The sequence below is a fragment of the Chlorocebus sabaeus genome, chromosome 23, assembly GCF_047675955.1.
Source record: "Chlorocebus sabaeus isolate Y175 chromosome 23, mChlSab1.0.hap1, whole genome shotgun sequence".
Classification (NCBI taxonomy): Eukaryota; Metazoa; Chordata; class Mammalia; order Primates; family Cercopithecidae; genus Chlorocebus; species Chlorocebus sabaeus.
This window is the reverse complement of record NC_132926.1, coordinates 49,409,928-49,698,285: the sequence shown is the minus strand read 5'-3', so window position 1 is coordinate 49,698,285 and position 288,358 is coordinate 49,409,928. Positions and strand designations below refer to the sequence as shown.

Below are 288,358 nucleotides of genomic sequence, written 5' to 3'. Positions count from 1 at the left end.
TTTTAGCCTGGCTTATCTGGCCAATCTGCCTGCAAGAAGGCAGCAAGGCAGCTCCTAGCTACAGTTTCAGCAGCTACACCTCACAGCCCTTACACCATTAAATGGTCCCCATTTGTTGTGCTCTTGTTGAGCATGTGACTAAATCTCCTGTTTCCTAAAAATGGCTTAAGATATATTTTGCTGGTAGATATAAAATCAGAAAAAATGCACAAACCAGTTAGATTGATAGAGGTTGTTTATGTGCCTCATAGCCAAGAGAGATGTGCACCAAGGAGGAAATCATCAAATCTGACAATATGGAAAGCCTTTGAAACTGTTCTTTTCCTAAGCACGGTATTCAGCTGTGTCCTCTTGAACCGGTATCTATCAGGTCAACAGCTTTAGCCCATTCTGCACGATATTGGTGGTAGGTTTGTCATAAATAGCTCTTATTATTTTGAGATACATTCCATCAACACCTAATTCGTTGACAGTTTTTAGCATGAAGGGCTTTTGAATTTTGTTGAAGGCCTTTTCTGCATCTATTGAGATAATCGTGCGGTTTTTGTCTTTGGTTCTGTTTACATGATGGATTACGTTCATTGATTTGCTATGTTGAAACAGCTTTGCATCCCAGGGATGAAGCCGACTTGATCGTGGTGGATGAGGTTTTTGATGTGCTGCTGGATCCAGTTTGCCAGTATTTTATTGAGGATTTTCGCATCGATGTTCATCAGGGATATTGGTCTAAAATTCTCTTTCTTTGCTGTGTCTCTGCCAGGCTTTGGTATCAGGATGATGCTGGCCTCATAAAATGAGTTAGGGAGGATTCCCTCTTTTCTATTGATTGGAATAGTTTCAGAAGGAATGGTAGCAGCTCCTCTTTGTACCTCTGGTAGAATTTGGCTGTGAATCTCTCTTGTCCTGGCCTTTTTTTGGTTGGTAGGCTATTAATTATTGCCGCAATTTCAGAGCCTGTTATTGGTGTATTCAGAGATTCAACTTCTTCCTGGTTTAGTCTTGGGAGGGTGTATGTGTACAGGAATTTATCCATTTCTTCCAGAGTTTCTAGTTTATTTGCATAGAGGTGTTTATAGTATTCTCTGATGGTAGTTTGCATTTCTGTGGGATTGGTGGTGATACCCCTTTATCATTTTTTATACTATCTATTTGATTCTTCTCTCTTTTCTTCTTTATTAGTCTTGCTAACGGTCTATCAATTTTGTTGATCTTTTCAAAAAACGAGCTCCTGGATTCATTGATTTTTTTTTGGAAGGGATTTTATGTCTCTATCTCTTTCAGTTTTGCTCTGATCTTAGTTATTTCTTGCCTTCTGCTAGCTTTTGAATTTGTTTACTCTTGCTTCTCTAGTTCTTTTAACTGTGATGTTAAGGTGTCGATTTTAGATCTTTCCTGCTTTCTCTTGTGGGCATTTAGTGCTATAAACTTCCCTCTACACACTGCTTTAAATGTGTTCCAGAGATTCTGGTACATTGTGTTTTTGTTCTCATTGTTTTCAAAGAACGTCTTTATTTCTGCCTGCATTTCATTATTTACCCAGTAGTCCTTCAGGATCAGGTTGTTCAGTTTCCATGTAGTTGTATGGTTTTGAGTGAGTTTCTTAATCCTGAGTTCTAATTTGATTACACCGTGATCTGAGAGACAGTTTGTTGTGATTTCTATTCTTTTACATTTGCTTAGGAGTGCTTTACTTCCAACGATGTGGTCAATTTTGGAATAAGTGTGATGTGGTGCTTGAGAAGAATGTGTATTCTGTTGATTTGGAGTGGAGAGTTCTATAGATATCTATTAGGTCTGCTTGGTGCAGATCTGAGTTCAAGTCCTGGATATCCTTGTTAACCTTCTGTCTCGTTGATCTGTCTAATATTGACAGTGGGGTGTTAAAATCTCCCATTATTATTGTGTGGGAGTCTAACTCTCTTTGTAGGTCTCTAAGGACTTGCTTTATGAATCTGGGTGCTCCTATATTGGTTGCATATATATTTAGGATAGTTAGTTCTTCTTGTTGAATTGATCCCTTTACCATTATGTAATGGCCTTCTTTGTCCCTTTTGATCTTTGTTGGTTTAAAGTCTGTTTTATCAGAGACTAGGATTGCAACCCCTGCTTTTATTTGCTTTCCATTTGCTTGGTAGATATTCCTCCATCCCTTTATTTTGAGCTTATGTGTGTCTCTTCACATGAGATGGGTCTCCTGAATACAGCACACCGATTGGTCTTGACTCTTTATCCAATTTGCCAGTCTGTGTCTTTTAATTGGGGCATTTAGCCCATTTACATTTAAGGTTAATATTGTTATGTGTGAATTTGATCCTGTCATTATGATGTTAGATGGTTATTTTGCCTGTTAGTTGATGCAGTTTCTTCATAGCATCGAAGGTCTTTAAAATTTGGCATATTTTTGCAGTGACTGGTACCAATTGTTCCCCTCCATGTTTAGTGCTTCTAAATTAAACATGTAAGGCAGGGCTGTTGGTGACAAAATCTTTCAGCGTTTGCTTGTCTGTAAAGGATTTTATTTCTTCTTCACTTACGAAGCTTAGTTTGGCTTGATATGAAATTCTGGGTTGAAAATTCTTTCCTTTAAGAATGTTGAATATTGACTCCCACTCTCTTCTGGCTTGTAGGGTTTCTGCTGAGAGATCCACTGTTAGTCTGATGGGCTTCCCTATGTGGGTAACCCAGCCTTTCTCTCTGGCTGCCCTTAACATTTTTTCCTTCATTTCAACCTTGGTGAATCTGACAATTATGTGTCTTGGGGTTGCTCTTCTAGAGGAGTATCTTTGTGGTGTTCTCTGTATTTCCTGAATTTGAATGTTGGCCTGCTTTGCTAGGTTGGGGAAGGTCTCCTGGATAACAGCCTGAAGAGTGTTTTCCAACTTGGTTCCATTCTCCCCATCACTTTCAGGTACACCAATCAAATGTGGATTTGGTCTTTTTACATAGTCCCATATTTCTTGGAGGATTTGTTCATTTCCTTTTACTCTTTTTTCTCTAATCTTCTCGATTTATTTCATTAATTTGAGCTTCAATCCCTGATACCCTTTCTTCCACTTGATCAAATTGGCTATTGAAGCTTGTGCATGCATCACAAAGTTCTTGTGCCATGGTTTTCAGCTCCATCAAGTCATTTAAGGTCTTCTCTGCACTGTTTATTCTAGTTAGCCATTTGTCTTATCTTTTTTCAAGGTTTTTAGCTTCCTTGAGATGGGTTAGAACATCCTTCTTTAGCTCAGAGAAGTTTGTTATTACCAACCTTCTGAAGCCTACTTCTGTTAGCTCATCAAAGTCATTCTCCACCCAGGTTTGTTCCATTGCTGGCGAGGAGTTGCAATCCTTTGGAGGAGAAGAGGTGCTATGGTTTTTAGAATTTTCAGTTTTTCTGCTCTGGTTTCTCCCCATCTTTGTGGTTTTATCTACCTTTGGTCTTTGATGTTGGTGACCTACAGACGGGGTTTTGGTGTGGCTGTCCTTTTTGTTAATGTTGATGCTATTCCTTTCTGTTCATCAGTTTTCCTTCTAACAGTGAGGTCCCTCAGCTGCAGGTCTGTTGGAGTTTGCTGGAGGTCTTCTCCAGATACTGTTTGCCTGGGTATCACCAGCAGAGGTTGCAGAACAGCAAATATTGCAGAACAGCCAATATTGCTGCCTGATCCTTCCTCTAGAAGCTTTGGCCCAGAGGGGCACCTGCCTGTATGAGGTGTCAGTCACCCCCTACTGGGAGGTGTCTCCCAGTTAGGATACACAGGGGTCAGGGACCCACTTGAGGAGGCAGTCTGCCTGTTCTCCAAGCTCAAACACCATACTGGGAGAACCACTGCTCTCTTCAGAGCTGTCAGACAGGGATGTTTAAGTCTGCAGAAGTTTCTGCTGCCTTTTGTTCAGCTATGCCCTGCCCTCAGAGGTGGAGACTACAGAGGCAGCCAGCCTCGCTGAGCTGCGATGGGCTCCACCCAGTTCGAGTTTCCACAGTCACTTTGTTTACCTACTCAAACCTTAGCAATGGCACATGCCCCTCCCCATGCCAGGTTGCTGCCTCACAGGTCAATCTCAGACTGTTGCACTAGCAGTGAGCAAGGCTCACTAGCACTGAGCCAGGCACGGCATATAATCTCCTGGTGTGCTGTTTGCTAAGACCTTTGGAAAAGTGCAATATTTGGGCGAGAGTGTCCTGTTTTTCCAGGTACCATCTGTCACGGCTTCCCTTGGCTAGGAAAGGGAAATTCCCTGACTCCTTTTACTTCCCAGGTGAGGCAGTGCCCTGCTCTGCTTTGGCTCACCCTCCATGAGCTGCACCCACTGTCCAACCAATCCTAATGAGATGAACCAGGTACCTCAGTTGGAAATGCAGAAATCACCCGTCTTCTGCACCAATCACACTGGGAGCTGCAGACCAGAGCTGTTCCTATTCAGCCATCTTAGAATGGAATCCTCAATGAGATATTTTAAGAAGTCAAAAAATAATTGTAATGAGCATCTGAAAGAACAAATATGTAATATGTTTAAGAAATTTTTGAAAAAGATCAGTGATAAGGGGAAATGTTCTCTCACATATATAGAAACACACAATGATTACTCTGGGTATCCTGGAAAACACACACACACACACACACATACAGGAAATATAAATCTATCAACAAAATAGAAGAGGTATGGCAGAAACAGACCCAAGTGTTGAAAAAATTGTAACATATGATACAGGTGAATTCTAAATTATCAAGAAAATGATACATTGTTGAAGACTGGTGCTGGGACAATTGACAAGTTAAAAAACTGGTAAAAATGGAAAAACTGGGGGAATAAATAGTATCTCACCATAAATCACACACCAAATTAATTCCTGACCAACTAAAGAGCCAAATGTAATAAATGTAAATAAAAGAGCCAAGAATAAATAAATCAAAAGCTAGAAGAAAATATAAGTGATACTTAATTTTAAGATGAATAGGAAATTGAAGATAAGATATATTTTACTATAAACTTTTAAAGAATTCTGTACAACAGAAAATCTTAAAATTAACACAAGTTGGAAAAATATTAACAAAAACATATTGGACAAAATTACCATCCTTTGTACATAGTCATCAATTTTTTTTAATGCTCAGTAATACTGCAGTTAAAGCAAATAGGGCTAAGTACATAGCCTTTGGAGACAAGTGTTCCAGGACCTGACACTGGGTGTGTCCCTTCTCTATCAACTGTGTGACCTCGAGCAAGTTATAATCTTCCCTAAAACTCAGCTTCTTCATCTGTAAAGAGGGATGATAACAGTCCCCTTTGGGTGGGTATTACATGAGACAATGCATACTGTGTTTGGCTCCATACCTGGCAAAGATGTCCACATTTTCAGTATCTCTCATCTTACTCATGTCCTCACACCCCTTCTTGGCCAGCTTAAATTCCATGCTTAATCATCATCATCAAATTCCTTGCCCCTTTCTTATCTGCCTTGCTTTTGGGGGAAACTATAAAGCTGGTTAAATCTAACCTCCCTCCTACTTCTTTCTAGCACCTGCATAGCCAAATGTAGATGGAAAATATATTCCATCTGACTGGTTTCACTTTAAACTGACCATCAGTGACTTCAAGAGGATCCTAACTGCCCTGGTTCATTCCCTATCCTGGAGGACCTTCTTTCTCTTCAGAACTCCATCACCTCCTCCCCCATGCTCACCCTCAGCTGTGCCTTGGCTTCCTATTTCACCTAGAAAATAGAAGCAATGGAGGGAACCTCTACAAGCACCATAATACACCAGCCTAACTCCATCTGTACCCACACACTCTGTCTTTTCTCCTGTTTCTCCTGAATGGTCTCTCATCCCCACTGAAGTGCAGTGGCTCACTGCAACCTCTGCCTCGGTTCAAACGATTCTCATGCCTCAGCCTCCCAAGTAGCTAGGATTACAGGCATGCACCACCATACCCAGCTAATTTTTGCATTTTTGGTAGAGACAGGTTTTTGCCGTGTTGGCCATGCTTGTATTGAACTCCTGGGCTCAAGTGGGTGGCCTGCCTCGACCTCCCAAAGTGCTGGGATTATAGGTGTGAGCCACCACGCCCGGCCCCAGCCTTATATACTCCTTACCCGCCCTGCCCCCTACTCCTTTACCAACTCAAAGATGTTGCTCTAGCAATTCTCCTGATTCCTCCATCATAAATCTTTTCCCTCTCTACTGGATCTTTCCCATTCAGTATGCAAACAGGCTGTAAAAGCTCTCTCTCGATCCAGTTTCTGCTGTCAGCTCCTGCCCCATATCTCCCTGTCCCTTAGCAGCAAAACTCCTTAGAAGATTGCTATATCTACTTGCTACTTTCAACTTTGTTCTTCCAATTTTCACTTGGCCCCACTACAATTAAGCTTTAGCCCTCACCTTTCACCAGAACACCTCTATCAAGGTCCCCAGTGACCTGCATGTTTCTGAATTCAATAGTTGATTCATAGTCCTCCTCTTACCTGACCTCTCAAGGCATGTGACAAACTCATTTCTCTTTCATCCTTGAACTGCTTTCTACAACATGACACTTGTGCCGGGCATGGTGGCACACACCTGTAGTCCCAGCTACTTGGGAGGCTGAGGCAAGAAAAACACTTAAACCCAGAAGGCAGAGGTTATAGTGAGCCGAGATTGTGTCACTGCACTCCAGCCTAAGTGACAGAGTGAGACTCTGTATCAAAAAAACCAACAAAAATGACACTTGCTTGGTTTTCCTCTTACCTCGTTGGCTGCTCTTTAACCATCTAGTGTGCTGGTTTTTCTTCATCTCCGCTACTGCCTAAAATTGGAGCGCCCAGAACTTAGTCTTCGGTTCTCTTCCTTTTTAAAAAAATTCAGTCTCATGGTTTAAATATCATCTCTGCATTGATGAACACCAATACATAGACAGAAGTGAACTCCAGGCTCACATAATAACTGTCCGCTCGATATCCTCACTTGGATACATAATAGGTGTCTCAAACATAACATGTCAAATTTAACATGTGCTCCTAATTTCATCCCAAATCTGCTCTTCCTGAAGTCCTCCCCAACTCAGAAAATGGGAACTTTATTTTCCTGGCTGCTCTTCCTCTCGTACTCCACATCCAATCTGTCAATAAAGTCTTTTGCCATAATTTCAACATATGTAGAATCCAGTTTCTTGCCTGTATTCTGTTAGCCCCTAGCCAATCCTTCCTCATTAAGGCTCTTCAATCTACTCTCAGCATAGTAGTCAGGGCTATCTCAATTATATCATGTTACTTTTCTGCTCAAAACCTTCCAATCACTTCCCATCTCAGTCAGATTTTTTAAAGCCCAAGTCCTTACAATGGTCCATAAGTAGAATGATTACACGTCAGAGTTTGTCCAGGACAGCCCTGGCTTCTCTCCACTGAATTAGTGGGGTTTTTTTGTTTGTTTTGTTTTGTTTTGAGACAGAATCTCGCTCTGTTGCCAGGCTGGAGTGCAGTGGCACGATCTCGGCTCACTGCAACCTCCGACTCCCTGGTTCAAGTGATTCTCCTGCCTCAGCCTCCTGAGTAGCTGGGATTACAGGCGTGCCACCACGCCCAGCTAAATTTTTTTTTGTTTTAGTAGAGACGGGGTTTCGCCATGTTGGCCAGGATGGTCTCAATCTCCTAACCTCGTGATCTGCCCGCCTCGGCCTCCCAAAGTACTGGGATTACAAGCGTGAGCCACCGCGCCCAGCCCTAGTGTTAATTATTAATAACCCTCACCTCCACCTTTCATTCTAGAAGTCTCCCAGTTTGGATGACAAATTATATATGGCAATAACCTATAGGTCACATTTGACAGTTTACTTTAAAAGTAAACAGCTTCCAAATTAACCCATCTTGGGAAGGTCTTGTGATTCATGGTGATACCTTGTCCTGAGTAAGGAATCTTATGAGTTCCTCAAATTGTTGATGTACTGATCAATGCACCACCTACTGACACTGAAAAGGACAATGATTTATTTCTGAGTCATAAGGTTTTACTGATTGTCTTGCATGTAGACATTTTAGTCTTCATGTTGCAATCTGTAGCCAATTATTGTAACCTTTGTATTGTACCCTCCAATGAAAAAGGAAAACTCCTGTAGGAAGAGTCCCCCTCCTTTCTTCTAACTTTCCTATTAAAGCTTTCCAACTTGTAACAGACTCCAGAACACTCTCAACTTTGTTGGTATGTTTTCCTGGGCTTATCCTCACATTTGGCTTACAATAAACTTTTATCAAATCATTTCTGCCTCAACAGCCTTAATTTCACTTGACAGCGGTCACCCAGTTTATAAGGCCCTACTCTAATCTTCATGCCCTTCTTTAGCTCGCTGACTTCATCTCTTGTTACTCTCTCCATTGCTTTCTTCATTAAGGCTACCAAGGCTTTGCTATTCTTTGAACATACTAGACATGCTTCTCTATTAGATACGTGTTCCCTCTTCCTAGGAATGCTCTTCCCAGCTATCTACATAGCTTGCTCTCTTACTTCCTTCGTGTCTTGGCCTAAATGCCACCTTCTTAATAAACCCTTATCTGACCACACTATTTAAAATTGTATCCTGTTCTCTCTCTGAACTAACTTTATGCATCCCTGCTTCATTTTTCTCCATGGGACTTACCACTCTCTGATATCCTGACTAATTTACTTCTTTGTTGCATTTATTGTCCTTCTTCCTCCACTAGACTGTTAAGTTCCATGAGGAGCACTTCTGTATTCCCAGAAGTTAGAATAGTGCTTGGCTGGTCAAATGGTTGTAACCAGAATGCTGATGGTGATATGGAAAGTGAAGGCGTGGTTGATGAGGTCTCAGACGGAAATGAGGAACCTAGAAATGGAGCAAAGGTCACCCTCATTGTGCCCCAGCAAAGAACTTGGCTGCACTTTGTTCATGCTGTAGGGACCTATGAAAGTTTGAACCTCAGAGTGACAACCTAGGGTATCTGGCAGAGGAAATTTCTAAGCAGCAAAGTGTTCAAGAAGTAACATGGCTGCATCTAACAGCCTAACTCAAATGTGAGAGCAAAAAAATGACTTAAAGTTAGAAGTTATATTTAAAGGGGAAGCAGAGTGTAAAAGTTTAGATAATTTGCAGCCTGGCCATGTGACAGAGAAAGAAGTATTTTCAGTAGAGGAATTCTAGCAGGCTGTGGAGCAACCACTTGCTAGAGAAATTTGAGTAACTAAAAGAGAGCCAGGTACTAATAGCTAAGACAATGGGAAAAAGGCCTTGAAGGCATTTCAGAGATCTAAGGGGCAGCCCTTGCCATCACAGGCACAGGCCCAGAGACCTAGGAGGGAAGAATCGTTTTGTGGGCCAGGCCTAGGGCCCCATGGCTCTGCACAGCCTCCTTGGGACAGTGCTCCCCGCATCCAGACTGTTCCAGCTCCAGCTGTGGCTCAAGCGGCCCCAAGCACAGCCCAGGCTGCTGCTCCAAAGGACACAAGCCATATGCTTTGGCAGCTTCCATGTGGTGTTAAGCCTGCAGGCATGCAGACTGTAAGAGTGAAGGAGGCTTGGCAGCCTCTACCTAGATTTCAGAGGATGTATGAGAAAGCCAGGGTACCCAGCAGGCAGAAGCCTGCTGCAGGGGTGGAACCCTCACAGAGAACCTCTACTAGGGCAGTTTGGAGGGGAAATGTGGGGTTGGAGGCCCCATTCAGTCTCCACTGGGGAACTGCCTGGTGGAGCTGTGAGAAAGGGGTTACCACCCTCCAGACCTAAGAATGATAGATCCACTGACATCTTGCACCCTGTGCCTGGAAAAGCCACAGGCGCTCAACTCCAGCCCGTAAGAGCAGCTGTAGAGGCCGTACTATGCAAACCACAGGGGCGCAGTTTCCCAAGGCCTTGGAAGCCCACTCCTTGCACCAGTGAGCCCTGGATGTGGGACATGGAGTCAAAGGAGATTACTTTGGAGCTTTATAATTTAATAATTGCCCTGCTGGGTTTTGAATTTGTATGGAGCTTGTAGCCCCTTTCTTTTGGCCAATTTCTCTTTTGGAATGGGCATGTTTCCCCAATGCCTATACATCCATTGTAACTTGGAAGTAAATAGCTTGTTTTTGATTTTATAGGCTCATAGGTGGAAGAGACTTGCCTTGTCTCAGATGAGACTTTGAATTTTGGGCTTTTCAGTTAACACTGGAATGAGTTAAGACTTTGGTGAACTCTTGGGAAGGCATGATTGTATTTTGCAACTTGAGAAGGACATGAGATTTGGGAGGGCCAGGGGCAAAATGATATAGTCTGGATATTTATCCCTGTCCAAATCGCATGTGGAAATTTAATCTCCAGTGTTGGAGGTGGGACCTGGTGGGAGGTGTTTTGGTCATGGGGGCAGATCCCTCATGCCTTGTAGCTATCCCCATCATAATAAGTGAGTTCTTGAGAAATCTGGTTGTTTAAGGGTGTGGCACCTCCCCCCACCCTTGCTCCTGTCTTTACCAGGTGACACACCTGCTCCGCCTTCACCTTCCAGCGTGAGTAAAATCTCCCTGAGGCCTCCCTAGAAGCTGAGCAGATGCCTCGCGCCACACTTCCTATACAGTCTGTGAAATCGTGAGTCAACTAAACCTCTTTTCTTAATAAATTACCCAGTCTCAGGTATTTCTTTATAGTAACGCAAGAATGGCCTAACACACACTGGTTCTACAAAAATAAAAATAAAAAAAATTAATTAATTTTTAAAAATTAGCAGGGTGTGGTAGTATGTGCCTGTAATCCTAAGTTCTTGGGAGGCTGAGATGGGAGGATCCCTTGAACCCAGGAGTTTAGGGTTGCAGAGTCATGATCGTGCCACTGCACACCAGCCTGGGGCACAGAGTGAGATGCTGTATTTAAAAATATAACATAATAAAATAATAAAATAAAACCAGTATGAGTATTAACCAAAGAATGAGTGAATAAATGAATGAATAAACTGAGTTTTAAAAGCGTGAAAAATAGCCAGGTGTGATGGCTTATGCCTGTAACAAGAGCACTTTGGGAGGCCAAGGCAGGAGGATCACCTGAAGCCAGGAGTTTGAGATCAGCCTACCAGCCTGGGCAACAGAGCAAGACTTCATCTCTTTAAAAAAAAATAAACATATATATGTATGTAACAGCGGGGGGGCCAGGATGGTAGTGGGGAGGCATGAGAAAAAGACCAGAAGAAAGTAGGCTCAGCTGGGCGCAGTGGCTCATGCCTACAATCCCAACAATTCAGGAGGCTGAGGTGGGTGGATCACCCAAAGTTAGGAGTTGGAGACCAACCTGGCCAATATGGTGAAACACCCATCTCTACTAAAAATACAAAAAAATTAGCTGGGCCTGGTGGCACCTGTCTGTAGTCATAGCTACTCGGGAGGTTAAGGCAGGAAAATCGCTTGAACCTGGGAGGTGGAGATTGCAGTGAGCCAATATCACACCACTGCACTACAGCCTGGGCAAAAAGAGCAAAACTATCTCAAAAAAAAAAAAAAAAAAAAAAAAAAAAAAAAAAAAAAAGGCCGGGTGCATTGGCTCATGCCTGTAATCCCAACACTTTGGAAGGCTGAGGAGGGCAGATCACATGAGGTCAGGAGTTTGAGACCAGCCTGGCCAACATGGCAAAACCTCATCTCTACTACAAATACAAAAATTAGCAGGGCATGGTGGTGGATGCCTGTAATCCCAGCTACTCGGGAGGCTGACACAGGAGAATTGCTTGAACCCAGGAGGCAGAGGTTCCAGTGAGCCAAGATCGTGCCATTGCACTCCAGCCTGGGCGACACAGCAAGACTCCATCTCAAAAAAAGAAAAGAAAGAAAGTAGGCTAAGGTATTAACAGTAGGTATGTTTGGATAGTCAGATTATAGATGACTTCTGTTTTATTTTTTCCAGATTTCCATACTTTACGAACGCTTCACATATTACTTTTATAATCATAAAGAAGTTAAAAAATAAAACTTAATGAGTGTCGACTAAGTGCCAGGTCTTCAGAAGCATAGATGAAGAGCATGAAGAATGCAAATTCATGCATCAGGCTGGGCATGGTGGCTCACGCCAGTAATCCCAGCCCTTTGAGAGGCCAAGGCACGTGGATCACTTGAGGTCAGGAGCTCAAGATCAGCCTGGCCAACAAGGTGAAACCCCATCTCTACTAAAAAGATACACAATTTAGCCAGGCACGGTAGTGGGTGCCTGTAATCCCAGCTACTTGAGAGGCCGAGGCAGGAGAACCACTTGAACCAGGGAGGCAGAGGTTGCATTGAGCCAAGATCACACCACTGCACTCTAGCCTGGGTGACAGAGTGAGACTCTGTCTCAAAAAAAAAAAAAAAAAAAAAAAAAAAAAGTATTGCATCAGTGGGCTTAGTCTAGCCTGGTTATAAACTCCTGCTTGTGGCCTCAGCAACTTGCCTAGTGCTCCCCTGGGCCTAAGCCCTGTGGAGGCTGAAACTCAGGTCAAAGTCATGTTCTCCAATCTAGAGCTGGGTGTTTCTCTCACTTCCTTTGAGCAGCAATCACCTTTACCCTGATTTAGACCAAGCCAAGCTTGCTATGCTGAGGTAACTTAGCTTATCACCAAGGTTATATTTAACAGACTGCTGAAAGGATTATAAAAAATTATGAGGATTTGAACTATCACCCAATGCCTCTGTCTGTTGGCACAGACAAGTCTAAAGCTTGATTTTGTGAATCTTGAGATGATCTTCCTCCAGCACTGCAAATTTAATCCTTCTCATCTAAAACTCCCATTCTAAAGCCCTGCTGTGCTCCTGTCCCTGCAGAGCCCTCCAGCTCACCCTCCTGCAGTTGTCTTCCCTGCAACTGAGTCCACTGCAACACATATTCCATTGTAGACAAGCAACTCTACTCTTTCAAGTACATCCCTGGCTGTTCTCTCCATCTCCTTTCCTTGACAGAGATCTGGCATCCTTCTGAGCACTCCACTTGTCTCATGGCTCTGTCTCTCAAGTGAAGGCTACTCATTTTGCACTATCCATGATTTTGAAAGCCAAGAGCTGAGCAGGCTCTCAGCATTCTTCTTGCTTCCCACTGCCATTTCTAAATCATAACTCCTTCACCTTCACATACGTAAAAGACCTGCTCAGGTTTGTGCTGTGTCCTCCTGGTTGCTGTTACCAACATCTGCCTGGTTGGTGATCCACATTCTGTGAGCTCTCTGACACCCAGCCCAAGGTGCTGGTGACTTTTGTGCTCAGGAAGATGAGCAGTGCTATACCTTAGCCTTGCAGTACTTGACCTTCACCTATACTTCACACTCTTGCTGCTGAGGACACACCCTGGGCCACTCATCAGTCGCAACAGCTCCATCTCATTCCAGGACCTTTTGTTTTTCTCCCAACCCTTCAGCTCTCATCTGATATCATTTCCTTTCCCTTCCAGTTTATACCTTGTGATCCCTCCAGCCCATTCACACTCTTGCCACTACCCCAGTCCTTTTGTTTACTAGTCTTGCAAAGTCTAAGCTCACAATAAGTCAAACCATTTTACTCTTGACTCTCAATCCAGGATGCTGACTTAAGATACAAGAGAGAAGGGGGACTGTTGATGGGTGCGAGGAAATGTGGGTTGAGAGAGTAACAAGTGGGCTGAGGGTCCAATTGTGATTGGAAATGTAAATGTATCAAGACACCAACTCACATGGTTGTGTGATTTCCTCCACTGACCCAGGGTAGGAGTACAGTGACCAAATGGTAGGATTTGGGGCCTTGCAGTAGAGGTGAATGGAACGACAAGACAATGAAGGAACTGAGATAGACTGAAGCAAAGGACCATAGTAGTATCTAAATTGAAGAGGAAAGGGAGTAAAAGCATAACTTCTGTTTGGCCTAGTATGTATATTGTATCCATCTACTTTCTTTTTCTTTATTTGGGGTGTATGGGAACCTGGCACAGTGTTAATAAGACCCAGAGTGTTCAGAAGAGAATGCAAGCCAGGCTAACGAAGGTGGCAGGTATAGCACCATCTCTCCCACACACAAATGTGACTGCAGTGACATGGAGATCTAAAATGATCTAATGCAGCCAGTTGATAAGGGCTCAGGGCTAGATTTCATCTTTCAGGGTAATGAGTTGTAGCATCAGTAATTGAGAGTGCAGGCTTGAAGGCAGGGGGCTACTTTCCAAGAACCCCAGGGGATTCCTGAAACCTCAGATAGTACTGAACACTATATATACTAGGTTTTTTCCTATACATACATACCTAAGATAAAATTTAAGTTATATTATGCAGAGTAAGAGATTAATAATAATAGCTAATAAAATAGAATGATTGTAACAATGTGCTGTAATAAAAGTCATGCAAATGTGCATCTCTCTCTCTCTCAGAATATTTTACTGTACCGTACTCACCCATTTGGTTTACCCAGTTGGCCGTAGGTAACTGAAACTGCAGAAAACAAAACTGTGGATAAAGGGGTATTAGGGTTTTCCAAAGAAACCCAACTAATAGGATTACAGATATATGTATATATCAATAGCAGGAGATTTACTATGTGAACTGGCTTATGTGATTACAGAGGCTAAGAAGTCCCATGACATGCTATCTGCAAACTGGAGAACCAGGAAAGGTGATGGTGTAATTCAGTCCAAGTCTGAAGGACTGAGGGGAAAAGGGTAAGGTGTAAGTCCCAGAATTGGAAGATTCAAGAACGAGGAGCTCTGATTTCCTGAAGGCAGGAGAAAATAGATGTCCCAGCTCAAGAAGAGAGAGAACGAGAGAATTTGCCCTTCCTATGCCTTAAAAAAAATTATTTTTAAAGAGAAAGGTCTTGCTATGTTGCCCTGGCTGGCCTCAAACTCCTAGGCTCGAGTATCTTCCTGCCACAGCCTTCCAAGTAGCTAGAACTATAGGCACATCCTCTGCCTTTTTGTTCTATGTAAGCAGGAGCCTTCAGTGGATTGGATAATGCCTGACCACATTGGTGAGGGCGGACCTTATTTGCTCCATCTAGTGATTTGAATGCTTGTGAACCTCTCTGGACACATCCTCACAGACACAACCACAAATAATGTTTTACTAGCTATCTCATAAAATTAACCATCATGCAGACAGACCAGGGCTCTAATATGGACCTACCACATGCTAACTATAGCAACTGGGTAAATTACTTTACTTCTCTTTTGTTTCTTTGTCTGTAAAGTGAAGACAAGAATATCAGTCACGTAGAGCTATTGTGAGGATGAAATGAGGTCATGCGCTATTTTTAGTATTATTCTTGCAATAATACAATAGCAGAGCAAATTGATACTTGCCCAGGACCTCCTAATTTCCACCTTAACCTGGCACCTAGCTTAGAAGAACACATTAACATAGTTAATAACTTATATTATCCAAATTTAACTCAGCCAAGACCTCCTGATCTCCTTCGATGGAATTTTACTCTAAGATGACTGTATTCCCTAGGGAAACCTATGTGTTCCTATGTGACTTCTCTCCTGGGTGATTCTGTCCAGACCCATGGCCTTAAATACCATCTATATGTGGATGATTCCTTAATTTATATCTCATTCTGATCTCTTTTATGACCTTCAGACTCATATATCCAGCTGTGTATTTGACATTTGACTTGGATGTCTAATAGATATCCCAAAATTGCATTCAAAATAAAACTCTTGCACACGCAACAAAAGAAACAATATAAAAATTGGACTACATCAAAAGTGTAAAACTTCTGTGTATAAAAGGATATAATCAATAGTGAAAAGGCATGGAATGGGAGAAAATATTTGCAAATCATATATCTGATAAGTGGTTCAGATCCCAAATATATAAAGAACTCCTGCAATTCAACAACAACAAAAAACCTGATTTCAAAATGGGCAAAAGACTTGAGTAGACATTTCTCCAAAGTAAAGACATAAATTGCCAATAAGCACACGAAAAGATGCTCAACATAATTAATCATTAGGGAAATGCAAATCAAATCACAATGAAATACCCATTAGGATAGTTTCTCTAAAAAAAACAAAAACAAACAAAACAACAACAACAAAACCACAGAAAATAACAAGTATTGGTGAGGACGTGGAGAAACTGGAACTCTTGTGCACTGTTGGTGGGAATGTGAAACGGTACAGCTACCGGGGAAAACAGTATGGCAATTCCTTAAAAAAATTAAACATACAATTACCACATTATCCAGTAATTCCACTTCTGGGTATATACCCAAAGAATTAAAAGCAAGTACTCAAATATATACTTGTACATATACATTCACAGCAGCATTAGTCACAATAGTCTAAAGATGGAAGCAACCCAAGTGTCCATCAATGGATGAATGGGTAAACAAAATACAGTATACACATATAATGGCATATTATTCAGTCTTCAAAAGGAAGGAAATTCTGACATATGCTACAACATGGATGAACCTTGAAGACATTATGCTAAGTGACATAAAAGCAAGTCACAAAAGGACAAATACTATGTGATTCCACTCTATGAGAGTAGTCAAATTCATAGAGACTTCTGTATTATAGAATGGTTTTCAGGGGCTAGGGTAAGGAGGGGAGTGGGGAGTTATTGTTTAGTAGGTACAGTGTTTCAATTTTGCAAGATGAAAAGAGCTCTCTACAGACGGAGGATGGTGATGGTTGCACAATGTGAATGTACTTAATGCACTTAAGAGTGGTTAAAATGGTAAATTTAATGTTATGTGTATTTCACCACAGTTTTTAAAAAGCAAAAAATAAATATAAAAAGCTCTTAATTTCCCAAACCCCCACCCCACCAAATCTCCCCATTTCAAAAACAAACATGAAAAGCTACAAAATTGCTCAGGCTAAAAATTCAGGAATCATTCTTAATTTCCTTCCTTCATGCCCATATCCAATAGCAAATCATGTCACCTTTTTCTTCCAAAAATATTCTGAATTTATCCATTTATCTCTTCCATAGTTACCACTCTACTTCAGGCCATCATAAGCTCTTGCCTATAATGCTGCAATGCTTTCTAATCAGTCAACCTGCTTTCATTCTTGTCCTCTACAGTCCCTTCTCTATATAGCAGCCAGAATGTTCCTTTTATGCTAGAAATAAGACCTGATGCTTTTCTCTGCTTGAAAATACTCTGATAGGCCAGGCACGGTGGCCCATGCCTATAATCCCAGCACTTTGGGAGGCCAAAGTGGGCAGAGTTCAAGACCAGCCTGGGCAACATGGCAAAATCCCATCTCTACAAAAAATATAAAAATTAGCCAGGTGTGGTGCGTGTAGTCCCAGCTACTGGGGAGGCTGAGGTGTGAGGATCACTTGAGCCCAGGAGGCAGAGGTTGCAGAGAGTCGAGATCATGCCATTGCACTCCAGCCTGGGTGACAGTGAGACCCTGTCTCAAAAAAAAAAAAAAAAAAAAAAAGAAAAAGAAAAAGAAAAAGAAAAAAAGAAAATAGTCTGGTAATAATGCACCTAGAATAAAATCCAAACTCCTTGCCACTATCTACAAGGCACTAGACAATCTGGCTTCCATAAAAACTGGCCTCCTGCCAATGTCGCTGACTTATGTTCCAACACTACTTATTTTGATCACTATGTTCTAGTCACGCTGGTCTTCCCTCTGTTACTTAGTCACCCTGAGCACATCTCTTACCTCACAGTCTTTGTACTTGCTGCTCTTCTGCTTAGTACACCTGCTTCCCAGATCTTCACATGACAGATTCCTTCTTACCCTTTGCCTCTCAGCTCAGACAGCACCTTCTCAGAAACATATTCACTTACCATTCACCTAAAGCAGCTACCCAATGACTGTCATTCTATACCATTACTCTCTTTTCTTTCTCCTTGGCACTTACCACTACTTGACATTTGTATTTATTTGTACAAGTTTATTGTCAGCCTCTCCATCCTCCAAGTAAAATGTGAGCGCCATGAGAACAGATAGCTTGTTTCTTTCCTCAGTTCCCAGAACTCAGAACAGTGTTTGGCACACATCAGTCTATTCATATGTTTGCCAAATGAACGAAGAAGTGAAAACCACTAGTGACCCAATTGTCCTGCCATGTCATATATATACACAAAACTCTTTTGGGAAAACTCATATTTCTATGTTGGCCCTCACTAACGTCTTTCCATCTATTCTAGAATGCAATAACCAGTATTTAAAATGTAAGCAGCATATTTCACATTTCATTTTTGCAGGTATCTCTGAAGGGAATGAATTTACATTTCTACTATTGCAAATAGGATAGTCAAGTTTGTTGCAATGCACAACTTTTTCTGCGAAATTCAAAAACTGTCCTGTACCTCTTGAAGCCAAATGGTGAGGTTTCACATTGGAAATTACACTCATCTAAAGAAACAGTCTGGACATTTAAGTCCTTAAACAGTTGTTCAAAGTATTTTATTACATACTTTTTCTAGTCTTCAGAATGTTTCAAGGTCCATTGTCTTCATGGCTAGTTACCTATCTGTCCAGGCCAAACAAACTGGAGTTAAAATGCAGAATCACATAACAGCAGAAATGTGATTTCTCATTCTACTGTGCAACCCAACAGAATTGTGCCAAGTCTTGCTAGGCTGCCACTGCTCTACTGTGCCCAAATGCCAATATGCATTGGGGTGATGACATCCCACTTGGGATGTTGTCTGATGATAGACAGACTTCTCTGTTTCTCCACTCTTGGGTCATAATTCAATGGTCTGAGGCCGAGGCAAATAATGTCTTACAGGGATTTTGACAAGAAAAAAAAATAGCTATTTCAGACTTTGTTCAAGTTCCCCTTGTATGTCAGACCCCATTGATTTCAGTAGGGATGGCACCATGTTCAAGAGGCTGAAGAGACCTAGAATCAGAAACTGAGACATAAGGTTCATTGAGAGGACTTACAGTACAGGGAAGTCCAGCGGCAGTGGGCTGGACAGGAGAACCAAAACTCCTTGTAAAAAGCATGCAGTTGGCCAGGCACGTTGGCTCATACCTGTAATCCCAGCACTTTGGGAGGCTGAGGTGTGTGGATCACCTGAGGTCAGGAGTTTGAGACCAGACTGACCAACATGGTGAAACACTGTCTCTACTAAATACAAAAAAATTAGCCGGGCCTGGTGGTGGGCACCTGTAATCCCAGCCACTTGGGAGGCTAAGGCAGGAGAATCACTTGAACCCGGGAGGCAGAGGTTACAGTGAGCCGAGATTGTACCATTGCACTCCAGCCTGGGCAACAACAGCAAAAACTCTGTCTCAAAAAAACAAAAACAAACAAAGAGACATGCAGTTTATATAACACTTTTACTTAACACCTTTCCCCTAGCAACCTCTACCAGGCAACCTTCATTTTACCTAAAACAAAGGGCTTTGATCGCCTAGTAGGGCCTGCATTCTACAGGATGGGCTGGGGGTGGGAGCAGTTCGGAAGTTTGTCATAGATAAGAAATGAAATCTCTGGGTTGGCCACTCCCAGATTCCTTATCTCGGAGCTCTGAACACACATTCTTCTTAGACCATAGGGTCATTCTTCAGGTATGCATAAGTTATTGCTGCCAAGTGCATCCGTCAGGTGCATCTGCCATATGATCCTTACTAGAAGCATCCAAACACGGATTTGCGGGATCTACAGCAGACACCAGACAGACCCTCTGAATCTTTTTCTACTCTGATGCTGAAGCTATAATATTGGACTAAGCTTGTGCCTTCTACTTTTTTTTTTTTTTTTTTTTTTTTTTTTTTTTTGAGATAGAGTCTTACTCTGTTGCCCAGGTTGGAGTGCAGTGCAGATCTTGGCTCACTGTAACCTCCACCTCCCAGGCTCAGGTGATCCTCTCACCTCAGCCTCCCAAGTAGCTGTGATTACAGGAGTGTGCCACCACACCTGGCTAATTTTTGTATTTTTAGTAGAGACAGGGTTTCACCATATTGCCTAGGCTGGTCTCAAACTCCTAACCTCAGGTGATCCGCCCTCCTCAGCCTGCTAAAATGCTGGGATTACAAGTATGAGCCACTGCACCCAGCCTACTCTTTTCTTGAAGGAGGAGTTTGTTCTTTGGAGGCTTTCCCTTCCTCAGGCAAGTAATTGCTGACTATTCCAGCCTACATAACGTCCAGATATATCCAAATCTGTGGAGAACATATAGTTCTTAAGGTATTTATTTGGAGTCAATAATCAAAGTCAAACTAATAATTATAGCTAATATTTAGTTTGTAGTTAATATATGCTAGGAGCTTGAGCTAAGCACTACCATCCCAGGACACTGAGGCTTAAAACACTTTTAAAATTTGTTCAAGCTCACAAGCTTGAAATTGAAGAAGAAAGCAATTGAATATTGGTCTTTCTACTACCATACATCCAGAGCTATGCACTTAACCAATACAATATACTGTCTCTTATTGCGCAAGTAATTACAAGGTTCATCTGTAAAATTCTATTCTGTAGAATAGAGGGGAAAACAAATTAAGGAATTACGGATGTTTATTCTTCTGAGCTTTAATTTAACATATTGTTCGATTAAAATAATTTATATATTAGTTATCTATTGCCACATAATACAATACCTCAAAATTTAACATTTTAAAACAACAAATATTCATTATTTCTCAGAGTTTCTGAGGATCAGGAATCTAGGAGTCACTTAACTGAGTGGTTCTGGTCCAGAAGACTCTCATGAAGTTGCAGTTAACCTGCCAGTAGTCATCTCAACAACCAACTGATGCTGAAGGAGCTACTTCCAAGTTCACTCAAGATTGTTGGTGGGCCTCAGTTTCTCATTAAATGCTGGCTGGAGACTTCATTCCTTGACATCACATGCACCCCTCAAAGGGCTGCTTATAACATGACAGCTTGCTTGTCTCTGAGCAAGAGAAAGAGAAAAAGAACATCCATGATGGACATCTTTTATAATGTAATTACCCAAGTGATATAAGTATCATCACTAATGCTATATGCTTTTGGTCACATAGACCAATCCTGGTACAGGAATCATTCATTGGGTGCCATCTTGGAGGCAAGCTACCACATCTGCTAAGGTATGAATGCATTTAATCTAAAGTTCTAGCCCTGAACTGTAGGGTTTTCTACCATATAAACCAGTTTTGCATTTTTTAACATGTAAAATAGGAAGATCCTAATTCAGAATCTTGCAGGATAAAGGGCCTTGGGTAACTGATTCAGATTCTAAGCTCTCTTTCTCTTTTAAAAGACGAAATTTAAGGCTGGGCATGGTGGCTCATACCTATAATCCCAGTACCTTGGGAGGCCAAGGCATGGGGATCACTTGAGGTCAGGAGTTTGAGACCAGCTTGGCCAAAATGGCGAAACCCCATGTCTACCAACAATACAAAAAAAATTAGCTGGGTGTAGCGGGGTGTGGCTGTAGTCCTAGCCACTTGGAAGGCTGAGGTGGGACGATTGCTTGAGCCTGGGAGGTGGAGGTTGCAGTGAGCCAAGATTGTCCCATTGCACTCCAGCCTGGGTGACAGAAGGAGACCCTGTCTCAAAAAAAAAAAAAAAAAAAAAAATTTAAATAGTAATCGCATTCAGATAGGAATCACAGTGCACCTGGAACTGGATGGCGCCATCTTAGGTTGCTCTCTGCTTTGCGCATGTGGACAAGCCGTCCATGACAAACGGTTTATTTTCTTCCTAAGGATGTGCAGCTTCTTTTGTAGTCTACTGCATTGTTTTCAATCCCTTTCAGGAATGTTATCTGATGCCCAACTGATATTTCTCAAATGTTAAAATAAGACTTCTTCACCATGTTTGGTCTGGACACAGGTCAACATTCTTCTCATAGAAGCTTTCGTTTCTTTTGAAGTATTAAAACAATATTTTAGCACACAAAAAAGGAGTTTATTTTCAAGAAGCTTTGCTTTCTTTTTCAGTTAGTTCTAGATAAGAACTATAACTTCACATAAGATGTTAGAAGGATTTAAGTACATTGCTGAAGGTATAACCATCCATCTTCAGGAAGCAAGAATAGTGAATAGTAAGTATAAAGAAACAAATAAGTCCTGTGATAACATCTTTATCATAATTTTTAAAGTCTATTATGCTTTATGCAAATGTTTAGATTTCCTTGTTAATCTGTGGGCAAGGTTAGGTTCCTTTTCTGTAGCTTTATTTTCAACTTACAATATAGTGACTATTAAATATTCTTTACCCAACACATTATATTGTAAAAATATACACTTAGTTCTGTTTCTATCACTAAGCCACTACTATTTTAAAAAGGAATATCTTGCATTGTTAAGTTTAGCAGCCCAAATTCTTGAAGGCCTTAGGAATGGTGCTATCCAATAAGATAACCAATAGCAACACGTGGCTACTGAGCACTTAAAAAATGAGTCTGGCCAGGCATAGTGGCGCACGTCTGTAATCCAGCATTTTGGGAGGCTGAGGTGGGAAGATTGCTTGAACCCAGGAGTCTGAGACCAGCCTGGGCAACACAGGGATGACTTGTCTCTGAGAAATACAAACAAATAAAAAATTAGCTGGGCATGGTGGCATGTGCCTGTAGTCCTAGCTACTCAGCAGGCTGAGGCAGGAGGCCCACTTAAGCTTACGAGTTCAGGGCTGTGGTGAGCTATGATTGTGCCATTGCACTCTAGCCTGGGTGACAGAGTGGGACCATGTCTCCAATAAATAAATGAATAAATAAATATTAAAAAGCAAAAAGTGTGGCTAGTCCAAATTGAAATGTGCTGTAAAATACACACTGGATTCCTTTTTTTTTTTCCAAATCCCGAGAACCTGTGAAATACACTGAATTCTTAAGATTTAGTATGAGGAGGGAAAAAAAGATCAATGATTTACATACAACAATGTAAAATATCAACAATTTCTATATTGATTATATGATGAAATGATCATGTTCTGGATATACTTGATTAAATATACTATTAAGTTAATTTCATCTTTTATTTTTACTTTTTAAATATGAGCATTGCCAGATAAAATACAGGACAACCAGTTACATTTTTATTTTATATATTCCTGCATGGGACATATTTAAAAATTATTCATTCTATATCTGAAATTCAAATTTAACTAGGAGTCCTATATTTTTATTTGCTAAATCTGGCAATTTTATTAATATGGCTACCAGAAAAGTTAACATAACAAATGTAGCTCCTTATCCTATTGAACATTGCTGCTTTAGAATCACCTCACTGCTTTTTTTTTCTTCCCCCAGTTAGCTTCCGAATAAACTCTGCAAGGAAATAACTAATCTGTGGGGAATATTTAATCCTAGGCTAGGATCGTTAATCGTGAAGTAAAATTTTTACATCTGCATGAACAAAATGGCTTGTTACAGAAGAAAATGTGGAAAGGGCATCGGGACTAGAATGAAAAGTCATAGCTCCCAGACTCTCTACTAGGGTAGTTAACAGTCCCAGGTTCAAAATAATCCCCTTCCCTCTTATAAGGATAGGTGCTGTCAAGAGCAACTATCTGTGAGACCCTAGCCCAGTTACTTCCTCCTCACCCCCGCCCCCAAGTAGGCCTCGCAAAAAGTTGGGAGCGGCGCGTTTTCAACACTGGAGCTTCGCGGTCGCTCTCCCACTCGCTCCCAGTCCCCCGATGGAGGAGCGAGTTCGGACTCGGACCCCAAGGCCGCTAGTCCCGCTGCCTTCCTAAGCCGAGCCCAGGCTACCTCGGTAGTCCCCAGCAGGCTAGGCTGGCGGAGGCCTGGCCGCCGCCAGGCCCCCAGGACAGGCCCCGCCCGTGCCTCAGGTGCACTCGGCTGCCGGCCCGCCCCGCGCCCTCGCGGCCCTCCCCAGCTCCGCCCTAGCGGCCCGCCCCAGCTCCGCCCTCGCCGGCCCCGCTCTGCCTGCCGGCGGGGCGCGCCTTGTGGCCCAGGCCCGGAACCCTCCCCGGCCGCGCGCCCTATGTAAGGCCGGCCGCGGCGGGACCAAAGCGACCAAGGCGGCAGTGTCAGCTCGCGAGCCTACCCTCGGCGGACGGTCTTGGGTAGCTCGCTGCCAGGCTCGCCCGGTAGGTTGCGGGTGCCCCGCGCGCACGCGCAAAGCCCTCCGCGTCCCGCGATCCCAGGCCGCGCTCTGTGGGCCTCTGAGGGCGGCATGCGGGACTACGACGAGGTGACCGCCTTCCTGGGCGAGTGGGGGCCTTTCCAGCGCCTCATCTTCTTCCTGCTCAGCGCCAGCATCATCCCTAATGGCTTCACCGGCCTGTCCTCCGTGTTCCTGATAGCGACCCCGGAGCACCGCTGCCGGGTGCCGGACGCCGCGAACCTAAGCAGCGCCTGGCGCAACCACAGTGTCCCACTGCGGCTGCGGGACGGCCGCGAGGTGCCCCACAGCTGCCGCCGCTACCGGCTCGCCACCATCGCCAACTTCTCGGCGCTCGGGCTGGAGCCGGGGCGCGATGTGGACCTGGGGCAACTGGAGCTGGAGAGCTGCCTGGATGGCTGGGAGTTCAGCCGGGACGTCTATCTGTCCACCATTGTGACTGAGGTGGGTGCCGGCCTCTGCTGGGGCTGAGACTGGGGCGCGGAGGAGACTGTCGCGGTCCTTGAACCCGAGCTCCTGTCTCCCAGATGCGCGCTGGACGCTGTCACTCCCCCTCCCCCAACAGTCAACACCCTAGCGATGGAGACCCTCCAGCCAGGTGGCTTGGGAACACTTCACAAGGTGACCTCCAGCCAGAGTGTGCTCCTCCCTGCGAGAGGTTGTCAGTGTGGTCTCCCATCCTGATGGCCACTTTGCGAGGGTACCAGGAAGGTCCTGGCGGTCCTTGGGCGATACTCTATGGCCCTGAGTGTCCAAGACTTCCTCTAGTTGGGGTTGCGGGTGGTGAGTAGCAGAGCCAGGGCTTGGGCCAGGGGCTGTCCCGTTTTTCCTCTAGTCTCTTGGCTTCTTTTTAGAAGAGAGGAAATACTTATCTTTCCTGAACTTTTCAAGTTAAATAAAGCATGTGTGTACAACTGCCTCTTCCCTTTTTCCCCTAGTTACTCCTTCCCCTACCGTCTACAACCCAGAATGACAATCTGGTCATGCCCTGTAAGTAATCCTTTGACTTTTCCCGTGGTCAGTTGTCAGTCTTTTTTTTTTTTTTTTTTTTTTTTTTTTGAGACAGAGTCTCCCTCTGTCGTCAGGCTGGAGTGCAGTCGTGCGTTCTCGGCTTACTGCAACCTTCGCCTCCCGGGTTCAAGTGATTCTCCTGCCTTAGCCTCCGAGTAACTGTGAGCCACGACGCCCAGCTAATTTTTGTGTTTTTAGTAGAGACGGGGTTTCACCATGTTGGCCAGAATGGTCTCGATCTCTTGACTTCGTGATCCACCTGCTTCTGCCTCCCAAAGTGCTGGGATTACAGGTGTGAGCCACCGCACCAGGCTGTCAGTTGTCAGTCTTTAAGATCCATTCATCTGAAGATCTGTTCAGGGTGACTTGTTGACCTGGAATGTTTTCTAAGGTATTATAAGGTAAGGCTGTTGGCCAGATTTAGTTAAAGCATACAACTTTAGGTCATAGGGTGTGGGGGAACCTTTCTCATTTCTCAGCTCCTTGAATTTTCCCTCTGGGTGGTTTTTTCTGTCCCCTCTGAACCTGTTGGAGCAGTTGTTGGAGCTGGATGTAGGAACATGGTGTTAATGATGGATATGTTTTGTGTCTTTTTCAGACACTGGCACTCTAGCTCCCTGAAGTTTCAGCAGCATTGAGTAACTAGCCAGTGAATAGCCCTCATTGATAGATAGGCTCACTAAAATGTGCTAATGACGAATTCGCAGGTTAGAGAAGGCTTCCCGGAGGAGGAGGCCTCTCAGTGAGCCTAGGGTGTTCAGCTCAGCATAATAGTGAGCTGAAGGCCCCAGTGCAACGGCAAGAAACCACCCAGCAGGAAGGCAGAGTTCACAGAGAGGGGAGAGTTCACAGAGAGGGAGAGTGCCACAGGCCCTGGCATGGCTTCAAGCCCTGCTGGATGTTGGTGCTGAGCCTCCCTCCTGGAGCCTCGGAAGGGCTTACAGGGGCTCTGGAGGTCCCAACTGTATTGCTTCTTGGCATCATCACTCTTCAAGGGAGTCTGAGAGCTACCCCTAGAGACTCAAGTGTGTGTGCACGTGTGTGTTTTTTCTATGTTTGGAAATTTGATGTCCCCAGCACCTGGACCTGCTTTCTCCACATGTATGTAGTGGGAGTGTGACCTGAGCCCCACTGGGATTTCTTAGCTAGTGACATAGCTGCAGTGTCCAGAGGCATCGTGACTTGACGAAAGAGGCACTCCCTGGAGGTAGCCAACTATGCTTTCTGGCCTATGAATCCACAGGGAATTGGAACCTTCAGTTGCCACAAATCCTGGGTCCTCGCCTCACAGGTGGGTCTGTTACCTTCCTGGAAGCCAGTGAGTACTATGAAAGCAGAGGCTGTCCCTGAGGTTGCAGGCAGAGGCCACAGAGGGGAACATGACACAGGAATCCCTACAAATTCTACTTGGGGCTGCCTAAAGAAGAGGGAGGTGGTGAAGTGAGAAGAAGCTCATGGCATCTCTTGGGGTTTTACATTGACCCCTGAGGGACCCCAGCTTACTCTAGTCATTTGTTCCTGCTTTGCTGCCCCCATCCCACATTGGGCTGAGTGGTGGTGGCATTGATGAACTCCCAAAGGCCAGCCATGCCAGGGGGTCTGACTTTATCTTGCTGCCAGTGTCAGCCTTTTGTTTTTTAATATTTAGACTATTTATTTAGCTGTCTTAGCAGTTTCAAAGCAGTTGTGTGCCCTTTCACCTACTTATATGTTGTCAGTCTTTGTAGGGAGGCCAGATTAATGCTTAGATCTTTGTTTTGGGCTACTGGAATGCTTGACTTGAAGTTCAGAGCTACTTATTCCCAGGTGAACAGCTACTGCTGGAAGTTGCTGCATCAACATTCTAATGGCTTTTTCTATGGCCTGTTGTCTTTCAACCCAAACCTGCCCTGCTGACCACTGCATCTAGTCCCGTGCCTGCTAAATGTCTCTAAGCCTGCCCTCTGCCCCAAATCATACATTTGTAAGTACACTGGTATTGCATTACTAGTCATATTTTTTCCACTGAAGACTGCAACCTTGGGTGTCTTGTTTGGATTTTTTTTCTTTGTTCAAGTTAAAGTACATACATGTAGTACCAAACTTTGTGGTGGATTTAGATCTTTGCATCTTCCTCAATTTCTGACACAATTCTGGATGCAGAGGGAGGTTCTCAGGAAAATTTTTATTGAATGGGTTAATGAATAATTTAAGAAATCATCTCTAAAATTTCAGAACTAAAGAAAAATAGTTCAGTTCTTAGAAGGGAAACTTGAGGGTGGCTGAAAAAGATTGACTGGAATTTTTTAAAGGAAAGGTGACCCCCCCTGCCCACTGACTGGGGCTTTGACGCCACATGGATGTGGAATGAGGTGTTGGAATTGGCAGAGGGAATCTGCCAGTAATTAACAAATAAATAAATATTGGCAGGGTGTGGTGGCTCATGCCTGTAATCCCAGCACTTTGGGAAGCCAAAGCAGCAGATCACTTGAGATCAAGAGTTCAAGACCAGCCTGGCCAACATGGTGAAACTCCATCTATACTAAAAATACCAAAATTAGCTGGGTGTGGTGGCACGCACCTGTAATCACAGCTACTTGGGAGGCTGAAGCAGGAGAATCGCTTGAACCCGAGAGACGGATGATGCAGTGAACCAAGATCGAGCCACTGCACTCTAGCCTGGGCGACAGAGCGAGACTCCATCTCAAAAGAATAATAATAATATTAATAAATAAAGATGATTTTATAAGGTGAAAGAGTTTTATGCCCCCATGTTTCAGGAATCGTTTGGTGGTCCAGGTGGTTCTAGGCTGGCCTCTCCTGTGGCCCCTTAGTCATCCCTGGAGTACTGGGGAATTAGCCAACCCATCATGCAGTGCTTCTTGGCCATGGACTGCCACATCTGCTGGGAACCTGGGTGGTTTCTGAGATTGCCTGGGCTGCCTGTTCTTTGGTTTCACCATAGCTCTGTCCAGCCTGTGGACAGACAGGTTCCTTGAGAAACTTCTGGCCGGGTGTGGTGGCTCATGCCTGTAAACCCAGCACTTTGGGAGGCTGAGGCAGGTGGATCACAAGGTCAGGAGTTAGAGACCAGCCTGGCCAACATGGTGAAACCCCGTCTCTACTAAAAATACAAAAATTAGCCCCACATGGTGGCAGGTGCCTGTAATCCAAGCTACTTGGAAGGGAGACTGAGGCAGGAGAATTGCTTGAACCTGGGAAGCGGAGGTTGCAGTGAGCCAAGATCGCGCCATTGCATACCAGCCTGGGCGACAAGAGCAAGACCCCATCTCAAAAAAGAAAAGAAAAGAAAGGAAACTTCCAAGCTGCTCTGCATCGCCTTGCTCTTCACCTGTCTGCTTCTGAGAAGCCCTCGACCCAGTCCTGGGTGGGACTCCCACTCCCTCCCTATTGTCCTGGACTAGTTTTTCTATCAGCCTTATGTCGTGTAGAGATAAATAGTCTTAGAAGATGGGAGAGCCCTCACTGTTATTCCCAAAGCTGCCTGGAGGAAAAGCCAGAGCAACCTGAAAACTGGGGCTAGGGCTGGCTCTGGGCAGCAGAGACCCGAGAGACCTGGAGCTTGAGCCTCACTGCTACACCTTTGCTGATTTCTCTCACTCAGGGGACACACAGACCCTCATCCAGGCTTTTGCAGCTATACAGCAAGGCAGAGAAGCCACCTGTGGGGTCCCGTGGCCCACTATGCATACATATAGTAGACACTTCTGGCCATGATTGGTCAGATTGAGCCACTCTCTAGCTAGCTGAGACCTGTCATCCTGGGTCAAAGTTCTGACAGTTGACACAAAGCAGGGGGTCAGGGAGCCAGAAAAAAAAAAAAAGTGCCAGGCGTGGTGGCTCTTGCCTTTAATCCCAGCACTTTGGGAGGCCAAGATGGGCGGATAACCTGAGGTCAGAGTTCAAGACCAGCCTGGTCAACATGGCAAAACCCCATCTCTACTAAAAATACAAAGCTTAGCCAGGCTGGTGGTGCATGCCTGTAGTCCCAGCCACTCAGGAGGCTGAGGCATGAGAATCACTTGAACCCGGGAGGTGGAGGTTGCAGTAAACCGAGATTGTGCCACTGCACTCCAGCCTGGGCAACAGGGCAAGACTCTGTTTCAAAATAAAAAAAAGGTATTCTGGGGATTGAAGTTCAGAAGTTCAGGGTTCATCTCGACTTTGGGCAGCCAAGCAAGAACTAAAGTATACCAAGACGTTGAAGGTTGATACCTTTTTATTTATCCATTCATTCACTCACCTATGTACCAAAGAGCTCCTGAGCCTCTCCTCTATAAAGGGGGCACTGCCAGGAGTCGTAGAGGATGTGATAGCAAAGATAGCAAATACCTTTTCTCTTTGCTCTGACAACAGTGGGGCAAGGATTATTTGCATCATTAATTGCAGCAGGAGGCAGGACAAAATGTGTGTAGGAATATAGGAATACATGGCAGTCAGTAACGCGGTGCCTAGCCGCATGTCTGACTGTTGATACGGTCAGGCTAGGTACATCCCCTCAGGGAAGAACTTCTGCCTTACGGGCACACACCCTATCTTTTTTTTCCCTTCCTGCCAATTCACAGGTAAGAACATTCAGTCCCAGGGAACTATGTCATCTCTCTACTTCTCATAACTGAAAAGCAGTGCCAATTATGTATGAGGTACAGGAGACACAATTCTCCCTCTTTTTAAAAACATTTAACAGCTTTATTAAGGTATAAATGACATAAAAACTGCATGTAGCTAAAGCATGCAATTTGACCTACATGTATCTCTACACCCTTGAAACCATCACCACTAGAAAGGTGCATTTCTCCTCAGGAAGGGGGGCAAGTCTAGGCCCTTTGCCAGAGTTGCTCCCAGATTGTTTTCAGGTTGGGCCTGCTTTCGTAGCTCAGCCAGCTGAAGGGTGACAGCGTTAGGCTCATGACCCAAATCTTAAACCCACACATTCCATTTTAACATTGTTACCTGTGATCATCAGCCAGTACAGCCCATCCCATGTACCAGGTGGAGGCATCAATAAGCTGGTCTATAGCGGCTTTAATCACAGCTGGGGAACCAGGAGCTAAGGAATGCTAGACTCCTTTGTAAACACTTTAAGCAGGGGGTACTTAGCCTGGACTCTATGTGCTTCTTACCCACCTCTTCTAAGGGGGATTCAGGCCAAGTCCTGGAACCCACTGCAGTCCATCTGGTGGTTGACAGGTATGTGGACGGATTGGCAGGCTGGGACCCAATCTGTGTTTGCCCTTGTGTTCAGTTTTGAGACCTAGTGCCTTTCCTGATCCTGCTTACAGACCTGCTTACAGATCCTGCTTACAGATCCTGCTTACTGGTCTGTAGCCAGTAGGAAAGAAGTGTTAATGCATATTTGCTTTTGGAGGGCCCAAAGCCAGGTCCAGAGAGTTGTCAAGGGCTGTCATTGGGTGGATGGCAGAGTTAACCAAGGAGTTACACACCTGCCTAGGCTAAGGACAGGCTGGACCAAGTGGAGAGGGTGGGGCTAACGGAGCCTAAGAGATGCTCTGGGGCCTATCTCAAAATGAACACTACAGTCACCTGTCCCCTGCAGAGATTGACCTGGTTTTAGGTCGCACCCAACCTTGCCAGCCCAGGAGTCCTTAGAAGCCTGATACTGGGAGACCTGTCCTGGGGTCTGCAACTCCAGAACTCACTACAGAAGCCCATGTGGATTGCTAGTCTAGCTCAGCCATATGGGTCCCCAACCCTCACCTCATGATAGTCCTGTTGAGAAACCACTGCTGACCCTTTGTTTGTGTTTTCATCTTTTCTACTATAAAAGACATGCTAGCTGGGAAATAGAGCCCATCATACTCAAGAGTGGCAGGAGCCAGGACCTGGCCCCTGAAGCTTGGCCTCACACACAGAGGCTGGCACCCTCTCATCAATTCCCTCAACTTTGTCTCTCCCTCCACTCCCAGTCCTAGATTTAGCAGCCATGTGTGAGTGGGGGCCACTGCAGGGATACTCACCCACCTACCAGAGAGATGGCCTGTGGGTGCTGGCCTATGGAGGTTGGAGGCTGTGGCAGCCTGGGCACTCAGGCTGTAGTGCTCCCATGTTCTTGACTCCTGCTAGTCTGGGCTGCCTCCTGATTAAGGGTTGGATGCTCCAATTCTTCCCTGGGTTGGGGATTGCCACCCTACTCCCAGCCCATCCAGGTCCATGCTTATTCCAAAGCGGAGAGCCAGCAGCGTGCCTGCTGCGAGGGTTCTCTGTGTCCAGCCTGAGTCTTGCCTGCCAACCCCTCTGAGAGGTGTCCAGAGGCATGGAGAAGCAGGCTTGTTTTTCCCTGTCACTGGCCCGGAAGAGATGCTTTGTTCTAGGGAGCCGCATGTCCCCTTGCCTGCATTGTTGGTGAGGAGCCAGCAGGCTCCGTGGAGGGCAGGCCAGCAGCCTGGCGCCAGGGAGGCAAGGGTCTGAGTTCTTAGGAGGGTGGCTGCTCATGTGAGAAGTCTGCAAAGGTTACTACTGAGCACCATCTCTCTGTCCGAAAAACATTTTTCTTTTTTCTGTGAACCACCAAGTATCCTGTTTGGGCTTTCTTCCTGGTTAGGCAGGCGCAGCCTGATCCAAGTGTCTGACTGCTTCCCCATGTCTTCAGACCTCTTTTTCTGTTCATGGTAACTGTAGATGGAACCACGCATTGGATGCTGGAAACTCAAGAGGTGCAGCCTGTTCCTTACCTCAATTGCTGTTTTACAAATGGGGAAATCAAGGCACAGCATGGGGTGATGCTTATCTGAAGTTGGAAGAGTTAATAGTAGAGTGGGAGTTAAAACCCAGTTTCTTACCTCCAAGCTCAGAGCTTTCAGCTGTAATTGAGCCTCGTATAGTTGGTGTGCAGTATCAGGGATTCCAGCTCTAAAGGTCACAAGAAGGACCCGGGGGTCGTTGGCCCAGGGTGGGAACCTGAGCAGAACAGGTCCAGATGGCACACTCTGTGCCCTGGCCTTAGTTTCTTGCTGGATACTGTAGCCTGTAGAACCCCAGAGCCCTGCTTCCAGAACCACTCCAATGACGTTCATGCCAATGGCCTGAACCCCACTGAGCGAGGGTGCCCTGCCTCTTCCACAGCCCTGGGCTCTGCTCAGATTTTTAGGAGCAAGCGTAAGAGGCCTTGCCTTCTTCAGGGTCAGCATGTTGATAGAACAGTTACTCTCTGCCTGTCTGTCCTCAAAATGTAAACAAGACAGTGGGGCCCACAATGCTATGAAAAACAGGATGGGGAGGAAGCCTGCTCTCTGCCTTCCTGCCCAGGTGAGCCATCACCTGACTAAATGAGTTCACACTCAGAGCGTGCAGGGATGCAGGATGTTCTGACTTCGTTTTCCAGGATGCCTTTGCTTTAAAAACCTTTCAAAAAGAAGGGAATGATACACCCCTTTGTTCATCTTGCAGTGGAACCTGGTGTGTGAGGACGACTGGAAGGCCCCACTCACGATCTCCTTGTTCTTCGTGGGTGTGCTGTTGGGCTCCTTCGTTTCAGGGCAGCTGTCAGACAGGTAAGGTGTCTGTCTCCTACAGCAGCAGGGGACCTCAGCACTGAGCGAGAAGTGTGTGCCTGGCCCTTGATTTCAGTTGGTAGTATTCCTTCAGCCCAGGGCCCTGTATTTTAAAGAAGAGGAAGCTATGTTTATGGTATAGACTCCGTGCCTAGTAAAAACAGCGAACAAATCTGACTCCATAATTCTTGCTAAATAAAGAAATCTGAGCTATGTAAGCTGAGTGTATCTGATCCGGTTGACTAGGTAATATGCGATGATTCACTTCTGCAGTAACCTGGCTTGCTTCCCCTGGGTCACCGTGACTCTGTCATGCCCCTGAGCATGGGAGAAGTTGACTTCATGCACACATGCACATGTGCTGGATTGTAGATCTGTAGTGGTGCCACGGTGTCTACCTCTGTTGTCCTAAGAAGACCAGCATTCTGTCTGCAGAGTGAGAGGAGCTCTCACCAGCCACTAGTGGTATGACAAGCAGAACTCTTATGTCCACAAGGCTGATGCCCCTTAGCTAAGTGGCCTGTGATTTTGGCATTTACTTTATGACAGGAGGGAGAATACTGTTTTGATCCATTTCTCATAACCAGGTTATTTGTGTAATTCTAAAGCTTTTAACTCAAGGAAACATTAATGACTTAGAGAATCTCAAACCCCTCGAAATTGTATGCACAATGTTAGAGACTACATGTGAGCATTTTTTTGGAGAGAGGTCCGTAGCTTGCATGAAGTTCTCACAGGGGTCCGTTATGTTGTGTCTTCTTTCCCTGGAGCTTCAGGGTCTGTCACAGAAGACTGTGAAGAGAGTAGCAGCCTTCAGCAAATCCTTGGCCACATGGCACATGTGAGAACACCCCACAGATTGGTGGGTTACCCAGTGGAAAGGAGTCCCAGCATCTTCCCTGGTTTTTAATTCCTGGCCTCAAGCAATCCTCCCTCCATAACCTCCCAAAGTGCTAGGATTACAGGTGTGAGACACCATGCCTGGCCAGATATTTTGTTGTTGTTGTTGTTGTTGTTGTTGTTGTTGTTGTTGTTGGAAACAGAGTTTCACTCTTGTTGCCCAGGCTGGAGTGCAATGGTACGATCTCGGCTCACCGCAACCTCTGCCTCCTGAGTTCAAGAGATTCTCCTGCCTCAGCCTCCCGAGTTGCTGGGATTACAGGCATGTGCTACCACGCCCAGCTAATTTTGTATTTTTAATAGAGACGGGGTTTCTCTGTTTTGGTCAGGCTAGTCTCGAACTCCCGAACTCAGGTGATCCGCCCGCTTTAGCCTCCCAAAGTGCTGGGATTACAGGCGTGAGCCACTGTACCTGCTCAGCCAGATATTTTTTTAAAAAACAGGCTAACCTGTTTATTATTCCTAGTTTACAGATGGAGAAAGTGAAACAGAGGGATTAAATAACTTGCCCAAGATATCACAGCTGGTAAGTGGCAGAGTTAGGATTTGGACCCAGATAGTCTTGCTCCTTTATTTTGTATGGACTACTGTTCTAGGTCCATCCTGTCCTAGAACTTGCTTTCTAGCAAAGTGGAATGTATTAAACAACCAAGTGAGGAAGTCGTTGTTGTCCCTGGTCATGGTAAGTGATAAAGAGAAGTAAGTGCAGGGTGCCACAGGAGTGTCTAACAGAGGAGGTCAGGGGCGGCATCCCTGAGAAGGTGAAGCATGAGCCGAGAGTTGAAAGATGAGTCGAAAGTAGCCAGCTGAGGGGTAGAGAAGAGAAAGAACATCCAGGCAGGGAGAACAGCACGTACTAAAGCAGGGGCTCAGGAAGAGGCATGGCAGCAGGACAAAGTCCGTACGGTAGAGGTGCAGAGAGTGGTGTTAAGATGAAGGGGAGAGGCATGCAGAGCCCTGAGCAGACGAGCAACCAGGGCTTAATGGATCACAGTTAGGACTTTGGGCTTCAGCCACAGAGCAGGAGTGGGCTACTGAGATTTTTTAAAACAATAGTGTGACAATCAGATTTGTACTTTTTTTAAAAAAAAAAAAGATGCTTTGACAACCTTGTGGAGAAAGAATTGAAGGGAAGCAAAAGGTGTTGCAGAGAGACCAGTTAAAAGGTTGTCACAGTAGTTCATGCCAGAGATGATGGTAGCATGGGCTACTATGACGGTGGTAGAAATGGAGGGAAGTGGTAAGAGGTAAAATCAACAGGACTTGCCGATGGGCTGGATGTCGTAATTGAGGGAAGAAAGCTTTCTGGCCTGGGTAACTGGATGAAGAAGGTACACTTCTCTAAGACAGAGAATGCTGGAAAAGAACCACATTCATAGATGTTGAGTTCAATTTGTGTGCACTAAATTTGGGGTGACTATGAGGCCCCTAAGTGGAGAAGTAGAGTGTGCAGCTGGCTGTGTGGATATGATACTGCATGAGAGGTTTTGGCTGCAGAAACACATGTAGGAATTGTCAGCGTATAGAACCCTCAGCAGAGCCCCAGATGGGGATGAGGTTGCCTGGGGAGAGGGAAGCGGGGAGGGTAGAGGGGAACTGGGGGAGGATTGTGCTGTGCTTAGAGGCCTCCCGAGTGGACATGGGAGATTCCTTCTCACAGAGCTAAGTGACAGCTGAGGCTCAGAGGAATGCCCTTGATGTGAAAAAGAGAATGCCCAAGTTCAGAGTAGAAATGCAGTGTATTTTTCTGGGTCAACTGTGTCATGGCTCAGCTTAAGAACCTGCTCACCATGTGACACAATGATTACCTGAGGAAAGCATTTAAGTTCCAAAAGGTCTATTCCCAGGGAAACTGGAAACAAAATTCGTGAGTATGTTTAGGACCACTTTAGTCTACAGAAGGGCTAATATAGTGTTTTTCAAACCTTTCTAAATATTCTGGCAACAGAACTTTCATTAAAGTAGGATCATTTAAGTCTAGTAAATGAAATACACCCTAAATGGCTAAAAGTATGACTGTTCTGCCTGCAGCCCCTGCCTTCAACTCCCAATGCCCTGCCTCAAGCCTGTCTGTGCCCCCTTGGAAGGCCCAGTGCCCTGTGGGACGGACAGCTTCTGAGTGCGTTATTTCTGAGTAAACCAGTTCCAAAACCTAAGCTAAATAGATTACCTGAAAGCAATCAATTCATGCCCTAACTCGTCTAGGACGTCAAAAAACTATACTTTTTTATAGTATAAAGGTTTCACCATCTTTCTGGCATATGAATACATCTGAAATTCAAGAGCAATTAAAATACTCCTGGGTTGTCAAAGCCCTTTATGTGACACTACTGAGTCATCTTTATGCGTGTGACTTGTAAGAGATGCGCAACCCTGGGAAGAAGTAGACTGCTGTGTCCTGTTTCCAGGTATGTGTGTGTTTGCCATTTTGTTGACAGACTTTAAAAGCAAACATTTCTGATCCCAACCCTGAACTGCCAAGGACTGGTGCTATGTAAAAGGTTCTCTGGATCTGTCTCTTCCCTACCATCCCAGGGAGCTCTTAGGAAGGGAAAGGGCATAGAGATTATACCAGCCTGCCTTGTGGTTAGGAACCACCCCTTGGTTGGCATATAGAACACTCTTATTAAAAAAACAATGCAGGGGACAGTGGAGTCTACTTCCAGGCGAGGGTTTCTCGACCCTATTAACATTTTGAGCCAAATAATTCTGTTGTAGGGCATTTTCCTGGGCATTTTAGAATATTTAACAACATACCTGGCCTCTACTCATTAGATGCCAGTAGTACCCCAAACTGATGGGGAAAAAAAACAACAGAAAAAAACTCTTTTTTTTTTGGTTAGTTTTTATTTCATAATCATAAACTTAACTCTGCAATCCAGCTAGGCATGGGAGAGAACAAGGAAAACATGGAACCCAAAGGGAACTGCAGCGAGAGCACAAAGATTCTAGGATACTGCAAGCAAATGGGGTGGAGGGGTGCTCTCCTGAGCTACAGAAGGAATGGTCTGGTGGTTAAGATAAAACACAAGTCAAACTTATTCGAGTTGTCCACAGTCCGCAATGGTGATCTTCTTGCTGGTCTTGCCATTCCTGGACCCAAAGCGCTCCATGGCCTCCACAATATTCATGCCTTCTTTCACTTTGCCAAAGACCACATGCTTGCCATCCAACCACTCAGTCTTGGCAGTGCAGATGAAAAACGGAACCATTTGTGTTGGGTCCAGCATTTGCCATGGACAAGATGCCAGGACCTGTATGCTTTAGGATGAAGTTTTCATCTTCAAATTTCTCCCCATAGATGGACTTGCCACCAGTGCCATTATGGCGTGTGAAGTCACCACCCTGACACATAAACCTTGGAATAATTCTGTGAAAGCAGGAACCCTTATAACCAAATCCTTTCTCTCCAGTGCTCAGAGCACGAAAATTTTCTGCTGTCTTTGGAAGTTTGTCTGCAAACAGCTCGAAGGAGACACAGCCCAAGGGCTCGCCGTCGACCGCAATGTCGAAGAACACGGTAGGGTTGACCATGGCTAGTAGTACAGGACTTTCCTCGGTGGCAGCGTCTGCAAAGCCAAAAAAACTCTTACATTGAGGAAAAACACCAAACTCTTCCACATAGTTGTAAGACCTTGTACAATTTGCCTCCTAGCCACCACTGTAGTCTTGAATTGCACGCCTGATGCCAACCACACTGGCTCCTCATGTGCACCATGCCCCCTCCAGCCACGGGGGTGTGTGGTCTTCTCAGAGTCTGAAGCATTCCCCACACACCCCAACCCACCCCCTGTGGCTTTCTTTAACCATGCCAGCTAATTCAGCATCCCTAGTTCCTTGTGACTTTCCTTTATAACATCTACCAGAAATTGGGGGAAAAAAACTGTTACTATAGGATTAATGTTGGTCTTCCCCACTATACTGTGAATATCATTGAGAGCTCGGTCCCTACACCTTAAATCCCCCACTGTCAACTACTTTTTCCCATCTCAGTGCCCCATGATCAAGGAGACCCTCCCTGAATGTCCAGTTCTCCGACCCTTACCCCCAGTCCAGGGTAGCTTACTTCCTTGTGCCTCTCATGAACCTGCATTCCAGTCCTTCAGTGCGCTTGACTCGGTGTATAATTGTATATTCAGAAGGGTGGTGTTAGATTAAAATGTGGTTAATGTATGTTTCACCAGTTATACTATGACACTCCTTAAGGGCAGAAATAGCATCTTTTTTATTTATTGATATCCAAAGTGCCCTCTATAATGGATGCTCAATAAACATTGAATGAAAGTGGGTGTCAGCCAGTACTGGCCAGACTCAAACTGAATCCAGTGCTTCCCACTAGCTTGACTTTTTCCTTCTTTGTTGCACTCTCTTTAAAACAAACCAAAATAAACCCAACTTTAAAAACTTTTAAAAATGAGCACGGATACAGAAAACCACACAGAAAAAATATGCAGCTTAATGAATTTTTTCAGAGAAATAACCTTATGACCACTTCCAAGTCAAGCAGTAGAACTTTGCTGTCCACTAAGAAGCCCTGTCCATGTGCCCCATCCCAATTACAGCATCCTCTCTCTCTCCCCGTTAAGTGACCGCTAGCCTGACTCCTGTAATAATCACTTCCTTGTGAGTTTTTTTTAGTTTTATTATCGAAATATGCATCTTGACACAAGTTTGGTGTTGCCCGCTTAACATATTTGATGTCTTTTAGTCTACTTAATCCATGGATTCTCCTTCTATCCCCTTCTATGCCTTACTGATTATCTATGAAGAAACTGAGCTGTTCCACCTATAGAATTTCGCAGTCTGGATTTTGTTGATTGTACACTCAGGATGCAGTTCAGCACATTCCTCTATGCTCTGCATTTCCTCAAAATTGCCAGTTGGATCCAGAGACTTGAGATTCAGGTTCTAATTCAGGTTCAGTCCTTTTGGCAAGACCATAGGAAGCATGCAATGCCCGACTGTCTCTTCATGACGTTAACAATCATTAGTATATAATGCATATATCTATTAATCCGTTGGGGGCTATACATGGTATTAGTCTAATTTTATTACCTTTTCATTTAAAAGTTAGAATACTTTTATACATGATATTACCTCTTATCTATTATTGGTTGCTGTTCACATAGTTTACAAAGTAAAATCAGGACAAATGCTTCTTTCTCCTTATTTGCCAGTTTTCATTTATAATGAATTGTTTCTCTGTCATTCTCCAAAGTTGGCAGATTCTTTTTTTAAAAAAAAATATCATTATGAATGTATGGATTAAATAATTGATGTGTTTCAGTCTCTTGCAATCATTATCATAATTGTAGTATTGCTTTTTAGGCAACCCTGGTGCCCAGGCTATACATTTGTCCTGGGGAGTGGGGAGGAAGAGAAACAGCATGAGCACCATGGGACCGAGACCGTCCCTGGCAGCCGGTATCCTGGCAACACTGTTCACACCTGCTCCCTGGATGGATCTTGGGAAAGCCCCACTTGGTGGAGCCCATTCCTGCTGCCCTTTTCCAGCTGGTTCTCTGTCACTCTCCTTTTCTTCCCAGGTTTGGCCGGAAGAATGTGCTGTTCATGACCATGGGCATGCAGACAGGCTTCAGCTTCCTGCAGATCTTCTCAAAAAACTTTGAGATGTTTGTCGTGCTGTTTGTCCTTGTAGGCATGGGCCAGATCTCCAACTATGTGGCAGCATTTGTCCTGGGTATGGCCATCAGGTTGGAGTTGAGTACTTGATCCTGTATTTCACCATCATCCCATCACTCACCTTTCTGGAGACAGCTGTGATGTCCCACAAGGGGGACAGGGTTTTTAACAAAACCAGCCAGAGCTTCCTGGTGAACCGTACTTACAGGCAGGGAAACTGAGCCAGACATGTGACCAGCCTGGGGTCCCCAGTAGCACAATGGCCTGACTTCTGATTTCCAGTTCTTTTCTGGCCTCTGGGCTGTGGCTCCATGGTCTTAGTACTTGATGGCCAATTTACTAGGACTCACAAGAGATCCTCCATTTACAAAAAGGGCCTGCCCCTGCACAGGGCTGAGCCAGCCCGGGAAAGAGGGCGGCATGGTTGGAGGAGGAGGGGCCGTGACTGGCAAGCTCGCCAAGGTAGAGAACCCCTTGTCTGCAGAGCACTATGGCTGGTGATATCTATGGACAAGAATAAATTGATAGGAATGGGCTTTCGTCACCTTCAGGGTTTTAATTCAGAGTGCACACTGCAGGGCTTTGTCTCAAATGTGCCAGCCTGTTGTCACTGAGAAGCTGCAGGCCAGCCTGTGTTTGGAGGAACCTGACTCTAGCTGATAAGGCCTTTGAGTTCCTTGGGTTGTATTGTTGAAAGGATTGTTTTTTCTTTTCATATTTAATATTCTCTTTCCTTGAGGCTTAAGCCAGCATATGCTGACTTAGTAATGACTTCACTTTTAATAAATTCTTCCTCATGTGAGGATTAAAGGGGGCCTACCATGGCATCTTTATCATGTGGCTTCAGAACATGGTGAAATTTTCAAGAGAGAACTGTTGCTAGGGGGCCTGAGAGGCCACAGGGATGCAGCCCCAGGAGATGGTCAGATAGGAGGGGTTCAGAACGCCATCCGCTCCCTAGCGCCAGGAACTTAGAGACAGTTCTGGCTGTTTTCTTATCTGCGTATTCACACAGATACCATAAAAAAATTAATAAAGAAGTAATCCAAATTAAACTGCTAACTCGACCTCCCTTGTTTTAAACAGGGACAGAAATTCTTGGCAAGTCAGTTCGTATAATATTCTCTACGTTAGGAGTATGCATATTTTATGCATTTGGCTACATGGTGCTGCCACTGTTTGCTTACTTCATCCGAGACTGGCGAATACTGCTGGTGGCACTGACGATGCCGGGGGTGCTGTGCGTGGCACTCTGGTGGTGAGTGTGACCCTGTGCCCCGTGTGCCCACTGGCAGGATGATTTCTGTCTGGCCTTCACTAGAGGGCAGCAACAAGCCATGAATCCCTATTTTGTCTCCTAGAGACAGGAAGCATAGATGATTTATAAATTATTTCAGAATGTTTTCTCCACACTCAAAGAGCCAAAACAAAACAGAATCCCATGACGGCAACAGACTTGCTCTCAGCCCTGTGCTGGGTTGCCCGAAGTGCAGGGAGAAGTAGCAGTAGCTATGAGAAGATGGGGTCCAGCATGACCTGGAGGAAGTTTCCAAGCCTCAGGGCAGGACAGTGTAGGCCCTAGTTCTGGCTGTGTGCTGCTGAAGCCTCATGCCACAGGCACTGGCACCAAAAGCAAGAGTCCTCAGGGTAGCCACGTGGAGGAAGCCAGGCTCCTTCTGCACCACCAAGGTAGAGGAGTTGAACAGGCAGAGAAGAGGCCATTCCCGACCAAGAGGGGAACACAGCAGAGGAGCTAAGGTGGGAATCACCCCTTGCAGGTGGAGAAGGTGAAATCACCAGCCCACGTGGAGCAGAGAGGATTTCAGGGCATAGTGGGAGAGTAAGCCACACATCATGGGGCCCAGTCATGACCAAGGGTGGGGGGCGGCTACCTGGTCCCAGAAAGATGGAAAATAATATCCATAGAGCACCTTGATAAGCATGCTAATTGTTTTTTCTTTTTTCTTTTCTTTTCTTTCCTTTTTTTCGAGACAAAGTCTTTGTCTGTCGCCCAGGCTGGAGTGCAGTGGCGTGATTTCCACTTACTGCAACCTCCGCCTCCCCAGTTCAAGCGATTCTCATGTCTCAGCCTCCCGAGTAGCTGGGACTACAGGTGCCTGCCACCACACCTGGATCATTTTTTTGTATTTTTTTGTAGAGACAGGCTTCACCATGTTGGCCAGGCTGGTCTCAAACTCCTAGCCTCAAATGATCCACCCGCCTCTAAAAGTGCTTGGATTATAGGAGTGAACCACTGCACCTGACCAAACATGCTATTTTAGGTAGAGTATCTGACAAGTCTGTTGGATAAATCAGGGGTAGGGTGAGGAGAGAAGAGAAGCTAAGAGGCTAGGGCAGAAGTTTCTGTTGGTATCAGGGACAGGGAGGAGAGTGTAGCAGGGCCTGGGCTGGCCTAGACATGCACAGAAGCCTGGCTTCCAGAGCCCATCTTGCACCCATCTCCTCAGCCCAGCAGGTGGCACCAGTGCTCTTCAGAAATGGAGGTGGCCAGCCAGCATTGGGATGCTGTCAGAGGGTGCAAGGCTCTCACATTTTTGTGCAGTGTGGTGTACACAAAACTCATCCACCCCAGGTTGTTGCTGTGTGTGGATCAGCTCTTTGCTTCTGGCTTGTGAACACCAAACATTCCACAAGCTCTGGTTCTGCAACCCCATTCCCTCCTATGGCTGTGCTCTGCCTGGTCTGTGGGTCTACTGTTGGCAGGGAGGCCTCACTGAGATCACACTTTGTACTGCCAGGTTCATCCCTGAGTCCCCTCGATGGCTCATCTCTCAGGGACGATTTGAAGAGGCAGAGGTGATCATCCGCAAGGCTGCCAAAGCCAATGGAATTGTTGTGCCTTCCACCATCTTTGACCCAAGTGAGGTAAGCACCACGTGGGTGCAGATGAGAGGGACAGACTGACTGTGATTTGAGGGCAGCAGCACCCAGCCCTGAAGTCCTCTCTGCTCACAGCAACCCAGCCCTCTCTCTGCCCAAGCCCCAGCTGCCCGCCCCCCAAACCCCTCCATCCCCCCACCCCCAAGTGGGCCCTGTTAACAGTCAGAAGTTGAGGAATAGGTTACAGCTGCCTCACTCTTTTCACCACGGGTTTTAGATTTTCATTCTTTACTTCCTTCCTTTCTAGGCAATCATATATTTTAACCATTACTTCTAATAATAAACACTCTTTTTGAGTAATAGGCCTTTCATAAAGTCAGCATTTGGGGAAATCATTGTTTCTTATACCTAAGGTAGCTTGTCATCTTACAAAGATAACCCCGAATGTAAAATGTAAAGCACAGATAGATTTGGAGTTAGAAGTATTTCATCTCTTGAGTATTAGCAATTATTTATTAAAAATAATTTTTTAAAAAAGTGTTTAGTCTCTTTCTGCCCTCCAATGGTTAATTATTGCATATCATCTTGGAGTCAGGTCCTTTTTGATGTCCACCTCTTCCCCCTACCCCACCCTCCCTGCAACCCTGTTCTCACACACCATGAGTCATTTCTTAGCTCTGCCTCGTTCCTGGTTCTTGCTTTTCCTTCCCGTTCCCTCTACTACCATCTCTGTAGCAGGCAGTTTTCCTCGGTCTCTTGACTATGAGGAGAGGTTAGAAGCTGTAAATGCTGCCTGGTGTGGTTCTGGAATGTGTCTGTGGTCTGACTGGAAGATGAGGGGTTGGCTGTGGGAACAGCCACAAGCAGCCATGCTGAAGTGTGAGAGGCAGGCATGGTTGGTCTTGGGAAAGAGGGAACAGTTATTGTAGACAGCGGAAGCCAATGGCCACTGCCAGCCCTGCAGACTTCCCAGTGAGTGGTGGCCCAGCAGCCACTGTCAGCATGCACCAGAAAGGGGTCCTGTGCGCAAAGGTCAGGGCGGAGTGTGGCAGAGGGCTTTTAAGTTAGGTGGCTTTGGGGGTTTTTAAGTGAGGGGTCAATCTGGGTGAATGCATAAGCCCCACTGGCATCTTTGAGGAAATGAGGCTATTTCAGGGGATCCTTTCAGTCCAAAGTTGACCTTTGGTTGAACTTCTAACTGGAAAAACAAGCTCCAAACCTGGGTTTGCTTAAGAAAGCAACATCAGTGTGTTTAGACGTGTGGTTTATTAATGGCCTTGGCTGTGCTGAATTTCGTAGGAAGTCACTCTGGGTGAAGCTCAGGTCAATTTTCCTGTTTTTCTATTTGAATTATTTTTCCCTGGAAGCAGACCAGTAACTACATGGTATAAGGACTTGAAACATTAACTTTTTAAAAATATCAGACCAATAAACCACACAGCCAGGTTCTCTCTCTGACCCAGAGGGCAGGGAGCCAGGCTTGGGGAGGAATACTTAGAGGCCTCCTTGGAATGTGGCCACTGACAGGAAGATGTGGGGGTGCAGTGAGGAAGCGGTCAGCCTGGGCCTCTGTATTCCTGTACCCTTAAGGGACTGGTCACCTACTTTTCCTCATTTTCATTCACTCTGATTTGTTACTGACAAGGCCTAGGGAAGTTTTCACAGCCTTAAACACAGTCAGTATCCTTACTGTTCTTAGAAACATAACACTCCCCGACTCTGAGATACAGACAGCTAAGACGCCAGGGATTCAAGTATGTTATTGTGTGCTCTGAGTCGCTGACCACCTCATCTTCCCATACCCTTATCATGTTGTTCCTGCAGTTACAAGACCTAAGTTCCAAGAAGCAGCAGTCCCACAACATTCTGGATCTGCTTCGAACCTGGAATATCCGGATGGTCACCATCATGTCTATAATGCTGTGGTATGTAAAAGAGACCTGCCTGAGGCTTCCAAAGCTTCTTGAAGTGGCTATTGGGTCTGTTGTTTACAGACACGCTTCAGACCAAAATTGAAGGCCTGTGTCATCAGAGAGTTAAAAGGATATGTCTTATGTTAGATTGAAGAAATGGGCATGTCACAATTCTTAATGGGATGGAACCTCAGAGAAGGAGAATGAAAACAATTGTGGAGGCTGTTTTGGGAAATATGGACTCTTTTGTGGGGAATCTCTCCAGATCTTAAATGAATCCTTGCCCAATTTGGGTCATTTAGTTTCTGTCTCCTACCCAGTCACAGACAGTGGCTGAGGAGGTCAGGTAGGGCTTTTAAGAAGGATCTGAGTGAAGACACCATGTCCTGTAGGCTGCAGAGGCTGCCAGTTACTTTCTGGAAATGTGGAAGTGGGATGTGCTCCTCCTGGGATGTCCGTAAATGGTCCTGGAGTCAGGGCTATAGCCTAGATGTCCTCACCAGGTTCCCACTCGAGGCATTTCACAAAGTGTGTCAGAAAGGGATTTGTGAATTACCAGGGAGAGGAAACATGTCCAAGTGCACCTGGCTAGCTTTTGCTCAGCGGCCGAACCCTGGGATTCTAGGTGACTTCTGGAACCTGGTTGGTGAGCGTTGAGAAGATGGGCGAGGAGGGAGGACTTCATCTCAGAGTCCTTATTACTAGTCTCATCCAGCTTTGAGGCAGTCAGCCACTGTGCCTGCTGAGGGGGTGCTATGAGTCATCCGCTTCCAAGGAAATGGCCCAGGATCCCTCCAGGCATTTCACCATTCCCTGAGTTGGCCTCAAGACAGGAGCAGCATGTAGCCTGCACCACAGACATGCCAACCTGTGATGAGTCACCTACTTTTGTGTTCACCCAGGCTGTCCTCCCTGCTCTGGATTTCCTGGGGACTCATGCCCATACTCTTTTTATTGTACCAGCTGTGTGTTCCACCTGCAGATGAGTCAAAGCAGTCTAATCCATAAAGTGTGGGTCATAAACAGAGAGAATGCCTACTGGGGATGCCCAGGTCAGGGGCACTGTGGGGCATACACATGAGAGGCAGTGTGGCCCCTCCGTTGGGAGCCACCTCTCTGCTCCACAAGTACCATGGGGCTGGTGTTAGCTGCCTCTGACCAGCCTCTTCCTGACTGGTCACCACAGGTAGTGTGTGGGGGTCTCTCTCCAAGTGTCTGACCTAATGTTGTTCCTTTTGTTATCTTATCCCCACAATCCTATCACATCTCACTTGATGTCTGCCTTCTGACTCATTCTCTAGCTCCTTCTGCAGTTGCTGGATTTGAGGAGGTTCAGCTTAGGATTTTTAAAGCTGAAAGGCAGGTTGGAATTTTTCTTTTCAATGAAGTAAATCTATCTGAATGATACAAGCTTTTTTGCTGGGACACTGTCTATATGGAAGGCTCTGAGAGTGCACTGGTGCAGGGTTTACACTGTACCACTTGGGCTGGGGAAAATTATCTTTTGATCTATGAAGACACAGGGTTACAGTTACTGCTGCCTTACTAGTCTCTGCTTAAAGATGGTTTGGAATTTACTGAAATAATTGCATTGTAAAAGTTGTACAGGTTGGGAGAGATGTAGATACTGCTTTTCCAGCTTTCTTCTGCACTCTGTTTCAGGATGACCATATCAGTGGGCTATTTCGGGCTTTCCCTTGATACTCCTAACTTGCATGGGGACATCTATGTGAACTGCTTCCTTTCAGCGGTGGTTGAAGTCCCAGCATACGTGTTGGCCTGGCTGCTGCTGCAATATTTGCCCCGGCGCTATTCCATGGCCACTGCCCTCTTCCTGGGTGGCAGTGTCCTTCTCTTCGTGCAACTGGTACCCCCAGGTAGGGACCATGTGCATCTATGGTTTGGGGTCTTCTCTGAGTGTCTTATTTCTACCAGGCTGTCTCAATTAATAAAGAGAATAAAATCAAGCCCATCACAGCTCCCTTGCATTTGTACATTCTTGGCCTAAAAATCAATAGAAAGTGTCTTCTGAGACTGGAACACTTATGGCCTGGGCTTTGAGGGAGTGGGAAAAAGCAGCCATTGGGGCTGTTGGTTAATTTTACTCTTTACCCAAGTTAACGTGTTCATACTGTTTTCCACTCCAGAAGAAGGGGGAAGAAAGAGCTATCCCATTACTTTTTTTCCTGGCCCCGTCTTCTTTATTTATTCAACAAATAGCTCTGGCATGCCTACCACGGGCTGGGCACTGTGCTTGGTGATAACGATACACAAGAAAGCAAGCCAGGCCGAACCCCAGGCCCTCGTGGAACATACATCCTAGTTGAGAAGACAACAAACAATTAAATAAAATGCTCAATACAGTTCAGACTGTGTTACCTTCTAGGAATACAAATGAAGAACAATGCCGAGTTCGTTTACGTAGTCACAGATAGTGTCCCTGAACAGGGGGCAGTTCATCTGAAATGTATATAAAGTGACAGAAAGCCCTGAAAAAGTCTAGGAGAACATTTTAGGAAGAAGAAATGGCAAAGGCAGTGACCCTGAGCAGGGGATGAGCCTGGCATGTTTGAGGAAGAGGGAGAAGGGGAGGGGCTAGACCACTGAGAGGGCCTCACAGGCCCTTAGCAGGAGTTTATTTCTGAAACTATCTTGGTATCCCACAGATGGGTGGGAGGTAGCCCTTTACAATAATTTATGGAGTCTTCAGTGTACCTGTAGATTTGGGAGCCTCTGATGGTCACTTTTGGGCCCATCAGGCTGGGAACACTGCACAGGAACAGCTCCCCATGGGATGTGGCAGGAGGAGCCCAGAACCAACATAGAGGCTCACAGCTGAGCTCAGAGTGACCTTTAGGTCACATATAGCTCTCCCATCAGCACAGCATGGAGAGATTAGAAGATCAACTTGAGATTCTGATGGCCTATGGGTTTTTTGAGGTCTGAATGGGAGGAAAGCATGAAATGAGTTAGAACTGAATTCTCCATTCATCTAAACATCATGAGTTAATTCCATAGTGCCTGCAGTGTGAGGTCCTGGGGTGACAGCTAATCCCTGACAGATAAGTCTTTAATGACTTCTGGACTGGGAAGCAGGATGATTGGACTATTGAGGAGCTTACTCTGGTGGTCTCCAGGCTGAGGAAAGCGCATGTCCTTGTAGCTGCAGTCCCCAGCCTCCTTTCAGCAATCAACTTGGAGGGAAGTCTTGGCTATAGCCCCTTCCCCCACAATAGAAAGTGATAGAAACTGACTCCCCAAAAAATTCAGGGAGAAAGTATGTTTGTTTTGCTCTCAATAGCTGTGTGCCATGGGTTAGTATCTACTCCTACCCTCTATCCTTTGCTCCTCCAGACTTGTATTATTTGGCTACAGTCCTGGTGATGGTGGGCAAGTTTGGAGTCACGGCTGCCTTTTCCATGGTCTACGTGTACACAGCTGAGCTGTATCCCACGGTGGTGAGAAACATGGGTGTGGGAGTCAGCTCCACAGCGTCCCGCCTGGGCAGCATCCTGTCTCCCTACTTTGTTTACCTTGGTAAGTCCCATGGGCCGAGGGCACACTAGAGCAGCAGGATGGAAGTACTAACCGACTTGAATGTGAGCTGGAGGTCGCATGTTAACAGGAAAACAAGCTCATACAGCACATGGACTCCATCCAGGACTGGATCTTTGGCCGGGGAGGGTTCTTGTCCCAGTGCACTGGCCCTCACTTTCAAATGAATAACAACCTATACACTACCTAGAAATTGATGAAAAAATTAGAGGGTTTGTTTCTGTTTTAGCCATCCCAGGCCTTCCATCAGAGACTACAGTTCCTTTATCCTAAGAACCTACAGAGTGGTTTAGGGAGCCAGTGTACTTAGCTGGAGAAATTTCTTGGAATCAGAGTTTAAAAGGAACATGAGGGAAAAGATGTCCATACAAGAGGTCTGATGAACTGAAAATTATAACCTGGAGCACTATAGAGTGATTTTATCTTGTGTGAAGATCCACCCCATGCCATTTTATGTAGCAGGTCTCCAGTTTTCTCTTCTCAGAATTATGTCTTCATAGCACCTGTAGTTTCCCTGCACATCCCTAGCCAGTACCTCTTTAGGGAAGGTGACACCCACCTGAGAGTACCCAGAGTGCTTTGTGAACATGGTATGTAGATCTCAAAGCAAGCAAAGCAGCCTACCTAACCTGAAGGCAGATCACATGGGCTGGGATACATCTGCAGAGGTGGAAGAGTTATTTCTGTCCCTGGACAAGTATCTCGGGTTCCTTGGAAACCCAACCTTGGGAAATAAGAATAATTAGCATGGCCCAGAAATAGAAATAATCAGCATGGCCCAGTCTTCTCCTGCAACCATCCATTTTTACTCATCCCCTGCATGGTGGAACACTGCTGGGCTCTGGGCATGCCTGTGCCAGCTCTGAGTTCTGAAACCTGTCTAGGTGCCAGATTCTAATGTGACTGCTCAGACTGTGGGAGATGTGAGACCAAGAAGGAAGGTGATCCCCTTCCAGAGTCCTGGGAGCATAAAGGGGTAGAGAGAGACCAAGTCTAACTGCAGCCCTGGGCCTGAGGCTCTGTCTGCTTTGCCATAGGTGCCTACGACCGCTTCCTGCCCTACATTCTCATGGGAAGTCTGACCATCCTGACAGCTATCCTCACCTTGTTTCTCCCAGAGAGCTTCGGTACCCCACTCCCAGACACCATTGACCAGATGCTAAGAGTCAAAGGGTAAGAAGACCTCCTCCCTCAGTGTTGATGCACTGGGTCTGGGTCTGGCCAGGTCTCAGGCGCCCCTCACAATAGAGCCACTCACAAACTCCCTCTCACAGACACCATGGACTAGTTTAGCCATTAAAGGGTTGTAAATGGCAAGGTGCTTACTTATAGCCCATCCTGTCTGGTCTCTTCCTGTGTAGACATGTCACTATGTACATCTCTATGGCAGTAGCCGTGCTGGATAGTCAGAGGCTAGAAGAAACCTTTCAGAATATGCTGCAGGATTCTCTTCCCAGGGAAGATATCCTCAGTTCTTGTTTGTTTGGAGACTAGGAGGCATCTTTTTAAAATGTGTTACTGACATATTTTTGCTTGTTTTTATAGAATGAAACACAGAAAAACTCCAAGTCCCACAAGGATGTTAAAAGATGGTCAAGAAAGGCCCACAATCCTTAAAAGCACAGCCTTCTAACATAGCTTCCAGTAAGGGAGAAACTGAAAAGGAAAGACCGTCTTGCCAGAAATGGCCAGCTTGTGCAGACTCCAAGTCCTTCAGTGACAAAGGCCTTTGCTGTTTATCCTCTTGATCTGTGTCTGACTTGCTCATGGATGGGCACCCACACTCAGAGGCTACATATGGTCCTAGAGCACCACCTTCCTCTAGGGACACTGTGGCTACCTATAGACAACTTCATCTAAGTCCTATTACAATGACGGACTCAGCACCTCCGAAGAAGTTAATTTTTCACTAGAACCAGTGAGATCTGGAGGAATGTGAGAAGCATACGCTAAATTTACATTTTAATTTTAGACTACTTGAAAAGGCCCCTAATAAGGCTAGAGGTCTAAGTCCCCTGCCCCTTTTCCCACTCCCCTCTAATGGTGAACTTTAGAGGAAAAGGAAGTAATTGCACAAGGAGTTTGATTCTTACCTTTTCTCAGTTACAGAGGACATTAACTGGATCATTGCTTCCCCAGGGCAGGAGAGCGCAGGGCTAGGGAAAGTGAAAGGTAATGAAGATGGAGCAGAATGAGCAGATGCAGATCACTGGCGAGTGCATTGATGTGTGAGCTCTTAGACCACTCAGCATGATGACTGAGTAGACTTGTTTACATCTGATCAAAGCACTGGGCTTGTTCAGGCTCATAATAAATGCACCATTGAATCTACTATTCTTGTTTTCCACTGCTATGGAAACCTCCTTGCTACTATAGCGTTTTATGTATGGTTTAAAGGAAGTTTATCAGGTGAGAGAGATGAGCAACCTTGTCTTTTCTCTCAAAGCTGTAACATGGGTTTTATTGTTTATTTGTTTGTTGTTGTATTCTTTTCTCCTTAAGTTATTTGCCCTTCAGAATACACTTGGGAAAGGCTGGTTCCTTAGTCTGCTGGTTTGTGTCTTTTTTTTTTTTTAAACACAGAATCACTCTGGCAATTGTCTGCAGCTGCCACTGGTGCACGGCCTTACCAGCCCTAGCCTCTAGCACTTCTCTAAGTGCCAAAAACAGTGTCATTGTGTGTGTTCCTTTTTTGATACTTAATCATGGGAGGATATTACAAAGAAGAAATTTAAATTGTGTTCACGGTCTTTCAGAGTAGCTCACTTTAGTCCTGTAACTTTATTGGGAGATATTTTGTGTTCAGTGTAATTGTCTTCTCTTTGCCGATTATGTTACCATGGTACTCCTAAAGCATATGCTTCACCTGGTTAAAAAAGAACAAACATGTTTTTGTGAAAGCTACTGAAGTGCCTTAGGAAATGAGAAAGTTTTAATAAGTAAAATGATTTTTTAAATAACAGCAACTGCCTAGAATCTTTATTTCTAGAATTTAGTGAGCCTGTGCCACACTGTCACCTGCCTTTTCTCTGTATCAGCTTGGGTTAATTCTAGCAATGGTTGGGATTAAGATTAAGATTTGATTCTTGTGAACTAGAATTCTTCACTTTATTAATTGACTATGGGCTGAGCCAGCCTTCTTGCACAAATGTTGTAGTTTGGGTTCCGTTGAAAGTAGAGCCTGAGACAAGTCCTTCTGTGCAGTTAAGCAGTTTATGCTTTGGGGACAGGATTCCAGGGAGCAGGAATAAAGGACAAAAGGAGGAGAACAGAGAAGGAGGGAGGCTGAATAGAAGGATGCATTTTCAGGTTGACTAGCACCAAGGGCAGGGATGTTCCATCCAGTAAGGACTGCAGAAGAAGCTTATGAAATGCATCTCAATACCATCTGTACCATGAGTAAAAGGGGGAAGCATTTCTTTGTTGGCACCCATTTGTCAAAGGCAGCCCACACATGTCAGCTCCCCACGTTTCCAGGCTGCACATGCACGAGTCCCAAATAAGTTCTGTCCTATGGGTAGAAAGCAAGAGAGAATACATTGCAGGGCCGAAGTAGGGGTTGCCAGAGCCCATGAGAACTGGTCACTGCAACAGTGACTGGAGTAAGTGGTGGACTGAGAGGATTGGGGGTTGAGTGTGGTGCAAGAGAGGTGTCTAAATCTATATACAATTTGCACAGGGCACTTCGGGCTAGAAGGTGTGGATGGACCTGGGTAAAAAGCTCCAGTGTTGGATAGAAACTCAAGGGCATGTTGCATAACAAAACAAGGAGCATCAAACTTGGGGGGGGAAGGCAGGCAGCACGTCTTCTGGAACACTGTTGGCTTCTCCACTCTCCTCAAACATGGTTCTGTGTTGGGTTACTGATTAACTGTCTTCCCAGGGGCTCTAGAATCTGAATTGCAGTTCTGTCTACCCATTATCGTGTAGCACAAGTGAATAGTTTCTGCATTTTCTCTCTTATTCTCAATGCCACTGATTCCAGTCATTTGTGGCCTTCTGAGGGGAAAAACCATAATTACCTGAATGCTTAGAGGTATTCATGTGGTGGGGCAATAGCCCAAGTCACTTCCAGGGTTGAGCCAAGCATGTAGAAATCCAAGTGCTCTGTCTAAGCCTGTTGGATTCATGTGTGGTTTGTTTCCTTTAGAGCCATGACTTTGGGAAGACTGACTGTGTTATCAGACCAAGGATCTCCTCCCCTCCAGGAGAGAGGTATATACAAACTGTAGCCACAGGGGCAGAGTTGGTGAGTGATGAGGTGTTCAGTTAATGTGTATAACAACCAGAAACCAGCATACTCACAGAAATATGAAGGACAAAGAAAACGAGGTGGAGAAACAACCCAGATTTTCTTAAAAACCAGTTTCCTGCCACAGATCAAAGTAAAGGCAAAGGTTTACCGTATCATCTTTTCCTATTCTTGGAAACTAGTTCTTATCTCTGTCAGGGTTCCCTGAACATTCTCATGGATTCCAGAAGGCTGTTGTTTGTCAAAGAGAATTATTCTGCTTAATACCTGGTCTAAGTGATGGGTGCTTGGAACTCAGCTCTGCACCAAGCGGACCTAATAGACATCTACAGAACTCTCCACCCCAAATCAACACAATATACATTCTGCTCAGCACCACATCACACTTATTCTAAAATTGAACACATAACTGGAAGTAAAGCACTCCTCAGCAAATGTAAAAGAACAGAAATTATAACAAACTGTCTCTCAGATCACAGTGCAACCAAATTAGAACTCAGGATTAAGAAACTCACTCAAAACTGCACAACTACATGGAAACTGAACAACCTGCTCCTGAATGTCTACTGGGTACATAAAGAAATGAAGGCAGAAATAAAAATGTTCTTTGAAACCAATGAGAACAAAGACACAATGTACCAGAATCTCTGGGACACATTTAAAGCAGTGTGTAGAAGGAAATTTATAGCACTAAATGCCCACAAGAGAAAGCAGGAAAGATCTAAAATCGACACCCTAACATCACAATTAAAAGAACTAGAGAAGCAAGACAAACACATTCAAAAGCTAGCAGAAAGCAAGAAATAACTAAGATCAGAGCAAAACTGAAGGAGATAGAGACAGAAAAACCCTTCAAAAAATCAATGAATCCAGGAGCTGGTTTTTTGAAAAGATCAACAAAATTGATAGACCGCCAGCAAGACTAATAAATAATAGAAGAGAGAAGAATCAAATAGACACAATAAAAAATGATAAAGGGGATATCACCACCAATCCCACAGAAATACAAACTACCATCAGAGAATACTTTAAACACCTCTATGCAAATAAACTAGAAAATTTAGAAGAAATGGATAAATTCCTGGACACATACACCTTCCCTAGACTAAACCAGGAAGAAGTTGAATCTCTGAATAGACCAATAACAGGCTCTGAAATTGAGGCAATAATTAATAGCTTACCAACCAAAAAAAGCCCAGAACCAGTAGATTCACAGCCAAATTCTACCAGAGGTACAAAGAGGAGCTGGTACCATTTGTTCTGAAACTATTCCAATCAATAGAAAAAGAAGGAATCCTCCCTAACTCATTTTATGAGGCCAGCATCATCCTGATACCAAAGCCTGGTAGAGACACAACAAAAAAGGAGAATTTTACACCAATATTCCTGATGAACAGCGATGCGAAAATCTTCAGTAAAATACTGGCAAACCAAATCCAGCAGCACATCAAAAAGCTCATCCACCACGATCAAGTCAACTTCATCCCTAGGATGCAAGGCTGGTTCAACATACACAAATCGATAAACGTAATCCATCACATAAACAGAACCAACGACAAAAAACACATGATTATCTCAGTAGATGCAGAAAAGGCCTTCGACAAAATTCAAAAGCCCTTCATGCTAAAAACTGTCAATAAACTAGGTATTGATGGAATGTATCTCAAAATAATAAGAGCTATTTATGACAGACCCACAGCCAATATCATATTGAATGGGCAAAACCTGGAAACATTCCCTTTGAAAACTGGCACAAGACAAGGATGCCCTCTCTCACCACTCCTATTCAACATAATGTTGGAAGTTCTGGCCAGGGCAATCAGGCAAGGGAAAGAAATCAAGGGTATTCAATTAGGAAAAGAGGAAGTCAAGTTGTCCCTGTCTGCAGATGACATGATTGTATATTTAGAAAACCCCATCATCTCAGCCTAAAATCTCCTTAAGTTAATAAACAACTTCAGCAAAGTCTCAGGATAGGAAATCAATGCAGAAAAATCACAAGCATTCCTATACACCAATAACAGACAAACAGAGAGCCAAATCATGATTGAACTCCCATTCACAATTGGTACAAAGAGAATAAAATACTAGGAATCCAACTTACAAGGGATGTGAAGGACCTCTTCCAGGAGAACTACAAACCACTGCTCAATGAAATAAAAGAGGACACAAACAAATGGAAGAACATTCCATGCTCATGGATAGGAAGACTCAATATCATGAAAATGACCATACTGCCCAAGGTAATGTGTAGATTCAGTGCCATCCCCATCACGCTACCAATGACTTTCTTCACAGAATTGGGAAAAAAACTACTTTAAAGTTCATATGGAACCAGAAAAGAGCCCACATAGCCAAGACAATCCTGAGCAAAAAGAACAAAGCTGGAGGCATCACGCTGCCTGACCTCAAGCTATACCACAAGACTACGGTAACCAAAACAGCATGACACGGGTACCAAAACAGATATATAGATCAATGGAACAGAACAGAGGCCTCAGAAATAACACCACACATCTACAACCATCTGATCTTTGACAAACCTGACAAAAACAAGAAATGGGGAAAGGAATCCCTATTTAATAAACGGTGCTGGGAAAACTGGCTAGCCATATGTAGAAATCTGAATCTGGATCCCTTCCTTACGCCTTATACAAAAATTAATTCAAGACGGATTGAAGACTTAAATGTTAGACCTAAAACCATAAAAACCCTAGAAGAAAACCTAGGCATTCAGGACATAGGCATAGGCATAGGCATGGGCAAGGACTTCATGAATAAAACACCAAAAGCAATGGCAACAAAAGCCAAAATTGACAAATGGGATCTAATTAAACTACCGAGCTTCCACATGGCAAAAGAAACTACCATCAGAGTGAACAGGCAACCTACAGAACGGGAGAAAATTTTTGCAATCTACCCATTTGAAAAAGGGCTAATATCCAGAATCTACAAAGAACTTAAACAAATTTACAAGAAAAAAACAAAAAGGGGCAAAGTACATGAACAGACACTTCTAAAAAGAAGACATTTATGCAGCCAATAGACACATGAAAAAATGCTCATCATCACTGGTCATCAGAAAAATGCAAATCAAAACCACGATGAGATACCATCTCATGCCAGTTAGAAGGGCGATTATTAAAAAGTCAGGAAACAACAGATGCTGCAGAGGATGTGGAGAAATAGGAACGCTTTTACACTGTTGGTGGGACTGCAAATTAGTTCAACCATTGTGGAAGACAGTGTGGCGATTCCTCAAGGATCTAAAACCAGAAATACCATTTGACCCAGTGATCCTATTACTGGGTATATACCCAAAGGATTATAAATCATGCTACTATAAAGACACATGCACACATATGTTTATTGTGGCACTATTCACAATAGCAAAGACTTGGAACCAACCCAGTTGCTCATCAATGATAGACTGGATTAAGAAAATGTGGCACATATACACCATGGAATACGATGCAGCCATAAAAAAGGATGAGTTCATGTCCTTTGCGGGAACATGGATGAAGCTGGAAACCATCATTCTCAGCAAACTATCACAAGGACAGAAAACCAAACACCACATGGTCTCACTCATAGGTGGAAATTGAACAATGAGAACACATGGACACAGGGTGGGGAACATTACACACTGGGGCCTGTCGGCGGGTGGCGGCTGAGGGAGGGATAGCATTAGGAGAAATACCTAATGTAAATGACGAGTTGATGGGTGCAGCAAACCAACATGGCACATATATACCTATGTAACAAACCTGCACATTGTATGCATGTACCCTAGAACTTAAAAGTATTTTTTTAAAAAAATGCTAAAGGGCCAGGCGCAGTGGCTCATGCCTATAATCCCAGCACTTTGGGAGGCCAAGGCAAGCAGATCACCTGAGGTTAGGAGTTCGAGACCAGGTTGCTCAACATGGTGAAACTCTGCCTCTACTAAAAATACAAAAATTAGCCAGGCTGGTGGCACATGTCTGTAATCCCAGCTACTTGGGAGTCTGAGGCATGAGAATTGCTTGAACTAGGGAGGCAGAAGTTGCAGTGAGCTGAGATTGAGCCACTGCACTCCAGCCTGGACAACAGAGCAAGGAGACTCCATCTCAAAAAAAAAAAAAAAAGCTAAAGGGAATCTTTCAGGCTAAAATGAAAGGACACTAGCCAGTAACTTGAATACTTGAATCTGCATGAAGGAATAATGAACATGGGGAGAGGTAGCTACCTAAGTAAATATAAAGGGCAGTATTAATTTTTTTCCTAACCTTTCTTTTTTTAAAAGACAACTGCATAAAGCAATAATTAAAATTTAGGTTGATGAGCATACAATGTATAAAGATGTAATTTGTGGAAATATAAAGGGGGTAGAGTTGAATAAGAACAAAGTGTTTGTGTAATATTGAAATTAATCTAAACTAGGTTGTTACAAATTAATATATGAATTGTAATCTCCAGGGCAATTATTAAGAAAACAAATAAATGTATACTTTAAAAGATACAGATTTAGAATTATCCTAGAAAATATGGATTTAACACAAAAGAAAGCAGTAATGAAGGAATTGAGGAGGAAAAAAGATAAAAGGCATAGAAAACAAATAGCAAAATGGCAGGAGTAAGTCCTTTTCAGTAATTATATTAAATGTAACTCTTCAATTAAAAGGCAGAGATTTGCCAAATAGATTTTAAAATCATGATACAACTATTATGATGTCTACAACAGTTTCAATTTAGATTCAAAGACACAAATAGGTTGAAAATTAAAAGGTGCGAAAGATCTTCCATACAAATAACCAAAAGAGAGTTTGAATGGCTATATTAATATCAGACAAATAGACTTTAACATGAAACTTAGACAAAGAAGGTCATTATATTATGATAAAAGGGTTTAACCTTCACATACTTTTAATGCATTTCAACTCCTGATATGACACACTTTTAGCTTTCTATTTCTCCTTGAAACTCCTGTCTCCATCCATACGTTGTCCTCCTTCATCTCTGACTATCCCAATTCTATTCATGTTCAAGGTTTACCCCATGACATCCTCTTTCTTGGAGGCACTATGGCTTTGGCTAAGTGCGCAGACCCAGAGCAGATAAGCATATGGTCCAAAAGTAGATGTCTTCACTTACTAGCTCTATAACTTTGGGGAAGTCACTTAACTTTTCTGAGACTCTTTCCTTAACTGTAAAATTCCTTACCTATATCAGGTTTCTATAAAGATTAAATTAGATCTTGCATGTAACTTATAATGTAATTATTGACCTACAAATAATTAGTCCTTATCATATTATGCTTGGTTCCATGAGGGAAATTGTAACTACCTTTGGGGGAAAAGACAGGCTTATCCCTAAGGTGCTTAAGTAGTACACTCACTGCACATTTGGTAGTTTAAAAAAAAAAAAAAATTAACAAATACTTTCACTCATTCATCCTTGAATGAGAGAGAGAGCCCTCAGGAAAACATCATTCATGAAGCCCACACCTACTTCTTTCTCTTTTTAGACCAAGCAGACTAATAGTATCTGGGCTTCCTGACAGCTTGGGAACAAAGCATGTAAACTCGCCTACTGTCAGCCTCCACACCAACGTGAGATGGATATGGGCTGCCTGGGGTGTGCAGTTGGTGAAGGAAATGCTATACTTGACTATGAGAGAGCGCCATGTTCAAATATTCATGTAGTACTCATGATTTGCGTTCAAGCTTCCTTCCATGGGAAGAACCAGCGGTAGACCTGAAGAGCTCTGCCTTCAGACAGATGATTCACTCAGAACAGGTTGCTGGTGACTGAACCTCAGTGACAGGGTCATCCTTTGTCACCCAGCTCTCCAAGGGCACCTTGCTCACAGAGGCTAAGCTCAGAGTGAAAGTGCCTTTTGGAGTGCTAGCTTCTTTCTACCAACAATGATAGATTGCCATCCATGCTGCCAAATAGATAAGTTCTTTCCTTAAGGAGCACTTATAAAAGATGACTTCCAGGCCGGGTGCAGTCACTTACGCCTGTAATCCCAGCACTTTGGGAGGCCGAGGTGGGTGGATCACCTGAGGTCTGGAGTTCACAACCAGCCTGGCCAACATGATGAAACCCCGTCTCTACTAAAAAATATACAAAAATAAGCTGGGTGTGGTGGTGCACACCTGTAATCCCAGCTACTTGGGAGGCTGAGGCAGGAGAATCACTTGAACCTGGGAGGCAGAGATTGCAGTGACCTGAGACCGCACCATCACACTCCAGCCTGGGGAACAAGAGCGAAACTCCATCTCAAACAAACAAACAAAAAAAAGACTTCCTTTTGCCAGAAAACTAAGGCCTCCCCAAAGCAAAATTATTTCCCTTTGGCTGTTCAGGAACAATTGCTCATCCCCTTTCAATTTTTTGACTTTTAACTCCTCCTCAAGGAAGTTAAAGGATGTTTTTTGCTATTGGTAGGTTGTGCTTTTCTAGAGGGAAATAGTTCTAATATTGAGATCTAAACTGAGAACTGCTGATTATCCATGGAACAAGCATTTTATAAACAAGACCAGACCCTAGCTCCCACAGAGGACATGGTTGATAGCTTAGTACCAAAGCACAAGCATTATCTTCTGAGTGGGAAAGCAGATATGGAGCTTCCTTGCCCACCTGACACCTGAGCCAACATGTGCAGAATTGGAGCCTTCCAAAACTTGGGCCTTTTCCAAGGTTCTCCAAGCCAAGGAAGGGCATCACTGTGTCAGCTTGGGTCCTCCTAGAGCAGACACCAACGTGGAATTAAACCTGGAAGAGTTTATTGGGGAAAATGCGTATGAAGAATAAAGAGGAGCAGAAGCAAGAGTAAGCAGAAAGAGCCTTACACCATAATGCAGGTCTGACCCCTGTGAAAGAGGAGAGGGAAGGTGGGAGGAGTAGATAGGAAGAGCCTCAGACTACAGAGCCACTCTGAGAAAGTGCTGGCCAGGCTGACAGGAAGCCCCAGAGTACAGGTGGCCTATTAGAGGAGTTTCGCCTCTGGCATTCTCTCTTACAGAGTCAAATGCATCCTGTAGCATTTAGGATGGCATTCTATATTTGACCAATTATTTGATTGTTTTATTACCTCACTCAAGAGTGTTTCCCGAGGGCAGAGACCACATTTATTTTTGTTCGTCACTGAATCCCCAGCATTAGCAGGGTAGCTGCATTTTGAGGTTGCCACAGAATATTTGTTGAATGAAGTATCTAAAAGGGTTATTTTTTTCATTTTTATCTGAATCACACATCAGGTATTTTTTTTTCCTAACCAGTGACTCCTAAGTTATATGCTGCTTGCACCATGCTTTCATTCCATTTATATCATTCTTCAGCTGTGTTGTGTGATTGTCAGCTGTGCCCCGCCCCCCAACCCTCCATTGCCCGCTTCTGTAGTAAAGTCTTTTGGGACTGGCCTTGGACTTGGACTTTTGCTTCTTTTGTGTCTTCATTGACTATCAGTGCAGGCCTGGATAAAGTGCTTGTTGCAGAACTTGCTACTGCACAAACTTTTGTTCCAGGGTTAGATCAGGAAGGGTAGTAAGGAAAACAGAGCTGTCTCCAAAAGGTGGGATAGAACGCTATCCTTTAGAAGTTAAATTATAAATCAAGCCAATCAGAGCAAAGACACAAAATGTCTCCATAAAGAAAAATAAGGGCTGCAAGACCTTACTGGGTAACATTACTCAGTAATGCCTTGCTCTATCTAAAAATGTATCCATCTGAGGAGGGGCGGCCTGGGTACCCTGATAAAGACAGCCTCATCGAAACAAACAGATGGTGTCCACCAGGCCCCATCTAGGGAGAACAGCAGGCCAGGCCAGCAGGGATGAGTGAACAGTCCTCCCTACAGGTTTTGACCTGTGTTGTGGAAAACGACATCCCACATTGCCCAAGCCTGATATCGTTAACCATTTAAGTCAGACAATTCACTCTTCTGATTCTGATTTTAGGCTCACTAAGCCACCTACTGACTACTGGGCTCCAAACTGCATGGCTACAAGAAGAGAATATACTCTTCAGGTGGCCTCAAGTCCTGTGTTCCTGACAGTCTTGCTTCTAACAGGAATGGCTAAGCTGCAGATTTTGGGGTCAGATGGCCTTGATTCAAACCCTGCCACTAACATACATAGTAACTATGTGACCTTGGGATTTCCTTCATCTTTTGTTCTCCCAAGTGAAAAATAAATAGGTTATAATATACCACATGGTAGTAGGGAGAATTAAATGAGGTAATGCATGTAATGCATTTAGCATAGCACTTCTCTAGCAAATAGTGAATGAAATCAATAAATTGGTATTCTGACTTCATGCAACAGTGCTAATCAACTATGGAACACTGGAAGTCAGATGAGATTTTTGGTCCCACAAAGTCAAGGACAAAACCTTGGGAAGTCGCCAAGATGAAAGACTTCAGGCCGGCCTTCACCTCCTGATGCTCTCTGTTCACATGTGTGATGTCTATAAAAGGTAACCAGGATTTGGCTTATCTTCTTATATCTCTTCCATCTTTTCCTGATCTTCATCTTCCCAAACATAGTTTTTATGCAGAAGTAGATTTAACTCTACTTTGCTATCTTGGAGTCAAGAATTGTCCTATACGGAGGAAGAGGCTCCAAGATTTGCCTTTTTTGTTTCGTTTTTCTTTTTTCCTTCATACTACAGACTAAAAGTATCATCTTCTGGACAGAGAAACAGGCTGTTGTTTTTCTAAGGTCATCATTTGGCCTGCCCCACTTTCCCACCTGCTCTTGAGGGAACTATTGCAAGGACACATACAAGCCCCTACATCAGTCACAGACCAGGGCCTCCATCTTGCAGGGAATGTGCCCAAATTACAAACAGGTAAACTAAAGTGACTCTGGGCAGATTTAATAGTTTATTTTGGTTTCTTGTTCCAGTTATAACAGACTGCTCTATGTTTGCTCTATGGCAAAAACTTTTATGTTTGCTCTGCAACAAACGTACACACAGGGCAAATTGTGTTTGGAGTATGGTGTCTTGCCAATGTTTTCTAAAAGCAAGTGAATAGAAATGCTTTCAAAAGTATTTTCAGACCTCAGTGGCCAGCGCTGAACACTGCTGTAGGAATGTCCATCAAATGTTGTGGCCGTGCTCTGCTCTAACAAAAACCTGGTTCCGTGGCATAATTGTAGGGGCTGTCAGGCTAAGTTTGAGACACCTTCCAAAAAAAATTTCAGGGCTTCCTCAGTCTTTAAACTCCAGAAAATATTGTCCAAACTTTCACAACTAACCTGTTATCATGGAGATAGCTCCAAGTTGACGCACTGGCCACTGGAGAATGTCTATCAAGCATCCAGGTAAATAATGACTTGGTTGCTGCCCTCAAGGAACCTACCTAGAGGCTGACAGAAAATTTTAAGTATTTTTTCCTTCTATTGTTCATTCCTAAAATTCTGGCGGTAGGTATGATTATTATTCCCATCCCACAGGGGAAGTAACTAAGTCTAACTACTTGAATATTTTGTCCCAAATCACTAACAATAAGAGATGGCCAGACACTGAACCCTGGAATCTCTAAATGTTTAGATATTGATGGGCACCGCTTAGACCAGGGAGTCCAAACCATAGGCTTGCTGTTCCAGTTTCTCTTATCGGATGGAGGGACCCCCATTTCACCGAGATCATTGACTTTTGGGTTCTCCGCTGACCCCAGATAAGATGCCTGGTACCTCGTGGTCAAGTCCCCTCCAACGGGGACTCCTCTGAGGCTTGGTCCCAGCTGCTCAGGCTGGCACCCGCCTCCTCAGGCCAGAGCCCAAAGCGCCGCCAGCGGTCAATTCCTGGGCCGGCTACCAGCCACAGGCCCAAGTAAACGCTGAATGAAGGGCAGATGGAGGAACCTGTCCCGGTCCGGCGAGAGCGCCGCGAGCGCCTTTCCGCTTACCGCGGGCCTGCCCAGCCTCCCGTCCAGCCCGGGCCCGGGTCCCGCCGAGGCAGGTGTGCGCGGCGGACTCGCTCTCGGGCACTCGGCGGGACCGAGCTCCACCCCGAACGCCACCGGGCAGGCCACGCGCAGACCCAAGCCCGGGGCCCCCGCCTCTGACTGCCGGCCCGCGCTCGGCCCCGGTCCCGCCTCCCGGAGGTTTTCGCTTTCGCTTTCCTGCCGATGTCGTTGAGGAAAATGAAAGTGGTTGTGTCCAGGACTGGCGCAGCTGCCGTTCCCGGCGAGGGGCGCAGAATGCGGCGGCGGCCAGCCTGGAGCGCGGGCCCTGGGGCGCCCGCGCAGGGCGAGGTAAGCGCAGCCCCTTCGCCTCCGCCTCGCGGGCTCCTCCTTGCGGACCCGGCGGGCCCGACGCCAGGCGGTTGACCTGGGCAGGGTCTGGGGTTCTGCCGTGGGGGCGGGGAGGGCCTGAGACGCGGCACCCCTAGGTTTCGTGGCTTTGAGCCTCCAGGGCGGGCTGGAAGACCTGGGAGGCCTCAGACAAGCGTGCCAAGGGGCTAGCAGCCCGGGGTCGAGCTGGGACCGTGGCAAGTCGGGCCACCTGACCACATCTTTCCTTTTTGTAGAGCACCGACCTCCCTGGGTGTTGGTAAAAATCAAAAGTGGGAGGGTGTACGTAAAATATCGAGCAGAATGCCTAACCTGAGCTCATAATCTACTCCCTCTGACCTGTCAGACTCATTTTTCCCACTGGGCCCTACCCCATCCCTCGTGTAGTTTGCGTAAGTTTCCTAGATCTGATGCACCTGGGGGCGCTTGGGGTGCCTTCCGAGTGTTCCCTAACCGAGCAAGCTGGCAGCTCATCTCCCTTGATCACAGGCATGGAGAGCAACTAGGCCACGATGGGGCCCCATTGCCCCGGCCCTGTCCATGTGAAGTCAGGGCCTCACTCTGCTGGGGCCCCCATCCCAGGGCTAGCATAGATGGTCAGGGATAGGTGCACTCACAGAAGGAGTCCTTCCCAGACCGGGAAATTTCCAGTCCACTGCATCTGCCAGCAGAAACATGAAAGATGCGTGCCACCTTGTCTTTGTCCTTCGTCAAGTATAGACAACTCATTATTGGTATGCAAGAAGGGGTTCCCCCGGCCAGCGCTGTGGAAACAGCCCCTGCCCTTAAGGCGTTCCCCATCCCCTGACGAGAGAAAATATGTATTCAAGTTGCCCATAAGGCAGGTTGTGCAGAACAAGGACAGATGAGTGAAAGAGCTAAGAGCTGAGAGTAAAGTGACTAAATCATCAGGCACTTAACTTACATTTAAGTAACGTCAGCTTTTGCAGGCCAATACCAAGAATCCCCTTTAAGTCAATTTTTGTCTCAATAATAATGAATTCAACCTAATCACACAGATCTGATCATAAGACCCATTACTGAAACAAAACTTGAATGATCTTAACTTTGATAAAACCATCTGAATTTGACAAAGATGGTCTAAGGTCCTAAGTTTTAAAACATGGGGTCCCCCGCTGCTCTACCCCAGGACGGTGTTGAGTACTGATTGCTGTTGCTGGGCACGGTGGCTCACGCCTGTAATCCCAGCACTTCAGGAGGCCAAGGCGGGCAGATTACTTGAGATTGGGAGTTTGAGACCAGCCTGACCAACACGGAGAAACCCCATCTTTACTAAAAACACAAAATTAGCCGGGCGTCATGGCACATGCCTGTAATCCCAGCTACTCGGGAGGCTGAGGCAGGAGAATCACTTGAACCTGGGAGGTGGAGGTTGCAGTGAGCCAAGATCGCGTCACTGCACTCCAGCCTGGGCAACAAGAGCTAAACTCCATCTAAAAAAAAAAGCAAATCAAATAAAGAAAATGCTGCTGTTTTCGTGAGCCAGAAAATTAGATGCACTTCCGTTCACATTCCTTTGGCAAGAACTAGTCTCATGGCTCTCACCTAATTGTGAGGTGGCTGGGAAATGTAGCCTGGTGGTGTTCCCAGGAGGAAGAGAACAGAGAGACTGGTGAGTACTCGTAACCTCTTCCACAATCGACTAATGTAGTGAATTACTTTATCATGATGTATTTGTAATATACTTTTGCATTTGATTAGGTAATATTTAGGAGTTTAACATCCATGTTTTTAAGCGAAACTATCCTGTATTTTTATTTGTACAGTCCATATTTAACATTTCAAAATTAAGTAACCTTAAGTTGGGCAATGTTTTCTCTTTTTTTCTATCTTCTAAAGCAACTCCATTAAGATAGAGATTTTCTGCTCCTTGGAAGTTAGTAGAAGGCACTTGTAAAATGTTCTGGGTCTGAAACTCTATGGGGAAGAGGTTTCAAAATTATTTGAGTCTCTTAAGTACTTATACACATTTTTTGTGCCAAATTTGGTAATTTTTATTTTCTAGAAATGTATTCATTTCATCTGTATTTTCAAATGTGTTATCATGTATTTATATTATTCTTTATACGTTTTAAAACGTCTGTTTTATTTGTCATTTCTTCCTTTTTCTGTAATCTCATTATTTAAAAATCTTGTGTCAGTTATTCTTGATCAGTCTCACTAGAGATTTGTCTACTTTCAAGTAAATACTTCGAGTTTTGTTAACCACCCTTTTTTTGGTCCTCTATGTCCTGCCCTTACGTTTATTATTCCGTTTTATTACGTTTATTATTACATTTATTTTTTCATGTTCCTTTGGTCATATGCTTTTGTAATAGATTCAAACAGTGTAGACATTTGTAAAGTGAGACAGGAAAGTCCATTTCAGCCTCTATAGGCAACCACAGATATCATATTGGGGTGTGTTTTTCTGGACCCTTTCCTATGCTTATACAAATATTTTCCTACAACTTTCTAAACTGAAACTCATAGGTAAACCGCTCTCTATAGGCAACCACAGATATCATATTGGTGTGTTTTTCTGGACCCTTTCCTATGCTTATACAAATATTTTCCTACAACTTTCTAAACTGAAACTCATAGGTAAACTGCTCTCTATAGGCAACCACAGATATCATATTGGTGTGTTTTTCTGGACCCTTTCCTATGCTTATACAAATATACAAATATTTTTCTACAACTTTCTAAACTGAAACTCATGGGCCTCTTTCTATGGTGTATACACACACATATGCATACATACACACACATACACATCCATTAAAGTGGAATATGTACCATAATTTATCCATTTTCCATTCATGGGCATTTAGGGTGAAAGTCTTGCTCTTTTAATAATGGAATTTAATTCATTCTTACTTATTTTGATCACTGATAAATATGGTCTTATTTTTGCTATCTTGTTTTGCCATGTATTTATCATGCATTTTTTTTCCTTGTGACTCTATGGATTCATCAAAGTGTATTTGTCCTCTGTGTCTTCTTTCCTTCTTTTTATTCAGTGAGTTGGAAGTTCTATATCTTACAATAGGCCATCATTTAGTTCTTAAGCTTAGATAAACTTGTATTTTTGTCTCTCGCAAAAATCAGAACCAATAACCTCCTTCCAAATATAATAAATTTTTTTTTTTTTTGAGACAGAATCTCGCTCTGTCACCCAGGCTCGAGTGCAGTGGTACAATCTCTGCTCACTGCAACCTCCACCTCATAGGTTCAAGCACTTCACCTGTCTCAGCCTCCTGAGTAGCTGGGACTACAGGTGTGCGCCACCATGCCCAGAAAATTTTTGTATTTTTAGTAGAAACGAGGTTTCACCATGTTGGCCAGGATGGTCTCGATCTCTTGACCTCGTGATCTGCCTGCCTCGGCCTCCCAAAGTGCTGAGATTACATAAGGATGTTTTTTCACATCTCTTTTTCCTCACCTTTTCCCCCACAGGCACATATACACGTAGGTATCTGCCCAGGAATAACCTGAACAATTCCAATTGTTATTAATTCTTCTTGCTTCAAAATACACTTTCCTTTTTCTATGTTAGAAATATTAACAATTGCATTAGTCTACAATCTAACCTATTTGTGCAATTGCATATTATACCAGGATAGGAAAGTTTAAACATGTATTTCTTTTAGACTTTTCATTGACTTGCTGAAAATTTGTAGTGAATTGTATCTTGAGTAATGCTTCTCTGGGTCTCTTATTTCCCAAAAGTATACTTTGGAATCCATGCAATTCTGATCCTTGTTTGACCTTTGCTGGCACAAAGGCATTCTGAAATATTTGCAAATGCTAAAGTCACTTCCTCATGTTTTACAGAGTTTACTTTAGCTTGGTGAAACCAAATGCAATATCAGTTTGTTGTAAGCTTACCACTAACTAAAGATTCATAAAATAGCCCTGCCCTAGGGTCAGGGACTAGCTAGAGGAGCATGAAAATAGTCTTTGAAGATTCAGCTGCTGGATATTTTACACCAAAAAGCTGAAACGTTTTAACTATTTCAATATTTTGTTTATAGTACTTAATATTTGTGAACATGAAGGAAAATGGGCACTCTTACAGTAAAACTGTGGTTAAACTAACTTGGATGGTGTTTGGGCTCTGGTTATCAGAAGCTCCTTAAAGTGTCCCTACCTTTTATCCCAGTTCTACTTCCAAGAATATGGCCTAAGGCATGTTTTCGTAGGAGGTTATTTCAGGTGGCGCAGGGTAATTCTAGTTGGGACACATTTGCCACATTGTCTAACACTGACTCACAGTGAGAAAGTTACTCCCATGCTCAGTTCCTTTTCAGTCTTCTGATCAAGGGAAGGAGAAAAACTTTAGCTTGGTGCTAGCATGCCTTCAACACCTCTCTCACTAAGCCTCTCTAATCTCCCATTTTATATAAAAGAATGAGCAAAGGGAGAGCAGTATTTTGACTCTATTTTAACCACAGTATTTTTTTATTCCAATAAAACATATTATGATTGCCTTCATTTATGGCATATGATGTTGGTTTTCCACTTAAATAGGTTTGCTTTTTTTTTTTTTTTTTTTTTTGATACTGAGTCTTGCCCTGTTGTCCAGGCTACAGTGCAGTGGCACAATCTTGGCTCACTGCAACTTCTGCTTCATAGGTTCAAGCGATCTCATGCCTCAGCCTCCTGAGTAGCTGGGACTACAGGCACGCACCACCACGCCTGGCTGATTTTTTGTATTTTTAGTAGAGACGGGGTTTCACCATGTTGCCCAGGCTGGTCTCAAACTCCTGAGCTCAGGCAATCCGCCTGCCTTGGTCTCCCAAAGTACTAGAATTACAGGTGTGAGCCACCATACCCAGTCAGGTTTGCTTTTAAAATACATTTGTTTAAGGACAGAAATGAGTTGATTTAAAGAGAAATGTTAAGTACATTACAGATGGTAATTAATTATAGCAAAATAGTAATGGCAATGCATGGATGTAGGAAATAGGACCCTAAGGAAATAATCAGAGCTATAGACACAGATTTATATCTAGGGATATTCCCGTAGATGAGGAAGTTCCTACCAATGGCTTATGTTACCATAAAGTTAGAAACTACTCAGTTGTTCAGCAATTAGGGATTGGTTAAGTGATTTTTTCGTACTTTCATATGATGGAATACTACCATTATGAAAAACTATATTTAATACATGGAGGATTATATACTGTTACATAAAACTGGTTATAAAAGTATATACAGTATTGTAATTTTGTTAAAAATGAAGTGAGTGTGAGTGTGTGTGTGTGTGTGTGTGTGTGCTTGTGCCAAAATCAATGGGGAAAAAAGACTAGAAGAAAATATTTCCAAATGTGTTATCTATGGATCATTGGACTACAGGAGTTGTTTATGTTTTCCTATAATAGACATATGTCACTTTTGTCACCAGAAAAAACAATATATCTATTTTTAAATTAACATGCTCCTAGGCCGACAGGACTACCTGGTATTTTGTCATCTGCAGGCATTCCTGGGTCCTTTCCTGCTCTAACAATTCAGTGAGGTCTCTGTGGCCTGCTGCAACATCATGGGGAAATAGTACCATTAAGACGTCATTGTCATCTCTCAGTACAATCCAAGGTACTTGGTTTTGGAGTGTGCATATTTATATTTTTGGAGTAGAATGGGAGAATGTTTCTAAAATTCTCTCAAATAATTTTTATTGCTTTTTCTTCTTGACAGCTCCATTAAACAGGACCAAATTAGGATCCCATTTTTTAAGTAGGTCTGGATTATTAAGCAAGAATAGAGAGATGCTGAGTCTCCTAGTTTCTTGTTTAGTCTTTCTTTAATTTCTACATTTTCTACTGACCATGAAGTTTTTAGATGTTGGATTTAATTATGGTTCTGTATCACCTAGGTTAGAGATGTGTATATTTAAATCTGGACCCCTCTCTTCCAGAATTACAAAATCTCTGTTCACGGAAAAAAAAAAAAAAAAAAAAAAAAAAAATTTTGCTGCAAGACTTAATGCTTAGCAGAAATAATTGCTACCTTTTGCCTAGTAAAAATTCCCCAAGTATTCTTTCTCAGGGCTTGTTCCTGGAGACACATGAACTTTTTTGTGGGAATGGGGTTGGCAGGTTAAGCAAGTTAATGGTGTGTCTGTCTGGGAGTGCTCTGCAGCCCTGGTGTGAGCTTCCTCCTTCTGTAAAAGTGCTGGGCTCTAGCCAGGGTGAGCCAGCCAGGGCCTGAGCCTGAAAGAGACCTGCTGTAGCATTCCAGTACCATCTGCCAGATTGCAGCGAGACCTTTGACTGGCCGGCTCTTCCTCTGCTTGGGTCCTTCAACTCCACTCCTCTCCATCCCCACGGCCACCACTGTGGTGCAAGCTCTCACACCTCTTGACTGAACCACAGCAGTGACCTCTAGCTAGTCCCTGCCTCCCCTTGCCCTTACGTCCAATCTGGTTTTTCACAGGAGCTAGTATGTCCTATTCTCCTACTGCTGCTGTAACAAATTACCACAAAGTCAGTACCTTAAAACAACACAAATTTACTATTTTAGAAGCCCTGAAATTAAGGCTTTGGCAGGGCTGCGTTCCTTCTGGAGGCTCTAAAGGAGAATCGTTTTGTTACTTTTTCCAGCTTCTAGAGGCCACTGCATTCCCTGGCCCAGGGCCCCTTCCTCCTCTTCGAAGCCAAGTCTTTCTCGTGCCACATCACTCTGAGGCTCCTCAGATCTCCCCCTGCCTCCCTCTTATAAGGACACTGGTGATTACGTTGGGCCCACCTGGATACTCTCCAATTCTCAGGATCCTGAATCACATCTGCAATGTCCCTTTTGCCATGTAGGGGAACATACGCACAGCCTCCAGGGATTCACACATAGACATCTTTGGCAGGGCCATTACTAAGCCTACATAGATAATCTTTTAAAAGTACACATCTAAATGCATTACTCCTCTACCTAAGACCCTTGTGTGGTGCTCCAGTTCTCCAGGGTTAAGGCTCGAACTCCTCTTGTGGCTTGGAGTGTCATGCAAGGGTTGCCTACACTGCTTCTCCAGCCTCACCCTGCCTCCTGTCCCTGCTGACTGCCCACGATCCAGCCTGTGCACAGGGTGTGCTTTTGACAGGGACACTGCTTGATATGGTTTAGATGCATGTCTCCTCCCAATCTCTTGTTGAAATGTGATCGCCAGCATTGGAGGTGGGGCCTGGTGGGAGGTGTTTGGGTCATGAGGCTGGATCCCTCGTGAATGGTTTGGTACCATCCCGGAAGTAATGAGTGAGTTCTTAACTCTGTTCAGGTGAGAGCTGGTTGTTTAAAGGAGCCTTGGCATCTCCTCCCCTTTCTTGCTCTTTCTTGTGCCATGTGACACGCCAGCTCTCCCTTTACCTTTCACCATGATTGTAAGCATCCTGAGGCCTGACCAGAAGCCAAGCAGATGCTGGTGCCATGCTTGTACAGTCTACAGAACTGTGAGCCAAACCTCTTTTCTTTTTTCTTTTTTTTTTTGAGATGGAGTCTTGCTCTGACACCTAGGCTGGAGTGCAGTGGCATTTTCTTGGCTCACTGCAACCTCTGCCTCCCCAGTTCAAGCAATTCTCCTGCCTCAGCCTCCCAACTAGCTGGGATTACAGGCATGCACCACCACACCCAGCTAATGTTTGTGTTTTTAGTAGAGACAGGGTTTCATCATGTTGGCCAGGTTGGTCCCGAACTCCTGACCTCAGATGATCCACCCGTCTCAGCCTCCCAAAGTGCTGGGATTACAGGTGTGAGCCACTGCACCCAGCCTTAAACCTCTTTTCTTTATAAATTATCCAGCCTCAGATATTCCTTTATAGCAATGCAAAATGGACTAACACATTGCTCCTCCCCACACTCCATCTCAGGCCTCCCCCTAGAGGAGGTCAGGCCTCCTGGAGGTGCTCTCACAAGGACTACATGCAATTCTGCTACCACACCTATCACAGATTAACATCTGTGCATTTATTTAGGTGATTATTTGACTAATAATAAATGTTCCTCTTATGTAAGTACTCCATACAGGCAGAGACCATGTCTATTTCTTACCCATAATTGCATCCTTGGCACAGTGCCTGACATGCAGCTGTGGGCAATAAATGACATGGTTAGTAAGTCCTTGGAAATAAATGAATAAATGAATGGATATTAACAGCATTGTCATCGTGCTGTATCTCTTTTTCCCTGCTTTTTCTTCTGCTTGGCATTTGTCTCCTTTTCTATTGTTGCCTCCCTCCACTACAACAGAAGCTTCGTGAGAGCAGGGACTTTGTCTTGTGTGTTCGCTCCTCTCTTCCCAGGTCCTAGAGCAGTGTCTGGTCCATAACACTCAATGGATATTTTGGGAATGAATGTCTGCAAGATGCTGAGAATCTCTCACAGAGTTTTCATATGTGACCCCTCTTTGAAATTGAGTATTACCAAGTTATTCATTTTAATGATTCAACCTAATTCAGTAATCAGGCAAATTGGCAGAGACCTAAAATATTTACCCATCGTTGTGAGGATGAAATAAGTAAACAAGTGTGAGTTATTTAGAGCAGTGTCTGGTAACCACAGCCCTGTGTAAGAGTTTGCTGCTGTTGTTAAGAAATGCTTGACTTCTTATATCTTAGTTTTTGCTGACTCTGTTGCCTGTGTTGGGATCCCAAGCAGAAACTGTTTGTGGCCCAGCAGGTGTTGGCACTCGGTGAGTGCTCCTAGCTCTTGTGCCACCGTGGGGACCCAGGTCTTCCAGCTGCCTGAGGATATAGGAGGGGCTTCAGGTGCATGATTGGGGCCGTTGCTTATGTTTTTCCCTTGTTTGGCCTGCAGGTGGCAGCACACCCTGGCCCCCCAGGCAGTCCTGAGGATGGCCGGCAGAGAAACAAGAAAATGGACTCCCTGGCTGCTGGAGAGTTGAATGCCAGCCACCAGCCATGGGTGAGTGGAGAGTCTGACCGGAATTTTTCTCTTATTTGTTCTGCATTATTTGTGTTTTGGTATATGAATTGCTGTAATTCACATGTGTTCGATTTTGAGGCCATTTGTTGATTTTTGCGGTTTATTTACAAAAACAACAAACAATAGCAGTGAAACCAGAATTATTCCTGGAATGTATCAGAGAGTATGAGGGACAAGGGCGCATCCTCTGCATTGTAAGTGTGACTTCCCTTCCCCTCTGCATCTTAGGCCTGTCCCCTTTGCCATCCAAGGAGGAAATATCCACCCAGAATAGTTCAACAAGTATGTGGCAAGCTGGGAGGGTGAGGTGTTCTTTGCGGGGACCCTGCAGTCCTTCTTCCAGTCACTCCCAGGGTGGACTATTCTGCACTGCCATGCCTGGCCCCTCAGAACCCATGGTGTCCATCTGCCTGCCCAGGCCTTGCAGCCCCTTGGTGTACTTCTCCTGCTGACCCTCCCCTCTTCTTACCCCTATTAATTTCACAGCTCTATCTTGTTTATCCCAAGATCCTATTTGTGCTGCATTCTGAGCACTTGAATGAGGATTGTTTATTTTCTATTTTGATCACATTTGTTGGCTTTGTGCTTAGAAGAAAATAATTTCAGTTTCATAAATGGGAATAAGCCCTTATGTCAAGGACCACTACATCACTTCTTGGCATTCCAGTGAGGGGTCTAGTGAAGAGCTTCCCTGAATTTCAGTACCTTTCAAGGCCTCTCTTGAAAGAATGTGGAATTAATTTGGGTGGAGGCTTGTGCAAGGACTTTTTTTCTGAGTATATTTGGCCAGTGGGCCAGTGGGGAAGCAGAGGCATGGACCAGAGAGAGGAACAAGGAAGAAGGAGAAGCTGGGGCTGCAGGATGCCATCTGCTGTTTGTATGGCTTCCCATGGCCCACCGTAGTGGCCACAGGGCACTGCTAGGAATCCTTCATGTGGCTGTTGCTTGCTGTTGGGTGACATGATTCAGAACTGTGTAGCTCCATGTCCAGTTCCACTCCGCATCTCACTCACAAAGCTCTAGTGTTGGGCTGTTGGGTTTTGGTGAAAGCAGGTGCTATGAAGAATGTATTGAAGGACAAATCAGTCCCTAAGGGACTTCGATAGACGCAGTCCTAAAAACATTTCCGGGCTGGTTTCTTTTTTTTAAACACCAGTTAACCGTTTTCAGTTTAACTGTGTTTTCCTTCCTGAAACTTTAAGTGAGACTAATTGGTATGAATTTTTTTTTTTTTTTTTTTTTTTTTTTTTTGGTATACATTGTTTTTAGGGAGTTTCTCTACTTGTCAAGTCTGGGTTGGAGACAGAGATGAAATGGTTTTTGTTTTTTTTTTCCCCACACAGACCAAGCATGCAGAAATGGGAATGATTTAAGTTTGTCTTTAATTTAATTTCTATATATTTATTTTCCTTTCCTTGGGAAATAGAGGAAATATTTGGGGGCATTTTCACCAAATTGTAACTTGTAACTTCACATGAGCCTGTCAGCAGGAATTTCTGTGCACGTTTTAATGCCTGGTTGGGGGAGACATGAAAAGACAACAGACAGTTGCCCTCAAGGATCCTTTGTTCTGGCTGGGGAGTCACAACTTTGTTCCTCCCTTTAAGTAACACCAAATACTAGAGCCCCAGGGGCGGGTCTCATCATGAATGCCCAGTAGTCAGTGCCTAGAAAAACCTAAGTCCGGGGAGACTATGAGACCTGCCCCTGGGGCTCTAGTAAATTCAGATGAGAGAAAAGAAGGTGGGTGGTGTTTCCAGGCACACAGGTGTAAGAAGGACCAGGGAGTACCTAGGTCCAACTTGAACATCATTTGGAGGAGTGCAGAGAGATTGTATTGGACAGGTTGGTTAATCAGATTTCAGTGGTGGTAGGAGTTTGACTATCAAGCCAAGGAGTTTGAATTTGATATCATCAAGAATAGAGCAAGACTCCGTCTCAAAAAAAAAAAAAAAAAAAGAATAGGAAGCGTCCGGGCCCAGTGGCTCACGCCTGTAATCCCAGCACCTTGGGAGGCCAAGGTGGGTGGATCACGAGGTCAGGAGATCGAGACCATCCTGGCTAACATGGTGAAACCTCTTCTCTACTAAAAATACAAAAACTTAGCTGGCCGTGGTGGCGCGTGCCTATAGTCCCAGCTACTCAAGAGGCTGAGGCAGGAGAATGGCATGAACCCGGGAGGTGGAGCTTGCAGTGAGCCGAGATCACGAGACTGCACTCCAGCCTGGGTGACAGAGGAGACTCCATCTCAAAAAAAAAAAAAAAAAAAAAGAACAGGAAACACAGTTGGCCCTCCATACCAGCAGGTTCTGTGTGTGGACCTGTGGATACGGAGGGCTGACTATGCTACACCATTTTTTGTTTGTTTGTTTTTTGTTTTTGAGATGAAGTCTCACTCTGTCACCCAGGCTGGAGTGCAGTGATATGATCTTGGCTCATTGCAACTTCCGCCTCCCAGGTTCATGCAATTCTTATGCCTCAGCCTCCTGAGTAGCTGGGACTACAAGTGCGTGCAAGCAAGCCCGGCTATTTTTTGTATTTTTAGAGGAGACGGGATTTTACCATATTGGCGAGGCTGGTCTCAAACTCCTGACCTCATGTGATCCACCCACCTCGGTCTCCCAAAGTGCTGGGATTACTGGCACGAGCCATTGTACCCAGCCCTACACCATTTTTTATAAAGAATTTGAGCATCATAGCTTTTGGTATCTGAGGGGCTGTTCTGGAACCAATCCCTTGAAGATGCTGAGGGATAACTGTAATAGGCTTCTGAATGGGAGACAACTGACTGTTTGAAATAGGAACTTTTATTTCCATTTTACATCTGCTTTTCAAATACTATCTTTTCAAATAATTCTCCAAGGTCACACAGTTGGTGGGCGGGGGTTGGATCTGCCAGACTGCAGAGTCCATGTACACGCTCACCTCTGCACTGGCTTGCATTATCTCCAGACACAGGTTGGCCTGCATGTGACCAAGGCTCCACCCAGCCCTGACCTTGGATGACTCTGAGTCTATACATAGCTGCATTTGCGTGTCAGCCTTGCTCCCTGGGCTGAACTGTTTATAGGGTGAAAGGGGACTTTGGGTAAGTCACTTCCCTGTCTTCATGAGACTCTAGGAAAGCAGGGGCAGGAACTGAGCTAGGCCTCCATGGTCTGCACAGCAACAACCCAGATAAGTTCCAAGAGCTGCAGAGGCTGTCAGAGAAGCTTCAGAGCAGGTCCCTGGACAAGTCTCCTCCAAAGTGGGAGCTGCAGGGCTGATGCGGATCCAGGCAAGGTGACAGCACAGCTGCGGTCACAGCACAAGTCGATTCCTGTTACTGCCCTAATCCTCCAGCATAGGCAGGAGGAGTTGGGGATTTGAAGTTTGAAGTTGGAGGAGTTGAACTTTGAAGTTCTCCATGCATTCCTTTGTCGTTCCTTCATAGAGTATTCAGCAAATAACTAAGCACCTAATTGTTCCAGGTCTGGCCCTGGGCCCTGGGCTTACAGCAAGGAACAAAACAACCCAAGTCCCTGCCCTCGTGCCGCTTACATTCCAGTGGGTAACACAATGTTAAGGAGAAGTGAAGTAGAAGAGGAAAGTAGGGAGAGGGGATAGAGTACTAGGGCCAGAGACCTAGAGGTCCAGGAAGGCCTCTCTAAGGAGGAGCACTTGTGCAGAAACCTGGCATTTGAGCTAGCCAGGGAGCTAGCAGTGTGAATGTCTAGGTTGCAGGCAGAGGGAATGGCAAGTTCACAGAACTTAGGGAACATAGGGAAGCAGTGAGTAGGGTGATGCATTAGGGAGAGAGGAGAGTGGGAAGAGCCGAGGCTGCATGGGGCCAGACCTTGCCACCTTGCCAGCTATTGAAGAAAGGTAAGGTTTCTTTCTTTCTTTCTCCAGCTCTAAGGTATGTTTCAGGCATCGTTCCTGGCTGACTGGCTCTAAATCTGCAGCCCTCCCAGAGAGCCTTTGATCGACCCAATATCTTCCTATATCATCCCTTTTCTGGCTGAACTAACCACTGTTCGTACAGCTATGAACCCTGCCTAATACAGAGCTTTGGAGGAGGAGGAGCGTGCCAACCAGCTTTATAGGGAAATTAAATATGTTTTTAAGGTTGGAAAAGATGCACTTGGATATTATATTAAAACATTTCAACTTTGGTAGAAAGGGCTCCACCTTGGCCATGGAAAGGGCCTTTGTCATCACTGTTTCCTCCCCTAGGAGCTAGGAGGCTGGGTCGGTCTCCTCCTCACCTGCCAGCCAAGGGCCTAAGCTGATCACCCCTTGCTTGACCTTCCTGGTCTCACCTGTACAATTCAGTTAGTAATATTATTCCTGCCTGAAGGGGAAGAGGACGAAAGAAATGATTTATTGAGGGTTATTTCTATGTTGGAGGTCTCTGATGCTGCGAATAATTTCCACAGAAGGTTCCTAGGGGTTGGGACTGTTCCCTGAGTTATGTCCGGGCAGGGGAGGGGAGTGATTTATGTTTATTTTATGCATCCTCCCCTCTTTTTTTTTTGCTTTCAAAACACTTTTACCTATGTCCTTGATCTCTGTAAAAGGGCTCTGTATGTTATAGTGGTTAAGAGCATGGAAAAACAGATGTGGTGCTGAGTGCCAGGTCCACCTTTGCTAACTTTGTCACTTTGGGCTTGTCCCCTAACCAGCCTGCTCCACAGTTTCCTGTTCCCACTGGTCTAAGATACAGAGTGGTGACCCTTGCTCCTGTCAGAGTAGGTTTAAATATTACACAGGTGGATTTTTCCCAGAAACAATACCACTCAGAATTTTCCTTCAGGCAGCATAGCACAGGGGAGATGTCCACACAGTCACACCTGTGTTTGAATCCCAGCTTTGCCTTTTTGTTTGTGGGTGGGTGAGTTGGGAGTGTGCTTGAAAAATTATTCAGCCTCTTCAACTCTTAGTTTCTACCTCTATAAAATGGGAACAAGAATACTTACTCCAAAGATTTGTGGTATGAATTAAACAAAATACCCTGTTTGAACTGCTTAACATATGTGTGCACATGGTAGCCCGTGGTAGCTATTTTTGTCATCGTCATCATCATCATCATCATCATTGTTAGGCATGTCAGTGGCCTCTACCAGTCTGTGGGTGGAAGCAGCTTTCAAATGTGGCTCAGCCTCATGGAGGCTGTGCACTTGCTGTGACTCAGGATTCTAGAATGACTGAGCCAAAGATCTCAAACTTCTCTTTGCTATATTGTTATTTGCAGTCACACTCACACACTCAGTTATCCAGGGTGAATAATTAAGTTTCTGTTGATGTAGGTTGCCATGCTGTTTATTTCCCTGTTTCTCTTCTGTTTAGTTCAGCGCCCTTCGAAGAAGACAATAGTTAAGTAGCTAAACTATATTGAGGGCTTAGTATACTAAAAGTGTTACGTAAATTAGCCCCTTTCATTCATGTAACCAAATTTAGAAACAGTTTCAATAATGCCTAAGACTACGCTGCTACCCTGCAGCAGACCCAGGCTTCACATGTCCCATTCCAGAGCCAACACTGGCCTCTGTACTGCCTGCCTTTAAACAGGACAGCGGTTGAATTTGGTGACCTTGAGAGATCAGGTAGTCTAGTCTTTCTTACCTCCTTTCCAGGGTGAGCTGAGCATCACAGAGGGGGAAAATCTGTGATTTTCTTGAGAAAACTTTACAGCGAAAACTGTTGGCTCTGCTGATAGCCATTTTTGTGGTCTGGAGGGACAGTGGCTTCTTCCTAGAGCCCCTTTGCAGTGTCCCCTTGAGGCCAGCTGTCCATCCTTGAGAGCAGTTAGGAGAGCCATGTTGAGAGTGTGCTCAGTCCTCAGTTGGAAACCTGGAAATGCAGATCAGAGGGTGGTGTCCCACTGGCACATGGTGGGTGGGGCTTTCTGCCACCCTGGCTGTGTGTGGCATCCGGTGCGAGTGGTAGCCAGACATCATGCCCACCTGCCCTCGAGCTGCGTGCCTGCAGCTGGCTCCTTCCTCACAGATCTGCATCCCTTCGGCGGTGGGGAGCAGAGGAAGTGGTCTGTGGGCCAGCTGAATTGCCCAGGGAGCTGAGTCACTGGCTGATTTCGGCCTGCCCTGTAGTCCCTGGGGTGACTATGGTGATAGGGGAGAGAAATCTGCTTGTCTAGGGGCCTTGAAGCCCGAGAACTCACACACTCCAGGAGGTTTCTTCATGCCACAAGCATGTACTGAGCACCTACTTTGTGCCTAAAGAGGCCATGCCAGAGCCCTCAGCATGGGAATGTGTGTTGGGCTGCCTGGAACCCAGGTGACTGGTGGCCACCAGGGAGCTCCACTGCTCTTAGAAGGATCTGAGGCTGGCAGAGGGGCCAGGTTGGTGTGCTACTGTTTATCTGAGCAGATTCCATGACAACCAGGAGATAAATGCCTGAGGTCAAGCAACCCCTGGAACAAGATTAGGTATCTGGGTAAGGTGGGACCTATACTGTGATTTGGAGACCCTTAAGTGACCAGTATCTTCTGGATGACTATTCAGTACACTTAATTAATTTGTTAATTAACTAATCCCTCATCCTACTCCAGAAAGGATTGAAAGTGATTCAATTCAGCAGGTGTTTTAGAGGGAGGAAGGCATCCTGAGCTTGCTCTGAGTGAAAAGCTGAGGTTTATTTAGGCCCCGAGAGGGTCATTTACCAGCTGCCAGCCCAGCTCCACACTCCTAGGGCTGGCTCCCATGAAAGCACAGCCTTTGCTGCCAAGGCTGGTTTGCAGTGTTTCTGTGATCGCCTCCTGGTCTCTTTGCAACAAGTGGCCCCGACACCTTCCTGCCTTGACGCAAATCATGTGACTTAAGAGGAGCAACCTGACCTCAATTACCAGGTGCAAACATCAGTCACTGAGAGTAAGCAGGAGGCCTCCAGTGTCTCTGGTTGTTTTAGCCTCCAGCATTAAATATTAAGAGTGAACTGTTCAGGGTGTGATAAAAGCTGTGTCTCACAGTTTATGATTTCCAGTAAACCAGAGGGCTTAAAGGAAGGGCCAGGGACAGGTGAGAGATTCCAGACCTGGCCCTCTGCTGAGCTGGTAGAGCAATTTCTGCAGGAATGGGAGGGGCAGGGAGTGAGGCCACAGCTAGTAAAGATTTGCCCTCTTCTGTGCCACAGCTAGAGAGCCACATTGTCTGCTCAGCAGGGCCCAGGAAGTGAGGCCAGTTTCTGCTCCCAACCAGGCAGCTGCATGCACTCTCAGCGTAGGGATATGGGAAAAGGAAGAAGTGTGATGTGTCCTCACTGTGCTGGCCATTGTGCCTGCCTCCTGCTGGGTGTCAGGCTAGCCAGGAGCCCTGGGCACATTCCTCTATCAGTGTAGGCAATGGGCGGCTCCAGCTGCTCTCACAGAAAGCTAGAGGAACATTTCAGTATTAGGAGCCTGCAGACACATGGGCTGGGATTGCTCAGCATCTGGCCTTCATGGGGAAGTCCAGGCCACAAGGAAGCTGCAAGCAGGCAGCATATCCCACTTTGGCCTAGGAAGGGAACTGAGGTCCCCCTCCCAACCTGCAATGTCATGAGGAGACTCAGCCCTTTCTGAGTTTCTCTAGAGCACCTAATCTGACAGCAGTGATAGAAGCCATACATCAAATTAATTCAGCATGCAGTAACAGTGGCATACATTCATTTAACAAGTATTTAATGAACACTTCACTCTCTGCCACACACTGTGCTAGGTGCTGGGCATACAATAGTGAACAGACAAGGTCCCTGCTCAAATGGAGCTACAGCATAATGGTGGAGATAGAAAGAAAACACAGAAATAAAACCTTGGTGCTAGCAGTAAGTGCTCTCTAACAAATTAAAATAGACTGAAGTGTAATCAAGTGACTGACAGCTTTGGATTGGGTAGTCAAGGATAGCCTCTGAGGAAGTGGCATTTCAGGGGATACCTGAAAGAAAAGACTAGAAAAGAGCAGGTGAAAGAGCAGACTCTGTCCTGTCTGCTGTAGGTGCAGGAGAGCTAGAGTGACAGGAGGAGAGGAAGAATATTCTAGAACATATAGCTTGGTTAACTTGGTGCTTCGGTGTTTGTGACACTTTTTTGCTTATTTTCTGAATTATGCTCTAAACATTCATTCACTAAAGCTTTATTGCATGTCCTCTGAGTGCCAGGAATTTTGCTGGATGACATTAAAATCAAGATGAACATGTCAAGTCTCTTCTCAAGGGGTGTCCAGTGTGTTGGGAGAGATGAGCCAGGAAACCAAGACACTGTGGAAGTACTGTGAGTAAGAGAATCAAAGAGGGCTAACAGGAGCATGTAGAAGGGCTTCCCAACTCCCCATGGGCAGTCTAGCAAGGCTCCCAGAGGAGAGGACACTTGAGAGGTCCTGGAGGCTGAGGAAGGTTAGCCAGGAGGAAAGTGTATGTCCCAGGCGCAGAGAGTGGCCTGTGCAAAGGCCTAGAGGATAGGCTAAGCAAATGAGAGAAGGATGCTGGAGGGTCTTGGAGATGGAACAGGTGGCCAGGACCAATCACAGAAAGCCTGCTCTGTGCCTGCTCTGTGCATTCTCACAGAAGAATGCTCTGCTCTGGCACCTGAACCAGACACTGGAGAATAGCTTGTAGAACGAAGACAGATTCCTAAGGGGCCAAGTCAGCAGCTGGTAAAGGCTGGAAGAAAGGACACTGAGTTTATGAGCCACTGTTCAGACCACTCTCTGGGGCTCCCTTCCTACCTGGGAGCTATCCCATGTGAGGACCAACACAGTGTAGCCATTTCCCAAATCAGAATAGAACTTTCACCTGACCCAGGCACCTAGGCAGGAACATGCAGGTATTTAAACATCCAGGTTAACACATTTGACTACTTGGTTTTGGGGGAGCAGGCATGATGGGTTAAGACCTATTAATCTAGAAGTAAACACTAGGTTTGGTTTTTAGGGCAGGAAGACCTTCCTTGCAAAATCCCTTTCTAGCAAGTCTCACTGGGCTGTAAAATTGCAAATGCACTGTTATCACATCCCAGTAAGTGCATGATTTGATTTTAAAGTAAGATAATCTTGCATTCATTCCAGCCTCATAGGGAACATACAGTTTTCTCCATCCTTTTCTCTTACTTACTCTCCTTCTTCTGTTTCCCTCTGTCATCTCTTATCCCCAGAGCCCCTGGTTATCTTTTTTATACACTCATTACTACTTCATAACACTCCAATATAGATAACAATACTTGATTATTTGGAAGTTATCTCAACTATACGTGAGCTGATGAAAACCAGGAAGTAAGCAATAAGCAAAACAGGCAGACAGAGAGTCCAAAGTCCAACATAAATTAACATTTGTTGAGGATTTGTGGACTTACTATGTTCCAGGCATTATGCTAACCTCATCACGGTCTCTATTTTGTTTAATCTTCTATTCGCTCGTGCAGATCCACTCTCCGTCCTCTACCTGCTCTGGGCTGGGAGGCTGACCTGAATGGGCCACATCGCTCATCTATCTTGCCTCTGGCTTCTGGTTAGATTTGGTCCATGGGGAACATTAGGGAGAGATGGAAGGACACAGGAAAATGAGGTCAGGAGTTCCCCGAGGAGGGCAAGTGGTTAAGTTATTCCCCCAGGTCCCCATCAGGTCACTTTAGGCCAACTGCATCCTCCACTGGAGCCCACAGCTCCAGCCAGACAACCTTCCAATTAGCTGCCTCCTTTGGGTCCCCTTACCTATTTATTCCCTTCTTTCATAACTTCAGGTTAGGAGTGGTAACAGCTCCCCATTGTTGCTAGCCCCAAATGCTTCACTGTCTCATCTTCATTTCCCTAAGCCCTCCCCACAATTTGTAAACAGTCCCAGTTCAAGTTCACCATCTGTTTCCTACCCAACTTGATGATACGATGAGGTAAGCACTGTATTAGCCCATCTTAAGACAAGGAACCTGAGCCCCAGAGAAGTGTAATAACTCGTCCCAGAACACACAGCTGGTAAACCACAGAGCTAGGTCTCAAATCCAGGTGTTTCTGATTCCAAAGCATGGGCGCGTTTCGTCATTATATCATATAGCTTCCCACGCCCTAAAGATCGTCTCCCCCAGAGACATGGTGGTATGTGCCATGAAACATCAGTTTACTCTGGTATTTTTTCCAATCAATAACCATTTAAAAAGAGCAAACACTAGAAGTAAGTGCTTTCAAATAAATCGTGAGAGGTAACTGGTGGTGGTCTGGATGGAGAAAGGCACACTAACTATTCAAAATAGGCCTGTGAACTTCAGAAGCCTGTGGAGTCCACACTTGCTGTGTGCTCTGCACCTTCCTTCTCTGTGCCTTCTGAAGGGTGGTGGCATTGACATCACCATCTGTGGGAGCTCACCTAAAGTCCTGAATTTGCCAGAAGACATAATTTGAGGTTGCCTAACATCACCACCGTGTAGTATGCAAACACTGGTCCTTATTTTAGTGGCTGGTTTTCTTGTTTAATTTGTGATACCCCAAGAACATGACAGAGGTTCTGTTTTTTTTTTTTTTTTTAAGTTCTGAAACTGCTGAGTCAGTTTGCATGAGGATATTACTTTTTTTAAGGAACTTTCAAAAACACCTAAAATTTAATTTTAGCCGTAGTTTAGTTAGAGAATCCCTGGGTACAGAATTTTCTCTACTTCCCAGCATTTACAGAATCTGATGTCACTTGGGAGTTGGAGGGAGACTTTGGGGGAACAGCCAGGAAGTTGCCTTTGGGTCCCTGAGCCACCTAGTTGGGGAGAAAGGGCCATTTTTACCCTGAAACTCTGTTCTGTTCATGTGCACTGTCCCAAGGTTCTTATGAAGACAGTCAGCTCTTGACTGTCTTCACGACTTGTCTGGCAAGCTCTTCAATACCTTAGCCAGACAAGACCATAAAAGGCCTGCTTCACTTATATTTGACTGTTGGTAAGGTTGATCCTGAAATCTTTTACATATGTATTTCTTTTGATAATTTTGTTCACATGTATGTTAGAAACTGCTCATTGCTCTACAGTATCCATTCCCTCTCTTAGTAACAAAACCAATTTTTTGCTGATCCCTTTTCCACCCAGCTAAAAACTATATTCCCCTGGCAACTTTGCAGCTAAGTATGATCATGTGGCTGAGTTCTGAACAATGGATGCAAGGGAGTGTCATATGGGACTTCGAAGCCAGCTCCTTAACAGGAGGGGGTGTGCCCTCTATTCACCCTCTTTTCTCCATCTTACTTTCTTAAATGAGGATGCAGTGACTATCACTCTAGCAACCACCACGAGACATGAGGATGACAGCTGCGCTTTAGGAATAGGGGCAGGATGAGCCAGAAGAAGCGTAGGTCCCTGGTGACACCTGGAGCCACCAAACCAGCCCGGAACTGACCATTTCTGGACTTTTTTTTTCAATGCGAGAAAGAAATAAACTCCCATCTTGTTTAAGCCGCTGTTGTTTTCTGTTTTATGTAACTGAACAACATTCTAACCAATACAAAATAATGTTTATAATACAAAATACCATAATCAATGCTGTTTTTCTTTTTCTTTCTTTTTTTAAGAGACAGGGCCTTGCTTTGTCAACCAGACTGGAGTGCAGTGACACAATCATAGCTCACTGTAGCCTGGAACTCCTGGGCTCAAGCAGTCCTTTTACCTGAGCCTCCAGAGTAGCTGGAACTACAGCTATGCACCACCATACCTGCCTAACTTATTTGTTATAGAGATGGGATCTTGCTATGTTGCCCAAGCTGGTCTTGAACTCCTGGGCTCAAGCAGTCCTCCCACCTGGGCCCCCTGAGTAGCTGGGATTACAGGCACATACCACCATGCCCAGCTCCAGTGCTGTTTTTCTTTGGAGCGTGTATTTTTATTATTGATTAAAAATTCATCTGTGTTTTTTGGGTTTTCTTGTTGTTGTTGTTTTCTTTTTCACTTTTTTTTTTTTAATATATATGAAGTCTCACTCTGTCTCCTGGGTTGGAGTGCAGTGGTGCGATCTCAGCTCATTGCAATCTCTGCCTCCTCCGTTCCAGCGATTCTCCTTCCTCAGCCTCCTGAGTAGCTGGCCTTACAGGTGCAAGCCTCCATGCCCAGCTAAATTTTTGTATTTTAGTAGAGACAGGGTTTCACCATGTTGCCCAGGCTGGTCTCAAACTCCTGACCTCAAGTGATCCGCCCATCTCGGCCTCTCAAAGTGCTAGGATTACAGGCGTGAGCCACACCCAGCCGTATGTTTTTTATATATGAAGGACATGTCCTTTCTGTCACTGTTGCTGTAAATATAATCCCTTGTTTTTGCTTGCCTTTTGATTTTGTTTATGAGTTCTGTTTTTAAAGTCTTGGTGTTTGTTTTTAATATAGCTAAAATTTCTAGTCCTTTAAAATGCTGTTTGCTCTTTTATCCAAAATTCTTCTCCCCTTAGATAAGTATTCACCAATATTTTTCTGGTTTTTCAATGACTTCACTGTTTACCATTAGCATTTTAGTCCATTGGTGAGTACTGTTAGTAAGTTTTTAATCTTTTGTAGGTCATGAGTGTTTAGGCCTAAATACTCTCCTGCGTTCTAAAGCAGGAGCCAGCGTCACCTCCTGTTTATACACCCTGTCCTGGCCTGAGCCTCCTGAAGGCTGGCACATTCAGCATAGACCCCTCTCACTCCTACTTCCCACCCACTGCCCTTCTGTGGGTCACCTGCCCACTACTCAAGATAGCACTCTTGGCTTCTTCTGGAGCTTCTGTCTTCACCACCCTGTGTTCGGTTCTATTCCAGCTCATCTCTAATTTCTGTTTACCTTGACCAAGCCGCTGACAGCCTTCCCAACTATTCTAGGAGCTTTTTGTTATTTCTTCTCTGGAAATACAATATAAATAATTTTTATATGGCTTTCCAAGTAGATATGAAACTTTTTAAATTAAAAATTTGTGTTCTAATAAGAGAAATGAACCATATTAATCATTTTAAGAAGTGGAAAATATAGAAAAGCACTAAGCGAAATAAAAACAACATAGAAAGTAAAAAGTGAAAGCCCTACTACCTTCAAGAGGTGACCTCTGTCAACAGTTGATGTATCTCTTTCCAGACTTATTTATGCAAACAAATGTGGATCTTTATAAATATACATATGCACAGCTTTGTTCATGAAAATGGGAGCATGCTATATACTTTGTACAGCAACTGGCTTTTTTTTTTTTTTTTTTTTGAGACAAAGTCTCACTCTGTTGCCCAGGCTGGAGTGCAGTGGCAAAACCTCGGCTCATTGCAACCTCCACCTCCCGGGTTCAAGCGTTTCTCCGGCCTCAGCCTCCCAAGTAGCTGGGATTACAGGCACCCGCCACCATGCCCAATTAATTTTTGTATTTTTAGTAGAGACGAGGTTGCACCATGTTGGCCAGGCTGGGCTCGAACTCTTGACCTCAGGTGATCCACCCACCTCAGCCTCCCAAAGTGCTGGGATTACAGGCGTGAGCCACCGCTCCCGGCTTTTTACAAATAGCAGTCTATTGTGTATATTTCTCTATGACAGTACATAGAGACCTGCTGTCTTCTTTTTAAAGACTACTTGGTATGTATTCTACCACATAGATGTACAGCTATTTCATCTCCTCCCCTACAGATGACCACGAAGTTTTCCAATGTCCTGATAACATTTATAGGCCACTACATCCTCATTTTTATACTTTTATGCTTTTGTGCTAGTGTTTCTATAAAATAGATTTCTAAAATTGAGACTGTTGAGTTAAAGGATATATACATAGTAAGTTGTATATACTTCCAGTTGCCCCTTGTTGAAACCTTGTACCAATCAATGCAGCATCCTTTTAAATGGTCTTTTCATTGCCCATTGCTTCCCTGTCTCCCCCACCCCCCGGCTCTTCACCCTGGTGCTAGAATTGCTTTTACGAAACTCAGATCTGACCATGGCTTACCCTGTTTAAAATACCTCAATGGCTCCTCACTGCCAGCAAAACCCAAACATTCATCCAAGGTCCTTCCCAGTTGGAGTCCTCTAGGAAGCAGACACCAAAACAGAATGAAAAGTGCAGAAGATTTATTGGGGGGAAGAAGAGCTAATGCTTATGAAAGATAAAGGAGAAAGGAGCAGAAGTACAGAGAGAAAAGACAGCTTTCAGACTGCAGTCCGGATCTAACTCCTGGGACGCAAGAGAGGGAAGGATAATTCTGTTGAAAGAGCATCAAACTGTGATTCTTGCTGTGTAAGAATGTCTCAACCAGCCCAGTGGGGAGTTCCAGCCAAAGATTGCCCAGGGGAAGAGTCCCACTTCGGGCAGAAATGGACAGGCCGGAGCAATCCTGCCATGTTCTGCCACTGGCTGGGGGCCACCCAGGAGGCAACATGGTCTGACTTGAAGGGTGTGGTGGATCCGAGGCTGCAGCCTGTCAGCTGTCTGCACTCCATGCAACAGGTCCTTTGAATGGCATGTGTTCATGGCTGTCATAAACTGCAGCCTGCCTTTTAGTCTTACCTCCTTTGTTCTTGCTCTCCGACCCTGTGTTCTGGCAACACTGGCCTGACTACACGCCGTATCACACACGACCAACTGCCCATTCCACCCCCAACCCTGACCTTTGCTCACTCAGTTCTTTCTGCCTGGAATGCCACTCCTTCCCAGTTATACCCAGCAAAATCCTTATGTGCTTTCAAGGCCCAACTTAAACAAACACCTTCTCTGGTTGACCTCACCATGTAGAATTAATTGTTCCTTGCTCCTATGGTGCTATGTGTAGATTAGTACTTCCCAGGTTGGAGTATTCTTAGCTGTTTTTTTCTCAGATTTTTGTCTCCTCTAAATCTAGCAAAATGTCAGCACACAGTTCATGTTGACTGATCTGTTCCCCTGCTCCTCCCAAAGCACCTTGAGGTTGCAGAATTCCAACTCCTGGAATGGTTGGAAGCGCACGGTACATGGTCAATAAGTGTTTGTTGAGTTGTCTGGGACCTCGTATTGGTGGGGTGAGGTGGACAGAAGGCTGCTGAGGATGGGGATTGACTGTTGTTGGGGCTCACCAGTCTGGGGCCGCATTGGAGTTCTAAGACTAGAGCACATCTTCCCCTGTTTTTGTTTTCCTCCATTATTTGGAAAGACCCCAGAGGTGGGTTTTTTTTGTTGTTGTTTTTTTTAAGTAATCGTTTTATTGTCTCTAGTCAACAAATGAGAACTTCTATGGGTCTTCCCTTTTTCAACCACATTTTCATGAGTTGGGATTTTGCGTTTCTTCATTACCCATTCTCCTTATGGGTACAAAAAGAGCCATTATTATACCCGGGATGAGAGTTCCAGGTCAGATGGGTAATCATTTTAATACTGGAGGCTCATGGGATACAAGGAGTTGGGAAGGTAGAAATGATATTTTTCCTCTTCCTCTTTCCCACACCCACCAGTTAAAGAACTTCCCTGGGAGTGGACCTGTGGGAAGTGGTCAAGGGTTTCCGGGGTGGGCACAGCGGGGAGTGACATCAGGGCTTGGTGGGGATGAGGTGGGTAGAGAGGACAGAGAGGGACTCTCCACCTTCCTTTGGATCTACCAGGATGTTCCTTGGGTACTGTGCCTCAGCAGAAGGAGGCTAGAGCTGAGGTGACCACACCCTCCACTCATCTTCAACCCCTTCAATCTGTCAGGCCCTCAGAGGAAACCCTTCCAAGGTGTAAGGGCTGTGTGCCTCTGCCTTCCCTCTTCGGGTGCTTGGCACAGGTGGAAGTAGAGAGGTTCTGGGCTGAGGCTTCGGTTGTCAGTGCTAGCTTGACAGCAGTTAAGAATTTTTTGTTGTTGTTTTTTAAAATTTATTTTTCTTTAATTTTTAATGTAGTTAAAATTTATACATAATTGAAACCACTTCAATTTATACATATTGAAACATCACTATGTACCCCATAAATATGTATAATTATTATGTATTATCATTGTCTGGGACCTCACAATTATTATGTGTTATAATGATTATACATATTTATGAGGTACAGAGTGATGTTTCAGTACATATTATGTACAGTGATCAGATCAGGGTAATTAGCATATCCACCATCTCAAGTGTTTGTCATCTCTTTGTGTTGGGAACAGTCACTATCCTTCTTCTAGCTATTAGCAGTGGTTAGGGATTTTTGGAGGTTGTGCAGCGTGAAGAAGCCTGTGGGCCAGAGGTTCTTATCACAGACTCTTCTTCAGGAGTTATGAACCAGCCTTCCCCAAAGTGTTATCAAACTGTGCCTTTGGTGGAGGCATAGCTCTCATCAGATTCTTTTTTGCCAGAAAGATCTGTGAATGAAGCTGCTACTCTGTTAACTCAAAGAACAGCCTCCCTAATAAAGAAGAGGATGTGTTCCTACAAGAGCCAGGTTTTAGTTGGATTATTGGTGTGAGTGATGAAGACCTCAGAATGGCTCTAGAAAGAAGCCCAGATCTCAGCTTTGCACTGTGATTGTCCCCCAGCAACTTTGCATTCCCCCTGTATGGGAATAGGGACCTGTGGATTCTGTTGCCATAGATCCAGAGATTGGACCCAGGAAAGTGAGACCAGGTGGTCTGACACCTGCCTCCAGAGCAGACAACCCAGAGACAGAGCAGGCACCTGCAGGTGTAGGGGCTGGGGGGAGAAGACAGCTATGTTTATCTTCATAGATGTCAGGCCTCTGAGCCAAAGCTAAGCCATCATATCCCCTGTGACCTGCACATACACATCCAGTCAGCGGGTTCCTGCCTTAACTGATGACATTCCACCACAAAATAAGTGAAAATGGCCTGTTCCTACCTTAACTGATGACATTACCTTGTGAAATTCCTTTTCCTTTACCTACCCAAATCCTATAAAACGGCCCCACCCCTATCTCCCTTTGCCGACTCTCTTTTTGGACTCAGCCCGCCTGCACCCAGGTGATTAAAAAGCTTTATTGCTCACACAAAGCCTGTTTGGTGGTCTCTTCACACGGACGGATGCACATGACAATAGACTAGGAATATCAGTGCGAATAGAATAGTTCTAGGCTTTGAAATGAATTTTAGCATTCATTATTATTTGGTCATTCTAAAAACCCCTATTTTGAACCTCCACTTCAGAGAAATAGTTCTGATGTTCTCGGAAAATGTCGGGAGTGTGTGGTGCACAGCAGTGGACAACAAAGGAAGAGAAAGCCAGAAAAGGAGAAAAGTGAATAAAAAGAAACTTCTCAAATTAGAGCAAAATACGAACTCAGTTATGCAAGCCTACAACTGTAACGTGACAACCTCTCCGATTTTGACAGTCCCCCTCCACTTGTATTTTTTAAGTCCCGGCCACAGTTATAAATAGGGAACCATATCTGTTGAGACTTCCCAAGGGTTACATAAACAATTTGGATGGTTATATCTTTTTAAACAACAGTTTCTACAAACACTGAAAAAATCCCACTTATTTAACAATCTGGTGCCTTGAGCCAATCCTGGGAGTCCCTGGGAGACCTTGCAGAATCACTTCCTTCTGACTGTGAGTGGGGGCAGGGGCCCGCTTCTTGAGAGAGAGCAGGGGAGGAAGAACCCAGTGTGTATGTGGGGGGTGAAGGAGGGAGGAGTGGGGTGGTGCAGAGGGAGGGAGGAGGAGGCCCCAGACTGCCACTCATACAGGCAGCTGTATCTTGTCACCAGGAGAGAGCAAGGACCCAGGATGGAGCAGACATAGGTCTTCTGGGGACTCAGCCCTTTCGGGAGGGAGTGTGTGCTCTAGGCACACCCTTCCCATATGACAATCTAATATGATGGTGGAAACAGGGTCCCTGGGCCCCTAAATCATGTTGGGAATGTTTCCTTCTCTCAAGCTGGAAGAGCTGAGGTTTATCTGAGAAATGAGAAATGCCTGTGTCTCTTTTGACACATCGTAGTCACTAACCCCTTGTTCCTGCTCCAGGAGCCTCCAAAAAGTCATCTAGACCAGAAAAATTGGTCTTGTGTAGTGGTGGGAGTGGCTTAATGTCATTATCCTCTATTTAGGTATGAGCTGTACCTCAGTTTTATCATTAGAAATATAGTTTTAGGTCAGGCACAGTGGCTCATGCCTGTAATCCCAGCACTTTGGGAGGCCGAGGTGGGCAGATTACTTGAAGTCAGGAGTTAAAGACCAGCCTGGGCAACATGGTGAAACCGTATCTCCACTAAAAATACAAAAATTAGCTGGGCACAGTGGTAGGCACCTCTAATTCCAGCTACCTAGGAGGCTGAGGCACAAGAATCACATGAACCAGGAAGGCAGAGGTTGCAGTGAGCTGAAATCACGCCACTGCACTCCAGTCTGGGGGCAACAAGAGCAATACTCCATCTGAAAAAAGAAAAGAAATATAATTTTAGTTAAGCGTTCTCTCTTCCCGGGTGTCTTTTTGGAAGTGCAGTTAGCTAAAGATACATAGCTCGTTACTGTAAATTAATTTTATCGAACTGATCCACACACTTCCATTTAAAGAGGACTCGGTCCAGTGGGCCTTACCTTTTTTTGAGGTCACACACCCCTTCCAGAATCTAATGGCACACATGGACCCTTTCCCCAGGAAAATTCACAAACATCCAGAATTTCATATGTCCCTAGGGGATTTAAAAGACCCCTTTGACTCCACCCTGGGCTTCGGAGTTGTTATGAGAGGGTGGTACATGGAAAAAGTGGTGGTAAGGGGTGAGGAACAGGGACAAACAAGGAACCTGGGTCCTTAAGAGATCACGTGGTTGTTTTACCCAAGACTTGGCATACAAAAATATCAGAAATGAGTATCTGCTGCCAATGGGGTCACTGCGCATCCTGGAAAAAAGGTATGCCTTCATCTGCAGTGACACACAGCCATGGTGTTGGGACTGGCACACTGCATCTCTAAGCTGCCAAGAGCTTGACCCTGGATGGGAAGAAAACTGCCCCAGAGGTGCTGGAGCTGGCTTTATGCTGGGGAGGTGGATGGCAGCTTGCGTCCATCTGGTAGATTGAGGTCCTCTTGGCAAGCCTGCTACCATCCCCTCCCAGCAGAAGAGGTGGGGGTAGGACCCCACACTGCAAACTCATAATCTTGAGTCCAAGATCTCTCTCTCTCTCTCTCTCTTATTTTTTTAATTTTTTTTTTTTAGGGAAGTCAGTTGTATGATGTAGCTTGTGACTCCCAGGGTATTGTTCTACTCAAACTGGGGAAAACATGGGGAAAGTTTCTGGATCTAGACTTCATCCACAAGCATCACAGGGGATTTTGAAAGTGATGCAGCATAGTGAAATGAGCATAGGGATCGTTTGGAGTCCAGCGCTTGTTATTTGAAGCTCCTCCTGTCTATGTGGTGACTCAAGGAGGGGAGAATTTCCCCTTTGTGAGCCAGCTGGACAAGTGTCAGCACTGCTGTCTTTGCAGGCTCTGGCACAGAGGAGCAGGGCCTGGACTAAAGGGAATCTCCAGGGTTTGGGGGTCAGACCCAGCTTAACACACATGAAAAGGAGTGATCTTTCTCTTAAGCCAGTGAGCCAGGATCCCCCTACACCCCACAGAGCCCTTTCCACCACCTGGCACAGCATCTGATCCAAGCAGGGGACATGATTGTTGCACTGCCTGGAGGTTCAGCTCCCATCCATACCACAACACAGGACAAGGCCCGGGCTTTGCACAGCACAGTCAAGTGAACACACTCTCACGATCTGATGCAGTCCTTCTCCCACACCCACCATCCAATTTTTTCCTTCACTTCTTTGTCTTTTTTAATATTACTAATTTTTGTTGTTTCTGTTAACTGGACTTCTTGGAATTAAGATTAATAAGCAGGATACACTAGCCATAGATGAAAAGATGGGTAAATTGAACATTTATGAACTTTTGTTCATCAAAAATACCATTAAAGGGTGGAAAGGCGGCCAGGTGCGGTGGCTCACACCTGTATTCCCAGCACTTTGGGAGGCTGAGACAGGTGGATCACAAGGTCAGGAGTTTGAGACCAGCCTGGCCAATATGGTGAAATCCCGTCTCTACTAAAAATACAAAGATTAGCCGGGCATGGTGGTGGGCGCCTGTAGTCTCAGTTACCTGGGAGGCTGAGGCAGGAGAATTGCTTGAACTCGGGAGGTGGAGGTTGTAGTGAGCTGAGATCATGCCACTGCACTCCACCCTGGGTGACAGAGCGAGACTCCATCTCAAAAAAAAAAGAAGAGTAAAAAAGCAAGCCAGAGACTGGGAGAGGAGAGGATATTCTCAGTAACATACCCGACAGAGGACTGGGGCTTGTATCCAGAAGGTCCAAAGAACTCCTGCAAGTCAATAAGAAAAAAGCAAATAGGCAAAAGTCTTAAACAGGAATATCTTAAAAGTGGATATATAAATAGCCAATAAGCAAATTAAAACGTGTAAGATGCCACTCAATACCCACAGAAAGGACTAAAATTGAAGATTGATAATACCAAATGGTGGCAAACTCTTTTATATGCTGGTAGGAGTGTACATTGATACGATCACTTTGGAAAACTATTTGGTAGTATCTACTAAAGCTAAGACTATACCCATTCCATAAACTATGAGTTCCACCTCTAGGTACATACTCAAGAGGAATGAGTGCAAATGTCTACCAGCGGACATAAACTAAAATGTTTCTGTCTTATGTCTAATAGTACCTTTTTTCATAAGAGCCCCAAACTAGAAACAACACAAATGGTCATCAACAGCAGAATGGTTAAATTGTGTCATATCCACACAATGGGATACAACACAGCAATCTTAAAAAAGAACAAACTGTGTCTATACATAACAGCATACATGGATCATACAGATAATGTTGAGTGAGAAGAAGCCATACACCCAGAAGGTACATTGTATGATTCTATTTATATGAAGTGTAAAAACAGATAAAATTGGCCAGGTGTGGTGGCTTATACCTGTAATCCCAGCACTTTGGAAGGTCAAGACAAGAGGAATGCTTGAGACCAGGAGTTTGAGACCAGCCTGGGCAACATAGCAAGACTCTGTCTCTTTAAAAAAAAAAATAGCTGGGCATGGTGGCACATGCCTGTAGTCCTAGCTACTCAAGAGGCTGAGGTGGGAGGATTGCTTGAGTTTGGGCATTCGAGGCTGCAGTGGGCTATGATCGCATCACTGCACTCCATCCTGGGCGACAGAGCAAGACCCTGTCTCAAACAAAAAGGAAAAACAGGCAAAATTAATCTCTGGTGGCCGTGCACGGTGGCTCACGCCTGTAATCCCAGCACTTTGGGAGGCTGAGGCAGGCGGATCACGAGGTCAGGAGATCGAGACCATCCTGGCTAACACGGTGAAACCCCATCTCTACTAAAAATACAAAAAAAAATTAGCCAGGCGTGGTGGCGGGCGCCTGTAGTCCCCGCTACTCAGGAGGCTGAGGCAGGAGAATGGCGTGAACCTGGGAGGCGGAGCTTACAGTGAGATGGCACCACTGCACTCCAGCCTGGGCAACAGAACGAGACTCCGTCTCAAAAAAAAAAAAAAAAAATTAGTCTCTGGTGATGGAAGTTAGAACAGAGGTCCCAACAGGGAGGGGCATGAGGGGGCCCCCTGTGGTCAGAAGTATTCTGTCTCAGTGCAACTCAAAGTATTGCAATTGCCAGCCACCTTGCCATTCTCCCCAACTGGCTCCTGGATGATAAGGATAAGGGTGCACCTTTGTCTGAACCACAGTGCCTAGCACAGCCCCCGCCACATAGAGCAGATCCTCAGCGGATGTTTATTCAAAGAATGAGCAAATTGCGCCAGGCGCGGTGGCTCACTCCTGTAATCCCAGTACTTTGGGAGGTCAAGGTGGGTGGATCACTTGAGGCCAGGAGTTCAAGACCGAGACCAGCCTGGCCAACATCTCTACTAAAAATACAAAAATTAGCCGGGCATAGTGGCATGGGCCTGTAATCCCAGCTACTTGGGAGGCTAAGGTGGGAGGATGGCATGAACCCAGGAGTCAGAGGTTGCAGTGAGCCAAGATCATGCCACTGCACTCCAGGCTGGGCAACAGAGCAAGATCTTGTTTCAAAAATACAAAATAAAAAAGAATGAGTGAAGTACGACATGGCCTTTATAGAGTTACATTTGTGTGTTAGAGGGGAATCGGTGTGGGAAGGCAGTTAACAACTGCTCAAAGTTTACTATAAAACAAAGCAGAAAATACATGCTGCAAAGGAGAAGCAGAAATGAAGGTCTTTCACTAGAATGGGGGATGGGGTGACAATGGTGCTGTCAGTTCGAGGAAGAGGCCTTTACAAGTAATTGGGGGACTATGGGGGCTTCCCGAAAGAGATGGCATTGAGCTGAACTTCGAAAGGTGGTTGAGATTACAATAGGCAGAAAATGGCTGAGAAGGGCAACCTGGGCTCAGAGAATGACTCACTCAGTGGTTCTCAAACTTTAGTGCAACCAGAATCACCTAGACTTGTTAAAACACAGTTTGCTGGGTCTCACCCCACAAGTTCCAATCCAGGAGGTCTAACAAGTCCCAGATGATGCGGATGCTGCTGGTCTGGGGACTATTCTTTAAGAACCCCTGGCTTAAGCCAAAGCCAGCCTGTCTAGTCAACTGCACCTCCCTTTGGACACTGTGTTAAGTGAGTGAAGGTCAAGATGAGAGGCAGGTGTGGACAGGTGGAGTGGGCCAGAATCTGAGACCTTTGGCTACTGTCTGGGGAGTTTAGGCCTAGTTCTGTGAACTTAATTTAGGGCCTCAATAGATGGACATGGTGTAATGACCTGGTCTCTAGGGATGTCCCACTCCAGGGTTTATGACATCCTCTACCTGAAGCTTAAAACTGTACACACAGGCAGGTGATAAGTTCGTACTGAGTTTGGTCCTACAGAGACAAGCCCTGCACTGTCCTCCACAGCATACCTGCCAAGGGAGACACAGTTTATACTGACAGACTGAAGCGATTGAAACAAGGCACTATTTTAAATGTGCAACATCAGGATTATTTGTAGCCATGCATGCAATGGAGATGGCAGGTGGAAGAGGAATCAACCAATCTGACCATTCAGGCAAAAGCAGCATTTTGGTCTCAATAAAGAGATAATTGGTCTGTTTTGTTCATTTGTTTGTTTTTTCTCATATTCTAGGTCCCTCCCAGATTCCCAGGGGAAAGGATTTATACCACATCCCCAGTCCATTTTTTCACTAGGGAAGCACCTAGATCCAGGTAGTTTCCTCCAAGTGGTCTCTCTTTGGCTAAGAAAGGGAGAGTGCGCTGGGAGCGGTGGCTCACGCCTGTAATCCCAGCACTTTGGGAGACCGAGACAGGCGAATCACCCGAGGTCACGAGTTTGAGACCAACCTGGCCAACATGGCAAAACCCCATCTCTACTAAAAATACAAAAATTAGCCACGCGTGGTGGTTCCTGCCTATAATCCCAGCTACTCGGGAGGCTGAGGCCAGATAATCAATTGAACCCAGGAGGCGAAGTTTGCAGTGAGCCGAGATCATGCCACTGTACTCCAACCTGGGCAATGAGTGAGACTCTATCTCCAAAAAAAAAAAAAAAAAAAAAAAAAGGAAGGAAGAAAGAAAGGAGGGAGTGCCAGAGGGAGAGTTCATTGCCTGGGGAGGGAGCACCCTCTATGGATGCTATGGCTATCCTTGTCAGAACCATCCTGGTCAGGACATACTGGACATTGGCCATTTCCCTGATGACCCAGACATGCAAGGCAGATGCCATCTGTCATCCTGTATACTGGCTTTGGTTACATCTTCAATAAGCTGTACTTACTATCAATTCTCTGTAAAGTAGTCTACTGGTTGTGGTAGAGACACAAGGATGGATCAACCATGGACCCATCCTCCAGAAGCATACAACATAAAAAGAGGTGGGCGACATTAAAACCCTCCTACCTGGTGCCTGTTCCCTCCCTCTGCATCCCTGGCTTGAGTCTAGCTGCTGCTTCTCCCTAACTCACCCTGATGCTGGAGGCTGGGAGCTCTCACTCATTCAGCCTTCACCTCAGCAGGTATCGCAGGGGTCCTGGGCTCACAGGGGTGAGTACATCAAGATGTGTGTGGTCTGGTAGGGAGCCTTCCTGCCCCGTAGCTGGAGATAGGCCAGCTCCTGAGCAGGTGCTCTACAGCCATCATCCTGCTGCTGGGGCCACAATAGTCAACTCTGGGCTGCAGATCCCCAGTCCCCTTGCTGACTGGGCTCCACACAGGTAGAGGGAACCTGGGGGCCCCCGTTGCCTCAGCCTATGCCAAACTAGAGGCCTCTGGGGGTCACAGCTGCTGCATGCACGATGATCCACGGGGAGACAGGATGGGGCTGAGGTGAGTGCAGTGCCCTGCTACCTCCCCAGGCACCTCCTTCCTCTCGAAGCTCTGCCTGCCTTTTTCCTCAGGGACATGAGAATTGGCTCACTTCCTTCTCACCACCAACTCCCTTTTGCAAGAGAATCATCTAGAATAGAGCTGTTGGTCAAACTGTAAAATATTTGAAGACATTCATTCTGAGCCAAATGTGAGTAACCAATGGCCTGTGAGACAGCCCTTAGGAGATCCTGAGAGCATGTGCCCAAAGTGGTCAGGCCACAGTTTGGTTTTATACATTTTAGGGAGATATAGCCATCAATCAATGTATGTAAGATGTACATTGGTTCTGTCCAAACAGGCAGGATAACTAGGTTGGGGGGTAGGGGTGGTTTCAAGTAATAGATGGATTCAAAGATTTTTCTGATTGACAATTGGTTGAAAGAGTTATTATCAATAGAAAGCAACAGAAAGGAATGTCTGGGTTATTATAAGGGGCCATGGGGACCAAGGTTTTTGTTTTTTGTTTTCTTTTTTTTTTTTTTTTTTTTGAGGCAGTGTCTCGCTCTGTTGCCCAGGTTGGAGTGCAGTGGCGCAATCTTGGCTCACTGCAAGCTCCACCTCCCAGGTTCATGCCATTCTCCTGCCTCAGCTTCCTGAGTAACTGGGACTACAGGTGCCCGCCACCACGCCCAGCTAATTTTTTGTATTTTTAGCAGAGACGAGGTTTCACCATGTTAGCCAGGATAGTCTTGATCTCCTGACCTTGTGATCCACCGGCCTCTGTCTCCCAAAGTGCTAGGATTACAGGTGTGAGCCACTGCCCAGCTGGGGACCAAGGTTTTATTATGCAAATGAAGCCTCCAGGTAGCAGGCTTCAGAGAGAATGGATTGTAAATATCTCTTATCAGTCTTAAAGAGTCAATAATTCCAAAAGGGAAGAGGGTATAATCAGGCATGTCTGGCTTCCCCTTCCCATCATGGCCTGAACTAGTTTTTCAGGTTAACTTTGGAATGCCCTTGGCTGAGAGGAGGGGTCTATTCAGACGGTTGGGGGTGCCTTGGAATTTTATTTTTGGTTTACAGAGCACAGGCCCAGAAATGAGAACCAGGTTTAGGTCTTGCTCTCCTACTCTCCACTGAGTCATCTAATCTTTCTAAGCCTGAGTTTTCTCATTTGTAGAATGGAAATAATGCCCTTGCTTACTTCATAGTGTCACTCAGAGGCACAGACGATGGAGAGGCAAAATTCTTGTCTTTAACTGCCCTGAAGCTTCAGGGAGGGGTTGGACAAGTACACACACAATGTGTTGCGTACTACACCAGAGGTATGTCTGGGGCGTGGTAGTAGCAGAGTGGAGGTAAACCAGTTCTGCCCAGGAGGAGACTGCAAAGCATGGGGCCTGGTGGAAGTAGCCCTCCAGGGCTTTGGGCTCTAATGATTCTTAAACAGTGGAGTGTTAACTGTATTAAGTTTCATTTAGTCCCCACAACAAACCTGTGAGATAGGTGTCATCCATTTTACGTATGAGCAGCTGAGGCTCAGAAAGGATCATGCATTGGCTTGGCCTGGTATTTATAGAGCCCCTATTGAATGCTAAGGGGCGCAAATCTAAGTTCCTTCCTCGTGGAGCTCACATTCCACAGGTGAAGTCACTTGCCCAAGACGAGGCTGGAATGTCAGAGCCAGGATTCAAACCCTCATCTGGTGGCTTCTTACCTCACCCTATAACTCACTAGCCCTCAGGACATCCTCTTACAGGGAGCATAGACTGTCTCTGCCAGCCCCTGTGGGGAATTTGAGGATTTAAGGGCAAGGCTGGGTCAGGGATAGGAGAGGCCCTGCTATTCCTATGGAAACTTCTGTTTCCCGAGCATTCCCTGGCAGCCCCTCCCCAAAGAGAGACTGAAGGCCTGACCGTGCCAATATTTTCCCCAGGGAGGCAGGGCAGGAGAAGCTTCCCCAGGGGATTTCAAGGGAGGATGGAGGTGGTCTCTGTTCTGGGATCAGAGGGTGACACCCTCTTCCTGCTGAGGTGGGGAATCCCCTTGGATTTCTCTGGGTTTATGGGAGAGGCCTATTGTTTTCCTACTGATCAGGGCCTCAGGGGAGGAAAACTCAAGACCTGGCACGTCATAGGACTAAATCAGCCTCTGGCATCTGAGTGGCTCCTTAGGCTTGCAGCTCATTCCTGCCCTCTCATGCCCTCAGCCTCAGGCTGCCATGAGACCCGTGTCACTGCCACTGGGCAATGATATTTTGTTTTAACTCAAGGAAATAAGAGATTGGCAAACCCCCTTCTCCAAGGAAAAAAATACAGGACTGTTCATTAGAGCATTTGCTCGTAGTGAAAATCATAGGAAACAATGTAAATGGCCAATGTTTAGGAATTAAATAAAATGTGGTAAAAATGTACATGTAATGAAATACTTTTAATGCAGCCATTAAAACTCATTATGTAGAAGAAAATTAATTTCATGAGAAGAGTGCTTTATAACAGATTTAGTCAAAATTCAGATCATAAAACACAATGTACATGATCTCATTTTTAACCCAAGGAAATAAGGAAAAAAATACCTATATGTGTGCATAGAAGAATGTCTAGAAGGATGCATCCAAAGTTAATTGTAGTTATTTCTGGGTAGTAGAATTATACGTTTTCTCCTGTTTTCAATATTTCCAAGTTTCCTTCAGTGAAAATGCATGTATTTTGTAATCATGGATAAAAAGTTCCCACAGTGTGTATTGGCGAGAGAAGGATTGTTTCCTTTTGGCTTTGCACTTAGATGGCCCAAGGCCTTGGCCTTGTTCCAGGAGTGCAGATATTGTAAAAGCCACCGGGAAGACTGGGAGCAGTAGATGAGAGGCCAGCTTAAGGAGAATAAACTGGGCATCGCTGTCCAGGTGTCATCCTAAATGTCACCTCCCAGAAAGGCACCTGAACACACAACCTGGCCAAAGGAGGTCACTCCCACACTTACTCTCTACATTTCACCCCAGCTTGCTGTCTTCATAGCACCCGTCCGCATCTGAAGTTATCTGCCTACATATCAATTTCCTTGGTGATTATTTATCTCCTCCACAGAAGGCAAGCTCTCCAAGAGCAGAGTCCCTGTCTGTCTTGCTCACTTACTTCTCATCAGGAGAAAGGACCCAAGCCAGATCTAGGTCAACAAGCAACTGAGGACTTGCTCAGCAGCCCCAAGCTATGGGCATTTATCCTAAGGCTACACACAGCAGTGAGAAAAAGGAAATAACTTCTTAGGAATCTAGAAACAGGTGGAGAGCTGGCTTATAGGACCAGACCTGGGTGGTGCTTAGCAACCTGGAGGACCTGGCCCAGTGTTAGTAACAACAGTGGCCACGTACAGGTGTTGGGGAAGTACCAGCTTTGTGTTTTCTCTTAAGGTAGAACCAATGTAGGTTAGATCCCTCTCCCTCTGCTTCCAGCCCCCCTGCTGCCACCAGCCAACTCTATCGCTCAGCTGCCAACTTCAGCTCCTCTCTTTAGAGCCTTCTGTAGTCAGGTTCTCACTTCAACCATTCTGCTGAATCATCCCTGACCAGGACTACCTGTGACTCGAAGAAGCTATATCTCTGTCTTCATATTATTAAATAGTTGACCTGTCATAGTGGACTATGCCATCCTCCTCAGAAGTCTTTCTCCAGGTTTCCCTCCTACTGTACTTGCTAGTCCTTTTCAGTCTCTTTCGCTGAGCTACTGAATGGGGCTCAGCCCTTGCACAGCTTCCCTATTTTTTTTCTTTTCTTTTTTCTTTTTTTTTTTTTTTTTTTTGAGACAGAGTCTTGCTCTGTCACCCAGGCTGGAGTGCAATGGCATAATCTCCGCTCCCTGCAACTGCCACCTCCCAGGTTTAAGTGATTCTCCTGCCTCAGCCTCCCGAGTAGCTGGGGTTACAGACACCCACCACCACGCCCAGCTAATTTTTGTATTTTTAGTGGAGACGGAGTTTAACCAGGTTGGTCATGCTGGTCGCAAACTCCTGACCTCAGGTGATCCACCCACCTTGGCCTCCCAAAGTGCTGGGATTACAGGTGTGAGCCTCTGCACCCAGCTGACAGCTTCCCTATTGACATCCACCCTCTTGGTGATCTCATCCTGTGTCACAGCTTTAAAGAACTATGTGCTGCGCACTCACAAGTACTCATTTCCAGCCTGGACCTCTCCCCAGACTCACAGTTCCACCTGCCTACAGTCTTCTCCACTTAAGTGCCTAAAAGGCATCTCACACTTATGTCCAAAACCACATTCCTTATCTTCTCACAAAACATGCTCCATCTGTAGGCTTCCATTCAGAAAATGGCAATTCCATCCTCCCAGATGCTCAGGCCAAAACTGGGAATCTTCCTGCTACTCCCAGCCAACTCTGTCCTGTAGTTCACAGCTTCACCTCCTTTCTTTTTAACCTGCCCCAGTCAGGTTCTAACCCCATTCTTTTTAATCTCTCACTTCCAATCCATCAGCAAATCCTCCATGCTACTGCTCTGGTCCAAGCCACCATTGTCTCTTGCTGAGATTTCTGCCACAGCCTCCTAACAGGTTATACTCTTTCTCTCAGTTTATTCTCAACACAGCATCCAGAGTGATCCTGTTAAAATGTGAGTCACATCATGTCACTTCTCGGTAAAAAACCCTCTAGTGGCTCCTGTCTCGGAATCAGAGCCCAAGTTCACACAAGGACCTCTCTTGAATGCTGTGAATACTGTGGAGCCTCTCGCTACCTCTCTGATCCCTCTCCTACTTCTCCCTTATTCGTTCTACTCTGGCTGCACCACCCTCCTCACTGATCTGTTAACACGTCAGACAGGCCCTCACTGCCAGGCTGTTGCACTTGCCATTCCCTCCACCTGGCAAGCTTCTTCCCCATTAATTCTCAGGGCTTATGTCCTCACTCTTTTCAGGTAACTTTGTTCATAATTTACCTTCTCAGGTGTCTAGCCTTCTCTGGACACACGTTTTATAATTTTGACACCCCTTCTCACCTTCTGCCCCAATATTCCCTACCCCTCTCTCCTGCCTTATTTTTTCTCCTTAGGACTTACCACTTCTGATTCCTGTATTTTTAATGTATGTATTTTGTTAGTTTTTGGTCTCTTCACTACAACCACCCCACACCCACCCGTCCCGTAGACTGCAGGCTCCTTGAGGGCAGGGTGTTAACCTTTTTTGTCCAATGCTGTATTCCCAGAGCCCTAGGACAGTGCCTGGCATATATAGGTGCTCAGTAAAGAGCTGATGAATATCCATGAAAATGAATGAGGGACAACTTATTTTTTATACAAGGCCTTGAGACAAAATGGAAAGGGCACTGAGGTTTCTGCCAGTATAGGAGCATTAACAGACCAAATGAGAAAGAAACCCTCTGAGTGGAGAATGCACCTGGGTAGAAGCTTGTGCCTGTGTCTGCCCTGGGCCAGCATGCTGCCAACTCACACCTCAGTGGCTTTCAAAGAACTCACCACAGATGGGCTCTCATCTTTCAACTTCCATCCAGGCTTACTTTGTTCAAAGGCCCACCTTCAGTGCCCTGTTTCAATCATTTACTTTCCTTGTTTTTTGCAGGTACCAGAGTTTGAAGCCCATTGGAGGAAAACACATCAAGGTAAGAAAACAATAAGACCACGTCTTGTTTGAGACTTCCCAACCCAGCCTTGGAAACTGTCCAAGGAAGACCAGGGTGCTAAGTGTTGGCAGCTGGATAAAGGGAAGGCCCAAGAGATTTTGTGTTGACTTCCTGGATAGAGCGAGAGTCCTGGGGACAGCGAGGCAGCTCAGTATAGTCAGTGATGGCTGTGAGGTCTTTAGACTCAGGAAGACAGTGTTTCTCTTGGGAAAATATGGCAGCCTCCCCCAAGCCAGTTGGTTGTGGGCCCACAGCACAGCTCTCCTGCCCTTCCTTCCCTACCTCCTTCTGGGTCTCCCCTTCCTCACTTGCCCAGAAGTGCTGCCTGGCCCACTGAAGGCATAGCAGGCTTCTGCAGAGGGTCTAGGGCTTTCTTCTGAGATGGAGTCTCGCTCTGTCGCCAGACTAAAGCACAGTGGTGCAATCTCGGCTCACTGCAACCTCTGCCTCCCGGGTTCAAGCGATTCTACTGCCTCAACCTCCCAAATAGCTGGGGCTACAGGCACACGCCACCATGCCCAGCCAATTTTTGTATTTTTAGTAGAGACGGGGTTTCACCATGTTGGCCAGGATGGTCTCGATCTCTTGATCTCATGATCTGCCCACCTCGGCCTCCCAAAGTGCTGGGATTACAGGCATGATCCACCGCGCCTGATTTTTTTTTTTTTTTTTTTTTTTTAAAAGCAAGACTGGTTTAGTTCAAAAGGTATATACTAAGATCTTCCTAGTATAGGGCTTCTCTGATTCTGTGTTTAATCTCAGTCCAAATTTTGTTAAGATCCTCAGCAAATAAATGGATGTGGGAGATGTGTGATTGGGAGAGAGGCAGCATTTAAAAATGTGTCTGGCTTTTGACCATGCAATTTCACTTTCCAGAATTTATTCTAGGAAAATACTCATACTTGTGCAAAGTTTATGTACAAAGATAGTTATAACTGCATTGTTTATCATTTACAAAAGGAAACATCTGAAAGCCCAACAGAAAGGAATTGGTTATTCCACATTGGCACATTCATACAAGGGAATGTCATTAGGCAGAATGATGAAAATATATATTGATGAGAAAGATATTTGAATGTACCATTTTTTAAAAAAAGAAATGGAAAATCTTACAAACCATTCAAGGAAAGTAACTTTGGACTCAGCCTGAAGGGTTGAAATTGAGCTTAGTCTCTTAATCAAGTTGGGAACTCAGGCAAGTAATGTGATCTCCCTGAACTTGTTTCCTGCCTGTAAATGGGGCACAATAACACCTAGCTTGTGAAGTTGGAAGGATTAAGAGAGATTAACACATCTAAAGACCTCAGCACAGCCCAGTAGGTGATGATTGCTCAGTAGCTGGGTGCTTAGATGAGACTGTGATAGTATTTTTACCTATTTATAAGCCTGGAAACATTCTGGAAATTCATACACCAGCAGTGGAGTTTCCTGACTAATCAAATCCTGGATGATTTTTAATATTTTCTTATTTTTCTACAAAGAATATCTCCTGCTTATCTAAGGATGGTATAGTTTTTAAAAAGTGACAATTTAAAAGGTTTAAAAAAAAGTAACAATTTAAAAGGTTTAAAAAAAAGTGCATTTCAGCAGGTAAGTTTGTTAAGTAATCCCTGCACAGAGCTCTAGAGAACTGAGGGAGAGGTGGGAAAGAAAGGGAATAGGAAGAACAGTGGGTAGAGGAAAAGAAAGAAGGGGAGGTCAGACCCCAGGGCTAGTGGCCAAGGAGATGCACCTCAGCGGTAACGCTGGAGCCCCAGCAAGCGTGTGTGTGTCCTCCCATCCCCTATGATTGGCACCTCCCAGGGGAGCTCCAGGTAGGAGATGGTAACCAAGGCTCATCTGTCCCAGCTTCTGCTGACAATAAATGTGTACAGCCTCTTTTAGCTGCTGAGACAGCCTGACTATAGCACAACCAGGGAGAGGCCCTGTGGCTCTAGTCCTGGACCTGGCTCATCCACCTTTGGTAAACCCAGCATTTTTTTCCACGTCCTGAGTAGGAGAGGCAGGGCATCCTAGTGAATTCCCAGGAGTCATTCTGAAAGGATTAGCACCTCTCTTCTTTAGCAGCCCAGTAGGATCTATATCCAAGAGACAGGTCTCCCAAGCAAATACAGGCTGCCAGGAAAGGGAAATGGTGACCATCTAAGGGCTGCCATTCCTGGCTCTCATCCCCACCCACACCCCACCAACTGCCTTAATGCCCTGTGACATCAGGAGGAACCCTTCCATGCTGATGGTGCTTATGCCCACCTATGCCAGTTCATTGAGTATTCTTAGAGAGACATGACTCTTCTATATAAGCAAATTTTCCAAATTATTAAATTTGATCCCATCACATTGCAGTTTTAAAATTGTACCCATTTTAAATTAATTTCTATTTCATCAAATTTATCAAAATAATACACAAATTCAAAATGGCCAGAAGAGTTGATTTTGAATGTTGTCACCACAAAGAAATGACAAGTGTTTAAGGTGATAGATATGCTAATTACCCTGATTTGATCATGACACACTATATGTATGTCTAGAAACATCACACTGCACTGCAATTATTATGTGTCCATTAAAAATAAATAAAAAATAATGCATACGTATGGTTTAAATATCAATTGTACTGAGAAGCCCGTAATAAAAATCCCTTCCCCACCTTTCGCAGTTTCCCTCTCTATAGGCTACCTCTTTCAACCATTTACTAATTTCCATTTCTGTTTCTACTATTTTTTGATCTACCAATTTTAGGCATTTGTTGACTTCTTGTGGTAGATGAGGATTGAGCTTTCCTACAGAACCATCCCCACTTTTCCTCCCTCATCCTTCCAATAAGAACATAACACAATCTGTGGTTAACTCAATAGTGAGTGTGGACATATTCGTCACTGCTGAGTTATGTAGCATCTTTGAGTTCCGGAAGATTTTCTTATATTATTTCTTTAATAATTTTCTTCCCTCTGTTTTATCTATTGGATCATCTGGATTAATGTTTTAGTTTCCTTATATTTTCTCTCCTACTTTTCATCTCTTTGCCTTTTTGGTCTATTTTCTTGGGAAACCTTCATTGACTTCATACTCCAATCCTTCTATTGATTTTTTTTTTAATTTTGGCTTTCTTTTTCTAATATCCTAGTACTCATTCTTGTTCTGCCTGTTCTTTTTCAAAAATATCACATTCTTTTTTATGCATATGCTGTCTCCATCTTATTCTTCTTGAGGCACTATTTATTTTTCATTTGTCCATTTGTCTTAATAGTCTTCTAGTCTCTATTTTGTTTTTGTTTCCAACTGGAGGTGGCAGCAGTGGCAGGGCTGGTGGTGGTGGTGGTTGTTGTTGTTGTTGTTGTTGTTATTCTTCTTCTTCCTCCTCCTTCTTCTTCCTTCTTCTTCTTCCTTCTTCCTCCTCCTCCTCCTTCTTCTTCTCCTCCTCCTCCTTTTTCTTCTTTCTCCTTCTTCTTTCTTCTTCTTCTCCCTTCTTCTTTCTTCTTCTTCTCCCTCTCTCTGTCTCTCCATCTCTCCTTGTTGGAGGCTTTCCTTAAATGCCAAATATCTCAGCTATCTGCTGGTATTTATTAATGGAGCAATAAGAGGCTGAACTAAACTCTGCTTGGGCAGAATTTATCAACTGGGGTTTCACTACAGGAAGCAAGCCAGTCTTTTAGTTAACAAGCCTCCAATGAGCACCTTTTTTTTTTTTTTTTGAGACGGAGTCTCGCTCCGTCACCCGGGCTGGAGTGCAGTGGTGCGATCTTCGGCTCACTGCAAGCTCTGCCTCCCGGGTTCATACCATTCTCCTGCCTTAGCCTTCCTAGTAGCTGGGACTACAGGTGCCCACCACCACACCCAGCTAAGTTTTTGTATTTTTAGTAGAGATGGGGTTTCACCATGTTAGCCAGGATGGTCTCAATCTCCTAACCTCATGATCCACCCACCTTGGCCTCCCAAAGTGCTGGGATTACAGATGTGAGCCACTGCACCTGGCCATGAGCACCTTTTCTCCAGAGCTAGGTTTCTCGGCCTTGGTACTAGTGACATGTTGGACCAAAGTCTCGTGCACTATAGAATGTTTAGCAGCACCAGTGACTTCTATCTACTAAATGCCAGTAGTAACCCCCCTCCCAGAGATGTGATAACCAAAATGTCTGTAAACATTGCCAAATATCCCCTGGGGGACAAAGTCACCCTGTTGAGAACCACCACCCTGAAGCCATTCTGCTCTCAAGAGAAGCATTCTAACTCCTAGTTCTAGTTATCGATCACTACATAACAAACCACCCCAAAACTTAGTAGCATAAAACAACCACCATTTTTAGGGCCACTGTCAAGGATTCAGAAGGGCATGGCTCTTTATTCTACAATGACTGGGATGACTGGAATGACTGGACGTGACTGGAATGACTGAGAGTTGGAACAGCTGGGGCTGAAGGGTCCACTTGTAAGATGGTTGTTCACTTGGCAAAGAGAGCTGGAAGGCTGGACTCAGCTGTTGAGAGACTACACATGGTGTTTCCAGCACCATGGCCTGGTCACTGGGCCTCTTATGAGGTAGCTCAAGTCTCTGGTGTGAGTGTTCTGGCCAGCAAAACAGAAGCTGCATGGCTGTGTATGTCCCAACCGTGGAAGTCACATAGCTCATTTCCACTGTAGTCAGAAATCCACACAGGTTCAGGGAAGGAGAGACAGACCCACCTCTCCATTGGAGAAAAGTCAAAGAATTTGCAACCATCTTTTAAATCCACCATACCCTCATCCAGAGTGATATAGACCTGGGGTGGGGCGGGGCAAGGTAAGTGGGTGGGACATTGAGTCCCACACTTCGTTCTTCAGACTTTTCCCTCACCTCCGTTTTCATCTCTGTATTCATCTGCCTTCCCTCCTGCCTGTCTCTCTCCTGTTCAGTGTCTTTGTCTCCAGCTGTGTGGGGCAGGGTGCAGAGGTGAGACCTGGGGAGGATTTCAACCAGTTTCCTGCATTCATTACCCTCACTGGCTGCTGTACCTCAGCCCCACCATCCACAACACCTGGTCTCCCCAAGTCTGAGCTCCTCCTGCAGGTTTCCAGGGGTAAAGCGGCTTGCCTCCTGTCAGTGTGCCCCCTCTGCAAGCCCTTCAGAGCCTAGCTTCCTCCATATCAGTCATTATTCCTCTACCTGCCTCCCAGCTTCCTGGAGTTTGGGGAACTTTTTCAGCCACTCATGTCTCCTTTACCATTCCCTTTGCCTTTGAGAGTTAATACCATTTGGTTTTTTGTTTGTGTGTCTGTTTGTTTGTTTGAGACAGAGTCTCGCTTTGTCGCCCAAGCTGGAGTGCAGTGGCACGATCTTGGCTCATTGCAACCTCTGCCCCCCGGGTTCAAGTGATTCTCATACCTCAGCCTCCCGAGTACCTGGGACTACAGGCATGTGCCACCATGCCCGACTACTTTTCGTATTTTTAGTAGAGATGGGGTTTCACCATGTTGGCCAAGCTGGTCTCGAACTTCTGATCTCAAGTAATCCATCCTTCTCGTCCTCCTAAAGTGCTGGGATTACAGGTGTGAACCACCACGCCTGGCCCCATTTGATTTTTTTAAGAGATAGGGTATCACTTTGTTGCCCAGACTGGAGTACAGTGGTGTGACCATAGCTCACTGCAGCCTCAAACTCCTGGGCTCAAGTGATCCTCCCACCTCAGCCTCCTGAGTAGCTGAGACTCCAGGTATACACCACCACACCCAGCCAATTTTTTTTTTTTTTTTTTTTTTTTTAAAGACAAGGTCTTGCTATGTTGCCCAGGCTGGTCTAGAACTCCTGGACTCAAATGATCCTCCTGCCTTGGCCTACCAAAGTGCTGGAAGTATAGGCGTGAGCCGCTGTACCTGGCCGCATTTGATTTCTAGACTAGCATTTTAGTGGTGCTTCAGGATAGAAAGGAAACTGGGAGTGTAAATAACTGATGTGTTGAACTGGAAACCCTGTTGCACCTCTCTTGTATGGATCTATCTCTACATTGTGTTATAGTCTTCCCTGACCTGTAACAGCTCTGTGAAGCAGTACAGTGACATTTAACCTTCTGTTGATCATTCAGAGTCCTCTTTATGAAAACACTTGTTTACCTTGGAATTATTAAGCTATTAAGCTATTACCTTGGAATTACTGAGTAGAGCTATTTGTTCCTCCATGATGAGGACCCCAGTCATTTTGCTGGGATTCTTCAAACCTTTCTTCATGGCCGCCTCTGTCCCTGGCTGCCTCTCATCCTATGTATTTGTGGTGAGAGTGCCACATTACAGCATGTTAGCTTCTGATGTATCTTTTCAAATGCCCTGGTGACTCTGCTGGGCGTTCTTTGTTTGCCATCCCCCGACACAGCCCTGCTCCTGTTGATTTTCTGCCCTTTCCCACACCTCCCAGAGTTTGACCTTTGCGGATTCCATCAGCCAGGCTCCAGGTCCCCATGCTTCCAGTTGGGTTTGGCCAATTGAAGACCCCTCCCCTGACCAGAGGTTGGAGGCTGGGAGGGGAATTGGGAGGTGCTTTATCTCCCCAGCTCCCTCCCTTGCCAGGTCTCAGGTCAATAGTGCCTGTGTTTTTCACCCTAAAACCACAGCTCCTGCTGGCAACCCCCTCCTACAGGTCTCTCTGGGTTCCAGGAGCCCTCCCGCCTCCTCCCTGGGGATTGGTGGTCACAGCTCCCACTGTTGCTGGCTGCAGGGTGCTTCACCTTTCCTTGAGGGTTTCTCTTCATCCTGCTCATCCTTGGAAACAGTCCCTTCCTCAGTCTCTCCTGTTACCAGTGGAGTGTGCATCTGCTTCCTGCTGGGACTGTGATCAATACAGGAACCTTTTCTGATTTGCATCTGAAGCAAGGATACTTAAGCAGGGAGGGTATGAACATTTAAAAAAAATAAAACAAGAATGAATAGTCCCTAAGTGAGCCCTGAGAGACTCTCTTCATTGAGAGTCTGGGTATGAGCTTTGTGACTTATCTAGGCTACTCAAGGGCTTTTGTTTGTTTGTTTGTTCATGTCGATGTTTTTAACCATAATGCAGATAATAGAGGGCAATAAATTCGTGACTTACATACTTACTGGAGTGATTTGAGAAGGAAAATAAGCATGTAAATAAAGGGAAGCCAGGAGAGAGAATTTATGATGACTCAGAAGTTACAGGACAGGGCCAGGCGCAGTGGCTGATGCCTGTAATCCCAGCATTTTGGGAGGCTGAAGCAGTGGATCACTTGAGGTCAGGGGTTCGAGACCACCCTGGCCAACATGGCAAAAACCCGTCTCTACTAAAAATACAAAAATTAGCCAGGCATGGTGGCAGGTGCCTGTAATCTCAGCTACTCAGGAGGCTGAGGCAGGAGAATCACTTGAACCTGGGAGGCATCGGGTCACTGTACTCCAGCCTGGGTGCCAAAAGCAAAACTCAGTCTCAAAAAAAAAAAAAAAAAAAAAAAAAGTTACATGACAGGCTTAAAATATCAGTGGTTTTGGGAAATGACTAAATAGCTTCCTGGATAGCAGATCTTTGCTAGAAGGGTCAGATCTGGCTCTGGAAGGTGAAGTTGGATGTTTATATTCTACCAGGCCTGATATTAGGAGTCCCTCAGGTGGGACCCACCCAACTTATGTGTTTCCAGGTCAGTTTTGCTTCATGATGCAAAAGTGCCATGTGCTTGTCATGATGCAAAAGTGCCTGTTTTGCTTCATGATGCAAAAGTGCCATGCGCTTCTGCCATGATGCAAAAGTGCCATGATGCAAAAGTGCCATTTGCTTCATCCATGGGGATGAGGACACACCAGAGCCCAGAGGCCTAGGCCTTGCCCACAGTCACACTTCACACCCCCAGATGCCCCCGAGGAAAATCAGGAGCCCAGTTCCCTGCATCACTCTCTTGCAAGGATATTTCCTGGATTTGCCTGCCTCCCTTACTCTCCTGGTCCCAGTCAGCCCTGGTTTTTGTTTAATTTGTGTATTTCGAAGCACACATGTCTCTAGGGAAAAAAAAATGAACTCTAGAACTCCTCCTGGCCACCCGTTTCCTGAAGCATGAAAAGGAAACATTTCATAAATGCTTTGTAAAGAAGACAACAGGAAGGGGTAGTGTCACTGGCTGGCAAGAGCTGCTGTTGTGGTATTTCACAGACAAGGGAGGTGACGTGGCACATGGGGGTTGAGGTCCCAGCCAGGGGCCGAACAGGTAGACTCCTCAGGACCCAGGCCTCCCTCTGGCCTGTGGACCTTCAGCCCTACTGGACAGGAGGAAAAGGCCTAGGGGACATTGCCCCCATTTCCCAGAGAGGAGGCTGAATCCAGTGAAGTGGAGAGTTGCAGCTTCAGTGGGGAGACACCGTTATGCCCCGCCTGTCTTATTCATGCTTCTTTTCCTGTAGGGATTTTTTTTTTTACATGGCTACCCTTGAGTGATAGAGCCTTCATCAGCTTAGCTTGTCCTCTTGCAGCCTACGCCACTCTGTACCCTTTAGCCAAGCAAGCCCAGCTGAGGCCCCGCAGCGTCCCTGCCCAGCAGAGCTACAGGAGGCCCCAGGCCCCTTCCTGTTCACTCTTGCTCCGTAGACGCCACGCTGCAAAGCAGATGTGCAGGGACACCACCTGAAGATCTAGCCTGCAGCTCAGCCCCACACACTGTGGATGGTGGAGATCCCAGAGGGCCAAGGGAAGCTTGTTGAGACCTCTCTGCACTGCCCCTCCCACAGCAGGAGGTTCATGGCCCATGCATTTCTGGGAGAGTTGAGAGGGCCCAGGTGGGTGGAATACCTGTCTGTAAGCCCCATGTCCTGCCTTGTCCCAGCTGCCTGTAGTTTGACCAGAGTATGCTAGAGGTCAGCCATTGCTAGGGAGGCTGCCACTAACCCCACAAAAAGGAAGGAATATTCTCAGCCACAGCACTTAGAGCTGAGCCTGACGTGGTCCTCAGCAAGATGTTGCAAGTTCCTAATCTGAACACAGAGGCCAGGGAGTAAGCATCATCTGGAGCCCAGAACTGACTGTCATTACCCACAAACATAAACACCCTGAGTCAGGCCTTCTCCCCACCCTGCTGGGGTTGTCCGAGCCTCAGCACTGGCTCTGCCCTGGGTGGCAGCCCCTGGGAAGCCCAGCTGCCACCTCTCTACAAATGGCCCTGTAGAAGCTGCGCTCAGTGATCCACTTCCTGGGGTGGGGTCGGGCCCACCTTGTTGCCATTACACCCCGTTACAAACTGACGCAACCAGCTTTCAACAGACACTGCCAAGGAACATACACATTACAACAGCATGCTGCAATACCTCTGCCCGTGCAAGACACCAGCCCACATCCAAAAAATGGACATCTTCCCACCCCACTGTCTCACTCTACTGAGCTGGAAGTGGCCTTTGTCAGGACCCTTTGAGGTCTTGAGTGGATCTACTTTTCCCAAGATATTAAACCAGTGACTTTCAATCCTGGCTGTACATTACTGTCATCTGGGATATTAAAAAATATTGATGCCTGGATCTTGCTCCCACCCAAAAGAATCTGACTGGATTGATGTGGGTTTCAAAAATTTTTTAAGTGTTTGTTAAAGGATGACATATATGCAAAAAAAAAAAAAAAAAAAAAAAAAAAAAGCACAAACCATAAGTGTAATGCTCAGTGAATTTTCACAAATGAATTGACCCCGAGTAACCAGCATCCAAATCATGAAACTGCTTACTACTTGGCTCCAAAGGCTAACGTCCATTCTGGTTTCTAATGGTATGGAATCATTTCTCCTGTTTTCAAACTTTATATGATGTAAATGGAATCATGCAGTATATATCCTCTTGTTATGTTCGTGAAATGATTCATCCAAGTTGTTACTTAGAGCTGCAGTTTATTCACTCTTCTTGCTATAGGGTATTCCACTCTATGGATATTCCTCAATTTCTCTATCCATTCTACTGTGATGGATTTTTGGATATTCAAGTTGTTATTTACAGTTCAGAACTATTATGACTATTGCAATGACATGCTAGTGTGTATTTTTGGAGCACATTTATATCCATTGCTGGGCAAGCATGGATATGAGTATGTTCAGCTTTAGTACCTGTGCCAAATAATGTTCCCAGGTGGCTGTACCCATTTACATTCCCTCCAGCAATGTATGAGAGTTCTGGTTGCTTCACATTTTTGCCAGCCATTGATATTTTCTATCTTTTTCATGTTAGCCATTCTGGCAGGTATGTAGTGATATCACAATGTGGTTTGAATTTGCATTTCCCTGATGACTAATACAGCTGAGCAACTTTTCATATGTTTGTTAGCCGTTTAGATCTTCTCTTTGAAAAGTGCTTGTTGGAATATTTGGACATGAGTATTTTTTAAAAGCTCCTTAGGTAACTCTACTCTGTAGCCAGGGTGGAAAACCACTGAACTAAAACCACAAATTAGTATCTGTGGCTCCCTTTCTTCATGCTTTGCCCTTGAACTTAGAGCATTTTGGATCTGAGAGGACCTCATGGAACTGGGAAAAGATTATCTTCACTCCTTACTAAGATGAGACTATCAGGAAGAAGCAAGAGATTGGAGCTGGCAGTTAAGAATCTTTAGGAATGTGACCTCTGCTTCAGAAGGGCCCAGGGAGGGCCTGTGGCGTCCACAGCTGCCACAGACATTTCCTAGCCACAAAAATGGCCTCTTGGTGGTCTCCCCAGAGCTCCAGGCAGTCATGGGGAGGAAGCGGAGGACCCCATGCCAGGTACTTCCCAGTTTCTAGGCCAACATGAATGGGACACAGTTCATATGGGGTTGTGGTTAGACTAGGGATAGTGGAGCATGTGTTCTGGGGACCTGGGTGTGGCCAAGGGAGGCCTGCTGTCTGTGGCGTTTGTCCCAGATAGGAAATCAGCCAGTGGGGCTCTCCTACATGGGTCCAGGCCTGGCTAGCTCTTGAGTTCTGTGGGTTTGTATGTGGGTCCTTACACATGCATCCTAGAGCAGGGTCCCAGGGGGCCACCCCACCCCTCCTTGACCCCTCACTCTGAACTGGGAAACACATGGCATGAAAGAACATACTGTGGCTTCTAACGGCATTGTGTCTTGATTGCATCCCCATTGCAACGTCTGGGCTCATCTCATCCCCACCTCTGGACTGTAACATCATCCCAGGGACTGCCAGATACTCCTCTGTGCTCCCCTACAGCGAGTATAATGCCATTTGGTAATTCAGTACAGCCTCTTCCAACTTGAGAAGGAAGATGCAATAAAAAAAACAGACCACACATGGAGTCAGCATGTCCTTCCCTCAGTCTTGAGCTGTGCAGGTGTCACGCTGAGCTGCCCCGTGTGGGCTCCATGTTGGCACACATCAGTTGCAAGGGGCTCTGTGCAGTGAGTCTGGAGTTGGACCACTGGCCGGGGGCTGGGATGCTAGTGCCTGGACTGAGTGTGCACAGAGGCCCCTCAGGCAGAGCCACAGTGGGCGCTGAACCTCCTGGTGGAGTTCACCGCAGTAACCAGAGCTCAGTGGGAGGGGCTGGCCTATCAACACCTGTCATGTGTGCTTTTTGAAAAGAACAGGGTCTACCTTCTGTCAACTGAAGTCCTGCCAGCTGCATGGCATGAGATGAAGGACAAGGTGGCACATGAGCAAAGTTGACATTTTGGAGGCTGTTAGGCTCAGAGCCAACCCTGGGCTCCGTGTAGTGCCATGACTCATGGATTCAGGCCCATCTTGGAAATTGCTCTGGGCATAGAGCACTCATTTCTGATAGTCCAAGCGCAGATATTAGGATTCCTCTAATTGGCTCAAATGGTGGCCTGCACCAACCAGCGACCAGAGTGCTGTCTGAATCTGGAATAACAGGAAGAACATGCCTCCAGCAGTGTAGGAGAGTTCCCCATGCAGTGTACTTCCCATTCATACAGCAGTTGGTATCGTCTGTCTTTTTCACATTGGCCATCTGAGTCTCATAAACAGACTCCTCTCCTTCCACTGAGCCTGCATCCCAGCCTTTCCCCTTTCTTCAGGGGCCTCTCCCCAGCAATTACGCCCTTCCATTCTCTCAACCAGGGAATCTTCAAACTCTTCTTCTTCACTGGCTCCTGCCGTGCTCCTGTGTCCATCACCTGTGTAATGATTCCTGCTATCCTGCCTTCCCCGTGGAGTACAGCCATGCTGTCTGCTTCTCACAGCCAAGATTCTGGAAAGAAATGTCTCCTTTTTCCTCATCATCGACCACTCATTTATTCAGCAAGTGTTTCTTTTACACTTGCCTGTGCTGGGCATGGCAGCAATGCAGCAGTGAACAAAACCACCAGCTCTGGTCTCATACAGCTTATAATCAAATAGGGAGACAGACATAAATGATTAATAGATGCTCCCGTAATGGCGGTTGTGAGGTGTGCAGCTACACATGCCAGTTCCCTTCTCTGCACATGTACATGTCTGCTCGTCCTTCCCACCTGAACTCACGTGCCACCTCACTTATGCCCCTTCCCAATGCCACACCCACACAACAGGGTGCTTCTCTGTGCCCATAGCAGCCCTTGGGTGTAACTGCTCCCCACAGAGGCTGAACCCCGAGGGCAGAGTCCAGGCCACACGCACCTCGGAGCCCCCTGCCTGGCACAGAGCCCAGCCCAGCAGAGGTGCTCAGAAGATGAATGAAAATCCCTGCTGAGATTGATCCAATCTGTCTGTGAACATCTCCAGGGTCCAAGAATTCACGGCTTTCTTTTTCTTTAGATAGCCTTTTGTTTCTTTTTGCCATTATACACTATATTTGCGTTAGGACACAACAATGTGAATATACTTAATACTGAACTCTACACTTGAAAATGGTTAAGATGGTGACGTTTTAAGTTATCTGTATTTTGCCATAATTTTTTAACATGTAGAGAATAGGTATAAAGAAGAGAAAAAAGGGGGCAAGATCCATTTTATTGAGAAAGAACAAAGGGCGTGATTCAGATGGATTTTAAAACGTAATTTAGATTAGGGAAATGCAAATGAGAACCATAAGTAAGACACCACTTCATATCTTTTAGGATGGCTATTTTAAAACAACGACGACCTGAAAATAAGTGTTGGCAAGGAGGTGAAGAAATAGTACCTTTGTGCATGGCTGGTGGGAACATAAAATCATGCAGCCTCTGTTGAAAACAGGGTGGTGGTTCCTCAAAAACTTAGTTATCGTATGATCCAGCAGTTCCACTTCTAGGAATATACCCAAAAGAATTGAAAGCAGGGACTCGAAGTGATATTTGTACACCAGTGTTTGTATTATTCACAATGGCCAAAAGGTGGAAACAACCCAGATGTCCATGACAAGAGGGCTGGATAAACAAAATATGGAGGATACATACAATGGAACATAATTCAGATTTAAAAAGGAATGAAATTCTGTTACATGTTATAACATAGATGAACCTTAAAAACATTATGCTAAGTGAAATAAGCCAGACACAGAAGGACAAATACCAGATGATGCCACTTATAGGAGGTACCTAGAATAGTGCAATTCATAGAGACAGAAAGTAGAAGGATGGTTGCCAGTGGCTGGAGGGAGGAGGAACAGGGAGATACTGCTTAGCGGATGCAGAGTTTATGTTGAGGGTGATGAAAACGTTCTGGAGATAGGCGGTGGTGATGGCTGCACAACAGTGAGAATGTACTTCATACTACGGAACTCTCACTTAAAAATGATTAAAATAGGCATAGACATTTTATGCCTATTTTGCTATAACAAGAAAGTAACTTGGGTGTATTTTAGAGATTTTAGAAAATATTGTAAGCACAAGAGGAAAAAAATTAAAATCATTCACAGTCACCAGGTAGAGACAGCGACTGTTAAAAGTTCAGTGTGTATCTTTTCATTCTCGTTCTCTCTCAAAAAAGTGTGTGTGTGTGTGTGTGTGTGTGTGTGTGTGTATGTGTCTTCAGAGGCCACACTGGACTTTCAGGAAAGGTTCCCCTCTCTGCTGCTTCCCTGCTTGGAGCCATTGAGAGCAAGTCTATCCCTGTTCAGAGGTCAATCCTTTGAATGATTTCTCATGGCTGAGTTCACTCCCCTGCACCTCCAGGGTTGCGCTTCTCTGAAAATACCCATTTCTTTTATGTGTCTAAAAACATGGCACCCATGACCCAATAATATGTTGGAAGGGGCTGGAGAGAAAAGCGAGTGCCTCTCACACCTTCTCACACACTACACATCTTAGCGATGGCCTAGCGAGCATGTGGGCTCTCTGGACTCAGTCTGTTGGTCTGGGCTGCGTCAGGCTAAGGCTCCCCACCTCCCCTGCAACCTTGATCCCCTTGCTTCTTGAACCTGATGCTGGGCCTCACATTCTCCCTGTTGATACTAGCTCTTAAATCCTGCTTTTCCAGCTTGTCAGGAAACTGGGCCCTCATGCCCCAAAAAGCAGATCCACACTCTCCACTGAGAGGGAAGGAGTGAAGGTCCCATAGCCTCTGACCCCTGCTGGGCCCAGGAGAGGAACAACTGCTTGCTTTATTTCTCATGGGAGAAGTGTGTCTCCTCTTTGTCTCGGGCACCCCTCTTCCCTGTACAGCAGCAAGTCAGCAGGAATGAGCTGAGCCGCCCAAGTAGTGGCTCCCTCCACTACGGGGGCTCTGTGGTCCTGGGGGCTGTCCTGCCTCCACTGCCATAGGCCTGGCCCCAGAGCATGCTGCAGCAGTCACAACCTATGGAGGTGCCCCCAGGCCCTCATATTGGGGCCCAACTATGGCCTCCTTCCCCAGCTTTGCCACCTGGCTTGGAAGCCAGGGCACCACCAGCTTCGTTGGCAGGGAGAGGTGAAGAAAGAGGCCATGGCCACTCATGTGACTGAAGTTCATATTCATGCACATCAGTTAGAGAAGGACAGTGCATTCATTTACCTCCAAATCCAGCCACAGACACATGGCCCTTTTCTCTTGACTCTGAGGCCTCCACAGAAGGGTTTTTTAAGGTTGCAGCCAGGACCTTTATAGCCCAGTCCTGAGAAGATTATCTTTTTATTGCAACTTTGATTAATGATTGATCAAAAACTGATACTAGAAACACTGAAGAACAAACTTGCTGTAGACATTAGGAAAGGTCTACATCTGGCAGGCCTGGAGACCTGCCCACCCTCTTCCCCCATGGTCAAACCAGGGCAAAGGTGCATTGGAAAACCCAACCCCCACACACTCTTACACATGCACTCATACACAGACACACTGAGGGGAAAGAAAGATTTAATTGTCCTTAAATCCTCTTGGATTAGGCTATAAATTGCAAATAAATGGAGCAACAGACAGAGCAAAGCACATAAGGGCCCTTAATAGAATTTCTCTATCTTGTTCTGTTTCTATGAATGCCTGTTACAAATTAGCAGCTTAAAGGGAAATCTGGAGTGTGGGAAAGAGAGACCCTTGTGTGAAGACCACAGCCTGGGCTTCCTGCAGACCTCAGGTCCCAGAGAACATCTAAGATGCCTCCAACACCAGATGGAAGAGGGCAGGAGATGCTGCACAGTAAAGCAGCTCTTCCTGAGCATTTGTGGCAGGAAGTGACTTGGAGAGGATGAGGCCGTGCCTCAGGTGTGCTCTGGCTGTTCTGATGGTCTCTGGGGCCACGACTGCCACAGTGAGGTCCATAGGCACATCAGAATCACCAAAGGGTCCAAACCTATGGCCTCAGAGCCTGGAGAGCCAGGAATCTGCATTGCAACAACTCCCCGCTCAGGGGTTCTACCAGTCCAGTGCCCGCCCTCTGAGGGCGCCCAGGGAGCAGGGTGCTTGCTGGCTGGAACACTTTTTCCTGCCCCTCAGCTCCTCTGTACTGCCCTGAGGCACAGGCAGTGGAAAGCTGGCAGAGCTGCTTCTAAATTGAAACTGGAAAATGAAACCGGAAATCACAGTTTCATTTTCCAGTTTCACTTGCACCCTCTAGTGTTGGGGTTTCTTTTCCACAAGGAGAGTCCCCCAGGGAAAAAGAAGCAGGGGTGGGAGCGGGGGGGGGCCTTCTGGGGGAAGGCAGTGAGGGTGTCCAGTCTGCAGCCGGGCATGGAGGGGCCGTAGCGCTGCACTTGCTTCTTCTAAGCCTGGCCTGCTTGCTGTCAGCCCTGGGGGTGGTTTCCTCTCTAGGAAAAGCTAATGTCATGCTTACGCTGAAAAACTCTTTTCAGAGGTACTTTAGGAGGGGCCCTGACTCTCGGTTAATCTGGGCCATTTCATACCGGCTGTGCTCACCCAGGCACAAACATTGAAAGCAACAGCTGGCAAAGGCATCGACTTGTAGCAGCTTGGAAGACACCAGCAAAGAAGCTCTCATGGAAGCGGCAGATTTCCTGAAGCGACTGGAATGTGGGGAAGGAGGGCAGTCAGGGAGAGCCGAGAACCATCCCCCCCCCCCATCTCTACCCCATTCCTCTCCTCACCTGAAATGTTTCTTCCTTGGGAACAGCTGCCTAACCCCCTAATCCCACACACTCCTTTGTAGGTTAAGACCCCTGAAGTTGCACCCTCTCATAGCAGCTATGTTTTTCAGAGATCCGTGTGATTATTTGCCTAACGTCTGCCTCCCTCAGGGACGCAAAGTCTGTTACGCGTGAACCTGGTCTGTGTTGTTCACTGTGCGTCCACGGTGCCTGGGGAGTGTCTGTAATGCAGGAAGTACACACAAAAAATATGTGTTCATGAGTGAGGGCAGGCCTGAAGAGCCCAAGAGAAGGACAGTGCTCCAGGGAGGGGTCTGCATTGGGCTCCCCAGTGTCTGGGCTGCATCCCAGCCCCTCCAGGCAACTCAGGGGAGGATTCTGTGGACAGATGCCCCAGATCTTCCACCCATAGCTCCTACCCCCAGCCTGAGGAATGATTTGACTGTCCCCAGTGTGTGCAGGCAATGGGGAGGTGATAGGAGGCGGTGTCCCTTGTGGCACACTCTCCCTAGCCCTGGCTTTGCCCCCCTTACCTACATAGATGGGCTTCACGGCCTCTTCCAGATAGGCAGGGCACTGAGCTCCGTGGGCCACACTTAAAAAGAAAGGCTACTTTTAGCCTGCACATCAGGAGGAGACAAGCTGGCGGTGGGGGCATGACAGTGTTTTTGTTTGTTTGTTTGTTTGTTTGTTTGTTTGTTTTTTGAGACAGAGTTTCACACTTGTTGCCCAAGCTGGAGTGCAATGGTGCGATCTCGGCTCATCGCAACCTCTGCCTCCCTGGTTCAAGCCATTCTCCTGCCTCACCCTCCCAAGTAGCTGGGATTGCAGGCATGCACCACCACACCCAGCTAATTTTTGTGTTTTTAGTAGAGGCGGGGTCTCTCCATGTTGGTCAGGCTGGTCTCAAACTCCTGACTCCAGGTGATCCACCTGCCTCGGCCTCCCAAAGTGCTGGGATTACAGGTGTGAGCCACCGTGCCCAGCCAACAGTGGTTTTTAAAGGGGGAGAGCAGATGAAGGACCTTGGTGGACCATCCTCTGGGAGGAGATGTGGACTGAGGAATCAACCCTGACCTCAGGCCCCACACCACCCTTTCACCTCAGCCTCACTTTCTCATCGGTAAATGGAACTCGTTCTTGTGTATGTGCCACAGAGGCAATGTAGCAGAAGAGACTAGGGCAGACTTTGGAACTCAGCCATCTAGGAGAAAATTCCAGTTCTGTGATGACCTTGAACCAATGACTGAATTTCTCTTTGTCTCATTTTCTCTTCTGTAAAATGGGAACAATTACAGTGAATTCTGTAAATTCATTCATGTCCCTGACACACGGTGTGAGCTCAGTCATTACCTTTGCCAGAGTTGCGAGGATCTAATGAGTTGGCAGATGTGAACACAGCTCCCAGACCCGAAGGTGCTGTATGAATGGGAGGGAGCAGTGAGTGTTATTTGGGAAATAATGAAGACACAACTTCCCTCCCACATTTGTCTGGGGTGGAGCAACAGTTTTACTTATTTAATGTTAAGCTGGAAGATGCACCAAAGGGAGGTGAAAAACTGAAACCGCCAACCGTTTGAGCTCCAGGCTGCACCGAAGCGGTGTGGCTGGTGCAGATGGTGAGAGCACCAGTGCAGGCCCACTTCCTCCATGAGTGCCACGCACCTTCCTCACGCTAGCCAGCTTCCCAAGGCTGCAGGAAGTGGGGCCAGGAACAGGCCCTCTGGCTGTGTTGGGGGAGGCCTGGGCAGGGGTTGGCAGCTGCTGGGTGTGAACGGAAGCCTTGGAGGTCCTTGCTAGGTCCTAGGGCCGCCTGCATGGCAGCCCCTGCCCTCTCCCTGTCCAGGCCTGCCCAGGACTAGTTTGTAGCAGACTCTTCTTGTAGCCTAGGCTCTTGCCTCTTGCAGTAGTGAGTCCCTGTACAAACGGCATCCAGCGGAGGGAGGCAGGCTGGAGAGGAGGAGAGCCGAATCTTTTCTCAAAGGAAATGCAGTTGTGGTTTTGAGATGTTCATATTTCACATCTGTGGTTGGCGTTTCCCAGGGTTCTCAGAGGTGAATGCAGGGTCAGCCCTATGTCGCCAAATAAGGCTCACAGTGACCTTAGCAACAAGCTTTGCTGCCCATTGGCTGCCACTGCTGCCGCCTGCCAATGTGGCCTCCTGAAGGCCAGCACTGATGCTGAGCTGAAACTTCTGCATGTGTAGCTGCCTCTGTCGGAAATCACCACCCTTGGAAGCAGCCACAGATAGGTAGAGAGTTCTGGACAAAGGTGGACAAGGTTGGTGGGAGAACTGCCCAGCTGCTCATGTTTCAGAGTCCACCTGGCCAGTGTTCTATTCTCACACAGCACCAAACCAGCACCTTCGGCTTGGTAGCCTGGTCCCAGCTTGCCAGGACAACCCCCGATTCCATCCTGTCAACCTTGGACTCTATAATGGTCTTCATTTCAGAGCTCTGCTCATTTTAGTTCCACTGGGTTCTCCCTTGTGCTTGGCACTTGACTAAGCTCCTTCTACACATTATGTCTTTTACCTCTCTCAACAACCCTGTTAGCCAATTAGCCCCATTTTACAGGTGCAGAAACTGACGCCAAAGGAAGTCAGTAATGGCCCAGGTGACTGAACCACTAATAAGTGGGGAAGTCAGAATTTAAACCCAATTTAAACAGGCCTAGGTCCCATGCTATTAACTGTTGCACTGTATTGCCAGATACTCAATGTTCGTGCAGCTCAGTGGCTTCATTCTGTGACATGGGGATGACAGTACCGTACCTCACAGGGTTGGGGTGAGCATTGTGTGGAGTGACTTATGTCCAGAAGCACACCTTTGCACCAGTGGCCTTGGCACCCCCAAGGTATGCTCCACAAACAGCTTGCACGTTGTTTTCTCACAGCATGTGCTGCTGAAACATTGAGGTTTGTGGACCGGACTTCTCTGTAGCCCTTGTATTTGGTTTTCACTTCCTCTTTCTTGACCTCCTCCCACCCCCACCCAACTGCAAGGTAGGGAGGCTACTGAGGAGCCAGGCTGTGGGTTCCAGAGGGCACAGGGCTTTCTGGGATGGAGGGGACAGGGTTCTCAAGACAGAAGTGGGAAGGTCACACTGTAAGGGCAGACATACCCCATTTCTTCTACCCAGACAACTGGGTGTGATACCACTGTTTCCCTGAGAAATGCTTTCAGGATTAAAAAGTATATAAGTAAAGAAAAAAACGCATATAAGTGATCTGGTAAAGATGAAAACATGGCTGATTGGAAGGTAGTGAATTATGTCAATTGACTTCACAATCAGTTACAGATCGAACTCCTTGTTCTACTCTTTTCCCCCTCCTCACTACTGCACTTGACTAGTCTTTTTTTTTTTTTTTTTTTTTTTTTTTTTTTTTGAGACAGAATCTTGCTCTGTCACCCAGGCTGGAGTGCAGTGGCGAGGTCTCGGCTCACTGCAACCTCCACCTCCCAGGTTCACACTATTCTCCTGCCTCAGCCTCCTGAGTAACTGGGACTACAGGCACCCGCCACCACACCTGGCTAATTTTTTGTGTTTTTTTTTTAGTAGAGATGGGGTTTTACCATGTTAGCCAGGATAGTCTCAATCTCCTGACCTCGTGATCCGCCTGCTTCGGCCTCCCAAAGTGCTGGGATTACAGGCATGAGCCACCATGCCCAGCAACTAGTCTTTAAAAAAATGAATAATATAAAAGTGTTTAAAAGATGAAATCATATATATACTCTATAACCCAAGAGTCCCACTCATCAGAATCTTCTCTAACCACACTCTTATCCATGTGCACCAGAATATCCACATAGCACCAGAAAATGTCCAAATGACCATCAACAGTGGAGAGTACAAATAAATTGTGCAGTGTTCCTGGAGTGAAATGAACTACAGCGACTTGCAATACCTGTAATATTGTCATATTGGATAATAATACTGTAATAACAAATGATTCATCAATGAATAAAACCTACAGAAGAATGCATACAGTATAATTCCTTTTAGCAAAAATCTAACAGCTGGCAAAACTGAACTGTATTGTTAAGGATACATGCAGAGGAGGTCAAACTACAAAAAGCACAGAATTATTACAAATGTCTATTTGCTCATGCACAAGGGAGGGTTGGGGTTGTGATTAGTAGGGGAACATGGAGGTGCTTTGGGGATGCTAGTATTGTTTTATCTCTTTAACTTTGGGAGATTACCCTGGATTATTGGGTAGAAACTGGGGTGGGTAGGCCCAATGTAATCACAAGCATTCTTAAATGGAGAAGAGAGAGGTAGAAGGGTCAGAAGCAGAAGCAGAGAGATTGCAATATATGAAAGACCTGGCCAGCCAGTGCTAGCTTTGAAGGTGGAGGAAGGGGCCGCAGGCCAAGGATTGTAGACAGCTCCTAAAAGCTCGAAAGGGGAAGAAAGGAAAGAGATTCTCTACTAGAGCCCCCAGGAAGGAATGCAGCCCTGCTGACACCTTTAGTTTAGCCCAGTGAGACCTGTTTTAGACTTCTGACCTACGGAACTATAAGAAAAGAAATTTGTGTTGTTTTAAGCCCCTAAGTTTATGTTAATTTATTAGAGCAGCAACAGGAAGCTGATCCACTGGGAAACCATCTGGGATATGCAGCCACCCAAAATCCCTGCTCTTGGTTAGATTCAGCCTTACAAGGCTCCACAGCCCCTCTGCGAAAGACTCCATTCCCTCTTGGAGAAGCTCAGACTCTAGAGCCCTGGGCAGGGAATGGGCCTCCATGGCATGGGGGTGATCAAGAAGGATGCCCCCCAGGACAGTGCCTCTGCTGGACATCTCTACAGAAAACAGTATATCCCTCAGTGGCATGAGAAGATCCAATAGGGTCACCACACTCCACAACTGCAGGGGAAGCTGTTCACATTTTAGTCTACGCAGCCTCTGGTGGCCAAAGATTGAGAACACTTTTGCTGTGTGACCTGAAGTTCATGGTCAGTAAGTTGTTATTATTATGCATGACTTAGGGGGAAGCAGGGGTCACTGCAGAGCAGCAGTGGCTTTATAGAGATTTGCTTTATGATTATTTGTTAAACTGAACATACTTTCTGCATAATTATTGTTTCACAATTTTTAAAAAGTGTACACGCACATGAATCTTCTCTAGCCCTAAACAGCACAGTGAACGGACAGGGCAGCAGATGAGCTCTGCCCCACGCCAGCCCTGTTTCAGAACAGCACTCCAGAGTGCCACACTGCTTGCTGAACCACAGCTGTTACTGCAGATTGAGGAGCCTCAGAGGGAACAGAAGATAAAGATCATTATGGAATTTAGGATTGCAGGACATTCTTTGACATTTCATAACAGCCAGGGAAGATCAACTGTGGTTAGGGGAACAGGACAGGAAGAAACCATGGCCAAGGCCTGTCTGGCAGGACTTGAAGGGGCAGAGGGACCCCTGCAAATGACCCTGCCTGGGACCCAGCCCCACTTGGCCCCTGTATAGCACTGATTCAGCTGGGGCTTTTATCCCAGGATCCCCTCTTTAGGGATGCCTGCATTTGTTGATTATCTGCCATATGCTTGGTCCCTGCAGAATACAAGGAAAAAAATAGCCTTCAGCAGAGGCTGAGACAGGAGCCTACAGGATGCACAGTAAGGGGTCCAAGGCTCAGGATGAGGCTTTCCTGACTTTCTCCCCTATGGGACTGACGTTGTCTACTGGTACAGGCCTTGTTTTATTCATCCTTATGTCGCTCACCTGGAATGGGCCCAGGGTGACAGTTGTTATAATAAGTGTTTGTCAAGTGAGCAAGCGTGTGGAGCGTGCACTATAGAGAGTCAGGTCTCTATAGGATCCTGCTGGAGAGGCAGCCCACTGGGGTCTCCACTTCTCCAGAGGAGGGACTGGTCCCTTGCCAGACAGTCCTGACAGCTGGAGCAGGCTTCCTCAGGGGCGCCTGGAACTGCTGACCACGGCTGTTGCCCACTGGCCCCTCTTGGGAAGAGCAACCTGTCAGGTGTTAAAGATGGTCTTCCTTTCTCTTCTCCAAGCTAAACATGACTAGTTTCCATCTCACCATCTTCTGGCCCTCAACAGACTGGTTATCCAGTCTGGAGAGGCAACAGTAGTATCCAGATGTGATCTGAACAGACAGAACCATGGATGCAGACACAAAATTCAGGTTTGTGTGCTTCGGCAGTCACTATATGCAAATTGTAATGGGGACAGTGGCTGTCATGGCCTCCAGCACTGTGGGGAGGATCAGGGTGTCTGTCCATCATTTTTCTCTCTTTGATAAACACTATTTACATAGACACTGTTTTGGTGTAAAACCCTACGTTGTAGCCCTTGTCAACAGTGTTATGTTTCTCCTCAACTGTCCTGGAAACTCCCTGAGTAGGCAGGAGGTTTCCTGGCTGGCTTGTAGGCACTCCATACCTGTTAGCTAGTATTATTTATTTGTTGTTTTATTATTTGAATGGACAATCATTCATGTCATTTAATGAGCATGGGCTATGTGCCAGAAACCACCAGGTGCCAGAATGCAACGCTGAACTACAATAGACCTGTCCTTGGCCCCCAGAGCTCCCAGACACGCTAGGAAGATTTGTTGATTGAATGATAAACCTTGATGGAACTCATGATTAACATCTTCACCACTAGACATCATTGAGTGCTCTCTGTGTGTTCAACTCAGAACATACCCTTCCTGTACTCAGAGACTAGAATGTGAGAGTCATTAAGGGAGACATCATTGTGGGAGTGAGAAAATCCTGGACTTGGAACTGACTAGGGATCACCTCCCAACTCTGCCACGAACCCACTGTGTGACCATGGACAAGTTACTTGTCCTCTCTGAGCCTCAGTTATCTTATCAGTGAAATTGGGTTAATAATATATCTCTCAGTGGCACAAGAGGATCAAATAGGGTCACCACACTCCACAACTCCAGGAGATGCTGTTAACATTTTAGTCTATGGATCCTCTGGTGGCCTCAGATTTAAATGAGAGCACTTTTGCTATGTGACCTGAAGTTAATGTCAATAAGTTATAGCTATTGTTATGTATGACATAAACAGGGGTCACTGCAGGCCAGCAGGCTGACACAATTTGGCCAGGCTTTGTTCTTCAAGGAAGGGCAGGGCTCTGAGAAGTACAGACTATGATGCAGGTGAAGGCCAGGAGGCAGGGACTCCCAGGGCAGGTCTGGAAGGAGCGAGGCTGGTGAGGGAAGTGGTCAGCAACCTCAAGGCATGAGTAAGGCGCTTGCCCTTCTCTCTAGGCACAGAGGAGCCGCTCGAAGCTGGGCACAGAGCTGGGATGGATGAGACCAAGGCGAATACTTTACTTATTAAGCCGCAAAGGACCCTAGGGAGCATCTTGTGCAGCATCTTGTCTTACCAGGCAAACAAAGGCCAGGGAGGGAAAGTAGTGAGTCTCCAGAGTCACACAGCAAGGACCAGGGCCCAGGCCAAGACTCCCACCCCTGCAGAGCCCAGCTCAAATTATTCCTTGAGCCCAGTTTGTGGCTCCACAAAAGAAAGTTCCTGGCACTTTTTATATTTATTTATAATTTTTTTCTGATTATAAAAGTAATTATAGGCCAGTCAAGGTGCCTCACACCCATACTCCCAGTACTTTGGGAGGCCGAGGAAGGAGGATTACGTGAGCTCAGGAGTTCGAGACCAGCATGGACAACATGGCAAAATCCTGTGTCTACAAAAAATCAGCTGGGCGTGGTGGTACATACCTGTAGTCCCAGCTTCTTGGGAGGCTGAGGTGGGAGGATCACTTGAGCCTGTGAAGTCGAGACTACAGTAAGCCGAGACTGCACCACTGCACTCCAGCCTGATCAACAGAGTGAGATTTTGCCTCAAAAAATAAATAAGTAAAAATAATTATAGGTCATCATGGAACATTTTTAAACTATAGAAATATAAAAAATATTTTTTATATTATATCACCTGTAATCCCACTATCCAAAGGTAATCACCTTTAGTATTGTGATGTATTCTCCCCATCTGTATTCCACAAAAAATTATATATTAATTAGATTTGAATTGTGTTGTATATAGTTTCACGTCCCCCTTTTCCCCTGTAAAATTGTGCTTTATGAGAAGGAAGGATTGTTTTTAACATAGAAGAAACTCTAGAAAACCTTTTTTTTTAAAAAAAAAAGCAAAGCCCCACAGTCTGCAGTGGTTGGAGGACATCCTGTGGGGCTGCACGGTGGCTCTGTCGCACATCCGGTGTGAGCTGCAGGGTGGTGGCAGTGGCTGGGTCCTTTTCTCCCCTGGCCAGGCTACACCCTTCTGCCTATGGGTGAGACAGAGTTTTGAAGCGTCTGCGCTTACCCCTTCCTTCCTAACACAGGATGCTGTGATCATTCACCCTATCAAAAGGCATGCGGGGTTGTGATCGTTACTGTTTGCATCTCAAGCTGTGCAGCACAATGTTTTCTCGTGTGTTATCTCACCTGAGACTCACACATCCTGTGAGACAGATAAGACAAATGATGTTGTACCCATTTTACAGATGAAGAAACTGAGGCTACAAAAGGTCTAGTGGCTTATTCGAGGCCACATAGCTAGTAAGTGGCAGAGCAGGGACTTTATGCAGATCTAGCTGGCATCCAGTAACTTTTTTTTTCCTCTAAACTCTTTTTTCTGGTAGTCCTAGCTTTTCCAGAGCTAAACTGACTCCCCTTAGTATCCCCTTATTAAGGCCAAGGACTGAGAGTGTTATGAGTATTATGGATGTATGGAGGGGCCATGCAACTCCTTCCTGGGAGTCTTAAGCCAAGCCCTGTGGCCTCTGACTAGTTGTCCTAGGTGGCCTGACCTCAGCTCACTGAGGTTTGGGGAGGGGGCTCAAAGAGGCAGCTGCTTCCTGTAGAGAGGTCTAGCAGAAGCACTATCCTGGGGGCATCCTTCTTGACCCCCTCCATGCCATGGAGACCCATTCCCTGCCTAGGGCTTTAGAGTCTGAGCTTCTCCCAGAGGGAATGGAGTTTTTCACAGAGAGGCTGTAGAGCCTTCTGAGGCTGAGTCTAACCCATGTGCAGGGATTTTGGGCAGCTGCATCCCCCAAATGGTTTCCCAGTGGGTCCGTTTCCTATTGCTGCTCTAACAAACTATCATAAACAGGGGCTTGAAACAACACAAATTTTTTCTTTTTTCTTCTTCTTCTCCTTTTTTTTTTTTTTTTTTTTTTTTTTTTTTTGATACAGGGTCTTGCTCTGTCACTCAGGCTGGAGTGCAATGGTGCAATCTTGACTCACTGCAACCTCTCCCTCCTGGGCTTAGACCATCCTCCTACCTCAGCCTCCCAAGTAGCCGGGACTAAGGGCATGTGCTACCACACCTGGCTAATTTTTTATATATTTTATAGAGACAGGGTCTCACTATGTTGCCCTGGCTGGTCTCAAACTCCTGGGCTCAAGCAATCTGCCTGTCTCAGCCTCCCAAAGTACTAGGATTACAGGTGTGAGCCACTGCACCTGGCCCATTTCTTTTCTTATAGTTCTGTAGTCAGAAATCCAAAACAGGTCTCACTGGGCTAAACTCAAGGTGTCAACAGAGCTGCATTTCTTCCTGGGGGCTCTAGTGGAGAATCCCTTTTCTTCCTTTCCCTTTCCAGCTTTTAGAGGCTGCCTGCATTCCTTGACCTGCAGCCCCTTCCTCCACTTTCAAAGCCAGCACTGGCTGGTCAGGTCTTTCACAATGTGATCTCTCTGGTTCTGACCCTTCTGCCTCCTTCTTCTTCATTTAAGAACCCTTGTGATTACACTGGGCCCACACCAATAATCCAGGGTAGTCTCTGTATTTGCAAGTGAGCTGGTTAGCAACCTTAATTCCATCTGCAGTTTTAATTCCTCTTTGCCATGTAGCAACATATTCATAGACTCATGCATTAGAACGTGGACCTCTTTATTCCACTGTGGACCAATATTCTGCCTTCCATACCCAGCCTCTCTTCTGAGTTTTCCAAGGGCCCCCCATCCTCAGGCATCCTCAGGCATCATCAGGCATAGACAGCGGGCTGGGCCAGACCACAGCCAGGATGTTCCCGCCACTATCAGAGAGGTCCTTTCTGCCCAGGTCCCCTCCCATCTGCCTGCTCCTCTTTCAGCTCGTTCTGTCCTGGATTCCTCTTCCTTCATCCTCTGCTCCCAGTCTTAGGTAGAGAGGAGCTGGGCAGGAAGTGCCAAGGGGTGTGGAGATGGAGGAGGGGGAAGGTAAGGCCTGAGGCACCAGGGCTGTGGGAGCTGAGGCCTTTCAATCCAGACACCCTGCACTTCTTAGGGTCTGGGGCCTCTGGGGACCACACACTGAGCTCCAGGACTGGAGGCGTGGCCAGCCAAGTATTAGACCCTTCCACCTGTATGTCCCTAGCTGCCCTTAACAGCCATAGTTCACCTGGCCCTTTTCTTGGGTGATAACAGACTGTCTGCCTTCATTTATTCCCTTTCCCCTGTCCCTCCCTAGGCCTCAGGCTGGAACCTTATAGTCCCAGCTTCTCGGGAGGCAAGGCCCCAGCCATGCCTCTGTCCCTGAGCTGCTTGGTGTGGGCATGGGGGATCCAGAACCCCAGCAGGAGGGCAGATGGCAAGCACAGAGCAGGAGGGGCTGGACAAAGCCTTTGGCCCTCAGGGAGGGTGACCAACTGGCCCTGGTTTGCCTGGGACTTGCCCAGTTTTAGCACTGAAAGTCCCAAATCCTGGGAAACTCCTTGGTCCTAAGCAAACTGAAACAGTTGGTCAGCCTATCTCCAAGCCCTTTCGCACCTCCTAATCTATTCTAGATCACCTCTGCAGCCTGTACAGCTGGGCCTTTGGACTCCTGGATACTAGAGAGACCTGGGCGCTGAGGAAGGGTCCCGAGCCAGTACCAGGAAAGGACAGACTCCTGCTTGCAGCAGAGATATCGCCTGTGGACACCACATCTGTGTCTGCATATGGCAGAGCTCCCACATATATGCACAAGGGAGTGAAAAAATGTGTTTGCACCCCAGTCTCTAAAAATTCAACAGCCTGGTTACTTCTGGGTGGTATATTGCAGGTGACTTTAATACGTGTTATTTGCTCATCTGTACTTCTTACTCTTTGTACAATTAAACCATGTTCCTTTTACTTATGTACATTTTTAATAAAAGAAAGTTGCTAATGACTCAGCCTTCTATCTCCAGTCCTGCCAAAGGAGGACTTGCTGTGGTGCTGCATGTTGTACACACACTGGCCCTTGTTCTGGGGCCTTTGACCTTGGCTGCTGGTTGGTCATGGCCTGTTCTGCCCAGGGCTCTACTGCAGGGGCAGGGTTGGTTATTTCTCTGTGCCTTTTTGCCTCTCAGCCTGCTTGCTCCTCTGGACCCCAGAGTCTAGCCTGGTCCCCCCAGGGGAGGGACTCAGAAAGTGCTACTATAGAGACATGCTAACTACATCTCTGCTGAGCAGCAGGAGATGCTCTGAAGTGCCAATGCTGGCTGAACGCTGTGAGAATATGGAAGAGATCAGCTGCTTGCCCCTGGGGAGCTTCCAGTCTGGTTGGCGAGATTGGGTACCCTGCAGCCCTTGTGGGGACTGGCAGACAGGAAGGGACAGGCCCTAGAAGGTGAGGCTTTGCCTGTGAGGGCTGTCACCAGTCAGAGAAGGGAGGGCCCCAGGGCTCCATTGCACACATCTTAGGATGGCCGGAGACCAAAAATGGGGTCCTCCTCAGTGACCTGAGGCAGGCCCCACAAGCTTGGGGGTAGATGGTCTCCTGGGCCCAGAACTCTGGCTGCTTGCCACCTATGACAGAAGAATGGTGATGAACACTCACCAGGCTGTTCCAAGTCTTTGAAAGTTGGACAGCCCCAGGTCCTCCTCCCTGCCCCACCCCACCCCCACCCCATATGGGAATGCCAGGCTGTATCCTTCGCTGTGACCTATCCCAACTCCAGCTCCTCTCCGCATCCCAACAAGCCAAGCAGGAGCACTTGGAGGGGAGCCCTGGGTCCCCAGCAGAAACAGCCCTCCACTGCCTCCACAGTCAGGTCATCAGCCCCACCCCAGCCCCCACACCGGTCCACCGTTGCCCTGGTGTGGCCGACATGACAGGACTTCTTGTAATTCTGGCCTCATGGTTCCCACATCCCCAAACACCAACTCCATGTCCATATACCTCCCTTGTTCCACAAAGCCAGCTTTCTCCAAGAACCCAGAGAAGCACATGATCCCTGCCACACCTCTCCTGGGGCCTCCCTCCTGATCTGAGATCCTGGGTATATCCCGTGGCCTCTCTGAGCGAAGGTAGAGCTGAGTTGTGTGGCGTTTTTTGTTTTTTTAACCACTGTGTAAGAACTCACTACTTGGGCCCCAATTCTGGACAAATTCCAGATTGACTGTGTGAGGGAGAGGTGGTAGCAAAACTGGACATCCCCACAACATTGTTGCTTTGAAGGAAAGAAGAAGGGCAGAAACAGGACGGGACCCAGCATTGGCCTGAAATGGATGCAAAGGCCTCACCCAGGCTGCCCCTCTGGGCTGGCACAGGAGGGCAGGGGAGAGCCTTCCCTAAAGGAAACCTGCAGGTGAATCTCAGTGCCCGCCTGATGTAGGGTAGCAACTGGCCAGCTGCCAGAGGTGCTAGGTGTTCTCAGGGATCAAGAAACCAGGAATTAGGCCCACCAAAGCCATAGGGTCTGACCCGAGCCTGGTGGCTGGGAATGAGGATGTATCTGTGCATGGTCCTGAGTCTCACAGTCAGCCACCCAGGGTCCAGATCTCTAAGGAACCCCAGGACCTAACAGCGGGTCTGGTTTAAAGCAGGAGAACAGGAGACTACGTTGTCTTGCTGAGACAGAAACATGGCTGAAAAGTCCTCTTTGATCCTGGGAGCTGAGATAAGGCCTAGCAGGCCAGAGTCCCCTGTTTGCTCCAAACAGTCCTCCTGTGGCTGAGCTGCCCCCTGCACTGAGGCCAAGTTACAAGCCTGTCTGTGTCCCGGCCCCTGGGGGCCCCACCCTTCGAAACTGCAGGTGGCCTCCAGGGCATAGGTGGGGCATTGCTTCCCTTGAGGACCAAGCCAAACCCTATCCTGTTGGGGCCCTGGGGCCTGTAGCAGCAGAGCCATGTTGCCAGGGGTGTCGGAAGCTGTGTGTGCTGGGGGAAGGGAGGAGAGCTGAAGGCAGGACAGCACAGCAGCTTTTGCTGCCTTCCCTCAGCATCCACAAGTGCTTGCTTGGCATAAGGCGCTCGGGGCCTGCCCCTTGCTAGTTCTCCCCAGCTTCTTGTGTAGGCCTCCGTGTTCTTCTCTCAGGCAGCCTGATATGGAACCAACCTGGATTCTGGGCACAGACAGATGTGGGTTGGAACCAAGGTTCCATACTGATTAGGTGGTGAGAGTTGGTTTCCTGGTCTGTGAACCAGGGCCGTGGTGGGGTGCCAGTGCCGTGGTGCACATGGGGTGCTTGGCACAGCACCCAGCACAAAATGAGCACTCAAGACCTGTGTTGCCATTATCCAGCCAGACTTTGAGGTCTTTTCCAGTTCTGCTCATTTGTGAGCTTGTGGGATCATCTCCTTGGGTGAGGAATGGTGGGCTGGACGTCTGCCTCCCCTCTTTCATTCAGTCCCCATGTCCTTGCTCCATAGCCTCCACTACCTCCCCAGCTGAAGTTTCACAAGCACAGACTCTGCAGGCCTGTGTCTTAACACTGAGCCAGCAGACGTGGGCTTCTATAACTCCTCACCCCGAGAAAACCAGCATAAATGGGTCTCTTGAGAGCTGCCTGGAGCTAGGAAAACTATGTGGCCAGCAGCTATACCCTTCTGCTGCCTTAGACTTGGCCCCACAAGGGAGCTCCGGATGATAACGCCAAGCTCCAACCTGCCAAGTACTTTCATCCCTGGAAAAGGAGGGCACCAGCTCCCCCTTCTCCCACCCCAGGCCTCCTTCCTCTGTGACAGCTGGCAGAACTGGGGAAAGGTTAGTGCTGAGTTCTGATGAATTGGAGGATTAGTCGTGCCCAAGTTAAGGAATAGCATTACATCTGATAGAGACGAAAGCTTTCTGTAGGGTCACTGTATTAGCCCTGGGTGCTCCCACAGGACTGCCTGGAGGACATCTGTACCCCTTTTCCCCTCCACATATAAGGGCAGATTTTTGGATCTGTGCACAGTGTGAAAGACCAAGTGAAAGACCAGATTCTCTGAAAGACCAGAGAATGACAACCTGGCTGTTTCCCAGCCCCACCAACCAGGAGGCATTACTGCTAGAGAAAAAAACTCCACCTCCCAGGGCTACACCAGGATTTCAGTTCCCACTTTGGCAGGCCCCACTGGAGACTTCCAGAAAAATCAGAGAAAGTTCTTACCTTTGGAGTTGTAATGGTCACAACACCCTGCACACGGTGCACTAAGAGATGTTGAAAGCTGACTCACCAAGAAGGGGCGGTTTGCATATTAGCTTCTAGCTTTCTTCCTATTGCCAAGTGAGCTGAATGAATAAACCAGCCCAATGAAAGTGACACCTTTGGAGTTAAGGCAAGGAAGCCCATGACTAACCACAAATGCCCTCAAATGTCTGTAAACTTGGCCCAACATGAGAAATCTAGCTGGTGTGGCTGAGCACCACTTTGTCAGTTTACCCTAGTGGAAAGTGGTCCTTGATGACAATGATATCAGCACAACACCAACAAAACAGATCTTTCAACAACCTCCTAGCTCCCTCAACCTACAACTTCCACCATTAGTGCTTATACTGAAACTCTTGAGAATGACCCACAGAAGCACTGTCAGGTCCTTAGAATGATCTAATTATTAAGCACAAACTTGGTTCAGATCTTACTAATACTGCTCTGTTTCAGGCATTGTTTGGCTAATGACTCGGTAGTGTCAGCTGCCATCACCTTTAGGTGAGCTGTCAGACCTTATTTTGTTTCTTTTCCTAGGAAAAGGGTGAGGTCTTGGTAGGATGTGATGGGACAGCTCTCCATCCTGAAAGGTCTGGCTCTATCCCACACTACTCCAGGCTTGGTCCCTAGGACCCAGCTCCATTGTGATGGGGGCCTGGGGAGAGTTTTGAGGTCCCTCCCTGGAGATTCCAAGCAGTTGCTACCAACTGCTCCTGGTATCAGAGGGAACTCCTGGCATCAGAGGGGATGGGGAAGTTGAGGACTTCATCTTGCTTGTGGAGATTGGAAGCTGATGGACATAATTCCTCTCTCTTTTTTAGTAATTTACAAGCAATTAACTTTGCTTTTAGAACTTGAGAGATTTCCACAGCTGCCCAAGACTTCACATACCCACTGCCTACCCTCCACCAGGGATTAGATTGAAGGGCAGGAGAAAGAGAAGTCAGAGCTGCTGCTTGTTCTGGGTGGTGTCCCTTTCCTCCCATCAGTCCACTCCACCTTGCTCCACACCACCACCTGCCATCACCCACTAGGAGACCCTAGATGGAAGCCACAGGTGGCCAGCCACCTCAATCCAAATCTTAAAAAGGGCTGGTCCCTGAAGGAGCTGAAAAAGGCCATCCTGTCTAGCCTTCTGTTCCCAGGTGAAGCTATTCTTGAGAAATCCAAGTGGAGTGGAGCTTCCAAGTGGAACCTTTTTTTTTTTTTTTTTTGAGACAGAGTCTCGCTATGTTCCCCAGGCTGGAGTGCAGTGGCATGATCTCAGCTCACTGCAACCTCCACCTCCCAGGTTCAAGTGATTCTCCTGCCTCAGCCTCCCTAGTAGCTGGAATTACAGGTGTGCACCAACACACTTGGTTAGTTTTTTGTTTTTCAGTAGAGACAGGGTTTCACCATGTTGCCCAGCCTGGTTTCAAACTCCTGAACTCAGGCAATCCACCCACCTCAGCCTCCCAAAGTGCCAAGATTACAGGTGTGAGCCACCACACTCGGCCCAAGGGGAGCTTCTGACAAGCAGGGCCTGGGATGGGGGCCTGTCCAGGCATCCACATATAGAATATTTACCCAGCAGGAGTCCACCGGCCACTCACACAGCATCTCCAAGATCAGAGACCAATACTTCCTGAGCTTGACAGAGGATGAATGTGTCAGACTGACCTCTGCCCATTTTGTAGTTTTCTCATCATTTTCTCACTCAGTCTTCCCTTTTCAAGGTCCCATACTCTTCCAGAGGGCTGGGCCTAGTGAGTGGGGTCACAGTCCATACGGTTTCTGGGACTGAGAATGTGCAAGATGTGTCCATAGAGCTTTCGTTTCCTAAGCAACATATTACTGCCATGATTCCATTCCCTAGACGATGCTGATGATACAAGCTGGCTTCTCTTGGCCAGCCTACCTACTGCTGGGTAGTGTTTACGCCCCACAGCCAGACACTGAAGAGGGAGACAGGAAAAGCACATATCCAGACCTTCCACCCTCAGACAATCCTGTAACTTGGGCTTACCTGAAGGGGGCATTGTCATACGTCAGGAGTTCCCAAACTATGGTCTTCAGAAACACTGTTTGCCCTCCATAGAGGTTGTGTGCATCAGCCCAGGCAGAATCCTGCTTCATGTAAGGCCAGTTTTCCTAATGCATGTGTGCATGGACGTGTCTCGTGCTACACTGCAGGGCTGGTATTCAGCACCAATAGTTATTGTTGGCTGCTGAAATAGCAAACTACTAGAAATGGCAGGTAAATAGCCCCAAGCCCCTATCCCCAGTGTCCTTCCGCTACTCAAACCCCTCTCCCTCAGATCTGCCCCCAGTCCAGTATCTACCTGCACTGTTCAATATGGTAACCACTGACCACATGTGACTATTTACATGCAGTTTATTAAATGCAATGAAAAGTTCAATTCCTCATTGCACTGGCCACATTTCAAGTGCTTAGTTGGCACATGTGGCTAGTGCCAGTGCCTACTGTATTGAATGGTACACAGAGAGAATTTCATCACTCTAGAAACTGGATGGCAAGCGCTACCCAGCACTGCAGCTACGGGGACCTTTCTTGGGCTGCTGACTGTTCTGATTGTCTGTGACTGTGTCATATCAACTAACTTTTTGGAGCAGCATCTGCGTGTTAGCAGGACACATCACCTACGGCACACTCCTCAAAACCTAACATTCCTTGGGCCCCAGGAGCCCAGAATCAACTGACAGCCATGGTGATAGTCAAGGACAGATAACTATGTTTATATGAGCATGTTCTTGTGACAGAAATGTCCCCTCCTGCCATCGTCTATGTGAACATAAACAAAAGGAATTTTTTTTTTTTTTTTTTTGAGACAAAGTCTGGCTCTTGACACCCAGGTTGAAGTAGAGTGGCAAAGTCTCGGCTCACTGCAACCTCTGCCTCTGGGTTCAAGTGATTCTTGTGCTTCAGCCTCCCAAGTAGCTGGGATTACAGGTGACCAGCACCAGGCCCAGCTAATTTTTCTATTTTTAGTAGAGACGGGGTTTCAACATATTGGCCAGGCTGGTCTCAAACTCCTGACCTCAGGTGATCTGCCCACCTCGGCCTCCCAAAGTGCTGGGATTACAGGCATGAGCCACCGCACCCAGCCAAATGAAAGGATTTATTTATTTTTGTTGTCGTTGCCCAGGCTGGAGTGCAATGGCATGGTCTCAGCTTACTGCAACCTCCACCTCCCAGTTTCAAGCGATTCTCTTGCCTCAGCCTCCTGAGTAGCTGGGATAACAGGCCCCCTGACCATACCCAGCTAACTTTTGCATTTTTAGTAGAAATAGAGTTTCACCATGTTGCCCAGGCTGGTCTCAAACTCCTGACCTCATGTGATCCACCCATCTCGGCCTCCCAAAGTGTTGGGATTACAGCGGTGAGCCACCGCGCCTGGCAGAAAGGATTTTATAATAGATGCATGTCCCTGTTCACCCCAAAGTCAAGTTCAGGTGGGATGCCAATAATGAGTCCATCAGTGTTTCCATAAAAAGTAAAATCATCTACAAGTTAAATTTCTCTCTAAAAAGGCCACACCCCTTATAAACAATTTACTTTTTATAAAAAGACAAATGTACATATTTACACATGTTCTTACGTGTTCACACATGACTTAATGGTTAGATGACATTTCCAATTTTAAGTCATACCAAGGCGCTCACATTTCCCTCCCTGGGCCTGTTGAGAGCTGCTGGGGCTTGAGGGGGTGGTGGGCACCGAGCAAGGCACTGTATAAATAAATGCAAAGGCCAAGAGCTCGGGGGAAACGTTAGTGTACACCTCTGATCAGAAATGTGGCAAGATCCACAAGAAAAAGTGCCAAGTTTTTTTCCCAAGCCCCTCAGCCAAAGTAGGGAGCAGGGTAGAGCTCCTCTGAGGCTGAAGGAGCATCTCCCCGAAGGACCCCACTTTCCTTCACATTTCACTGGCTTTGGAACAGTCCCCAGGGCTCAGCTGAAAAGGGGGTGGTTCTTTGGGAACAAGATTCATTTAGTGCAATTGTCTGTTAGTGCAGAGCCAGCCCTGGGATTGGTGTTATGCTTTTCTGGGGTCACTAGTCTGTTCCCCTAGGGGCCAGTCAGTGACAGCGAGACCCTCTCCAGGCAGCTGGGCTCAGAGGAAAAAGCCAGACACTGACTCCAGTCCAAGTCCCTGACCTGACACACCGGTCTCAGAACCTCATGTTCCCAGGAGGCAGGACCAGCTTTACCCCACAAGAAAAACCCAGACAACTGGCCTGCCAGGCCCTGAGAGGCCAATGACCCAAGGAGGGAGGCCCTATCGCCACTTGGCAGTGGGGTCACAGTTGGCTGTTGAGGGGCCCACAGAAGTCCAGCTTCTCTGCACCATATCCACCAGGATGCCAGGTCCTGCTCGCCTAGAGGAGTAAGAGGGGCCCAGGGGCCCTGCTACGGTGCACAGGGAATGGCCTGGATGGAGGGCAACCGGACTGGGGTCAGCAGGCTGTCCAGCCAGGTGGCATCCATGTTCTTCAGATCTGTGAAGACGCGCTGTAGACTTAGCCCAATATCACCTAGAAGATATGAAGAAGGTTGTATGAGGGTGGGGGATGGTGGCATAAGGTATGCTTCCGCCTACCCTTGAAGGCCACAGACATGGCCTCCGCTCTTCACAGCACAGTAGCAAACATCTACTCAGCTTCAGGCAAACCTTAAGGCATGGCAGCAGTAGCTAATTCACAATGTGTCAGTACCCCAGATGCTGTACCGTACTGCTCCCTGGCCCAGCCCCCAAGCTTTCTCCATCCCTATGTGGTTCTCCCTCCTCTAAGAAACCATATGGATCCAGGGCCTTCTTACCCCCTGGGCTGTCAATTTCTGGCTCCTCCTTACAGCTAAAGTCTCCATAGACAGAGGTGGGCTGGACTCCAGGTTCATTGAGTAGGTACCCCTTCCCGTCCACGTTTGTTGGCTGCCACTCCGACTGCTCCAAGAGCTGAAGACAGAAGAGCAAGAGGCTATCAACTACCTTCCAGTGCAGACTCACCCTGTGGCCCTGCCCTCAATGAACCAGCTCCTCTCAGCCAGGAGCACAGCCTTGGCCATTTTCACAATCTCAGATAGGATGCAGAAGTGCACTGCAGTCAGGACAAGGGCCCAGGAGGGAGGAGGCAGAAATGCATGTTAGCACTGGTCCTCAATTCATTTCCCACCCCTCTCACACCCACTCTCTGGCACTCCACTCTCCACAACTTCCCTCTCAACTGTGTAAGGACATAGTAAGAGGGAATGGGGCTTAAAACAAAGGTTAGCAAAACAAATCAAGAAAAGATGACTAGAAAAGCTACAGATAAGGAACTACATACATGTCGTAATTTTCTGTGCTGATGGAACAGCTGGGGTACAACTACTGCAAAAACTTTTTTTTTGAAATGGAGTTTTGCTCTTGTTGCCTAGGCTGGAGTGCAATGACACAATCTCGGCTCACTGCAACCTCCGCCTCTCAGGTTCAAGCGATTCTCCTGCCTCAGCCTTCGGAGTAGCTGGGATTACAGGCATGCGCCACCAGGCCCAGCTAATTTTTGTATTTTTAGTAGAGATGGGTTTCACCATGTTAGTCAGGATGGTCTCGAACTCCTGACCTCAGGTAATCCACCCGCCTTGGCCTTCCAAAGTGCTGGGATTACAGGCATGAGCCACCGCCCCTGGCTGCAAAAACTTCTTTATATTCACTTTTAAAACTGAAGCAGAAAAAAAAACCTGGAGGATAATTTGCTAACTTTTTCTATAAAGCCATCATATTAATGGATCCTAAAGGCTGATTATTGAAACCTGATGTGCATTTCCCAAACTAGCAGGGTTGGGGCATGTTGGGGCAGAGGGTGCAGGCCAGGGACCCATTGCTGATAGTGCCTGACTCACAGAGCTGTCTGATGCCCCCAGGCTTGCTTCAGGATGTCCTGTCGGAGGCCAGGCCTCCCACTTGCCTTCCCTACCCATGGTGGCTTTCCCACCAGTCAAGCCACGTGAATGTGGCACTTGTGGGATGATGCAAGCAGCCAGGTGACAATAGCAGCTGCCCATCCTCCGATTTGGAAGCTTCACTGGTTCTCTCTCCTCACTGAGAAATGGTCACTTCAAGAGTGCCCAGGTAGGAAGGGGCTTTACCTTCATGATGTCCTCAGGTAATTTCCCTTCTTCATCCTCATCTGTTGCAGCTGTGGATGGGGAAAGCAGAGAGGTTGGCTGGCAGTCAGCCACACTCGCCCTGCAGTTCCAGTTCCAGCCCACCAGATCCCCTGCCCTTTCTCTGTCTCTCTCTCTGACACACACACACAAACACACACACACACACACACACACCCCTCCCGGTGGACCTGCCTGCCATGGAGATTCCAGAACAGGACACCGGTCTGGTGACTCAGCCTCTCAAACCCTGAAGCCACGCCTCTTCCCACCCCTACCCCACTTCCTTCCTCACCCTCAGACGCTGGGCTGCAGAGGAGGAAGGAGAAACAGCACCCCAAAATACAGCCCCTGGCCCCTTTCCCTCCTCTCACCAGCCCCCACTGTGCTGCAGCCCACTCTAAACTGCCTTCCTAGTGTCCCCGTTGCTTGCTTCCCCCCATGGGGGCTAAGACTGGGCAATGCCCAGCTCAATCAGCTTAGTGCCAGGTGGAGTTCTGAGCGTCTTTTCTCTCTCAGGAAGCCCTTCACAGGACCCAGACAGTCAAGCAGGCAGGCCAGGTCCCAGGAGCACCAACCTTCAGAGGTGGAGGGCATGGGTGACACCTGGAAGTTGTACAGATCACTGGTGCTGTCCGGCACAACTTCCACTGGGATGTGCCAGTCGGGGAGAGTGCTGCTGACAGCACACGGCGACAGTGCTGGGGGACAGCAGAAGCCATGGGTCAAGGCTGTGTGCTTTCTTAGTTTGCAAGACATCGAGCGCCCCCCACCAACCCTGCAGCCTGCACTAATGGGCCACCATCTGCCAGCACCATGCCTCCAAGAGAAAGAGCTATCCCACTGACTTGTGGGGTCCCCTGCCAGACCTGCACCAGCTCACCTGGAGTCAGGGCCCGCTCCACCTCCAAGTCCTGCATGTAGCCCGGAGCTGTGTAGCTGCTGTGGTCATCAGGCAGAGTGGAGCTGCTGAGTCCATCAGAGAAGGTATCAGGGCTGGAATCCCCACATGACTGTCGAGGGAGAAAGCAGCTTAGGCCCAGGCCCACCTTAGCATTTCTTCCACTGCTCACCCTGGCCCACAGGTGACCAAAGGCCTGGCTGCTTAGGACTACACTCACCTTCCTCTTGGCCTTGCTCTTAGCATCTCGGCTGGACTTCGACTTTCTTTCTGTGGGGCAGACAGGCTGTCAGCCTTGGTGCAGGCTCGCCAGACCCAGCTGACCTTCTTCTACCCTCCCTCCCTAAGGGCGCTTCCCAAGGACCCAGAGTCCTTGGATACCTTTTCTCTGGTTCTTGGTGAGAGGTGGAAGCATCCGGTATACTCGCACAGCTAAGCTGCCCTTGTTCCTGCTCTGGTCCTTCACCTCCTCGATATCTGGCAGGGAGTTCATGGCACAGCGAAAGTTGGCCTTCCACGTCTTGGGATCTGGTTCCTTTTCCCCTGCTTTGTATCGGCCTAGAGGACAGGAGAAAAAAGAGGATCGTCAGGGCCACAGGTAGGGATCCTCAGCTGCCCCTGGCCTGGTGGAGGAAGGTAAGGGTACCCCTGAGCTCTCATGCTACCAGATAGCCACAGTGGTCAAACCAGCAGGTACTCCAGTGACACTCCGCAGGTCCTAGGCCCTGGACCTTCTCAAATGCCCAGGCTTGGCTTAAACACATCTAGTGGGCCTCAGTAAAGGGTCCAGCTAGAAGCACTAGAGTCCCCATATCCCCAAAGTGTACTCTCTGTGTCCCAGACCATGCCCAGTCTTCCTCCTTGGGCTATCAGCAGCCAGAAGGTAGGGGCTGGGGCTTATCTGATATTTCCAAACATGGGAGTGGGCACAGACTAGGCAGCAGAGAACAGTAACTAATGGGTGGGCTGACTGTTCTGAGATGGGCCTAGAGCTCCATCTTTCAAGGATAAAGGAGGCTACCAACCACACGAGCCTTGGACCAAGAGCCTTGGTCAACATGAAGGCAGACCTGGGTCTCTTTCAGTGCCCTGGCTTACAGCTGCTTTTCACAGATGCTTTTGCCAGGGAAAACTCTCATCTAGCCACAACCCCCCTGAAGCCACACACTTTCTAAGATCTTGGCTTTAGAAATCCCTTTGAGAATTTGCCGAAATGACGGACTCTCCTCTCCAGAAACACTAGTCTGCCACCAGCCCCTCTTCCCAGTAATTCTGCATATTGTCTTAGGGAGCTCAGGGACCCCAGTGAAGAGCCTCTGTGTTAACATTGGTGCCTCCTCTTGTCTCTACCCTGGCCTTCCTAGGCCTGAGTCCCAGGCACATACCTGTGTGAATGGCCCAGCTCCGGAACAAACAGGCATCCTTGTTGATGTCCCAGCCATGCTTGGCAGCATGCTTCCATGGGATCTGGAAGATCATCTCCTCCTGAACAACACACACATATACACGAGGCTGTGTCAGCTCAGAGACCACAGACTTTGGGGCTGAGTCTGAGACCCAGGCTTGCCCAGCCAGACAGGTCTGAGAAAAGGCTGACTTCCCCTTTTCCCCCTGCCATCTGGCTTGGACTGACCCATCTTTAGGCTGGCTTAAACAGATCACTCTGGATCTCTCAGGAGGGACTCCTAGTTCGGATGAGCTGCAGCACTATTAGCTCACAAAGACCTCCCTCTGCCTGTTACACATGTGCTAGGACCCACACAGGGCACCCTCCCCCGAAGCCCTGATTTTGAAGCTCTGGGATGTTTCTCTCTGGCTTGTAAACACCAACATGGAAGTAAGAACTTCTTCCATTAGAAAGGACTCCTCAGGACACCTGGGGCCATGGGCTTCTACACAAGGTGTCCTGGTCATACACTGAGGGAGCTCTGGGCTAGTCTTGGATGGTGAACACTGTGTAACCCTGGCATTGTCACTGTATCTCTTTTCCCCTCAGTTTTCTCTTCTCTGAAATGAGAAAACATATCCAACAAAATTTTGAGAATTAAAAACCAGAGGATGTGTAGGGACACAGTGACAAATATGAAGTCTAAGGTCTTACTGTTATTATCACTGATGGTTAACAGTAAAGATTTCTGAGTCAGACCGTTCAAGTTCAAATCTTGGCTTCATCACTTTTTGTGTGATCTTACAATCTTCCTCTCAGTGCCTCTGTTTACTTATCTGAAAATGATGACATGAATAGGACCTACCCCACAGGACTACTGTGAGGATTAAATGACACAATGTAAATAACATACTTAGCAGGTGCCAGGCACACAGGGAGTGTTCAGTAAGCATTAGCTATTATTATGAATACTATCATTGCTACTAAGCCTATAGTGTCTATGCTGTCCCAAGTGCACCAGCTATAAGCTTCTTGGGACACAGTGACTGGTGCAAGATTGATTCGTTTGTCCTCTGCTAAGCCAGCCACCTTTCTGCCCAGCAGCATCCACTTCTCAAGTCTTCTATTTGTTTGATTAGAGCCCTGCAAGGTGCTGTGTATGTTTGTAAGGGTCTCCCTCAGAGGAAACCAGAACTCCAGCTCTGCAGATGCTGGGAAAGTCTTGCTGCTGGAAACTGGAAGTGCCTTCAGGTGGGTGCCCTACCTCAAGAAGGGAAGAAAGCAGGAGTCGTGCAAGTGAGGCCCAGGCTGGGCCTTGCACACTCCCTGCATGCAGGACCCACTGGGAGAAACCTCTGCCTGTCCCGTTATCACTTCCCTTTTTGAGCTGCATCTGAAGCTTTGGTCCCTCCAGAAGTACATGGGTTAAAACAGTGGCAGGAAAACCCAAAGAGTTACACTCACTTTATTAATCCACATGAGCCCCGGGATTTGGTTGGAATTAATCTGCATCTCTAGCCAGGGTCTCATGCGCATCCGAGTGATGGGCATGTTGGCTGTAAAGAGAAGACAGAGGCTCCAGTCTGGAATCTGTTGAACAGTACCTGGGCACTGACCTGTCCCACCCGAGGTCACTTAGTTACCCTCCCCTCAGCCAGCTACTAGGTACTACACTCAGTGGGTAGGGGAGCTGCCCTGGAATAAAACTGCTCTCCAAGTTTTTTCAGCATCTTAGGCAAAAATGCTTCTGCCCCTTCCTCCATCCCAGCCAGTCTCTGGATAAGACAGGCATGCAAGTGATGGCTTTAGGATTCATGTTCAGGAAAAGAGACAAAATGCACAGATATCCTAATTTCAGAACTTTTCGCTCAAAATTCAAATCCTTTGGGAAGGGAGGAACTTCTTTTGCTTGATGCCAAGAAGACATTCCCTTGACTTGAGTTATCACCACTAGCTAGTAAAGGGCTAGCCATCACCCTGAACAGCCCCCCTGAATCCATTCTACGCCCTCCTTAAGTCACAGAGCCCACAACGCTAAGACCAGGACGCTAACCCTTCCGGCCCGGTTTCCCCTCCTCTGGAGAAGCGGCCCCAAGGAACACCTGTGGCGCCTCTTCCCGCAGTCTCCGTAGGTCACGATTCCCTCCAGCCACCTGGGCAGTAAGCCAGCCCTTGTCACCAGCACAGGGAGCCCAAAACCTGGGGCCTGGGCGCGAAGCTGGGACCGCCGAAAGCCGGGAGCATTGGGCGCCCAGGCGTGGGCTGACACTCGGTCCCCGGCACGGCGTGTGGATGCGCAGGACGAACGTAGCGGGCCACCTTCAGGCCCCCGGCGGCTGCGCGCACGCAGATCTGCGAAAGCTGCCCGGCGCCGGCAGCCTCGTCCGGGTGGGCGGTCCACGCCGCGGCCCGCCCTCCCCGCGCAGCAGCTCGCAGCTCCTCCGGCGCCCCCCGGAGCCCGCGCGGGGGCCAGGGCAACGCCGCGCGCCCGCGAGTCTCCAGCCTGGGGTTTTCGAACCCCCACTTCCTGGTGCCCCGCGCGCCTTTTATTCGACGCCACCGGTCCCCCGTGCCGCAAAAGCGGACTCACCTCTGCTGCAGGAGCGATCCGGCGGCGGCGCGCGAAGGTCCCGGCGACGCAGGGGCTGCCGTGAGGGGTCGCGGAGCGCGACTCCGGGTGGAAGGGGGAAGAAGGCAGAGGCTGTCTGGGTCTCAAGGCCGCTGGGCACAGCTGGCGTGGGCTGGGCAACGCTCCGGGTGGCCTCGGTTCGGCGGGGCTCGGGCGCACGTCCTGCCTCGACGAAGGAGTGGCGAGCTCTGCCAGGGCAGCGGCGCCACCGAGCAATCCAAACACTTAGCGGGATTCCCCAGCCCTGGCCGGCCCCGCCTCCGGACAGCCGCGCGGGCGGCCATTGGCCGACTGCGTGCCGTCATTTCGGGGAAATCAGGCTGTTGTAGAGCTAGCGGCGAAGGGGAAGTACAGGGCGGCTGCTCCGCCCCACCCTCTCCGGCCGGGCGCCACCGCCCCGGGGCCACCACGGGCCCGCCCCGCGCGCTCCCAATCCACCCCTGCTCCGGCTCGCCGGGAGGAGGGCTGCCCTGGACAGCCCGGCACCCCCGGCCCCAGCCTCTCCTCTCACTCCGCCTTCTCTCAGCCGGCTGGCTCCTGGGGCCATCTTTTCATCCTCCTGGCGGGGTGGGGGCGGGGGTCTATCTCCTGAACGCAGGTGAGGGGATCGCCCGGGCACTTGCCGCCCTCTCCAGGGGGAACACCGGCCGAATCTCCCGACTGGCAGCCTGGCTCCTCAAGCTTGCCAGTGGGGTATCAAGAAGGGAGAGTTTCAGTCCTAGCACTACCCCTGTTTTTAGGGGTGACCCCCTCCCTCCAGGTCACTCACCTGCCCTGGGGAAGTGAAGGAGGCAGAAAGCCTACCCTGCCCCGTGTGCTGTCTGGGTCTGCTGAACCAGGGGAAATCCCAACTTGGCCGCTGCTGGCACAGCCCCCAAGGGACTCAGGACCTCCGTTTTTCAACCATAAAATAACAGCAGCCCTACCTTGATGGTTTGCTGTGATGGAAAGAGATTGTAAAGCACTATGCTCCACTCGGGCAACAGACGCTGAGTAGTTTTCAAGGTCGCTGTTCCAGGGTCTAATAGTGACCAGGATGACACCCCACCCCTTTTTGGTCTGCCTCTCTGGGACTCCCCCTGGCTGGCCTTAGGGAACAGAGGAGGAGAAGGGGTTCAGAGAAGCCCAGATGGCTGAGTGAGGGTGGGGGTGGAGTAGTTCTGATCCCTCCTAATACTCCTGCCTCAGGCCGCCTCCAGAGCCTCCCTGTGGCCCGCGTATGGGAGTTCCTCAATGGAAGTATTGCTATCATCTCTGAGTCCCCAGGGCTTGTCCAGAGAGGTTCTGGGCAGCATGGAGGAATTAGCTCAGGGCTGATCAACGCCATGGACCTAGCGAAAGGGTTGGGGAACCCAGGTCCTATGTTCCTTGGTGAGGGCCCCTACTTAACTCTCGCTCACAACTAGTCCCCGCCCACTTATAGTCCTAGAGACTTGACTGGGTGTTCATTTTCCATCCAAAACTCTGGCCCAGGAAGCTTTTTCCTTCATCTCTCTAAAGCTCCTGACTCAGAAGTAAGTTACTCTCCCAGGCGTGTCATTTCCTTCACCCCAGCTCTCCCTGCAGGGCAGCACCCCATTTTGCGGGCTATAAATAGACACACTCATGCAACATTCGACTTGCCAGTCACTCTACTACCTCCCTCCCATAGAGGAAATGCATGGGTTAATCCTATTCTGGTGCATTGCAATCTGAGTGCTGTGACCGATGCCAAACCTGGCATCGGTACCAGCAGAAATGGGCAAAACTGTCTACCAGATAGAGGTGAGTCAGGAGCTAGGAGAGGAAAGGAGGTAGAAGAAACTGAGGAAGGAATCTAACTGAGTGTTAAGCAAAGTGGAGGGCAATGACACTCTGGAATGGAAAGATGGGGTTTGGGGTACTTTAAGTGGCAAATGGGAGTGGGGACTTGCTACAGGGACCAAGACCTTCTGAGCAAGAATGAGAGAAAACAAGTGACTCCTGAATTGTGGGATCCTTTCTTGGTACAGCAAATAGATGCATGTCTTGCCCCTGAGAACCTGACACACCCACTGGAAAATTCAGGATGAGATTAGGGAAAGGAAGTTTGCATCCTTGTCTCCTGATAAATTGACCACAGTGACCCTGTGAAGGCAACAGGAGACTATAAAAAGTACTTTAAAACAAAAACTTAATTTTAATTCACAGATACAGGTATGAATATACCTGTAATGTGTATGTATATTTAGCCATAATGAGCATCTTTCCATGTCATGAAATGTACTTATGCAATATCATTTGCAATAGATATATATTATTCTTTCATAAGGATAAATAAAAATTTACCCAATTAATCCCCTATTGTAGGACAGTTAGGTTATTTCCATTTTTTCATAATACAAACAACGCTATTAGCTAAATCTTTGTGCACATCAATAATTCTTTGCTTAGGAGAAATTCCCCAGTTAGGATTTACCAATGAAACTGTCATTTACATTTACATCTTTGACCTTTTTTTTTTTTAATCTTAGGGATTCTTATTTTATTTTGAAGCCTATAAGAATCTGATTATTATGACTAGGGGTGCTATACTCCGACTCAGTGAAATAAAGCTAAGCCATGTTTAAGTACCCAACATTTTTATTGTAATGGCTTTTGATGAATCACATTCTAAGATGTAGAACATTCCCTGTGATCCCCAGCAGAACACGTAGGCTCCTGTAGGCTCTTAGTAATTCGGAGCCAGCCCTTTTCTCTCCCACCTGGTCTTCTGGGTTTTCCTTCCCTATATCTGGTTGTGATTTCATAGTCCAGGACCACACTATTGTTGCCCCAACCTCCCCCTGGGCCTCCCTGCCTATTAGTCCTGCCCAGGTAGATGGGGAAAATGGTGCTTCTGCACTGGAATGAGCTCCCTAACTTGGATGATCTCCCTAACACTCAGGGCCACCCAGGAGCCTTCTGAGCTCCCCTGCATTCAGCCCCACATTCAAATCTTTGCTCAGTCTGGTCCTGGGGTCCCATTCCAACCGTCTGTCCCTGACAGCTTCCCTCCCCTTGGCAGTAGGGAAGATGAAACTAAAGGGGGATGAAAAGAGAACACGGGATTTGAGTCTAAAAGCCTGAGTTCTTATTGTGCTTTTTCCTATGTGATCTTAGCAAGTTACTGTCCCTCTCTGGGGCTCAGTTCTCTTATCTGTAAAATAGAGATCATCTGTCTCCATCTCTCCTAAATATAAAATTAGACTATCAAAATTATTTCCAAACTGTAAGACATAAGTCAAATGAAATGTATGAACAGGAACGCATGAACCTTTCCCTGTGTTTCCATTCTCTGAACACACTGTGTCCCCTCATCCCTATCTCCTCAGGATACTTGGCAACACTCGCCCTCTCTCAATCTCCCTCTCCCTTGCCCACCCCACCACTTCAATCTCTGTGTCTTTTTTTAAGGCCCAGAGCATATGCCTGATCTCTTCAAAATGCCCACAAAGCAATCAACCAGAAGTCCTTTCTTTTCCCTCCTTGGACTCCTTTGGTTCTTAACTTTCATGTGTTGCCTTTTCACCACTAGTCACTTTCTACATGGTGGGAACAAACTCTGGGGAACAAACTCTACATTTTTTCTGTGAGAAAAATAACTCTACGTGTTTTCTGTGGGAAATCTTAGCAGGTTCCTCATGCCCAGCAGCTGAAGCGAGCTAGGGATTAGCTGAGGGTAGCCAGCACCCTGTACTGCGTGAGGTCTTCCTTACAGATGCCTCTCATCCATACCCTCACTCGATGAGGGTGAATTCATTGTGTGGCCTGTCTGTATTGGGGCCTGGATTTTTCTGTGCTGGCAAGAGGAGGCTAACTGCCTGGCAGGGCCTCCTTTGAAGTGACTTCTGCAATCAGGATGCTGAAGGCAAGATCATCTCACACACACATTCACACACCCTGTGGGAGCCTCTACCCTGACAGACAATTCTTGTCCCCAGTTCCCTCCCTCAGGCTCTCAAAACACTGTTCACCCCCTAACTGGGCTGCAGTTAGTCCTGAAGCCCAGAAATATGGCTCCCAATGTGTCACCATGCACACACACATCCATGCACAGGGCCACACGGACCACACTAAGGTGATGCTGCCATCCTTGCTCTGCCCCGCAGAGTGGCTACCATGAGAGTTTGTGAGCGCTGAGGAGCAGGTGCCAGTGAGGTTTGAACGAGGTGTTTTATTGTTTTGTTTTGTTTGAGGTGGAGTCTTCCTCTGTCACCCAGGCTGGAGTGCAGCGACGTGATCTCGGCTCACTGCAACCTTTGCCTCCCCAGGTTCAGCAATTCTCCTGCCTCAGCCTCCCGAATAGCTAACCCGCCACCTCGCCCAGCTAACTTTTGTATTTTGGGCAGAGATGGGGTTTCACCACGTTGGCCAGGCTGCGCTCCAACTCCTGACCTCAGGTGATGCACTGCCTCGACCTCCCAAAGTGCTGGGATTACGGGCAAGTGCTGGGATTACAGGTGTGAGCCACGGCGCCTGAGCTGAACTAAGTTTTTGACTGGGATACCTGCTACCTGTGGAGCCTGCTACCCAGAGAGGGGGCCACAGTCCCCAAAGCAGACAAACACCCCCCAGCATGCCTTCCAGCCTTCCAGGTGCAGAAGTAGTAGGGCTCTCTGAAATGCTCAAAGCCTTCAACTCTATTTTCACAGAAACCTGAGAGGCAGGCAGTCCTAAACTGTGAATTGCAGAACACAAGCCAGAAATAAAAGCATCCAAAAGCATGAAGGCAGAATCCAAGGGTCATCACCCTGCCTGCAAGGAGCCTAATTGGCGAGAAAGAAAGTCCCTTAATTCATTCAACATATATGAATCGCACGCAGGCCTGCTTTTCAGTCAACCCCAGGTTTGGTCCTGGAGATACACTGGGGCACCAGACCAGCCCCTCCCCTCTCAAAGGTTTGGCAAAAAATGCTGTATGACATAGCAGAATAAACGTTGTATTGTTATAAAATTCCTAAACGCAGAATGGGGGGCTGAAGCTGGCTGGAAAATCACTAGGGGGTCATGATGGAATACTGAGCCAAGGAACTGCTCCAGTGCTCAGGGCTGTTCCGGAACCCCCTGAGAGCGGGGCGGGGTGACAGTGTGGGCTGCCGCTGATGGCCGCTGCGGAGCTTCATTTCTTATAAACACCGCCGTTGGGAGGAAAGAGAACTCAGCTCCCCGTCAGTCCCGTGGGGCCCGGAGGCCGGGGGAGGCTCCCGGGCCAGGCCCAGCGGCCGCGACCTGGAGCAGGGATTGATGGGATCAGCACTCTCCTCCCCCGCGCCAATGGGTGCTGCAGAACGGCCCACGCCCACTGCCGTTCGCCCGGGGCTCCCCTGGCAGGCTTCTTGGTCTTTGTGGGGGCTGCAGCACCTCCACTTCACCGTGATGTGGAGTCCTTCGCCCCCAGGTGACCCACGCTCTACAGCCCCGGCCAGAACTTGGGGTGGGGGGAGGGGGGTGTTTGACGGGGAGGGGGCACAGTCCTTTCGGGCCAACTTCCACATTCCTGCTCCGCCCAGGCGGGGGGTGAGTCGGGGTGAGCAGCCGGCTCCAAGCTGGCCGGCTTCCTGGAAAGGGAGGGCCAGCGGGAGAACTGCAAATCCTCCCAGCCCTGGTGGCTGCCCGCCTCCTCCCTACCCATTCCTCCCCACCCCACTTCCACCCCTGCTCCCCAGCAAGCTGGCAGCCCCGCCCCTGCTAGGCGGCTCACCTGCCCGCGACCAGGGCACTTCCTCCTCCTTCCCCGCCCAGCCTCCCGCTACAAGCCATGGGTTTGCAGCCGGGTCGGCAGCTACAGGCTGTGTGACCTCAGGCAAGTTGCTAAACTTCTCTGTGCCCATTATCTCCCCCTGCGAGATGGAGCTAGCAACAATCTGGGTGCAGAGCTTTCCGCGAACACCTCTGCACTTCCCTCTTCCCTGCTCCACCACCTTCCCCTTCCGCTCGGTTTGGCAGGGGCACAGGGGATGCACAGAAAAGGCGCCCGACTGTAAATTGCCGCAGGGGAAGGCCGTGTTGCGTCCCTCGCCGGGGCACTGCCCTCCGTTGCAGCCTGAGACTTGGGTTAGACCCGCGGCTTTCCCGTTGGAGGTGCGGGTGGTGCTGAGCTGCTGGACTGACGCTGCCCGCCGGGGGTCGGCGCGCAGGCACTCAGATGGCTCCCACCTCCGCCTGGACCTCGCAGCTGGCGGTGGGGCGGGGCGCAGGGGCTGGGTAGGGGAAGGCTTGGGTCCGGCCACCCAGTGGGGGTCAGCCCCAGCGCCGGTTTCCGCGGGGCCGCGCCGGAGGGGCGGAATCTGGGTTTCGGTTTCTTGCAAACGCGGCGGCAACAGGGAAATCGAGGAGTTTCCGGGAACCGAACCGCGCTGGGAGCGCTAAGGTCTGCGCAGCGGCGGGGGCAGGGGGACGGGCGGGCGTCCAGTGTTACCGGCCAGTGGCCAGCTGGAAGTTCCAGCGGGAGCTGGGGAAAACCGGCCCCGGAAAAGCCCCACCTGAATGCACCTGCCCCCAGCCCTCTCCGGATGGTGTTCACGCTGAGGGTGGGGGTGTGAAGGATGGACCTGCCTGCAGGGGTGGCCTTTAGGGAATGAGGGAGGAAGTTCTACAAGCCGAGGGCTTTGAGGGTGTGCACGTGGGGAAAGAGGGGACTGTGAGCAGCCAGGTGGGAGCTAAGGAATTGGGATGACCCTCAAATGGCTGAGGTCTCCAGCTGTCCCCTCATTGTCACATCCCATCTTATTATCCTTATATGATGAGGTCTCCCTACTGAGATCATCTCCGTAGTGTCCTCTTTTGCTTATTTGTTGGAGGATTTCCCTGAACATGACTTGGAGCCCTTGAGAGTGAGCCCTGACTGTCTGGTCTAGCCTCCTGGATCTAGAACCCGCTAACCTCCATCAGGGGCTTGTGATTGTTTACTGAGGGAAGGAGTAGGGTGAGTTCGAGGCATCTGTGGGGTCCATATGCCTTCTGACCTGCTTCCCCACAGGACCCCTAGCCCACTCAGTCCTGCCATGTCCCCAGTTGAAGGAAGCCCCACTCTGCAGGAGAGGCCTTGGCTTTGTGGGAGGGGCTTCCCTTGTAATTCCCTGAGAGCTGCTTTCCAGCTGGGGTGGCTGGACAGAAGGCGGACTGCAGTCATCACAGAGGAATGCTGGCCGTGGGGTCGGCCACTTCCTTCCCTCCCCAGGGCTTGGAGCTCAGGCCAGGGATTATGGTGGGTTGGCCCTGGATCTGAGACAAGAAGGCTGGGAGTTTGGGCTGCAGAGGGAGAGTCCAGTACCCTCCCTGATCTCTGCAGCCCACAGCAGTACCTGGGGTCAAGGTGGACAGTGTCACCGGCAAGCCCGTCTTTCCTAAATGCATGCCTTTGAGACCACAAGTCTATGGTAAGGATCTCTTTCCTTACGGCCCTGAGACCATGGCTCTTGGAAAGACACAAATCAGACTAAGTGGAGCTCCCTCAGTCCAGAAGAGCTGGGGCTGGGGCAGGTAGCAGTGGTGGCTATTCTGGAAGCAGCCAGCTAGCCAGTGGAAGGAAAGGCAGAAAGATCTCCCTAGCATCCCTGTATGGGCCAACATTGACTTTCATCAGCCCAGGCTTAGGATCAGGGTGGCTGGCCTGGGAGAGGGCCAGGGAAAGTCCAAATGCTGCAAGAGTGGAGCTTGTGCCATGAGCACCTGGCAACCCTGGTGACTCAGCCTGGGAATCCCAACTCCAGGGGCAGCCCTGGAAATGAGGCTCAGGACAGTGAAGGAGTGCCATTGAGGGGCCCAGCAACTATGGCAGCTTTTAGTGAGGGCCCAGATCAAATAGGTTGTTGTCCCTTCTTTCTCCTGTGGCCCAGGGTTAGAACCAGTGATGCTGGTCCTCTGCCCAGTCCAAATAGTATTTTTGATCCATAGAACCCAACCCTCATCCTAGCCCATAAATTTGACCTGGGAGAGGACCTGGTCCTCAGAATGTCTGTGTTGGGCTCCATTTGATGTCACATCTTAGAAACGGGAGATGTAGCTCAAGCTAATAAATACCCACAGGAATGTGTCTTTGTGGTCTGGACTTAGCAAATACTGAGTTATTGGAATATTTATGGAAGGAAAGCAGGGCAGAGGCAGGAGAACAGGTGTCCCTGTGGGTGCTGGGCCCTGTTCACTGCTGTAGCCTGAGGAGCCAGCCTCCGCTGAGCAGAGAGCGGGTGCCCCATGAACCAGTGTGACATGGATGGATGGATGGATGGATGGATGGATGGATGGATGGATGGATGGATGGATAGACAGATGGATAGATAGGAATATGAATGGTGGATTCAGATGGTCTCAGCAGCATGCACATTTTCCCCAAGATGGTCTTTGCAACAAGACAATTTCCACAGAAACTGGTGGGTGCCCCAGAAGGAGGGAAGGAAAGATGTGGCTTCTCCAAGCAGCACTGTGGTTGTTTCTGCCAGGTTCTGTCTCTCCAAGGGGACCTCTGCTCCCTTTCCTATAGCCCTGTTCACATGTGTGGCCCCTCAAAGTCCAGCAGAGCCCGGGGGCCTAGTGGCAAGGGCCACCCAGACACAGAACAGGGGAAAGGGGCTGTTAACATTAGCTGGCTGTTCCCTTCCTGTCCTGGAAAGTAGGTCCACAAAGAAATTTAGGTAGGACCTCAGCCAAGTGTTAGAGATTCCAGTTTCTTTCTCTGCATGAGTAAGTCCTCGGGAAAGCATCTGTTGATCAACTGACTGACTGACTGGCAAGAGGAGCAAAGGGTCAGCAGAGACCCACCTGCCTGGATGGTGTGGGAGAAAGCATGCCTGCCCTCCGTCTTGACAGGTGACAAACCGCAGTGAATGTGTCACCACATCAGATAGCCAGCGTGAAGTGCTGCACTGGGAGTGTTTAAATGTCTGGGTGCATAATCGGGAGCAAAATGGACAAGGGTATGGTGGGGGCTCTAAGCCAGGAGGCCTCTGGTGACTAGTCACCTCCAGGAAGCAAAAGCCATTCTTTCTTCCTTGAGAACCCTCATGAATATTGGAGAGGGCTTCCCACAGCCCCATGGGCTGGGGCATGAGTGTGTTATGCTTTGCTTTGAGTGGAGGAGGTGACTCCAGAAGGCTAAAGATTTAGGGACAGCTAATGGTCCTGGAAGGTTTCTCAGCCTTGGGCCTACGCTGGCCCTGTGAGGGGACTTAGAAGTAAGCACCATGGTCTCCACTACTAACCTGCATGTGAGCTCTCCAAGGGCAGAGGATGCTCAGAGCCACCCATGCACCCCCACTCTGGCACCCAGCACATTGCTCTCAGGCAGTAGGCACTTAGTAAGTGTGCTCTGATTGCAGTGCCAGATGTGTGTCATACCTCAAGAGGAAAAGAGGCAGAGATGCTGGGAGTATGGAGACTGAGCAGGTTATCTGAGTCATGTTCACAGATGGCTACTCTGAGGAGGGGACAGTTCAGCAAAGCCTCAAAGGATGAGTCAAAGGTTAATAGGCTAATAGTAGGAGAGGGCATTCCAGAATGTGAAAACAGCCCAAGGAAAGGCTTGGCAGCTCAGAAGTGCAGAACAGATCTCACTTTTGGTGTGGCCTGGAGTAGCTGCCCCAGAAGCTGAGGTTGGACCAGCCAGTAGGGGCCACGCTCTGAAGAGCCTGGATGCTGTGCTCAGGAGTGGACTCTATCCTGGTAGACAGAGGCCACTCACGGCTGGACTGATGGTGCCTCCCTTTCTGGAGCCAAGGCCCAGACCAGGGTCTGTCATCAGATGTCTGTTGAATTAAATGCTAGGGCAGGTCTTGTGAGGGCCACTGGTGGCCTGACCTATGCTCTAGAAAACTTTCTGTGGCTGCTACAGAGGATTATGCCTGTGGCACAGCAGGGCAAGACTAGGGTGAGAGTTTCCTAAAGGCACAACATTTAAAGAGGTACTCGCTCTCAGGGACCAACCCTATACTTGTGTGAGTCTGACAGTGAGTGCCTCCTTAAAGGTCTCACCCTAAGCACCTGCCCTGCCTGCTTGCTCCACCCTATCTGCTCCCTTCTGCACACTGGAGGCTGGGAGGTAGACTAGAGGCAGCTCAAGTGATCCAGGCATATTAGGGCTGTGGCCATAGGGGATAGAGAGAGATAGGCCTAGCTGAGAGCAGAATCAGATAACAGGATTTGCCAGGGCATGGGACTGGCTGGAGCAGGACCCTTCCCAGGCCCTCCCCGGGTGCCCCATTCTGGGAGAAGTGTAGGAGACCCCTCACTCTGCCTTGGAGTCTATATGTCCACAGCCAGGGCCAAAACAAGACCTTGGGCCTTGGCTTCTGTCCTAGGTTATGAGTCTAGGGAACCAAGGACACTGAGCTAAAGAGAGTAGGGCAGCAGGTGAAAAAGCCACAAGCTGCCCCAGGAAGGCCCAGGCCACTGGTGACCACAGTTAGAACCCAAAACCATGTCCCAAGACTACTCGGCCTTGCCCTTTGGACACTTGCCCTTTGGATGCTTGGGCACAGCAGGGAGGAGGCGATAAGGGTGCCTCCACTGCTGGATGGGGCGTGTCTGTCAGTCCATCATCCCCCTACTGTCTGCCCAGCAAGACCAGGGGCCACCCCTAGGTGCTCCCCAGGGAATTAGCAGCTTGGTTCCCCAGGCCAAACCCCTACAAGCTCTGACCCTATAGCAACAGCACCCCCTGCTGGCTAATATGGAAAACCAGCCCCTTTCCCTCCTCTTGCAGGCGGAAGTTTAGGGGTCTTGAGAAAGAGAAGGGTGCAGGCACAATGCTGCGGGAAAGGGTGGGGGCAGGAATTCAGGATGGACTTTGACTCCAGCAGATAAGTAGGTGCCACCTGGTAAACAGAGCACCTATTTCCTGATCAGTAGCCTTTGAACAGATGCCAGAGAGGCCAGGACCCAAGCAAAGGCAGAAATGAGGGTTTCTAAGGTAACTGCTGAGCGAGGCTGGCTCTCGTGGGAGTCCCTTCCTTCTCCTACAGCATCATGCCTAGGAAGGCCTGCATCCTCTGCTGAGCACTGTTCTCCTCAGGTGGACTTAGGAACTCCTCAGATTCCCCATGAGCAAGCCCCCTGGCCACACAGAGGATTTGGCCTAGGACTGAAGGCTGAGAGCTAGGCCTGAGACAGGGTAGTGCCCCAGGCACCTTAAAAGGAGGAGTTGTCCCTAGAACTCCTCCCGCAACTATCCAAGGCTAGGAATGGAGGCAGGGCCACATCAGCAGAACAAAATCCCAGAGCGTCCCTGAACAGCTGTCTGGCTCTTCAGACGCAAACCTGGTTAGACACACTCTTCTCCTGAGCTCCAGGCCCATGGCTCAGGCACAAGGAACACCTCGGAGTGCTGGACGAGATGCCTAGTGGACAGAGGAGCAAGAGGACCCGGTGTATGCCACCTTGACCCTTCAGCTGTCAACCAGGAAGTCCAGGCAGACACAGCCACAAGCAGGGCCATGCCCTGAGCAGCCACTTCCCAGAAAAGTTTCTGCCGCAAAACAGAGAGGGCGGCCTTCCCTGCCAAGCCCTGCCCTGCATGACCCTGGCACCTGGAGTCCTCACCTCAGATAAGAAGCCAGTGCTTCTAGGAGTTTACTTACATCATGGCTCTGATTACAGTGAAGACGGGGGCCTCACCCTACCCCAGGGAAACTTCTCTCCCGGGCCAATGGTGTGGATGGCTGCTGTTCTCCTTAGGACTCAGGGTGGACCTCGTGCTCAGGAGAGCTGCTCCTTCCCATGCCCTGGATGTGAGCTCAGCAGCCATCTTGATTTACCAGGACAATGTGAGTTCCACACACCATCCTCAGACCCTCACCTACTGGGCTCTCAGGGAGAGATGGGGCCTCCTGGAGAGTCCACAAAAAGAAAAAACTGGTTTGGCTGCCGAAACTGCCCATGCACCCCAGCTGCCATGCTCAGCTAGCAGCCCTGGTGCCACACAGCCTGAGAGCAGGTGGGAGCCATAGATGCAACAAGCTGTCATTAGGAATGGCAGGGCTGGGCTGCCATGCTGAGGCTGGTGGGGCAGGAAAATCAACTTTACAGCCACCAGGAAATACAGGAGCAGAGTAAACAACAGTTGAGGTCAAAAGGGTCCAATTTCCTTGGACAAGCAGGCCTCAGGAAGGCCTCTGAGCTGCACTGTCAACTATATTGTATCCTTGTGTGTGTTCTGTGTGGACCTAACAGCCCCAGCAGACAAGGGAAGCCTAACCCTCCCTTGGGTGGCAGCCAACACTAAGACCAGAGATGTGGCAGTTGTGTCATAAAGCTCCCAAGACACTTCTGGAGGAGTCAATCTTCTCTTTCAGTCTTCTCTGCTCGTTTTTTCTTGTCATTTTCCTGCATGTATGTCTTTTCCCTCTCTCCTCTAGCCCAGAAATGTTTATTGACCAGTGGTGCCCCATTGGGAGTAGATTACTTGACACATTCACATTTACTCTGTCCCCAGGTGCCAGGCACAGAAGTAGGTGCTATGGGCACAGGCATTCAACAAGAATTTATTGAGCCCATACTATGTGCCAGACATGGCTCTAGACCCTAGGGATATGGAAATGAATAAGGCAACACCCCTGCTTTTATGAAATTCATATACTGGTGGAGGCAGACAACACACAAATAAACAAGGAAAGTGTCACATAGTGATAACAATTCTGTGAAATAAAATAGCATGATGTCTTACACAGTACAGAGGTGATCACATTAGATTTGGCACTCTTGGACTGTCTATCTGAGGAGGTGACATTTTAGCTCTCTAAGTGACAGAAGGGGTGACAATGTGCAGAACAAGGGGAAGAGCATTCCAGGCAGAAGGAATAACTAGTGCCAAGGCCTTGGGAAAAGAACAAGCTCAGTCTGTTTGCAGGAAAAGATTGGTGTGGCTGCAGCATGGTGGGCAAGGAGGTGAATGATAGAAGATGCAGCTCATAAGGTAGGAAGGGGTCAGATAAGGTGGGCATTTGGGGCCTCTGGTCAGGGGCTTGGGCCTTATGCATGGGGTGAAATGGGCCAGTGTGCATTTTACTTATTTTTAAACTTTTAAATTTTCTGTTTTTCATTTTTTGAGATGGAAAAATGTTGCCCAGGCTGGTCTCAAACTCCTGAGCTCAAGCATTTCTCCTGCCTCAGCCTCCTGAGTGGTTGGGATTACAGGTGGTCATCACTGTGCCTGGCTCAGTGTGCATTTTAGAAAGCTCACTGGCTGCTGTTTGCAGACTGGGCAGCAGTGGGGCAAGTGTGGAAATAAGGAGACCACTGGGGAGATCGGAGTAGGAGGGATGAACTAAAGTGGTGGTGATGGCAATGATGAGAATGGGGAATGAACCCAGGCAGAGTATGGAGGGGAGGACACACAGAGATGAATAAAATGTGGTGGCTCCAAATGGGAGAAAATATTTGCAAAACATATATCTAGTAAAGGGTATGTATGTAGCATATGTAAAGAATGCTTACAACTCTATAAGACAATGCAACCTTTTTTTTTTTTTTTTTTTTTTTTGAGACAGAGTCTCACTCTGTAGCCCAAGCTGGAGTGCAGTGGCACAATCTCAGCTCACTGCAACTTTCGCCTCAGGGGCTCAAGCAGTTCTCGTGCCTCAGCCTCCTGAGTAGCTGGGTCTATAGGCGCATCACCACGCCCAGCTAATTTTTTGTATTTTAAGCAGAGATGGGTTTTCACCGCATTGCCCAGGATAGTCTCGAACTCCTGAGCTCAGTGATCCACCCACCTCAGCCTCCCAAAGTGCTGGGATTATAGGCGTGAGCCACTGTACCCATCTCGACAACCCAACTTTTTTAATGGACAGAAGATTTGAATGAATTTTTTGCCAAAAAAAGATATGCAAATAGTAAATACGCATATGTAAAGATACTCAACATCATTAGTCATTAGGGACATACAAGTTAAAACTATGATGAAATGCCACTACACATCTACCTGGATGGCTAAAATGAAAAAGACTAACTGTGCCAAGTGTTGACAATAACATGGAACAACTGGGATGCTCCTAAGCCGCTGGTGGGAATGTAAAATATTTATTTTTTTTTTCTTGACTTTTTAATTCTTTTTTAATAGAGATAGGGTCTCACTATGTTCCCCAGGCTGGTCTTGAACTCCTGAGCTCAAGTAATCCTCCCACTTTGGCCTCCAAAAATGCTGGGATAACAGGCGTGAGCCACCGTGCCCAGCTGGGAGTGTAAAATAATACAACTATAGTCACGTGCTGCATAATGATTTTTGGTCAAGGACAGACTGCATATAAGACAGTGATATCATGAGATTACAATACTGTATCTTTACTGTACCCTTTCTGAGTTTAGATATGCTTAGATACACAAATATTTACCGTTGTGTGGCAGTCGCCTACAGTGCTCAGCAGAGTTACTTGTTGTACAGGCTTGTACCCTAGGAGCAGTAGGCTATACCATATAGCCTAGGTGTTCGGTAGGTTATACCACTGGGTTTATGCAAGTACACTTACGATATTCACACAAGGACAAAATTACCTAATGAAGCATTTCTCAGCCTGTATCCCCGTTACTAAGCAATACATGACTATATGTTGGAAAACAATTTGGCAGTTTTTTAAATAGCTAAATATACACCTATCATACAACCTAGCCATTCAATTCCAGGTATTTATCCACAATAAAGGAAAGTGTGTTCACACAAAGATTTGGACATGAATGCTCACAGCAGCTTAATTTATAAGAGCTAAAACCTGGAAACAACAAAAATGACCATCCACAAGACAGTGGATAAATAGCTTATAGTATCTACGCAGTGAATTACCACCAAGTTCCAGGTTTAGGTAAGATAGAATAAACATACTCCACCCTGTCTCTTCCACTTAGTGAAGCAATAGCACATGTACAGAATGCATGACGGACTCTGAAGAGTAAACAGTAGCAGATGAATTAGGAAAGAAAAATCACAATTTGGAGTACCACAGAATTGGAGGAGTTTCCCATTTTTCCCTCTAGTGTTTCCAGGGCTAGACTCGAAACAGCCTGAAACCTGGAAGTGAGCAGCAGACACAGACTGTGGGAATCCCAGAGCCCTCTAGTTCTGCTTTGAGGAGTGGGGAGGGAACTCCTAATGCTCATAAAGAGTGAGAAAATAACCACCCCCATGCCACCTTTTTTTCTTTTCTCCATTGTCTCATGCCTCAGACCCCTGGCATTCTTGTTGCAATGGCATGAGAGGACTGAAGGCACCTAAAATTCTAAGGCAGAGAAATCTGTCTGTTGGGCAAGTCCCAAGAGGGTCTCCCTCCTTCCCCCCTTCTCTCTCTCTCTCTCTCAATCTCTCTTTCCTTTTGCAGTTGACCCTAGCTGAGGGCACAGTCGCAAGAAGTACACAGCAGAGCAAGGTAGCTAAAACTCCCGCTTTCTGGCCAGAGGACCAAAAGGAGGAGACCCAGGGAATCAGAAAGTACCAGGGAGATCATGGAAAGTGAGGAATGCTGGAAACTGAACCCACAAAGTTGTTTATGAATTCCTGGGCTCAACTCCAAACTGAGCTTGCATGGATCTAGCATACCAAAGACTTGAGAATTGAACCTAAGGATAAACTACCACCCTGTTCTCAAGCTGACCACTGGAGGGTGCACACACAGGACAGATCTAAACAGCACTGTAAAGGCTTTGAACATGGAACAAACATTGAAACTACAATCCACAGAAAGCTGGTCGGAACTTGTGACCCGAACCCAGCTGCACTGATTGCCTACTAAAATATAACCATCAACACACTCCACAATATCCAAATAATACCCAGAGTCTCATAAAATTTAAAAAGTCCAGGATACAAAGCCAAATTATGATCTTCTTGGCCTATCATAGGAAAAATCTCATTTTGCATGGGAAAAGACAATCAAAAGAGACCAATGATGAGATGTTGGAATTAAGTAACAAAGACTTTAAAGTACTACTATGAAAATGCTCCAAGTAAACCCTCTTGGAATGAATGGAAGATTGACAGTCTCAGCAAAGAAATGGGAGACATAAATAAGAAGTGAAGTTTTGGAACTTAAAAATATAAGGGCCGGGCATAGTAGTTCACACCTATAATCCTAACACTTTGAGAGGCCAAGGCAGGAGGATAACTTGAGCCCAAGAGTTCGAAGCCAGCCGGGGCCACAAAATGAGACCCCATCTCTTAAAAAAAAAATTCAGGTGTGATGGCGTGAACCTGTGGTCCTAGCTGCTTGGGAGGCTGAGATGGGAGGATCACTCAAACCTGGGAATTCGAGGCTGCAGTGAGTCATGATTGCACCACTGCACCTACATCCTGAGTGACAAAGCAAGACCTAAATAAATAAATAAATAAATAAAATATAAGAACCAAAATTTCAGTGCTCACTAGGTAACTCAAGAACAGAATATAAATGAGAGGAAAGAGGAAGCCAGTAACTGGAAGACAGACCAACAGAAATTATCCAACCAGAATAACAGTGAGAAAAAGATTTTTAAAAAATGAATAGAACCTCAGAGACTAGCGAGACAATACCAAAAGGTCTAATATTTATGTCATTGGAGTTCCAGAAGGAAAGAAGAAAGAGTGCAGTGAAGACAAAAATGTTTGAAGAAATATTGACTAAAAACATCCTGAATTTGGAAAAGGACATAAAACTGAAGAATATATGTACATCTATATATACACACACATACATATACGCATACATGTACAATTGTTACAGAAAAATGACACATCAGGCATAGGAAAACAATTCAAATGACTTCAGCTTTCTCATGAGGAGAGAAGGAAATCTCATTGTGGAGACCAGTAGGAAGCAGAATCACATCTCTAAAATGAAGAAAAAGAACCATCAACCCACCATTCTCTTCACAATTTCAAGTATACCCAATGAAAATGTGCTTCAGGAGTGAGAGTAAAATAAAGATGTTATCAGATGAAGGAAAACTAAGAGAGTTCTTTGACGACAGACCTGTCCTAAAATGATTGCTAAAAGAAGTTTTTCAGACAGATGAGAAATGATACCAGAAGTTAACTTGGAATAACAGGAATGAAAAAAGACCAAGAGAAATGGTAAAGATCTCAGTTAATGCAACATTCTGTGCTGTGCTGCTCTTCAGTTCTTTAAAATATGTTTTATCTTTAAAACAAAAATTATAACCTTTTTTTGATGGTGTTTTCAACGTTATGTGTAGGTAGTACATAAGACAACTACAACATAAAGAGGGTAGAATAAAAGAAACTAAAGTTTTACATTACACTTAAAATGGTAAAATATTGATTGTAAGTAGACCATGAAAAGGTAAATGTGTATATTGTAATCCCTGGAGCAACCACTAAAAACAAAAACAAAAACAGAAACAGAACTAAAAACAACCACTAAAAACAAAAACAGAACTATACAAGCAGATAAAGTTAAAAACACAATAAATGTCCTTAAAATGGTAGACACAAATCCAACCATATCAGTAATTCCATTAAATGTAAATGATGTAGGAATGGTATCAGCAAAAATGGAATACAGAACTCCAAAACTCCTTTTTCCATAAAAACAGTGAAAAAAACTGGCAAAAACTGGCAAAAGCAACTTTATTAGAACTCTGGAAACTAATAAAAGGTTTAACAAATAAAATAAATTCTTTTTTTAATAAAATAAATTCTTATTTATTTATTTATTTATTTTTGAGAGAGAGTCTCATTCTATTGCCCCGGCTGAAGTGCAGTGGTGTGATCTCGGCTCACTGCAACTTCCACCTCCTGGGTTCAAGCAATTCTCCTGCCTCAGCCTCCTGAGTAGCTGGGACTACAGGTTCCCTCCACCATGCCGGGCTCATGTTTGTATTTTTAGTAGAGGCAGTTTTCACCATGTTGGCCAGGCTGGTCTTGAACTCTTGACCTCAAATGATCCACCCACCTCAGCCTCCCAAACTGTTGGGATTATAGGCATGAACCACAGTGCCCAGCCAATAAATTTTAATCAAGAAGAAAAACAGCTAAATCTCAGTGGGAAAGCACTGTGGTGTTTTAACATACCTCCATTCTTCTCTTTCCCAGCTTGGTGGCAGCCTTGAAGACAACAGCCTGCATTCTTGGTATAGGTTCTTAGTGTTAGAGGGAGCAGAATGCAACTTTCTCTCAAAGGATTGTGGTTGCCTGTTTTGACCTCTCTGTTGGCTCCCTGAAGGATGAGCAGAAAAGATTTAGTTTAATTTCACCTAATTTAGAGCTCTCCCAGGGCTGAAGCAGGGCATTTGGAAAAACAAACAAACAAACAAACCACACACACACACACACACACACACACACACACACACTCTTAAAGATAAATGCATTCACTAATGGTAACAGTTGGGGAAATAATAGACAAAGCGAAAACTTATGAAAAAAGCCTGGAGAAGAAAACACTTTAAGAAATAAGGGCTGTAAAAAGCTTTCTGGATATCTAAGAAGGTCACACATGTGCTCAGAAAATATCTTAGAAGGCTCTACACTCTCACCTCTGACTGACCTCCAGACTCTGTGCAAGCAGAAAAGGAAGGTTAAGGCAGAGTTGTAAACAGCCTGGCTAGGTGTTAAAGCCACACCTCAAAACACATACACAGCTCATCTGAAGATATTGGGAATTTTTTTAAATGTTGTTTTAGGTATAAAGGAAATTTCAGTCATCACTAGCCAACCACTAGTGGAAAAGTTTAATGGAAAAGTCACTTCAGTGGCCGCACGTGACAAAGAATACAGACTTTAAAAAATTAATTCAGAAAGGTCACTAAGTAAACAACAACAACAAAAACCAAAAACAACCAGCAAACAATGACAACAAACCTGAAAGGGGAGTAGAATGTGATTTCCAGCATTGTCATATCATAACAGTAAAAATGTCCAGTTTTCAACAAAAAAATTACATGTCATGAAAAGACAGAAAAAATTGCATGCCATGAAAAGACAGAAAAAAGAAAAAAATACACAGCGGAAATAATTAATAGAAACTGTCCTTGAGGAAGTCTGGGAATTGAATTTAATAGACTAAGATTTTAAATCAAGTATTTTTAAATGTACTGAAATAGCTAAAAGAAACCATATGTGAAGAACTAAAGGAAAGCATGAGAACAGTGTCTCGCCTAATAGCAGATATCAATAAAAGAATAGAAATTATAAAAAAGGACTTAGAAATTTTGAGTTAAGAAGTAAAATAAGTGAAATGAATAATGCACTAGAAGGGGTCAACAGCTATGTGAGTAGGCAAAGAATGAATCAGTGAATTTGAAGACTACCCAGTCTGAGGAACAGAAAAAAGAGTGAAGAAAAACAAATAGAGTGTAAGTGGCTTGTGGGATACCAGTACTAACATATGCATACCAGGAGATCCAGGGGGAGAGGAAAGAAAGAAAGGGGACGAAAGAATATTTGAAGAAATAATGGCTCAAAGCTTCTCAAATTTGGTAAAGGTAAAGGACATGAATTTACACATGCAAGAAGCTCAACAAACCCCAAGTAAGATAAACTCAGATATTCATATTGTGATACATGATAATCAAATGGTCAAAAGATAAATACAAAGAGAGAATCCTGAAAGCAGCCAGAGAGAAGTGATGAGTCATATACAAGGATACCTAACATGAATAATGGCTAATTTCCCATCAGAAACCACAGAGGCCAGAAGGCAATATGATGACATATTCAAAGAGCTGAAAGAAAAACTGTCAACCAAGAATTCCATATGTGGCAAAACTATGCTTCAGATATGAAGGAGAAGTTAAGACATTCCCAGGTAAACAAAAACTAACAGAGTTCTTTGCTAGTATGCCTGTTGAACAAAAGTTGCTAAAGGGAGTCCTTCAGGCTGAAATGAAAGAACACTTATGATGATTAATTTTATGTGTCAACTTGACTGAGCCACAGGGTGCCTGAATGTTTGGTCAAACATTATTCTGGATGTTTCTGTGAGGATGTTTACAGGTGAAATTAACATTTAAATTGGAACACTGAGTAAAGGAGATTACCCTCCATAATCGTGTGTATATACATATTTTATATATATATATATAGCTTATCGGTTCAGTTTCTTTGGAGAACCCTGACTAATACAACTAATACAACATTATGCAATAACTTAAATCCACATGAAAAAATAAAGAACACCAGTTATGATAACTATGTAGGTAAATATAAACATTAGTATTAATGATACATTTTTTGTTTTAAACTCTTTATTTTCTATATGATTTAAAATACAATCATAAAACAATGATCCTAAAACTATGTTGATGGGCATAGGTTGCATAAAGATGGTTTGGTGCTTTTGTTTTTGTTTTTTGTTTCTTGGGTTTTTTGGGGTTTTTTGTTGTTTTTTTTTTTTGTAGACAGAGCCTTACTCTGTCACCCAGGCTGGAGTGTAGGGGCACAATCTTGGCTCACTGCAACCTCCACCTCCCAGGTTCAAGCAATTCTTGTGCTTCAGCTTCCCGAGCAGCTGGGATTACAGGCACATACCACCATGCTCAGCTAATATTTTGTACTTTTAGTAGACATGTGGTTTTATCATGTTGGCCAGGCTGGTCTTGAACTCCTGCGCTCAAGTGATCTGCCTGCCTCAGCCTCCTAAAGTGCTGGGATTACAGGCATGAGCTACTGCCCCAGCTATATTACATAAAGATGTAATCTATGACATTAACAGCAAAAGTTAGGGATGGAATTATACAGCAGTAAAGTTTTTTGTATACCATTGAAACTAAGTTGTTATTAATTTAGAGTGTTATAAATTAAGATGCTAATTGTAATCCCCAGAACAAATGCTAAGAATATAATATGTAGTAAGATAAATGAGAAAGGAATCAAAAGAGTATACTAAAAAACATCTATCTTACACAAAAGAAGACAGTAATGGAGGAAATGAGGAACATAAAAGATAAAAGACATAATGGAAGGGCCGGGCGCAATGGCTCAAGCCTGTAATCCCAGCACTTTGGGAGGCCGAGATGGGCGGATCTTGAGGTCAGGAGATCGAGACCATCCTGGCTAACCCGGTGAAATCCCGTCTCTACTAAAAAATACAAAAAACTAGCCGGGCGAGGTGGCAGGCACCTGTAGTCCCAGCTACTCAGGAGGCTGAGGCAGGAGAATGGCGTAAACCCGGGAGGCGGAGCTTGCAGTGAGCTGAGATCCGGCCACTGCACTCCAGCCTGAGCGACAGAGCGAGACTCCATCTCAAAAAAAAAAAAAAAAAAAAGACATAATGGAAGACAAATAGCAAAATGACAGAATTAAATCCTCTCTTATCAGTAATTATATTAAATGTAAATGAATTAAGATCTTCAGTGAAAAGGCAGAGATTGGCAGAATGGATTTTAAAAAGAATCATGATCCAACTATATGCTGTCTATAAGAGACTTATTTTAGATTCAAAGACACAAATAAGTTCCAAGTGTAAAGCTGGAAAGTATACCATGCAAACAGTAACCAAAAATGAGCTGAAGTGGCTATGCTAATATCAGACAAAATGGGCATCAACACAAAAATGTTACAAAAGACAAAGAAGTACATTAGTATGATAAAATGCTCAATGCATTAAGAAGATACTGCAATTATAAACAAATATACACTGAACAACAGGGGCCAAAAACCTACGACAAAAGACTGACAGAATTGAATGAAAAGTTAAAAAATAGTTGGAGGCAAGGTGCAGTGGCTCACGCCTATAATCCCTGCACTTTGAGAGGCCAAGGCGAGCAGATCCCTTGAAGTCAGGAGTTCGAGACCTGCCTGGTCAACATGGCAAAACCTCGTCTCTACTAAAAATACAAAAATTAGCCAGGCATGGTAGTGCACACCTATACTTCCAGCTACTCAGGAAGCTGAGGCATGAGAATCACTTGAACCCAGGAGGCAGAGGTTGCAGTGAGCCAAGGTCATGTCACTGCACTCCAGCCTGCATGATGGAATGAGATTCTATCTCAAAAAAAAAAAAAAAAAAAAAGTTGGAGACTTAATACTCATGTTCAATAATGGCTAGAATGACTAGACAAAAGGTAAACAAAGAAATAGAAGACTTGAACAACAATAAAAACCACCAAACCTAACAGACATCTACAGAACACTTCACTCAATGACAGCAGGATACATATTCTTCTCTGCACATGGAAATAGTCTATAGAAGAGACATTGTGTTAGGCCACAAAACAAGTCTCAATAAATTAGACAAGATTGAAATTATACAGGGCCAGGTGCAGTGCCTCACGCCTGTAATCCCAGCACTTTGGGAGGCCAAAATGGGCAGATCGCCTGAGGTCAGCAGTTCAAGACCAGCCTGCCAACAAGACCAGCCTGACCAACATGGTGAAACCCCATCTCTACTAAAAATACAAAATTAGCCGGGCATGGTGGCACATGCCTGTAATCCCAGCTTCTCGGGAGGCTGAGGCAGGAATATTGCTTGAACCCAGGAGGTGGAAGTTGCAGTGAGCCAAGATCATGCTGTTGCACTCCAGCCTGGGCAACAAGAGCAAAACTACATCTCAAAAAAAAAAAAAAAAAAAAAAAAAAAAAAAAAGAAATCAAATAAAATACGTTCTCCTACTGAAAAGGAAAGAAATTAGAAAGCAACAACAAAAAGAAATCTGGCAAATACACAAATATGTGGAAATTAAACAATGTACTTTTAGCAACCCATAAGGCAAAGAAGAAATCAAAAAGGAAATTACAAAATATTTTAAGATGAATGAAAATGAAAATACAATGTACCCAAATTGATAGAATACAGCAAAAGCAGTGTTCAGAGGAAAACTTACATATTTACAGCTACATTTTAAAAACAGAAAGATCTCAAATTAATAACCTAACCTTCCATTTTAAGGTGCTAGAAAAAGAAGAGCAAACTAAACCTAAAGCAAGAAGAAGAAAGTAAATAATAAAAATTAGAGCAGAGATAAACAAAATAGAGAATAGAACAATAGAAAAGTTAAAAACTGACAAGCCTATAGTTTGACCGAGAGAGAGAGAGAGAGAAGACTCAAATTACTAAAATCAAAAATGAAAGTGGGGACATTACTACAGACCTTACCAACAAAAGATTATAAGAGAATACTACGAACAATGTATGCCAAAAAATTAGATAGCTTAGATAACATTGACAAATTCCTAGAAACACATAAACTACCAAAACTGACTCAAAAGAAAATAGAAAACTACAGACCAATATACTTTATGAACACAGATGAAAAAATCCTTAATAAAATACTAGCAAACCAAATACAGCAGCATGTTAAAAGGATTATATTCCATGACAAAGTGAGATTTCTCCCAGGATCGTGAGAGTTATTAAACATACAAAAATTAATCTGTGTAATCCACCATGCTAAATGTGTGAAAAGGAAAAATCTCTTTACCTTTGACTGATGCAGATATCAATGCAAAAAACACATTTGACAGAATCCAATTCTTGGGTATAATTTTTTTAAATACTCAATAAACTACAAATAAAGGGGAACTCTTCAACCTGATCAAATATAAGATTTATACCATTATAAAAGAGGAAGTTTGGGGCCAGGCGTGGTGGCTTACACCTGTAATCCCAGCACTTTGGGAGGCCGAGACGGGTGGATCACAAGGTCAGGAGATCTAGACCATTCTGGCTAACACAGTGAAACCCTGTCTCTACTAAAAATACAAAAAATTAGCCGGGCATGTTGGCGAGCACCTGTAGTCCCAGCTACTCGGGAGGCTGAGGCAGGAGAATGGCGTGAACCCAGGAGGCGGAGCTTGCAGTGAGCTGAGATGGCACCACTGCACTCCAGCCTGGGGGACAGAGCGAGACTCCATGTCAAAAAAAAAAAAAAAAAAAAGAGCAAGTTTGGGCTCCTTTTGCCTCTTTGCCCTTCCACCTTCTGCGACATGATGATGTAAGAGGTGTCTTACTGGTATCTTGATCTTGGACTTTCCAGCCTCCAGAACTATGGGAAAATAAATTTCCATTCACTACAAATTACCCAGTCTCAAGTATGCTGTTATAGCAGCACAAAACAGACCAAGATATATTCCTTATTGAATGGAAATGCAAAATCCTCAATAAGACATTAGTAAATTAAATCCAGGAACATATATAAAGGAGCATACCCCATGACCAAATGGGATTATCCCAGGAATTTAAGGAAATTTAATACCCCACACTAATAGAACAGAATAAAGGACAAAAACCATATGATTGGGCTGGGCACAGTGGTTCAAGCTTGTAATTCCAGCACTTTAGGAGGCTGAGGCAGGCAGACAACCTGAGGTCAGGAGTTCAAGACCAGTCTGACCAACATGGTGAAATCTCATTTCTACTAAAAATACAAAATTAGTTGGGCATGGTGGCGCATGCCTATAATCCCAGCTACTCAGGAGGCTGAGGAAGGAAAATCTCTTGAAGCCAGAAGGCAGAGGTTGCAGTGAGCCAAGATCACGCCATTGCACTCCAACCTAGGCAACAAGAGAGAAACTCCATCTAAAAAAAAAAATCATCTTACGAGGTACAGAAAAAGCATCTGACCAAATCTAATACCCATTCATGATTTAGCAAAAACAAAATTGAAACAAAAAAATTGTTTCAACAAGCCAGAAATAGAAGGGGATTTCCTCAACCTGATAAAAGGCATTTATGAAAAGCCTATAGTTAACATTATATTTGCCGGATGTTTGAGAACAATGCAAGGAAGTCATGTCTCACTACTTTTATTCAACATTGTACAGGGGGTTCTAGCCAGTGCATCAGGACAAGAAAAAGAAATAAAAGGCTCATAGATTGGAAGGGAAGAGGTAAAACTGTTGCAGACAACAGGATCCTGTATGTAGAAAATCCTAAGGCATTCACATACGAGAAAAATTTACTACAACCATAAACAAGTTCATTGAGTTTTCGGAATAGTAAATCAATATATAAAATCAATTCTATTTATATATATGCTAGCAAATCAAAAATGAAATTAAGACAGTGATTCCATTCGTAATAGTATCAAAGAGACTACTTAGGAATAATACAACAAAAAGATACCAGATTTATACATTCAACTACAAAATGTTGATGAGAGAAATTAAAGAAGACATAAATAAGTGAAGAGACATTTCATTTTAAAAATTGAAAATCTCAATATTATTAAGTTGGCAATTCTTCCTAAATTAATCTATGTTCAACACAATCCCTGTGAAAAATCCCAGTAGGCTTTTTATGGAAATCAACAAACTGATCATAAAATTCCTGTGAAAGAGATCCGAAATAGCAAAAACAATATTTAAAAGGAACAAAGTTGGAGGACTCACACTCACCTATTTGAAAACCTACTATAAAGCTATCATAATCAGAACAGTGTGGCAGTGATATAAAGATATATTTATATGGAACAGAACTGACAGTACCAACATAAACCTTCACATTTATAGTCAGTGCATTTTCAATAAAGATGCTGAGGCAATTCAATTGTATTCTCAACAAATTGTGCTGGGACAATGAATATCTAAATATAAAAAGAATGTATACACTTACCTCACATCATACAAAAAAATTAATTCCAAATGAATAAAAAATGCAAAAGCAAATGCTATAAGATACTTAGGAGAAAACACTAGAAGAATATTTTTGTGACCTTGGGTTAAGCACAGATTTTTTAGCTGCAGCACCAAAATCATAATTCAAATGTGAACAATTGACAAATTGTAGTTCAAGATTTAAAGTGTTTTCTTATCAAAACACAACATCAAGAAAATGAGAAGTCAAGCCACAGATTGGGAAAAAATATTTTCAAATCCTATAATGGATAAAGGACTCACAAAAAAATGCTTTCTTTCTTTCTTTCTTTCTTTCTTTCTTTCTTTCTTTCTTTCTTTCTTTCTTTCTTTTCTTCCTTTCTCTTCCTTACTTCTTTCCTTTTCCCTTTCTTTCTTTTTTTCTTTTTTCTTTCTTTCTTTCTTTCTTTCTTTCTTTCTTTCTTTCTCTCTCTCTCTCTCTCTCTCCTTCCTTCCTTCCTTCCTTCCTTCCTTCCTTCTTCCTTTTTTCAGATGGAGTCTCACTCTGTCACCCAGGGTGGAATGCAGTGACACAATATTGGCTCACTGCAACCGCCACCTCCCAGATTCCTGCCTCAGCCTCCAAGGGTAGCTGGGACTATAGTCGCATGCCATCACTCCAGGCTAATTTTTGTATTTTTAGTAGAGATGGGGTTTCACCATGATAGTTAGGCTGGTCTCAAACTCCTGACCTCAGGTGATCTGCCCACCTCGGCCTCCCAAAGTGCTGGGATTACAGGCATAAACCACTGCACCCAGTCCACTTACAAGTCAATAATAAGAAAAATAAACCCATTTTAAGTGGGCAAAATGTTTGACTCATCATCTTACCAAAGAAGATATATGAATGACCAATGTTTAAGTAACTCATAGGAAGGCAGGAAAAAGCAATTAGAAATGAGAAAACAAAAGAAAACAAAAAATAAACTGGCAGACTTAAGCCATAATATACCAACCATTACATTAAATGCAAATGCTTCAACATTATTAGTTGTTAAGCAAATGCAAATTAAAACTATGATGAGATACCACTACACATATATTAGAATGGTTAAAATAAAAAATACTGGCAAGGCCAAGGCTATGGAGCAACTGGAACTCTCATGCATTACAGATGGAAATGCAAAATGGCAGTCACTTTTTTTTTGAGATAGAGTCTAACTCACCCAGGCTGATCTTGGCTCACTGCAACTGCCACTTCCCAGGCTCAAAGGATCCTCCAGCCTTAGCGTCCTGAGTAGCTGGGACCACAGTCATGAACCACCATGCCTGGCTAATTTTTGTATTTTTTTGTAGAGACGGTGCTTCGCCATGTTGCCCAGGCTCGTCTTGAACTCTTGAGCTTAAAGTGGTGATCCACCTGCCTGCCTTGGCCACCCAAAGTGCTGGGATTACAGGTGTGAGCCACCGCACCAGGCTGGCAGTCACGTTGGAAAAAAATTTGGCAGTTTCTTAATTCTTTTTTTTTTTTTTTTTGAGACGGAGTCTCGCTCTGTCACCCAGGCTGGAGTGCAGTGGCCGGATCTCGGCTCACAGCAAGCTCCGCCTCCCGGGTTTACGCCATTCTCTTGCCTCAGCCTCCCGAGTAGCTGGGACTACAGGTGCCCGCCACCTCACCCGGCTAGTTTTTTGTATTTTTTAGTAGAGACGGGGTTTCACCGTGTTAGCCAGGTTGGTCTCGATCTCCTGACCTCGTGATCCGCCCGTCTCGGCCTCCCAAAGTGCTGGGATTACAGGCTTGAGCCACCGCGCCCGGCCTGGCAGTTTCTTATAAAAATACACCTATTATGTGATCCAGCAATTCTACTCCAGGTATTTATTTTAGAGAAATAAAAATATATGATCACACAAATACCTATATACGAAAGTTTATAGCAGCTCTATTCCTAATCGTCAAATACTGGAAGCAACCCAAGTATCATTCAACCAATGGAAAAACAATTTGTAATACATCCATGCAATGGAATACTACTCAGCAAAAAAGGAGCAAACAGACAATTTGGAAGACTTCCCAAGTCATGATGAGTAAAAAAGTCAGTCTCATTAATATGATATTGCTGAGAAAACAAAACTATATTTGTGGAAAACAGTTCAGTGGTTGTCGGGGTACTGGGTAAAGGGAGCTAGGACTACAAAGGGATAGAATGAGAGAGTTTTTTGGGTTAATGCAACTGTCTGGTATCCTGATTGTGGTGGTTACACAAATCTATACATGAGTTAACATTTGTAGAACTGTTCACCAAAGGATGTTATTTTTTACTGTATGTTAAAAATATAATAAACCAAATAAGGAATAAAGTTTTGTTATATGCAACAACATGGATACATCTCAAAATAATTATTCCAGGTCAATGAAGGCAGACTGGCCAGGCGTGGCTGCTGACACCTGTAATCCTAGCACTTTGGGAGGCCGAGGCAGGCTAATCAGGGGTTTGAGACCAGCCTAGCCAACATGGCGAAACCCCGTCTCTACTAAAAATACAAAAATTAGCCAGGCATGGTGGCACGCACCTGTAATCCTAGCTACTCGAGAGGCTGAGGCAGGAGAATCGCTTCAACCTGGGAGACAGAGGTTGCAGTGAGCCAATATTGTGCCACTGCACACCAGCCTGGGCAACAGAACAAGACCCTTGAAAGAAAGAAAGAAGGAAAGAAAGAGAGAAAGAAAGAGAGAAAGAAAGAAAGAAAGAAGAAAGAAAGAAAGAAAGAAAGAAAGAAAGAAAGAAAGAAAGAAAGAGAGAGAGAGAAAGAAAGAAAGAAAGAAGAAAGAGAGAGAGAGAGGGAGGGAGGGAGGGAGGGAGAAAGGAAGGAAGGGAAAAAAGAAAGAAAGGAGGGAGGGAGGGAAGGAAGGAAGGAAGGAAGGAAGGAAGGAAGGAAGGAAGGAAGGAAGGAAGGAAGGAAGAAGAAAGGGAGGGAGGGAGGGAGGAAGGGAGGGAAAGGGCCATAGCATTCTGCCCTGCGGGAGCAGCATTCATTTCATTCATTCCTCCCTCCATTCATTCATTCTGCCGCTGAGATGCATGGATGCCTCCATAGGACAGCAGCGTGCTGGGATCTGAGGGTTGAGTAAGACAGGCCCCTTTCTCTGCCGAGCTCGCACTGATGCAGGCCTGAAGGAAGAGGACATAAAAGTGGTGTTTTGACACAATTCCAATTCTGTCATTGAGCTTGGCCCCAGCTTAGCCAGTCACCCTGGCTTGTTTTTGCTGCCCACTGGGCCAAATGCGAGGGTGAGGAGCAAGAAGCTGCGAGGTGTGGAGTGGTCTGGAGAAGGAGTAGAAGTGAAGGATGGGTGTTCTCCAGCTCCTGTAGGCCTTCTGAGCTCAGAGTGCCTCCCACCTGCCCTCTCTCCTTTTTGGGTGAGCTGGAGTCAACTCCCAGAAGTCGAAGGGCTCCTGCGCAGAAGGCAGGACTGAAGCAGAGGGCTTGGCTCCTCCCTGTGCCCTGTGCGCCCAGTGTGGTGTCTTGGAGGACCCAGATGGGAAGGCTAGAGCGCGGGCGCTTCACCTCTGAGGTGGAGACAGAAAAGTTTTGGAATTAACATCTGCTGGCCACCAGAGGCCGGTGTTGGGACATGCAGACGACCCAGAAAACCACCTCTGCTCGGGGACAGTACACAGAGCGTAACTTCCTTCAGCCCAGGCTTCTGTGTCAGACAGGCTTCCTTTCCTTTTCTGATACGTCGAGCACCTTAACCTCTTAGAACCTTGTGGGCAGGGGCGGCACTGGACAGCCGTGTGGCCAGCCAGGATCCTGCTCTAGGACTTTTTTTTGGGAATACCTGCATCAGCCACTAGAGGGAGGTAGGAAGCTGAGATCTTGGGTCCGTGGGTGAGCAATGAACTGTTACAAACGGGCTACGGAAATTGCTCTGCGTATTAGAAATAAACTGCAATTGGGTGAAGAGAGAGGAGGAACTGGCAAGATGGCACAAGGCTGCAGACAGAATGGAAACGGGGTGAAGAAGAGGAAGTTCTACCACTGCAGGGTGACCACAGGACTTCAAAGAATAGGAACACTAGCGCTCACTTTGAAGTTGCTTCTGCCACAGGCAGATCCGGGTGAGTGGTCAGCTTGGCTGTGTGACTGGGATTCAGTGGAAAGGGCTGCCTTCTAGGGGTGCAGAACAGGGGCATTACTTGTTGAATGTCCTGATGAGCCACACACAGAGCTAACCATGCTATATCAGGAGAGAGTCAGTGCTAGTCATGCACAAGCCCCTGGGAACTTGCAAACACCCTGGCAAAAGCTTTCCACTTGCATGTGAGCAAATGGGAGCTTGAGCCTGTCGTCCAGGTCTTAGGAGCCCAAGAGAGCCTGACTGATGTCTGTGTTACACGAGAGGGGTCTAGGGCCATGAGACAGCAAGTTAGGAGGAAGAAGGCAGGAATCCCAGGTCCAGGGAGCCCCCGCCACCTGCAAACAAAAAATGGGGAAGGAAGACTTTGCCAGCAGAAGGTAGAATTTGGGTCTGGATTCTGAGGAGAGAGAAGCAGCTGCATGGAGGTGGGAGAAGAGAGCGATCAGATGCCCACTACAATGCCCTGCACTGTAGGATTCTGCCTTCTCCTCCAGCCCATTCTGCACCATTCACCCTGTATAACCACGCCACTCACCAGGGAGCAATAGCATCCTAACTTGTTTCCCTGATCGAACATTACAACCTCATCTGTGCCCACACAAAAGCTAGAGATCTTTTAAGAATGTAAGTTGCCGGGTGCGGTGGCACACACCTGTAATCCCAGCACTTTGGGAGGCCAAGGTAGACATATAGCTTGAGCCAGAAGTTTGAGGCCAGCCTAGGAAACATGGAGAAATCCAATCTCTACAAAAAAAAATACAAAAATTAGCCTGGCATGGTGGCACGTGCCTATAGTGCCAGCTACGCAGGAGACTGAGATGGGAGGATCGCCTAAGCCCAGGAAGTTGACGCCGCAGTGAGCTGTGATGGTGCCACTGTACTCCAACCTGGATGACAGAGTGAGAGTCTGTCTCAAAAAAAAAAAAAAAATACATAAGTCAGATAATGACCCTCCACTGCTTTAAACCCTCAGGGACTTCCCATTACTGGAAGAAAATGCAAAGTCCTTTCTCTGGCCTGCAGGAGTCTGCATGCACCATCTCTTCCCTCCCTGGCCTCATCTCCTACCTCCCTGCTAATGTGCTCCTGCCATCTGTCGTCCTGCTGTTCTTCAACCACACCAACTTCATTCCTGCTACTACGCTTTCACACTTGCTGTCCCTCTGTTTAGCTGTCCCCAGCCCCCAGGCTTTCACGTAGTTGGCTCCTTTTCATCATTTAGCTCTCAAATGTCACCTTGTTAGGCATATAAAGTGGCCCTCTACCCCTAGCACTTCGTGAATCTCTCTTGATCATGTTAGTCCCTAGCCCTTATCACATTGGAAATGGCCTTTGCTTGTCCAGTGACTCTTCCTCCACGATCATGTGTGTTCCTGGAGGGCAGGACCTTGTCTGTCACCTTCACTATTAATCGTTAGTGCCTGGCACATTGTGGTGCTCCATAAATTTTTTTGGAAAGAATAAATCTTCAATCAATTCTATTCAGTAGGTTTGATGATCACTTTCAATCTATAGAAAGGAAAACTGACTCCTAGAAAGGTTAATTAACTTGCCCAATGGCAGGTAGCAGTAGAGGCAGACCTTAAGCCCAGATAGCCTGACTTTAGCATCTTAACACTGGGTTATTTTACCTCTACTTTCACTGAAAGCACTTAGCACAATTTATAGTTGTTTTATTTGTTTGTTGTCTGACCCTCCTACTGGGTACGATGCTGCTAGGGCAGTGCTATATCCTGCTCCCTGCTGCGTCGCCAATACTTAGAACAGTGCCTGGCACATTGCTGCTGTGTGAGTGTTTGCTGAGTGAATGAATAAACAACCACATGAACAGACAAGTGAGGGATGACTGTGGAGGAATAGGGGGTGCCAGCATGGCAGTTTCCCAGGCCCCAGCTGGAGCCCAGTGCCCAGACTAGCTGTACCTGCATAAAGGGATCTGCCAAGAGGTGGCCTTTCGCTGTTGCAGAAGGCATCTCTTGGGGCTTATAATGGTGGGCCTCTCACTCTTAACAGCAAGAGTCACCCTGCTCTGTGAATCTTCAAACTTGGAGTCATTTCCCACCTAGAGGCAGAGATTTGACCTATGTTCCCAACCACAGCTGAGAGTCCAGCCTGCCCCTCGGGTGACACCCATGGCTCTGGGTGGATCCGTGTATACGGCCTCGATTCTACTCATTACATTATGTCAGCACCTTTTTCAGCTTCTGAGAAACAGGAAGCATCATGATGTGTAGTGGGGGTTGAAGAAGATGATAAGAGACATAATCACATTTCTTTGGTTGGGGCACAGAGGGCTGGGGTTCCTGTTTGCTCTGACTCTAAAGTGTCACCTTTTCCCTTAAGCCAGAATGTTGGAGGATGAGGACTAATTAGGCAATATGCTTTTAAGGGGAAAGAAAAGAGCAGGGATCAGAGCCTTTAAAATTAATATTATGAAACATCGTACATACAAAAAAATTATAATCTCACATATAATCTTGTACGTATAATACACACAAAAAAATTATTATAATGTATAGTTTAAAACATGACAAAAACCCATGTGCCCACCACCCAACTGAAGAGAACATTCCCTCCCCCCATGAAGGTGTCCCTCCCAGAGCATCCATGTCCCTCCCCACCAAAGGGAACCATTATCCTTATTTTGTTGTTGTTGTTAATCATTTATTTGCTATTCTTGTTTTATTATATATGTAAATATCCTCTAATTATATATGATTTCATTTTTCCTATTTTTGTCCTTTTTATAAATGGAATCATGCCGGATGTATTTATTTAAGATTTGCTTTTACTGCTCAACAAAATGTTTTCAGACTCATCCATGTTGATATACATAACTGTAGTCTATTCGTTTACTGTATTTACTTTACTATAATTCTTTAAATGAGTAAGCCATAATTTATCTATTTTATTACTGATGGACATTTTGGGGATTTTTTTTTTTTTTTTAGTGAGACAGAGTTTCATTCTTGTTGCCCAGGCTGGAGTGCAATGGCGCCGTCTCGGCTCACTGCAACCTCTGCCTCCTGTATTCAAATGATTCTCCTGCCTCAGCCTCCCGAGTAACTGGAATTACAGGCATGTGCCACCATGCCTGGCTAATTTTTTTTTTTTTTTTTTAGTAGAGATGGGGTTTCACCATGTTGGCCAGGCTGGCCAAACTCCTGACCTCAGGTAATCTGCCCACCTCAGCCTCCTAGAGTTCTGGAATTACAGGCGTGAGCCAACGCTCCTGGTCCATTTTGTGGATTTTAAGAGTTTTAGTTGTTAAGAACATGCTGCAAAAAGACAGTAAGTAAAACTAAAGAAATCTGAATAAGATACGGACTTTAGTTAATAATAATGTATCCATATTGATTCATTAATGTGACATGTATAGCAAACTAATGCAAGATGTTAAGGGCCGGGTGCTGTGGCTCACGCCTGTAATCCTAGCACTTTGGGAGGCCGAGGCAGGTGGATCACGAGGTCAGGAGTTCGAGACCAGCCTGGCCAAGATGGTGAAACCCCATCTCTACTAAAAAATGAAAATACAAAAATTAGCAGGGCGTGGTGGCGGGTGCCTGTAATCCCAGCTAGGCTGAGGCAAGAGAATTGCCTGAACCCAGGAGGCAGAGGTTGCAGTGAGCTGAGATCGTGCCACTGCACTCTAGCCTGGGTGACAGAGGGAGACTCCATCTTAAAAAAAAAAAAAAGAATAGGGAAAATTGGATATGGAGTACTTGGGAACTTTCTGTACTGTCTTCACCATTTTTCTGTAAACCTAAAAATCTTTCTAAAATAAGTTTATTTAAGAAAACAGTTCTGCTATGATTGTGGTTGTTTATCTCTGATGATGTTCATGGGCAAGAATTTCTCTAGAATATGCACTAGGTTGAAATTCGGGGTCATAGGGTACGTACACGTTCAATTTTTTACTAGGAACTGCATTTCAAAAGTACCATTTTACTCTTGTGGACAATGTGTAAGAATTCCTTTTACTTTACATCCTGGGCAAGAATTGTAATGTCTGACTTTTTAATTTCTGCCAGTCTGGTGGGTGTGAAATGTTATCTCATTGTGGTTTAATTTTGCATTTTCCTGACTACTAACAAGGTTGAACATCTCTTTATATGTTTATTGGCCATTTGTGTTTCCTGTTCTAAGAAATGCTTATTCATGTCATTCACCTTTTTTTTACTTTTCTAGTGGGTTATTTATCTTTTTCTTACTGATTGAGAGGATTTTGTTAGACATTCTTGAAACTAATCCTTAGTCATTTATATGTGAAACAAATATTTGTCCCAGCTTGTGGTTCATCTTTTCACTCTCCTTATGGTAAATTTGATGAATACTGAATGTATCAATCTTTTCCTTGGTGATCTGCTCTTTAGGGGTTTTATGTATGAAATCCTTCCATTCCGACTGGAAAGCTCCTATTTGCCTCTCCAGATCTGCTCTCCACCCCTCTTTAGCCTCTGTGTCCTGGGAGGCTAACCAGTATGAACTACATTAATAGCTTATTTGCCCACAGGTTCCCATTGGGCTTGACCATGGGAGCATTGACAGGTGATCAAAAGGTAGAAGATGAGTGAAGCAAGGTATGTATGCCCTCAGCTCTCTTCTTGCAAGGTTGCTGCAAGCTGGTTGTATCCCTTGACTTAAGGGCCCAGCTCTTGCCAACTGGCCATTTGCATCTCTGAGTTTCAGTAAATAGTCCCTCTCCTGTTGCAGTTCCTGTTACCAGCCCCCAAGGGCTTTGTTTTCCCTACACTCTGTTCTCACTTTTATAATGGTACCTTTATTAAATAAACTGTCCTTAAAGTTGCTCAACATGAGTGTCCCATCTGTTTCCTGCTGGATAAGCCCACTCCCAGGTCATATTTTCTGTTTTTAAATTAGTTTTTCACTGGTCTATTGCTCTACCCCTAGGATTTCTCAACCTTGCCACTACTGACATTTTGGATGGGAGAATTCTGTTGTGGAGGGCTGTTGTGTGTACTGTAGGATGTTTAGCAGCATCCCTGACCTCTACCCAGTAGATGCCAGTAGCATCCCCTCCTTCCCCTCCAATTCTGACAACCCCAAATTGCCAAATGTTCCCTTGGGGTGGGGGAATCACCCTCTCTTGAGAACTACTGTTATAACCCCTTGTCAAAACCACACTTAATTATTAAAGCTTAATATCCGGCAAGGCAAGTTCTCCCATTTGGGTTTTTTGGTTTTTGGGTTTTTTTGCTTGTTTGTTTTTGAGACAGTGTCTCACTCTATTGCCCAGGCTGGAGTGCAGTGGTGCAACCTCAGCTCACTGCAACCTCTGCCTCCCAGGCCCAAGCAATTCTGGTGCCTCAGCCTCCCAAGTAGCTGGGACTAAAGGTGTATGCCACCATGCCCAGCTAGTTTTTTTGGATTTTTACTAGAGATGGGGTTTCACAGTGTTGCCCATTGTGGTCTCGAACTCCTGAGCTCAGACGATCGCCTACCTTGGCCTCCCAAAGTGCTAGGATTACAGGTGTGAGCCACCACACCCGGCCAGGTTCTCCCATTTTAAGCTCCTTCTTTAGAATTGTATTGGCTGTTCTTGGACTCTCATTTTTCCGTGTACATTTTAGAATCAGCATAGTATGTATCATGAAAAAAAATTGTTGGGATTTTGATAGGAGTCACATTAAATGTATAAATCAGTTTCCAAATTATAATGTCAAGTCTTAATCCATGGATATAATAAGTCTCTGCATTTGCTGTTGTTACTATCTTTCAGTAAAGTTTTTAAATGTTTTCCATATTTTGTTAGATTTATTCTTCGGCACTTTATATTCCTTTTTTTTTTTGTTTTCATTTAGAGAGAGAGAGAGATGGGGTCTTACTCTGTTGCCTAGGCTGGAGTGCAGCTTCAAACTTCTGGCCTCAAATGATCCTCTTGCCTTAGCCTTTCCCAAGTAGTTGAGACTACAAGCACATGCCCCCATACCCTGCTCTTTGGCACTTTATAGTCTTATAAGTATTATAATAACGCTTATACTTACTTGTAATGATGTCTTCCTTAAAATTACATTATCTATTTTTTTGTCACATAGAACTTGTAATTGATTTTGCATATTTATCCAGCAACTTGCTGAGCTCTCTTATTCCTTATAATCATTTGACTGACTCTATATATTTTTGAGTTTCATTTTTATCATCATGTATCACCTGCAAATATATATATGATTTTTGTTTCTTCCTTTACAATCCTCATATTTATTAGTTCTATTAATATTAATGATCTTTTTTGCAAAGGCCGGGACCTTTGGTCAGTTTTTAATTGAAACAAAGTTAGTCTCCAGGGCCACTCCTACACCATATAAAGCCTCTGTGCAAATTGGAAAAAGATACTTCTATCTGGTATGAAATTGTCATACATATTTCAAATATATAATGTCTCTGATGTAAATGGTGCTTCCTGGGATTGTGTAGTGCACACAGAGTGGTCCTGCAGGTATTCTTGCATTATTCTTTTTTTAAAGAGATGATTTGAACATATTACCATTGAGCACAGTATTTTCTGTAAGTTTATCAGTTTAAAAATTTCCCTTCTATTTTGACTTTGTTAAAAAGTAATTATCATAAATGAATGTAAAATTTCAGTAATGTTTTTTGTGCATTGATATCATCATGTGATTCTTCTCTCTCTCTGTTTTTTGTTTTGTTTTTTGAGACTGAGTTTTGCTCTTGTCAGCCAGGTTGGAGTGCAATGGTGTGATCTCAGCTCACTGCAACCTCCGCCTCCCAGGTTCAAGCGATTCTCCTGCCTCAGCCTCCTGAGTAGCTGGGATTATAGGTGCACACCACCGTGCCCAGCTAATTATGGAATTTTAGTAGAGACAGAGTTTCACCATGTTGGCCAGGCTGGTCTCAAACTCCTGACCTCAGGTGATCCACCTACCTCAGCCTCCCAAAGTGCTGGGATTACAGGTGTGAGCCACTGTGCCCAGCCTGATTCTTCTCTTTAAAAAATGATTAATGTGGTAAATTACATTAATAGATTTTCTGACATTTAATTTTATATTCCTGACTTTTAATTTTATATTCTGAAAGACATTACATTAGTTGTTATGTAATGTCTTTTTATACATGCTGGATTTGGATTTGTAAAACTTTGATAACAATGTTTATGACCACATTCATGAATGAGTATGGGATCATAATTTTTCTTTCACATATTTTCCTCTGCTGACTTCGGTATGCTGTATATTAGCTTCCCAAAATGAGCTGGGAAATATCTCATTTTGTTTATTTTCTATAAGAGTTTATATATGTTTGGAATTATATGTGACCTGAAAGTTTAGAAGGACTCACCTAGAAAACTATCTGGACTTGGTTTATTCCTTCAGGAAAGATTTTAAATGACTGGTTTAATTTCTTCAGTGGTTCTAGATCTGTTTAGATTTTTCTGTGTCTTCTTGCATCAGTTGTGGAAATTTATATTTGTATTGGATACATATTTGTGTGCCTTCTCAGATTGCCCTCACTGCCTCCTATCTATCTCTTTGTCTGCACCAACAGCAACACACCACCCTTAACTTACAGGCACAGAAGGCAAGCAGGGCCTGACCTCAGGTCTGCTTTCTGAAGAGACCTGGCTATGACAATTAGTATCAGATGTAGTTTTAGGTAACAAATACTCGAAAATGGAACACTGACATTGGATTTTTCACTCTTTTAAAATAATATGAACCTATTGCTGAAAATAAGTAGGTTGATAATAACTTCTGGCAGGCAGTGGCTTTGCAATTTCTTAAGCTTTTAGCTCTGGTTAATTTAGATGAGGGGCAGGTGGATAGCAAGACAATGAAAGATAAAGTGGCAGGGTTATATGAGAACAATGTTAATTATAAAGATTGCAGAGTACAATGACTCTTCTGACAGCACTGAAGATCTTACTAAAAGAAAATGATAGGCTCATGGCAACCTAATTCTAACTTAACAAATTCTCCGAATGGTTGACAACTCCCATGGCAACTTTAAAGGAGTCTCTTATTTCCAGCAACTGTGGGGCAGACCCATCTGAAAATTAGGCTCAGGATCTGATTATTTACAGGCCTTTGAAGAGCTTCATAGGAGAAGAGTGGATTTTGGACATTCTGTGTCAAAGTCAGGGCTCTTATGAGAAAAGGGTGGGACCGTGAGACCTGGGATAGAAACATTTGGGTGGATAAACCTAAAACTTGTGAACCTCCAAATACTCTGAGTCCTCCTTAATTGGTAGAAGCAGACCTTTCCCCTTTGCCAGAGTAGATTAACTTCTCCTTGCCTGGAAACAGAGTAACTATTTCACTTGAAACATACACTTCACAAGATGACATTTGTTCTGCCCACAGCCCTCCCTCAACACCCCTTATTGCCTCAAGGCCAGTAATTAAAGTCAGATGTAAGAACATCTTGTGTTAACTAGGTGCCAACCAGGAGACAAAAACTATACCAGTTATTTTAATAAACAGAATTGAATATAAAGAACTGTTAGCCAGGTACTGGAAAATGAGGCAGGCAAAAAGGGAAAACAAGGCAGGTAAAAATGGAATCAAGGAGGTGGCAATTGGGGGAAGCAGCTAGCACTTCTATGTCAGGGAAGCAAAGGGAACAGGTGAAAATTATTAAAACTTATAAATTTGGAGGAGGGGCTTTGTGGACCTGAAACTCAGATGTCTGTGGAGGGGACGCTGCTCTGCATGCAGTGTAGTTCCTGAGCTCAGAAAAGGGGTCCTATGGGAATGAGATCCAGACCTCTGAGTGAACACTGGTTGGCTGGTGCTGGGGTCTCAGAGGGGAATGAAGTGTGCTAAGGTTCGTTCTATGAATGGTGGAAAAACTGTAAACTATAATCAAATGTTGCTACTAGAGTCAAGTACTGCTGCCAGGGTTAATGTTAGGATTAGGATTAGGAATAGGAATATAAGAGGACAGGAACAGGAAACAAAAACAAAAGATAGGAAGCAATAGAAACAAGTCCCTTTTTCTTCCTCCAGCCTCCTAGTCTACACCATTCATTAACAGATACTGGCAGGGTTTCAGCTGGCAAAGGAGAAATTGGTTTGCAGAATCCCAGCTGCAGCATAGTATAGTGGGCTTGAAGCTGAGAGGCAATAGCTTCACAGCTGACATACAGTCTTGGCAGGCAAGTGTAAGGTGTGCAGGAGTTTACTAATATGTACTGTCAGAATCCAGAATCGAGTGCATACTGCAACTGTTTGTCCAGAAGAATATAGAGTTGAATGGGATTTGATTCATTGGCATGGGTATACTTATGACTCAGAATTTAAGTTTTCACAAAAACAACTGGAGCTAGTCCTAATAGTTTGCTGGAGTGGCTCCTTGAAGCCTGATCCTGATGATGGTGTACAGAATATGAAGTGGAGACACTGGAACTTCCTCCCACAGTATTGAAGAAAAGGTAGCTCAGAGAAGCAAGAATACTAAAATGGATTTATCGTATCTGGCCTGAGAACCCACTATCTGAGTATGTTATGGGAGGACACAGAATATACTCCTTTTACTAACACAGCAACAGATGCACTAGTGAAGAGAAGCAGGCATCATTGCACACATTGGTGGTGGACATCCCCTGTAAGCTGAGTTGAAGATGAAAAATGCTGCCAATGACATGGACTCCCTAATATCAATAGGCAACATGAGATCCCTAGAATGGCAGAACTCAGGTTGGAAGCACTTAAACATTAGAGGCAAGGCGGACATAATTACTACCACAAACAGCAAGGCCATGGTGCCAACCAGGGTGCCTTGACTCTTAACCTTCAGAGATCTATTGTGGTGGCTAAGAAATTAAAGTGTTCCTAGAAACAAGAGACACTAATTATCAATTAGCATGTATGTGTAATCAGGTGGTAAAGGCTGACATCAACAACCACAATGGAAAAGCAGGCTCTTCATCCAGTTCCCAAATCTAAGGCATTCATAAACCCAGTGTCCATTGATTGAACAGGAGGACTCTACAATCCCACTACATATACATGCAGTAAACTTTCTTTAATCCTTTACCAAAGAGACCTAGAGCCATTCGTCAGGATAAGTACACACTAGTATAGGACATATCCAAACTTTTCAAACATCATTAGATATGAGGTCTGAGCTAATACACCAGGAAAACCTAAATCTGCCATGATTCTTTGGTTAGAATGGGACTTCCATCGGACAAGTGATAAATGGAGACTCTTAGGCTTGAGTCTTTTATACTCTGGGACTGTTTTTCAAGTTCTTTATTGTATAAATGGAATAAACATTCTAAGCACCTGGCAGAACCTTCCTGTGGCTTTGAAACTTTTGTAACAGCTCATTACATTTATAGGCCTGTGCATTTTACTCTCTCTCTCTGTCATGATCCTGATGGTAAATGTATACAGTGATGTGAGACCATGAAAGCAGTAAGTCAGCTGGCCACAGGCAGGTACATTGAGATTTTAAAAAAACTGCTGGGCATGGTGGCACTTGCCTATAGTTCCAGCTAGGAGGCTGAGATGGGAGGATCACTTGAACCCAAGAGTTTGAGACCAGCCTGGACAACATAGCAAGACTCCATCTCTTAAAAAAATAAAAATAGGCCAGGCATGGTTGCTCATGCCGGTAATCCCAGCACTTTGGGAGGCTGAGACGGGCGGATCACGAGGTCAGGAGATCAAGACTATCCTGGCTAACATGGTGAAACCCCGTCTCTACTAAAAATACAAAAAAATTAGCTGGGCGTGGTGGTGGGCACCTGTAGTCCCAGCTACTTGGGAGGCTGAGGCAGGACAATCGCTGGAACCCAGGAGGTGCAGGTTACAGTGAGCTGAGATCACGCCACTGCACTCCAGGCTGGGTGACAAAGTGAGACTCCATCTCAAATAAATAAATAAATAAATAAATAAATAAATAAAGAGGCCAGTGTGGTGGCTCATACTTGTAATCCCAGCACTTTGAGAGGCCAAAGTGAGAGGATCACTTGAGGCCAGAAGTTTGAGACCAACCCAGATCACACAGTGAAACCCCATCCCTACAAACCCCATCCCTACAAAATAATTTTAAAAGATATTAACTAGGCATGGTGGTAAGTGCCTGTAGTCCCAGCTACTGGGGAGGCTGAGACAGGAGCATCACTTGAGCCCAGGAGTTCAGGGCTGCAGTGAGCAATGATCACGCCACTGCACTCCAGCCTGGGTGACAGAGCAAGACCCTGTCTCTAAAAAAAAAAAAAAAAAAAAAAGAAGGAGATGGTGAATGAAAACATCTAAAGGGGCAATTACAAGTTTGTTGGGTGGGAAAGAACAAAGATACTGAGACAGAGGGTATAGTGTGGACCAAGGCACAGAGGTATGAAAACTCATGGGTATTCTGTGAAGAATAAGAGCTAGCATTCTTTACAGTTCTTTTTTTTTTTTTTTTTTTTTTGAAACAGCCTCACACTGTTGCCCAGAGTGGCACAATCAGGCTCATTGCAGCCTCACCTCCTGGGTTCAGGTGATCCTCCCACCTCAGCCACCTGACTAGTTGGGACTACAGATGTGCACCACCACGCCTGGCTACTTTTCTTTCTTTTTGTAGAGACATGGTCTTGCTATGTTGCCCAGGTTAGTCTTGAACTCCTGGACTCAAGTGATCCTCCTGCCTCAGCATCCTAAGGTGCTGGGATTACAGGCATAAACCACCACGCCTGGCCTGAACATCTCCACAAGTAATGTTTTCCACGTAGAGCACTTCATCATAGAATATGTCTCTCAATACAATGCTTTCCCACCAATATTTATATTGGAAAAATATTTATGTCCCCTAAACATAATAAATTCCTTAACAAAGTGATGAGGGGAGTCAATGGACAAAGTCTTTAGGTTTATTCCACATACAATTGGTAGCAAATCAGAGTTCACAGAAGACAGTCGGAAAGCCTCTGAATGTTAACTAAGGGGACGTGCGGCATGTTATACAGACAAAACAACATTATATTAACTGCTGAATGATCAGGAAGTTCTGTTTTAAATATCATATCTTTATTTTATTACAATTAAATAAATAAATACAAAATATTTTGTTTAAATTTTTACACCCTAACGTGTTTTTTTCTTATATACAGGCATTTTACTATGTTTTATGTTTTAAGAAGTTGGTTGAAAATTTTGGGTTGAGACATAATGCATTAACATTTTTTCCACTTAAAATAATGGGAATGAGGCACCTGGTTAATGTTTTCTTGCCAAGGATGTTACATGGACAATGCCTGTATTTCTGTATGTCAGGGGTTAGAGGGGGCATAGGTCGACCTCGAATGACCTGTGAAGAAGCCTGGACTTCAGATGGTAGTGAGTCAGAGGTTTTTATGCACAGCAGTGACACGTGGACATGTGTGTATGTTGTCAACAGGCTTGACATGACAAGTTCGAATCAAGTTTTATTTCAGTTAGTTGTCAACAGCCCTGATTGCTTTTAACTTCTCTGGGACCTGGCAAATTGGTGAGGGCTCATTATTGGGGATTTAGATGTGATAGTCCAGTCTTAAGTCCTTATTAACTATATTGGACCCTGATAAGGGTCCTTACAGTAGTTAAGCCTTACAACTCATTCCTGATAAGGAAGAAGGGAAAGGAGCTTTTTTGAGAGAATATAAGTGTACAAGGGAAAGGATTTAGTCTGTTTTATTCACTGTTGAATCCTAGCCCCTAGAATAGTCCTGGAGCATACTGGAACTCAGTATCTGCCTAATTGAATCAAGTTTAGATTCAGTCTTTTTGCAAGTTGAGTTTCCTGTTTCCTGTCTTTTTCTAGAGCTGTCAGCACCGTGCTGTGCTCATCCATCTTCCTCCCTCACTGACTGTGCTCCTGATCCTGGGGCTTGGTGCATGCACAAGTTGGGGACCTGGTCCACGGTCTTGACCACTATGCCTGGGCGTGTGCTGGAAGGAAAACCGTCTTCTTCCTCGGAAGGAGTTCCATTCTCCTGTGTGGGAGTCTGTGTCGGACTGCTCTGGCCCTTCTCCCATGCCCAGAAAGAGCAAAAGCAATTGCTTCACACAGCAGTGGAGCCCAACACTGCTGCAATCCATGCAGATAAATCCCAGGCTAGGAGTACTGGCCTCTAAGGACCTCCAGCACAGGCCCACAGCTGCATCCCACCACACCCAGCAGAGAGCCCGTGATCAACACAGATTTGTTGAATGAAAGAAAGGGCAAATGGATGATACAGCTGAATATTGTTACTGGGTCTCTCCTTTGGGTCTATATCAGTTTTAAAATATTTTAAAGAGCATAATTTCTGGATCCTTGAGAAGTTTTCTCAAACAGAAGAATCTCTAGTGATGCTACTGATAGTCGTAAGCAGGCAGATTGGAGTGTCGTGCGGCCTGGTGCTGCCCTGCCCCCGGGAATACGGAACTCAGTCTTTCTAATGGCACTGCCCTATCAGTGTCTCTCTGTTCCTTTTGTTATGGTGCAGGGTCAGGTGGGGTAAGAACCCCTGCAGGTCTTGGCAGAGAGGGTTTCTGGCTTCCTCTTTATACTGGCAATGAGGTTGATCTGCCAAATTCTTCTCACAGGCTGGGCAGGAACCTAGCTACAGGTTCCCACACTGCCCTTCTTCCAGGGGAAGCCTTACAACTCATTTTAATTCTACAATCAGTCTTGGAAAGCACATTCATTCATTTATTCCCCACCATTTACCCTGCACCATCCCAGGTTCTGGGGATACTGTAGAGAGAAAACCAGGTTCATCTCCTGCCTGTGTCCCTGCTCTCCACATCTCCACTAAGTCCTGCTAGATCACTTCCACCTCTGGTGTGCCTTGCAACCCTGAGACTTCTCCAGGGAAATGAGGATGCCCAGCCACACGTGCTCAGACCCTCCCTCCAAACTGGGCATGTACTCAACGAACTGGGCTAACTTCCACTGCTAAGACAGAGGCCAGTAGCAAATTGAACAGTTGTCTATTTTTGTTTTATTGGAACACAACATAACATGAAATAAATATTAATTTACCAAATTCATAACCATTTCATAAATATTATTAAGTTAACAGACATTTTACAGAATGTTAAGTTAAATAAGAAAAAAGTATATCAATTTTGCCTGGAGGAAAATACTTCAATAATTCTGATATCTGAAATATATTTTAAATATTTTATGCTTTCTGGCAAAGTGTCAGTATGCCTGAAATATTTGCTTTCCCTCTGAAGTTTAATTACATTGAAAATTAAGGCCTGACCCTTTGTTGGCCCTCATTCTCATTGCAGTAAAATGTCCTCCTCCAAAATCTTTGGCTGCAACAAACCAGTTTAGTCTCAACTTTCTATTATCCACTCGGTGTTCATTACACCAAGAAACTCTTGCAGGTAGTCTAGGAATTGGTTTACTCTCCGTCTTTCTTCTCCACACTTCTTCTGCGAAAAAAGAAAAATGACAATGGATATTATAGGAAACTGTCAATTCCATAGAAATAGGCACAGCCAGACAAACACAGTTTCCATTGAATGTGTGTAACTTACTTTTTGGCCGTCAATGTATTTCTTTATTAAAGACAAGTTTTTGAATAGTCTTTCCACAGTACCCCCTTGCACAGTTTGACTCTCCAGTGTGCCTATTCCCTGAAAGATTTCTTCAGTGCACAGTTGGTGCTAAATGAGGAAAATTTTTAAAACACAAATAATCAAAACAATGTATAAAAATTTGGTCCATTGTCCATTCTGCAATGTATACATATTTCAAAACATCATATTGTACACAATAAATATATATACATTTTAATTCATCAATTAAAAATAATTATTAAAACAATTTTTGTCCACAAAGTTAGGCTTTGTTTTGTGGTATTTACATGAGTTCCCTTCTCCAAAGAGTTTTTTGTTTGTTTTCTAGGCAACAAACCACCACATATTGAGATAAAATTTTCAAAAAGTAGATAAAGCTTATAAGATTACTGAGAAGTTTTATAAAGGATATAACTTAATTAGGTAACTTGAAAAAAATGTTTTGAAAGTGTAATACATTATACATTAAACTCACATCAATGTGTTTCTACAGTTCTAGTTGGTAGTTTCATTCTATTTAGACTAATAAAATTATATATTTTACATTTTAATATGACCAGGACATACTCAAATACATACAATACCATCATATAGTCATAATTATTTAAGTATGCAGAAATTATTAATATAGGGCATTTGTTATATATTTTAATGTCTACTGATCATGGTTCTAAAAATATAATTCTGAGTTGCTAATACTTTCAGAAAGACATTAGAGTGAGAAAGACCCTAGTCAGAACCGCACGGAGACTAGCAGGCACCTCTCACTCAGTGCGGAATCCTTCTGGAAAGAATCCCTGACACGATGCTCTTTGGGAGGAAAACTAATAACATCACCAAAAGAGTCTAATCCACTTGTTTAAAGGATTCTACTTGATAAAAAGTCATTCCTCATATTTATAAGTACAGACATTCACAACCACCCATATGAAAACATAGTATAGAAAATTAAATAGTTCCAATGATAACTAATGATTTACAGCTTAAAATAGGAAATTTCCTTATTCATGCCATCATTTTATTGAATCATAATTTAACTTACATGTTTATGTACAGGAACAGGAATCCTCAGAGTCTGGAAAGGAAAGGAAATACAATCATTTTTACAGCACACCAGCATTCACAACTTTTAATGGAATGTTTGCTGGTGATATAGTTATCACTCATGTACTAACATGCTCAGTATCTTATTATTTATAGCAGATCTCTATATATAGTAAAGCAACCATCACAAATGATTACCTATGCACTTTAAAGACTGTAGGAACCATAAAGAAAATTACCTCATTGCCTAACAGCAGAGTTCGATGAGTAGAAAGCAGTGCCAAGGTCTCTTTCACCAATGCACTTGTGGGAATTTCTGTGGGGATGGCATACATGTAAGCAGCTCCAAGAGCTAGCAAACTCAAATGTAGAAGCATCCTCACGGTTCTGAAATGTTCTCCTTTTGCCTTTGGCAAAGAAAGTGCACAGTACAAGACTGCATCCCCAATCAATTTATTCTCTGTCTTTGAGGAAATGAATAATTTCTAACAATCAGATAGAGAATGCCTAATAATGGCATATTGTGAAACTAAGTGTTTCCAATGCCTTATATCTTAAAAAATAAATTTAGTTTTATCTTTTAATAATAAAAATCCCTATTTCCCCCCTTTAAAAACATTTTCTATTACAAAGAAAATCTTTGGGTTGATACGTCATTGCCCCACATTTGCATTTCTTAAAAATCAGAAGATTGAGTTCCTCTTAAAAGATGTGTGCAAAAAGGAGAAGTATAAGATAGACCACTAAACATAATTTTATGCTAAAATACATAAATATTGGGAATGTTTTTCAGTTCGGCTATGTTCTACCATGACTGTGGCGAGATTAATCTGTCTTAATTGAAATTGAAAATACTGATGGGAAGACAGTGATTAAAACGGAGACTACCAAGCCTTGGCAGGGTTAAGTTCTGTTCACTGGGGTCTTGATTAGTATCCTTTTGCCAGTGACTAAAAACCTAACCCAAAGCGGTTGAAGATAAAGAGGGAAGGTATTGGCTCATAGAACCAAACAGTCCAGGAATGGAGGCTCTTTTACATTTTGATGGTTTCAGTGACTCTTCCTTGACTCCATCCTTGGGCAGCTTTCCTGTTGAGGTCTCAAGATGATGTCCAGACTCCTGGATCTATATGTATTCTGTTCATGAGCAGCAGGACAAAGCAAGCGGTGCTTTTCTGATTGTTTAATCAAAAGCTTTCAAATTCAGTCTCTTTCTGACAAGGGTCCCATGTTCATCCTTGAACTGTGACCAGGGTGTGGAATAGACTGATTGGCTCTCCCTGGAGCTACCAGTGACCCTAACCTCACCTCAACTGCATAGCTGAGAAATGTGGGGTCCCAGTAGTAAGAGGGACACAGATTCTGGGACGGCAACCAATAAATATCTGTCACAGACACATAATACATGGATGTGTCCTCTCCTTTATGTCCCATAAGGGTGGAGGTGTCCTTTCACATCTTGGGTGAGCCATGAAATTAGGGGAATCAGCCTTTGTTCCTTAGGCTCAGACCTGTAATCCCAGAAAGGCGCAAATGAGGCCCCCTCCTAGACCACACACTTCCTTTTTCCCTGGCCTGAGCACACATAATGGAGGTGTATGTGGCCCATTGTTTTTAATAGAGTGCTTCAGTGAGCATCCCAGAGTGGCTCTATGTTGGCAGCCTAGAAGCCTGACTTCAGGCCTGTCTTGAGCATCAAGAACAGATGGTACCAAACACAAACTGTTGCCCAGAACACTTTTCCAAAGCTAGGTGTAGTTGTGTATGAGAAGTAGAGGCAGCTGGGAGGTAGACACACCTTTCATACATATGCAATCCCAGCTCTGCACTGGAAAGATAAAGATAGTCTTGGATTTCAGTGGCGGCCTTCTTGTGCCACGTTTGGTTTTGTTTGTGCTGAAGTTTTGGACTCTTGGTTAGACGTGTCTGATTTGCACACTTGAGAAATGTTTTCCTTGAGAAATGTTTCCTTGAGACTGCAGAAGTTTGGCTCACTTCAGAAAATCTATCAGGAGTGAGGTAGGAATCACAATAGGCTTGGTCAAAGTGCTCTTAAAATGGTGTTCTCAGAAAAGAAGCTGAGTTCTGGCAGGAGCTTTCTCTTCCCAGAGAATACGAGAGAGTTCTCTCTGATTCCCCCTGACACTTTTGTGTTACACTGAGGAAGTTAGGGCTTAGGTGAAAGTTTCAGAGGAATTGCCAAATAACTTGTTATTTTAGTACCTTAAACACAGAAAGTTCTGAGTACTTAAATTCTATCATACGAGGCTGGGCAAGGTGGCTCATGCCTGTAATCCCCGCACTTTGGGAGGCTGAAGCAGAAGGACTGCTTGAGCCCAGGAGTTTGAGACCATCCCGGGCAACATAGTGAGACTCCATCTCTGCAAAAAATTAAAGACTAGGCTAAGCACAGTGGCTCATGCCTGTAATCCCAGCACTTTGGTAAGTCCAGGCAGTGGATCTCTTGAGCCCGGGAGTTCAAGACCAGTGAGTGAAATGGGCAGGGTGTAACACATCAAAGCTGGTGGGGGTCACATGAAACTACAGCACGCATGATCTGTCTAAAGGTGGCAGGTGCTGCTCAGCTCCAGCTGATGGTTGCCAGGTGACACACCTGGGCTCCCATTACCAGATCATTCCGTTTTTCAAAGAAGCCTTTACAAAAATTAGCCAGGCGTGGTGGTGTGTGCCTGTAATGCCAGCTACTCGGGAGGCTGAGGCAGAAGAATTGCTTGAACTCAGGAGGCAGAAGTTGCAGTGAGCTGAGATTGCACCACTGCACTCCAGCGTGGGCAGCAGAGTGAGACTCTGTCTCAAACAAAACAAAAACAACAAAAATCAAAAACAAAAAAAACCAAAAAAACACAACAGTGACAAAAAGAAGCCTGAAATCCTGCTTATTATATATAATCTCTGGATTTTTCAAATGTTGGCAACTACATAATGCACCATTTTGCATCCTCTGTTTTACAGCAAAACTGTGGGTTCTTATTGGAAGGCTAGTTATAAAAAATATTTCTTATTCAAAATTGTATTTCTTTTAGAAATCTTTAAGTGTGGCAAAATACACATAAATTTACTATCTTAACCATTTTTTAAGTGTACAGCTCAGTAGCCTTACGTACATTCATAATGTTGTGTGACAAATCTCCAGGACTCTTTTCATCTTGCAAAACTGAAACTCTGTGCCCATTAAACAACAGCTCCCAACCCCCGTGCCCCTTCTCCCAGCACCTTGCAACCACTCTTCTACTTTCTGTCTTTATGAATTTGATGACTTTAGGTACCTCATATACAGTACTTGGCTTTTTGTGACTGGTTTATATCATTTAGCATAATGTCTGTTCTCAAGATTCATCCATGTTGTAGCATGTGTCGATTTCCTTCCTTTTTAAGGCTGAATAATATTTCATTGGATGTCTATACCATGTTGTATTTATCCATGGTCTGTCGACGGACACTAATGTTGCTTCCATCCTTTGGCTATTGTGAATAATGCTGCTATGAACATGGGTGTACAAAATTAAATTTCTTATAAAGTTTTCATGTCATTAACTTTTCCTCTGTAAGTCTGATCTCCCCTACCTGACTGTAAACTGTCTCGGAGTTGGACCTGTAAAATAATGTATTTGAAAGAGCTTTATTAATGCAAAACTCCAAATAAAAGTTAATGATTTTAATTTCCTGTGCCCAAGAATTCAAAATAATGTATGTAGCTACTCCACCCTCAAGGAGACGGAACACAATCCCCCTTCCTTAACAGTGGGATACACAGAGTGACTTTTTTAAAAAGAGAACTATATGGAAAGGGGAGAATAAGAGGAGTAACTTCACAGTGGAGAAACCTGATCAACACTACCTCAGCTAGGTGATGCCAGTCAACGGTGCCAGTGAAACATCACATTAACAGCATGTGCCTTTGATTTGATGTGATAAGAATGGAACTTTATCTCTGTCATCTTCCTCCCCAAAACCAGTAATCTCTGCATAACCATGAGACAAACACTACACATAACCAAATGGAGACAAAATGCCTGACCAGTACTCCTTAAAACTGTTAAGGTCATCAAAAACAAGCACGGTCTGAGAAACGGACACAGCCAGAGGCCTCTAAGAGACATGATGACTACATACAATGTGGTATCATGGATGACACTCAGGAACAGAAAAAGGACAATGGGCACAACTAAGCGAGTTGGAAAAAGCCTGGAGTTTAGTAATGTACCAGTATTAGTTCCTTAGTTGTGACAATTGTACCATAGTAATGTTAACAACAGGGGAAACTGGGTGCGGGGCACACTGGAACTCTCTAACAGTCTTGAAACTTCTCTATAAATCTAAAACTACTTAAAATAAAAAGTGTATTAAAAAGAATACTGCAGCCGGGCACGATGGCTCAGGTCTGTAACCCTGGCACTTTGGGAGGTTGAGGAGGGTAGATTGGTTGAGGTCAGGGGTTCAAGACCAGCCTGGCCAACATGTTGAAACCCTGTTTCTACTAAAATACAAAAATTAGCTGGGCTTGGTGGCGGGCACCTGTAATCCCAGCTACTCAGGAGGCTGAGGCAGGAGAATTGCTTGAACCCAGGAGGCTGAAGCTGCAGTGAGCCAAGATCGTGCCACTGCACTTTAGCCTGGGTGACAGACCGAGATTCCATTTCAAAAAATAATAATAATAAATGATAACACTGCACATCGGAAAATTTAATGATTGTTTTTACCATTATTATTTAAAAGGCTTTGCTCAGGAGGCTAAGGCCCGAGGATCAATCGGGTCCAAGAGTTTAAGACTAGCCTGGGAAACATAGCGAGACCCTGTCTCAAAAAAAAAACAAAAAACAACTTTGAATTCCATGAGTGTAATGCAGTTGGCACCTTTTTATTTCACCAGTAGACTATGAGCTCCTTGAGAATAAGGTTTTTACTGATCTCTTTATCCTTGAGGACTAGCCTATTGTAGACAGTGAAATAAAAATATGTTGAATAAATAACCGAATGAACAAGCAGGCACTTACAACAACTTTATTTATCTTTTGTTGTACTCGTTGAATTAGTGTGAATACAGCAGGTCCTTGAATAACTTTTCTTAGTTCCACGTTATTTCATTATATTGTCGATAAGAAAAACAATCGCCTCCCAGCCAAAACCATTGTCTATGTGGAGTTTGCACAACCTCCCACATTCCAAAGATGTGTGCACAAAGTGAACCGGCATGTCTACACAGTCCCAGTCTGTGAGTGTGTGCTTATGTGTGTGCATCTGTGTGCTCTGCAATGGAATGACATCCTCTCCAGGACTGGTGCTCACCTTGTACCTTGAGCTACTGGGATAGACTCCGGCCACCTTCAAACTTCAACTGGAATAGTTGGGTAAATAATTATCTTGTTTTTATGAATCTTTCCTAAATGTATGTATAGCTCATAATTGTTTCAATGTTTAATATTAGAAGTGTTTGGTCTTCATTTAGGAGTTTGATGACGTTTTTGTGACCAGAAATATGCCATAGGAACGTAACCTTTGTTCATATCAAATCACCTATGGTAAAATTGGTTTCGTTATACATCCTTTCCCTTAAAGTCTGTTTCCAAGAACCTATTGATGACATTAAGTGAAGATTACTATACTGTGGAAACTCAAGAAGTCTTTTTTTCTTTTTTTTTTTTTTTGAGACGGAGTCTTGCTCTGTCACCCAGGCTACTAGAGTACAGTGGTACGATCTCGGCTCACTGCAACTTCCGCCTCCCAGGTTCAAGCGATTCTTCTGCCTCAGCTTCCTGAGTAGCTGGGATTACAGGCACCTGCCACCGCGCCTGGCTAACTTTTGTATTTTTAGTAGAGACGGGGTTTCACCATCTTGGCCAGCCGGTCTCAAATTCCTGACCTCGTGATCTACCCACCTCGGCCTCCCAAAGTGCTGGGATTACAAGCATGAGCCACTGTGCCCGGCCTCAAGGAGTCTTTTACCTGCAGCTGGGAGCCTGAAGTAACAAAAACATCTTTGGCAGAACTCCCGGGCAAAAGAGAGCAAAGCTTTAAAGTTCAGCTAGAGACTGAGGCAATGTGAACTACCATTTAGATTTTTAAAAATCCACATTATTTTAGGGAAATAGAAAGAAATAAGGAATTAGTACTTTGATTTTTAAATAATTACTGGTTGGTAATTATATAATTTAGAAAAAGGACTTTGAATAATATCGAAAAGTTACACTGGTGGGTAACATCCATCCTTTTGCCCTAAAACTTTTATCTCTATTAGTGGGTAACACATTGGCAACAGGTCTTTAAAACTGATAACTGTGGTTTTTACTGTGTAGTCCTTAGGTCAAATGACTTTTCCATGAACTGATTCTAATCAATTGAGAATGATACCCCAAAATTTTCGTGGTGACTAAATGTAAATTGATAACATCTTTTTCTTCTTGACTCTATTCGAACTTCTATCCTTTCAATCTCCCTTTAATATGATTTTTTAATTGAATAAATAACATTACAGGAAAATAAACACAGAATTTCTTGGTATAGCATTTATCAGTTTTTTAAAAACATCTTCTAATTCTTACTAACACATAAGACAGTTTTACAGAGTTTTAATCAGTGAATATATGCAGTCTGTATTTATCTTTTTTATTAGTATTTCTTTTAGACATATCTACACAGTTTTCCTACTTATTATTTTAGTGATTACCTGCTATTAGATGAAACTGATGTACCACAGTTTCCATCACCATTTCCCAACTTGTAGGCACTAGGGTTGTTTCTAGCCGTCCACAATTTTAAACAATGCTACTATAAACACCTGTGTAAAATTTTAAAAATTTTCCTTATGCTAAGGAACTTGTATGATCATTTTTACAGCTTTTGTTACATTTTACCAGATCACTCTCTGAAAATATTCAATGTAGAAAAAAGAAATCTTTTTTTTTCTTTTCTTTTCTTTTTTTTTTCTTGAGACCAAGTCTTGCTCTGTCGCCAGGCTGGAGTGCAGTGGTGCGATCTCGGCTCAGACCTCAGGCAAGCTCTGCCTCCGAGGTTCAAGCGATTCTCCAGCCTCAGCCTCCTGAGTAGCTGGGACTACAGGCACGCGCCACCATGCCGAGCTAATTTTTGTTGGCCAGGATGGTCTCGATCTGTTGACCTTGTGATCCGCCCGCATCAGCCTCCCAAAGCACTGGGATTACAGGTGTGAGCCACTGCACCTCGCCAGAAAAAAGAAATCTCTTATATTTTCACAGGGTTTTACAATGTATAAGCGCTTTCACAAAAATAGTTTGTTTAATCTTGATATCAGCACTGGGAGACAGATTTCTTTCCCTGAAGGTCCATTAGCACCAGGCTTTAAAGGTTTTGCTAATGGAGAGCGAATGAACCCAGAAGGAAGAAGTGATGCAGAAGCAGTGGGAATCAAAGAGTTTGATAAATATGCTGGTAAACCTAAATAAATAATGCTGGTTTAAAAATAACTGATTTCACTTACTTTGTTTCTTATTTGAAGACAATGAGGAACAAAAATACTAAACAGTGATAATGTGGAAGGTGGGGGGTGATCAGCTGACACGTTTTACAGTCTTTGTATTGTTCAGAAGGATCCTAATGATATTAACTCTGGACTTCAAAATAGGAATGTGAAAAATTTAAGAGTGCCCACTAAAAGAATAGAAATGGAATGTGTATCTTCCAAATCAGTAGAGTAAAACAAGGAATAAAGAAAGCTCAGATATTCTACAAAGCAGGAAAGGAGACAAAGAAGCAAAGAAAAAGCACAGGAATAAGACATAAGCCTACATTTATCATCAATCACAGTAATTGAAAACAGACGAAAGTCATTTATTAAAAGGCAAATACCATAAAATTGCATTAGAAATCATCTATCAGCTATTTTCAAGAGATACACAATGCAAAATGACATAGGAAGGTTGAATGCAAAGATATAGAGCAGGTCCTAGAATAAATTTGTTAGAACATTCATGAGAAAATAATAGTTGATTCTTGGCCAGGCCACTGTCTGTGTGGAGTGTGTACATAATGTCTGTGTGGGGTTTCTCTGGGTACTCCAGTTTCCTCCGACATCCTAAAGATGTGCATGTGAGGTGAATTGGCATGTCTACGTGGTCCCAGGCTGCGTGTGTGTGTTCGCATGTGTGTGTGTTCTGTGATGGAATGGCATCCTGTTCAGGGCTGGTGCCCACCTTGCACCCTGAGCTGATGGGATAAGCTCTAGCCACCTGCAAACTTGAACTGGAATAGTTGGGTAAATACTTATTTTACTTGCTTTTATGAGTCTTTCTTAAATGTATCTATTGCTCACATTTGTTTCAATGTTTAATATTGAATAGAAGTGTTTTCATCTTTATTTAGAAGTTTGATGATGTTTTTATGACCAAAAATATGTCCTACGAACTTGTCTTGTGTTTATATCAACTAGCCTATGATAAAATTGGTTTCACTTCCCTTAAGTTGCAATTTCTAAGAACAAATCTATACTATTAAGCAAGGACTTACTACTGTACTAGACAAATACTGGTCTAAAGAAAGTTCATGTACCAGTATTAATATCAGAAAAAAGGCAGAAATATGTTAGAAAGTATTGTAAGAAGAAAGAGGTTCTCAGGTTGGGTGCGGTGGCTCAAGCCTGTAATCCCAGCACTTTGGGAGCCCGAGGTGGGTGGATCATGAGGTCAAGAGATTGAGATCATCCTGGCCAACATAGTGAAACCCCATCTCTACTAAAAATACAAAAATTAGCTGGGCGTGGTGGTGCATGCCTGTAGTCCCAGCTACTCGGGAGGCTGAGGCAGGAGAATTGCTTGAACCCAGGAGGCAGAGGTTGCAGTGAGCCAAGATCATGCCACTGTGCTCCAGCCTGGCAACACAGCGAGACTCCATCTCAAAAACAAAACAAAACAAACAAACAAACAAAACACAAAGAATAAAGAGGTTTGCTATTAGGTATAAAACAGTATTTCATGGTAGTTTTATTTTTCATTTCATTAATTTTAGTACCAGTGGAACCAAATATTTTTTGGAAGTAGTAGTTTACTAAGAAGTGGAGACTTGACTGATTTGCCTCTTAATTTTAAGGATTAATCATTTTTATTACAAATCTTTTCCACCCCAATCCTAGAGCTTTTATCTTAGTTTTATAGTTTCCATTGTTACAAATTTGAAATTTTTTTGTAATGGAACCTGGTTACCTTGTCATATCCATTTTTTTCCTTCAACTCACTACTTTTTCTAAAGTATTTTAAATTACAGACAGCATGACACACTATCACTAATACTTCCATATGCATCTCAAAAAAGATCATTTTCTTACATAGCAAAATATTATCATACCTAATACAATAAAATTAACAAGAACTATTATTATTTTTGAGACAGAGTCCTGCTGTGTCACCCAGGCTGGAGTGCAGTGGCGTGATCTTGGCTCACTGCAACCTCCACCTCTCGGGTTCAAGCAATTTTCCTGCCTCAGCCTCCTGAGTAGCTGGGACGACAGGCACCTGCCACCAGGCCCAGCTAATTTTTTGTATTTCTAGTAGAGATGGGGTTTCACTGTGTTAGCCAGGATGGTCTCAATCTCCTGGCCTCGTGATCCGCCTGCCCCGGAGAACTTTTTCATTATCTAATTTCCAGTCTACATTGAAATTTCCCCACATATCTCCCAATTTCCTTCACACATCTATGGCCAAACCAGTTTCCAAACTAGGACCATGTATTCCATTGGGGTGGTATGTATCTCAAATCTTTTAATTTGCAACAATATGTTTTTTAATAAGGGGGGTCTTTTAAAATCTACGACAGTCTTTGTTTTAATGATAATGATCTCCTGAGAGCCTGTGCCAGTGTCTTGTAACAGTTTCCACCTTCTGGATTTGCCTTTTCCAACCCTGTGTTGCTGTTAGCTTAATCCTTGTAATTCCTGTGAACTGAAAGTTACATCTAAAGGTATGATTAGATTCAAGTTCAAGTTTTTTCCCTTTTTAAGAAAGCAAAACTGCATAAGAGATGATGTTGGGTACTTCATGCTGAGACCAGAGACAAGCAATATCTTATCTCAGTGATTGCTAATTTCTTATGCTACTTGGGGTCATAAAATCCCCCTTTAAAAGTAGAGGTAATTACATTTATCACTTCTTTTTTTTTTTTTTTGAGACGGAGTCTCGCTCTGTTGCCCAGGTTGGGGTGCAGTGGCCAGATCTCAGCTCACTGCAAGCTCCGCCTCCCGGGTTTACACCATTCTCCTGCCTCAGCCTCCCGAGTAGCTGGGACTACAGGCGCCCGCCACCTCGCCTGGCTAGTTGTTTGTTTTTTTTTTTTTTTAGTAGAGACGGGGTTTCACCGTGTTAGCCAGGATGGTCTTGATCTCCTGACCTTGTGATCTGCCCGTCTCGGCCTCCCAAAGTGCTGGGATTACAGGCTTGAGCCACCGCGCCCGGCCTACTTCTTCTTTTATTGCTTCCAGAAATATCTTTCTGAAATTTTATCCACCAGAACTTACAGTGGTAAGTAAAATAAAGTATAGATTTGCTTTTTTCTTCCTACTGAAATCCAAGTATCCACAGTATTCATTTAAATGGTCTTGGTGGTTTATACAAATGTTTATATTTGTCAAAACTCATGGAATTATACCCTGGAAAAGGGTGAATTTTACTGTATGTCAATTATGCTTCAATAAATCTGACTTTTAAAAAATGGTCTCAGCTGGGTGCAGTGGCTCATGCCTATAATCCCAGCACTCTGGGAGGCCGAGGTGGGTGGATCACGAGGTCAGGAGTTCAAGACCAGCTTGACCAACATGGTGAAACCCCATCTCTACTAAAAATACAAAACGTTAGCCAGGCGTGGTGGTGCACACCTGTAATTCCAGCTACTCAGGAGGCTGAGGCAGGAGAATCGCTTGAACCCAGGAGGTAGAGGTTACAGTGAGCTAAGATCGTGCCATTGTACTCCAGTCTGGGTGACAGAGCCAGACTCCATCTCAAAAAAAAAAAAAAAAAAGAAAAGTTTCCACTTGAATAGTCAATTATTCAAAGAAGATACACAAATGGCCAATAAACACATGGAAAGATGCTACTAATCATTATTGAAATGCAAATCAAAACTACAATGAGGTGTCACTTCACACTCATCAGGATGGCTACTATCAAAAAAAAATAACAAGTGTTGGCAAGCATATGTAGAAATTGAAACCCTTGTGCACTATTGGTGGGAATGTCAAATGGTACAACCACTGTGGAAAACAGTATGGCAGTTCCTCAAAAAATTAAAAGTTGAATTACTGTATGATCTAATAATTCCACTTCCGGGTATATACCCAAAAGAACTGAAAGTAGGGTCCAGAAGTGACATTTGTATACCATTTATATATGACCACATTATTCACAATAGCTAAAATGTGAAAGCAACCCAAATGTCCATCAATAGATGGATAAGCAAAATGTGATGTGTACGGTAATGAATCTTATTCAACCTTAAAAACTATCAGAATTCTGATATATGCTACAGTGGTCCCCAACCTTTTTGGCACCATGGACCAGTTTCATGGAAGACAGTTTTTTCACAGACAGGAGTGGGGTGATGGTTTTGGGATGGAACTGTTCAACCTCAGATCATCAGGCATTAGATTCTCATAAGGAATGGGCAACCTAGATCCCTTGCATGGGGCAACCTAGATCCTTCTCATGGGCAGTTCAAAATAGGGTTTGGGGGTTGGGGACCCCTGGGCTGCAACATGGATGAACCTTGAGGACATTATAAGTGAAATGAGCCAAGTCACAAATAGATAAAAGCCGTATGATTCCACTTATATGAGGTACTTAGTAAAAAATTACAGAGACAGAAAGTAGAATGTTGGTTGTAAGGGGTTGGAGGATGTTGGGAAGAGAAGGTTATTGTTTAATGGGTAGTTTGTTTTGCAAAATGAGAAGATTTGTAGAGGTTGAAAGGTGGTGACGGTTGTACGTGAGTATACTTAACACCACTGAAACGTACACTTAAAAATGGTTAAGATAGTAAAAATTTTTTTTTTTTTTTGAGACAGAGTCTTGCTCTGTTGGCCAGGCTGGAATGCAGTGGTGTGATCTTGACTCACTGCAAGCTCTGCCTCTTGGGTTCACGCCATTCTCCTGCCTCAGCCTCCCAAGTAGCTGGGACTACAGGTGCCTGCCACCAGACCCAGCTAATATTTTGTATTTTTAGTAGAGATGGGTTTCACCGTGTTAGCCAGTATGGTCTCGATCTCCTGACCTCATGATCCACCCATCTCGGCCTCCCAAAGTGCTGGGATTACAGGCGTGAGCCACCGTGTTCGGCCAAGACTGTAAATTTTATGTGTATTTTACAATTTTTAAAATGAAAAAAAGGGCTTTAGTCTTTTATCATTGTTTTATTACATTTGCTTTGCCAAGTAAGACATTCCTATATAATTTTAATGTTTTCTTCCATTAGTTATTTTAAGTATGTTGTAATAACTGACACTTTCAGGTTTTTTAAACCTGGTACAGCAAGAGACTATTTCTCACTCCTCTTCCCCACTTGCATCCTTTGGCACATAAATTTATGTACTAGGTTCTGTAAATTATTTGCTTGGGATTGTGTGACTGGAGAAACATTTCCTACATTTTTCCAAGGCAGGCAGAGGCCAATTATACCACTACAGTAATTCCAAATTTTTGTTTCATTTAAATGTCCTCCACTATTGTTTCAGTAATTTTTATATATGTTCCTCTAGGCCCTTGCATGTGATATCCCTCCATTAAGTTTGTTTCCAAGAAAGCAATATTCTCAGTTACTTCTGAGACAGGTAATTTCTCTTTCCCTTATTTGTAAAGATATCTATTGCTGGGAGCACTGATTGGAATGGATTACCTCTACATTCTTCGCATTTGCAGCCTGCTTTTAGTTTTAGTTCCCAGACTTTTGGTCTCAAACACGCCTTTACACTAAAAAATTACCGGGGACCTCAAAGAGGGTGTACGTGAGTTATAATTATCAACATTTACTCAATTATAAATTAAAATTGATATTTCTAAGCGCAAGGAATACACATGCGCACATTCCATTAAACACCACTGCAATGGCGTCATCACATGTTATGTGATCACTGGAAATTACTATACGAACATTAGAGAATGAGAATGAAAAGGAAAATAGTTTGGACATGAACGGACCACCTTCTTGGGTCTCCAATCCACACCACCCCTTCCCCCCATTCCAGAAGTCCCAGTGTCAAGCTCTGAGAAGCGCCATCCGTCACAGGTTTTGGTCTTCCCTTCCAAAAGTCAGTACCTCTCCAAGCTGCCCATTCCCAGCAAAGATCTGGACGTCCGCTGCCCCTGGCAACAGCACCCTGCCCCCAGCACCCGGAAGTCGGAGCTGCGCACGCACGGCGGGCTTCCGATTTCCCGGCGTGCCCTAGGAGTGCGGCGTGGACGCGCGCGGGGCTAGAGACCCACGTGACCCGCAGGGCGGCCGAGGCGGGAAGCTGTGAGTGCGCGCGGTTGCGGGGTCGCGTTGCGGCTACTGCTTTGCGTCCCCAGCGGGCAGCCCCCGGCTGGTTCCCGCCTCCGCTCTCGCCACCGGCGGGAGAAGCAGCTAGTGTGGGAGGAAAGGCGCCATCTCCCGCCCCATCTCTCCCGCTCTTGGCCGGCCGGATCTTTTGGCTGTCCTGTGGCCTCGCTCCCCGCCCGGATCCTCCTGACCCTGAGATTCGTGGGTCTCACGTCCGGTGCACACCCTGCTTCGGCCTCAGTTAAGCCTTTGTGGGCTCCAGGTCCCCGGTGAGATTAGAAACGTTTGCAAACATGTCCCGGATCGAAAAGATGAGCATTCTGGGCGTGCGGAGTTTTGGAATAGAGGACAAAGATAAGCAAATTATCACTTTCTTCAGCCCCCTTACAATTTTGGTTGGACCCAATGGGGCGGGAAAGACGGTAAGTCTTCAGTAGCCGCCTTCAGTTTACAGGTCGCTACATCTTTCGGAGAATAAAATGGGGAGTTCAGAACTCTCCTTAGGAAGAGAAGCGTCCGTAGGGCTCCACAGGTGTAGGCCCTTAAAGTGCCTCGGGGCGTGGCCTGTAGGCTACAGCGACCTTGGGAGTTAGCCTGAGGCAGTCCCTGAAGGCTGTCGGTGCCTGTCCTGGGGACAAGGTTTACTTAAGAATCCCACAAGACAGGGAGCTGTCGCAGCTCACTCAGAGTTCAGTTCCCACTGGATGCCCTTTGGTCTGTATTGATGTTTTTTAACGCTGTCTCCTTGCTTTCAAAGCATAGCATTCACTACCCAGTAGTTGTCCCATACAAGAATTCTTTTAAAAGTTATAAAGTGATGTATATATATATGTGACTAAAGAGTTTCCAGGTATGCCAACTGTCCAAGCATGATACATGGAAAATAAATGACTTAAAAATGTAACCGATATAGTGGCGCTTAACTTGGAAAACTTCTGTTCTTAAAACGCAGTCAACAATTTAAAGTTGGTGCACGACTGACTTATTTCTTTTAAAGCCCTGGGAATATTTAGAAATTTGAATGGAAAAAATAACAAAGAGGCATTTTGGTCAGAAATAGTGGCTTAAGAAAAAGCAAGACAATGTCAGTATAGCAGGGAGAAGAGTCTAAAGGAAGGATTTGCGAAGAGTGTAGAAAGAGAGAAAGTTGAGAATTGAATGTCAAACTTGTTTACTTCTGTTTTTGAAAAATGTTATTTGTTGAATGCTTGTTGTGTACTTAGCATTGTACTAAATACTAGCAGAAGGGAGAGTAGTACTGTGTAGTGTATATGAGGACTGGCTGCCTCAATACAAATTTTTTGCTTCGTTTGTTAGTTGACTGTTGGCGAGTGACCTCACTGCTCTGTGCCTTAGTTTTCTCATTCATAAAATGGAGATTAAAAATAGTTTCTACAGCTGGGCACGGAAGCTCACGCCTGTAATCCCAGCACTTTGGGAGGCCGAGGCGGGTGGATCACCTGAGGTCAGGAGTTGGAGACCAGCCTGGCCAAGATGACGAAACCCCATCTCTAATAAAAATAAAAAATTAGCCAGGCATGGTGACACACGCCTGTAATCCCAGCTCCTGGGGAGGCTGAGGCGGGAGAATCGCTTGAACCCAGGAGGCGGAGGTTGCAGTGAGCCGAGATCATGCCATTGCACTCCACCAGCCTGGGTGACAGAGCAAGACTGTCTCAAAAAAAAAAAAAAAAAAAAGAGTTTCTACAGGCTGGGCTCGGTGCCTGACGACTGTAATCCCAGCCCTTTGGGAGGCTGAGGCTGGAGGATTGCTTGAGCACAGGAGGTCAAGGCTGCAGTAAGCCATGATCATGGAGCTGCACTCTATCCTGGGCAGCAGAGTGAGACCCTGTCTCAAACAAACAAAAAGTTTTTACAGCCTAGAGTTAATGTGAGAATTAAATAAATATATGTAAGAGCGCTTAGTACAATTCAGTACTTAACTGTTAGCCATTCTTATTATTAAATTAGTTTAAAGGGTTTCAGTTGAAAATAATTATTTTTTTCCCAAGTAACAATTCTTCGTATTAGGATAACTTCTTAGTTATATAGCATTTCTGTGAACTTACAGCAATGATTCTTTAAACACTTAATCAAATCTTTATTACAGGTTTTATAATGTCAGATTTTATCTGTCTTTTATAGTTTCCATGATAAGTAATATTTTCATAATGAATTCATATTTTATGATAAACTTCTGTGATTCTCTTATAACGAAGTGATGTAATTTTCTATTTCTTCAGACCATCATTGAATGTCTAAAATATATTTGTACTGGAGATTTCCCTCCTGGAACCAAAGGAAATACATTTGTACATGATCCCAAGGTAATGGTGCTAGTACAATGTTGTATTTTTATAATTATAAAAATGATAGTAGCTTATTGTAGAAAACTTGGCATTGAAGAAGTATAAAGAGAGATGAAAGTCAGCCACACACAGTTTTAGCACCCAGTAATAATCATTGTTGACATTTTCATGTATTTTCCTCCTCCTTTAAATACTGTTTTATATAGCTGATGTCATACTCTTAATTTTGTATGCTGGGTTCTTTTTCCCCCACTAACCGTATCATGAAGTCCCATGTCATTAAAAAACTATCATCTGGGTCTTTGGTATGTGAGTGCTTCTTTTGATCTTTATACTGTTTTGTATGTCTGAGATATTTTCTACTTAAAGTTCATGAACACTTTAATAGTTCTATAATTTTCTTACATTAAAGTGCTTTCAGTTTTTCATTAAAATGTACCATGATAAACCAGGCATGTGGGCGTGTGTGGGTACTCCCAGATAGCTCTAGAGACTGAGATGGGAGGATTGCTTCAGCCCAGGAATTCAGGGCTAGCCTGGGCAATATAGTGAGACCCACTGTCTAGAAAAAAAAGTACCATGATAAAAATCTTTGTGTATGAATCATTGTTTGAATTATGGTGTTTATACTATTAGTGTATGTAAGGACATAGAATTTGGTCTATAGGTTTGTTTTTGCACATATAGAAATGAAACAACAATACATATATGTGTGTGTATATATATAGTTTGGTTTTAGTGGGATCATATGCCTCTCTCGCTGCTCCCTGACCCCAGTTCCACTATGTTTTTGTTATGTATTCTTCCAAGCTTTTTCCTGCTTATGAAACCATGCCTATGTGAGCATATAAATTCATTCACACATACATACTTTAGCACATTAATATAATTTTATACTTCTGTTTTATTGTTTTTCGTTACTAAATTGTATTCCATTGAGTTTATATCTTAGTTTATTAACTGACTCCCTGTTATTATTTGTTTCCACTTTTGTGTGATTAAACTCTGTAATTATGAAAGTATGAATTTTCCTCTTAGAAATGTAATAGTATTTAGTACATTTACTGAGTCCTCTCTATAATGACTATTTCCCACCTTCTTTCTCCTTAAATTTACAATCTGCTTTCCTTGATTGATGATCTTGCTTTGTACTTTACTGAGAAATAGGAAGAATCAAATGAAAATTCTCTTATTTTCCAATCATCAAATCTACAAAACTAGTATACATACTGTTTTTTCTTGTCTGTTAAGGATAAATTATTTGTTGTTTTATCTAAACATCTTGGACGCTCCTTGGAGGGTAGATCTCATTGATCCATCTTATCCACCCAAGGATTTTCCCCTTTAGGTTTTCCTTCTCTCTCCTGGATCAGCAGTTTCTCTTGATGGATCATTCACATCAGCATATAAACATGCTCCGGTAGCTCTAGTCTTCAAACAAAAAACTCTCCCTTTACTCCAATTCACCCTCTAGCCATTACCTTTTCTCTGTTCCAATATATAGCAAAATTCTTAAGATTTGTATGTACTCATCGCCTTTACTTCATTGACTCCCATTTTTCCCTCAGTCTACTCCATTCAGGTTTTCTTTTTTTCCTCCACTAAAAGTGCTCTTGTAAGGTTACCGATAATTTCTATGCGCCAGATAGAGTGGTCAGTTTCTAATTCTCATTAACATCTTGTCAGATTTGACACAGTTGGCTATTTCTTTTTTAAAAAATATTTCCTTCTTGGCCGGGCGCGGTGGCTCAGGCCTGTAATCCCAGCACTTTGGGAGGCCGAGACGGGCGGATCACGAAGTCAGGATATCGAGACCATCCTGGCTAACCTAGTGAAACCCTGTCTCTACTAAAAAATACAAAAAACTAGCCGGGCGAGGTGACGGGCACCTGTAGTCCCAGCTACTCGGGAGCCTGAGGCAGGAGAATGGTGTAAACCCGGGAGGCGGAGCTTGCAGTGAGCTGAGATCCGGCCACTGCACTCCGGCCTGGGTGACAGAGCGAGACTCCGTCTCAAAAAAAAAAAAAAAAATTTCCTTCTTGGCTTTTGTGACACTATAATCTCATAGTTTTCTTCTTTCTCACTGGCTATACTTTAGTCTTTGTTGGGTCTAACTTTGCTTGATTTCCTTTTTTTTTTTTGAGATGGGGTCTTGCTCTGTAGCCCAGGCTGGAGTGCAGTGTGGCATGATCTTGGCTCACCACAACCTCTGTCACCCGGGTTCAAACTATTCTTGTGCCTTAGCCTCCCGAGTAGCTGGGATTACAGGTGGTGCCACCACACCCAGCTAATTTTTGTATTTTTAGCAGAGACGGGGTTTCATCATGTTGGCCAGATGGGTCCCGACCTCCTCACCTCAGGTGATCCGCCTGCCTTAGTCTCCCAAAGTGCTGGGATTATAGGCTTGAGCCACCACACCCAACCTGCTTGATTTTCTAAAAGCCAATGTGACACAAGAGTTGGCCATCTTTGCATTAACCATCTTCCCTATCTCTCTTGGATGAGCTTATTCAGTCTAACGGCTTTAAGTACTGGTTATATGCTGGTAACTCCCATATTTATATATTTGACCCTGACTTCTTTCCTTAGATCTAGACGTATATGTCTAGCTGTTTGTTTGGATATTTAATGGGCATCTCAAATTTAACATGTTCAAAACAGAACTCTCGATTCCTTGTACACACTTCCTGCCTGCATTCTCAGCTCTGTTACTACCTCAGTACCCGACCCCCACCAGTTTTGTAAATGATGTCATCATCCATACATAAGCAATTCTTACTTACCTTTCTAAAATATGTCAGAATTTGTCTACTTCATTCCATCGGCCACTGTGTTCCTGTTCCAAGCCACCATCATATTCCCTTTCAACTATTAGAATCGTCTCCTAACTTGTTTTCCTGCCCTCCTTCTTGAAGCTCTCTCTTTTTCACAGAGTAATCAGAGTTGTCTTTTTTAAATATTCATTCAAGAAGGAATGAGTTGTTCAAAATCTGGGAGGAAGACATTCTATTCAGTCTAGGTACAGAGTTACTGAGCATGGTTGATGTGTTCAAGGAATCACAAGGAAGAACAAGGGAAAGTGGTAGAAAGTGAAGTTAGAAGGATAAAAGGGACTAGATCCTGTAGGTCCTTGGATTCTAGTCTTATTTAAATAGGAATCTGTCTATTAGGAGATTTTGAGCCGGGAAAGGACATGATCTGATTTATGTTTTAAAGTGCTCAGTCTGGTTGCTGAGAGAAGACTATCTGTAGGTAGCAAAGGTAGGAGGGCAGAGACAAATCTTTAAGAGGATTTTGTGATGATACAGGTGAGAAATATAGGTGGCTTGATTAAGGGAGTGGTAGAATGGTGAGAATTGTTTGGATTTAGTATGTATTTTGAAAGTAGAACCAACAAATTAGCTAATGGTTTGGATAATGGTGTCTGAAAGAAGTAAAAGCATCACGCATTAACTCCAAAGTTTTTGACTTGAACAACCGGATAAAATAGTTTTGTCATTTACTGTAATAGGGGCACTGTGGAAAAAAGATTTGGGTGGATCTAGTTTAAACATGTGAATTAGGGATATGTGTTAAATATCTGAAGGAGATGTCCAGTTGGCAAACAAAAGTCGTTCAGGAAGGAGATTAAGACTGGAGAAAGAAAATTAGGAATCATTAATGTATACAGGTAGTTCTACATAGTTAACTTTTAAAGCCTGATGAGATCAAATAGAGAGTGAATATGGAAAAGATATTCAAGACCTGAATCTAGAGCACTAGAGCTGACAAAGCCTTTAGAAATTGGGAAGAGTAGGAGAAGCTAGCAAAAGATAGTAAAAGAGCAATTAGTTAAGTAAGGAAAACTGAGAGGGTGGTGTCTTGGAAGACAAGAGAATAAAGTGCTATAAGGAGGAAATCATCAACTGTGTAAAATATGTTGATAGCTCAAGAAAGAAGAGGAGTGTTTGGATATGTGGAGTCCTTTGTTGCTCTTGACAAAACCAGTTCCAGTAATCAGAAAAGATAAGGAAGTGAAACAATTATTTTACAAATTTTGTTGTAAGTGGACACAGAGATAGGACAGTAGCTGAAGAGGTTTACAGGATAAAGGAAAGTTTTGTTGTTGTTGTGGTTTTGTTATGTTTTTAAAAGCAGGATATACTAGAGTATTTATAGACTGTTGGGAGTGACTCTGGACGGAAACATTGATGCAGGAGAGGGGATAATTACAGAGTACAATTCTTCGGTAGGCAAAAAGAGATAAGATCCATTGCCCAACTGGAGAGGATACCAGGAACATCACTATTATGCATTGTAACAGGGTTGTTAGGCAGAGTATATGATTGGAAACTTTAGTAGTGAAAGAATGAATAAATTCTCTTTTGATTGCTTCTATATTCTCAATGAAAAAAGAATGAAGTTACTGGTTGAGATTGGCAGAAGGTGTTGATTGAGCCTAGAAAACATAGAGTAGTTTTTAACCTCAATGAGTAAATCGATTAAGGGAGGTGTTCTGGGATTACATGACAGTGTCAGGGGTTTTGTGAAAATTTAAAGAGAGACCAGCCAGTCATGATTATGTATGTTTTTTCAGTCTTGTTCAGCCCAAGCACTGAATAAGTTGGAAAGTTGCGTTTATCCACAGTTGGGGATTTGGTAAATACAATGAAGATAATGAAAAGCAAGGAATTGAGTACTGATATGGTTTGGAGTTGTGTCCTTCCAAATCTCATGTTGAATTGTAACCCCCATTGTTGGAGGAGGGGCCTGGTGGGAGGAGGTTGAATCATGGGGGTGGATTTCCCTCTTGCAGTTCTTGTGATAGTGAGTGAGTTTTTATGAGATCTGGTTGTTTAAAAGTGTGTAGCACCTTCGCCTTCACTCTTTTCCTCCTGCTCTGGCCATGTAAGATGTGCCATCTTCACCTTCGCCTTCTGCCATGATTGTAAGTTTCCTGAAGCCTAGAAAAGCCAGTCATGCTTACTGTGCAGCCTGCAGAACCATGAGCCAATTAAACCTCTTTTCTTTATAAATTACCCAGTTTCAGGTATTTCTTTGTAGCAGTGAGAAAACAGACTAATACAGAAAGTTGGTACCGAGAGTAGGGTATTGTTATAAAGATAGCTGAAAATGTGGAAGTAACTTTGGAACTGGGTAATGGGCAGCGGTTGGAACAGTTTGGAGGGCTCCAAAGAAGACAGGAAGATGAGGGAAAGTCTGGAACTTCCTAGAGACTTGTTAAATTATTTTGACCAAAATGCTAACAGTGATAGGAATAATGAAGTCTAGGCTGAGGAGGTCTCAGATGGAGATAAGGAGCTTACTGAGAACTGGAGTAAAGGTTACTCTTGCGATACTTTAGCAAAGAGACTGGCAGCATTGTGCCCCTGCTCTAGGAATCTGTGGAACTTTGCACTTGAAAGAGATGATTTAGAGTATTTGGTCGAAGAAACTTCCAGGCAGCAAAACATTCAAGACGTGGTTTGGCTGCTTCTAACAGTGTAGCTCATATGTGTGAGCAAAGAGATCTGAAACTGGAACTTATATTTAAAAGGGAAGCAGAGCATAAAAGTTTGGAAAATGTTCTGCCTGACCATGTAGTAGAAAAGTAAAACCCATTTTCTGGGGAGAAATTCAAGCCGGCTGCAGAAATTTGCATAAGTAAAAAGGAGCAGAATGTTTAATAGCCAAGACAATGGGGAAAATGGCTAGAAGGCATTTCAGAGACCTTCACAGCAGCCTCTCCCATTAAAGTACACTGCTCCCTGTGTTTCAGCCACTCTAGCTCCAGCCATGGCTAAAAGGACCCCAGATACATCTCAGGCTGCTGCTCCAGAGGCTGCAAGCTGTAAGCCTTGGCAGCTTCCACATGATGTTAAGCCTGTGGTTGCACAGAGGACAAGAGTTGAGGCTGGGGAGCCTCCACCTAGATTTCAGAGGATGTATGGAAATGCCTGGATGTCCAGGCAGAAGTCTGCTGCAGGCACAGAGCCCTCATGGAGAAGCTCTACTAGGGCAGTACAGAGGGGAAATGTGGGGTTGATCCCCCACATGGTATTCCCAATGGGGCACTGCCCAGTGGAACTGTGAGAAGAGGGCCACTATCCTCCAGACCCCAGAATGGTAGAACCACCAACAGCTTGCACTGTGTGCCTGGAAAAGCCACACACACTCAACACCAGCCATTGAGAGCAGCTATGGGAGCTGAGCCCTGCAGAGCCACAGGGGCGGAGCTGCCCAAGGCCTTGGGATCCCACCTCTTGCGTCACTGTGGCCTGGATGTGAGACATGGAGTCAGAGGATATTATTTTGGAGCTTTAAGATTTCGGATCAAGAGGTCAGGAGATCAAGACCATCCTGGCCAACATGGTGAAGCCCCACCTCTACTAAAATACAAAAAATTAGCTGGGCGTGCTAGCACGCACCTGTAGTCCCAGCTACTCGGGAGGCTGAGACAGGGGAATCACTTGAACCCAGGAAGCGGAGGTTACAGTGAGCTGAGACTGTGCCACTGCACTCCAGCCTGGTGACAGAGCGAGACTTCGTCTCAAGAAAAAAAAAAAGATTTGGCTGGGCACAGTGGTTCATGCCAGTAATTCCAGCACTTTGGGAGGCTGAGGCAGGCAAATCACAATGTCAGGAGATCGAGACCATCCTGGCTAGCACAGTGAAACCCCATCTCTACTAAAAATACAAAATATTAGCTTGGCGTGGTGGAAGGTGCCCGTAGTCCCAGCTACTTGGGAGGCTGAGGCAGGAGAATAGCATGAACCCGGGAGGTGGAGCTTGCAGTGAGCCAAGATCGTGCTACTGTACTCCAGCCTGGGCGACAGAGCGAGACTCTGTCTCAAAAGTAATAATAATAATAATAAATAAAAATTTAATGACTGCCCAGCTGGGTTTTGGACTTGCATGGGGCCTGTAGCCCTTTGTTTTGGCTGATTTCTCCTTTTAGAACATGCATATTTACCCAATGCCTGTACCCCCATTGTATCTTGGATGTAATAACTTGTTTTGATTTTACAGATTCATAGACCAAAGGGACTTGCCTTGTCTCAGATGAGACTTTAGGCTGTGGACTTTTGAGTTAATGCTGAAATGAGTTAAGACTTGGGGGACTGTTGAGAAGAGATGATTGTATTTTGCAGTGTGAGAAGGACATGAGATTTGGGAGGAACCAGGGGTGGAATGATATGGTTTGGATTTCTGTCCTTCCAAATCTCATCTCAAATTGTAATCCCCAATGTTGGAGGAGGGACGTAGTTGGGATGATTGGATCATGGGGGTGGATTTCCCCCTTGCTGTTCTCATGATAGTGAGTAAGTTCTCATGAGATCTGGTTGTTTAAAAATCTGTCACAATTCCCCCTTTACTCTTTTTTTCCTGCTCTGGCCATGTAAGATGTGCCAGCTTCCCCTTTGCCTTCTGCCATGATTGTAAGTTTCCTGAGGCCTCCCCAGTCTTGCTTCCTGTACAGCATGTGGAACTGTGAGCCAATTAAACCTCTTTTCTTTTTTTTTTTTTCTAAAATGAAGTCTTGCTCTGTTGCCCAGGCTGGAGTGCAGTGGCGTGCTCTCGGCTCACTGCAAGCTCCACCTCTCGGGTTTACACCATTCTCCTGCCTCAGCTCCCAAGTAGCTGGGATTACAGGCGCCCACCACCATGCCCGGCTAATTTTTTGTATTTTTAGTAGAGACTGGGTTTCACCGTGTTAGCCAGGATGGTCTCGATCTCCTGACCTCATGATCCGCCCACCTTGGCCTCCCAAAGTGCTGGGATTACAGGCGTGAGCCACCACGCCCAGCTACCTCTTTTCTTTATAAGTTACCCAGTTTCAGATTTTTTTCTATAGCAGTGCAAGAATGTACTAATACAACTATAATCTTAATATATTGACTTAATCCTCCTGTATGTAATCAATATCTCATCATCGCATCAGGGCTCTAGCACCCGATATGGGCTGACTGCATCCCTGTATGCCAGTCTTCCTTACCCTGTGTAGGCTCTGACTCTTCATTCTGACTCCCTCACAGGATGCTTTCCTGTTCTGTATAGACTTTGACTTCCGGTGCTGGATCACGTCCTCATTCCCCACCCTTCTCTGATACCAGGTGACCTCTTACAGGGATACCAACTGTACTCTGTGACCTGAATCTCCCCAGATCTGTGTCACTGAGAGGGTCACTCTTCCCAGTCTGATACTTTATACCAGGCGGCTTCTTGCAAGAATGCCCTCTCTACTCTATGATCTGACTTCCCCCTAGCCGACTTACCCCTCACATGGGCCCCTTTCTCATCATTATCAGGCTCTGAATCCACATGCTATTCCGTGGTGTGGACACTACTTCTGAGCTGGATCCTCCCTATATGTGGATTCCTCTTTCATCCTGCTGGAACTCTGATACCATTGGACTCTTGAAACTCTGTGCTAAGCTCTTTCCCCGTGAGGGTACCTTTCTCAGCCTACTCAAGCTCATTTATTCCACTCTAGGCTGAGTTTTAGGTGCCTTAACCTTCAGCTGGGATGAGCACACACCTTCTTCTGCTCCACCTAATGGTTTTACAGCTAGATTGTTTGGAGAAAGAAGAGTTTTTCTTATTTTTTATTTTATTTTATTTTTGATAGAAATTGTTCTGAAGTATAATACACATTTCTTTGTTTTAATAATTCAATCTAAATTACACTTTTTGAAGTGACTCTTCTTCAGTAAGAATGTCAACAACAATATGGTGATAGAAATGCTACAGGATAGCCCTTGCTTGAATTCTGTTTACTAATTTGATGTTTGCCAGGTAGCTAGGTCCTCGAAAGGTAGACACCATGGAGAACGAATATATGTGTATTTGGCTTGCTAGTCAGGAACAGTGTAAACAAATTAATTTTTTGCGGTATAAATACATAGTTCCTTGGTTTAGCTGCTGTGGATTAAACCCTCAGCAGAACACTCTCCTTATAATGAAATGACAGAGTCCAGTCTCTGGGCTTTCAAAACTTTATACTGACCTTTGGCGACCTCCTCATTGAAATGTCTGTATCCTAAGAGGCTGTTTCTGAGTAGCCACTTTACTTCCATCCTCAATGCTAAAACCCTTGTCCAGGCTGCCTTCCTAACTCTCCTCGATTACTCCCTGCTTCATGTCTTGACTCAGTTCACTCTGTTCACCCTAAAGACAAAATAATTCTTCTAAAATGCATATCTACTTCATGCAGTTCCCCTGGTTCAAACCATTTAGTGCCATCATCTTAAGTCCAGAAGCCTTACTGTGTTTAGAAGGCTGTTAATTTCTGAAACGTTTTGTGATGGTACTCCTCTTTTCCCTACTTTCTATGCCAAACATTCTGAAATTTCTGTAATCACGTAGTGACTCAGATCTTTTCATCTGGTTAACTCCTACTCATCTGTCAGGTTTCATTTAAACATTCACTTCCTTTAGAATACCTTCCCTGAGCTCTCCTAGATAGGTTAGATGCCCTTGCTTTGTACTCCCAGATTATCCTGTACTTCACTTATGATGGTGTTTTTAGCATACCTTCTCTACATTTAACCTATCTTCCATGCTCCAGAGGAAAAAAGTCTATCATTTTGAACCAAAACAACACATGAAACCTACAAAGTGCCTGTAAATATTTGTTGAGTGATTAATTGAATTAATATCAAAGTTAAATTCATGCCAAGAAGTCATTAAAAAGTCAACAAAGAATATTTCCTGATTTTTTTTTTTTCAAAGCAGAATCCAGTACTTCTGATTTGGGTTGCAACAAAATAATGAGTGTCACACTTATACTTTCAAGATGAATAACTGTAACACTGGAAAAGTATGTGAAACAACTATTTGCAGGCATTGGACAACAGATAATGCAGGGCTGTATTATTTGAGAAAGGAAAAAACATAAAAGGTGATTCTGCATTCATTCCAGCTTTCTACCTAGGAACATTTTGTAAACTTTGGCACATGGAACTGGAATCCAGTAGAGAGCTGGGCAGAATTGGGCATCACTAGGCAGATGAAACAAAGATAGGATTTTGGATTTGCCAAAGTGACTGGAAATTGTAGAGCAGAGTACTGAAGTAGGGTTGCTGTGCAGAGATGGTGTACCAAAAGTCTGCATAAGGATCTTTTGAGTCTTTGGCCAAATAGTAAGCTGTCCATGTATAGGATGAGATGTCATGAGGGCTAGCAGAGAACAACTATCAAGGTGGGAAGTGGGGCTGTGAGTGGTGTATTCTAAAGGTCACACAGTGCTGCAAGACATTTGAGTCCTGATATGCCAGAATGGAGTGACCTTGTGGAACTCTCCAATGTTCACTTGAGACCTCAGAAAGGCCCACCTAAGAAATGCTGAAACCAAGTTTTGATAGAATCAAGCTAATCAAGCCAGTAAATCAACTGAGTGCTAGAACAAAACTCAAGACTTTTTAACGGAAGTCTGCTCAATCCAAGCTCTCAATGTGGCATCTATAATGTGCAGAATATAATTTTTAAAATTAGTGGGAATATGCAAAAGAAAATGTGATCTACACCCTAGAAGGGAAAAGTGAGTAGAAACAGATCCAGAGATGACAGATTTTGGAATTAGCAGACAAGGATTTTTTTTTTTTTTTTTTTTTAGATGGAGTCTCACTCTGTTTCTCAGGCTGGAGTGCAGTGGCGCGATCTCAGCTCACTCACTGCAGCCTCTGCCTCCCGGGTTCAAGCAATTCTTCCTGAGCCTCCCGAGTAGCTGGGACTTCAAGCAATTCTTCTTCCTGAGCCTCCCGAGTAGCTGGGACTACAGGCGCCCACCACCATGTGTGGCTAATTTTTTTTTTTTTTTTTTTTGTATTTTTAGTAGAGATGGGGTTTTACCGTATTAGCTAGCCTGGTCTTGTAATCCACCTGTCTTGGCCTCACAAAGTGCTGGGATTACAGGCGTGAGCCACCACACCCGACTAGATTTTTTTAAAGCTATGATAAGCTCAAGGACTTAAAGGAAAAGATGGACATAATGTGTGGGAAGACATCTAAACAGAGTAATAAAAACTGTTAAAAAAAGACCCAAGAAGCTGAATGCATCACAAGCAGCATAAACATACCTATGTTGTACATTACATTCAAATTGCTCAAAACTAAAGATAAAATCTTAAAAACAGGTGGAGGAAAAAGTAACACATTATGCAGAGGGAAAGAATAATGAGTATGATTACTTCTTATGAAAAGCAATCTAAACCTGAAAACAGTGGGACAGCACCTTTAAGGTGTTGGGGAATAAAAGTTAAACTATATCCAGGAAAAATATTCTTTGAAAATTGAAGGTGAAATGGAGAAAATTTTCAGATTTAAAAAAAATGGTAGAGGTAATTTGTTACAGACAGGCTTGCACTATAGTAATTGTTAAAGGAAGTTTTTGAGGCTGAAGAAAAGTGATTGTAAATTAGTCCTAGAGTAAAAGCTGCTCTAGGCCCCCCTTTACAGACCTTAAAAACAAAAGTTCAAAAGAATCCAACTGTTTGTTGCTCAAAAAACTTAGCTGCATGCCAGAACAAAGTTCAATACTCATTAAAGGAATAAAACAAAATCTTTCACCCAACAATGCAAAATTCACAATCAAAAGTTAACAAGCAGAGAAGCGGGGAAATAGGACCCATAACCAGAGAAAAATCAATCATATGAACAGGTCCAAAATGAAAGAAATAATAGAAGTAGTAGATTAAAACCCTAAAACCGTATTATAAATCTTATAAATATGCTCATAGATATAAAGGAAAAACATAATCATAATGAGAAAAATAGAAAATAATTTTAAAAACCCAAATAATGTAAATGGAATAACTGCTTTTGTATATAATGGTACAAATAGGTTAAAAGCAAAAGGATGGAAAAAAAATACTGTGCCAACTAATGAAAAGAGAGCTGAAGTGACCATATTAATACCAGGCAGAATACATCAGAACTAGGGAAAATGAGACATTTTATGATGATAAGAGGTCAATTTACTGCAAGGACACAAAAATTCTAAATGTTAAACTTCCAGATATATGAGGCAGAAACCTATGAAACAGAATGAAGAAATACACAAATCTGCAAGTTTAGCTGGAGATCTCAATACCCGTCTCAATAGAGAAACAGAAGAAGCAGATGAAATGTCAGTAAGTATATGGAAAATTTTAACAACACTGTTAACCAAATCAACCTGATTGACATTTATAGGACATTCCGTTGAACAACAGCAGAATACACGTTATTTTCAAGTGCATGTGGAACATTCTCCAAGATAGTCCAACATTCTGGACCATAAAACAAGTGTCAATAAATTGGACTGAACTATTCAGGAATTAATAGCTTCTCCACTAAGAAATTTTTCTTACTTTACAATTACTTAATAATATGAGGGAGAGATGCAGAGATCATATAACTATCCCATACTTCATCGAACTTTCTTCCATTAGTTTTAGCATCTACTGTTTCTTACCTGAATAAATTATTATGATAGCTATCAAATACAGGCATACCCCATCTTATTGTGCTCTTCAGAGGTGTGTGGCAACTCTGCATCTAACAAGTCTATTGGCGCCATTTTTCCAACAGCATGTGCTCACTTTGTGTCTCTGTGTCACATTTTGGTAATTCTCACAACATTTCAAACTTTTTCATTATTATTGTATCTGTTATAGTGATTTGTGATCAGTGATCTTTGATGTTACTACCCTAATTGTTTTAGTGTGCCACAAACCATCCACATATAAGAGGTGAACTAAATCCATAAATGTGTGTATTCTGACTGCTTTACTGACCTGCCATCCCCCTGTCTGTTGATAAAGAGATTGAAGTTAGTCTAGGCAACATGGTGAAACCACATCTCTACAAAAACTACAAAAATTGGCGGGATGTGGTGGCATGCACCTATAGTCCCAGCTACTTGGAGGACTGAAGCAGAAGGATCGCTTAGGACTTGGAGTTCGTGGATGCAGTGAGGTGACTGCACTCCAGCCTGAGTGACAAAGTGAGACCCTGTCTCAAAAAAATAAATAAATAAATGGATTGAAGTTAATACCCTCAGTAATGAGATAAATGGAAATGATGTCCTATCTGATGAGATGCAGAAAAAGGAACTCATCATCACTTGTATAATATTCCTGCCAAAGATACATAACCTGATTCTAGTCATGAGGAAATATTACACAAATTTTGGGAGGTGTTCTACAAAATAATGGTCTGTACTTTTCAAAATTATCAGTCATGAAAGTCAAGGAAAATCTGAGCAACTGTTTCAGGCTGAAAGAAAGTAAAGAGACATAACCATCAAATACAAAATGTAATTCTGAACTGGATCCTTTTGCTGTAAAGCACATACTGGGACAAATGAATTAGGCAGTAGAAAAAGAAAAAGCCAATCAGTGTAATTTGCCACATTAACATAATAAAGAAGAAAAATTATATGAGCATCAATAGATACAGAAAAAGCATTTCAATGTAATACTCATTCATGACAAAAACTCTCAGCATAACTAACGGAGGAATAGTTATTCATTCCTGATTAATTCAGTCCAAAAGCCATTAGGTAGGACTGAGTGAGGAAGGCACCCACAAAACTACCCTAGAGATGAATAGATGATAGAATTAGTAGATAAGAACCTTAAAATCTTATTATAAATCTTACAACTATCTTCATAGATACAAATAAAAACATAAAAATAAAAACATAACATGAGAAAGATGGAGGGCAATAACCAAAAAACCCTAAATAGAGTAAAAGGAATAACAGTGTTTTTATATATAATAGTACAGATGGGTTAAAGACAAAAGGATGGAAAAAAATATACTGTGCCAACTAATGAAAAGAATGCTGAAGTGACCGTATTAATATAAGACAGAAAACATCAGAAAAAATAGGTGTTTATATGATGTTTGAATGTCTGTTCATTGTTGGTCTTTTAGGTCTTGTAAGATGATGATCATTTTCTACTACTTTCAGTTTAAGGGGGCATATTAAATTTTTTTCAACAGACTTTAAACTTTGTTTTGTAGGTCAGCTTTGGGTTTATAGCAAAATCGAGCAGAAAGTACAGTTTCTGTATATTCCCTGCATGTATACACAGCCTCCTCTACTGTCAGCATCTAATTTTTTGTGGATACTTCGCCTCATTCAAATAATCCAGGATAATCTTTCTATTTTAAAGTCAAGTGATTGACACCCCAGTTCCATCTGTAATGTTAATTCTCTTTTGCTGTGTAATGTAACGTTCACAAATTCAAGGGATTAGAATATGGACGTCTTTGGAGAACCATTATTTTACGTGCCACAGCTGAGTTAAAGGTAACTTATCACATATTGGAACAACTGGCAAAACTTGAATGGGATTTGTGGACCATGTGGTAGTAATATATCAGTATCAGTTTCCTGATTTTTGTGGTTGAAAATGTCCTTATTTTGTAGGAAATACTGGTGTTGGGACGTCAGATCAGCAACTTACTCTCATGTGGTTTGGGGGGCAGGAAAGCTGTTTATACTGTAGTTCTATGTATTAGTCCATTTTCATGCTGCTAGTAAAGACATACCCAAGACTGGGCAATTTACAAAAGAAAGAGGTTTAATGGACTTACAGTTCCATGTGGCTGGGGAGGCCTCACAATCATGGTGGAAGGTGAAAGACATGTCTTACATGGTGGCAAACAAGAAGAGAGCTTGTGCAGGAAAATTCCCCCTTATAATAACCTTCAGATCTCATGAGACTTACTATCACAAGAACAGGGAAGGACCTGCCCCCGTGATTCAATTATCTCCCACCTGGTTTCTCCCACAACACATGGGAATTCAAGATGAGATTTGAGTGGGGACACAGCCAAACCATATCATTCCATCCCTGGCCCCTCCCAAACTCATGTCCTCACATTTCAAAACCAATCATGCCTTCCCAACGGTCCCCCAAAGTCTTATTTCAGCGTTAACTCAGAAGTCCACAGTCCAGAGTCTTATCCAAAACAAAGCACATCCCTTCTGCCTATGAGTCTATAAACTCAAAAGCAAGTTAGTTACTTCTTAGATACAATGGGGGTACAGGCATTGGGTAAATACAGCCATTCCAAATGGGAGAAATTGGCCAAAACAAAGGGGCTACAGGCCCCATACAAGTCTGAAATTCAGTGAGGCAGGCATATCTTAAAGCTCCAAAATGATCTCCTTTGACTCCGTGTCTCACATCCAGGTCACTCTGATGCAAAAGGTGGGCTCCCACAGCCTTGGGCAGCTCCGCTCCTGTGGCTTTGCAGGGTATAGCCTCCTTCCTGGCTGTTTTCACGGGCTGGTGTTGAGTGTCTGCGGCTTTTCCAGGTGCACAGTGCAAGCTGTCAGTGGATCTATTATTCTGGGGGATCTACCAGTCTGGAAGACAGTGGTTGTCTTCTCACAGCTCCACTAGGCAGTCCCCTCCATAGGAACTCTGTGGGGGTTCCAACCCTACATTTCCCTTCCATGCTGCCCTAACAGAGGTTTTCCATGAGGACCCTGCCCCTGCTGCAAATTTCTGCCTGGGCATCCAGGTGTTTCCATACATCCTCTGAAATCTAGGTAGAGGTTCCCAAACCTCAGTTCTTGACTTCTGTGCACCTGCAGGCTCAACACCACATGGAAGCTGCCAAGGCTTGGGGCTTCCACCCTTTGAAGCAACTGCCCAAGCTGTACTTTGGCTTGTTTTGGTCACGGCTGGGACACAGGGCACCAAGTCCCTAGACTGCACACAGCAGAGGGACCCTGGGCCTGACCTACAAAACTTTTTTTTCCTCCTAAACCTCTGGGCCTGTGAAGGGCGGGGGGGCTGTCACAAAGGTCTCTGACATGCCCCTGGAGACATTTTCCTTATTGTGTTGGTAATTAACATTTGTTTCCTCTTTACTTATGCAAATTTCTGCCCCTGGCTTGAATTTCTCCTCAGAAAATGGGATTTTTTTTTTAATCGCATTGTCAGGCTGCAAACTTTCCAAACTTTTATGCTGTTTCCCTTTTAATACTGAATCCCTTTAACAGCACCCAAGTCACCTCTTGAATGCTTTACTGCTTAGAAATTTCTTTCACCAGATACCCTAAATCATCTCTCTGGTTCCAAGTTCCACACATTTCTAGGGCAAGGGCAAAATGCCGCCAGTTCCTTTGCTAAAGCATAACAAAAGTCACCTTTGCTCCAGTTTCCAACAAGTTCCTCATCTCCATCTGAGACCACCTCAGCCTGGATTTCATTGTCCATATCCTTATCAGCATTTTGGTCAAAGCCATTAAACAAGTCTCTAGGGAGTTCCAAACTTTCCCACATTTTCCTGTCTTCTGAGCCGTCCAAACTGTTCCATCATCTGCCTGTTACCCAGTTCCAAGGTTGCTTCCACATTTTTGGGTAACTTTTCAGCAGCGCTCCACTCCTGGTACCAATTTACTGTATGAGTCCATCTTCACACTGCTAATAAAGATATGCCTGAGACTAGACAATTTACAAAATAAAGAGGTTTAATGGACTTACAGTTTCATGTGGCTTGGGAGGCCACACAATCATGGTGGAAGGCAAGGAGGTGGAAGTCACATCTTACATGGACAGCAGCAGCAAAGAGAGCTTGTGCAGGGAAACTCCTTCTTATAAAACCATCAGGTCTTGTGAGACTTACTGTCACAAGAACAGCATGGAAAAGACCTGTCCCCGTGATTCAGTTACCTTCCACCAGATCCTTCCTGCAACATATGGAAATTTAAGACGAGATTTGGGTGAGGACAGAGCCAAACCGAATCATTCTACCTTTCTATAAATTTGTGATTTTTAATGATAAAAAACATTTTTGATGCTTACAGAGATAAAGTGCATTTATTTGAAAAATCTGCATACCTTATCTCCTAATGATGCTGAATAAAGGAGGTAGATAATATATCATTTTTATAAATTAATTAAACAGTATTCTTCTATATTTTGGATAGCATGTAAAAATGTCACTCCTTTTGGGTGTTTTTCTTTTTGTTCCCTCATTCTGGGTAAGATTGCTTATGCCTGTTCTCTCAGAACCAACAGTGGTGCTTATTAAAGTAACATAAGTTTTTTCTCTGTTTTCCTTCAAAGGTTGCTCAAGAAACAGATGTGAGAGCCCAGATTCGTCTGCAATTTCGTGATGTCAATGGAGAACTTATAGCTGTACAAAGATCTATGGTGTGTACTCAGAAAAGCAAAAAGACAGAATTTAAAACTTTGGAAGGAGTCATTACTAGAACAAAGTAAGTGTTTATGTGATATTTGAATTTCTGTTTATTTTCAGGTTTGTAAGTTGATGGTTGTTTACTACTACTTTAAGTTTAGGGGAGCATATTAAATTTTTTTCAATAGACTTTAGACTTTGTTTTTTTAGAGCAGTTTTGGGCTTACAGCAAAATTGGGCAGAAAGTACTGAGCTTCCATTTTCTCCCTACCCCTACACACAAACACACCCTCCTCCATTATCAACATTTGATTTTTTATGTATACTATTTGTCAATTAAATAGAATGGTCCCATTAAAGACTTAGGGTTATGTTCCATTCTCTTGAGTAATTTCTGAACAGTTGCTGAATTGAAAACGCATAATCACTCAAATACAGGTTGAATGAGTAAAAAATTCTAGTGTCGTGCTTAAGAATGGTTGAGATGAGAAGCAAACAAGTAGGAAAGAATGATAAATTGTTCCTTTCAACCATTATCATTCTGTTAGAGGCAGGTATCATTTTCTAATGGATTTAGGGATTAGACTGCCTTAGATTCAAGTCTCTGACTTTGTTGAGCAGATTACTTGACTGTTCAACTACTTCTCCTCCCTTTTAACTAATAAGTAATTCCTTTATTTAACCAATAATGCACATCTACTATGTGCTAGAGGCACTATACTGGCTTCTCAAGCAGGTTTTCATCATTGCCATTTTAACACACTCAAGTATCTCTTATACCCTGGGATTTCGTTCCACTCCAATTACTACCTGTCTCCTTCTTCCCCTTTATAGCCAGTCTTCTCAAAAGAGTTGTTGATACTGTCTCCATTTCTTCACTTCCTCTTCACTCTAACTGTAGTCACATTCGTCCTTTGAAACACCTCTGACTAGTTACTAATAACTCTGTTTTTAATTAGGGTAATGCTACTGCTATACAAAGTAGACCTAAGAGTGAGCCTCTGTTTATTTCATTTGTAAAATAGGCATTCATTATCACTGTACGTAGCTTAGAAAGATGTTGTCAAGGTTGAGCTAATGCGTATAAAATGCTTAATATGTAGTAAGAGTTCATGTATTAATCTTCTGTGACTGCTATAACAAACCACAAACTTAGTGGCATAAACAATACAAATATATTATCTTACACTTATGTAGTTTAGTAGTCTGAATTAGGTCTCACTGGGCTAAAATCAAAATTTTAGCAGGTTACGTTCCTTTCTGGAGTCTCTGAGGGAGAATATGTTTCCTTGTTCTTTCCATCTTTTAGAGGCCACCTATGTTTTTTAGCTCATGCCCTCTTACTCTGTCTTCAGAGCAAGCAATAGTGGGTATAGTTCTTCTCGTATCAAATCACTGTGACCTCTTCTCTCTTCTTCTGCCTTCCTCTCTCACATTAAATAACCCATATGATTACATTTGCCCCATCTAAATAATCCAGGATAATCTATTTTAAGGTCAAATGATTAACACCCTAATTCCATCTGTAATCTTAATTCTCTTTTGCTGTGCAATGTAACATTCACAAATTGAAGGAATTAAAATGTGGGCATCTTGGAGAACCATTGTTCCATATACCATAGCTGAGTAAACACTAGTTTATCACTTCTTATTTGAAAATTTCTTTTTCTAGACCTCCATGATACAATACTGTTCTCTCTATCACAGCCACATACTACTTCATTCACCCCATCAATAAAGGTTGGAAGTCTCATTAGGCTCAGTCCTATATCTTCTCCTTTTTTTTGCTCTGTATTTTCTTCCTAGGTAATCACATTCTTATCCATTGTTCGAACTACTCTGTGTTCATAGATGACTCACAGATTTATATCTCCAAACCAGACCTCTGTTTCCAGACCCATTTACCCAGACCTATTTACCCATCTCTGATTTTTTTTTTTTTTGAGATGGAGTCTCGCTCTGTCACCCAGGCTGGAGTGCAGTGGTGAAATCTCAGCTCACTGCAACCTCCGCCTCCTGGGTTCAAGCAATTCTCGTGCCTCAGCCTCCCAAGTAGCTGGGACTACAGGTGTGTGCCACCACGCCCAGCTAATTTTTGTACTTTTATTAGAGACGGGGTTTCACCATGTTAGCCAGAGTGCTCTGATCTCTTGACCACATGATCCACCCGCCTCGGACTCCCAAAGTGCTGGGATTACAGGTGTGAGCCACCACACCCGGCCCCATCTCTGATTTTTTACCAGTTGTTTCAGAGACAACTTAGATTCAACGTTTCCAAAACCAAACTCACAGTCCTTTCTCTTTGACCTCCCCCCTTAAAAAACCTCCAACAACTTGGTCTTATGGTATACCTCAGCTTGGTGAATGACACCACTATCCATCCAGTGACAAAAACCAAGAACCTAAGTCTTGATACTGTCCTTGCCTTCCATATCCAGTCTATTACTAAGACCAAAATGGAATCTAAATGTCTCTTGAATCTGTTTCCACCTCGACAACAACCATTCTAGTCCTAGTCCAAGCTACCATTGTCTTTCCATGACCTAATGTGATAACCTATTGATCTATCTGTGTCCATTCGAGCCCTCTACAAAGCATTCTTAATATATTCAGTGTAATTTTTTTTTTTTTTTTTTTTTTTTTTGAGACAGAGTTTCACTCTTGTTTCCCAGGCTGGAGTGCAATGGTGCGATGTCAGCTCACTGCAACCTCCACCTCCCCCAGGTTCAAGTGATTCTCTTACCTCAGCCTCCTGAGGAGCTGGTGCCCACCACCACACCTGGCTAATTTTTTTTGTATTTTTAATAGAGACAAGGTTTCACTGTATTAGTCCAGCTGGTCTCGAACTCCTGACCTCAGGTGGTCCGCCCACCTTGGCCTCCCAAATGGCTGGGGTTATAGACATGAGCCACTGTGCCTGGCCCAGTGTAATATTTTCAAAATACAAAATGAAATGTATGAAAAACAGTAAAGACAGATACTGCCTCTGCTCACCAAAGCAGTCTGTAATATGTAAAAAATAAATTCTGGCTTCCTTTCCTGAACTACTATGTTTTACATATCTTTTCATCTGTGAAGTGCTAAATAGTTTCAGAGTTACACTTTTTAGCATGATGAAACCATTTCTAACGGGATAGGTGAAGGGTCTTTTTTTTTTTTTTTTTAGAATTACAGTATGAACTGATTAAGCAATAGAGTAGATACACTGAAGGTTATTTTACATATGTTCTTGATTTTCATTTTCTGTAGGCATGGTGAAAAGGTCAGTCTAAGCTCTAAGTGTGCAGAAATTGACCGAGAAATGATCAGTTCTCTTGGGGTTTCCAAGGCTGTGCTAAATAACGTCATTTTCTGTCATCAAGAAGATTCTAATTGGCCTTTAAGTGAAGGAAAGGCTTTGAAGCAAAAGTTTGATGAGATTTTTTCAGCAACAAGGTTTGTAACCCTTAAATAGACTTTGTAGTCCATTAAGTTATTGAACCGTGTTTGCAATTTGGATGCTTCTTTTTAACAGAAATAATTTAAAAAGCAGAAAGGTCATCAGTTACTACCTCTCACCCAGCAGCAACCATTGGGCATATTTTCTTTCACTTGTCTTTCTGTGCATATATTTATATACCTGATTGACAGTATAAATGTAATTTTTTTCACTTACCATGTCATAGGCATTTTCCAAGTTACTAGAAACTCATTGTAACTGTAACCTTAGTGAGAGCATAATATCCCACTGTATGAATATATACCATAATTTACTTTGCCAGAAATTTGATTTTTGTTTCGTGTCTTCAAAGATACATTAAAGCCTTGGAAACACTTCGGCAGGTACGTCAGACACAAGGTCAGAAAGTAAAAGAATATCAAATGGAACTAAAATATCTGAAGCAATATAAGGAAAAAGCTTGTGAGATTCGTGATCAGATTACAAGTAAGGAAGCCCAGTTAACATCTTCAAAGGAAATTGTCAAATCCTATGAGAATGAACTTGATCCATTGAAGGTAACTTGATTTTATTTTTAATTGACAAAAATTGTGTATCTTTGTGGCATACAGCATGATGTTTTGATATAAGTATACATTGTGGAATGGCTAAATCAAGCTATTAACGTGCATTAAATTATTTCATTTATTTTTAATGATGAGAACACTTAAAATCTACCCTCTTAGCAATTATGTATTGTTATTAACTAAAGTCACAGTGATATACAGTAGTTAATTTCTTGTATACTAAAGAGGTAGTCCTTTTTTTTTTTTTTTTTTTTTTTTTTTTTACTATGGTAGCATTCTCCCCTTATTTGTATATGAAACTGAATGGCTTGTATATTTCTCAAATTATCAGTGAGCTAATGTTTTAGGTCTATATTAGTCTTTAAATTGCTCAAAGAGCTTGGATTTGAAAGAAAACAAATTTGTAGCATCACACTAAATTAGTAGTGTAGATCACTAGGTGTTAAATAGCAATATCATTACCCAGCCCTATAGTTCTGTATTAAGATTTTTTTAAATTGACCTTTCTAGAGAATTTTTAAAATTTGCAGAATGTTTTTGAAACATTCAAAAATTGTACAGAATTTGGAATTGATCCATAACATGTTGATATATTTGCAAATGAGTATACCTGTCTAAACCCCATGATTTATAAGAAAGGCCTACAGGAAATTCCATTTATTCATTTAATAAGCATTTATTGGGTGTCTTCTTTGTGTCAAGGTATACTGTGCTTGGGTACAAAGAGGACTACAACAGCACCCCCCTGTCCTTAAGGTATTCCTAGTCTAAGTAAGAGCATTCTTAAAAATGGCTATTTTCTACATTTTAGATAGTAGATTTTTTTAAGTCATTTAAGAAGGTATTGATTTGATTTTTAAAAACTCACTTGTAAATACCGGTATAGATCTTTGAATTGTGAAGTAGAAAATATATATATTTTTAAGATGGCCATGTATAGAAATATATTGCAAGGGCTTCTGGGAGGAGGTAGGGCTGAGGTGGGTATTGAAGAATGGGAAGAAATCAAGTCAGCAAAGTAGAAGACATTTTATGTATGTATGTTTGTATTTATTTATTTATCTTTCTTTTTTTTTTTTGAGATGGAGTTTTGCTCTTGTTGCCCAGGCTGGAGTGCAGTGGTGCGATCTCGGCTCACTGCAACCTCCGCCTCCTGGGTTCAAGCAATTCTCCTGCCTCAGCCTCCGGGGTAGCTGGGATTACAGGCATGCGCCACCACGCCCAGCTAACTTTTTGTATTTTTAGTAGAGACAGGGTTTCTCCATTTTTGGTCAGGCTGGTCTCGAACTCCCGACCTCAAGTGATCTGCCCGCCTCGGCCTCCCAAAGTGCTGGGATTACAGGCATGAGCCACTGTGCCCGGAAATGTTCGTATTTATTTTGACTTTTCTTTTAAAAGTAATATGTGCTCCCAGTGAAAAAGTTATAAAAGGATATTAGGTGAAAAGTAAAAGATAGTCTTCCATTCCTCATCTCTGACCTTCCAGAGTATATTCTACTTGTGGCTTTTTTAAACTGCATATATACTATACATATGTGTATACAAACATTCACTTGTAGGTATGTGTATATTTACCTGTACAAGCTTAATCAGAACAGAATTGTGAGAGGAAAAGTCTGGGTTAAGTAAATCAATATAAAAGGAGTAAATGATCAATATGAATCGGGGTCAGATTATAGAAAGCTAATGGATTTCAGACTTAGTTCAATAGACAGAAGAGTGGAAGAGTATGTTATATTTTAGGATGAGTTGTCCTGGTAACTCTGTGTGAGCACCGTGGTAATTACCAAGATAATGGAAAAGATTTCCTTTTTTTTTTTTCTTCTTTCCCCGTTGCCCCACTCCATATTTTATTTTCTTGAGGAGCATCTTGGTTGGAGAGATGACAAGCACGTGTAATGGTAAAGCAGAAAAAAAACAAGACCTGTAGGAGCTCTGAGGATAAAGAAAGAGAATTTCTGTCTGAGGTAGCCAGAGAGGATTTCATAGGACTAAATTTGGCCATGACTTTTTTGATCATAAATGAGTAGGTCATTGGAGACAGAGACAGTAAAATCCAAGCTGTCTTTGAACACTGTCAAGGAAATCCATATTGTTGAAATGAAGCATTTTTATTGGAAATGATGTCAAGGTAGGGCTAAATGATAATACCTAAGATTTAGTGAGTGGTGCCAAGATTCTAACCAAGGCCGTAGCAGAGGTTGAGGTATTTATGTACTTGTTTGTGTTTAATTGTGAGTAATTCTCCAAGGGTTTCATACTCTTCTCTGTTTCCTCAGAGCCTAGCCTAGTGCCTGGCACGTAGCAGGTGGTTCAGTAAATGTTTATTAAGTAGATGACTTCCAGAGTCCTTTTTTAGCTCTGACATGTGAAGATTCTTCCCTTCATAGAACCCAATTAAAGTTTGGGTCAAATCACCTTCCCAGAAAAGACTACTTCCTTTCAACCATGCACTAGAATGCATCCTTTCCCATTTTTACTGATTCCCTTCATCTTCAGGAACTCTCACTCTCTTATAAACTACTTTATTACCATCCCACATATCCTGTCCTCTTTTTTTGCCCTATTTAGATCTGTTTTCCTTTCTTGCCTTAAATGGGAATTGCTAGAGGAATACGTTTCTAATTGTATTTTTTTTCCATACACAAGTTCATGGTCCTTCTATACTTGATAGCCCAGCTGCTCTATTTTTTTAAACTCATTTCACACTGGCACCTAAGCTTTAAACACTTGGCTGTTTTTGTTGTTGTTGTCTGCCTGCTTGTCCTAGCTCCTTTTACTAGGTGTGTACTTTGGGGATAGAACCTATGTTTTGTGCTCTGAGATTAGAACCAAAACACAGATGTCGAAGAAGGAATTCAGGGGATCTGGTGACTGACTGGATTTAAGGAATGAAGCAGGTAGAGATGTCATGAAAGATCCAAGCCCAGATGATTGTCATAATGTTTGTGCTACCAAGAGGCGGTGAAAACACTGATGGAAAGAAACTGAGCACTTTGTAGATTATCATAACGGAGCTGTTAATATTCATTGCTCTTAAGTATCCATCCAGTTGTCTTTGTCAGACTCTACTCAGAAGGTATTTTCTGAGTACAGAAGTTTTTTCACAAGTAGTGCAAATGGTCTCATTCACTGTTTACTGCCTAACACTAATCCAAGTGCTTTACAATGTATGATGTAAACCCCATAGTAACTCTGTGAGTTTGTATTGGCAAGAAAACTGAGGCACAGGTGTTCATGGTGGAAATAAGGGTTAAAGGTAGGATTTGAGTCCTTTGATTCTTAAGTTTATACTTGTTTTTTCTTTTTAAGTCAAGTTTATTAAGGTGTAATATATATATGGTAAAACCCACACTTTTTAGAGTATAAATTCTATGAGTTAAGACATATGCATGCGGTAGCATAACCAGCACTACAATGAAGATGTAGAATATTTTAGTCTCCCCAAAAAGTTCTCTCAAAGTCCTTGCAGTCAGTCCTCTCCCCCTGCTCCCATCCATAGTAGCCACTAATTTGTTTTCTGTCATTATAGTTTTGCCTTTTCCAAAGAGTGGTACATATATAGAATCATAGAGTATGCAGACTTTTGTGTCTGGGATTTATCTGTGTTGCTGCATGTGTGAGTAATTCATTCTTTTTTTGAGATGGAGTTTCACTCTTGTTGCCCAGGCTAGAGTGCAATGGTGTGATCTTGGCTCACCACAACCTCTGCCTCCCAGATTCAGGCAATTCACCTACCTCAGCCTCCCGAGTAGCTGGGATTACAGGCATGCGCCACCACACCCAGCTCATTTTTTGTGTGTGTTTTTAGTAGAGACAGAGTTTCTCTACGTTAGTCAGGCTGGTCTCAAACTCCCAACCTCAGGTGATCTGCCCACCTTAGCCTCCCAAAGTTCTAGGATTACAGGCGTGAGCCACTGTGCCCCAGCATTCATTCCTTTTTATTGCTGAGGAGCATTCCTTCCATTGTATGCATATATTATAATTTTTTTCCTCATCCATTCCATGGCTGATGGACATTAAGTTGTTTTCGGCTTTGGGCTGTTACAGATAAAACTGCTATAAACTTTTGTATACAGGTCTTTGGATAACTTTAGGAATGGGGTTGCTAGGTTGTATGGTAAGTATATGTTTAACGTATACTTTAGCTGTACCATCTGGTACCACTTTGTAGTCCTACCAACAATTTACCAATAATTTATGAGAATGTAATTGCTCTGCATTCTCATCCACACTTAGTACTGTCAATCTTTTTCATTTTAGCCATAATAGTAGATGTGTGATAGTATCTCATTGTGAAGTTGTATTTCTTTATATTTTTTAATTTGTGTTTTCCTAGTTGATCAGTTAGTCAATTAATTATTGATTTTGGGCATCTTTTCATGTATTTATTTGCCATCTGAATATCTTTGTTAGTAAAATGTAAAAATCTTTTGCCTATTTTTCAATTTTATGTATTTATTGGTCTTATTATTGAGCTGTGAGAGTTTTTTTTTTTTTTTTTTTTTTTTTTGAGACAAGGTCTCCCTCTCTCACCCAGGCCAGAGTGCAGTGGTGTGATCTTGGCTCACTGCATCCTCTGACTCCCAGGCTCAAGTGATCCTTCCACCTCAGCCTCCTGAGTAGCTGGGACTTCAGGCACACACCACCACATCCAGCTAATGTTTTTTAATTTTTTGTAGAGGCAAGATCTCACCAGGTTACCCAGACTGGTCTCAAACTTCTGGGCTCAAGCGATCAGCCTGCCTCAGTCTCCCAAAGTGCTGAGATTACAGGTGTGAGCTACAGTGCTGGGCAGAGAGTTCTAAGTATGTTCTGGATATTAGCCCTTTATCAGATATTGGTTTTGCAGATATTTCTTAACTGCTTTTCAGAGGACAGGAGTTTTAAATTTTGATGAGGTACAGTTTATCAACTGTTTTCACTTAATGGTTTAAGCTTTTTTTTTTCATATTTAGGGGAAGTCTTTGTCTGACCCAGTGTCACAAAAATGTTCTTCAATGTTTTATAGTTTATAATACATTTTTGTACAAGTCAGTTAAGTCCTTTTAGTCTCCTGCTTAGTATATGCTTTTGTGAGGATTAGAGAATTTATAGCAGCACCTAGTACAATGCCTGGAACATAGCAGACATTCAATCAGTGATACCTGTGACTGTTCTTGGTAAAATTATTTTTTTCAAATCTCTCTTTCATTTAGCTAACATTGAACACCTATTGCATGTTCTGGGGATACTTTAGGGAACAAAGTAAACAAAGTTTCTGATTTTAGGCCGTTTGCATTCATATGCAAATCACAAGGTATGCTATTAGTATAATTTTAGTAAATTATGTTAAAGTTAAGGATGCATTTTGGTACAATTATGAAAGTTTGCAATTGCTGTCTGAGCATTCCAGTAACTTAATATGTTAGTTTAAAATTAGGTCCTGGTGGGCATGGTGGTGCATACTTATAGTCCCAGTTACTTGGAGGCTGAGGTGGGAGGAACACTTGAGCCCAGGAGTTCAAATTGTATTGCACTGTTATTGCACCTGTGAATAGCCACCCCAGTCAGGGCCACATAGCAAGACCTTGTCTCTGCATTTAAAATAATAATAATAAAAGTAGGTTCTAAAAATGTGTTAGAAGAAGAGTTGGTCAGTTTTGGAATCATAGAGGCAAACGCTAGAAGAATATTCCCAGCATCATCCAATAAGAGAATGCCCCGAACCAGATCCCAGTATTCATTCCTAGGAGATGAGGCAGCCAGCTGTCTCTGGAAGCAAGCCTCAGAGCAGGCCACTGAGCTCGTTTGTTGTACTTTACTTGCTCAGAGTCCTCTGTGGTTGAGCAAGCTTTGGATTAAAGTATATTCTTCATGTAAATTTGCCTACAGGCTCAGAATGCATTGGTAACTCACCATGAATTTCTAGCCCTCTCAGTAGTCCTGACTTAAAAACAAAAATACATTAAATAATTAGCCTTTTAAGGATTAAGTTCTTAAAATGTGCTGCTTTATGTATTGTAACTCTAACTGCCCAGTGAATGAATGACTTTTGCGGGAGGTTGAGGACAGGGCATGGTGTTCGGAGTTAGAAGTGGAATTGAATTCCTACTTCTCTCTACTAGCTATAAGGACTTGGGCTAAGTTACTTAATGTCTCTGAACTTCAGTTTCTCTAGACCCGCTCTACAATGTTATTGTTAGCATTAAATTAGATCACTTTTACTAAATGCCTGGACCTGGATTATCTTATTTGTCTTCATCTATCAGCCATGTAAGCTATAGTGAGTTTTATTTATGTGGTGTTTCTTTATTTTCAGAATCGTCTAAAAGAAATTGAACATAATCTCTCTAAAATAATGAAACTTGACAATGAAATTAAAGCCTTGGATAGCCGAAAGAAGCAAATGGAGAAAGATAATAGTGAACTCGAAGAGAAAATGGAAAAGGTTTGTGGTGGTAGAATTTTGTTCTGCTTCAAAATTTTAGGATTATTTTAATGAACTTTATTTGAATCAATTTTGCCATCCACATTGGAAAAAAATACAGATCTGGTTACTTCTATGTATATGTTGAAATGAAAGATATTGAATACAGTTTGATTTCTATTTGGCACCTCAAAGTGATCATATTTTCTTATGTTTGTATATTAAAGCTTTTTATTTTGGTGTTACACAGGTTTTTCAAGGGACTGATGAGCAACTAAATGATTTATATCACAATCACCAGAGAACAGTAAGGGAGAAAGAAAGGAAATTGGTAGACTGTCATCGTGAACTGGAAAAATTAAATAAAGAATCTAGGCTTCTCAATCAAGAAAAATCAGAACTGCTTGTTGAACAGGGTAGGACAAAATGTTTATTTGGTTGTTTTTCCTACTATGATATTACACATTTTCTGTATGAATGAAGAATCTTCAAGGACTTATGCTGAGTGAAAAGCCAATCTTAAAAGGCTATGCACAGTATGTTTCCATTTATGTAACATTTTTGTAATGTCAAAATTTTAGAAATGGTGGAGAAATTAGTAGTTGCCAGGGATACTAGGTAAGAGAAGGGACAGGAGGGAGATAGGTATGGTTATGATTAGAACAAAAAGAGGGTTCTGGTAGTGTTGAAACTGTTCAGTACCTTGACTGCCATAGTGGATATATGAACCTACTCAGGTGATAAAATTATATAGAACTTTATTAAACACACAAACACATGCACAGGGGTACAAATAAAATCGGGGACTTTTGAATAAGATTGATGAATTATATCAATGTCAGTATTCTGGTTGTGATATTATAGTGCAGTTCTGCAAAATGTTATCATTGGGGGAAACTGGGCAAAATGTACAAGAGAACACACTGCATTATTTTTTATAACTCGTGAATCTACAACTATCTCAACTTTTTAAGCACCAGTTTAAAAATAAAAATTATGGGGTTTTTTTTTTTTTTAAAGGTCGTCTGCAGCTACAAGCAGATCGCCATCAAGAACATATCCGAGCTAGAGATTCATTAATTCAGTCTTTGGCAACACAGCTAGAATTGGATGGCTTTGAGCGTGGACCATTCAGTGACAGACAGATTAAAAATTTTCACAAACTTGTGAAAGAGAGACAAGAAGGGGAAGCAAAAACTGCCAACCAACTGATGGCAAGTATTTTGAAATATAGTGTTTCTTATTTTGTTTGCGTCATATTCTCTACTTGAATTGTTTTAATTTTTGGTTGGACTCTATTTTGGCATATTTTTCTATTAGTGTTAGCATAAAATCTGCTACAAGGCAGAGAAACCTTTATTGAAGCAAATGTTCTAAAGTGTATAAGGATAAAAATATGAAGAAAATGTAAATCTACATTTTTAATTTGGTTTTAAGTAAAAAATTTTTAAAAGCTAATTGCAGAGAAAACATTTGCTCATAGTTAATGATTATCTCTGGGTAATGGTTTTGATAGTTTTTAAAATAAAGTCTTGAACCACATGTTTTGGTCAGTGATGGACCACATATTTGACAGTAGTCCCATAAAATCATATTACTGTATTTTACTGTATGTTTTCTGTGTTTAGATATGTTTAGATACATAAATACTTATCATCATGTTACAGTTGCCAAAGTATTCAGTACAGATATATGCCGTATAAGTTTGTAGCCTAGAAACAATAGGCTATACCATATAGTCTATGTGTGTAGTAAGCTATACCATGTAGGCTTATGTAAATACATTCTGATGTTCACACAATGATAAAATTGCCTAATGATGCATTTCTCGGAATATATCCCTGCTGAACAACACATGACTGTACTTTTTTGTGTTTTCTTCAGTGTACATATATTCCTTTTGCAATTAAAAAACTGTTTCTTAAATTGTTTGATAAATTATTAATGCTCATTCTTTATATACGCATTTAGAATGACTTTGCAGAAAAAGAGACTCTGAAACAAAAACAGATAGATGAGATAAGAGATAAGAAAACTGGACTGGGAAGAATAATTGAGTTAAAATCAGAAATCCTAAATAAGAAGCAGAATGAGCTGAAAAATGTGAAGTATGAATTACAGCAGTTGGAAGGATCTTCAGACAGGATTCTTGAACTGGACCAGGAGCTCATAAAAGCTGTAAGATATTGTTTGAATAATCTAATAATTTTAAAATATAAGACTTTTAGAAGTATTTTGTCTATTTTTAATACTAAGATTATGGCATTTTAATAAAAACATCAACTTTGTCTTATTCTCATGTAAAATGAATTCATCTGAATATCTTGATCTTCTGAGTCTTTGGTTCTACAACCTGGTAGGTTGAAAATTAGAATCACATAGGGAGCTTTTTAAAGATACTGTACTCAGACCTTAAAGCTTCAGACCTTCCAAATCAAAATCTCTGAGAATGGGGCATAGAAATGTACATTCAAAAACACAACAAAACTGGGTGATTCTTATGAGCACCTTGGTTAAGAACACTTACCAGGCTGAGTGCGGTGGCTCACACCTGTAATCCCAGCACTTTGGGAGGCCAATGCAGGCAGATCACCTGAGGTCAGGAGTTCAAGACCAGGCTGGTCAACATGGCAAAACCCCATCTCTACTAAAAGTACAAAAATTAGCTGGGCATGGTGGCGCGCACCTGTAGTCCCAGCTACTTGGGAGGCCGGGACAAGAGAATCGCTTGAACCTGGGAAGCGGAGGTTGCAGTGAGCCAAGATCATGCCACTGCTCTCCAGCCTGGGTGACAGGGTAAGTCTCCATCTCAAAAAAAAAAAAAAAACCACTTACCAAAGTTTATTAAAAAAAAGTATTTTTCCTGTAGGTCACACGCATTGTAATTCTAGATGATTTTTGCTGTATTACTACTTTTTCTGTGGTAACAACTTTCTTAGCCAGTCTTTTCAGGTATTTCCAAATTTTCTTTCTTGCTTCTAGTCTGTCCTCTTTCTTCACATCTCCATCACCAAAGTAAGCATTCTAAAGCATGGCAAACTTCTTAAAGCCCATCTTGATAATTTATGTAAACATTTATTTTTGCTTCGTAACTTAACCATTGTAGCATACATTTTTGTCAATTTAGCACTTTTTCACAGTGTTGTCTTGTTGGGGTGGGGAGATACTGGTCAGGGACCACGTCACACTATTTTTATAGTTTCTACATTCCAGGCAATATCTTGAATTACATGGGGACTTAATAAATACTTAATTGTTGACTGAGGACTCACTAATCTGTATACTTAGACACATGTCTCCTAATTGTACACTAATTCTCACTTTTCTTTCCTGTTTGACCCTTCTAGGTTTATTTACTAATTCTCTACCATTATAACATAGTACGGTCACTTTAATAAGATTTACCTTAAAGCATATATAGTGCCTTGTTTTTTTCTCTTGTTGGATACAAACAATATTATTTGGAACATTGTGAGGAGTAGTTAATTTCTCATACACCTTATCATTATTTTAATTCTTGCACAAAATATCTAACACCTTTGCATTTGTATGAATTATTGACTAGGAACGTGAGTTAAGCAAGGCTGAGAAAAACAGCAATGTAGAAACCTTAAAAATGGAAGTAATAAGTCTTCAAAATGAAAAAGCAGACTTAGACAGGACCCTGCGTAAACTTGACCAGGAGATGGAGCAGTTAAACCATCATACAACAACACGTACCCAGATGGAGATGCTGACCAAAGACAAAGTATGATTTCTCTTTTTGTTCTAATTTTACTGTCTGGTACTTAAAATAGCCTACCTTGCATTCATAAGTCATAGACTATAAGGTATTAAGTTGGTATTGACTTTATATTTTAGAGGCTAAGTGAGCTTCGTACTCTATATAATAGACTTTCAAGCTTAAAAGTTATTGTTTAATTACAAAAAGTTAATACAGAAATATATATATACACACACACGAACATTACTGTTAGCTTTTAACATAACAGAAGTTTTAAAATTCTATATTGTTTGACTTGGTACTCCACTCTTAGGGCTTAGAAAGACCATTCCCACTTGAAGACTTTAAGAAATTTTATATTTTATTTTCATATTTTTATAGTTTTAAGCTTAGAACTTTAGTCAATCTAGAATTTATTTTTGTTCTTGATATAATGTAGAGATATAGACTTTATTTTTAAAAGATTTTTTTTTTTACCTATAGGCTGACAAAGATGAACAAATCAGAAAAATAAAATCTAGGCACAGTGATGAATTAACGTCACTGTTGGGATATTTTCCCAACAAAAAACAGCTTGAAGACTGGCTACATAGTAAATCAAAAGAAATTAATCAGACCAGGGACAGACTTGCCAAATTGAAGTAAGTTGCAACATTTGAAGATGTAATAGAAATATCTTATTTCATGCTTACTTGTTTAATTGTTTTAAAATAATTTATTGTCTTGAAATGGTATGTTGTATTGATCAATTTTAGTTCTTGCGTACAAGAAGACTTCAGAAAGTTCATGGAAAAATGGAATTAAAAGATAAAAATTTAAAATAAACTGTATTTCTCAACATAAGCTCCATCAAGTTGAAGACTCTTCTGAGCAATGATACCAGCAATTTAGTTCAGTCCTAAAAAACTGAGGGTCCTGGGAATTTAACCATGTTAATGTAGTCTTTTTTACATTATTAGCGTAAAAATGGGTGCCGTCTACAGATTTTTTAAGAAACTAGAAGATAGGAGGAGCCAAATCAGGACTGTAAGGTGGATGCCTAATGATTTCCCATAGAAACTCTTGCAAATGGCCCTTGTTTGATGAGAGGGATGAGCAGGAACATTTGTTGTGTTGGAAAAGGACTCTAGTGAAAGTTTCCTGGGCATTTTTCTGCTAATGCTTTGGCTAGCTCTCTCAGAACACTCTCATAATAAGCAGTTGTTACCATTCTTTAGCCCTCCAGAAAGTCAACAAGCAAAATGCCTTGAGCATCCCAAACAACTGTTGCCATGACCTTTGCTCTTATCTGGTCTGCTTTTGCTTTGACTGGACCACTTCCATTACTTGGTAGCCGTTGCTTTCACTGTTGCTTTGTCTTCAGGATTGTACTGGTAAAGCCACATTCCATCACCTCCTGTTATAATTCTTTGAAGAATGCTTTAGGAACTTGATCCTACTTGTTGAGACTCTCCATTGAAAGCTCTACTGTTCTCTGCAGCTTATCTGGAAGCAGTGGTTGGGCATCCATCAAGTAGAACGTTTACTCAACTTTAATTTTTCAGTCAGAATTGTGTAACCTGAATCAATTGAGGTGTCTATGGTGTTGGCTATTGTTTCTGCTGTTAATCATTGATCTTCAATTAGGGCATGAAGAAGATGAATTTTTTCCTCACAAATTGATGTGAACAGTCTGCCACTGTGGGCTTCATCTTTAATAATGGCTCATCCCTTCTTAAACTGAGTTATCCATTTGTAAACTGCTGATTTATTTGGGGCATTGACTTCATAAACTTATTGTAAAGTATCCGTGATTCACCATTCTTCCACTCACACTTCACCATAAATTTGATGTTTGTTCTTGCTTCAGTTTTAGCTCTAACTGGGGCTCTTTTCAAACTGATGTCTTAACCATGTTAGTGCCTTAAACTAGATCCTATTCAGACATGTTATAACAAGTTAGTGTGAGTTTATTTCAGTGCAAAACATTTTGAACTTCATGCATAGTTTTTTTATAATACACATTTTCCATGAACATTTTGAAGACCCCTCATATTTTACAAATTAAGTAAAATGGTAATGGGTAGTAATTTAGACGTCTTGTCCTTTGAAAATTTGTAGACCTGTGAAGATTAAAATTTAAAAATTCTATTTTCATTTCTGTGAGAAATCCATTATAAAAAGTGATCTTATTTCTCAGATGTTACCTTGGATGGTGGTTGGATAAGCGGGTCAAAAATTCCACACAGATTTTTGAGGAAAGTAGAGGACTTGGTTTTGGTGATGTTTAATCTCTGTGTCTTGTGGAAGTGTCTGTGAGGGAATACAGTATTGGAGTTTGAAATTCAGGAGATTGGGAGTTGTTGCTATGCAAGGGATACTTGAAGTCATTAGTATGTCACCTTGAGAGAGTTACGCAAAGAGAAGGGGTTACAATTAGATTCCCAGGAAGCACAAACATTTAAAATGTTAGCAGGCCAAGGAAAAGGATCAAGTGAAGGAAACTGGGATGTGCCCAGGGAACCAGAGTGAGAGCCAGATAGCCGTGGTGTCTGGGTGCCTTGAGAAAATAGTCTTCAAGGAGAAAGTCAACAGTGTTTGGTGCTACCTAGAGGTGGAGTAAGATGAAGACTGTACTTGGCACTTAGGTCACTGGTGATCTTGATGAGAAGTGCTCAGTGGAGTCTAGGATAATGAAAATATCATCTGTATTAGTTACTTTTTTCCAAAATTTTACTGTGACTCACGATGGGTAGTCATGATGAAGAAGCACGTGTGCAGTAACACACATTTATCTGAAACCAATTTCTCAAAGTAGTATGTATACATACAGCCTACTCCAATATATTACCATCTCTTATGTTTCATTTTTTAAAAATATGCTGAATATAATACATTAAATTGACTACATGGTAGCTAGTGCATCAAAACCTGTAAATTGAAAAACCATGTTATATGTAAGTATTGAGGTTGGCTAGGATGATATTTAAGAGCTAAAAGTGGAGATAAATTGTGCTAGTAAGTAAAATATTTGATTAACGAGAGGGAATGACTGTTCTGGAGGCAAGTGGGTGACAGCAACAAGGAGGGAGAGGATACAAAGAAACAGTATTTACAGGAGAGTAAGGAAGTAGTATTTGTGAAAGGACTAAAGAGAATTACGGGGGTGTTCTCCTGTCTTCTTTCTGTCCAGTAGTCCCAGCAAGCATCTTGCTGGGGCTTAACCTGGGATCAAAGGCCATGAACTCCCAGAAACCAGGCAGAATCTGTGTACATTTTTCTGGGAGCAGGCCCATGAGCAGGACTGACAGGTAAGTCAGTGTCATAGGGGGAGAGTTAAGACAGAAGTGGGCTTGTCCCTCAACTTCTAAAAAAAAAGTATTTGGTCATGATTTGTTGGCAGAAATTTATCTTGTTTTTGCCTACTCAAACTTTCAAACTCATTTCTCCTATTTTAAAATGAAAATCCATATTTATTCTTATTTTAGCAAAGAACTAGCTTCAGCTGAGCAGAATAAAAATCATATAAATAATGAACTAAAAAGAAAGGAAGAACAGTTGTCCAGTTTCGAAGACAAGCTGTTTGATGTTTGTGGTAGCCAGGATTTTGAAAGTGATTTAGACAGGCTTAAAGAGGAAATTGAAAAATCATCAAAACAGCGAGGTAAGTCTACCTACTTTATGTTATCATGATACTCTGACACCTTTGAATTTTCATTCACAGGTAACTGTTAAGGATGGGGAATTTAAAAACATGGTTATGGAGCCTAATGGCTTGGATTTCAGTCCTGGCTCTACAACTTACTCACTGTGTGACTTTAGGCAAGTTACTGAAACCTTCCTGTGTTTCATCGTCTGTAAAATGAGGACACAACTACCACCTGGGTACTGAGGAGTGAATGAGATTATAGTTGTAAAACCCTTAGAACAGTGCCTGGCACAGAGAAAGCTCTCAGTAGACATTTTGTTATACTTATAATGTGTTACCAAAAAATATTTATACAAATCTGAATGTATCATGCTCTTTGGAAGAGAATATTGGAATTTTAAGTATCAGAATTTTTATTTCTTTTATAATATATTTATAAAGCAAGAATAATATATTTATAGAAAAAGGTGAAACCATATTGACAATACTGTATTTTATGTTTTTTCTCATTGGTGATATAACTTATTTTCTTAAAATAGCCATGCTGGCTGGAGCCACAGCAGTTTACTCCCAGTTCATTACTCAGCTAACAGATGAAAACCAGTCATGTTGCCCCGTTTGTCAGAGAGTTTTTCAGACTGAGGCTGAATTACAAGAAGTCATCAGTGATTTGCAGTCTAAACTGCGACTTGCTCCAGATAAACTCAAGTCAACAGAATCAGAGCTAAAAAAAAAGGAAAAGCGGCGTGATGAAATGCTGGGACTTGTGCCTATGAGGTAAGAATAGGGATTTACCTTAACTGTACATGTAGCAGCACATTGTAAAAGGTACCTGTCTCATGCCTGGGCAGATGGTAGTTACTCAGTAAGAACTCTGAGCTAGTATGCCCTGTCTTAGGTCACTTCTGTGATAAGAAGAGTCAATTATTTTGTTTAAAGGTAAGCTTATTTCCTTTCTTTCTTTCTTTCTTTTTTTTTTTTTTTTTCCTGAGACAGAGTCTCTCTCTGTCACCTAAGCTGGAGGGCACGATCTTGGCTCATTGCAACCTCCACCTCCCAGAAGCGATTCCCATGCCTCAGCCTCCTCAGTAGCTGGGATTACAGGCATGCACCACCATGCCTAGCTAATTTTTATAATTTTTAGTAAAGATGGAGTTTCACCATGTTGGCCAGGCTGATCTCGAGCTCCTGACCTCAAGGGATTGGCCCACCTCAGCCTCCCTGGGATCACAGGTGTGAGCACCGTACATGGCTGGTAAGCTTATTTCTTAAAATGTGAGGTAGACATAGTCTACGTTCTTTTGTATGTGTGTTTAATTCCCAAGACTTAGCTTGTGGGCATAGATTTTCACAGGACTGTCGGACATAGGACTGTCGACTTGCCACTTTCTGAACCCAGCAAAAGAATTTAAGTACTGAAAAGTTCTCCCAGAAGACAGATTTTAAACTATGTTTTTAATGTCTTTTGCACTTTCAAAAAGATTTTCAGTTGTTTATATTTTCCCTCACTTGTACAAGAAATTCATGTTATGTTCTGTTTACAAATAAAAATCAAGTTAGGAAATATGTGATGATTGCCTTAGTGTCTCCCAGAACATAGAGAACAAGGCTGGTCCCAGAGACCTAAGACATGACCCTCCAGGAGCTAATGGTCTGATTAAGAAGACAGGCTCTCAGAATTCAACGTTTAGAAAACTAGGCTTAATAAAGTGCTTAACAAAATGATTCAAACAAATGTGTTAGTTAAGAAGGGAGGAGTCAGTGGATACAAAATGAGAAAAATATTTTGAGAATGAGGCAGGGAGAGGAATATAAGGCCTGGAGAAGTTCATTCAGCTCAACCAAGAGGAGATGGAAGTCAGAACATGGTGCAAAGGGAAGAGGAGTATGACCTATGCTGCAGTAGAAATGTTATCTGGAGTTTGGGCAATTATTTATAGGGATTGAATCTTGTACACTGGGGAGATAGGGCTATATTATATTCAGGCCTAGTTATAACCCTTTCTGATAGGTGATGAGGAGGAGCCAACTTAAGGGATTTAATGAAAGATGTATTTTAGGAAAATTAATCTAATATCAGTATATTGACTGAAACAGGCTGACAAAAGCTTAGGAAGCAGAAAATCCAGGAGAATGAAAGTGGTTGCCCTGGAAAACCAAGGAGGAGTTTCAGGAAAAGGAGAAAGAAAGGCCTAAGAAGATGTGGTTCGTGGCAGCCAACTTCTAAGATGGTCCCTAGTAATCTCGGCCTCTTGGTATTCATACCCTTGTATAGTCCCCTCTCATGCTGTTGCGGGATTGGTCTGTGTAACTGATAAAACAGGCAGAAGTGATAGTATGGCCTTTCCAACATTAGGTTATTTAAGGTACTATGGCTTCTTCTGTGCTCGCATGTGCACGTACCCTCACTCGTGTGAACTTGCTCACTCTCCCCCTCTTCTTCCCCTCTGTCACACGCTCTGTCCCCTTCTGTCTCTTGTCTGAGGGAAGCTAGCTGCCATGTTGCAAGCAGCCCTCTGGAGAGGCCCTTATGGTAAGGACCTGAGGCCTTTGAGCAAGTGAGTTTGGAAATAGACTTTGTAGCAGTCAAGCCTTAAGATGACTGCAGTCCTGGCTTACAGCTTGATTGCAACTTCATGCGAGACCCTGAGTGAGAAGCGTTATCTCCTGATCCTGGTATCTCTGAGAAATAATAAGTGCTGTTATTTTAAGCTGCTAAGTTTTGGGATACTTTGTTATGCAACAAGAGATAACAAATACAAGCATCAAGGGTGAAAACCAGATTATTGGGGCCACAGAGATGAGGAGACAGAAGCAGTAGCTTGAGAATAAAAAGGAAGGAGAGGAATAAGATAGTATATTGAAAAGAAAAAGATCAAATGGATAAAATTTGAAATTGATAGAAAGTACATGTAGGAGAAATGTGAGCTTAGTTCTGTGTTAGACAGTTATACAATAAATGGCAGAAATTAACATCGTATTATAGCTGTCATCGCCCAGGCTGGAGTGCAGTGATGCAATCTTGGCTCACTGCAACCTCCACCTCCCTGGTTCAAGCAATTCCCCTGCCTCAGCCTCCCAAGTAGCTGGGATTACAGGCGCACGTCACCACACTCAGCTAATTTTTTTGTATTTTTAGTAGAGACAGGGTTTCACCATGTTGGCCAGACTGGTCTCAAACTCCTGACCTCAGGCAATCGCCTGTCTCAGTCTCCCAAAGTGCTGGGATTACAAGAGTGAGCCACCGTGCTGGGCCACAGTTTCCCCTCTAAGAGTAAGGTGCATGTCTTACTTACTGTATCTCCACAGTTCCATGTATATTGCAGCTTTGATAACTGTTTGCTGAATGAATGAGAACTGTAATGTCTGTTCCAATTATTTATTGCTGTGTAACAAACCTCAAATCTATCTCACAATAATTAATTTCTCATTGTTCTGTGGTATGACTGGGCTCAGCTAGGTGGCTCTCACTTGAGGTCTTATGGTTGTAGTCAGATGTTGGCTGCAGTCATCTCAAAGTGTAACCGAGCTGGATGTTCTTGATGGATCACGTGACTGACAGTGATGCTGACTGTTGTTTGGCAGCTCAGCTGGGGCTCTCAAAACAGGACGTCTTCACATGGCCTCTGCATGTGTCTTGGGCTTTTGGAAGCATAGTGACCGGGTTCCTAAACAGACTATCCCAAGAGTAAGTATTCCATGAACAGGAAGTGGAAGCTGCAAGTCCTTTAAGGCCTATACTGAGAAACTGGCACAGTGACACTTCATTTTCTATTGGTCAGAGTGGTCACAGAGACTCCCACGATTCAGTGAGGGAGGATACTGTGTTTCTTGATGGGAAGAATATCAAAGTACTTGTGACTGACTTGAATCTGCATAACCCTATATCTGCAGTAGCATCTATGTGCCATTCTGGTTACCTAGAGACTAGGCAACCACACATTTGTATATTCTATATTGTAACTTTGATAACTATTTATTGAATGAATGAGAACTGTAGTGTCTATTCCCGTTATTTATTGCTGTGTAACAACACCCCTCAAAACTGTCTCACAAGGCCGGGCGCGGTGGCTCAAGCCTGTGATCCCAGCACTTTGGGAGGCTGAGACGGACGGATCACAAGGTCAGGAGATTGAGACCATCCTGGCTAACATGGTGAAACCCCGTCTCTATTAAAAAATACAAAAAACTAGCCGGGCGAGGTGGTGGGCGCCTGTAGTCCCAGCTACTCTGGAGATTGAGTCAGGAGAATGGCATAAACCCGGGAGGCGGAGCTTGCAGTGAGCTGAGATCCAGCCAGTGCACTCCAGCCTGGGTGACAGAGTGAGACTCCGTCTCAAAAAAAAAACAAAACAAAACTGTCTCACAGTGATTAGTTTTTCATGGTTTCATGGGATGACTGGTCTCAGCTAGGTTATCTACCTGGCTAGTTTAGCCAGTTAAATGTCTGGTTACCACACATTTTAAGAGAACCTGAAGCTAGAAAAGGCCTAGAGGAAGCACTAAAAATGGACCAAGATGCTGGCAGGGCTGCTAAGTGAGGACACGTGTGTGGGGAAACCATTTTCATAAAGGAACCAAAACTTGAAAACCTGAAGAGCAGGGAAATGATGAACCCCCGTTTGTTTAGCAAGCTCTAACAGAATGTCAGTGGGCCATTCTGGAAAACTGGAGAAGGATGAGTTTGAGACAAATGAGAGAGGAAGTCTTCTTCCCAATAGTAGGAAATAACATTATAAAACACATTTTTTTAAAGTTTAAATAAATCCACAAATGGAAGGTCAATAATGAATTAAGAAGACTTGATTGATTGATAGGGTCTTGTTCCTGTCGCCCAGGCTGGAGTGTAGTGGTGTAACTGATTATAGCTCACTGAAGCCTGGAACTCCTAGGCTCAAACAATCCTCCTACCTCAGCCTCCCAAAGTGCTAGGATTACAGGCATGAGCCACCATGCTCAACCAAGAGGACTTTTTGTTTTGTTTTGTTTTGTTTTGTTTTTTGGAATATAGGAAAGCAATTGCCTAAGAGTACAGTCAGGTTGATTTCAAATTCCAACTCTGCTGGGTGACCTTAAGGATGTTACTTAACTCATTTGGGCCTTAGTATCCCCCACATAAAGTGAGGAGATTGACTTACATGATCATTAAGCTTCCTACCACCTCTGGTTAAGACACTACTTTCAGATATCCCCTGGGGTCACTTTCAGAGACATTGTGGAGGTCTATTTATGATAGTCACTTAGGTGGAAGGTTATTGGTGAAGAGGAGTAAAGTAACAAGATTAAATTTATCTGTGTGCCATTTGCCTTTTCACCTTTAGAATATGCCCTTGATGCCAACACTATCATGAGAACTGTTTATTCGTGCAGCCAAGATAGGCAGTCTACTGGAGTGCAGGTAATACAGCAGTAAACAAAATGGACAAAGTCCCTGCCCTCATGGAGTTTATATTCCAGTGGGGAGGAGATGGATGACAAATAAGTGAATATATAATACACCGGAGGATGATCAGGGGCATCGAGAAAAATACAGCAAGATAAGGGAATAGGGAGTAGCTGAAGGGTGGTGGGGGGGACTTGATGAAGATGGCATTGGAGTGGAAACTTGAGAGAAGTGAGGGAGCCAGCCATGCAGTTGTCCAGAATAATATTCCAGGCGGTACAAAGTCTCTGAGACATATTTGACCGGAAGGCCAAAGGGAAGAGTTGTGGAAGATGAGCTCAGAGAGGTAGTAGTAGGGAGCTATATCTTGCTGCTTTGCGGGAAATACTGTCATTTAAAGCCTCAGATTCACCAGCACCTAATGTAAAACTAACATCATGACTGAGAACTCAGCTGAAAATATACCTGTTTATCATTTTGTATAGTACTGACTCAGATTCATTTATTATAGCACCTCATTTGAATACAAACTCAATTGGTATTTCCCCCCCATTTCTCCCACAGGTTTTTTTCAGTACCATATCTGTGTGGGCCTTTTTACACACAATCCCCTTAGAAAAGGAATGCTGTCCAAAAATAGGTGAATTGAGTTTCTGAGAAAACAAAAATCCAAAGAGTAAATTTCAAATATCTGTCTATAAAAAATGATAGGCAAGGTAATGGATATGCTAAATTACCTTTAATCATTGTACATTGTGTACATAGAACATCACATTGTACCCCATAAATGTTTACAATTATGATTTATCTATTGAAAATATTTTTAAAAACTTTGTGAACCATGAGAAAAATTAACTCTTGAATATAAAAAATAAAATGTCATAAAAATGAAAAACAAACCCAGAGAACCCTAATAGATTTCTCTAGTGCATTCTTCAGGGAAGCTTCTCTGCTTTTTCTTAGAACACTTCTTTTGAGACAGAGTTTCACTCTTATTGCCCAGGCTGGAGTGCAGTGGCACAAATCTTGGCTCACTGCAACCTCCGCCTCCTGGGTTTAAGCAGTTCTTTAGCCTCAGCTTCCCGAGTAGCTGGGATTATAGGCACCCTTCACCACACCCTGCTAATTTTTTGTATTTTTAGTAGAGATGGGGTTTCACCATGTTGGCCAGGCTGGTCTTGAACTCCTGACCTCAGGTGATCCCACCAGCCTCAGCCTCCCAAAGTGCTGGTATTACAGGCGTGAGCCACCACACCCAGCCAGAACACTTCTTTTAACATCTTAGGTAATCATCAAAAAAGAGTGCACCAAAACCTGGACCATACTGATGAAAGATTTTGTGTGTGTGTATGAAAATGTAAAAATAGGGTTAAAACTGTATGTATACCTATAGTTCTTCACAGAGATGTCCCCAGTTTAATAAATGCTTGGCAATCATTATTGGGCTATCATAGCTGTGTTACTTTTTTAGATATTGGGCCCATAATTTAAGGCCAACTACTGATCTGTGACAACAGTGTTCAAGAGGTAACATTGGCATGGAATTATTCATAATCTCCATGCCTTCGTATTTGTTATACTTATATGGAATAAGAATACCTCCTATTTCTGTGGTATAAAAAACTGTAGGTCTGACATGCACACGTGTTTACTGCAGCACTACTCACAATAGCAACGACTTGGAACCAACGCAAATGCCCATCAGTGATAGACTGGATAAAGAAAATGTGGCACATATACACCGTGGAGTAACTATGCAGCCATATAAAAGGATGAGTTCATGTCCTTTGCAGGGACATGGATGAAGCTGGAAACCATCATTCTCAGCAAACTAACACAGGAGAGCAGAAAACCAAACACCACATATTCTCACTCATAAGTGGGAGCTGAACAATGAGAGCACATGGACACAGGGAGGGGAACATCACACACTGGGGCCTGTCAGCTGGTGGGGGACTAGGGGAGGGATAGCATTAGGAGAAATACCTAATGTAGATGATGGGTTGATAGGTGCAGCAAACCACCGTAGCACGTGTATACCTATGTAACAAACCTGCACATTCTACACATGTACCCCAGAACTTAAAGCAAAAAAAGTAAATAATTAAAAATTAAAAAATTTTTTAAAAACTGTAAGTCTGTTGCCACAGGTCAGGTTGGCATTTCTTGATCATAGTTCGCATTTTTTAAAAATCATTAAGTAGTAGCCACTTAAGTTTCTGGTTATTCTTTTAGTTTATAATAAGACTCCCATTAGAGACCAGTTTAATTTATCATACTGCTTTGTCATACTAATTCCATATAATTTTAAATAAGAATTTGGAATATTTCTGAAGTAAATTTTTTAAAAAGATTAAATATGTGTTATTGTTTCAGAGGCATCAGCAAAAATAGTTGTCAGTACCTGCCATGGAGGCAGTAGTTCATTAGCTAGAGTAATGAGTACCAGTAAAATCGGTTGACATTTTGTACCTTAAACCCATGTAGCATTTGATTTAATGGCTGTCTTCCTTCCTTTTATTCCTGTAATTTAAAAAGTTGTTATTTTGAAATAATTTTAGGTTTACAGAAAAATTATAAAAATAATACAAATTATTCACATATATCCCTCACCCAGCTTCTCCTGATATTAACTATTTATGTACTCTGTTATAATACAGTTATCAAAACCAGGATTAACATTGGTATAATGCTACTAACTAGATTACAGACTACATCGAATTTAGCAGTTTTTTCATCAATGCCTTTTGTGTTTCAGGGTTCCATGCAGGATCCCACATAGCATCTAGTTGTTATTTCTCCTTAGGCTCCTGCAGTCTGTAACAGTCTGTCTTTATCTTTCATGACCTTAACACTTTTGGTGAATATGACCAGTTCATTAGTAGACTATTTCTCAGTTTGACAAACACCACAGTAATAATTATTGCAAGGAAGATCTGTCAGTGGATACTAAAATATGTAGGCAGAAAGTTGAGGAGAAGCAAGATATTTACATAGTCTCAACATTTCTCTCCTAAGATACTTACTAATTACAAAGACCAAAACAGTAATTTACAGTGGAGAAACCTGGCCGACACCACCTAAGCCAAGTGAATAAAGATTAACATCATCAGTAATAAGACATATTGATATGATGATTCTCTACCCACTGATAGGATACCCCAATGTCACTTCTGTGGTATTCTTCCTAAAAATACACAAAACCTCAGTCTAACTGTGAGAAACATCAGATACTTTATTTTTAATTGTGTTTTCTATTTAGGCAAAGCATAATTGATTTGAAGGAGAAGGAAATACCAGAATTAAGAAACAAATTGCAGAATGTCAATCGAGACATACAGCGCCTAAAGAATGACATAGAAGAACAAGAAACACTCTTGGGTACAATAATGCCTGAAGAAGAAAGTGCTAAAGTGTGCCTGACAGATGTTACAATTATGGAGAGGTTCCAGGTAAGTTTATTGTAGTTTAAGGCAGAATAAAACTTGCTCCATGGTAGCTTGAATTTGAAGTGTGAGAGTTAAAAATAGTAGCTAGTATTCAGGTACAGGTTGTGTTTAGAATTCCCCATCCTGAATTTCAGATGCCCTCAGGGAGCAACTGCTTAGTTTACATCCCTGGGTTTAAATTTTTTAATTCATAAATTTAAAAATTAAGACAGTTCTGTTTGTTTTTCATTTTTAGTCAGCTTCCTTTTGTTTACATCATTTCACTTTTATACTATTACACTTTGCTAAAATTGTATCTGGAAATGGTTTATAAGTTTAGATTTAAAAAATAATAATAGCAATTAATTTTTAAAGATTTTGAATAATGCAGTAAGTTTATTAAAGGAAATAATTTTGTTATATTCTTAAGATGGAACTTAAAGATGTTGAAAGAAAAATTGCACAACAAGCAGCTAAGCTACAAGGAATAGACTTAGATCGAACTGTCCAACAAGTCAACCAGGAGAAACAAGAGAAACAGCACAAGTTAGACACAGGTAATACAGTCTGTGTCCTTCTGTACCCATAGAGACTTCAACATTGCCGGCACATGCCTTTTATACTCAATTTTATACCTGTTACATGGACAAGGAAGTTCCTTCCAGTCCACAGTATATTCGCTCTTTTTTTCTGAAAAGCATCACTTCTCTTTGTTCTCTTACTTTGCACAACAGATTTTGAATAGTAGGAGGGTGTCAAATAAGCTGTATTCTTTTTCTTTTTTTTTTTTAAGATGGAATTTTGCTCTTGTTGCCCAGGCTGGAGTGCAGTGGTGCAATCTCAGCTCACTGCAACCTCCGCCTCCCAGGTTCAAGTGATTCTCCTGCCTCACCCTCCTGAGTAGCTGGGATTACAGGCACTCGTCACCACGCCCAGCTAATTTTTGTATTTTTTAGTAGAGGCGGGGTTTCACTGTGTTTGTCAGGCTGGTCTCAAACTCCTGACCTCGGGATTCATCCGCCTTGGCCTCCCAAAGTGCTGGGATTACAAGCATGAGCCAGTGCGCCTGGCCATGAGCTGTATTCTTTCTCAGTCATACCTGCCCTGTGAGCTTTCCCTGTGAGTCAGCAGGGGACATCAAGCTGATTTGGGAGCTAGCAGGGTTCTCGTTATATGTTTGTTGCAGTGGGTGGGGCCCATAGAAACTCAGCATTTGTGGATTCCATAGACTAATAAAAATGGGAAGAATGATACAAATAGTATTTTCTATACCCTTACATTAATTACTGTGTTAATATGTTCTTGTGTAGTTTCTAGTAAGATTGAATTGAATCGTAAGCTTATACAGGACCAGCAGGAACAGATTCAACATCTAAAAAGTATGACAAATGAGCTAAAATCTGAGAAACTTCAGATATCCACTAATTTGCAACGTCGTCAGCAACTGGAGGAGCAGACTGTGGAATTATCCACTGAAGTTCAGTCTTTGTACAGAGAGATAAAGGTAAGAATATCCATACATGTTTTTTGTAAAATTATTTTAATTTTATTTTTATTTTTTGAGACAATCTCACCCTGTTGCCCAGGCTGGAGTGCAGTAGTGCAATCTCGGCTCACTGCAAGCTCCATCTCCTGGATTCAAGCGATTCTCCTGCCTCAGCCTCCTGAGTAGCTGGGATTACAGGCGTGCACCACCACGCCCAGCTAATTTTTGTATTTAGTAGAGACGGGGTTGTGCCATTGGACAGGCTGGTATCAAACTCCTGAACTCAGTTGATCTGCCTACCTTGGCCTCCCAAAGTGCTGGGATTACAGGCGTGAGCCACTATGCCCCACCCTATTCCTTTTTAGAGACAAAGAGTCTTCCTCTGTCTCCCAAGCTGGAATGCAGTGGTGTAGTCACAGCTCACTCACTGCAGCATTGACCTCCTGAGCTCAGGCAATCGTCTTGCCTCACCCTCTCAAGTAGATGGGACTACAGGCACAACCCACCACGCCTGGCTAATTTTTTAAATTTTTGTAGAGACAGGGTCTCACTATGTTGTTCAGGCTGGTCTCAAACTCTGCCTCAAGCAATGCAGCTTTGGCCTCCCAAAATTACAGGCATATATCACCTCACTCAGTCCACGTTTCTTTCATATGAAATGCTCCTCATTAGTGTAATGGCCAGAACTCTCAGCACCTCATTGCACTTATTCTAAAATTGACCACATAATTGGAAGTAAAACACTCTCAGCAAATGCAAAAGAACAGAAATCATAACAGTCTCTCAGACCACAGTGCAATCAAATTAGAACTCAGGATTAAGAAATTCACTCAAAACCTCACAGCTACATGGAAACTGAACAACCTGCTCCCGAATGACTGCCAGTTAAAATAACGAAATGAAGGCAGAAATAAAGATGTTCTTTGAAACCAATGAGAACAAAGATACAACATACCAGAATCTCTGAGACACATTGAAAGCAGTGTGTAGAGGGAAATTCATAGCACTAAATGCCCATAAGAGAAAGCAGGAAAGAGCTAAATTCGACACCCTAACATCACAATTAAAAGAACTAGAGAAACAAGAACAAACAAATTCAAAAGCTAGCAGAAGACAAGAAATAACTAAGATCAGAGCAGAACCGAAGGAGATAGAGACACAAAAAACCCTTCAAAAAAATCAGTCCAGGAACTGGGTTTTTAAAAAGATCAACAAAATAGACCACTAGCCAGACTAATAAAGAAGAAAAGAGAGAAGAATCAAATAGATGGAGTAAGAAATGATAAAGGGGATATCACCACCAATCCCACAGAAATACAGACTACCGTCAGAGAATACTATAAACACCTCCACGCAAATAAACTAGAAAAGCTAGAAGAAATGGATAAATTCCTGGATATATCCACCCTCCCGAGTCTAACCCAGGAAGAAGTCAAATCCCTGAATGGACCAATAACAAGTTCTGAAATTGAGGCAGTAATAGCCTGCCAACCAAAAAAGTCCAGGACCAGAGAGATTCACAGCTGAATTCTACCAGAGGTACAAAGAGGAGCTGGTACCATTCTTTCTGAAACTATTCCAAACAATAGAAAAAGAGGAAATCCTCCCTAACTCATTTTATAAGACCAGCATCATCCTGATACCAAACCCTGGCAGACACACAACAAAAGAAGAAAATTTCAGGCCAGTATCCCTGATGTGCATCGATGCAAAAATCCTCAATAAAATACTGGCAAACTGAATCCAGCAGCACGTCAAAAAGCTTATCCACCACGATCAAGTCGGCTTCATTCCTGGGATGCAAGGCTGGTTCAACATATGCAAATCAGTAAATGTAATCCATCTCATGAACAGAACCAAAGACAAAAACCACATGATTATCTCAATAGATGGAGAAAAGACCTTCGATAAAATTCAACACCCCTTCATGCTAAAAGCTCTCAATAAACTATGTATCGATGGAACATATTTCAAAATAATAAGCTATTTATGACAAACCCACAGCCAATATCATACTGAATGGGCAAAAACTGGAAGCATTCCCTTTGAAAACCAGCTGTTATAGAGGATCAAATGAAAATGGTATAATCATTCTTTGTGTGGTTCCTAAGTGATAGAACTTGTACTAGTAAGTAAAGATTTCTGGAAGAAGGAGTTTGCCATAATAAGGAAGAACTGGCTGCCTGGTTAAGCAGCAAATGTTATTGGAGGTGGTTAGGTGGTGGTTGGTTAACTCTGTATAAGGATTCCTGCTTGTACAGGAGGTTTGTCTTATCTGCAGATCCTTTATCTATAGCAGACACTCTCAGTCATAGCACTCTTTCCATTTGATTCCAGATGTGGTTTCAGAATCCTTACCAATACAGTGAGCAGGCACTCAGTTGCCACTGGAACCTTTTTGACATCCCTTATATAGATTAATCACATCTAAGACTCAACCAGTTATAAACAGTTTTAGAAACAGTCTTACCTAGGTTTATATAATTATGGGTACTCATTCAATAAGCACTAAGTATATTACTGAATAATTACTATAAATTTTTATTTCTTGAATAATTTTGGATTACAAAATATCAGAGGTTCAGAATATGATATTAAAATACTTGCATTTGTATAATTTTTTACTGTTTATAAAGCACTTTGACTTTGAACCATTCAGTGCCTCAGCAACCCTATTTAGATGATGAAATCTCTTTATAGGAAAAGAAATTGAGATTTACAAATGTCTCACGAGTGCCTAAGTTTATGCAGCTAATAGGAAGCAGAGTTGATTTTCTGATAGATCTTCTGACACTGAAGGCATTTGACTTCCTAACACACCATACCACTTCCCAGTATGATAAAATAGACATATATTGAAGTAATTACTAAATAATTGTATCTACCTCTATAGATTCACTCAATACTTCAGAATCTTAAAGAGCTTGAGGACCATTGTTTTGAACTGTGGTTATCATATAACTATGTTGTAGATTTAGTGTTACAAGGCTAAATAATGGGGACTTCTATTTAGTAAAATAGTTAATTATTTGAAAGCCCCGTTCCTTCCAGAATAGATGTGGACACACCAACATTAGTTTAACAGTATGCTTTTATTAGCATAAAATATCTGCATAGCCTTAGCAGGCTAAGCTTAAGAACAGAAGTGTTTTTACCACGATATTTTCATCTGTAAAAGAAAAGTCTGGACTGAATGAGCTTTCCTATTCTTTGATCATGCAGCAGTGACAGGGGTACCTATAAAATCATGAAAACTCATGCTTGAAGCCACATGCTAATATAATTGGGAGCACATGGCCTAGATTAAGAATCAAATTAGTGGTTGATACAGTATAGTATGCATAGTGGTTAAGAGAGTGATCTCTGGAGCTGGACTGGGTTAAAATCTTGGCTGATTCATTTATTGGCTGTTGTGACCCTGGACAAGTCATTCTCTGTGTCTGTTTGCTCATGTGAAATATAGGACTGAAAATGATGGTACTGTCTTCATAGGGTCATTGAAAGGAACAAATGCGTTGACATTTAGAGCCTGGCACATAGAAAGTGCTTTTATTAAGGCTGTGAAGTCTGACACCTAAAGTAAGATAATGGAATATTATATAATACTTTATCTTTTTTATATTTTTAGGATGCTAAAGAGCAGGTAAGCCCTTTGGAAACAACGTTGGAAAAGTTCCAGCAAGAAAAAGAAGAAATAATCAACAAAAAAAATACAAGCAACAAAATAGCACAGGATAAAGTAAGATTTCATTTATATATTTACTTATCAAATACCTGTATTAAACTTACGTTCATAGCACCATGTTGGACACTATTATTCCACATGAAATTAAATAGCATAAGATAAATAGTATTTTCAGATTCATGGTATAATTTTGATATTAGAAATTCTTGTTAGAACAAGGATTAGAGGTAAATTATTTTGCTGCTTGATCTAAAATAGAAGTTAAGGATTAAGATTAATTAATCCATTCCTATAGGTGATAAAGGGACTTGTCTGAGATCATAAAATTCAGTAGTGGTGGAAACTGGAACCCAAGGTTCATAACTTCTCAGCCAGTATTTTACTGTGCTCTCCTGTTATGTGCCCTTAAGTACAACCAGTGTAAATTTAATGAATATTTTTCTACAGCTGAATGATATTAAAGAGAAGGTTAAAAATATTCATGGTTATATGAAAGACATTGAGAATTATATTCAAGATGGGAAAGACGACTATAAGAAGGTAATTTAAAACTTAAAATTATTTATTTGATTGTGTTTTTATTTCATGTGCTTAAAGAATTTTCTTTTTTGTAGCAAAAAGAAACTGAACTTAATAAAGTAATAGCTCAACTAAGTGAATGCGAGAAACACAAAGAAAAGATAAATGAAGATATGAGAATCATGAGACAAGATATTGATACACAGAAGGTAGGTCTGTTTTGCTTATGGTATCACTTACACCTGTGATATTCTTTGCTATAGTTTTATTTTCAATAGAAGATCCATTGAATAGAAATGCAAAAAGTAAAGAGGCCAAGCTTAAGCTTGGTGGCTCACACCTGTAATCCCAGCACTTTGGGAGGCTGAGACGGGTGAATCACTTGAGGCTGGGAGTTCAAGACCAGCCTGGCCAACACAGTGAAACTCTGTCTCTACTAAAAATACAAAAATTAGCCGGCCGTGGTGGCGCACACCTGTAGTCCCAGCTACTCGGGAAGCTGAGGTATGAGAATCACCTGAACTTGGGAGGCGGAGGTTGCAGTGAGCTGTGATCACGCCGCTGCACTCTAGCCTGAGCGACAGAGTGAGACTGTCTCAAAAAAGAAATGCAAAAAGTAAAGAAAAATAATTCCAATAACATTCTTATTTCATTTATTTGTTATTTTTATTTTCAGTAAAAGACTCGTGGTTAAAGTTTGAATATAAAGGCTTAAAACTAAAAGTGTTCCTCCCCTTCTTCTGATTCTCAATCTCACTTCTATATGTCATTAACTGTTACACTTATTTGTTTTTAAGAAGTTTTATTCATATACCAGCAGATACCCTAAATAGGTAGATACATTTAGGGGTGTGTGTGTGTGTGTGTGTGTGTGTATATATATATTTAAATTTACCTTTATGGATGGGGTCGTGTCATATTATTCTGTACCTTTTTTCACTTAATTTGATTTTACATATCAACTCACAGATATATCACATTCTTTTGAATGATCATTTAATGATTTTAATGATCAGTTTCTTTTTGCTACAAAAAAGAAAATTCTTTAAGCACATGAAATAAAAACACAATCAAATGTGTTTTATGTGTTTAATGATTTAATGATTATAGTCCATTTTGTGCATATACCAGAACTTTCAGATTGATTTCATTTCCTTATCATAAACTGTGTGACAGTGAATATCTTTAACGTATATCTGTATCTTTTCTTATTCTAACATATCTTTATGTAGCATAAATTCACAAAAGTGGGATTAAGGTTTAATAATCTTGAAAGTTATCTGTAAGGAAAACATTTATATATTAGGTCATTTTCCAGTTGATCCCTTTATCATTTATTTTCTCTATTAATGAAATTAATTTCTATAGTATAATCAAAATCATTTCAAAAAGCCATCATCACATGCTTTATGCAAGCATGGTAGTTAATGCCTTTAAAAACTATACCATTTCTCTGTTCTTACTGTTTTAAACAAAATTTACTATTTGAATGCCTTAACCACTCGGTTATAAGTCGTTGCTAAAAATCATTTGGAAGATTAGTTACATTAGTTTTCTGCCGGGTCTCTTTCTGTAGCACCAAGAATTTCAAATATATGAAATATCAGTCAAAGGGAAATCAAATCTCTGCCTGGCCTAATACATATTGAATAATGTGTACATTTATGATGCATATATAACAAAAATATCACTAGCTTTTATGTAGTTGCCTATATAAAAATCACAGTCTATAAATTCGCAGCAGCTCTCTGTATACATATACGAAATTGTTAAAATTAATAATCTATGAACCTTTTAAGGTGATAGTCTAAATTTAGTGGATCTGATATTAGTTTATTTTGTAACCTTCCTTGTTCCAGAAATTGTTTACTTAGTTATATACAATAGAGCAAAGATAAATGTATTTCAAATTAATGGGAAAACAAGGCAGTGTAGAAATTAGGGCAAGAAAGTAATGAAACCAGGAGAGAAGTGTATAAAATGTTTGCATGAAGTCTGATGTGCTTGCTAAAGATTCTAGTAGTCAAATGAAGAGAGGAGGCCGGGCACAGTGACTCACGCCTATAATCCCAACACTTTGGGAGGCCAGGGTGGATGGATCACCTGAGGTCAGGAATTCAAGACCAGCCTGGCCAACATGATAAAACCCCATCTCTACTGAAAATACAAAAATTAACCAGGTGTGGCGACACGCACCTGTAATCCCAGCTACTCAGGAGGCTGAGGCAGGAGAATCACTTGAACCTCAGAAGCAGAGGTTGCAAGTGAGCCAAGATCACGCCATTGCACTTCAGCCTGGGTGACAAGAGTGAAACTCCGTCTCAAAAGAAAAAAAAAAAAAAAAAAGGCCAAGCGCACGGTGGCTCACGCCTGTAATCCCAGCACTTTGGGAGGCCGAGGCAGGCGGATCACAAGGTCAGGAGATCGAGACCATCCTGGCTAACACGGTGAAACCCCGTCTCTACTAAAAAATACAAAAAATTAGCCAGGCATGGTGGTGGGAGCCTGTAGTCCCAGCTACTCAGGAGCCTGAGTCAGGAGAATGGCGTGAACCTGGGAGGCAGAGCTTGCAGTGAGCCAAGATTGTGCCACTGCACTCCAGCCTGGGTGACAGAACCAGACTCCGTATTTTAAAAAAAAAAAAAAAAAGAAGAGAGGAAGTCACAATTAGTCAAGATTCACATTGTGTCAGTGCTAAAAGGAGACCAGTTTCCTGTACTGACTACCAACTATTCATAGAAAGGAAGACATGTATAGTCTTCAACAGACTTCATAGGGCTTATAAAAAAGAAAAAAATTCAGTGTATTTCAGCATCATTATTCCTTGTTATGAGGTTCTGTAGAAGGTGGTATGATTGAAACCTGAAATAAATGTTAGTGTTTAGAAAGCAGAGGTTCTTAGCTAGGGGCACCTGTAAGTCGTCTGAGTTTTTCCACTTCCAGGTATAGAACTAAGAAAATTGAAGACATATGTTCCCACAACAACTTGTACAAGAATGCTCGTAGCAGCATTATTTGTAATAGTCAAAATATGGACACACCCAAATGACCATCAACTAATGAGCAGATAAACAAAATGTGGTATATCCATACAATGGAATGTTATTCAGCCATAAAAAGGATACATGCTACAACATGCATGAACCCTTAAGACATGCTAAGCAAAAGAAGCTAGTCACAAAAGGCTGCATAATGTATGATTCCACTTATAATAAATGTACAGATTAGGTAAATCCAGTGACAGACAGCAGATTAATGTTTTCAGGGGCTAGAGGTGAGGAAGGAATAGAGTGACTGCTATTGAATATGAGATTTCCTTTTGGGGTGATCAGATGCTCTGGAATTGGATAGTGGTGATGGTTGTATAACCTTCTAAATAAACTAAAACTGCTAAATTGTACACGTTTAAATAGTGAATTTTGTGGAATATTAATTACATCTCAGTTTTTTTAAAATCACTTAGGTTATTAAAAATACATGTGTTGGCCAGGTGCAGTGGCTCATGCCTGTAATCCCAGCACTTTGGGAGGCCGAGGCAGGCAGATTGCTTGAGCCTGGGAGTTCCAGACTATCCTGGCAATATGGCGAAACCCCATCTCTACAAAAAATTAGCCAGGTGTGATGGTGCGCACCTGTAGCCCCAACTACTCCGAAGGCTGAAGTGGGGGGATTGCTTGAGCTGGGGAGTTCAAGGCTGCAGTGAACCCTTATTGTGCCACTGTACTCCAGCCTGGGCAACAGAGCAAGACCCTGTCTTAAAAAAAAGTCTATGTCTCCAATTCACAACACTAAATCAGAATCTTGGGGGTTTCGGCAGAGATATGTGTGTTTTGTTGAAATTCCTTAGAGCTTCTGATGTATACCCTTAGCTGTCAGTAACTGAGCCAGCACTGGATGGACTGCATAGCTTTCAGGCAGTCTTCTAGAAGTGGTGTTATTCCCAGCCAGACTTTTGGTGGACATTGGACTGTAATCTGTTCAGCATGCCACTCTCTCACAGGTGTCTAGAATGCAGCTAATTTTTATGTTTCCATAGGTGACCAGCTGCATGCATTAACTGTCGTCTGAGTTGGATAATTGGGGTTAATATTTAAGAGCTGAGGAGCCCAGCAGTCACTTGTTTACCTACTGATCTAAGCCCTGCTAAATTTAGTCCACAGAATAAAATAATTTGGAAACTTAATAAACCGCCTTTCTCAGTTTTCAGATTAAGGAATATATGAAGAGAACTGGAGGTGACCTGACTTGCTCAAGGTCACAAAAAGTAGTAACAGGTAGAACTGGTGCCTACACTATCAGATTTCTAGTAGAATGGAAAAAATAGTTGTGGTACACTATAATTGCATCTGATTTTTTTTCCCCCTCCCTTTCTCTAATATTTTATATTTTGTAGACTATAATTGGAATTCTCACTGCTTAAAAGTACAAAGGACAAATTTGACCCAAAAGGCATTTTATTAGCGATTACTGAGTCAGGCACTATATTGATTACATACACTCATACCTTTAATCTTCACAATACTTCTTTTTTTTTTTTTTTTTTTTTTTTTTTTTTTTTTGAGATGGAGTCTTGCTCTCTCACCCAGACTGGAGTGCAGTGGCACAATCTCGGCTCACTGCAACCTTCACCTCCCGGGTTCAAGTAATTCTCCTGCCTCAACCTGCCAAGTACCTGGGGCTACAGGCGAGTGCCACCAGGCCTGGCTAATTTTTGTAATTTTAGTAGAGGTGGGGTTTCACTATGTTGACCAGGCTGATCTCAAACTCCTGACCTAAAGTAATCCACCCGCCTTGACCTCCCAAAGTGCTGGGATTACAGGTGTGAGCCACCGCACCCAGCCACACAATAGTTCTTTATGATAGGTAGTATTATTATTGACCATGTTACAAGCAAACTGAGGTTCAGAGAATTTAAACTAATTTGCCCAAAGTTATCCAGTTTAAAAGTAATAACACTGATTTGAGCCTAGATGTATCTGACTTCGAAGCATTGTACTCTTGTTGTGGTATATACTGTCTTTGAAAACTAGAAGAATAATGGAAGCTGACTTAAAAGAAATGCCTGGCTTTCTGGTAACAATGCAGATAGACCAGCAACAATATTTTGTGCCAAAAATCAATCTCATCTAGAAATGTGATAGCACTTTAAAGAATCCTTTCATGCAATCGTGAAAGCAAATTCAAATGTTCTATGGTATTAGATGAAAGTAAGTAGTAGCACATTCCCTTGTTCCTAATAAGGAACAACAAGTATAGTCCCCCATAGTAGAACCTTGGTAAGTCACAGCAGCTACAGTGACACATTAGGTTGCCTTAGCAACAAAGGACATTTATAACCATGCCATTTTAGTCACCTTTAACTGCCTATAATAATGCCTTTAGTAGATATGTATTCAGTTGTTTCAGTATCTCTGGGGGGGATTGGTTCCAGGACCCCCCAATACAACAGATACCGAAATCTAGGATGCTCAAGTCCTTTATATAAAATGGCATATCTAGTGTTTGCGTATAGCCTATCCATATCCTGTGATATATACTTTAATTTCTAGATTGCTTTTGATATTAATATATAAATGATATGTAGTTTTTATATTGTATTATTTTAAATTTGTGTTTTTTTATTGTACTGTTACTTTTTATTGTATTTTTTTCCCCAGTATTTTTGATCCATGGTTAGTTGAATCCATAGATGTGGACCCTATGGATAAACTGTATGTTTATATTATTTCCAGGAAAAATGAAGGTAGCCTTACTTTCTGTTAAAAAAGAAAAAAAAAAAAAACTCTAAAAATATTCACACACAGATGGGCAGAATTGGATATGAACATTAAGCATCTGAGAGAAATCCTTGCTTTGCCTCTCCCATCTACCAGTCCCTGGCCTTTACTGTTGGTGCAAGATATTGCCACAGGTCTGTCTATCTCTCTCACTTCCCGCATCACTGAGTTTAACTTAGCTGCAAGGGCTATTGCAGGAGGGTCCCAGCTCCCTCTTTGAGAAATCCTTACTCCAAACTCAGGATAAGTTTTCTACACACAGGATTTGTGGACCAATTTTTTTCTGCAGGAATTTTTTTTTTTCCTTAATTCCAAAGAATCAACTTACAAACTGTTTTCTAATGATTGTCTCTTGACACCATAGTTCGTTTTGATCACCAGGAAAACCACTGAAATAATTTTGTTGTTGTTGCTGCTGCTGCTAAGTGTGATTGAGTCTTTTCTGAAGGACAAAACTACTCAACAAGAACAGCCAATTTTTTGAAATTTCATTTCAGTGGCTAAGAAAATATCAAGTTCATAGATATATTGTACTATTGTGGCACTTCTTCTTGCCTTTAGTGATGATTATTTGTCAGCCTAAAGGTAGAAGCTATAGGTAACATATACCTCACAGGTTCTAATAGTCTTGGTACATGTTGGGAGACAGAACTAGGAAGAAAAAGTTGGGGAAGACATCAATAGTAGTATTGATCTCTTATGATCTTTTAGGTCAGTAGGCTTTATCATGGGGTTCCTATGCAGAATGATCCACTGGGGATACAGGTATTAAAATATCTAGTTATATTTTTAATTTTACCATTTAAAATTTCTGTTTTGTATGTTTTTAAGTAAACACCATTTCATAGCATTTTTTTCTAAATATTTTAATACTGTATAAGTAAATAAGTACATAGATATATGCTCACATCACTGTGAGACTCCCCATCAAACAGTAGACCTGGTTTTTAGATTATGGTCGTGAAAGAGCAGTAAAAGCTGTACTACAGGAGGTATTACACTTGTGACTATGGATGGGGATGGGCCATCCAGATTGCCCCAGACCTGGAGATTCCTTCACACTGGCTTGTTCTCCCTCTGTTGAACTTCACATGATTCTAAGAGAGACAGACATGGCACTTCCTATCAGCAGTTGCCTGTTACAGATTTCACGTTAGTAACTTGGGTATTTTTGTTAACTAATTTAATGTTTACCTTTAGATACAAGAAAGGTGGCTACAGGATAACCTTACTTTAAGAAAAAGAAATGAGGAACTAAAAGAAGTTGAAGAAGAAAGAAAACAACATTTGAAGGAAATGGGTCAAATGCAGGTTTTGCAAATGAAAAAGTATGCTTTTAAAATAATCTTCGGTTTAAATAAAAGTCTTTATTATTGGAATGTGAAGAATGTTAAATACCTGTTTTAAATGAATTTTAGCCTCAGCCTAGTATCCTTTGAGAGTTACTAGAAGGTGAACAGTGTTTTGATACGATTATATTTCATGGCCTTAAGAACTTTATTACTGCAGAAGTGATATAAAATTGGTAATCACATTGTAGTGATGAGCCTTAGTTATTCAGTATTGAACATGCTTAGTCCCCATACATCTGCTAGCCTGCTGCACAAAATAGTGGTACTAAGCATAAAGAATATGGAGCTGTGGACCTTGCCTGGGTCAGAGATTGTACAGTCTATAATATTGTCAGTGGAGTTGTTGCCCGTGATTTATCCACACGTATTATTATTTATCCACACGTGATTTATTATCTAGATTTTCTCATTTGTAATTATGTGTCCACCAGAGCATTTCTTTTGAAAGATGAGTCTCATTCTTCCTTTATCTGGTCTTATGGTTACTTATTGTAGTTGCTGCCTTCCTGGTAGACCAGAAAAGATTTTATTCCTGCCTTGACTGCCTTAGAGTTGCCTTAGGAATTCTGTAAGAACCTTGTTGATGCTAAGGCACTAGACTGGTATAAAAGGTTGTACTAGGCAAATACGTAGATTGCGAACCATCTCACCTGGTTAAATCCAGGCTTCTCATTTATTAAACCTTTCCTTGTAGAGTTTTCATGTCTTCTTGAATTTATATGGAAATCTGAATGAAAAAAATGCTCAGGTTTTTCTAAAGGATATAGTAAAGTGAATTTTAACTTTATTTATAAAGCCTAACAAATGGTTAATCCTGTGTTATGTTTAAGTACTCTTAGTTTAGCTATTTAAAATCTCTTTCCTATATCGGGGAAATCAGATTTTATAATTAGAAGAGCTCATCATCTTCAGAATCTTCTTTTTTTAATGCATTATACACACTTAGACCCAGAAAAATCACAGAGGAAATTATGATGAAAGCCAAGAATATGACCTTAATATGCTAGTTTCCAAGCCTCAGTTCTTTTACACTATGCTTTCCATGACAAGTTGGAAAAGTAATGCTTCTAGAAGAAATTTTGAAATGAAATAATATATTCGTGGCTACTAAAGACCAAAACCAGATATTTAAAAAATTTCTTCTGTGATTGGTATATAACAGTACTTTTTACATTCATTCACATTACTAAGTACAACTATTTTTCAAACCTTTCTTCAACCAGGACATAACAGAAATGCCAACAAGACATGTAATCCAGTCAACTCTGTAAGGATGCCCATAAACTTGAGAGCAGTGCCTGACACATGAGGATGCTTAATAAGTGATTGTTAAACAAGTGAAGATTTTTAAAGCAAACGTTGAAATTTGTACAATCTGCCAAATTATCAGAAAAGTTTGAATATTTTACTTCTTTTGGTCATTACTATGGTTTTTATACTTGGGCAAGAGAAATTTGTTTTCATGGAGGAATCTAGATTTTTAATAAGTATTACTGCAGATAATATATGATTTAATTCGTGTTATGCCTTTGACATGAGCAAAATGATGAAGCCTGTTATCCATAACTTCTTAGTGTTGATAATTGTGCATTCTCAGCTCACAATCAGAAGTTTGTGAATTTGTAATATTAATCACCAGAGTGCTTAGCGTCTAAAGGCCAGGAACTTTATCAGTGATAACATGCTATGAGGGTTCTCTGTTCAACACACAAAAATTAGCTGTTTAGCAACCTATGTGGGGCAGAGATATGGAAGGAAGAGAGGGTTTTGGTTTTTTTTTTTAGTACCAAAGCCCTAAATAATAAGCAAGGAGAGACTCTGTTACACAATTCCTAAGGAGAATGATACTTAACCTGTCTAAAGAAATCTATGAGTTTTCCACTTCAGGTTGTTAAAAGCTAAAAAATGGTCCTCATTTGTCATTTTCATTTTTTACAGTGAACATCAGAAGTTGGAAGAGAACATAGACAATATAAAAAGAAATCACAGTTTGGCATTAGGGCGACAGAAAGGTTATGAGGAAGAAATTATTCATTTTAAGAAAGAACTTCGAGAACCACAATTTCGGGACGCTGAGGAAAAGTATAGAGAAATGATGATTGTTATGAGGACAACAGAACTTGTGAACAAGGATCTGGATATTTATTATAAGACTCTTGACCAGTAAGTATTAGACTGGGGATTTTCTTATTGCAGTGAATATTAACATATTTTAGTAATCTTTTCTCTCATTTTTTTCTTTTTTTCTTTTTTTTTCTTTTTTTTTTTTTGAGACGGAGTTTCACTCTTGTTTCCCAGGCTGGAGTGCAATGGCACGATCTCAGCTCACTGTAACCTCTGCCTCCCGGGTTCAAGAGATTCTCTTGCCTCAGCCTCCCAAGTAGCTGGGATTATAGGTGCATGCCACCACGCCGGGCTGATCTTGTAGAGACGGGGTTTCTCCATGTCAGGCTGGCCTCGAACTCCTGACCTGAGGTGATCCGCCCACCTCAGCCTCCCAAAGTGCTGGGAGTATAGGCGTGAGCCACCACGCCCGGCCTCTCATTTTTTCTTTTTAAATATGATATTTTATGTATACCATGCAATGGAAAAATATATGTACATATGTAAACACACACTAGCTTAAGTTATGAAGTTAAGATATAAAGCATATTAATATCTAGGAGTATTCATGATACTACCTCCCTTTAACCAATCTACCATTATCACTAATTGGCATCCACTTAGATGCTCCCTTCTTATCTCAACCTTCTGTCATCCTCATTCCCTGTAACCAGTGACAAAGATTTTTACTTTCTCTGCTTTTTTAAAAAACAGTTTTATCATATATATGTCGTATTTTAAACTTTTTAAAAATGATACAATATTCTAGGATTTGCTCTTTTATTTGGATTTGCTTTTGTTTATCCATGTTGTTTGTGGCCATAGTTCATTCATTTTCACTGACTTACAGAATCTACTATGGGAATAGACCACAGTGTATCCATTCTCCTATAGATGGACATTTGGGGTTTTTTTTCAGGTCTTGTCATGTCTTCTGGAGGAAAGGTGTAAGGTTATATTTGTGGGAGTACATTGCAGAGTATGCTCAATTTTACAAAATAATGTTGTTTTCCAGAAATGACTTTACTGGTTTATACCACTAGCAGGTATTATAAGGGTTTCTTTGATGGATCCTGTGACATTGGTTTTATAAATTTCTTAATGTTTGCCAACCTCATGGGTTTAAGATGATGAATCATTGTTTATTCATTATCAGTCTTGTCTTTTTGTGTGTTTTGGGACAGTCTCTTTTTGTCACCTAGGCTAGAGTGCAGTGGTGCAATCATAGTTCAGTGTAACCTCGAACTCCTGGGCTCAAGCAGTCCTCCCGCTTCAGCCTCCCAAAGTGCTGGGATCACAGGTGTGAGGCATTGTTCCTGGCCCTATTGGTCTTATTGATTTAAATGTGTTCTTTATCTCTTCTGCATTTCAATTCCTTTTCAGTTATATGTATTACAAAAGTCTTTTCAAACATTATGCTTATCTTTTTTACTTAGCATCTTTTGATGACACTGGATTTGATTTTGAGTTAGTTGAATTTAGCAACCTTTTCTGGTTAGCTCCTTGTGTGTCTTGTTAAGAAATCCTTCCCTACTCCTATATTTTTGTCTAAAAGTTTTAAATTTTGCTTTTCACATACAAGTACATTTAAGTATTCTAAGTTGAACTTTTTCCTTTATGAATAACCGGTTGTCTTGGCTTTATTTATTGATAGACTGTCCTTCTCTCAGTGACCTTCAGTGTCATTTCTGTCATATATCAGAATTCCCTATGTGCCTGGGTTGGCTTGGGTTCTCTGTTCTACTTAATTGGTCATTTTATCTATCTCTGTGCCATTTCGCACACCATCTTAATTACGTATAGCAGAATTTTCTTTATCCAGCGTATGTCTGTCTTTTAACCAGTGAATTTAGTCCTTTCATATTCATTGTGATTACTCAATTGAGTTGGATTTATTTCTGCCATCTTTTTTTCCTTTCCTGCCTTTTTGAGATGGATTTATTTTTCTTGACTCCTCCTTTTTCCCTTCTTTGGGTTATACAGTTGACCATATAACATGGGGATTAGGGACACTAGGCCCCCACGCAGTCAGAAATCCACATGTAACTTTTGATTCTCCCAGAACTTATAGCCTACTGTTGACTGGAAGCCTTACTGATAACAGAAACAGTTGATTAACACATATTTTGTATGTTATATGTATTATATGCTGTGTTCTTTTACAGTAAACCAGAGAAAAGAAAAGAAATTATACAGGAAAAATATGTTTTCTGTTAAGTGGAAATGAATCATCATAAAGGTCTTCATCCTTGTCCTCTTCATATTGAAGAGGTCTTCATCCTTGTCCTCTTCATATTGAAGAGGAGGAGGAAGAAGAGGAGGGGTCAGTCTTGCTGTCTGGGATGGCAGAGGTGGAAGAAAATCTGCATAAACGTAGACCCACACAGTTCAAACCTGTGTTCAGGGATCAGTTGTATTCTACTTTAGTTATTTGAGGGTTTACCTTTTAATTTTTAACGTACTTATTTGACTTAAAATCATATGCATTAGTTTTCAAAGTGGTCCTGGAGCACCATTATCATTATCACCTTGGAACATGTTAGGAATGCCTCTCCGCCTCTACCCGAGACCTGGATCAAAAATTTGAGGGGTAGGGCCCAGCAGTCTATTTTTGACAAGCATTTTGGGTGATTCTGATGCACATCAGAGTTTAAAAACCATAACTTTAATGTGAATTGTTTTACCTTTTTCCTGAATACTAATTATTTTCTCCCATCTGCATTATTTCTTTTGTCTAATATTTTAGTTTTACCTTGTTTTTAAATCATCACAAATGAGTAATAATTATTATGGTGGCTTCATAAGCCCACATATTTACCAATTTTTTTGTTCATTCTTGCTCGTTAAATCCCACTCCTCCCTTCTTTAGGTTCAGTTTTCTTTTTTTTGGAGTATATTCTTCAATAGCTTTTTTCAGTGAATGACTATTAGTGGTAAACTGTCAGTCTTTAAGAAGTTTTTCCCCTTAATTTGATAGTTTAGCTGAGCATAGAGTTCTAGATTGACAGTTGTTCTCTTGGCACTGTAAAAATATTCAATTTTTTGTTGGCCTCTGTGGTTACAGTTGAGAAATCATTTTAATTATTCCTTTAAAAGTAATCTGCCTTTTTCCTCTGGTTCTTTTAGGATTTTCCCCTTTGTCTTCAGTGTTCTGTATTTTTATAATAGTGTATCTAGACTCAGCTTTAGTTTTTCTGCTCATGAATTGTGCTTTTTGATCTGAGGGTTGATATCTTTCATCAATTTTGGGGATTTTTCATACATTATCTCTTCAAATATTATTCTTTCTCCATTTCTCACTATTTTCCCCTTCTTCACTTTTTATTAGACATAACCTCCTCTTTCCTCTACATTGCTTAACCCCTCTTGCATATAGTGGGCTCTGGGTAAATATCTTGTAGTTCATAAATTATTTAGCTGCTACTTAATACTACCTATTGAGTTGTTGTCATTGTTTTTTTTTTCCCTTCATTTTTTTTCTTTAAGTTCTATTTTGTTCTTTTTCAGAAACTCACATGGTTTTTTTTGTAATTTTTTTTTTTTTTTAAACAGAGTCTGGCTCTGTCCCCCAGGCTGGAGTGCGGTGGCGTGATCTCGGCTCACTACAGCCTCCACCTCCTGAGTTCAAGCAGTTCTCATTCCTCAGCTCCCCGAATAGCTGGAATTACAGATGCATGCCACCACTCAGCTAGTTTTTGTATTTTTAGTACATATGGGGTTTTGTCATGTTGCCCAGGCTGGTCTTGAACTCCTGGCCTCAAGCGATCCTCCCACCTAGGCCTCCCAAAATGCTAGGATTACAGATGCGAGCCGCTGTGCCAGGCTTTTGATGTATTTTCTTCCTTAGTATTTTGATTCCTTCTTGAATGTGTCTTTACTCATTTTAACTATACACATTTTGGCCGGGCGCGGTGGCTCAAGCCTGTAATCTAGCACTTTGGGAGGCCGAGACGGGCGGATCACGAGGTCAAGAGATCGAGACCATCCTGGATAACACGGTGAAACCCCGTCTCTACTAAAAAATACAAAAAAAAAAAAACCTAGCCGGGCAAGGTGGCGGGCACCTGTAGTCCCAGCTACTTGGGAGGCTGAGGCTGGAGAATGGCGTAAACCCGGGAGGCGGAGCTTGCAGTGAGCTGAGATCCGGCCACTGCACTCCAGCCTGGGCTACAGAGCAAGACTCCGTCTCAAAAAAAAAACAAAAACAAAAAAAACAAAAAAAACTATACACATTTTATATTCTCTTTCAGATTATTATTTTTTAATTTCACATTTTGAGGAGGCTGCTTCAGCTGTTTTGTATTCTGATTCTATCCCCTAGTGAAGTTTCTGTGTTTTATTAACATTTAATTGTGCACTTATCTTTACTAGCATTGTTTTTTCTGTGAGACTCCCTTGAGACCTTTCCTTGTAGATGTCCATCTACACAGAAATTTTGGTTTTATATTAACTAGGAACTCCAGAGAAAACATTGGCCTGCATGTAGGGGTTTTTGTTAATTTCTCAGTTGGTAGGTTCCTAGACTATCTTCTGTCCTGGATGATAAGAACCAATCCCTAGGTTATAAAAATAATAACCCCAAGTTCATGGCTGGGTACAGTGGCTCACACCTGTAAGCCCAGCACTTTGGGAGACCGAGGTAGGTGGATCACTTGAAATCAGGAGTTTGAGACTAGCCTGGCCAACGTGGTGAAACCCCATCTCTACTAAAAGAATAAAAAAATTAGCTGGGTGTGGTGGTGCACACCTGTAATCTCAGCTGCTCAGGAGGCTGAGGCAGGAGAATCGTTTGAACTGGGAAGCAGAGATTGCAGTGAGCCAAGATTGCACCACTACACTCCAACCTGGGCAACAGAATGAGACTTTGTCTCAAAAATAACAATAACATAATAACCCCAAGTTTAGTTTGTCTGTCAGGTTACATACTGACTGGTCTGGTTTTCACTTCTATCTTCGTTTCTGTTATATAGGGATTTCCCTTTCTTTCTTGTGAGCTCAACTATGAATTTAAAATAAGTTTTGTTATAAATCTATCTAGCAGTTCTGTTCATTTGTGGCAGGAGAATTATTACTAACCTTAGATTTTGGTGGTGGTTGTTTTTTCCGGAATGGCAAGTATCTTCCTTAGCACTAAGAGAGTTACACAGAGAGCTTCTTTTCTCTTCTAAGACTTCTGGTCAGATACAGCATAGTCAACAGACCAACCTGAGCAGTGGCATTCAGACCACAGGTCTCAGGAAGACAGGAGAACTCTGGTTTCAGTATGAGGACTTTTTTAGTTAGTGATGATAACAAAGGTGGTCCCAGAATTGCCTAGGCATATTTTTGGCATATACAAGTTTTAGGAAGTACATAATCATGTAAGACAGATTAGATCCATTTACTGTGAAATATTGGGAGTGAGCCAATTATCTTAACATGTTATTTTTAAAAAATAAGTTATACTAAGATTTTTGTTAGATTAAGTTTAACTTTTAAAACAATTTTTTTGAGAGTATTCCATAGATACATCTTTTGTCCCATTTCATTGTGAGTGGGTAGGTTAACGTTATAATGCTCCCTGGGTCCAAAAAGGTGTATGCCTGCACCAAATGAGAACTTTTGTTTTTTAACCTCTTTGAATGTTGCCATCTCTCCTAGATACTAGATCCAACAGTTTAAAGTGGTTAGTCTTGGAATTTAAAGTGTTGAAACAAGAACATAAGCAAAACTTAAGAAATTCTTGCCCAGTAGACTACACATACATATATTTGTTTTTTATTTTTTTGCCTTTAATAATTCTTTTTAGTCTTCTCAGCTACCTCATTTATGTCTTTAGGGGACTTCTTAGTTTTTTTTAGTTGTTTAGCAACAGATGCTGTGTATCCGATAGACTTATCAAACATTCATTGAGCATTAAGGAATAGGAGATCCAGTAACTTCTAGCAAGGATATTATAGGTTTATTTGAAGAGACACAAGTCAAAACAGATTTTTGTCAGTAAAAACCTATTTGGCCAGGCACAGTGGCTCACGCCTGTAATCCTAGCACTTTGGGAGTCCAAAGCGGGTGGATTGCTTAAGTCCAGGAGTTTGAGACTAACCTAGGCAACATGACAAAACCCCATCTCTACAAAAAAATACAAAAATTATCTGGGTGTGGTAGCACACACCTATAATCCGAGCTACTCAGAAGGCCGTGGTGGGTTGCAATGAGCCAAGATTGTGCCAGTGCATTCCAGCCTGGGTGACAGAAAGAGACCCTGTCTCAAAAAAAAAAAAAAAAAAAATGCAAAAAACAAAACACCAAAACTTCTGTTTGGAATAAGATAAGTTGGTTGTGATGAAAAAATAAAAATGGGTATTATAAAGCAAGACATTGGACTTTGTGTAAAAGTCCAACATAAGTTTTACATTTTTTTAAAAACCTCAGAAGTCCATAATACATGGTTAAAAGTGCTGTCTCCAAATTTTGAATTCTTTTTTTAAAAAAATGTCTTACTCTTTTTTTTTTTTTTTTTTTTTTTTTTTTTGCGACAGAGTCTTGCTCTGTCGCCCAGTCTGCAGTGCAGTGGCGCGATCTCAGCTCACTGCAAGCTCCGCCTCCCGGGTTCACGCCATTCTCCTGTCTCAGCCTCCCAAGTAGCTGGGACTACAGGCACCCGCCACCTCGCCCGGCTAGTTTTTTGTACTTTTTAGTAGAGACGGGGTTTCACCGTGTTAGCCAGGATGGTCTCGATCTCCTGACCTTGTGATCCGCCCGTCTCGGCCTTCCAAAGTGCTGGGATTACAGGCGCGAGCCACCGCGCCCGGCCGACTCTTTTTTTTTATGACTATATAGTAGGTATATTTATGTGATACATGAGATATTTTGATGCACGCATACAATGCATAATAATCACATCAGGGTAAATGGGGTTTCCATCACCTCAAGCATTTATCCCTCCTTTTGTTACAGACATTCTAATTATACTATTTTAGTTATTTTTAAATGTACAATAAATTGTTGTTGACTGTAGTCACTCTGTTGTGCTATCAAATACTACATCTTATTCTTTCTATATTTTTGTACTCATTAACCATCTCCACTGCCCTTTCTAGCCTCTGCTAACTATCATCTCCACTATCTCCATGAGTTCAATTGTTTTAATTTTTCACTCCCACAAATGAATGAGAACATGCAAAGTTTGTCTTTCTGTGCCTGGCTTATTTCATTTAACATAGTGTCCTCCAGTTCCATCCATGTTATTCCGGATGACAGGATCTCATTTTATTTTATGGCTGAATAGCCATATGTGTATATGAATGACTTTTTTTTTTTTTTTTTTTGAGATGGAGTCTCTGTCTCCCAGACTGGACTGCACTGTAGACTGGGAGACAGAGACTCCGTCTCAAAAAAAAAAAAAAAAAAAAAAAAAGTCATTCATATACACATATGGCTATTCAGCCACTGATTTCAGCTCACTGCAACCTCTGCCTCCGGGGTTCATGCAGTTCCCCTGCCTCAGCCTCTGAGTAGCTGGAATTACAGGTTCCTGCCACCACATCTGAATAATTTTTGTATTTTTAGTAGAAACAGGGTTTTGCCATGTTAATCTTGAACTCCTGACCTCAAATGATCCACCCGCCTCAGCCTCCCAAAGTGCTGGGATTAGACATGAGCCACCATGCCCGGCAAGAACCACATTTTCTTTATCCATTTATCTGTTGATGGACACTCAGGTTGCTTCCAAATCTTGGGTATTATGAATAGTGCTGTAATAAATATAGGAGTGCAGATATCTCTTCAACCTAATGATTTCATTTCCTTTGTGTAAATATTCAGTAAGTGGGATTGCAGAATCATATGGTAGTTCTGTCTTTAGTTTTTTTAGGAACCTTCATACTATTCTCCATAGTGATGATTTTGAGTCCTGACTGAAGATATTTAGCAAATTCTTTAGACACTGAGTTTCCGTTTCCTCATCTATAAAATAGAATTTTTAAAAATCTATACTGTTATTCAGTATAGAGTCAGAAAAGCTCAGAGGCGATTTAGTCCAGCTTTCTTTGTCATGTTCCATTCTTTAATGTAAGTTCTTAAATTCTCTATTCTTAAATAGCACTAAAGAACTAAATTCATTACGAAAATGTAGGTTTCTCTTCCTATTTCAACATTCTTTGAGGTTGAGGGCTATGCATAGAAAACACTAATAGCAATTGAATACTACATGATAGCCATAATCAATTTAATTATTGTATCTAACTCTGTATTAAAGAGCAAGTATTTATCAGAGAGATTAAGCAGCCTACCCAAGATTACCCAGGTAAATGGTAGAGATAAAATTAAATCTCAGAACCACTGTGACATGCTGCTACCATAGTGGCCCCCCTGCTTTTTTTTTTTTTTTTTTTTTTTTTTTTGGAGACAAGAGTCTCACTGATTCTCTCAGTTCTCTCAGGCTGGAGTGCAGCAGTGTGATCTCTGCTCACTGTAACCTCTGCCTTCTGGGTTCAAGCAGTTCTCGTGCCTCAGTCTTCTAAGCAGCTGGGATTACAGGCATGTGCTACCACCCCGGGCCAATTTTTTGTATTTTTAGTAGAGAAGAGGTTTTGTCATGATGACCAGGCTGGTTTTGAACTCCTGGCCTCAAGTGATCCACCCTCCTCAGCCTCCCAAACTGCTGGAATTATGGACATGACCGTTTTTTGTAACCGTTAAAAAAGCTAGTATTTATATAAAAACATTTTAACTGTTACTTATACTTCCTGGTTTAGAACCATAACTTATTTCTGTATTGTAACTCTTCAGTGAGATGCGTGTATACATAATATATAGTTGTATATTAGGATTTTGTTCAATAAAAATGTGAGTATATATATGCTTGATACTGTTCTAGATACTAAGTATATAAGGATGAAGAAACAAAATTAAGAAATAAATTCATAACAAAATGGCTAGTAATGGTAGGTTATTACAGTGAAAAATGAACAATGTGAGCGTAACTGATGGGCCCTTAAGCTGGGACCTGATTGAGGAGAAGGGAGCAAGATATGCAAAAAACTGGGGCACAGGCGTTCCAGGTAGAGAGAATAGTTAATGCAGCAGCCAAGATCAGGACGAACAGAAAGTGTTTTCTAAGGACCAGGAAGAAGGTAAGCATGGCTGGAATATAGTCAGAGATAGGCCATTCCCAGAGTATGTCATGCCTTGTAGCTGTGGTAAACAGTTTTATTTCATTCTAACTGCATTGGGCAGTCACTGGAGGGTTTAAAGGAAGGAAATAATATAATCTGATTTCTAGTTGGAAGAAATTGCACTGACTGCTGTGCATGGAGAATGGATTGTAAAGGGCAAGAGTAAAAGCAGAGACCGATGAGGAGACTTGTAGTAACCAAGAGATGGTGGTGGGCTAGATCAGGTTGTAGCAGTGAAAATGGAGGGAAGTGATAGAAGATAGACTTGGAATTTGTTCTGGAGAGAGAGTTGACAGGCCTTGCTTCTGAATTGAGTGTAAGGGAGGGAAAGTAAAATAACCAAAGGTTGCTCCTACATATTTTTACTTGAACAACAGGATATTGGGGGAACAGGTTGCCATTCCTTAAAATGGGCGGGACTGGGGAGAGAAAATCAGTAGTTCCGTTTTGTACAGTTTTAAGTTTGAAGTGTTTGTAGACATCTAAGCAGAGATGTGAAGCAGGCAGCTGGATATATAACCTCGAGCCTAGAGTTCAAGGGAAAGGTGTACATTGGGGAGTCATCAGCATATCCATGGCATTTAACTCATGAGATGAGATCACATGTGGAATGAGCATAGAGAGGGAAGGGAAGGGTCCCACCACTAGTTATGTTTGCAAATCCAGTAAATAAGCAGCTGGTGAGGTGGGAAAAAATTTTAAAAGATGTGGTATCTTGAAAACCAAGGGAAGAAAATATATCAAGAATCTAATGCTATTTGGGGTCAAATAAGGACTAAGAAGTGACCCTTAAATTTGACAAAATGGAAGTTGTTAATGACTGAGGAGCAGTCAGTGGCACGGTTGGAACCGAAGCCTGGTCGAGTTGGGTGGGGAGAGAATGGGTAGTAAGAAATGGAGACAGCAGCCAGGCATGGTGGCTCACACCTGTAATCCCAGCACTTTGGGAGGCCAGGGCAGGATCACCTGAGGTCAGGAGTTCGAGACCAGCCCGACCAACATGGTGAAACCCCCTCTCTACTAAAAATGCAAAGATTAGCTGGGCGTGGTGGGGCATACCTGTAATCCCAGCTACTCGGGAGGCTGAGGCAGGAGAATTGCCTGAACCTGGGAGGTGGAGGTTGCAGTGAGCCAAGATCGTGTCATTGTACTTCAGCCTGGGCAATGAGAGCAAAACTCTGTCTTGAAAAAGAAAAAAAAAAATGGAGACAACGAATATAGATAATTCTTATAACAACTTCTCCTGTGACGGGGAGCAAGAAAAATGGGGCAATGGTTAGAGTGGACCAGGGACCAAGTTAAATAGGCAGATTGGTTTTGTTTTCAATTTTACTTGTAAGTATATTGCTACAAAGTCAGCTCTTCTCTTACTTACAGCCCATTGACCTGCAGACCTGGGGTTTCATATGTATTCACTGAATAGAAAACCATACATAGGAGCCCTCCAGCTATTCCTTCATACCCTGGGAATCAGTGACAGCAGGAATAAGAATTCCCTTCACTTCCAAGATTAGGCTATAGGAGAAAAACTAAAAAAAAATTCAACAACCCCTGCTCTGCCACTTTGTCAGGCTCTGGGAAAACAGGAATATCATACCCTGTCCCTCCTCCAAACTGCGGACAGTCTTTCTGATGGAGACCTTGGTAGGTGCTCCGTAGTCTGTTTTTGACCTGGGCCTGGGATAAGGAGGAAGGGCTTTTCGGCAGAGAAAAGTGCCTCAGTCACAGAGGCATCATGCTGAGGAGAGTGAGGACCTATGAGGGAGCTTAGTGGAGCCAGGCAGGGGTGGAGAGGTACAGGAGTGCTTTCCAGCAATTTAGACTTGCTTAAGGAACAAAACCAGGCTGTTTACTGAGTTCTGTTACATGGTACTCAGATGGATTCTTCTAAATAAAGAGAAAAGAAGTGATACAAATTTCCTCAAAATTGAGTCTTTGTGGGCTTATGCTTGCAAACAGTGGCCTTTTCAAGGTTTATACAGTGAGCCCTAAATTTGCCTTCTAACCCAGAAGAAAGTAGGTACAAAATTTCCCTCGTTCTTTCACGTCTTAGAATAAAGCATGCAGTCAGTGTAATTGTTGCGTTCAGCTGTCTATTTAAGGTAACACAGGAAATCAGCAGTGCATTTTCAAGAAAAGCTGATTACCATCTGTTATTAGTAATCATCTAAAAACATCAGTAAGTATAAGCATTGGCAATGGTCAGAGAGACACATAGATGAAAAGGGGGTAATTATCCATCATTTGGAATGTATTACCCCATACTAATACAATATACCAATTTAAATGATTTTAGAATATATCACTCAAGATATGGTGTTCTACCCTATGCCCAAAATGTTCTACTCTCATTTTTCCCCAGATGTGGAAGGTTGCATATTGGGTCATACTTCTTTTAAGACTCGTTGTAAACACGTAACCTTTACCATTTTGCATCCAAGGTGGCCAGCTTTCTGTGAGGCTCTTCAGAGGCTGGGTCCCTGCATTCAAGGGGAGCTTCAGATGAGGGCTTTATTCAGGGCTCACCTTATAGTCACCATCTCCATCATGACCATGGATGCAGTAAGGTTTCACAGTAGCTCCTGCAACCTCAAGAGGGTAGATTACAAAACCCAAAGATAGCCACTGGTTTTTCACACCTAAACAAATGTTTATCTTGCCATAGTGGTTGAACCATAGGCTGAATTGTAAAAGCTGATGTTTGGGAGTCTAGCTAAAGAAAATTAAGTTAATGAGTTTAAAGAAGCAAGAACTGGAAGGGTCCCCTCCCGGAAGGTGAGATATTGGTCTATGGGGTGTCCAAGGGAGAAAATCCAGTCATGGGTTCTTAGCTTCTGTTTCTGGTTGGGCCAATAAAGCCTCTTCCTCATCCCTCTTTTCTGCTTATCACTAGAGACAAAACTAAAAACCATGGCTTCAGTCTGCTAAAAGCCTAGAACAAAACAGAACAACAACAAAATAAGGCAGGCTGGGCAAGCTTGTTAAGACTTTCATGGATTACCAGAAATATCAATGCCATTAAAGCCATCATTTTTCCTCATAAAATGCAATCGATTATTACTGAAATTTTTAATGAAATCTTTCAGACTCTTAATGAGTATTTAAATATCAGACTAAAGTAATTTATAAATCATTATTTTCTGAGATCTTAGAGCTTCTCTTTTTTTTTTTTTTTTTTTTCTTGAGACAGTCTCGCTCTGTCACCCAGGCTGGAGTGCAGTCATGCAATCTTGGCTCACTGTAACCTCCATCTCCCAAGTTCAAGCAGTCCTCCTGCCTCAGTCTCTCAAATAGCTGGGATTACAGGTGCCCACCACCACACCTGGCTAATTTTTGTATTTTTAGTAGAGATGGAGTTTTACTATGTTGGCCAGGGTGGTCTCTAACTTCTGACCTCAAGTGATTTACCCACCCTGGCCTCCCAAAGTGCTGGGATTACAGGTGTGAGCCACCTCACCCGGCCTCTCACTTTCTTTTGAGAACCAGTTTTCACAAGGAAATCATACTACTTCGCATGAGTTAGTATATACATTTAACTGAGAGATGTGCATACTCCAGGCAGGTGGAGCTGATACACTAGCCAGATGACTACTTGACCATAACAGTTTGCAGCCCATGAAATTCAAATCTTTGCCTCAGCACACGGTCATGGACTTTCAAGGTCATTCTGTAAGTTATTTGATGTTAAATGCCTGTAAAGTCCAAGTGACAAAAGTGTATTAAGTTAATTGGGCCACTATATGTCACTCAATAGCTCCTAGAGGGTTCTTGTACAGGATCTCACTCTGTCACCCAGGCTGGAGTGCAGTGCTGTGATCACAGCTCACTGCAGCCTCGACTTCCTGGGCTCAAGCAGTCCTCCCACCTTAGCCTTCCAAACGCTGGGATTGCAGGTGTGAGCAATCCAGCCCTGAGCTGCTTTCTTTCCATGGCTTCAGCCTAAGTAACTCGCACCTATTACCGTGGTAGCTTTCCCACCTCTTATCTCTTACCATCCTTCCCACCCCCATCTCCACCCATTATACTTCTGTCAGCTTAATTTTCCTAAAGCTGGTGGTCCCTATTCCCTTCTAATTTTAGCAAAGACTTCCATACCTGGGCTTTCCCATTTCAATTCTTACTACCAAGTGTGTTCTAATCAAACAATTTTGTTCCCTTAGTATGTCCCATATTTTCCTGTGCTATTTCCCATCCTTGGAATGTTACGTTGATGAAGTCCTTCCCAAATATATGTGATTTTTTTCCTATCTTTGTACTTCATAATATTTTGTACCACTTATGCAACTAAAGCCATTCAGCCTTGTATTACAGATATTTGGGCTTCCCCATACTCCATAACTGCAAACCACAGAACACACTTCAAGGTAGACTTAGGTTCATTTCCATGACAATGTCTAACTTTGATTCAGCCCTTAAGAATTATTACGTTGGTGACATATTTTCATTTCCCTCACAATGGCTTTGCACGTAGTACACCCAAATAAATCTTTTCTGTTCTTTGTGAGCATTATCACAAGGTATTTTTCTGAGTTTTGTTTTTTTTTTTCCATTTAACATAGCGGTAATCTTTTACATTCATATATTCAAGTACTTTGTATTTTTAATGACTGCATATTCTGTAAAATGCATGATATCTTTATTTAACCATTATTGAACATATTAGAAAGCTTTTGAATATGTGCTACTACAGATAATGCTGCAGAGTGCATCTTTGCACACTAGAGCAGATATATCAAAAAGACAGCTTCCTAGAAATGGAGTTACTGGCCCAGAGGTTATGTATATTTTTTAGTTAGTGCCAAATTGCCTTCTAAAAACACTTATAAAATTTCCACCGGTAATATATGAAAGTACCCGTTTCCATGTCTGGATTTTGTTACTGACATTTTACTGGCTGCACAAAAGAATGCTTGCACTTTAATTTACATTTCCCTCTTTTTACTAGTGAAGTTAAATGTCCTTTCATATGTTGTCTATTTGTATTTCTTTTCCAGAAATTACCTATTCATATCTCTTTGCCCGTTTTTCTACTAGGTTGTCTTTTTCTTGATTTGTCACATTTTAATAGATTCTAGATGTTAATTATTTTCACATACATTGCCGGTGCCTATTCCCAGTTCATCATTTGTCCATCAACTTTTTTTTTTTTTTTTTTTTTTTTTTTCTTTTTGAGACAGTTTAGCTCTGTCACCCAGGCTGGAGTGCAGTGGCACAATCTCAGCTTACTTCAACCTCCGTCTCCTGCCTCGGCCTCGCAAGTAGCTGGGACTACAGGCATGCACCACCACACTTGGCTAATTTTTGTATTTTTAGTAGAGACAAGGTTTCACCATGTTGGTCAGGCTGGTCTCCAACTCCTGACCTCAAGTGATCTGCCTGCCTCGGCCTCCTAAAGTGTTGGGATTACAGGCATGAGCCACTGTGCCCAACTACCTCAGCTTTCTTTATGGTATCTTTTGTAACTTTTCATTTTTAGGTAGTCAGATCTTTAGTCTTTTGATTTATGTTGTTCCTTGTTTAGAAAGGCTTCCCAGTCCTAAAATTATCAAAATGTTTTCTTCTGATGGTTTTATTTTACCTTAGCTTTTGTTTTGTTTTTTTCAGACAGGGTCTTATTCTGTCACCGAAGCTGGAGTGCAGTGGCATGATCACAGCTTACTATAGCTTCAACTTCCCAGGCTCAGGTGATCCTCTCACCTCAGCCTCCCAAGTAGCTGGGACTACAGGCACTCACCACCACACCCAGCTAATTTTTAAATTTTTTTGTAGAGATGGGGTCTCACTATGTTGCCTAGGCTCAAACTCCAGGCTCAAGCGATCCTCCCACCTCAGCTGCCCAAATACTTTAGCTTTTAATCCTTTGATTCATTTGGATTTTATTTTGAGGTTGGATAACAGGTAATGTTATTTTTTTATCCTTTGTAACACTATTGAAACCTTTCCAGTTGATTTGAACTGTTGCAGTTATAAACTAACGTTCTATATGCATTTGGGTTTGTTTCTGGATTTTCCTTTGTACACCAACTTTTAAAATTTATTTTTTTTTCTTTTGTGTTATCTCTTCTATGTGAACTTTAGAGTCAGCTTATGGATTCTATTAAGCATTTTTTAATCATATTGGGATTTCTGTTTGGATTGTATTTAATTTATGGATTATTTGAGGAGAACGGACATCTTTGTAATATCAAATCTACCATTCTGGACTCCTTAGTATGCATCTCCTACTCAATCATGTTCTTTTCTCCTATGGTAAAGTTTTACAGCTTTTTCCTCCAGCTCCTATACCCTTTTGTTACACTTATTCCTAGGCATTTTATGGTTTTTATCACCACTGTGAATAGGATCCTTTTTTTTCTATTGCCTTTCCTATTGGTGTTTGCTCTAGATAATAAAACTTCATTTTTATATATTTATCTCTGGCTACCTCATTAGTCTGAATAAGTTTTCAGTTGATTTTCTTGGATTTTCTAAGCATACAGTTCTGTCACCTGCAAAAGCAATAACAGGCTTTTCTCTCTTTTTTTCATTTTTCATTTCTTTTTAGTTAGGAATTTGAATTGTGAAATCCTTAAGTTGTTAGGGATTTCCAGGACATTATTTTAGAGCAGCCATAATAGGAGGCATCTTTCTCTTCTTCTTAGTTTTAGGAGGAATACTTCTATATATTTTAAATTAAATTTGATGCTTTCTGTGGATATCTGAGGGAGTCATTTTGTCCAGTTAAGAAAACGTTCTTCGATTTTTCACTTAGGATATTTTATCAAAATTCAGTGTTATAGTGTATCAAATGTTATTTTAGACATCTGTTACTACAATAATTGAATTATTTTCCCCAATTTTACTGTTTCTTGTTGTAAACACTACTTGGTCATGATGTATTCTTTTTACTACCCTTACTACTAAATTTGGTTTTATTTAGAATGTTTATATTCATAAGCAAAATAGCCTTGTACTTTTTTCCCCTTATGTTTCTCCTTGCTGTGTCACACTTTATATACTTGGGAACTAGGTGTATCTTGAAGATTTGATAACATTTCCTCATAAAACTGAGTCTGGTGGCTTTAAAAGATGGAATTTTGACTGCCTTTTCAATTTTAACTATCATATTCAAGGGCTATTAATATCCTACCCACTTTTCTCTGATCTTGAACAAGTTACTGATTTCATTGAATCTTAGTTTTGTTAACAGTAAATGGAGATAACAGTATCTAATTCCCAGTATTGTCGTAAGGATTAAATGACATTGATTATTTAGCATAGTTTTGTCTCGCATATGGTAAATGGTCATCAATAATAATCATTATTATCATTGTTATTCCCTTATGTAGATTACTGTAGCAACCTTCATCATCCACATCTCTTACACAGTACAGCCGTAAATTCCACAGTAGACAGAGAGGATATGAAGATGAATTAATGGTCCATCCCACAGTGGTAGTCATCAGCTCCATCTGACACACTCTTTGGTGGGTTGAGACCTCTCCCTGAACTAGAGCTTTTTCCCACAGTGCTGTGTCTCAGCAGACCTGGCCATGGGACAGGATGCACCACCTGTGTTGTATAAGGGAGCCAAGGCAGACTGCATGTGTGCGCCTTGGCCACCCCTGCCCTGTCTGGAGCTTGTTCTCCACATTAGAATGCTTATGTTAGTTTTTGAAGATTTTTAACTTGAATGGAAAGATAACTTTTTTTTAATGTCATTTGAAAAATCAGGATCATAATATATAAGCTATGGAAAGGCAGTCCTTACATGATTGGTCTAACATTCCATCAGTTTTGTTTTGTTTTTAGGAAATACTTAGATGTTTTGTCTCCTTTTGAAAGGAGCATAAAATGTTAGGCTGAGATAAATGTATAAGGTAGAAAATGGAGACTTGTTGCATTCTCATCAACAAGCAGAATATGGTTTTTTCCAGTCTTCTACTACTTCACAGTCCTTCATCTGATATTTAAAATGTATTTATGTTGAGTCATTTCTTTCTCTCTTGCTGGTGAACCAGAAGATCATGAAATGATTCTACAGAGGCAGTAGCATTATGTTCAGTTTCTTTTTTTGTATGCATCAGATAAGAGGCCTGCAAATGGAAGTAAGTTGCCTCACATCCTTTGTATGGTGATCGCAGTAATGTTTGCCTTTTTACCACTGGTGCAACATTTATTAGTTCTATAAACCCGCTTCCAGAGAACCTAAGGGCTTTTTGATGAAAGGTGACTGTGGTGGGAACAATGTTAGGTTTTGACAGGCTACTTTTGTTTTTACAAATATTTCTGTTCTTTCTTTTTAGTGTTTAGAAACTACTACCTTAAAAGAGAGTTGGGGACAGGGACATGTCTGGACTAAGTGGAAGTTAGTGCTTAGAGTTAGGATTTGGAATATAAAGATGGAAGTTAATATTTAGAATTAGGATTTCTGAATCTATGAATAGGAAGGTAAAATAAAATTTTGATGTCAGTTCAGCTTAAGCTTCTAAATCATTCTCGCTGAACCAGAGCTTCCCATTGGTAAAAATGTAAGATCTGAGGAATAAAAGCAGCGTAAGAAGCTGACTTTTGGTAAGCCCTAACAGTGATAAAAGAGGGACAAGGCGGCAGTTCCAGCGATTCTCATATTTTCCCCATAGACTGCCGGCTGCTTGGCCAGCCATAAACCTCCTCCCCTTTAACTCCCTCTCGTTCATTCAGCAGGCCTTCCTGTGACCCGTGAGTATCAGTGGAAGCAGTCCCTCCAATAAGTTACCACGGCCTAAGAAAAAAGTCTACAAAATTATGTTTCCTGAAGTTTTCACAGTATTTAAGTATTTACTTAAAGGAGTATTTGTTATATCCTATAGAGTGAATATGGAGAAGGGTGACCCTGGAGCACTAGAAATAAGCCTACCAATTTTCAGTATTAGCCAAGCAGCAAAGTTTTGCTGCTGTTTATTTTTTCTAGCTATTACTGTATTCCACTTTTACCATTGAAAATATTGAGGAAGTTATTTATATTTTATATATATTATATATTTTATGTATTTTAGTATTACTATTACACATAATTATATATCTTTTATATATATAAAGGACCAATGGCTTCTTTTTCCAGAGCAATAATGAAATTTCACAGTATGAAAATGGAAGAAATCAATAAAATTATTCGTGACCTGTGGCGAAGTACCTATCGTGGACAAGGTGAGTACCATGGTGTATCACAAATGCTCTTTCCAAAGCCCTCTCCACAGCTCTTCCCCTTATGACCTCTCATCATGCCAGCATTACCTCCCTGGACCCCTTTCTAAGCATGTCTTTGAGATTTTCTAAGAATTCTTATCTTGGCAATATCTTGTAGCAAGAAAATGTAAAGTTTTCTGTTCTAGAGCCTAACAGGACTTACATATTTGACTGCAGTAGGCATTATATTTAGCTGATGACATAATAGGTTCTGTCATAGTGTAGATAGGGATAAACCAAAATGCGATAAGAAAAAACCATCCGGAGGAAACTTTTTTTTTTCAGATGGAGTCTCGCTCTTCTTTGTCACCCAGGCTGGAGTGCAGTGGCACAATCTTGGCTCACTGCAACCTCCACCTCCCAGCTTCAGGTGATTCTCCCACCTCAGCCTCCCGAGTAGTAGCTGGAATTACAGGTGTGCACTGCCACACCTGGCTAATTTTCGTGTTTTTAGTAGAGATGGGGTTTCACCACGTTGGCCAGGCTGGTCTCAAACTCCTGCCCTCAGGTGATCCACCCGCCTTGGCATCCCAAAGTGTTGGGTTTACAGGCATGAGCCACCATGCCTAGCCCAGAGGACGCTCTTAACGGAAACTAAGAAAGACAGAGTTGAGGCTGAGGAACTGGAGCATCTGGGTTGCTTCTGGCCAAACCACCAGGCTCCTGAATCCTCCCAGCCAGAGAAAGAGGTTCCACACCAGCCATTTTTTTCCCCTGGTAATGTCAGCCTCGTGTGTTGTTCCTAGGCTTACTTGATACGTTTGTAAATGACAAAAGGCTACAGAGCATAGGTTCCTTTAAAATATTCTTTTTTCTGTGTCAGATATTGAATACATAGAAATACGGTCTGATGCCGATGAAAATGTATCAGCTTCTGATAAAAGGCGGAATTATAACTACCGAGTGGTGATGCTGAAGGGAGACACGGCCTTGGATATGCGAGGACGATGCAGTGCTGGACAAAAGGCAGGTATCTCAAAAGCCTGGGGAGCCAACTCACCCAAGTAACTGAAAGAGAGAAACAAACATCAGTGCAGTGAAAGCACCAAGGCTACACCTGAATGGTGGGAAGCTCTTGGCTGCCACATAATATGAATCAGGCTCAGCTACTATTATTACACCCTCCTGAAGCTAACCATCATTTCCTGCAACATTATGTAAAGTAGACTTTTAAAAGAAGGGCCTGAAGCATTCTTGCAGCATAGGCTAAATGTAGAACAAGAAGCTGAAGACCTGTTAAGAGTTTTCATGGCACTCCTTATCAGAATAAGGTTACTGTCTCATCAGTTATAAGATGTACCACTATTTTATGTGCCAGCAGGAATGAAAAAATGCAATTATAACCATAAGATGTTTTAGAATCAGTGACATCATAGTATTGCAAACCAGATTCTAGCTTAAGCCAGAATGAACATAGGAGGGAGTCTCACTAAGGAAGTAGCTCCTCATAGGACTAAGTCCCCACCACCACATACTCAAAGACTTAGCTGCTGGGTCAGGCCCCTTTCATCAGGTGAGGCTCTGTGAGGACAGCCTGCGTTGGAAATCAGGAAGAGGAATGAAGTTTTAAAGAGTCAGGAATATGGCATCCTTGGGGAACAAGGCTGGGTCCTTCACTGTGCACAGATTTGTAACAAAGATGTCACAGATTCTTGAGCTTTCTGCTTTCAGATTAAGGCAGAAGATTACACTTGAGAACACCTCTAGGCCCTTGATTTTTTTAAATAAAATTCTAAAATCATAGAAATGGATGCTCACATTATCTAACCCATTTTCATAGTTTGCAATTTTTGCTTAAAGAACATGCCATGCAGCTGGGCATGGTGGATGCAGCTGGGCATGGTGGCTCACGCCTGTAATCCCAGCACTTTGGAAGGCCGAGGAGGGCAGATCATCTGAGGTCAGGAGTTCGAGACCAGCCTGACTAACATGGTGAAACTCCATCTCTATTAAAAATACAAAAATTAGCTGGGCATGGTAGCGTGTGCCTGTAATCCCAGCTACGCGGGAGGCTGAGGCAGGAGAATCTCTTGAACCGGGGAGGCAGAGGTTGCAGTGAGCCGAGATCATGTCATTGCACTCCAGCCTGGGCAACAAGAGCGAAACTCCATCTCAAAAAAAAAAAGAAAGAAAGAACATGCCATGCATGTATGTATGATGTTGTCAGCCTAGACAGCTGATACCAATTTAAAGCATCTGCAGATTACTATCTAAATCAGTCTACAAAAATGACCAACTTGTGATCTGTAATCAGTATCCCTACCTACTTTGGTGATTTTTAGTGGTAATTATAAATGAGAAAATACAGAGTGTGAAACATGGTCTCTTTGGATTAAAAATACTTACAAAAATATCTTGAGGAAAAAGATTTTCTGTAGCTATTCTGAGTTATGAAAATTAATTAGCAATAATTGCCCCCTTGGTGTGAGGGGAGAGAACAAATAATGGAGGTGGGCGTCCATCCTACCTAACACTGGCTTTTGTTGAGGCTCTCGAAGCCAGCCAGGGACTCTGCATGTGAGTAGGTGGTGGTAGAGTTGACAGCAGTTTGGATTCAAAGACAGGAAATGCCTGTCCCTCACAGGGCCAGGCTGTGGCTCTGTCTTCTGGCTTGCCTAGGCATCAAAGAAAAGACGTAAACTATTCTAAAATTACCAACTCACTGATTCGTGCACACCCACCCACAAATTGAGGGGGAAAGGGGACTTACAGCTCACAACAGAGTAGTTTATACTTCCCAGAATAGCCCTACTCTGTCAATTCTGTGTGTCTTGTATCTTCAGATGGCTTCAGTTAGGTCTGAGGGTTTTAGTATTAGGTTTCTAGTAACCGTGAAAATGCCTAACAGTTCCAGTTACTTGGATTTTCTACAGGTAAGCTTAACTGAAACCACACTTCTATACTCCTGATACTTTGACCTAGGATTTTCTTTTTATTCTCTCACTCTCAGAATTATACACAAGAATATGGAAATTTAAAGGTAGCTGAGAAAAAGTGAGAGGCTCTAGAAAATGTGTCAAAGTTTTCTGACAGACCCCATTATCAGGAAAATAGCCAGGTCAAGAATTTTTAAGGTTGCTAATCCTACAGGTTTATTAAAATTACAGATAAATGGCATTGTCTCTGTTTCTAGCCTTTGGTCTCAAGTTGGTTGTAGCTGATGTAATTTTTTATGTGAAGGCATCAGCATTGCTCTGAGCATTTTGTTTTGTGGTGAATGATGGGCTGAGATCATGCAGGTTCTCCTTCTGGAGGACATAAGAATCTGGTCCCAGTGCTGGGCTCTCCCAAAGGGCAGTGCTTTACCTAACAGTGAACCTGTGATGTTTCCCACTTTTCCCTCTGAAAAGATCATGTCAGGACTGCTTGCCTGCCATGAGATGAGAAGGTCTGTGCTGGGCTTCTCACATAGGGGCTTTTTTCCAGGTATTAGCCTCACTTATCATTCGCCTGGCCCTGGCTGAAACGTTCTGCCTCAACTGTGGTATCATTGCCTTGGATGAGCCAACAACAAATCTTGACCGAGAAAACATTGAATCTCTTGCACATGCTCTGGTTGAGTAAGTATCTCACATTTGGGGACAGGTTGTGATAGTTTTTCAAGATCAAGAGAGTTCTGTGGTGAAAACGTTCTCTAGTTGTGTTCCCCACTTCTTGGGGAAGCCAGTTGGTGCCAGGCCCTGGGCTTTACCTTTTGATAGTAATTCTTCAGATCCCTCCTAAAGGAACTAGATGGTGAATAGCAGTCCCAGACACATCCTGCCGCTCCCCAAGTGTGTTCACAGGGAGAGGGTCACTGGAGGGGTTCCTGGTCTGGTTTTTCTGTAAACCTACCAGAGGAACCCACATGTCATGCACAGCAATTAGCATGCCCTGCTAAGACATCTGTAGGTAGTGGTAGTAGATTTAGGACTGTCTCCCCAGCTTTCCACATGTGTCAGACAACTGTGAAGAATGACAGAGCTCTTACTCAAAAAGCTTATTCAAGATTAGGTAAAATCCAGTGAGGGTAAAATTGCACATACCTTTTACCACATTCACCTGGGGTGGGTACAGACGCCAAGGTTGTCAAGCAGCTCTTGCGTAAGGACTATGCTGGAAGAGAAAAAGGCACTTTCCCTGAGGTCAAAGGGAGGTGTTTCAGGCACTCCTGGCTCCAGACAGACCCTTACTGGCAGAGAGGGCCAGAAGGAGAGCTGAGCAGCACAGGGCCACCTTTCTGCAGCCATCGCAAGTAAGGGCGAGTGCTTTTGAAACCTCAAGTACATCCAGCTCCAGGAAGAGGGGATAAGTGGCTAGCTAAAAGAAAAAGTCTTTCAGGTTTCAGTCACATTGCTGGTTACCTCAGCAAAATGTTCCCAGAACACCCACTCACATCCCTGTGTGTCATAGTAATGATGCATCTAGTGACTGGTGGTGGCAGAATTCTAAGTAGACCCAGCTCTTAAGAAAGCAGTGTTATTCCCCTTACCTGCAGTTTGTCTTTATTACTTTAAAATTTTTCTTCCAGAGAAAAGTAGTAACAGGTCAGGAAAATCCCAGGCGAAGGAATAAGCCTTCTATAGTTGAACAGTTTGGGTATTAAGGAAAACTCAATAAAATAATTATACCTGCTTTAGTGAGAACTTCTGGAAGAAACTAGTTATTGTATTACTATGAGTCCCTAAACCAGACCTAAGTGAGGAGTCAGCCCATGTGTCCCTACTGTGTGGAGAGGAGATGAGACTCCTGCCTGGCTGGCCTGAAGGTCTGGGGTCGCTCCTCCACTTCCTGCAGGGTAGCTGGGGCCCTGACACACACAGCACAAGTTCATGTGTCTGGCAAGGTTTGCAGTGACTTTTCAAATCAAAGAAGGGGTTATGCTCTTTACTAATAATATGTTCTAAATATATTGTTTCAGGATAATAAAAAGTCGCTCACAGCAGCGTAACTTCCAGCTTCTGGTAATCACTCATGATGAAGATTTTGTGGAGCTTTTAGGACGTTCTGAATATGTGGAGAAATTCTACAGGATTAAAAAGAACATCGATCAGTGCTCAGAGATTGTGAAATGCAGTGTTAGTTCCCTGGGATTTAATGTTCATTAAAAATATCCAAGATTTAAATGCCATAGAAATGTAGGTCCTCAGAAAGTGTGTAAGAACAAACTGCTTATTTCTGATATCAACTTAGTAAGAAAATATATTCTTTCAAAGGAACATTGTGTCTAGGATTTTGGATGTTGGGAGGTTCTAAAATTATGAAACTTGTTTCACTGAAAATTGGACAGATTGCCTGTTTCTGATTCCCTGCTCTTCATCCCATTCCAGGCAGCCTCTGACAGGCCTTCAGGGTTCAGCAGCACAGCCGAGACTCGACTCAGTGCCTTCCTCCCCAATGCAAATGCATGCTCCTTCTCAAAGCACTGTTGAGATAATTATTGCCTTGAAAATTTATGGTTTTGGTATTTTTTTTTTAATCATAGTTAAATGTGGCCGGGCGCGGTGGCTCAAGCCTGTAATCCCAGCACTTTGGGAGGCCGAGATGGGCGGATCACAAGGTCAGGAGATCGAGACCATCCTGGCTAACACGGTGAAACCCCGTCTCTACTAAAAAATACAAAAAACTAGCCGGGCGAGGTGGCGGGCGCCTGTAGTCCCAGCTACTCCGGAGGCTGAGGCAGGAGAATGGCATAAACCTGGGAGGCGGAGCTTGCAGTGAGCTGAGATCCGGCCACTGCACTCCAGTCTGGGTGACAGAGTGAGACTCCGTCTCAAAAAAAAAAAAAAAAATCATAGTTAAATGTTACCTCTGAATTTATTTCTTTGCATGTTGTTTGAAAAACTGAGTATTAATATCTGAGGATGACCAGAAGTGGTGAGATGTATGTTTGACTCTGCTTTTAACTTTATAAATCCAAGTGACCTCTCTCTCTGGGACTTGGTTTCCCCAACTAAAATTTGAAGTAGTTGAGTGGGGTCTCAAAGTTTGACAGTGAACCTTAAGTAATCATCTAAGTCAGTACTCACCACCTTCTTCCCCTACATATCCCTGCCAGATGGTCATCCAGACTCAGGGCTCTCTCGACAGAGAGGAAATTCTCCACTGTGCACACCCACCTTTGGAAAGCTCTGACCACTTGAGGCCCGATCTGCCCATCGTGAAGAAGCCTGTAACACTCCTCTGCATCTATCCTGTGTAGCATCCTGGCTTCACCATCAATCCTGATTCCTCTCCAAGGGGGCATTGCCGTGTGGAAGGCAAGCCAGGCTCACTCACAAAGTCAAGGCCTGCTCCCTGTAGGGTCCAACCAGACCTAGAGGAGCAGGCTTGCCATATGCTCTGCAGATGCCATTTCTAAGAAAAGCCTAATCACAGTTTTTCCTGGAATTGCCAGCTGACATCTTGAATCCTTCCATTCCACACAGAATGCAAGCACGTCACACGCTTTTGAATTATGCTTTGTGGAGTTCTGTTTTTCAGAGTCAGCCGGGTCTTGATTCAGTCACGTGGCATGGTTTTGTGCCATCTGTAGATATAATGAGCATATTGCCTAGACAGCTTTTCTCAGCTGGGTCCAGAAGAGAATTAAGCCCTAAAGTCCTAAAGCGTCTGTGCTAGGTTAAATAGTTGGCCCCCAAAGATAGCCAGGTCCTGATTTCTAGAACCCGTGACTGTTACTTTATATGGCAAAGGAAACTTTGCAGATGTGATTAAAGCTAAGGACCTTAAGACAGTGTCCTGGGGGCGGGGCAGGGGTGGAGGGGGGGTGGTTCCTAAATGTAATCACAAGTAAGATTAAGAGCACATCAATTCTAGTCATATAGTAAACATCCACAATAGCCAAGATATTTTTATCCTAAGAATGCGAGATTTCAGAAAATGAAAAATCTGTTGATAAATCATCACTATAATAAAAATCTGTTGATAAATCATCACTATAATAAAACCGAAGGGGAAAAAATTATGAAAAATTCTAGCAGCTATATTTGATAAAATTCAACATCTAGCTTTAGCAAACTCAGTTTTGCAAAGAATATTTTCTTAATGTTATCTGTTGCTAAATCAAAATTAAACAGTCATCTTAATTGCAAAATAAAACATTTCTCAGTAAATATTAAAGCCAGTTACCTTCTATCAACATGTTTCTGAAAGTGCTGGTTGTTGCAGCAAGGAATAACAAAGGCAATACAAGACCAATATAGGCAGTGAAACAAAATTATCATTTGCAAGTTAAAACAGACTTCCCAGTTTTAAATCTGGTTTCCCCCTGTGTATGTGGCATCCTTGGCAGCACTTTTGAGAGTGGCTGCTTTCGTTCAGATAGGTGCCTTTCTGGCTTCTCATTGCTGCTTCTAGATCATTCTCCAAATATCCCCCCTTCCCCACATTGGAATGAATAGCCATCACAGTATGGATGGAGGTTAGAATGAGCCAGACTGCCTGGGCTCAAATCCTAGCACACCACTCATTAGCTGGGGACCTTGAGCAAGTTATTTGTCCTGTTTTGTTTCTGTTTCCTTATATGTAAAAGTGGGTAAAATGGTACATGTTTTATAGGGTTGTTATGAAGATTGAATGACATTATTTATAAACTGCTTAGAACTGCTTGCCACCTACTAAATACTGTGTGAGTGTTCAAGAAAAACCTGTCTTCATTTCACTCTTGTTGCAGTTATCTTTTATTCCCAGCCTGGTTACTCCCTCTTATTTGTTGAAGAGTTTAGCTCCCGGTTCAGTGTCATCCCATTACTACTAATCATTGCTGATTTCAATATCCAAGTGAAGGTCTAATACACTCCCTGGCCTCTCAACCTTTTTTTTTTTTATTTTTTGAGATGGAGTCTTTCTCTGTCACCCAGGCTGGAGTGTAATGGCACCATCTCAGCCCACTGCAACCTCTGCCTTCCTGATACAGGCAATCCTCCTGCCTCAACCTCCCGAGTAGCTAGGATTACAAGCATGCACCACCATACCAAGCTAATTTTTGTATTTTTAGTAGAGACGGAGTTTCGTCATGTTGGCCAAGCTGATCTTGAACGTCTGG

The 288,358-nt window shown here is 43.5% G+C and overlaps 5 protein-coding genes and 1 pseudogene across 12 annotated transcripts; 3 read left to right on the top strand and 3 right to left on the bottom strand.

Moving 5' to 3' along the window:
- The first annotated feature begins 23,696 nt into the window (after positions 1–23,696).
- On the top strand, positions 23,697–50,261 carry SLC22A5 (solute carrier family 22 member 5). Its single transcript, XM_008014372.3, has 10 exons — positions 23,697–24,369; positions 32,344–32,447; positions 38,894–39,048; positions 40,077–40,248; positions 41,750–41,876; positions 43,656–43,756; positions 45,407–45,621; positions 47,099–47,281; positions 48,337–48,472; positions 48,845–50,261. Exons 1-10 carry the CDS (start codon positions 23,977–23,979, stop codon positions 48,930–48,932), a joined length of 1,674 nt encoding a protein of 557 aa, XP_008012563.3. The 5' UTR covers positions 23,697–23,976; the 3' UTR covers positions 48,933–50,261.
- LOC103244515 (peptidyl-prolyl cis-trans isomerase A pseudogene) lies at positions 36,193–36,881 on the bottom strand (annotated as a pseudogene).
- A 10,847-nt stretch (positions 50,262–61,108) lies between the features above and the next one.
- On the top strand, positions 61,109–185,783 carry LOC103244514 (uncharacterized protein IRF1-AS1-like). Of its 7 annotated transcripts, none has more exons than XM_008014370.3 (4): positions 61,109–61,797; positions 70,645–70,752; positions 100,548–100,587; positions 184,729–185,783. In XM_008014370.3, exons 1-4 carry the CDS (start codon positions 61,672–61,674, stop codon positions 185,040–185,042), a joined length of 588 nt encoding a protein of 195 aa, XP_008012561.3. In that variant the 5' UTR covers positions 61,109–61,671; the 3' UTR covers positions 185,043–185,783. The 7 variants fall into 7 exon arrangements, 5 of the variants coding, with proteins under 5 accessions (XP_008012561.3, XP_037864058.1, XP_072866808.1 ...); XM_038008130.2 differs by lacking the exon at positions 184,729–185,783 and adding an exon at positions 112,617–116,707 and having other exon boundaries at positions 61,110–61,797; XM_073010707.1 differs by lacking the exon at positions 184,729–185,783 and adding an exon at positions 124,532–127,735 and having other exon boundaries at positions 61,116–61,797.
- On the bottom strand, positions 134,870–142,635 carry IRF1 (interferon regulatory factor 1). Of its 2 annotated transcripts, XM_008014366.3 has the most exons (10): positions 142,358–142,635; positions 141,232–141,323; positions 139,766–139,865; positions 138,762–138,938; positions 138,601–138,650; positions 138,363–138,492; positions 138,058–138,180; positions 137,462–137,511; positions 136,154–136,289; positions 134,870–135,867 (listed from the first exon to the last, which is right to left on the bottom strand). In XM_008014366.3, exons 2-10 carry the CDS (start codon positions 141,316–141,318, stop codon positions 135,743–135,745), a joined length of 978 nt encoding a protein of 325 aa, XP_008012557.1. In that variant the 5' UTR covers positions 141,319–141,323; positions 142,358–142,635; the 3' UTR covers positions 134,870–135,742. The 2 variants fall into 2 exon arrangements, with proteins under 2 accessions (XP_008012557.1, XP_008012559.1); XM_008014368.3 differs by lacking the exon at positions 141,232–141,323.
- Positions 185,783–188,011, bottom strand: IL5 (interleukin 5). The gene is made up of 4 exons (XM_008014365.3): positions 187,766–188,011; positions 187,525–187,557; positions 186,441–186,569; positions 185,783–186,335 (listed from the first exon to the last, which is right to left on the bottom strand). The coding sequence occupies exons 1-4, from the start codon at positions 187,901–187,903 to the stop codon at positions 186,237–186,239; spliced, it is 399 nt and encodes a 132-aa protein (XP_008012556.1). The 5' UTR covers positions 187,904–188,011; the 3' UTR covers positions 185,783–186,236.
- Positions 188,012–200,952: 12,941 nt separating this feature from the next.
- On the top strand, positions 200,953–285,530 carry RAD50 (RAD50 double strand break repair protein). The gene is made up of 25 exons (XM_008014362.3): positions 200,953–201,457; positions 203,279–203,362; positions 220,399–220,550; positions 223,721–223,906; positions 224,263–224,467; positions 230,778–230,906; positions 231,136–231,301; positions 231,906–232,099; positions 232,857–233,063; positions 234,451–234,633; positions 235,093–235,250; positions 238,077–238,252; positions 238,777–239,014; positions 246,883–247,072; positions 247,479–247,605; positions 248,359–248,552; positions 252,163–252,273; positions 252,667–252,759; positions 252,834–252,947; positions 259,716–259,843; positions 261,806–262,030; positions 280,208–280,293; positions 281,156–281,298; positions 283,759–283,892; positions 285,233–285,530. The coding sequence occupies exons 1-25, from the start codon at positions 201,329–201,331 to the stop codon at positions 285,417–285,419; spliced, it is 3,939 nt and encodes a 1,312-aa protein (XP_008012553.3). The 5' UTR covers positions 200,953–201,328; the 3' UTR covers positions 285,420–285,530.
- Positions 285,531–288,358: the final 2,828 nt, after the last annotated feature.

Bases quoted from the DNA above. Each gene is read 5' to 3' on its own strand.
- SLC22A5 (XM_008014372.3), top strand. From the start codon at position 23,977: ATGCGGGACTACGACGAGGTGACCGCCTTCCTGGGCGAGTGGGGGCCT. The intron at 24,370-32,343 runs GTGGGTGCCGGC...TTCATCTTGCAG, and splicing joins TGTCCACCATTGTGACTGAG to TGGAACCTGGTGTGTGAGGA. The intron at 45,622-47,098 runs GTAGGGACCATG...TTGCTCCTCCAG, and splicing joins CGTGCAACTGGTACCCCCAG to ACTTGTATTATTTGGCTACA.
- LOC103244514 (XM_008014369.3), top strand. From the start codon at position 61,672: ATGTCGTTGAGGAAAATGAAAGTGGTTGTGTCCAGGACTGGCGCAGCT. The intron at 61,798-70,644 runs GTAAGCGCAGCC...TTTGGCCTGCAG, and splicing joins GGGCGCCCGCGCAGGGCGAG to GTGGCAGCACACCCTGGCCC. The intron at 100,588-127,741 runs GTAAGAAAACAA...AATCTATTCTAG, and splicing joins TTGGAGGAAAACACATCAAG to ATCACCTCTGCAGCCTGTAC.
- IRF1 (XM_008014366.3), bottom strand. From the start codon at position 141,318: ATGCCCATCACTCGGATGCGCATGAGACCCTGGCTAGAGATGCAGATT. The intron at 138,939-139,765 runs GTATGTGCCTGG...CCTGTCCTCTAG, and splicing joins GAGCTGGGCCATTCACACAG to GCCGATACAAAGCAGGGGAA. The intron at 135,868-136,153 runs GTAAGAAGGCCC...CATATCTTCTAG, and splicing joins AGAAATTGACAGCCCAGGGG to GTGATATTGGGCTAAGTCTA.
- IL5 (XM_008014365.3), bottom strand. From the start codon at position 187,903: ATGCTTCTACATTTGAGTTTGCTAGCTCTTGGAGCTGCTTACATGTAT. The intron at 187,558-187,765 runs GTAATTTTCTTT...TTTCCTTTCCAG, and splicing joins CTCTGCTGTTAGGCAATGAG to ACTCTGAGGATTCCTGTTCC. The intron at 186,336-186,440 runs GTAAGTTACACA...CTTTTTTCGCAG, and splicing joins AATACATTGACGGCCAAAAA to AAGAAGTGTGGAGAAGAAAG.
- RAD50 (XM_008014362.3), top strand. From the start codon at position 201,329: ATGTCCCGGATCGAAAAGATGAGCATTCTGGGCGTGCGGAGTTTTGGA. The intron at 203,363-220,398 runs GTAATGGTGCTA...TTTCCTTCAAAG, and splicing joins CATTTGTACATGATCCCAAG to GTTGCTCAAGAAACAGATGT. The intron at 281,299-283,758 runs GCAGGTATCTCA...GCTTTTTTCCAG, and splicing joins GATGCAGTGCTGGACAAAAG to GTATTAGCCTCACTTATCAT.